The following is a 262603-nucleotide window of genomic DNA, read 5'->3' on the forward strand; positions in this document are numbered from 1 at the left end:
TTGGTGAAAAATGAGGCTCTAGGAAATGGTGGAATACCAGTTGAGATATTTCAACAAACAGGTGCAATGCTGGGAATGCTCAGTCATCTATGCCAAGAAATTTGGAAGACAGCTAACTGGCCAACTGACTGGAAGAGATCCATATTTGTGCCCATTCCAAAGAAAGGTGATCCAACAGAATGTGGAAATTATCGAACAATATCATTAATATCACATGCAAATAAAACTTTGCTGAAGATAATTCAAAAAGGGATGAAGGAGTACATCGACAAGAACTTCCAGAAATTCAAGCCAGGTTCAGAAGAGGACATGGAATGAGGGATATCATCTCTGATGTCAGATGGATCCTAGCTGAAAGTAGAGAATACCAGAAATATGTTTTCCTGTGTTTTATTGACTATGCAAAGGCATTAAACTGTGTGGATTATAGCAAATTATGGATAACGTTTCAAAGAATGGGAATCACAGAATATGAGTCGAAATTCACCTGATGGCAAAAGGATAACTTTTCTCGTGAAGAACCTATGCATAGACCAAGACACAATCGTTTGAACAGAACAAGAGGATTCTTCATGGTTTAAAATCAGGAAAGACATGTGTCAGCGGTGTGTCCTCTCACCGTACTTATTCAATCTGTATGCTGATCAGATAATCTGAGAAGCTTGACTATATGAAGAAGAATGTGGCATCAGGCCTGGAGGAAGACTCAACCTTCGATATGGAGATGACACGAACTTGCTTGCTGAAAGCAAAGAGGGCATGAAGCATGTCAAAGACTGCAGCCTTCAGTATGGATTACATCTCAACATAAAGAAAACAGAAATCCTCACAACTGGAGCAATATCGACATCATTATAAATGGAGAAAACTTTGAAGTTGTCAAGGATTTCTTTTTACTTGGATTCATGATCAACACCCATGGAAGCAGCAGTCAAGAAATCAAAGGACTTATTGCACTGGGCAAATTTGTTGCAAAAGACCTCTTTGTTAAAAAGCAAAGACGTCACTTTGAGGACTAAGATGCACCTGATCCAAGCCATGATTTTTTCAATTGCTTCATATGCATGTGAATACTGGACAATGAATAAGAAAGACTGAAGAAGAAGTGATGCCTTTGAATTATGGTGTGGGTGAAGAATATTGAATATACCATGGACTGCCAGAAGAAGGATCAAATCTGTTTTGGAAGAAATATAGCCAGAATGCTCCTTAGACGCGAAGATGGGGAGACCTTGTCTCATGTACTTTGGACACGTAATTGGGAGGGACCAGTCCCTGGAGAAGCACATCGTGCTTGGTAGAGTAGAGGGTCAGCAAAAAAGTGAAGGACTCTCAACAAGATGGATTGACACAGTGGGTGCAATAATGGGCTCAAAAATATCAATGATTGTGAGGATGGCACAGGACCAGGCAGTGTTTCATTCTGTTGAACGTGGGGTCACTATGAGTCCGAGCCCATTCGAAGGCACCTAACAACAACAACAAAGGGAGGTTAGCCACTCTAGCAAAGGTCACACAGCTGGTTGAGTTTTGGGATGAGAATCAATCTTGCACCTCTCATTGTTCTTTGTCCTTTTTTCTAATGCAAGGAAGTAAAACAAATAATGGGTAGGCTTATTGTCATGGGGCTCTGGGGGCAGAGTGTTAGCTTTGGGGAGAGTGAGTTAATTACTCAGCTTTCCAGAGTCCTGTTTCCCAGAAGCCAAACTTTGCATCTTCTTTCTCACTGATAACAACCACAGCCTCCTGGGCAGGTCCTCAGTCAGACACGTGGATACTAAGTGGTCAGGAGAAAATAAAGATCAGCTCTTCATTTCACAGAAGGGGAACTGAAACCAGAGAGTTAAGCAACCTTCTTTACCCTCCTCTTAGTGAAGGAAGGAGCCCTGGTGGAGCAGTAGTAAAAGTGCTTGGCTGCTAACCAAAAGATTGGTAGTTCGAATCTACCAGCTGCTCCATGGGAGAAAGATGTGGCAGTCTGCTTGCACAAAGATTTACACTCTTGGAAACTCGATGGGTTTCAGTGAAAGAGGCAATTATGCCTTGGGAGCCTATGTCAGACGTTAGTTCTGTCACAGCTGATTTTGAATCTCGCATTTCATCATGATCTCTGAGCTATGGGCATTATTGTCATGGGGCTCTCATTTTACTGATTGATGAAGCAGAAAACAGAGGAGTGGTGTGGTGTGATTTGGTAGTCCCATGCACTGGCAGGAAATGAGATGGTCATTACCACCCATGGCTTTCCTGTCTCTCTGCATGGCTCCTTTTGAAATCTTCTTGCATTGCCTTCCCACTTCCAGTAACTTAGCAGGACTTCATTTAAATTGTGTTCATTTGCATCAAGTCTCATAATGAGTGTATTCCTAACTGAGCTGGAACAAATCCTGTGGTTTACTTCAGTGCCTTCTATGCAGTCTCTATTCCCTGGGGGCCTGAACACATCCTCTGTCCTGAGCATCAGAGCAGGAGCAGAGGGAGGAGGCAAGTGGCAGGAGTGAGCCATGAGTTACATGAAATAACAGAGTATGTGCCTGTCACACAGTAAGTAGTCAATGCTTGTTACTCCTAGTATTGTTGCAATATTATTATGGAGAACAAACAAAACAAAACAAAAAATCTTTTGCCATGTTGTCGATTCTGACTCATGGCAACCCCATGTGTTACAGACAGGGCTTCTTCCTGGTTCAATCATGGCCGAGGAGGTAGCACTGGAACAGACCAGAATTTTAAAAATTTGGGTGAACGGGAATCATAACCATAATGGAAAAATATTATGAGTCAAAGCCCTGCTAGAAACTTAATCTCCCCCTCAGAAAACAAGGGCAATGTATGCGTTGCATAGCAACCAAATCTCTTGCCCAGTGGATATTGCAAAGAGTCAGAAATAGCAGTACTCTGCTCAAAGATGGCAGCCAAGTGTGCTGCTTTGAATGTGTGTTGCTGTCCTCAGTCCTGGCAATAATCCAGTCTCACACATCAGGCTCCTAAAAGGGCTCACTACACCTCTTTTAAGTCTTCTATTCCAGGGCTTCGCCTGTAATTTTTACCATTCTGATTATGGTTCTGAATCACCCAAATAAAAAAATTCAGGTCTGTTTTGGTTTTGCCTTGTTGACAATGACTGAACCAGTTCAAACAGGTTCAAAGCCCTGGTAACAGAGTAGAACTGAACCCCACAGGGTTTTCCTGGAAGCAGCTTTCCAACCTTTCTTCCTTGGAGCCACTGGGTGGGTTTGAACTGCAAACCTTTAGATTAGCAGACAGGTGCAAACCACTTGCGTCACCCAGGAGTCCTGTAAAGCAGAATACAGCATACTTTTTGTTTTAAAAGTATCATAAGGCCTTATAAGCTACGAACCAACCTTACAAGTTAATATTTTGGCTTGTGCTTTTGTTTGAAAATCTGGCAGGAAGTACCTGTTCAAATTGCTGTAATGAAGAGAGTTCAGGAACCTCTATTAGTGCCAGACTTAGAGGATCCCACTCTAAGCATTTGCTTTTTCTTCGTCTTCTTTTTTTTTTATGAAGCCCCTTATCCAGATATAAAAGTAGTGAGGGAGTGTTCCTCCCTACCCAAAAAACAAACTTGATCTTTTCTAAGAGAACCTATTTTCCTTGTACAATACTAACAAAACTGAATAATGTAGAAGCGCTCATAACCTCTGACCCTCCCTGTGCCCATAAGAAAAATTCTAGAAATTCTAGCATTGTTGACTTGGCACTCTCCCTTTAACCAAGCTCTCCTCCCTACCTTCCTTCTCCCACCACTATCCCCCCATAGGCATTTTTATTATTATGAGGATCTAATCTATCAGAGAACAAGAGAAATGCTCGCTAGGGAATTTATACTGAAATGAAAGAAAAATAAATAATTGTAGGAATGAGGGGGAGTGCTAGAAGAGCCTGGTAGGGAGGTTTGAGGGCGTTTTAAGTTGGGAGTTGAGCACAGGAGGAAGTTCCACTTGCCTCTACATGGGGAATATCGAGAATGGAGGGGTTGAAGAGAGACGATGTTTGACTGAATTAAGAAGGTGGTTCCTTAAGTGATGAAATAGCATTTGAATTACCTTGAATGTTTTTCACGACCAATTGATTGTCTTATCTTAGTTATCTAGTGCTATTATAACAGAATACTACAAGTGGGTGGCTTTTACAAATAGAAGTTTATTCTCTCACAGTCTAGGAGGCTAGAAGTCTGAATTCAGGGCACCAACTCCAGGGGAAGGCTTTCTTTCTCTTCTGATTTTGGGGAAGGTCCTTGTCATTAACCTTCCCTTGGTCTAGGAGCTTCTCAGCACATGGACTCCTGGTCCAAAGGATGTGCTCCACTCCTGGCGCTTCTTTCATGGTAGTATGAGGTCCATCTCCTCTTTGCTCAATTCTTTTTTTATATCTCAAAAAAGATTAACTCAAGATATAACCTAACCTGTAGTTTGAGTCCTGCCTCATTAACATAACTGTCTTTAATCCTGCCTTATTAACATCATAGAGGTTAGGATATACAACTCATAGGATAATCATATTGGATCACAAAATACTGGGAATCATGGCATAGCCAGATTGATAGACATTTGAGGGGGACACAATTCAATCCATAACAGTCTGGATGTTTTTCTTTGATTAACCACCAAAACCAAATCCATTGCTGGCAAGTCAATTCCAACTCATTGTGACCCTATAGGACAGAGTAGAACTGTTTCATAGAGTTTCCAAGGCTGTAATTTTTATGGAAGCAGACTGCCACATCTTTCTTCCATGGTGCGGCTGGTGGGTTTGAAACACCGACTCTTCAGTTAGCAACTGAGCATTTGACCACTGCACCACCAGGGCTCCATTTTCTACAATTAAAGTAAAAAAAAATAATAATTAGGGGGGCCATGGAGGGGACAATAATGTTCATGTTTCTCAAAAACGAAAATGGAGAGTGAACCTATCTTTGTACCATTATGGAAATTCTAATCTAAGAGAGAAGAAGCATTTCTTCCAAATAACAACCAGAAGTGGCCAGTGCCACTGTGTGCTAGCCTTACCTCATCACCTAAAGCCTCTCTTCTTTGGAAGCTGTGTAAATTGCCTACTTTAGTTGCTTCTCACTGCTGCACTAATACTGTTCCTGTATTGCTGCTGGCAACACTTTGGTGAGTGTGCAAAGGTGCAATCCCTTGCCAAAAACCACCCTAGTGTCTTGCTACTTTTGCCCTTTCTCATCCTCACCTGAGGGAGCTCCAAAGATGGCCGACGTTGTAGTCTTCAGTCAACCAACTGAAGTCGATTGTCTTCCAGCAGCCTTCCCAACCACTGTCAGAACTGCCTTATTCAGATGTAGAGGCAGAGAACCTGTTTTTTATGATTTTAACAATCTTCTAAGGAAAGTTGCTTCTGCAGAATGGAAGGCTCTTCATTCTGCTGATTACCTCAATGGGTTTCTGTCTGCAAGTTTCAGAGTAGGAACTATAAGAGGGAGGAGATGTAATGCATGATAGAAAGGAAAGTACTTGTAGTTCCTGGGACATGCTCAGAAAAGGGAAGGAAAGAGCAAGAATGGAGCATGTAAGATGGTGGAGGGACATGTATTGTCCAATGTAACCCTATATTTTTAGCAAATCCTACTAAACTCAAACAATGGTTGGTATGACTGGGAACCACTCAGGGTACTGACTTCTGAGTCTAAGTCGATGCATGACAGAGACGGCAGACAAGGACTCAGGAGCCATTGGCAGAGGGCACCAAGAAAATGTTAAAACCAGTAAACCAGTTGTGGTGGAGCTGATTCTGATCCATGGTGACCCCATGTGTATCAGAGTACAACTGTGCTCCATACGGTTTTCAGTGGCTGATATTTTAGAAGTAAATTGCCAGGACTTTCTTCTGAGATGTGTTTGGATGGACTCGAACCCTCAACCTTTAGGTTAGCAGCTGAGTGGGTTAACCATTTGTACCACCCAGGAACTCCAAGAGAATGTTAACTCTTGAGAATTCACAAAGATCTTGGGGAGGGCTTTGGATTTCAAGTCTGTGGAATTGGAGTTTTGAACCACGTTTTCCTGGATCTCTGGGACATCTGATATCAGATTTACATAAAAAAAAGAGATGATTCATTGACATAAATGCATACTAAATGTAAAGAATTGGCGTCAGAGATTTATTCAAAAGTACATGTGGGAAGGCAGGAGGAATCTGAAGAAGAGAGAAAGAGGGGATTTTAGTATGGGAAGGGAAATATAGAGAAGGAAGCCATACCTGCAACTGGGCTAATGAAATGTGCAACAAGTGTAGGAGGAAATAGTACACATCAAACTTTGACAGGGATTAATTTTTTCTGTATTGCTGTATAAATTGTGAACTTAATAAAAAACTTTTAAAGGTTCTCACTTTCTGTTTCTATTTCTCAGTGCCATAAAACAATATACATTCTTCTATATCTTTTTTTAATGCCTTAAAAAATAAATCAAGTGTGAGAACTAGAGATTTTGTCATCTATTACAGCATGGGAAACCCTGGTGGCGTAGTGGTTAAGTGCTACTACTGCTACAAAAAGTCGGCAGTCCGAATCCACCAGGCGCTCCTTGGAAACTCTATGTGGCAGTTCTACTCTGTCCTATGGGGTCGCTACGAGTCGGAATCGACTCCACAGCAAAGAGTTTGGTTTTGGTTTGGATTACAGCCTGCACATTCTGAAGTTATACTCATTTTTTCATTGTGTGTCATTGTTTCTTAATTTTTTTATTTTTGACATCATAAAAGTAAAAGCATGAACATATTTTTATTGAAAAAATATTTAAATTTTTCTCTTTACTTTCACTAAAATTGCCTCAAAAAATGATTTCTTGGTTAGATGATTTGATATTTTCTGTTCTTGACATTAGCAATGTCTACTCCCTAAGGTAAAACCATTTGCCCATTGAGTCAACTCCAACTTAGGGTGGCCTGCACCACTTTTCATCTTACAAGAGATGAAAGGGAAACGAGCAGAGAAGGGGGGACCACATACCACCAAGAAAGCAGTGCCGGGAGCAGAGTGCATCCCTTGGACCCAGGGTTCTTGCATGGAGAAACTCCAAGTCCAGGGGAAGATAGATGACAAGGACCCTCCTCCAGAGCCGACAGAGAGAGAAAGCCTTCCTCTGGAGCTCGTGCCCTGAATTTGGACTTCTAGCCTAGACTGTGAGAAAATAAATTTCTCTTTGTTAAAGCCATCTACTTGTGGTATTTCTATTACAGCAGCACTAGATGACTAAGACAGGGTGGCTTTAACAAACATAAATTTATTTTCTTACAGTTTAGGAGGTTAAAAGTCCAAATTCAGGATGCCAGCTGTAGGAAAAGGTTTTCTTTCTCTGTCAGCAGTGGAGGAAGTTGTCTCTTTGAGCTTCTGCTCCTGGACAATCTTCACATGGCTTGGTATCTCTCCTCCCCAGCCTCTGCTCTGCTCTCTTGTGGAATCTCTTTGATATCTGAAAAAAGATTGACTCAAAATACACCCTACAGTAATCCTCCCTCATTAATGCAACAAAGACAACCCATTTCCAAATGGAATTATAACTACAGGCATAGAGGTTAGGATTCACAACACATATTTTTTGGGGACATAATTCAATCCATAAAATTCCACCCTTTGGCCCCCCAAACTCATGTCCTTGCCACATGCAAAACACATTCACCCCTTCACATCATCCACAAAGTCTTAAATCAACTCCAAGTCCAAAATCTCATCTTCTGAACTGTCTAAATCAAATAGGTGTATTCCATCCTGGGGCAAAATTTGTCTTCATCTGTGAACCTGTGAAATCTAGAATACTTTGTTTTCAAAGTATAATGGTGGAACAGGCATAAGGCAGACATTTCCATTACAGATGGGAGAAAATGGAGGGAAAGAAAAGATAATAGGCACCAAGCAAGTCCAAAACTCAGCAGAATACAAATTACATTAGCTCTCAAGATTTGAAAATAATCCTCTCTCCTCTAAGACTATCTGGGCAACAGCTTCACCCTCCAAACTCTGGGTATTGGCCTCTGGATTCTGGGTGGAGGCCTCTTGACCCTGGGCTTCAGCTCCTCCACCCAGGCCCACTGGAATGGCAACTCTGCTCCATGGGTTTAAGGCAGCTTCATTCTTCTAGTCCACCTGAGTGGCAACCCCACAACCTCAGGCCAGGCAGTTCCCATTCTTCTGCCCCTTGGGCATGGCAGCTCCACCTTCTCTGCTTTGGGCAACAGCCCCAATTCCCTGGCACACCTTAACAGCTGCCCCATACTCTAGAAGCGAGTTGGTGAAGATCTGACTCTGAAACCGAGGAGGCTGTGTCCCCACCCTTTGAAACAAAGAAGGTCCTGCTTCCCACGCTCCTTCCAACAGTTCTGCTGATCTCTGAGCTGCTACAAGGAATAGTCCTTTTCTTTTCTTGGAGGACAACAGGTGTAGCTCTTTTGGCTTTTTTCCTACCTGTAGAATTCCAAGAGGCAGAGAGCATTCTTTCCTTTTGTTCTTTCTCTGTCCTCTTCAGTCTAAGCGATGGGTTTTCTGCTGTCGTAGTTCGTTAGATTCATCAGTTACAGGCTTAATTTCTTTAATAAAATTTTGTGTAGTCACATCCTTGGTGAACATTCTAGGACACATGTCCTTAGTTTGTACAACAGAATTTTCCAAACCTTTAAATTCTGTTTTCATCTTGCACAGTTCATTTTTAAGTCTATCTCTTTGCTCTTGGATTTTACTATAAACAGTAAGGAGAAACCACACAGCCCCTTTAAGATCTTGCTTAGAAATCTCATTAGCCAGATATCCAAGTTCGTCACTTACAAGTTCTACCTTCTAACAAACATTTGAACATTATTTAAACAAGTTCTTTGCTACTGCGTAAAAAGCATTACTTTTCCTCCATTGTCCAATCACACGTTCATCATTTTCTTTTAAAACCTTACCAGAAGCACATTTAATGTTCACATTTCTAGCAACATTCTGTGGCTGGTGCCATATATATTCTCTAAGATGATAGGGAATATATCTCACTTCCTTCTGAGTCCTTATCAGAATCGCCTTTGACATTCATAATTCCACCAATGGTGTCTTCAAGGCAGTCCAGGCTTTTATTATTAGGTGTCTTAAAACTCTCCCAGCCTCTAACCATTACTTAATTTCAAAACTGCTTCTGCATTTTAGTTATCTGTTAGACCAAATTCTGTTTTAGTTATTTAGTGCTGCTATAACCAAAATACTAAAACAGGTAACTTTAGCAAATAGAAATTAATTTTCTTAAAATTTAGGAGGCTAGAAGTTCAAATTCAGGGTGCTAGCTCTTGGGAAGGTTTTCTTTCTCTGTCAGTTCTGAAGGAAAGTCCTTGTCTCTTTGCTACTGGGTGATCTTCTTGTAGCTTGGCATCTCTCTTGCCCAGTCTCTGCTGTGCTAGCTTGTTTAATCTCTTTTATATCTCAAAAGAGATTGACTCAAGATACACCCTACACTAATCCTCCCTCATTAATGTAGCAAAGATGACCCATTCCCAAATGGAATTATAACCACAGGCATATCGTTGTTAGGTGCCATTGAGTTGGTTCTGACTCGTAGCAACCCTATGTACAACAGAACAAAACACTCCCCGGTCCTGTGCCATCCTCACAATTATTATGCTTAAGCCCATTGTTGCAGCCACCGTGTCAATCCATCTCATTGAGGATCTTCCTCTTTTTCGCTGACCCTCTACTTTACCAAGCATGATGTCTTTCTCCAGGGACTGATCCCTCTGACAATATATTCAAAGTATGTGAGACATAGTCTTGCCATCCTTGCTTCTAAGGAGCATTCTGGCTGTACTTCCTCCAAGACAGATTTGTTCGTTCTTTTGGCAGTCCATGGTATACTCAGGATTCTTCTCCAACACCACAATTCAAAGGCATCAGTTCTTCTTCGATGTTCTTTATTCACTGTTCAGGTTTCTCATGCATAGGAAGTGATCGAAAACACCATGGCTTGGGTCAGGCACACCTTAGTCTTCAAGGTGCCATCTTTGCTTTTCAACACTTCAAAGAGGTCCTTTGCAGCAGGTTTCCCCAATGCAATGTGTCTTTTGATTTCTTGACTGCTGCTTCCATGGGCGTTGATTGTGGATCCAAGTAAAATGAAATCCTTGACAACTTCAGTCTTTCCCCCGTTTGTCATAGGCATAGAGGTTAGAATTTACAACACTTATTTTTGGAGGACATAATTCAATGCATAAGAGTCATCATGCTTCTTAAAACTTCAAAAAGGTCTTTTGCAGCAGATTTGCCTAATGCAATATGTTGTTTGATTTCTTGACTGCTGCTTCCATGAGCGAAATCCTTGACAACTTCAGTTTCTTTGCCATTTATCATGACATTGTTTATTTGTCCAGTTGTAAGAATTCTTGTTGTCTTTATGTTCAGATATAGTCCACACTGAAGGCTGTATTCTTTTACTGTCATCAGTAAGTACTTCAAGTCTTCTTCACTTTCTGCAATCAAAGTTGTATCACCTGCATATCTCAGGTTGTTCATGTGTCTTCCTGCAATTCTGATGTTGCATTCTTCTTCATGTAGTCCAGATTCTCAGATTATTTGTTCATCATATAAATTCGAATAAGTAAGGTGAAAGGATACAACCCTGGCACACACCTTTTCCAGTTTTAAACCACACAGTATTACCTTGCTCTGTTTGAATGACTGTCTCTTGATTTATGTACAGGTTCAGTATGAGCACAGTTAAGTGTTCTGGAATTCCCATTCTTTGCGATGTTATCCATAATTTATTATGATCCACACGGTCTAATATTTTTGCATAGTTGCTGAACACAGGTAAGCATCTTTCTGGTATTCTCTGCTTTTGACCAAGAGCCATATGACATCAGCAATGAAAACCCTCATTCCATGTCCTCTTCTGATTATGGTTTGGACTTCTGGCAGTTCCCTGTTGATGTATGGCTGCAACCGTTTTTGAATTATCTTCAGCAAAATTTTGCTAATATTGCTAATATGTGACATTAATGATACTGTTCAATATTTTTCATATCTTGTTTGATTGCCTTTCTTTGGAATGGGCATGAATATGGATCTTTTCCAGTTGATTGGCCAGTACCCATCTTCCAAATATCTTGAAATAGACAAGTAATCACTTCCAGTGTTGCATCTGTTTGTCGAAGGATCTCAATTAATATTCCATCAATTCCTGATTCCTGAAGCCTTATTTTTAACCAAGGCCTTCAGCACGGCTTGTACTTCTTCCTTCAGTACCGTCAGCTCTCGATGGTATGCTACCTCCTGAAATTTTTGAATGTTGACCAATTCTTTTTGGTACTGTGACTCTGCATTCTTTCTAACTTCTGATATTTTCTGCATCATTGAAGTTTTTGCCCACAGAATTCTTCAATATTACAACTAGAGGCTTGAATTTTTGTTTTTTTTTTAGTTCTTTCATCTTGAGAAATGCAATTGTATTCTTCTCTTTCAGTTTGCTAACTCCAGGTCTTTGCACATTTCATTATAATACTTTACCTTGTCTTCCTGAGCAGCCCTTTGAAATCTTCTGTTCAGTTCTTTTACTTCATCATTTCTTCCTTTCACTTTAGCTCCTCTATGCTCAAGAGCAAGTTTCAGAGTCTCTTCTGACATCCATTTTGGTCATCTTTCTTTCATGACTTTTCAATGACCTTCAATTTTCTTCACATATTATGCCTTTGATGTCAACCCACAACTCTTCTGGTCTTTGGTCATTAGTGCTCAGTTCATCCAATCTATTCTTGAGATGATCTCTAAATTCAGGCAGGATATATTCAAGGCTGTACTTTGGCTATTGGCTATCTTAGGCTTTGACTTTTTTCAGCTTCAATTTGAACTTGCATATGAACAATTGATGGTCACTCAGCCCCTGATTTGTCTTGACTGATAATATTGAGCTTCTCCATCATCTCTTTCCACAGAAGTAGTCCATTTGATTCCTGTGTAAATCATCTGGCATCGTTTGTGTTGTTGAAAAAAGTTATCTCCGATGAGTAAGTCATTGGTCTTAGAGAAGTCTGTCATGCTGTCTCCAGCATTTTTCTTATCTCCACAGTTGTATTTTCCTACTATTGATCCTTCTTTTTTGTTTCCAACTTTTGCATTCCAATCACCGGTAACTATTAATGTATCTTGACTGCACATTTGATCAATTCCAGACTGCAGCAGTTCTTAAAAATCTTCAGTTTCTTCATCTTTAGCATTTGTGGTTGGAACATAAATTTGAATAATATTCATATTGACTCATCTTCATTGTAGGCATATGGATCGTAATCTATCACTAACAGTATTGTGGAAACCCTGGTGGCATAGTGGTTAAGAGTTTAGCTGCTAACCAAAAGGTCAGCAGTTCAAATCTACCAGGTGGTCCTTGGAAACCGATGGCAGTTCTACTCTGTCCTATAGGGTCGATATCTGTTGGAATCAAGTTAAGGCAATGACTGTGTGTGTGTGTGTGTGTGTTTGCGTGTGTGTTTTAACAGTATTATGCTTCTGGATAAATCTTGAGATGTTTTTTATGACGATAACTGCCGCTCAATTTCTCTTCAATTTATTGTTCCCAGCTTAGTAGACCACATGTTTATTAGATTCAAAATGATCAATACCAATCCGTTTCAGCTCCCTGATTCCTAGGATATCGATCCTCAAGTGTTCCATTTCTTTTTTGACAACTTCTAATTTTCCTTGATTCATACAACATACATTCCACATTTCAATTATTTATGGATGTTTGCAGTTGCTTCTTCCCATCTTGAGTCATGTCAAATCAGCAAATGAAGGCCCAGAAGACTTTGCTCTATCCACATCATTGATCAACTCTATTCTTTGGAGGTGCTTTTCCCCAGTCATACTCTAAGTGCCTTCCAATCTGAGGGGCTCATCTTCCAGTACTATATCAGACAATATTTTGTGGTTATCCATAAGGTTTTCGTTGGCCAATTTTTGGAAGAGCAACAGGCCTTTTTCCTAGTCTGTCTTAGTCTAGAAGCTCCGTTGAAACCTGTCCACCAGAGGTGACTCTGCTGGTATTTGAAATACTGGTGGCATAGCTTCCAGCATCATAGCAACATGCAAGCCACCACAGTACAACAAACTGACAGGTGGTGGAGGACGGGAGAAGCCAAGCATAAAGAGTTTGACCCATGAAAAACAGTGATTCGGAGGACATAATTATTATTTCAATGTGCCATTACCAAGGATGCTCACATGAAATCGAAGTTGTCAATGATTTCATTTTACCTGGATCAACAATTAATGTCCACGAAAGCAGCAGTCAAGGAATCAAATGTGCATTGCATTGGGAAAATTTGCTGCAAAGGACTTCTTTAAAGTTTTAAAAAGCAATGATGTCACTTTGATGGCTAAGGTGAGCCTGACCCAAGCCATTGTTTTTTCAACCAACCCATATGCATGTGAAAGATAGACAATGATAAAGGAAGACAGAAGGAGAATTGATGCATTTGAATTGTGGTGTTGGCAAAGAATACCGAATATACTGTGGCCTGGGAGAAGAACAAACAGATCAGTCTTAGAAGAAATACAACCAGAATGCTCCAATGATCGTGAAGAAAGAAACACTGCACAGGACCAGGCAGAATTTCGTTCTGTTATATTTAAGGTTGCCATGAGTTGGTGCCATCTTGATGGCAGCTAACATCAACAACTAAAGATGTGGAGCATCTTTTCTTGTGCTTATTGGCCATTTGTATATCTTCTTTGGAGAAATGTCTATTCAAGTCCTTTGTCCATTTTTTATTTTCTTCTTATTGAGTTTTAGGAATTCTTTATATATTAGGATATTAAACTCTTATGAGATATTTTATTTGTAAATATTTTTCTGCATTCTGTAGTTTGTCTCTTCATTTTGTTAATAAGTCCGCTGATGCACAAAAGTTTTTAATTTTGATGAAGTCCAATTTCTCTATTTTCTTCTATGCTGCTCATGCTTTTGGCATTCTATCTAAGAATTCATTGCCAAAAATAAGGCGCTGAAGCTTTATCCCTATGTTTTCTTCTAGAGTTTAAGATTTTAGTTTTTATATTTAGATCATTGGTCCATTTTGAGTTAATTTTCATGTATTGTGTGAGTTGGGTCCAACTTCATTATTTTGCATATAAAGATCCAGTTGTCCCGGCACCATTTGTTGAAAACACTTCTTTCCCCATTGAATTAACTTGGCGTCCTTGTCAGAAGTCAATTAGCCATAGATGTATGGATCAAACCTAGTTTTTAAGATTGCCTTTTAAAGAAATGTATGTAAAACTTGCCTATTTGATATCTCTGCTTGGAGGTTTCGTGAACACTTCAAGCATAACATGTCCAGAATGGAAGTTTGGGTCTCTCTCATCTCCATAAATCTGTTTCTCCTCGCAGTCTTCACCATCTAATGGCATTACTAGCCACTATTCTCAGTGCAAGAAAGAGGCTACCATCCTGCTTTCTTTCTCTTCATCACCCTCCTCTTTCAATCCTACAGCAAGGTCTATGTCTCCTATTTCCTAAATAGATTTAGAATCTGTCTGATTTAGAATCTGCACCACTGTGGTCCAAGCCACCATGATCTCTCCCTTAAGTTATTGTAGTACTCTCTTAATGGACTTTTCACATCCCTTTTTATCCTCTCCTAGTCTTTGATTTCTTCCAGATCCAGATTTGTGATCTTTTGGACATACAAATCAGGTAGTGCTACTCTCTGCTTAAACCCTGCATGGCTGTACCAAACCAAAACCAAATCCATTGCCGTCGAGTCAATTCCGACACATAGCAACCCTATAGGGCATAGTAGAACTTCCCCATAGGGTTTCCAAGGAACACCTGGTGGATTTGAACTGCTGACCTTTTGGTTAGCAGCTGAACTCTTAACCACTGTGCCATGAGGGCTCCACATGGCTATACAGTGCCCTCTAAATAAAGTTCAAACTCCCAATTATGATCTACAAAGTTCTCTATGGCTTGGCATTTACCTATCTCTCCAAACCGATCTCAATCTGCTCTTCCTTTAGCCCACTGTGTTCTAGCATCACTGACCTTTTTACCACCCCGCCCCCTTCTTGGAATATGCCAACCAGTCTTCTAGGGGCATGAGAATTCCGTCCTCTTTACCAGGAACATTTTCTTGTCCACCAAGAGATGGCCAAGAGCTTCCTTGCTAATGTCACCTTCAGAGTGGTCAGCTCCCCAGAGAAGCATTTCCTGACTATCTTAAGTAAGTCAGTTTCACTCCACCCTCATCACGACCCTCTCATATCAACCTGTTAGGCCACATCATTTATAAGCACCATAGCTGTGGAGGTGCACATTAATTTTGCCCACCATTACATATCTGGCATCTAGTATAGCTCCTTAAATCTAAACCCATTACCATTGAGTTGATTCTGACTCATATAGTGACCCTATAGGACAGAGAACTGCCCTGAATGTAATAAGTGTTAAATAAAGATCCAAGGCCTTCATGTCTGTTGTTTCGTGTTTTGAATAACTCTTCTTCAACATCTTCACATGGCTTACTCCTTCACATCTCTCCCCCAGGCTCTTTCACAAGTCACCTCCTCAGAGATCCCTTAACTGGTCACCCTATAGTCTCACTACCACACCCATCTATCACTTTCTTTTCTCTTAGTTAACCCTTCATTATATTTCTTCTTACTACCTAATGCCATGCGAATTATATCGTGTATTTACTTGTTTATTGTCAGTCTTCTGCTAAAGAATGTGAGCTTCACAAAGGTGTGACTTCCTAGAACTGAAAATAGTGCCTAGAACATAATAGGTGCCCAATGGGACTTGTTGAATAAGTGAATGAATGAATATAAATCCAGGCAAAGTCATGCTGAATTTCATAATGAAATCCTTATGAAAAGGATTAGAAAATGAGTTAGCATTAATTGCCAGTTAAACCCCAAACATTTGAGGATTTAAACTCTACCCCTTTTGCCTCCTGGCTCTATCCCTATGTGGTAAGAAGCAAAATAAATGATCTAGAGTATCAGTCCCCTTAATTCTTCCAGTTTCCAATGTATTTTCACTTCCATTTGGCAGCTTGGTGTGACCTTTTGCATTGCATCTGTTAGCTGTTGGGAACAAAATGTAAAGTGAATAGGAGAATGAAATGTAACTTTACCCATTGAACATTCAAATGAGTAAATAAGTAACATCGCCAATGGATGCTCGAAGGTGTGTATCAGCCTTCACCTTGGAGAGTCACAAATGATCTGCAAACAAATCTCTGGTTCTGGTACGTGATGAACCCATATTATATCTGTATTATTATTATTTTAAATAAGACTTGTCTCTGAAAAGCCAGAGAGCTTTGTCTATATTTATCTCCTTCTTCTGTTCATGAAAGCAAGATTATTTAAAGGTGTTGCTATTAGTATTTTTCAGGTTACTCATGAGGGATTAAATGTGAGTGCTTGTACATTGTACCACTGAGGCCTTATAGATACTTTGGGTTTATATTTGTAAAAACGAAAACATTATTTTTAATAATCAAGGAGCTTCTTATCATAAAGATGCTAATTCATTTTTCAAAACACTTCTTGACTTAATAGTTGTATGTATATGTGTAAATATATATGTATGAATATATACGTATATACCAAAAACCAAACCAAACCCACTGCCATCGAGTCGATTCCGACGCATAGCGACCCCATAGGACAGAGTAGAACTGCCCCACAGAGTTTCCAAGGAGCGCCTGGAGGATTCCAGCTGCCGACCTTTTGGTTAGCAGCGGTAGCACTTAACCACTACGCCTCCGGGGTTTCCATATACGAATATATAATAATAAATCAATTATAACCAATTATTGTAACAAATCAATATTTTTTGGAGCCGTGAAACTTAATTATTAAATACATATGAACATGCTTCATAAAGAATGAAGGGTTATGAGAAGGTATTATATTATGTATGTATAATATTTTCCTAAATAAAGCAAAATATGTAAATGTTTTGTTCTCTTGCCCGGTCTGTGCCTTGACTGACCTAGGGTTAATTGGACAAATTTTGATCTATTTTCTTTGTTAGGAAGTAACCAAGGTGACACATTTATAAGGCTTCTTGTCAAGGTCATAGAAACAGCCTAGAGCCTTGGAACCATGTTTATACTGGTAGATGGAATTTGCATGTAAATTGTGCCCTGACCAGTCTCTCAGTCACTGAGCTGACAAGCCAAGACCTCTTCTCTCCCTAGGGATAGGTGTGGTCTAAAGACCTCAGGATTTGGGGCCCAGTAAATGTGCGTGTCTTTCAGCATGATGTCCTGCCTTCCTTGCCATCATGCACAATGAACGGGAGTGAGCTGGTTGGAGATGTGACCCTTCTGTCACCGGGTGGCTGTAGAGTTGGCTGTCCGCCAGCTTCAGAGGGAATGCAGTGACTAACTAAGCCCTTAAGGAGTAGAAATGAGACACCAGAAGATAAGAAAGAGCAAGCCCTTCAGAAAGTGAGGCACACTGAATTCCTCTGAATTGCTATTATTAGTTCCTGAGAATTTTTTAGGAGGATAGGTGAAATGACAATACAGTTAGGTTTTTTTAACCTCAGGAAACAAGAATATAGGCATCATTTGCATAACCATCCATATTGGGCCAGGTGAATAAAACAACAACAAAAACCCAAACCTGTTGCCCTTGAGTCGATTCCGACTCATAGGTTAATGAGTAGTCATTCTTTATTTTACCCCTGTAGCCTGCAAAAGAGATATCCTGTAGGTTTAAATTGTAGTAACTGGAATTTGCATTAAACATTAAACAGAACTTCTAGACCTGTGGAGATCCAGCAGAATGACCTGGGATTGTTTTTCAGAACAGACATGCCTGGGCCTCACCTCAGTCTTACTTCTTTGTGGGATGGGCCAAGGAACTGCATTTTAATTTGGATATGCTGTAGCAAAAATCTCTCTTCCATTTTCATCTTTTGGAGTACTGGGTTCCTTGGGGAGCTAACATCCGCTTTCTCCAGTTGATGTGGACCTAACTTCCCCATCAGCTCATGTTTGCCCTGAAGATGGCCCTTTGTGTATATACACAACTCAGGATCTGGGGACAACTAGCTTTCTGAAAGGCCAGCAGAGGGAGCTGAGAAGCAAGAGTTTCGCTCTTAACAAACACCTCTCAGTTGCTAAGAATGTAGAAAAGCAGAGAGCTTTTCTCTACCAAGTTATAATTTCAAACAGGTTCAACCAGAGAACTTAATATCCCCATAATCTGGCAAGTGGATGTGTCTAGTATTTCAGTTCCCTGAGTTGGCATCAACTCGACAGCAAGGGGTTTGGTTTGGTTTAGTTCCTTCCCCGGCCTTTGCCCCTGAGTGCCAGGTGAACAAATGTACCATACGCTGGCCAACACGGGCTTTGGGCTGCAGTCTGATCCTCCTTGGGGTCAACACAATGAGAGCAGAATAAAATTGGACTTTGGATAACAAGATCAAATTACTAATACATTTCTCCTGAGATTTTTTTGCTAATAAGTTAAAGAAGTTTATATATGGTTTGGTTTCTTAAAATGAGCTTTTCTTAAGGTGATAGAATTATTCTTTCCAAACCAAAAGAATCTGATGACAAGCCCTTCCATGTGAATCCATAAAGGAAGCAGGCAATTACCCAGGACAGACAGAACGAGGTTGAGTTTATGCTAGGTCAGCAAATAGGTCAAATAGGTAATGTATAAATGAGAAGGAGAATTGGCCTTTCAGATGGCCAAAGGGAGGAGAAATAATAGTTCAACCTAGCCTTACAATTGTGAAGAGAAATGGAAATGCTTAAAACACACACACACACTTGAATTTTGAAAGAAATGTATTGATGAATAGAATCCATTAAGTCCCTGAGCAAATGGGATAATAACAGTAATTTTGTACTAATGGCAGAACTTCAGATTATTTCCCGGATACTAGTGGAGAGCGATGACCAGGACCAAACAGAACATGATCGTTCTCTGAGTCAGAGTCCCTATTCTTCAGATAATAGAAAAGAAATAATGATTATGGAGTGAATCAGGCTAAAAAATATCCTCAGAACTTCTATTTGTTTATATACTTATGTATTTACTTAGAGAGGCCCTATAACGGGCCAGATTTGGCTTTTCTGGCTTCTTCTGTAGATGAATGCCAGCCTGAAGGCTCTCAGAGTTGCTCCATCAGAAGGACACACTTAGCTTTTGACCTACAGTGGCGCCCAGCCTAGCTTGTTCTGGACACTGTGGAAGACATTGCTGCAGCATGCAAGTGATAGCTTCTTCTCAGGAGAGGCAGAATCCTCAGCCAGCTGGTGATTCTGAAGGGCTGGAATACTTGCTGCTTGACATGAACTCTGTGGAGCAGTTCTACTCTGTCTTATAGGGTTGCTATGAGTCGGAGTTGATTTGATGGCAGTGGGTTTCGTTTTTGGCTTTTGATGACATGAGCTCAGTGACTTTTTCTAGTTCTTATGTAACTAGGAATCATCTGGTGCTGACCTGCCCCCTGAGATGTAGGTGAAATTGCCTTCATCTCTCTAATTAATGGGACTATGGAAACCAAAAACCAAGCCTTCTGCTCAATCTCCCTAGTAGGGGTGGATCTTATGTTCTGAGAGCCTCCTCCGCCCCTTGGCTTTCCACTTCCTCCTGCATGGTCTGTGTCATCGCATGTCAAACTTGAAACTTCACCTCTTCAGTTTCCACCACAAAAAACCATGCACACCAAGCAAGTATAAGATTCTTCAGTGAAGGAGGCTCTGGGGGTAGTGGTGAGAGACATCCAAGGAAGAGGTTACAGCTCAAATCTCAGCCCCCTTCTTTCAATGGCACCCAGTTCTCTCCCCTTCTCTTCTCTGCTCTCTCCTGGATTTTCCGAGGTGGTCCAACTTCTCTCTTAATTTGCAGAGGAATTCAGCAATTTCTCTTGAGCCTTGTGCTGGCCTTCATGGAGGTCCTTGGTACTGGTTGGTGGTGGCTTGCGGGGGAGTGGAGATGAACTTTTCCCTGAGTCCTTCTCAAAATATTTTTCCAAAGAGGAAGAGTGTTCTTCCTGAGGCAAATTTTGGTGTAAGCCACAGGCTAATATTGTATCAACCTCATTATGATTATTTTAAGTCAATTATTTGTATCATTAAAATAGTCTCACCTAATTAAGCTCCTTCATTTGCTGATGTGGCATGACTCAAAATGAGAAGAAACAGCTGCAAACATCCATTAGTTATTGGAACCTGGAATGCATAAAGTATGAATCTAGGAAAATTGGAAATAGTCAAAAATGAAATGGAATGCATAAACATCGATATCCTAGGCATTAGTGAGCAGAAATGGACTGGTATTGGCCATTTTCAATTGGACAATCATACAGTGTACTATGCTGGGAATGACAACTCGAAGAGGAATGGTGTTGCATTCATCGTCAAAAAGAATGTTTCAAGATCTATCCTGAAGTACAACGCTGTCAGTGATAGGATAATATCCATAAGCCCACAAGGAAGAACAGTTAATACAACCATTATTCAAATTTATGCACCAACCACTAAGGCCAAAGATGAAGAAATAGAAGATTTTTATCAGCTGCTACAGTCTGAAATTGATCGAACATGTAATCAAGATCCATTGATAATTACTGGCGATTGGAATGCTAAAGTTGAAAACAAAGAAGATGGATTAGTAGTTGGAAAATATGGCCTTGGTGATAGAAAAAATGCCGGAGATTGAATGATAGAATTTTGCAAGACCAATGGGTTCTTCATTGCAAATACCTTCTTTCACCCACATAAACGGTGACTATACACATGGACCTCGCCAGATGGAACACACAGAAATCAAATTGACTACATCTGTGGAAAGAGAGGACGGAAAAGCTCAATATCATCAGTCAGAACAAGGCCAGGGGCTGACTGTGGAACAGACCATCAATTGCTCATATGCAAGTTCAAGCTGAAACTGAAGAAAATCAGAGCAAGTCCACGAGAGCCAAAATATGACCTTGAGTATATCCCACCTGAATTTAGAGACCATCTCAAGAATAGATTTGATGCATTGAACACTAGTGACCGAAGACCAGATGAGTTGTGGAATGACATCAAGGACATCATCCACGAAGAAAGCAAGAGGTCACTGAAAAGACAGGAAAGAAAGAAAAGACCAAGATGGATGTCAGAGGAGACTCTGAAACTTGCTCTTGAGTGTCGAGCAGCTAAAGCAAAAGGAAAAATTGATGAAGTAAAAGAACTGAACAGAAGATTTCAAAGGGCCTCTCGAGAAGACAAAGTAAAGTATTATAATGACATGTGCAAAGACCTGGAGATAGAAAACCAAAAGGGAAGAACACACTCGGTGTTTCTCAAGCTGAAAAAACTGAAGAAAAAATTCAAGCCCTGAGTTGCAATAGTGAAGGATTCCATGGGGAAAATATTAAATGACGCAGGAACCATCAAAAGAAGGTGGAAGGGATACACAGAGTCATTATACCAAAAAGAATTAGTCGATATTCAACCATTTCGAGAGGTGGCATATGATCAGGAACCGATGGTACTGAAGGAAGAAGGCCAAGCTGCTCTGAAGGCATTGGTGAAAAACAAGGCTCCAGGGATTGACGGAATATCAATTGATATGTTTCAACAAACAGATGCAATGCTGGAGATGGTCACTCGTCTATGCCAAGAAATATGGAAGACAGCTTCCTGGCCAACTGATTGGAAGAGATCCATATTTATGCCTATTCCCAAGAAAGGTGATCCAACCAAATGTGGAAATTATAGAACATGTCATTAATATCACATGCAAGCAAAATTTTGCTGAAGATCATTCAAAAATGGCTGCAGCAGTATATTAACAGGGAACTGCCAGAAATTCAGGCCAGTTTCAGAAGAGGACATGGAACCAGAATAACATTGCTGATGTCAGATGGATCCTGGCTGAAAGCAGAGAATACCAGAAGGATGTTTACCTGTGTTTTATTGACTATGCAAAGGCATTCGACTGTGTGGATCATAACAAACTATGGATAACACTGTGAATAATAGGAATTCCAGAACACTTAATTGTGCTCATGAGAAACCTTTACACAGATCAAGAGGCAGTTGTTCGGACAGAACAAGAGGATACTACTGATTGGTTTAAAGTCAGGAAAGGTGTGCGTCAGGGTTGTATTCTTTCACCATACATACTTAATCTGTATGCTGAGCAAGTAATATGAGAAGCTGGACTATATGCAGAAGAATGGGGCATCAGGATTGGAGGAAGACTCATTAACAACCTGCGTAATGCAGATGAAACGACCTTGCTTGCTGAAAGTGAAAAGGACCTGAAGCACTTACTAATGAAGATCAAAGACCACAGCCTTCAGTATGGACTGCACCGCAACATAAAGAAAGCAAAAATCCTCACAACTGGACCAATGAGCAACATCATGATAAACGGAGAAAAGATTGAAGTTGTCAAGGATTTCATTTTACTTGGATCCACAATCAACATCCATGGAAGTAGCAGTCAAGAAATCAAAAGACGCATTGCATTGGGCAAATCTGTTGCAAAGGACCTCTTCAAAGTGTTGAAGAGCAAAGATGTCACCCTGAAGACTAAGGTGCGCCTGACCCAAGCCATGGTATTTTCAATCACATCATATGCATGTGAAAGCTGGACAATGAATAAGGAAGACCAAAGAAGAGTTGATGCTTTTGAATTGTGGTGTTGGCGAAGAATATTGAATATACCCTGGACTGCCAGAACAACGAACATATCTGTCTTGGAAGAAGTGAGGCCAGAATGCTCCTTAGAGGCAAGGATGGCGAGACTGCATCTTACATACTTTGGACATGTTGTCAGGAGGGATCAGTCCCTGGAGAAGGACATCTTGCTTGGCAGAGTACAGGGTCAGTGGAAAAGAGGAAGACCCTCAACAGTGGCTGCAACAATGGCCTCAACATAACAATGATTGTAAGGATGGCGCAGGACCGGGCAGTGTTTCATTCTGTTGTGCATAGGGTCGCTATGAGTCGGAACCAACTCGATGGCACCTACCAATAACAACAACAATTAAGCTCCATTCACTTCTCTAATCCTAACACGTAGAAATGGCTGGTTAGAGAAGGAAAGAAAGTTGAGAATATTCTTTAGTAGGAAATATGCGCACTGCACATATACAAAAGCAATAATACAAATAAAAACAAAAATCCAATCAGCTCAGATGGGCATATAGCAATAATAATAATGATAATAAATGTCTCACTACTTCCCTTCCTCCCCCTCCCTCCCACCAGCCCCCAGAGGTAGCCACTTTAACCGTTTCTGCTTTTAGTTCTTCTGATGGTTACAATCATAACTTCCCTTGCTGAGACAGATGACTAAGCTCTGAGCGTGAGGGTGGAGCTTGGGCACTGGCAGGCTTAATTTAAAATGTGTGGGCAGGAAGTCAGGTTAGAACCACTCTTAAAATGCCAAAAGAGTGCGGGCCCTTTCACTGCTGGTTTCTTCTTTAAATCTACTGGTTCTTAAACCAGGAGCATTGGTATCACCGGGGAACTTGGTAGAGAGAGGAAATTCTCCAGCTTCACAGCTGAATTAATGAATCAGAACCTCTGGGTGTGGGGTCCAACAAGTGTGTTTTAACAAGTTCTCCAGGTGATTCTGATGCAGGCTTAAGTTTGAGACTACTGCTCTAACCAATCATAAACAGTCTGGTTCCTCTTGTCAGTGATTGGTTTAGGGGTAGCACGTGACCCCGTTCTGGCTAATAGATGTGATGGGAGGTTTGTATTGGGGGCTTCTGGGAAAAGGTTTCATGCTCTTAAGAAGAGATGCATGGAAAGAATGAGAGCCAGCCTCAGTCCTTCCACTAAATATTGTCTAGATGAGGTGCTTGGAACTGTTGCTGCCATCTTGTGGTCATGGGGTGAGCTGAAACATTGAGCAGAAAAGAGATGAAAGAAACTGGACCCTTGATGATATCCCTGAGCCCCAGATTAACCACCCAGGGTCCATCCTACTACACACTTTTTGTTGTATGATAATTTTATTTTATTTAAAATCTAGTTGAGTTTGTCAGAGGGGGATCAGTCCCTGGAGAAGGACATCATGCTTGGTAAAGTACAGGGTCAGTGGAAAAGAGGAAGAACCTCAAAAAGATGGAGTGACACAGTGGCTGCAACAATGGGCTTGAGCAGAACAATGATTTTAAGGATGGTGTAGGACTGGGCAGTGTTTCATTCTGTGGTACATAGGGTTGCTATGAGTCAGAACCGACTTGATGACACCTAACAACAAAACAGTTGAGTTTGGTTTTCTGTTACTACCAGTTCTGGTACTAGCAGTTAGGTTCCCTGATATAGTATATTCTGGAGCTGTAGTTCTTCCCAGATGTATGACTAAGTATCTGCAAACAACAGCTCTGGCTCTAAGCTAGGATACAGAAGTCACTATTGCATGAAAGGGTGAGGAGAATGAGCGGAAGAATGAACCAACTCCATTGTCTACTCTGTAGATACTTGTTTAGTCATTTTCATACCTATCCACTCTGAAACCATGAACCTTCCCTGCTCCCTAAACTGTTGCAGCCTTCTCTTTTGCATGTTCTAAGCCGTTGTCCTGTCTATCAATGTTTATCCATTCAGTGTAATTCCATCCATCAACTGACTCCAAGAAATTCATGAAAATTCTTGGCCTGCTGATACTCTTTTATCTCCTCCATTCCTCTGTGACCTTCTTTACTGTGATTTAGACGGAATTTGGTGAGGGCAGAAAGATAAAGGAATATGCTTAGTCAGCCAACTTGAGACGGAACTCCCAGTTTTTATTTGAAAAAAAAAAATTTTTTTTTTAATTGAGACTTGGTACCTATTATCCCTTGTGACTCATAGCAAAACAAGAAGGGAAGATAAAGTGCATAGAGAAAGAGGAGAGCTGCTCAGTGAGGTCCATTCTGGAACAGCCAGATAACCCTTATGAGACATACTCTAATATTATAGAAATTAGTCCTAGCTCTTACATGCTGTGGCTTCTCCCAAAATGTAGAACCTTCCAGATATACAGGGGTATTGCAATGACCGAGCTTGGCAGGGAAGAAGACAGCAGGGCTTCTTAGATTGCCTTAGAAACATCTTTCCCTCTCAGAAGGTAACCCAGAAGACCTGGAATATATGGGTCCCTCTCCCTTCACAATTTACGAAACTGGAGTTTCAATTGTCCAGCAAAAACAGACTGAGAATTTATATGTAATTTTCTTCAAACCTTCAACCACGTGATGTTATCTTGAGGTAGCACCTACACTGATGAGAAGCCACCATGGAGTCTCTAGGGCCATCTCAGATAGCCATCTGTATTCTACTTCTACAGAATTTTCTGACCAAAACTTCCTCCAGCCTGATGTGGATTTGTCACAGCTAATCTTTATTCCTTGACCCTAAATGAAAAACATGTGCAGATTTTCTCTCTTTGTGAATAACAATACTTCTCTAGAAGTATTGTTATTCATAAGGTGGACTTGGTGAAGAATATTGAATGTAGCATGGATTTACAGAAGGATAAACACTTAGTTTTAGAGGAAATACAACCAGAATGTTCCTTAGAAGTGAGGATGGTAAGACTTCATCTTGCTTATTTTGGACACATCATCAGGAAATACCAATTGCTAGAAAGGACATCATGTTTGGTAAAGTAGAGGGTCAGCAAAAACTATGAAAATGCTCAATGAAATGAGTTTCCAGAATAGCCACAACAATGAACTCAAACATACCAATAATCATAAAGATGGCACAGGACTGGGCAAAGTTTCATTCTATTGTACATAAGGTCACCATGAGTCAGAGCCAACTCTATGGCAATAATAAAAATAACAGAAGTGTTTGCTTTATGTATATTCCTTAATGTTTCTGTTATAGTTAATGTAGAGTAAACTATGTTGTTGTTATGTGTCATTGGGTTGGTTCCAACTCATAGCGACCCTATGTACAACAGAACGAAACGCTGCCTGGTCCTTCGCCATTCTCACAATCGTGACACTCGAGCACATTGTTGCAGCCACTGTGTCAATCCATTCATTGAGGACTTCCTCTTTCGATGACCCTTTACTTTACCAAGCCTGATGTCCTTCTCCAAGGACTGGTCCCGGGTAACAACATGTCCAAAGTATGTGAGGCGAAGCCTCATTATCCTTGCTTCTGAGGAACATCCTGGCTGTATTTCCTCCAAGACAGGTTTGTTCGTTCTTTTGGCAGTTCGTGGTATATTCAATATTCTTTGCCAACACCACAGTTCAAAGGTGTCAATTCTTCTGTCTTCCTTATTCATCGTCCAATTTTTGCATGCATGTGAGACGATTGAAAACAACATGGCTTGGGTCAGGTGCGCCTTAGTCTTCAAGGTGACATCTTCGCCTTTCAACACTTTAAAGAGGTCTTTTGCAGCAGATTTGCCCAATGCAGTACGTCTTTTGATTCCTCAACTGCTGCTTCCGTGGGCATTGCTTGTAGATCCAAGTAAAATGAAATCCTTGACAACTTCAGTCTTTTCTCTGTTTATCATGATGTTGCTTATTGGTCCAGTTGTGAGGATTTTTGTTTTCTTTATGTTGAGTATGTTATCCATACTGAAGGCTGTGGTCTTTGATCTTTATCAGTAAGTGCTTCAAGTCCTCTTCAGTTTCAGCAAGCAAGGTTATGCCATCTGTATAACACAGGTTGTTAATGCATCTTCCTCCAGACCTGAATCCCTGTTCTTCTTCACAGAGTCCAGCTTCTCGGATTAGTGGCTCAGCGTACAGACTGAACAGGTATGATGAAAGGATATAACCCTGAGGCACACCTTTCATGACTTTAAACCACACAGTATCCCCTTGTTCCATTTGAATGACTGCCTCTTGATCGTGTACAGGTTCCTCATGAGTACAATTAAGTGCTCTGGAATCTGCATTCTTTGCAAGGTTATCCATAATTTGTTATGATCCACACAGTTGAATACCTTTGCATAGTCAATATGTTAAACTTTATTTTCTATGATATATATAATCAGAGACCCATTTTTAAAGGGCAAGATACGGCAGAGGCATTGTGATCTGGCCTAGGAGCAGGGTGCTGAGGCTTCTACTGGCTCTAGAACTGAGTCAATTCACTCCTTTCTTTTTAAGCTTCAGATTCTTTCTCTGCAAAGGATGGGGGATTAATCACAGCCTCTGACAGGTCTGTGGTGCTGAGGCTTGACAGAGGTGTTGAGTAAAACCTGCAGTGGTGTATATGCAAAGTTAAATTTAAACAAGCCCACCATTACCATCTAGAGTATGAACAATCAATTTAAAGACAATACAATACCTTTTAAATTTTCGCTTCCAAAGCAGATGCATATTCCCATGGTGTGTGTGTGTGTGTGTGTGTGTGTGTGTGTGTGTAAACCTACTCATAATTCATTGGCAGGAAAGTTTTGGTTTCTTTAAAGTGGGAGAGAGACATTAAATACACCTTTAAAGCATTCTAAGTGTGGATATTTTTATGATTCCCCTGTCCCATGACTTACGCACATGTAATTTGACATATTTTATGGTGATGTATGTTTATTTAGTCTTTTCAAAGCAATTAACTTATTTTTTAAAGAAAGAGCTGTGTTTTTTTTTTTGTTGTTGTTGCACTCATATTTCATTGGTTTACATAATATACTTCATCATATAATTAGAATAATTAGTATGGTTTGAATTACTTGGGTGGGAATAGATAGAACCAAATTGATAAACATACAGTTTGCTTGGTGGGAAGAAAAGGGAATAGGCATGCTAGAGAGTGTCCTCCCAGCCGTGATATTCAGCAGACTCTGGGCATCATTCAAGGAGTTTTGCAAAGGACTGGAGAGGGTTGGGGAATTAGTGTTAATGCAAGTCCATTAAGGAAGCCTCTTCTGTGCCAGTCAAATGTGGTTCCCTTCAAAGTGGTCCTCTAGAACTTGGTCACTCAAAGTGTGGTGGGTGTTACCAGCAGCATCCACATCATCTGGGAGTGAGTGAGACCTCACTCCACATCTCAGGAATCAGAATCCACGTTTTAACAGGAACTCAGTGACTCACATGTACAGGTTAGTCTGAGAATCTCTGCTCTAGGGTTCTGCCTTCCCAGTCTAACACAATCTCTTTCACTGCGCTCACCTATTTTTGAAACTTGTTCTACATAGGTGGGTGATAAATACGTGATAATCTTATTCTGAAAACACGAGGAATCTTGTTTCTGGACAGTTTTGGAAACTGTCTCCAGAGCCAGCTTATGCGCCACCCAAGAAAATTGGTTCCATAACCATTGTATTGGTTTCCTATTGCTGGTATAACACATCACACAAATTTAGTGGCTTAAAACAACACAAGGTATGCACAGGCCCAACTGTGCCTTCTCACCAATCTGCAGTGTACAGTATCACTTGTCCCCCATCCACATCAAAGATGCGGTGAAACCCATGTGAAATTGCTTGCCACAGATAAGCAAGTAAATACAATTAAGCCATGCGTGTCTTGCTCAATGTAAGCCGGTACATACCATGTTTGCTGGTTAATCTGTCCCTGGCTGGTGACCCCTTTCTCACCCACTCCAGGCTCTTCCTTCTGCTGTACATCTCCTACTTCTCTAGTCAAGCCTCCCTCGTATAATGACCGTTGCAGTTACATTAGGCCCACCTATATAATCAAGGATGGTGTCCCCATCTGAAGATCCTCAACTTAATTACATCAGCAGAATCCCTTTTACCATGTAAGGTAACACATCCACGGGCTCCAGGGAATGAGAAGTGGACATCTTTGGGGGCCATGATTCAGCCTACCACAGCCTTATTGTCGGATATCCTTTTAAGGTAATTTAACAATCATCACTCCATACTTTGGACCTGTTATCAGGAGGGACTAGTCCCTGGAGAAGGACATCATGCTTGGTAGAGGGACAGTGAAAAAGAGGAAGACCTTCAATGAGATGGGTTGACACAGTGGCTGCAACAATGGACTCAAGCATAACAATGACAGTGAGGATGGCACAGGACTAGGCAGTGTTTCCTTCTGTTGTTCATAAGGTCACTGTAAGTCAGAGCCAACTCGACGGCACCTAAGAACAACAACAACAATCACTGCTATTCAACAAATGCCTGTTACGTGCTGGGCACTTTATACACTAGAAGCCAATCCTCACAAGAATACCCCGGGTAGATATTACCATCCTGTTCTGGGATTCTGAAATTACAGTGAGCAATGACATGGCAGGTATTAGCACCCAATCCTTCATGAGTGCAGGCTTCCTGTGCTTCTCCGGCACCCAGTTCATGCCACCAACATAATTGCCTTCTTTATTCCTCAAATAGCACATGTGACACCTGACAATCTTTCAGACTGTTGTGACAGGACAAGAGCTTTCACTGTCTAGGATATCCATAAAATTGTGCTTCAGGTTCTGAAAGCAAATGTCTCCAAAATGAAGCACACGACGGGAGTAAACGCCCTGGCTGCTGCAGGGACAAGGAGAGCATGGAAATCAGTTAAATGCATTGGTTGTTTGCTTCCATTTCATCATTTTATGATAGAGTGATATTTTTGAATAATATTTTATTTTTGGTGGTAATATACACAACTAAACATATATCCATTAACAATTTCTACACGAACAGTTCAATAACCGTGGTTATGTACTTCACATTGTGTCACCATTCTATCTCTGGCCACATTATTTCGTCATCATTAATTTTGGGTCTCTGCCCCTTAAAGTTCTTGTCTGGGCTTTAGATTAACTGTTGTCAGCTTACACTCATAGATTATTCTTTATAAGAGTGCTATACTTGAGGCAAACATTCTTCATTAATTGGGCTAACTTGTTATTTAGTTTAATGATGACTTCCTGGGATGGTTTTAGTTCAAAGTTTAAATATTATTTCCAGGCATTAAGTTCAGGAATTCCCCCAGTCTCAATGGATCCAGTAATCTGGTTTCCATATGAGTTTGAAGTTCTGTTCCACAATTTTCCTCCTTTTGATCAGGATCCATCTGGTGGGTCCTTGTACAGAGTAACATTTTTATACCTGCATTGATGGATGGAGAAGCCCTGGTGGCACAGTGGTTAAAGCATTCAGCTGCTAACTGAAAGTTCAGCAATTTGAACCTACCAGCCACTTTGCAGGAGAAAGATGTGTCAGTCTGCTTCCATCAAGATGTACAGCCTTGGAAATCTTATGGGGCAATTCCACTCTATCCTATAGGGTCACTATGAGTTGGAATGGACTTGATGGCTGTGGGTTTGGTCTTCGAGTTGATAGATGGAAAAGATACCTTGTGGACTCTCCCATTTTAATCATATTTATATTACTGTATACAGCTTTATTGCATTGTCACTGCCCAATTGGGTGAATGTCAGTGTTAAGCAAACCCAGGGAGAATCACTGAAAATCACTGTCTTCATATCAGTGATAAAAAAGTTAGTGGCAAATAGTATGAATGGACTAGTAAGAGTTCCCCATGCCGCGGCATAGACAAAAGCTCACTGGGCTCTGAGTCCAACACTGGGCTCCCGTCTCAGCTCTGATCCTTGGTGGGCCATGTTGTCCAGTTACCTATATGCCACAAATCTAAAGCCTATGCGAATTATGAAAATAAAAACCAAACCCACTGCTGTCGAGGTACAAGGCTATAAATCTTGACTGAAGCTGACTGCCACGTCTTTCTTCCACGGACGGGCTGATGAGTTCAAACTGCCAACCGTTTGTTTAGCAGCCTAGTGCTTTAACCACTGAGCCACCAGCGCTCCTTATTTCTAAAAAGGGCCTTTAAATGCTATGCAAATACCAAAGGGATGGTTTTGGTGAAAAGCCCTAGCAACTTCCTGTTCATTATCAGCTGACTGATCAGCTCCTGTTTCTAGAAATCACACACCCAGAGAGAGAAGGTCCCCACCTTTAAAATCACAGAAGTCAGAAAGAAAGCTGTCCCTTGGCACAGGGTGGCTTCAAAGATGCCACCCTGAGGAACTTCCATAGTAAATTGTAGCTTAAGCTTTTAGAAGAACAGAGGAATAGAGATCGGAGAAATGGAAACATTTTCAGAGAGTTTTTTTTCTTTTTAATAGCTCCTCTACTTGCTCTGGAAGCTTTACTCCGGGCAGAGGCCAGATGCTCCTCCGTTATATGGCCACAATCACTTTGCTGTTGGTTTTATCCAAAAGGTCAAAATTTGAGTGCGTAATGGCTGCAGTTTGCTTTCAGTCTTTTCCCATCCTTCCAGACCCAAAGTCCTTTAGCAAGTTGGGCAAAAGCTATGTGGTTTTACAACTTGTAGACTATTTCTGATGTACTTTTTTCCCCCCAGATGTTTTGGGATATTTGAAGGTAAGCCTAATAATAGCCTCTTCTGCTTGACCAAGATTACCTTTCAAAAGTGAAATAAGCTTTTCTAGAAATCCAAGCATGTTTCTGGATGTGACTGACCACAGAAACACCAAGGCTCCCCCAGACCCCAAAGCCTCATTATGAATTAGCATTCTCACTGCTTTGTTCTGCCCCAACTATGGGAACCACACATGAAGCTTCTTAGAGGAAATTTTCACTAACGCAGGCTCTACATCAACATTGCAGATAGCCATGTTCCAAGTGAAAATGTGTGCAAGTTTCAATCGCACTCTGTCTTAGTCTCCTCGTGCTGCTGTAACACAAATACCTCAAGGGGGTGGCTTTACGGAACAGACGTTTATTTTCTCACAGCTCTGGAGGCTAAAAATCCAAATCAGGGCATGGACCCAGTTGATTCCTTCCTTGTAGGTAGTGCTGGGTGCTCCTTGGTGCCTTGATTTGTAAACGATCCTCACATGGCATCAGTCTCCCCCTGCCTCCCAGGGGTGTATCTTTGTCTATCCGGCTCTTTTTATATCTCAGAAATGATTAGATTTAGAGCCCACCCTACTTGGGTATGAGCCAATTAACATAACAAAGAAGAGCTTATTTTCAAACAGGATTATATCAACAAGTATAGATATTAGGATACCAACACGTATTATGGGGGGAGAGGGTACAATTTAATCCTTAACACACCGGCTACTTAAAAAATCATTAACAAAGCTCTTTTACATAACAGATAAAGCATGGTTGCTCCTTTCAGGAAACTGGTCAAAATTCATTTCCTCTTTTTACCAGAAATTGATTTTTTTTTTGTTTTGAATTTGACATTTAATTTTTAGGATCACATTGTGTACATTCTGACCATTAAGGCTTCTAACAACTCATGGACAAAATTTAGATTTTTGACCTGACCCTGAGGTAAATTATCCCTTCATTTCATGCCTCAGTTTTCTTATCTGTAAAATGGGATGAATGCTATCTGCCCTACTTATATACAAGGTTGTGATGAAACTCATGAGGGAAAATGGATTTGAAATGGCCATGAAAGCCCAAGGGCTCTCTCCCCACTGTGTGGAATTAGTTTAAAGTGAAGCTGCCCACTGGCATTCAGCAGCATCTGTGTGTTCTCTGTGTAGTTACTCAATTTACATTGTAGGTTTCCTGACACTGGTGAAATCAACTGCCTCTGTCACTTCCTGCTCTGGCAATGCCCCACTGAGTTCCTCCGGATCTCAGAAGGGTAGAAGCTGACTGGCAGAGCAGTGCAGGCTTGGGGTAACAATACGGGTCTCTGATGGTTAGATTGGATTTCTTCTCAGCAAAATCCCAGGCAGACAAAAGATTACAAGTTTGTCTTTCTGCAACTTGGATCCCTTTCCCATGTTTGAGTGTCAGCATTATAACTTTCTCCTTTCCTACCCACTCTACCACCCCTACCCACTACACCACTTCCTCCCATCCAGTATGTCCAAGCCGATAAAGCTGGGTGTGTCATGGTTTTCACACGTGCTGGGCTGCTGGGCAACAGGGGCTCTTTAAACCACACCAGTGGTTTGTGGTCCAGAATTAGTCAACACCCCCAGTATCTCAGCACCACAGAGTTTTATGGACAGACACATCCTTCCTCATTCGTTCCCATGTCCCTCCCTTACTCCACCTGGCCCAGGTTGCCCTTGCAGCCCATGGGCCTTTTTAAACAAGGATGGGTAGGTCCTTCATGTTCCCTAAGTTGGAACAGATAACCTGTATTTTGTTAGCCAGCCTTAGCCTACTTTGTTATTAAAAAAAACCCAAAAATCAGTAGCTGCTGAGTTGATTCCAACTCATGGCAACCCCATGTGTGTCAGCGTAGAACTGTGCTCCATAGGGTTCTCAAGGGCTGAGTTTTCAGCAGTAGATTGCCAGGTCTTTCTTTCTGGGTGGACTCGAACCTCCAGCATTTTGGTTAGCAGCCTGTCTTATTAACTGTTGGCACCACCCAGGAACGTTTTATTAAGTCACAACAAATGGAGTTTTAGGAGCTTTCCAGAATACATCCTTTCACCAGTGGACATGATTATTTTCTTCTCTAACATTTATTAAGATCTTGCCCCTACCCTAAGTGTGATAGCAGGTCAAAGGAGAGTAGTAACCAGGCTGACCACAAAGCTGGGGCCGCTAAAGCCCATGAAAGGGTGGGTCACTGGCCCTAAGGTGGGTCAGTGGGTTGGTGGCCATGTTGTCTGCTGTGGGCCTAAAAAGCCCTGAGAAGGAGGGTTGCTCAGAAATCCTGGCATGGTGGATTGCCCACAAAGGGGGAAATGGAGTCCTGAGGCTACTGGCATTCAATCCTTTGACTCCTCCTTCTGAGAGTGAAGGACTAGGGGAACAATGGGCTTCCCAGGCAGCATAGCAGCTTACTGTATAGATACACTAATGGCCTTTTGGGGAAAGAGAACCGGGCTCCCTAAGACCAATGTCACAAGAATCTCTCGATGGGCTCTCTTTGCAATCTCTAGAGGGCAAACGACAGGCAGTAGAGTGTTAATGCAGGGCCCTTTATTGCAGGATAAAGGGTCTAGTCTGGCTGATCAGGAGGGGGCAGGCACATCTGATATCTAAGTGTACATATGTGTGGGGGGCATGTAACTTCCCAGAGACCCCGGATGCAAAGTTGCAGTCCACCAAGACCACAGGCACTTGGAGACAGCTGCCCTGTTAGCATGAGTTGTTAAGATCCCAGACAGGATGGGAGCAGCTCCCAGGTCTCTACCCAGGAGAGATTTAGGAGAGAAAAGCGCAGAGGCTGCCCCGAAGGGGAAGCACGGGCAGGCCAAACGCGCCATTGGCAACTGTCACCTAAAGCAATACGGCTAACGGCGGCATTGTTAGGAGAGAAGTGGAGGAGTTTCTGATTCTTAAACCCAGGGGAAAATACTGAAACCCTGCAAGGGAAAAGTGAGGCTCAGCAGAATGCTGGGAGGATCAGGGCAAATGAACGTGAATGCTGCATCTCTTGGCACTAGGCTCAGCTGTCCTGCACAGGGCAGTGACCGTGTGTTTGCTCAGGGCCAGGAAGAAAAGCCTGGGCTGAAGAAAGCTCCGATCCCATGCGTGTCGGAGTAGAACTGTGCCCCACAGGGTTGTCAATGGCTGATTTTTTTAAGAAGTAGATTGCCACACCTTTCTTCTGAGGCACCTCTGGGTAGACTTGAACCTCCAACCTTTCAGTTAGCAGTTGAGCATGTTAAACGCTTGTACCACCCAGGGACTCCACTCTCACGGTGTTGTTGTTAGGTGCTGTTGAGTCTGTTCTAACTCATAGCGACGCTCTCACTGGCCCCATAAAAAAGGAAAGCAACAGTGGAGCACAGCCCTGCGGTGCCTAATCTCCACAGAATGCTGAGAGAATGGGGGCCGCATGCACCTGCTGCTACCCTTTTGGGCTGTTACAAATGGCACTTGTTGATGTCCTTCCTGAGAAACTTTGGGTGACCAAAATATCAAGGTCAAAGAATTAAGTCTTTTTTACATTATCTACAACATCCATGAGCCCTGAACACCAGTCTCATATCCAACTGCCTTCTTGATCATCACTACTTAGATGTTTAGTGGCCATCTTTAGCTTAATATGTGTCAGTCCCCACCCCTCTCCTCAGTCAACTCCTGCCTCTCTTTCCCATTTCAGCAAATGTCAACTCCGTTGTTTCATTTTCTCAGGGTATGGGTCTGGGAACTGCCACGGCAAGCTAGATTCAGAAGAAGACATAGAAAGAGGGATATCATCGCTGATGCTGGTGGATCTTGGCTGAAAGCAGAGAATACCAGAAAGATGCTGGCATGGATTGAATTTTGTGCCCCCAAAATATGTGTCAACTTGGTTAGACTGTGATTCCCAGTATTGTGTGATTATCCACCATTTTGTCAGCTGATGTGATTTTCCTACGTGTTGCGGATCCTACTTCTATGATGTTAATGAGGCAGGATTAGAGGATTAGAGGCAGTTATATTAATGAGGCAGGACTCAATCCACAAGGGTAGGTTGTATCTTAAACCAATCTCTTTTGAGATATAAAAGAGAGAAGCAAGCAGAGAGACAGGGCAACCTCATATCACCAAGAAACAAGAGCCAGAATAGCACGTCCTTTTGGCCTGGGGCCCCTGCGCTGAGAAGCTCTTCTACCAGGGGGAGATTGATGACAAGGACCTTCACCCAGAGCTGACAGAAAAAGAAAGCCTTCCCCTGTAGCTAGCACCCTGAACTTGGACTTCTAGTCTCCTAGACAGTGTGAGAATAAATTTCTTTTTGTTAAGGCCATCCACTTGTGGTATTTCTGTTACAGCAGCACTAGATAACTAGACAGATGTTTACCTGTGTTTTATTGACTATGCGAAGGCATTTGACCATGTGGATCATAACAAATTATGGATAACATTGTGAAGACTGGGAATTCCAGAACACTTGTTCACATTAGGAATCTGTACATAGACCAAGAGGCAGTTGTGTGAACAGAACAAGGGGATACTGATTAGCTTAAAATCAGGGAAGGTGTGCATCAGGGTTATATTCTTTCACCATACCTATTCAGTCTGTATACTGAGCAAATAATCCGAAAAGCCAGACGATATGAAGAAGAACAGGGCTTCAGGATTGGAGGAAAACTCATTAACAACCTACAATAAATATGCAGATGAAACAACCTTGCTTGCTAAAAGTGAAAAGGGCTTAAGCACTTACTGATGAAGATCAAAGAACACAGCCTTCAGAATGGATAACATATTCAACATGAATAAAGCAAAAACCCTCACAAATGCACCAATAAGCAACATCATAATAAATGGAGAAAATATTGACGTTTTCAAGGATTTCATTTTACTTGGATCCACAATCAATGTCCATGTAAGCAACAGTCAAGAAGTCAAACGATGTATTGCATTGAGCAAATCTGCAGCAAAATCTGCTGAAAAGCAAAGATGTCACTTTGAGGACTATAGTGTGCCTGACCTAAGCCATGGTGTTTTCAATTACCTCATATGCACTCGAAAGCTGGACAATAAATAAGACTGAAAAAGAATTGATGCATTTGAATTATGCTGTTGGTGAAGAATATTGACTTTAAGAAGAAGGAACTAATTTGTTGTTGATTGAACTGTGTCCCCCAGAAATATATGTTGTAAATTCTAACGTCTATGCTCATTCTCATTTGGGAAATGGGTTGTCTTTGTTATGTTAATGAGACAGGATTAGTGTAGAAAACAAAAAACCCATTGCTGTTGAGTCCTTTCGATTCAGACTCATAGTGCTCATAGTGACCCTACAGGACAGGGTAGAACTGCCCCATAGGGTTTCCAAGGAGCAGGTGGTGGATTCGAACTGCTGACCTTTTGGTTAACAGCCAAATGCTTAATCAATCTCTTTTGAGATATAAAAGAAATCAAGTAAGCACGGGAAAGAAGCATAGATGGGGAAGAGAGATGCCAAGCCACAAGAAGATTGCCTAGGAGCAGAAGCTCCAAGAGACAGTGATTGTCCTCCAGAGCCAAGAGAGAGAGCAAGCCTTCCCCTAGAGCCAGCATTCTGAATTCCGACTTCTAGCCTCCTAAAGTGTAAAGAAAATAAATTTTGGTTTGTTAAAGCCACCCACTTATGGTTTTTCTGTTACAGAAGCACTAGATAATTAAGACTTCTGTCTTGGAAGAAGTACAGCCAGAATGCTCCTTAGAAGCAAGGATGGCGAGGCTTCATCTCATATACTTTAGACATGTAATCAGGAGGGACCAGTCCTTGGAGAAAGGCATCATGCTTGGTAAAGTACAGGGTAAGTGAAATAGAGGAAGACCCTCAATGATATGGCTGGACACAGTGGTTGCAACAATGCATTCAGACATAGCAACAATTGTGAGGATGGTGCAGGGCTGGGCAGTGTTTTGTTGTGTTGTACCCAGAGTTGCTATGAGTCAGAATCAACTCCACGGCACCTAACAACAACATGATTCTTGTAGTTTCCCTTGATTCCTCTCTTCGTCTTACATCTAATCTGTCAGTAGGGCTGATGGGACTTCTCCAGGATATATCTAGAATCTCACCAGTTCTCCCCACCTCCATGGCTACTACCAGAGCTTTTGCTAGTGCGTATGGCAGTGTTTTGTGAGATTTAGAAAAATAGTACCTTCATAACTTCATCAGTGGACACAGCCTTTGTGCAGAGAATGGTGCCCTACCCTCTGGATGGATGCAGCTCCACACTTAGGCACTGAGCTAGGTGCTCTGGGTAGATTTCAGCTCTAGGCTGGTGCCATGTGCAGGGCATCAACTGCACAACCGCATGCAGTGTGCTGGCTGCCACACCGTCCCGATCCACTGTCCTTTCTCACCCGGGCTGTTGAAGCCAGCCTCTGATGTCTCTCTGCTTCTGCCCTGACCTTCCCCCACCCTTCAGGCTATTCTCAACATGGCAGACATAAAAAAACATAATCAAACCTGTTGCCGTTGAGTAGATTTCGACTCACAGCAACCCTACAGAACAGAGTAGAACTGCCCCATAGGGTTTCCAAGGCTGTAAATCTTTATGGAAACAGACTGCCACATCTCTCTCCCACAAAGTGGCTGGTGGGTTCGAACCTCCAACATTTCAGTTAGCAGCTGAACACTTAACCACTGCACTACTAGGGCTCCTCTATGGCAGACATAGTGATCTTTTAAAAGTACAAATAAGATCAAGTCACTCCTCCTCACATAAAAACCAAAGTCCTTGCAGGTCCTATACCCTACGCAATCTGGTCCCTTGTTAACTCCTCTCTAATCACCTTCTCCTCCTTCCCTCCACTCCAGACAGTCTTGAACGAGCTGGACTTGCTCCTGCCTTGGGTGGAGCTCTTGCCCTACTCTTCCTTCTGTTGGGAAGTTCTTCACCAAATACCTACCTGGCCCATTCCTCACTTCAGGTCTTCGTTCCAATGTTACCTCCTCAAATAAAGCCTTCCTTGTCCAGATATTTAAAACTGCAACCCGCTCCCCATGTCCCAACCCCATCCTTCCTCTCTCCCTTCCCATAGCACTGCTTCCTTTTCATCACAGCCCTGATTGCCATGTGACATTGCATTTATTTTAGTCATTCATTTTGCTTATTGTCTTTCTCTTCTCATTAGAATAAGCTTCATCAGAGCAGGAATTTTTATCTATTTTGCTTTATGTTGTATTCTCAGCACCTAGAGCAGTGCCTGGTCCATAGTAGATGAACAATTCATTCAATATTTATTGAATGAATAACAGAAAGCCGAGTGGGCCTATTATATTGAACCACATGAAATTGTTTTTGTAGGTTGAAAGCAGTCAAAATCAGCAACTTCACATGGTTCAATCTAACGTAACGTAACCCATAGCAACAACAACAAAAAACCCACCAAAACCAAACCCATTGCCATCTAGTTGATTTCCATCCATGGTGACCCCGTGTGTTTCAGAGTAGAACTATGCTCCATAGGATTTCAATGACTGTGATCTTACAGAGGGGCTCTTGGTGGTGCGGTGGTTAAGAGCTTGGCTAACTAAAGGGTCAGCAGTTCAAATCCACCAGCAGTTCTTCGGAAACCCTATGGGGCAGTTCTACCCTGTCCTATAAGGTCACTATGAGTTGGAATCACTCGATGGCAAAGGTTTTTTTTTTTTTTTGAATCTTACGGAAGCCAATCACCAGACCTTTTTTTCTGTAACACCACTGGGTGGATTTAAACTGCCAACCTTTCGTTAGTAGCTGAGTATAAACCGTTTGCACCACCCAAGCACCTAATAATGACCAAAAGGAGGTGTTAAATGTGGACCAGTTCCCCCAGGTTTGTTCTGTGTGCTCCCATTCATAAACTTCAGGTTCTGTTTATAATCTCTTGCTAACAAATTTTCCCTTTAAATAGACATTTCTCTCCCTAAACCCAAGATCCATACAGCAGCCTTCCTTCAGGTAGAGCCTTGCAGCAACAATGCCAGTTTTGGTCTTTAGACCATCAGACATCTTTTTTTTGCTATACGATAGTTAGAAAAATTAAAGGTTAATAGACTATCAAACTGTGACCAGACATAGGAAACTTAGCTGAGGGGATCTCAGTAGTGAGGCGGAGTCCATCTAACTCACTGCTCAGGGCTAGAAGGAACAAGGCTGTCTGTGGTTTCAGCCAAGGAGCTTGGACTTGGTCCCCTGAGCTCACACAATATTCAGAGGACAGAAATCTATTCCTCTGCCAGGCTTTTTTTTTTTTCCTTCTGTTTTCCCCATTTAGCCAAGGGGAAGGGGATAAAATTTGAATCTGAAGACATGTGCCTTCTAAATCCAGTTTTTATAAACATAGAGACTACTAAAATTTGTGTGAAAAAGATCGTTACTTTTGGCGTCTTCAAGTACTACATTCCAGGACACGCATGCCAGTGAATCTGCCTGTCTTAGTTATGTAGCGCTGCTGTAACAGAAATACCACAAGTGGAAGGCTTTAACAAACAAATTTATTCTCTCACAGTTAGTAGCCTATAAGTTCAAATTCAGGGCATCAGCTCCAGGGGAAGGCACTCTCTGTTGGCTCTGGAGAAAGATTCTTATCACCAATCTTCCTCTGGACTAGGAACTTCTCCACCCAGGAACCCCGGGTCCAAAGGACACGCTGTATTCCCGGCACTGCTTTCTCTGCTTCCTTCCTTTTCTTTTATCTCTTGTAAGATAAAAGGTAGTGCAGGCCACACCCTAGGGAAAGTCCCTTTACATTGGATCAGGGATGTGACCTGAGCAAGGGTGTTACATCCCACCCTAATCTTCTTTAAGTGCAGGCAGAGATTATGATTTATAACACAAAGGAAAATCACAAAATGGAGGACAACCAAAAAAAAACCCAGCGCCATCGAGTCGAACCACACAATATTGGGAGTCATGGCCTAACCAAGTTGATGTGTATTTTGGAGGAACACAAATTCAATCCATGACACTGCCATATCTACAAAGCACAGGCATGGGTCCTGTGTACTTTAGCAAGAGCTAAAAGTGTAGCTTCTAGTTGAGTGCACCCACACATGGGAAAGAGAAACAAGCGAAGCTGACTGTTTATCCCCCGTGCTCGCTGTGGTTTACGTCCACAGGAAATGTTTATCCCATCCTTCTCAAAGTATGTGGCCTTCTCAGACCACCTTTTCCTCCTCACTTTTGAATGCAACCTGAGAAAAAGCATGACATGTTTCTTCTTAGGCTATTAGAGAGAAAGCAGCGGTGCATGTGTGACAATGAATGGCCGCTGACACTGCCTCCAGGACCTGTCTGAAGACAGTGGCCTCTACTGAGCTGCTGCTGCTGCTGGTCTCGTGGACATGCCGGTTCAGCGCGGCTGGCTACATCACTAGCTGTATAAAGAAGGTGACAAAAAGTGTGTGCACTACCCACATTGTCAGGAGAAGCTCACTAAGATGCAGTCTTTTGAGCCATTTCTTTCTGGAATGGCTTCCTGCGGGTGTTCTGAGCCAGGTTACCTGCTTCAAATACAAGGATAAGAGTGTTTTCTTATAGACCATTGTACAATAAAGAATTTGGCCTTTGCCCTCAGTTTCTGGGAGGTAACCTCTAAAGCCTTGGACTTTCCCCAGTGATTGTGTGTGTGTGTGTGTGTGTGTGTGTGTGTGTGTGTGGTGGGGGGGACAAGGGGGTAGGGGGATGTAATCAGTAAAAATGCACAACACCTGGGCAGGTTCCACAGCAAGGCAGGAATCCTCACATCAGTGGGCCCTCTGATTATAACCAGCAGGACTTGCAGGGACCTACCAAGGTGGAGGGTGGAAATGGAGTCTCTCAGCACTGACGTTGTTTAGAATTACCCTACGTGGTAATAATAATAAGAAAGCAGCTGGCTTTTAGTTTTGTTGTTTTAAAATTCTCTAAAGTCAATGTACTGTATTACTTACATGGGGCAGGGGTTCCCATTGCCCTCCCCATCCCCCACACGCAACAGTGGGAAAAAAGGACGTTAGATTTAAGGATCCATCACCATGGTCAGCACCTTAAAGTTTTATCAAGCAACTCTTCAAGGACTACAGAAGACAGATGGAATGGAGGCCAATCTTCAGCCACCTCTCATATTCTAAGATATTTTTGGTCAAGTGGTGAAATGGAGGCCCCTTTTGTTTAAACTCCAATGCCCAGATGCTCAAGATTTACTTTTGTTATCCTTCAACAAATGTACAACTGACTCTGTTACAAAATAAAGTAAAATAGTTTGGCTAGCACTAGCAACAACTCCTCTCTTTGTCACAATGAGAAACTTACTGATTAACAGGGCATTGCCCTACTGCAGAAGGGCCTGGCCTTAGAGAAACCTCTCCAGGACTTGTTTCATAACCAGAGACCTCCTGACAAAGGTACACAGTTGTCTTAGTCATCTAGTGCTGCTATAATAGAAATAACATAAATGGATGACTTTAACAAACAGAAATGTATTCTCTCACAGTTTAGGAGGCTAAAAGTTTAAATTCAGGACACTAGATCTAGGGAAAGACTTTCTCTGTCAGCACCGGGGGAAGGTCCTTGTCTTTTCAGCATCTATTCCTTGGCTTCTTGGAGATCTTCACGTGGCATGGCATCTAACTTTCCCTATCTCTACTTGCTCACTTGCATGTTTAATCTCTGTTATATCTCAAAAGAGACTGATTTAAGACACACCTCATTAACATAACAAAGAAAACCCATTAACAAATGGGATTGCAACCACTGTGAAGTCGGTTCCAACTCACAGCGTTGGTGGCACAGTGGTTAAGAGCTCGGCTGCTAACCAAAAGGTCGGCAGTTGGAATCCACCAGCCACTCCTTGGAAACCCTATGTGGGAGTTCTACTCTGTCCTATAGGGTCACCATGAGCTATGAGTAACCACAGTATAGGGGTTAAGATTTACAACACATATTTTTGGGTGACACGATTCAATCCGTAACAATGCTCACATGTGATTCACCTGGAGCCTGTTTCTTGATTTAGAGACCCAAACTGTGTAGAAACAAGACAACTGAAACAAGAAAATACTTCTTTCCTGCCATTCCTCTGATGCTTATCAGTGAGGCAGCTAGAGTACTATCCCTCTACCACCTTCCCAGTCCTCGTTATACATACCTGCAGAAAACAGCTACCACAGTAATGGTGATGGTGAAAACCACAATTTGGAGCATGCAATAGGGAAGGAGAGGGAGAGATTTGGTGACAAGTGATTCTCTCCAATAGATCTAATCACTACCAGTACAGTATGACAGCTTTTTCATGCACAGCATAATTTTGAAATACTAGAAAACCAGGCAGTAGATAAGGGGAAGATGGAACTTCAGTGGAGCAGAAGCACCTGGGGAAGAGACAGCTAGAAATTTGGAATGATATTGAGCACAGTGTATATCAGCTTCCCCTAAGAAATAATGGTCATTATTAGATGTGATGGAGTTGGTTCCAACTCATAGTGACCCTATGTACAAAAGAATGAAACACTGCCTGCTCGTTTGCCATCTTCACATTCGTTACTGTTTGACAACTCATCTTGTCCAGTGTCTTCCTCTTTTTCACTGACCCTCTACTTTACCAAACATGATGTCCTTCTCCAGGGGCTGGTCCCTCCTAGTAACATGTCCAAAATACACGAGACAAAGTCTCTCCAACCTTGCTTCTAAGCAACTTTCTGGTTGTACCTTCTCCAACACAGATGTGTTCATTCAATATTCTTCACCAACACCATAATTCAACTCATAATTCATAAATCAATTCTTCTTCAGTCTTCCTTATTCATTGTCCAGCTTTCCAATGCATATGAGACAATCGAGAATACCATGGCTTGGGTCAGGCACACGTTAGTCCTCAAAGTGACATCTTTGCTTTTTAACACTTTAAAGACATCTTTTGCAGCAGATTTGCTCAATGTAATATGTCGTTTGATTTTTCGACTGCTGCTTTCATGGGCATTGGCTGTGGATCCAAGTAAAATGAAATCCTTGATAACTTCAATCTTTTTCTTCATTTATCATGATGTTTATTGGTCCAGTTGTGAGGATTTTTGTTTTCTTTTTTTTTATGTTAAGGTGTAACCCACACTGAAGTCTGTAGTCTTTGTTCTTATTCAGTAAGTGCTTCAAGTTGTCTTCACTTTCAGCAAGCAAGGGTGTAGCATCTGCATATCGCAAGTTGTTAATGAGTCTTCCTCCAATCTTGATGCCATGTTCTTCTTTATATAGTCCAGCTTCTCAGATTATCTGCTTAGCATACAGTTTGAAAAAGCACAGTGAAAGGATACCTCACTGACGCACACTTTTCCTGACTTTAAACCACACAGTATCCCTTGTTCTGTTCAAACGACTGTCTCTTGGTCTATGTATAGGTTCCACATGAGCACAATTAAGTGTTCTGAAATTCCTATTCTTTGCAATGTTATTCATAATTTGTTATGAGCTACACAGTTGAATGCCTTTGCACAGTCAATAAAACACAGGTAAAAGGAAGGATTGCAAGGAACCAAAACGCAATAGAGTAGTCCCCCCCTTATCGGTAGGGGGTACATTCCAAGACCCCCAGTGGATGCCTGAAACCCCGAATTGTACCGAACCCTATACATAGTACGTTTTTCAGGGGATCCCTTGCTAAAGTTTTCATATAGGCTCAATGCTTTCTGGCACAACAAGTTGCCATTAATCAGAACTTGCTTTCTGTTCATGTCTTCCACCAACAAATTGAATGCCTTTTCCATCTTAACTAAGTACTTATCATGCACTGTGGCTGTAACTTTTACATTTTGATGTGTGACAGCAAAACTAGCACAGTTTTTCCTTCTTCACAATTTCATGGAGAGAAGATTCGTTCTACAGTAGCTCTTAGCAATCTCAGCATACATTTTTTTTTTTCTTTATTAAGTTGAGAACTTCCACCTTTTCATTTAAAGGAAGCACTTTATGGTTTCTCTTTGGCATGTCTGAATTGCCAGCATCACTACTCTTGTGCTTTGGGGCCATTATTAAGTAAAATAAGAGTTACTTGAACACAAGCACTGCGATACCTGGGCAGTCGATCTGATAACCAAGACAGTTAATAATGGGTGGGTATCCTACATAAGGAAACCCTGCTGGTGTATTGGTTAAGTGCTATGGCGGCTAACCAAGAGATGGACAGTTCGAATCCACTAGGCACTCCTTGGAAACTCTATCGGGCAGTTCTACTCTGTTCTATAGGGTCACTATGAGTGGGAATCGACTCGACGGCAGTGGGTTTGGTTTTTTTGTTTTATCCTATATAAAGTGGATATGCTGGACAAAGGAATGATCCACATCATGGCGCAAGATTTCATCACACTACTCAGAATAAAACACAATTTAAAACTCATGAATTGTTTATTTCTGGAATTTTCCATTTAATATTTTCAGGCTGCGATTGACTGCAGGTAACTGCAACTGCTGAAAGCGAAACCGGGGATAAGGGGGGACTACTTTTTTTTTTTACTGTAGTAGAATTTAAGTCAGAGTTGGAGGCCTGGGCTTTAGCTGACCGTGGTCCTGTGCAAATGTAGGTTCAGCTCAGCTACATCTTTGGATATTTCAAGAAGCAGAATTTATGCTGTGGAAAACCAAATCAGCTGATAAACACATGAAAAGATGCTTAACATCATTACCCGTTAAACACATTACCATCGAGTTGATTTTGACTCATAGTGACCCTATGTCGTTGTTGTTGTTGTTAGGTGCTATCAAGTTAATTTCAACTCATAGTGATCCTGTGTACAACAGAAAGAAACACTGCCCAGTCCTGCGCCATCCTCACAATTGTTATGCCTGAGCCCACTGTTGCAGTCACAGTGTCAATCCATCTCATTGAAGGTCTTCTTCTTTTTCGCTGACCCTCTACTTTACCAAGCATGATGTCCCTCTCCAGAGACTGATCCCCCCTGATAACATTTCGAAAGTATGTGAGATGTAGTCTTGCCATCCTTCCTTCTAAGGAACATTCTGGTTATACTTCTTCCAAGACAGATTTGTTCGTTCTTTTGGCAGTCCATCGCATATTCAATATTCTTCTCCAACACTACAATTCAAAGGTGTCAATTCTTCTTCAGTCTTCCTCATTCATTATCCAGCTACAGCAACCCTATAAATAATAAAATTGCCCCATAGGGCTTCTAAAGCTGTAAATCTTTATGGAAGGAGACTGCCACATCTTTAACCCAAGGAGCGACTGGTGGGTTTGAGCCACTGACATTTTGGTTAGTAGCTGAGCACTTTCAACCACTGTACCACCAGGTCGTTCTTCGTTAGCCATTAAAAATAGGGGAATGCATATCAAAACCACAATAAGATGTGCTTCACACCTATTGGGATGGTTGCAGTTAAAAAGATACATAATAACATGTGTTGGTGAAGATGTGGAGAAATTGGAAGCTACATACGCTGCTGGCGAGAATGTAAAACGGTACAGGTGATTTGGAAAGCTGTCTGGATGTTCCTCAGATGGTTAAACCTACAGTTACCATAGACCTAGCAATTCACTCCTAGGTACCTACCCAAGAGAAATGAAAACATATGTCCACACAAAAACTTGTACATGAATGCTCATAGCGGCATTATTCATAATAGCCACAAAGTGGAAGCAACCCAAATGTCCATCAAGTGATCAATGGATACACAAAATGTGGTATATTCGTACAATGAAATATTATTTGGCAATAAAAAGAAATGTACACATTACAATATGGGTTACTCTTGAAAACATTTTGCTAAGTGAAAGAACGGGTCAAAAAAGGCCATACATTGTATGACTTGGTTTATAGAAAATGTCCAGAATAAGGAAATCCACAGAGAGAGAAAGTGGTGGTTGCCAGGGGCTGGGGAGGGCTGGAGTGGGGAGTGATAGCTAATGATGATGGGTTTCTTTTGGAATAATGAAAATGTTCTAAAATTGATTGTGACAATGGTTTTACAACTCTGTCATACCAAAAACCACTGAAGCGTACACTTTAAATAGGTGAATTTTATGGAATGTGATTCATATTGCAAAAAAAAAAAAAAACAGTTGGAAAAACAAAACAGTGAGTTAGAGGGGAAACATGAAAAAGTCTCCTAATGCGGAGGACAATAACAGAGACGATAAAATGAGAGACGAGGACGAAGTGGAGAGCTCGCATGCAGGTAACTGGGGTTCTGAAGGAGATCCTACAGCCAGTGGGATGGAAGTCACAAATAAAGACATAAGAAAAAATTCCTGAGCTGATTCCTTGCAAAATCACTCAGACACGTTAACACCTAGACACACCTGGTCACTACAAATGGCCAGTAACCCATAACCTAAACCCACGGCTGCCGAGTCAATTCCGACTCATGGCTACCCCATAGGTTTTCATACGGTTTCCAAGGCTGTAAATCTCTACGGAAGCACAGAAGGCCACGTCTTTCTCCCGAGGAGCTGCTGGTTTCGAATCATCAGCCTTTCCGTTAGCAGTTGAGTGCTTTAACCACAGCGCCACCAAGGCACCTTATAAATGGAAACCAACTGTATTTCACTATTCAAGAAAGAATTGTTTGCTTTTTCAATCGGCAAAAAAATAAGCAAATAAATAAAATAAGCAGAATGCCAACTATTTGTGAGGCTACAAAAGAACTGGGACCCTCGTGTATAACTGATGAAATAGAAATTATAGAACCGTCGGGAGGAGAGTTGGATAACACAAGCCAAGTCTTTGTATTTTCTTATCTACTTTCCCAGCATTTTCACCTCTCAGAATGCATCCTGAGGGAAAGAAAAGGATAGATATACTCAGCTATTTAGCTACAAAAATATTATGAAAATCTGTAAATATCTCAAATACTCAATGATAGAAAGATTTGCAATAACTTTCGATTTGGCCATATAATTAAACATTATGAGGCATTAATAATGAGGTTTTGAAAACTCTGTGGGGCAGTTCTACTCTGACCTCTAGGGTTGTTATGAGTCGGAATTGACTCAATGGCAATGGATTTGGTTTGGCTTTTGGTACCAAGATCATGTATGACATTAAAAGTTTAAGAAGTCATCCAATGATTATTACCTCAAGGTAGAGTCCAGCCCCTCAGCAAATGTATCACGCCTTGGCCTCAGCGGCCTCTGCAACCTCTGGCCCTTCCCCAGCCCCCAGCCTCACTCTCCAGCCATACATGTGTTCTTCCCGGGGCTTCTCTAAACTAGCATTCTAACAACCATACACTGTTTCATTTGCCTGGAATGTCTCCCACCCACCCTCTCCACCTTGCTTCCTGACTGCATACCCTGTCTTGGGTCAGCTCTCCTGGGAAGCCGTCCCTGGCCACCCAGGCAGAGCTAACCATTTTCCCACCCAGGCAGAGCTAACCATTTTCCGACTCCATTGCACCCGGCATGGACTATTTGTGCACCTAGTGCAGCGCTGTTTCCATTTCTCTCTCGTGAGTCACTTGAGGATTAGGCCAGGTCATTAATCATCCTTGTTCACTCAGCATCCAGCACTGTCCCGGGTAGACGTTTGTGGAGTGAAGGAATGAAGAGATCTGTCTTCTGAGCTCTAGACTCACATGCCTGGTTGCCTGCAGGGCAACTGCGCTCAATTGTCCCGTAGGTCCCTAAAGGCAATGTGCCCCAGTCTGAGCCCACTGTGTGCTTCCCTGTGGTGCCTCGCTTCCCACTCCTCATTTTTAGCCCTCGACCTTATGGCGCACTCTCCATCTCTGTGATTGGAGCCTCCATTCCCCCTGTGACCAGAACCAGGTCCATTGAATCTCTTTCCTCCCCGGTGGCCATCACGCACATCCAATAACTCTCCAGGGCTGTCAAGTCTATCACCTAAATGATTCTTGCATTGTTTTCCCTTCTTTCCCTGCCCTCTGATGCTGGCCTCTTCTCCTCCCCTTCACCCTCCCCTGGATATCTGCCACACCCTACCCTGCTAAAAACTCCCCATGACCCTATTTCCTCCTTGGTAAACTCCTCACCAAGACTTCCCAGCCCGATATGATCCAGCCCTGACCTCTCTCTTCATCTTCATCTCCTCTCCATTCTGCCCCTTACATCCTTCTCAGCAGTGACTGGACAGGTTCTTTCCTGCCTCTGTGCCTCTTGTGTGTTCTTTGCTTTGCCTGGAACCCTTTTCCCAATGCTCTTGCCTCCTTAACCCTCAATTCTTGATTTAAAAGACACTTCCTCCAGGGAGCCTTCTCTCACTCCCCAAGTCTCAGTTAGGCCCCTGGGATATAAACTCCTATAGCTCCCTGCAACCAACCAGCAATCATCCAGTTGCCCTCGAGTCAACTCTGACTCTTGGTGACCCCATGTGTGCCAGAGTAGAAATGTGCTCCATGGGGTGTTCGGTGGCTGATTTTTTGGAAGTAGATCCCCAGGCCTTTCTTCCGAGGCCCTTCTGGGTGAACTCAAGCCTCCAACCTTTTGGTTAGCATTGAAGAGCTTTAACCGTTTGCAATAGCTCCCTGCACTTCCGGCAATAGAGCCTTTCTCACAGTGTATTTAATTGCTCACTTAATCGTTCTCCTTCAACAGACTCTAAGCTAAACAGGGGCGGGAACCAAATCTGCTTGTTCATAAACATTCCACCAACGTCCAGTGAAAATTAAGTCCTTAATAAATATTTAGTCAATAAGCAAATAGATGAATGAGTTTTTTTTTTTTTTTTTTTTGCTTTTACTATTGCTGATGCTGACTCAGACTTGGGGACTAAAGAAGACACTGAGTTCTTCATTTTCTGAAGGTCAGGGAAGTGGGGGTGGGGGGAGGGGCACTGCAACAGACAACAGCCTCCGCCCCCAGCCGGCAGCTGACGTACCCAGAGAAGTCTCTTCTGATGGTGGGCTGCTGGGCTGGGCCTTTCCAGGAGGGCTCTCCAAGTATTGCCTTTCCGAGTATTCACAGCCAACTTCCCCCACCAGTCATGAGTTTTTCCAAGACTCACAGGAACCTACCCTAAACAGCAAAGGAAGTTCTCCACATGTTTTAAATGCCACCTTCAAAATATTTCCAGAGTTCCTGAGTTGAAGGGTCCCAGGACTGGGACTTTGAATGGTGTCAATTCCCTGTGTGGGGATGCTGCTGGGCTGGGAATTAGGATGGATACTCCACAGCCAGGATAGGGAAGAGCAGTGGTATCTGGGTTGAGCAGCCAGTAGACTGAGGGTTCCAAGGTCTCCAATTGGCTGAGCCAAGTTAAGAGAAACCCAGCCCTCCTGGGGAGGCTACATTGTAGCTGGGTAAGCTGATTTGGGATGATAGAGGGGAGTATTGATTAGCAAACATTCATTCCCTTCTCTCTTCCTTCTCCTCCATGGGGCTGTGTGTATTTCCCAGCCTGTCTGACATTGGGCTTGCCCATGTGACTTGCATTAGTAAATAGACTGTAAGCAGATATAATGTGGCCGCCACCACCACCACCACCGGTTACTGTCAATCCCAACTCATGGTGGGCCCATGTGCTGCAGAGTAGAACTGTGCCCCATAAGGTTTTCATGGCTGTGGCTGTTTGGAAGCAGATTGCCAGGCCTCTCTTCTGAGGTGCCTCTGGGCGGGTTTGATCTGCCAGACGTTCAGTTAATAGCCACTTGCCCCACCCAAGGACCCACGATGTGACCGGATATTTTAGATGTGCTGTATGGGTGGGTCTTCCCTCCTATACTCCTTTTACCCACCACAAGAAGAATATGCTCCATGTCACCACTGCTCCTTTAGACTGAGTCCAGGAATGAATCACCCAGATCATACCTGAACCCCATCAGCAGCCTGCAGCCTAGAGTGTAGCCTAGCCCAGCCAATTTGAGGTTGACCCATAAATCCATGAGTAAATAAAGGCTTTTTGTTTTAAGCATCTGAGCTCCAGGGTTGTTTGTTATAAACCATTGAAGCAATGGCTAATACACTCTTAAACTGTTGTACAGTTTTTAATCCAGATGTCATTGGGAATTTTTTATCTTCAAAATTTTGAGTAAATTTGACTTAACTCTTGATTCAGAGCCTGGGGTCCCATGGAGGGTCTCCCATGAATGATGTCAGTACTCTTCTTCCTTCTGCTTCCCTCTGTTTCCACTTTTGAACCTGCACAGGCCACTTGTTCCTGTTCTAGGTTAGATCTGGATGGAATGGTGCACTGCCTGCTGCCTTCCACAGGTTATATTATCACAACTGGATCTTAAAAAGCTGGTGTGTGGCCATCTAAGATACTCCACTGTTCCCACCCCAACTTGAGCAAGGGAGAATGAAGAGAACCAAAGACACAAGGGAAACAGCCCAAAGGACTAAAGGACCACAGCTACCACAGCCTCCACCAGGCTGAGTTCAGCACATCTAGATGGTGGCCCAGGTACCACCACCAATTGCTCTGACAGGGATCACGGTAGAGGATAGAGCTGGAGAAGAATGTAGAAGAAAACTCAAACTCAGAATCCGGAGAAACTTTGACAGTACGGCCCCCAGACACCTTTTTAACTCAGTACTGAGATCATTTCTGAGGTTCTCCCTTCAGCCAAAGATTAGACAAGCCCATAAAACAAACAATACTACATATGGCTCAACCATGTATACGAAACTAAACAGGCAAGAAAAAAAAATCTGGCATTATTTTGGACTAGAGCTTTCAGTGTTTCATGTGGGGTACAAGAGAAGGACAGGTGTTAAGGATGCATTAGATGTGAGGTGTGAGAGGAGTCAAGAATATTGTCAGCTTTTGGTCTGTGTAAATGGAAGAATGGATTTTCCAGTTATTGAAAGAGCAAAGAGGACTTTTCTAAGGAGGGTGATATATGAGCTAAGTTTTGGACACAATTAGTTTGAGATGGCTATTAGAGATATAAGCAGATATGTGTATGATTCTGAGTCCAGTGGGCAGGCTGGGCTGAAAACGTACATTGGGAGTCATCAGAAGATACATGGAAAAGAAGTCCACTGATTGAGTCTTGGGTTCCTCCAATGTTTAGAGGTCAGAAAGATGAGGAAGAATTGGCAAGGAAACTGAGATGGAGTAGTCGAGAAGACAGGCAGAAGACCAGGTCAATGAGGAGTCCTTGGAGCCAAGTGCAGAGAGAACTTCTAGTTGGAGAAAGTGATCATAAGTGTCAAATGCTACTGATAAGCCAGAGAGATGAGGATGGAGGATTGACCAGTAGTTTTAATGACAAGAAAGTCATTGACATCCTCGATAAGAACATATTCTGTGGAGTCATGGAAGCAAAAACCTTAACAGAGGAGATTTAGGAAAGAATAAGATGAAATATTTTACAAGTATAGCTGATTCTCATAAATGAAGGGAAGAAATGCTGCAATTGCTAAAGGGGACATAGCATCAAGGGAGATTTTTTAAAAGATGGTGTAGTTTGAATGCTTATGTGAATGGTCCTGGAGAGAGAAGAAATTGATGGTGCCACTGAGATAGGGGAGATTCGCTGAAGAGCTAACAAAAAGGGATAATTATAACAGGGAGTAGGTCAAGTATACAGTCTTATGTGCAGGTAGGTAGGTAGATGTGGTGATGGGAGCTCTGGACACCCTCTTTCAATTAATCAATTTCTTAATGAAACAAGAAGCAAAGTCTTTGCTAGGTGTGGAACCCCTTGCAGTTAACAATTTCGCTTTTGGGCCTAGTTCCTGAAACACCTGAGGCCAATAAGTGGGGCTGACCAGACCAAACGGGACCACCTGGGGGCCAATGCTGACTAAGCCTCAGGAGACATGATATAATCTATCATGGCCACACGGTGAGGCCAATAAAAGCCTTGGAAGATGGAGGTTCAGTGGAGCTTCCTGGGTGGTGAGAGCAAACATCTGCTCTTATGAGGGTAAGTGTGTCCCGTGTGGGGCATGGAAGCTTTGTGCTAAAATCCCTCCTCCACCCCACCCTATACTTTCGTATCCTTTTTTCCGCTAGATTAAAGATTGCCCTTTCCCTGAAGTTTGTGAGTCATTCCAACAGATTACTAGACCTAAGAAACAGAGAAGGTGCCTGTACCCACTGACCTAAACCCAGGTGAATGGGGATGAGAGAGAAAGGTCTGCGCTGGCAGCTGAGGTCTGAAATGAGCAGGGAAGGGAAGCTGAAATTTCCGTAGGAAGTAGTCGGTGTGTGGAATGTGATGTATTATCCACCACACATTTGGCATCAGAGGTAGATGATCTCAGCCTCCCCGGACTGGTGTGATAAAATTGGTAGTGAGGATGGGATTTACAGTCATCAATAGAGAGTGCACACATAGGAGGCAAAGAAGAAAATATGACAGAGTCATCCAGGAGCGTGAAAGAGTGAATGGACCAGGGATGGGCAGCTTGCATGCTGGCCAACCGTGACTGTTGTGAGCACTTTGTATACATGATTTAATAAAGCTTCACAAAAGTCCTATGAAGAAGGCTCTGTTATTTGCTCCATTTTACAGATGAAGAAATTGAAGCACAGAGTAGGCAAGTAACTTGTCTAAAGTCAAACAGCATGAAAGTGGTAGAGCCAGAATTTGAACACAATCTGGTTCCACACCCCAAATACTTAGTCACTCTGTTAGGCTGACCTAGTTAGACATGAAAGCCTGTCACGGAACGGAACTAAATAGAATAAGGGTTGAATTAATGTTCGTGTGGCAACCACTACATGTCAAACTCTGCACTAGATGCCTTCACAAAAAACCGGTGAAGCCATGGTTAGCATCAACCCCATTCTACTGATGAGCACACTGAGGTCTGGAGGGATTCAGTCTCTTGCTAAAAGTTGCAGAACTAGAAAATGGAAGAACTGAACTTTGAGCTCATGTAGGTCTGATTCCAAAGCCCACACCCTGAACACAATGCCAAAGAACCTTTATAACATGCAAGTACATTTACCCAGCTAAAGTGAGCTTACTAGCTAAATACATCAAAACACTTCTCATATCAGGCTACGATCACTTGGAACCTCTATGCTGAACAGTTAGAGATCTTACTTTGTGGTCCTTATGGAAGGAAGAACTCAAAAAACTGCTTTTGAGAATGCTGGTTGTCTTACTGTTTTTGGATTCTTGATCCACAAGGTGGGAGGAGGGGAGTTGAAAGAAGTTACATGTGGGAGCCCTGGGATTTTCTTTTTAACAAAACCATACCTTATATAACAAGAGCACTCATTCTGCTTTTACAACCCTTTCCAGATAACATTTTCTCAAGAAGAAGTGCTCATACCACATCATCTGCACTGAACAGCCACCCACTTCCTCAAATGCAAGGAAGCAGACAGTTAAAAAAAAAAAAAAAAAAAAAAGGCAGAAAAGCAGCAGTTGTTTATCACGGCCTCGCCTCAGCAAGGCCTGAGATTCTTTCAAACAGGAGCTTTGCTTCCCATGACGCAGAGCGAAGTGTCAACTGGGATATTTCTGGTAAAACTGAAAGCAAGAGAAGCGGGTGTGCCCTTCAGGAGGGTCCAGCCCCGTGGGACCCTGGGTGGCAGTAGGGGAAATTTGGTGCCACCCCCAAGTGACAGATGGATGGACTTTTAGTCTGAGATAAAGAGGGGGCACATTGGCAAATCAACCTCAGACCCAGGATTGCCTTTGAAGCAATCATAAAGGGGAATAAACCACAAAAGCTAGAGAGGAAGATCGGAGAGGCGAGAAGGGCACGGATTGTGATAACTCACCGCTTCGCTGGCTACTCACTCATACTGGAACAAAATGTCCCTGAAGTTGCCAAGGAACTGGGAGTTCAACCTGAAATCCGAGGCTGGGAAAATAGGTATGGTGGCTGTCTATTCTTTGCTTCTGGGGTTCTTACACTTGAGCACCCTCCATTTGCATGTTGGTCCCCAGGAGACCTGCCAACAAAAAATGGATCCCGCAGCAAATCTGAGCTTGGGAAAAAAATTGCATTCAAATTGAGATGTTGGGTCAAAGTTCCAACAGGCTCGGAGGGGCTTTTCTTTGGTTCAGAGGTAGCGGTGGAATGGAGTTCCTTGGGATGTGGGACCTGAGCTACTTCAGATGGGTTAAGCCTGCAGATCACACAGAAAACTGTAAGTTTCTCTCCATTTATCATGGAAGGATTATTTCTTTTTCATGTTTGAAAACTCATTCATATTTTAACTGGCTTTGGAGAGGACCACAAAGACTGAAAAGTCTTTTGATGTGCTTTATCTCTGAGCCAACTCGAGGTGTCCCGTTTGCTGAGTCTATTGAGTCTCTAGGTCCTCTCTGTGGGCTCAGGGAGCCAAGGTGGGGTAACCTGGGAGCAAAAAAGAAACAGTAAGGACAAGAATAGGAACTTAGAGACATTTAAAGTTATGATAAAGATCAAAATTTCAGTTAACAGAACAGAATGTGAGGGAGTTTTTAGATCTAAGAGTTAAGAGAGGGAGATGCATTTTGAGTTAATTGTCTTACGGGATGCTGGCATGTTTTCTGCGATATTATGACCTTTAATCCCTACCCCATTCCTGTACAGATGACTTGACATATTAATTTTCATCTGTAATATAAATATTACCATGAGGTTCTTTATGTGGATTTATTTTATTAAATTGATCAAAGTAATTTTGGGTAGAGTAATGGGGCCTAAAGTCATTGCCTATGTTTAATATATATACTCACGTAGTGAGATAACTTCCTTGATAGTAGACACGGATAAGTGTTAAGGTGTTTCTAACATCTTGAAAATGTTTTGCTTGGAGCAAAGTTTAGATTTGGGCCGCCAATGGCAGTTAATGAGCTACTAAACTTAGTGGTTTGGTGAAAAGTCACAGAACAGGGAGTATGAAGGATGTAAGTCTGGGAGAGAATTGAACAAAAATAGATTGAGAGTAAGCAGAGAAGCCATTTACCTTGGTAACCCAGGAGGGTCAGTACTTCCTAGTCAGACTGGGTTATTTACTGTATGCGGAGGTAGTTTAGAGAATAGGTGGGCTTTGGTACCTCGTACAGAACACTAACTACAGTTGAAGTCAATGTACTTGGCTAGCGCTCATTCTATTACGTGTTATACAATTTCATTGCTGGAAGTAAAAATTCTCACATTCTGTTTCTTTGAAAGTATCCTACGTCTACTAACATAAGGCCATTCTGTCCTGCCAGCATCTGTGTTGGAATAAGTGATAGGGTCTTAGTCTCCTCTGTTTAAAAATGGGAAACTTGAGCCAATTAATAGTTAAATGATTTTTTCAGGGTTTTAAGAAATTACAACATTAAAGCTCAGGTCTGCTTATTTCCGGGCCTGGGATTAGGTTGAATGGGTTTCATGATTTTTATCAGTGTTTCCTAAAGCACGGTCCCATGGACAGCCTGATGAGAATTGCCTCAGATTATTCCAGGTTCCTGGGCACCATTCTGACCTAAGGAATCAGAATCTCTAGACAAGTTCCCTCTACTACTTCTTGGAGAAAAAAAACTCTTGCTGTAGTCCCTGAGTGGTGCCCATGGTTAAGTGCTCGGCTGCTCTCTGAAAGAAGGCAGTTGAAGTCCACTACGAGGTGGCTTGGAAGAAAGGCCTGGTGATATATTTCCAAAAAATCAGCCACTGAAACCCTACGAGTACAGTTCTACTCTGATACACACGGGATTGCCATGAATCAAAGTTGACTCAGTGGCAGCTGGTTGGCAGATGCCGCGTGGCCTTAGGGACTTAGCATCCATAGCACACAGCACAGTACCTGGCCTTAGTGGGCACACGACACGTATTCGTTGACTGAATAAATGACTGACTACCAGTAGATGCTCAACTACTAGTCAAAAGTTTGGCTGTTTGAACACACCCAGAGGTATCTATGATGACAGGCCTGGTGATCTGCTTCCAAAAGGTGACAGCCTTGAAAACCCTATGGAGCAGTTCTACTCATGGGGCTGCCATGAGTTGGAGCAGACTCGATGGCAACTAGCGACAACAAGATGATATTATTCAGTAGAGGACAGGGTAGAACCGCCCGGCAGAGTCTCCAAGGAGCACCTGGTGGATTAGAACTGCCAATCTTTTGGTTAGCAGTGGTAGCACTTAACCACTATACCACCACGGTTTCCTATTCGGTATTAGTTAGTGAAAATCACATTAGAGGCGAAATATAGAGGAGCCCTTGTTGTTACCCATGCTATCTACAAGTTTGTCTTCCTGAGGGATTAGACTGCAGCAGAATACATTTCATGCGTGACACGCAAGACTAGAATTCAGACCACATGCTGAGTCCTCCAAGTGAAGAGTTGCTGACTCAGCCCCAGGACCTCTGGGCCCCTCTCCAGTGACCAAGTGCCACAGGAGGAGCTGGGCTTAGCAACGTATCAAAGGGTGCTCACTTCTATTACGAAGACTTGTGGAACTAGGGGTCATGCTAAGGAGCTAGTTACCTGTGGTTTTCCAGCCTGGGCTAGTCAGGAGTAGAGTAGGGGTTTTCAGGTTGGTACTATGGATATTTTGGGCCAGATAATTCTTTGTGGTGGGGGCTTTCCTGCCTGTGCATTGTAGGATGTTTAGCAGCATCCCTGGCCTCTATACACTAGGTGCCTGTAAAATCCTCCGCTCCCTGAGTATGACAACCAAAATATGCCAAATGTCCCCTGGGGTCAACATCACTCCTAGTTGAGAACAACTTGAGTAGATCATCACCAAAAGGGTGTGATTACAAGGGCATTTAGGACTGTACCCGAAATATCACCTCCATATCAACTCCATATCAACACCTACCCTTGTGGAGTTTAAGATTCACTCTCTTGGTCAGTTTTCTGGAAACCCTGGTGGCGTAGTGGTTAAATGCCACAGCTGCTAACCAAAAGGTCAGCAGTTTAAATCCACCAGGCACTCCTTGGAAACTCTATGGGGCAGTTCTACTCTGACCTATAGGGTTGCTATGAGTTAGAATTGACTTGAAGGCAACAGGTTTGGTTTTTTTTTTTAGTGAGCTATATCGGGGCCCCAGCTTATTTTTGATGAGCTACACTTCCAGTTTTCTCTAAATCCTGCGAGTGCTGAGTCCGGGTTGAAAGTCTTAGATGGATGTTCTCATCTATACTCCATCTCAGAGAGCAGAGGAGGGCCCTGCTGCATGGCAAGGCTGACCTGGAGACCACCCTGCGGCCTGGCAGATCCTGGTGCAGTGATGGGAGGGCAGGATCCAGGGCCACCCTGACTCTGACCTATTCCAGCAGCTGGAAGGCAAAGAGGATTGCAGGGGAAACAGACCTGACTTGAGGCAGAGCCAAGAGCACACACTTCTTCCTCTGATCCTTTATCATCTTCAGTTTTAATCCAGCAATGAAAACTGCATCACCCCTTCCGTGGCTTGCAGGCACTGTTTTTCAGATTACTCACACATTTGTCTTGCTAGCTCAACTGTAAACACGGAGAACAGGTTCCAGGACTGAGCAGCACCCTTGCTTCATTTGCTTGGGGTCCTAGCCCACCCAGCACCTGGCACGTAGACACTCCACTGACAGGATGATGCCCACCGCGGGAAAGCCCCCTTCGGCCTGGGGGTTTGGGAGAATTTACCTGCTGTTGAGTTGATTCTGACTCACAGCGACCTTATAGGGCAGAGTAGAACTGCCCCATAGGGTTTCCAAGGAGCGGCTGGTGGGTTTGAACTGCTGACTTTTTGGTTAGCAGCCATAGATCTTAACCACTTCACCACCAGGGCTTCTGGGAGCATTTAGTTGGAAGAAAGCTGGGTGAACTTCACCAGCTGTATCCAGTCACAAGCACCTATAATATTTTTTCTCAGTTACCTCCAACCAAAATAAGAGAGAACAAGGCCTAGAGAGTGTCCTCTTTGAATTACATAGGTAATCTGAAAGTGACAATGGTGGGGTGGGGGGCGGTATTGAAACAACTTTTTTTCCTCTGAATTGTAATGTTGCAAGAACAATCTATTCAGAAACAAAAACTCATTATTCTACTCTCTCAAGTAGTAAAGTGAATAATGTCAGTAGTGGTTGGTTGGTTGGTTTTTCCATCTGATACTAATCTCCTCATTACGTGTCTGACACAGGGCCTAGTTTTGTCCTTTAGACAATCAGAGAATAAAGGGAATGAAAACATTTGTTGTCTAAGACCTGCACAATTAGATGCGTTTATAAGGCTTTATGCAATGTAGGTTATTATTCTTGTTAAAAGAAGTCAGATGTGAAAGTTTAGTTTTAGATAGACAGAGAGAGAGAGATTAGATAGATAGATAGACAGGTAGATAAATAGATACATACATACATGGATAGATGATAGGTAGGTAGATAGACACACAGAGATAGAGATGATGAATGGATGGATGGATGGACGGACGGACGGACGGACGGACAGACGGACGGATGGATGGACGGATGGATAGATAGGTGTGGAAAGAGAGAACTGAATATGTAAAGAAGTCCTATTTTTTAATTAAAAGGTGATTTGAAAAAACAGATAAATGGACTAAACAACAGATAAACAGCATGAGCAGAAAATTTTACAGAATAAGAAGCCTGGCCAATAAACATGAAAATATGCCTCATCTCAATAATCGAGAAAATACAGATTAAAAGCACAATGACATACTTTTTTACACCCACCAAATTAGCCAAAATAAAAGAGGCGATTGGTGGCTCAGTGGCAGAATTCTTACCTTTCATGCAGGAGACCTGGGTTCAATTCCTGGCCAATGCACTTCACTCTCAGCCACCACCCATCTGTCGGTGGAGGCTTGCGTGCTGCTATGATGCTGAGCAGGTTTCATGGGAGCTTCCAGACTAAGATAGACTAAGAAGAAAGGCCTGGCAATCTACTTCTGAAAATCAGTCAGTGTAAACCCTAGGGACCACAACGGTCTGAAAATCAGTCAATGTGAACCCTAGGGACCACAAAGGTCTGATTTTCACCCGGTCATGAAGCACAGAACGGGGCAGCGTTTTGTTTTGTTGTGCATGCGGTCGCCACGAGTCAGGAGTGGACTTGACAGCAGCTAACAACAACAGCAACAACGATACCAAATGCCGTGGAGGTTGTAGGGCAGTAGGTACCCTCATACACTAAGGATGCAGCCATTTGGGATAACAATTTGGCATTGCTTCCTGAAACTGACGGTACACAAATCCTACAAACCAGCGATTTCACTCCTGAGAATATCCCCTAGGGAACGTTTGTGCAGATGAGCCACATGGATGCGCAGAATTCTGGAGTAGTACTGTTCATAATAACAGGCATCAGGAAATCACCCATTAATAGTGGAATGGGTAAGTAAACTGCAGTCTCTTTATAAAACGAAGAGCAAAAAGGAATTACTGTTGCACATTTACAGGAGATTGACTAGAAAAAACTTCATGGTGGGCAAAAAAGAGAAGTTACAGAAGAATAAAATATGATTCATTTGTTAAGTTTAAAAAATATAGATGTACTTGGCAAACTATAAATAAAAGCAATGAATTGACTAATATAAAAATTAAGATTGTTGTTACTTCTGGGGGGCGAGGAAGAGGGACGCATTTGTAAAGCTTCAAAGGAGCCTAAGCTCAGTAGTAGACACATGAAAGTTTGGTGGTAAAGGCACTTAAAGTTTGTTTTATTATTATATATAAAATGAACAAACATATATATAAAAAAAGTTGCTGTCAAGCAAATTCCGACTCATAAAAAAAGAAAGAAACTTAAAAAAAAAGTTGTTGTCAAGCGAATTCCGACTCATAGCAACCCTATAAAAACAGGACACAGTAAACTGCCCCGTAGGGTTTCCAAGGAGCAACTGGTGGATTCGAACTGCCAACCTTTTGATTGGCAGCCATGTTCTTAACCACTGAGCCACTGGGGCTCCAACATATAAATAAGCCCTCAAAAATCTAGAAGAAAGTAGTTACCTATGGGTGAACGACTTAAGGGTGAGATACACACACATACATGTGTTATTATTTTAAGTGTATTTTCCAGAATGAACAAGTATTAATTATGTCATTTAAAATATGCAAAGCTAAAACACGTTTCCAAAGTGCATGGCCAGGCACGTCAGCTCACGTCTTCAAAGTGGCCCATGCTCTTTGGCCACCCAGCAGGCAGCACCATAACCCTCATCTGACTGCAGTGTTTGAACGAGCCAGCACCCGCACCTGGTCTTCTGTAGACTTTCTGAATCTTGAGTCCCAGGATCCAGGGCTGTCTTGGCAGAGCTACCTGGCTGCACAGGGACCAAGACAGTCTGTCTGAGCATGCTTTGTGCTTAGTCTGAAAACTGAAATGCTGAATGCCTTGGTTGGGAGCTCCAAGATCATGCAGTCCGTGGTGAGCTGGTTGATGCTTGCTGAGTGTTTAACTTTGGTTAACCCTTTTTTTTTTTTACAATTCACTGCCAAAATGACAATGTGAGAATGCAGACCAGCCAGGGCTCTGGATCTAAAAATTTGATTTGCTGTGGCTGAAGTCTGAGTAGACTCAGGTGCCTGATGGATACAGGACCCCACAAGTGCCAACAGAGCCAAGAACACAAACAAGCCTTCCTTAGGCCATGAGCACTGACACAAGGGGTGCTCTGCCCAGGGCCCATGCCTATCATTAGGTGGAGGTTGCATCAGTATTCCTTGTTCAAGTAAAAATCTCTGTCCATAAGTCGTAGTTGACTCTACCCTTAGTCATAAATTCTTCCTCCAAGGCACATGCTCCTGCTGCTGAGGCCACTTGAAGAGCTGGGGCTGATGGAATCTCCGGGTCTCTTGCAGCAGCATCTGAGTGAGGGTGAACCAAAGGGATGACAGGAAGGCACAACCTTGTTTTACACTCACTCATGCACAAAGTCCTTCCTGCAGACATTAGGCAAAGTGGGCTTAGGTCCTGTATTTTATGTTAGTTGGAGCCTAGTGTCCTTGGATCAGCAGAGGTGGTGCAGGGCCTCTCGGTGCAGGGAAAATGGGTCTAGAGAGAGATGTCCCATGGGTCTGGTGTGCTCCATTCCAGTGGTCTTAGTGCTGCCATCTCTGGACACAACTCAAAGTCTATAAAGCATCTTCACATAGCATAACCAGTGGGAAAACTCTACAGGGACTCGGTGTGTCCCCTTCACAGCTGGACTGTGGTCTTTTGAGAAAGAAATGTCCACCATGTGGGTGTTGGAAAGGTCCTAGTACCAGTTAAAAGGAAGAGTTGGTGACTATGGTCCCCCTCACACACAGGGCAGCTTGATGGAAAACAAGCATAGCTTCTCGTGAGGCAGCACTACCATTGGCTCATTGAATGAGTTGAGATACATAGATGGGAGGGTGTGTGGCCATAGCAATTGGGGACAAATCATAGCTACTCTGGGAAAGCCTGGAGTGCAGCTCGGACAAGGAGGCACAGGATCAGTTGTGGGATTTCTGTCAGAAAGGATATATGCGAATTTTGTGGAGTCCCCAGAAAGGAACTGAGATGTGGAAGTTACAGGGAGAGAAAATATGTTTCTTGTGGGGAACAGACAAGAAAAGAGTTACAGTACAGCTAGATACGTCCTGTGGTAAGGACAGCTGTGGAGCTGTAGGAGAATGCTTGTGAGTAGGAAGTAGGGTTCCCACTGTCCCTCTCCCCAGCACTGCCATCCCCTTTTTTTGAGATATGTTGTTGTTGTTGTTGGCTGCTGTCAAGTTGGCCCCCAACTCCTGGAGACCCCAGGCACAATGGAATGAAATGCTGCCCGGCCCTGCACACCATCCCCATGATTGGTTGTGAATCGGACCATTGTGATCCACAGGGTTTTCATTGACTAATTTTCAGACGTAGATCGCCAGGTCCCAGTCTGCCTTAGTCTGGAAGCTCCACTGAAACCTGTTCAGTATCATGGCAACAAGTAAACCACCAGTGACAGACGGGTGGTGGCTGTGCACATGTGTGTTCTTCAGTGAGTGCCAGACTTGCCACCATCCTCACACCAATTTCCCTGCACATAATCTCTACTTCTTTGAAAAAGAAAAAGGCTTTACAGTTTTTGGTAGCTCCTCCTTGGTGAAGGAATAAAAGCTGAAAGTCCTTAAGATCTGACTGACCCTGCTCACCTGCCCACTTGCCACCTTCCTCTGCCTCCTAACACGCGCACACACACACACACACACACACACTTCTCTCACAGCAGACTTCAGCCACATCTAGCCTTCTTCTGTGGCTCTAAACACACACGCACTCAGGTCTTTCTTCCACGTAGGACCTGGTGGGTTCAAACTGCTGATCTTTTGGTTAGCAGCCAGGCACTTCGCCATTTCACCACCAGGGCTCCTTGCTTTAATGTTACACCCTCAATTTTTGTCATTATTGCAAATAATAATTTCATGAAGTCTACTTCTGATTGTATCAAAAAATGGACAATGCCAGTGATTCCTATGCGTAACTCTCTGTGAAAAACCTGAGAATTCAGTGCTTAGAAATAGTCTTCTTTGAGAGACTGCTATGCTTCCTTCTTTTTGATCAGACAGTGGTGCAACTTACTGTTTCCTTCTTCATTTTGGATGCCAGGAATCTCAAAGCTAATTTCGAAACTCAACTCCAGTGACTTTCACCCATTTGATCGGCACACCCATATTCTCCTTTGATAAGAAAACTTATGTGTTAATTGTAAATAGTTTTTCAATATGAAAACCCTATTATCTTTTTTCTGGAAAGGGGTATAAGCATATGCAATATATCAGAACACAACTCCTCGGATAACCTGTGGGTAGATTTCATACTTTTCAATAACAGCTGAGCATTATAAGTTTTCTTAGGATGGTGTTCAAAGAACATCAGTTCTGAAGGTTGGCTCTACTGAGTTCACAAATGAAAACATGATTTTATGAAAACATATATTCTTTCCTTGGAGTGATAAAAATTATGGTATCCTCACTACATTCAGGCTGGCCAGTCATTTCACCCATTCATTCATAAAACATGTCTTTGCTCACCTCTCACCCTGGTGCCATAGTGATTGAGTGCTACAGCTGCTAACCAAAAAGGTCAGCAGTTTGAATCCACCAAGTGCTCCTTGGAAACTCTATGGGGCAGTTCTACTCTGTCCTGTAGGGTCTCTATGAGTCAGGATCAACTTGATGGCAATGGGTTTTATGTGACAGACCCCTTACAATGAGCGTTCTTTCCTTCTGCTGTGCCTCTTATGCTAACATTCTCTCAACTACACCTTCACCTTGTGTAGAAAGAGATTCTTAGCTTTGATGCTATGACATATTCACTATAAGCTACGAGGTTAGTCATTGTGGCTGACTCAGGGTACAGCTCCTGCTCTCCCTCCTCAGATCACCTGCCCACCCCAAAATGTGCACGCAGAGCTCCTAATTCCATTTGGGGAGAATGATGCTGTACCTACCACTGGCGTCCTGGCCTTTGGCTGCTGCACCATTTGTGTGCTTCCTTGGGTTTGGGAGTTTCAAAGTGAAAGAGGAAGTGCTACAGCACAGAGGTTCTGAGGCTGATGCCGACTAACTCGTATAATTTTAAAATAATTTCATAAAGTTCCCCAAAATAATTTTCAGATTAACTCTAAACCAGCTATTATATAGTGGTTAGTAAGCTGGCTTTAGAGTTAGACTTCCTAAATTTGAATCCGAGCACCACTCATTACTAGGTATGTGATCTTGGTCCTCAGTTTCTTCATCTATAAGATGAGAATAATAATAGTGCTAATCTGATGCTCCTTAGAAGCAAGGATGTCAAGACTACATCTCACACACTTTGAACATGGGATCAGGAGGGGCAGTCCCTGGAGAAGGACATCATGCTTGGTAAAGTAGAGGGTCAATGACAAAGAGGAAGACCCTCAATGAGATGGACAGACACAGTGGCTGCAACAGTGGGCTTAAGTATAACAACAATTGTGAGGATGGCACAGGACTGGGCAGTGTTTCATTCTGTTTTACATAGGGTCGCTATAAGTTGGAACCAGCTCTAGGGCACCTAACAACAACAACAATCTATATGGTTATTGTGAGGATTAAAGCAAATAATCTGTGTAAACCCTTAGCATAATAGTGGGCACAGAGTAAGTGCTTCCTAAACATTAGTCATCATGATCATCATCATTATGGGCGTTTCTAGAATGTAGGTCTGATACCAACTCCTTCCAACCAAGCCACTGGTGAAAGCCATAGACAGTAGTGCTAGGATTTTGTTTGCCTCAGGTCAGTTTAGTCCCACTTTTCTTCAAACACATGGTATCTGCTGATCCTCTTTCCTGACCAATGTGTGTCCCTGGCTCATGGCAACTAAGCTGGTCTGTGCTTGGCTGGTCCTGTCTTGTTTCTGACTCTTTACACTTCCAATCATTGAAGGTGCAGTCCTTCTTTAATGCACATGAATGGTATCAATTCTGTTCGCGTAGCTATACCTATTTTTTTCTTTTCTTTTCTTTGGTTTTTGCCAGTTCTTTCCTAAATCACTAAAATGCCTGAGTTGTGACTTTCCAGTAAGGATAGCCAATAACTTCTGGTAAGTTCCCTGCAGAATGCCTGCTGTAGAAATGCCACTCGCTGTCCCGGGGCTGTTGTAACAGGGGCAGTTCCTCAGTTCACCTTGCTTTAGGCAGGAAGAGGGTGACTCTGCTTTTGGAGCCACTTCTCTCAGAGCGCTAACTGCCTCCTACTGTCACACGTACCTGTAGACACTGAAGTGAAGTTAAAAGTTGTTCTTTTGGGCCTCAGTGGGGTTCAGTGGTTGTGATCACTTACTTGTGGGTTACAGCAGTGGTGAAGTAGTTTTCCGGTTTGCTGTAAGAATCCTGCAAGTGATCCAGTGTTCTTTTCCACATCACTATTGTTTACTTAATTGTGAGGAAACAACAGAGCCTTCAAAGGAAGGCTCCCTTCTTCCTTGCTGTCAGTTCTGCTGTACTACCCAAGGGCTCTTCCGAGTACCTTCTTTCCCTCTCACTCTGCACAGCATCCTTCTGCATCCCATCCCATGTACCTGGCATTTAGAACCCAGAATACCACTTTGGTGGTGGGTGAGGATCTCATCCTTCACACAACCCAGAGTTACAATGATAACAGATACAGAATATAGTTGTCACTTCCAGATGATCTTAGCCAAGGCCTTTTGTTCTGCCCTGAGATCGATCTGTTTTATCTTCATTTGGGCACCATCTTCTCTCTGTGAGTCATTATGAGTTCTCCTGCCCAGCCAGGGTGACCAGATGCCCTGATTTGCCTGGGACTCAGGGGGTTCCTGACAAATGGGACTCTCATTGTGAAAATCAGGAGAGCTGCCCTGCTTCCTAGCTCTCCAGGCCTGAGAAAACTAATGCAGTAATTGCGATAGGTGTTCTGTGTATTTCTTGAATTTCGTTTTTTTTTTTTTAATTGCATTTTAGGTAAAAGTTTACAGCTGAAGTTAATTTCTCATTCAAAAATTCATACACATATTGTTTTGTGACATTAACTGCAATCCCCGCAATGTGACAGCATACTCTCCCTTTCCACTCCAGATTCCCCGTGTCTGTTCAACCAGTTCCTGTTCCTTCCTGCCTTCTCATCCTGCCTCCAGACAGGAGCCGCCCTTTTGGTCTCCTGTATCTGATTGAACCAAGAGTCGCACTCCTAACATGTCTTAGTTTTTCTTTTATAGTCCTGTCTAATCTTTGTCTGAAAAATGGGCTTCGGGAATGGTTTTAGTTCTGGGTTAACAGAGTCTCCAGGGGCCATAGTTTCAGGGGTTTCTCCAGTCGCCAACAGACCATTAAGTCTGGTCCTTTTACTTGCATTTGAATTCTGCTCCATACTTTTCTTCCTCTCTATCCAGAACTCTCTGTTTTGTTCCATGTCAGGGCAGTCATTGGTGGTAGCCAGGCACCACCTAGTTCTTCTGGTCTCAGTCTGATGGAGTCTCGGTTTTATGTGGATCTTTAGTATCTTGGGCTAATATTTTCCTTGTGTCTTTGGTGTTCTTCATTCTCCTTTATACCAAGTGGGATGGGATCAATTGATATATCTTAGATGGTCGCTTGCTCACTTTTAAGACCCCAGATGCCACTCACCAAAGTGAGGTGCAGAACATTTTCTTAATAAACTTTGCTTTGCTGGTAGACCTAGATGTCCCCTCAAACCATGGTCCCCAGACCCCCGCCCCTGCTACTCTGTCCCTTGAAGTATTTGGATGTGTTCAGGAATTGAATTGAATTTCTGATGAGGCCACACAGTTTAAGGTAGAAATAAAGTTATAGGAAAATGTTTTTAAACTTTGAATTATTATTCTTTCCTTCTAGTCTCCAAGATCAGAAGTCCTTCCACAGCCTTTATTTGGCCTATTGAACCTGCCATGCTATTTTCTTCCACCTGCTTTTATGAAATCTTTTATCCTGGCTCACACTTTCTCTGGGAGGACTGGGGAGCCATGCTGCTAGTCATATTTCAGGGTACTTCTTTCCAGAGTCAGACAAAAAGACCTGCCCTTGCGAAACCTATATCTGGCCCCTTAGTTTGCCATTTGGCTTTCTGGATTTTTTTCAACTCTGTCCTTCCCTGCCCATCACCATGGCTAATGCTCATCTCCTCCTGAAACTCCCAAAACCCAAAAAACCAAACCCACTGCTGTTGAGTCGATTCTGACTCATAGTGACCCTATAGGACAGAGTAGAACTGCCCCATAGAGTTTCCAAGGAGCACCTGGTGGGTTCCAACTGCCGCCCTTTTGGTTAGCAGCCATAGCAGTTAAACGCTACGCCACCAGGGCTGAAACCCCCAAGTACGATTAATTCCTTTTCTTCTATGAACTATACTGTTTTGCTCATTTTTCTTCTATTCTAGTCAACACATGTTTACTGGTCAGTGAACATTGCTGGATAAAATCAGACCACAGAGATGTCTGGATTCACTTTGAGTTTCTGACCAATCATCTTAAGTGGGCATTCAACAGTGCCAGACAATCCTACTACGCCTACCTAGTAAATTTACTTTCCTTTTCCCCAAAATATTATGTGACAGCTTTTTTTTCTGGGCATTGTTCTAGGCTTAAGGTGAAAAAGATAGAAAAGGCTAAGATCCTGACCTCAAGTAGCTCTTAGTCTAGCTGGGGAAATATTCAAAGTGAGGGCTCACCCATGAATCAGAATCCAATGTTCGTAAGCAGTGTAACAGAGATTGTGCCATTTCCAAAGCTGACACAGGGTGTGCTCTGTAACTTGCCCAATTGAACCATCATCCAAAACCCAAACCTCTTGCTGTTGAATTGATTCTGACTCATAGAGACCCTACAGGACAGAGTAGAGTACAGCGTTTCCAAGGCGTGGCTAGTAGATTTGAACTGTAGACCTTTGGGTTAGCAGCCGAGCTCTTAGCCACTGCGCCACCAGGGCTCCAATTAAACCATTAAAGAAAAAAACCAAAACCATTGTCCTCGAGTCAATTCCAGCTCATAGCGACCCTATAGAACAGAGTAGAATTTTCCCGCAGCGCTTCCAAGGAGCTAGATTGAACTGCCAACCTTTTGGACAGCAGTTAACCACTGTGTCAAGAGGGCTCCAACTGGACAATAGTTTCCAAAATATTATAAGGGACAAGTTTTTAGTTATTAATTCAAGCCTATATACCCTCTTTCTAAAAAACACCAATCAAGTTTCTAATCCCAGATTGCTATTCTGGTAAGAGCCAGTAGAGGGCAAATTCCAGATTGCTATCCTCATTAAGGACCAGTAGAGGGCGCCCACACACAATGTAGTTGCATTCTACGGATTAACTTGGCCTATTTCCATTTTTTTTTTTTTTTTTTTATTTCCATACCTTTTCTCCTGAAAGCCCTGACTTTAACCTGTTCTCGTCAGCACAAAATTATCCCCGTGTCTGCCCACCTCATCGTTCTGTGGCCCAAAATGCCCAGCATTACAACGAAAGTGATTGAAGGTTTAGTCACTTCTGTGTCTTCACAGGTGAAAACGGAGGTTTCAGTTAAAATGTGTTTCTTTGGGTGTTAGGGACATAGGGTGGTGGTGGCAGGGGGAGACTCTAACCAAGAGGCCCCACCTGCAGGCTTTTAGTGAGGGGGTTTTTATGGGTGTGGGTGATGAAGACATATAAACCGGGGTTTAATTTCCAGTTCAGCCATTATCACTTCTTTGAATTCGGGCAAGCGTTCTTAACCTCTCTGTGCCTCCAATTCTCATCTGAAAAATGAGAACAGTAAGTTCTGCCTAATTTCTAGAGTTGTTGTTTCAGAGTCAAATAATATGTGTGAAGATCACTTAGCATAGGGCCTGGCACTAAATTGTTGTTCTTCTTATTAGTAGTATTACTTCCTTGATGTCCTCAGCTCCGATAACATTTCCTTCTCCAACCTCAGCCCCTCATGATCATACGTAAACCATGTCACCCTCTATGACTGTACCGTTGAGAAATCTCACGTTTGGTCTTCTCACTCTGTGACCACCTGATACTATGTGCCCAGCCTACTCACTCTCTGTCCTCAATGAGCCACCATTCCTTTGTTCCCACCACTTTTTCACTATCAATCACCCCAGTATGCCTTCCTTACCAAAGATTTCTAATTCCAGCATTAAATTCACTGCTGAACCAATTGTTGTTGAGTCGACCTTGAATCATGGTGACTCCATGTGTGTCAGAGTAGTAGAAATGTGCTCCGTAGGGGTTTTAATGGCTAATATTTAAGAAGCAGATCGCCAGCTTTTTCTTCCTAGGCATCTCTGAGTGGATTTGAACCTCCAACCTTTTGGTTAGCTGAGCATGTTAATCATTTGCACCACAAATGCTCTGAAATCCTCTTCCCCTCTCTCTCACCCTCATAACCATCAGGAAAACCTTAAACCCTATTTAAACCCAACGATCCACCTTCTCAGTGCTTACACCTGGGCAGCTGAACATCGCAGGAGAAAATCAGACCCCTGACCAGCTAGGATTTCCTTTAAGTTTCTGACCAATTATCTTTAGTGGGCATTCAACAGTGTCAGACAATCCTGCTACCCCTCTGTAAATAAATTTACTTTCTTTTTCCCCAAAACTAATGTCACACCTTTTCTCTCTCTCAAGGCCTTAACACCTTCTCTCTCATTACTTTCACTTTCATATTTCATACAGAAAAATATGTGCAACGAAATGAGAAGTACTTCATTTTTCTCCCACCAAATGTTTTGCTCTGTCTCTGGGCATCTTCACCTCCAGTTCTTCACCTAGACTAGGGCAAGCAGCCCCCATTGTGAGTCCCCTATTTTAAGAAGGCTGTGCTGTGGTCTTGCTCCAGCTGCATAGGGTGAGGAGTATGGCCAAGGGCCTGTGGCCACTGGGAGAGCCTGTGGCCTACCCTGCCTTCTAGACCACCTGAGATGGCATGTTTAGCTGGGACGGTGAAATTCCTGACACAAGTGGCCAGCAGTTGGTTTCTAGGGCCCACATGCGTGTTTTCCTGGCTCCTCCCAGTGGGTGCTCCAGGGCTGGTTAATTGCAGGGAGGCCCAGACAGAGCTTGTACATCTGGGCTGGCATGACCACATGCCTATGTGCGAGGCCCCTCACTGCGAGAAATGGAGCCAGAGGTGGCAATAAAATTTAAAGGGATTCTGGCTGCAGGACAGTGGCCCTCAACTGTATCCTTGTCACAGGTTTTCAGATGTCCGTGGCGGGTCCATTCAAGGCACAACAATTGATCTCTATTCACCTGGAACAACAGAGGAAGAAGGAGAGTCAGGAATAAGAGGAGGATATGGAATGTGTGGCTAATTGCCTCCTTGAACAACTGCCTCCTTTGCCATGAGACCAGAACCGAATGGCATCTAGCTACCATTACTGAACATTTTGATCTGCAAAGATTCCATAGAAAAATCCTGATCAAAAGGGGGAAAATGAAGAACACAATTTCAAATTCTCATGGACTCCAGACATCCTGGAACCATGAAGGTTAGAAGAACTCCTGAAACTATTGCCGTGAGATGCCCTCTACACCTTAAGCCAAAAATATCCCCTGAAGGCTTGTTAAAACTGAACAATTGGAAAAAAAAAATAGTTTAGCTTAACTAGTAAAAAATGTCTGCCTTAAGCATTATGCTCTTTTAAGAACTATCTACATGGGATCAAAATGACGCCAGCAACTGGAAAGAAACCTTGGGGAGAGTAAATTTATGTTAATGGGGAAGGAACAACTTAGAAAAGGAAGGTGAGAATGGTTGCACACCTCGAAGACTATAACCAATGTCACTGAATGGTACACGTAGAAACTGTTGAGTTGGTATATGTTTTGCTGTGTATATTCTCAACAACAACAACAACAAAATAAAGTTAGAAAAATGTCAGGGGTGGACCTGGCCACTTCTCCTTCTGTAGTCAACCTAGTTAAGTCCTCGGTAAGCCATTCCACCAACGTTCTAACCTATGTCACCAGTAATCTGTCCATCCTCTGTCTTCACCTTCCTCACCTAATCCGCAGCACTCTACACAGCCATTTATTCCTTGAAATAATTTCTTTTCAAGACTTCCTTGATATCACACTCCCTGGCTTTCTGTTACCTCGTTACCACTCTGTCTTAGCCTTCTTTGATGTAGTCACCTTCTCTGTTAGGCCTCTTAACATGAAGTGTTTCAGGTAGAACCGGCTACATAATTTGAAGCATCCAGTGGGAAACGAAAGTGTAGAGTCCCTTGTTGAAAAACTATTAAGAATTTCTAGATAGACAGCAGAGCATTAAACCAGGTTCAGGGCCCTCCTGAGCTTGGGGCTCTGTGTGTCTGCACAGGTCTCAGGCCTGTGAAGCTATCCCTGGTTCCAGGGCTTGACCCCCCCCGGTCCTCTTCTCTTTTCTGTATCCACACTCACTTCCTGAGTGATCCCATCCATTCCCATGGCTTTAAGTTCCATCTTCACTTTTATATAATAACTTCGACCTGTCTGCTGGACTCCAGGCTGCTTGCCCAGCATCTCCACTGGATGGATGACTAGTGGGCTTCTCCCACCTAGCATGTCTAAACTGAATTCTGAATGATCTCTTCCTACCACTCCCACTCAGTTTACCCCACTCAGTGAAAGACTCTACCATTCACCAAGTTGCTCAGGCTAAAAGCCTAGAGCCATCTTCCATTCATCTTTTTCTCTCTCATCCCACATCTAATCCATCAGAAAATCCTTTTGGATTCATCACTGAATCAGATCTCTAATCTGATCATTTCCATTAACTCTGTTACTGTGAACACCATCATCCCTTGCCTAGTCTACTGTCATAGTGTGCTAACTCATTCTCCTGCCTCCACTCCTGTCCGGTACCATATATTCTCTACACCATCGCCAGATTCAACATCTTTCAAAAGTAGAAATAAAATGATGGCATTTCTTCCTTAAAACCTTCAGTGTACTTAGGATGAAATTCAAATTCACAATCCCTGATTACAAGGTCACAACCCATTTGCTATCCTTCTCCCTGGATCACACTGTGCTCCAGCCACTTGGCCTTCCAGCTCCTGTTCCTCTGCCTGAAATGCCATTTCCCAGATCTTCTGTGGCCTCTCCTCCACTGCATTCAGCTTCAGCTCAGTTATTATCTCTTCAAGGAGATCTTTCCTGACCACAGCACCTACTATTCCAGTCTCTCTTTATTGCATTATTTCATCCATAACATTACTCATACCTGAAGTGATTTTACTCATTTGTTTATATGTAAGCTCCTTGAGGGCAGGGCTTTGTCTTTTTCATTCACTAGAAGATCAATGGTGCCAAGAACAGTGCCTGGCATACAGTAGGCAATCAAGAAGATTTTGGTAGGCTAGCTGGGGACATCAAGGGAGGGTGATGCGCTCTGCCCCACCACAGTGAAAGGACCCAAAACCAACCAAACTCACTGTTGCCAAGTTGATTACGACTCATAATGACCCTACAGGACAGGGTAGACCAGCCCATAGTGTTTCCAAGGCTGTAATATTTACAGAAGCAGACTGCCACATCTTTCACCTGCAGAACGACTGGTGTGTATGAACAGCTGACCTTTTGGTTAGCAGCCAAAAGCTTAACCACTGCACTGCCAGGGTTCCAGTGAAATGAAGTAAACTAAAATAAGACCAGTGCATGTTTTTGCTTCCTTTATTAGGGATTGGGCAAATCTGTTGCAAAAGACCTCTTTAAAGCATGTTATGAATTGAATTATTTTTCCCAAAATATGTGTTGTAAATCCTAACTTCTAGGCCTGTAGTTATAATCCCATTTGGGAATGAGTTGTCTTTGTTATGTTAATGAGGCAGTATTAGTATAGGGTGTATCTTGAGTCAATCTCTTTGGAGATATAAAAGAGATTAAACAGGCAAGCCAGTGACCAGAGATGGGGGAAGAGAAATGTCAAGCCACACAAAGATCGACCAAGAGCAGAAGCTCAAAGACACAAGGACTTTCCTCCAGAGCCAACAGAGAGAGAAAGCCTTCCCTTAGAGCCAGGGCCCTGAATTCAGACCTCTAGGCTCCTAAAATGTAAGAAAATAAATTTCTGTTCGTTAAAGTAATCCACTTGTGGTATTTCTATTATAGCAGCACTAGATAACTAAGACAGAATTTGGTGCCAGGGTGGGGTGCTGCTCATCAAATACCTAAAATGTGGAAGCAGTTTTGGAATTGGGTAATGGGTGGAGGCTAGGAGAGTTTTAAGGTGCCTAATAGTGAAAGCCTTGATTATCTTGAGAAGACTGTTGGTAGAATTATGGACATCAAAGGCAAATCTGTGGAGGGCTCAGAAGGAAGTGAGGAAAGCTATAGAAAAAGTCTCTGTCTTCTTAGAGAATACATATGGCACTAGCAACAGAATGCTGCTAGAAATGTGGACGTTAAATGTGCCTCTGGTGAGACTTTAAAAGAAAATGATGAATACGTGATTGGACAATGGAGGAAGGGTGATGCTTTTTATGTAATTGCAAAGAGCTTGTGTGAATTATGTTCAAATATTTGTTGGAAGGTAGAATTTGCAAATGATGAACTTGGATATCTGGCTGATGAGATCTCTAAGCAAGATCTTAAAGAGGCCATGTGGTTTATCCTTGCTTCTTGTAGTAAAATGTGAGAGAAAGAGATGGACTTAAAAATGAACTGTGCAAAAAGAAAATAGAACTTAAAATTTGGAGAATTCTGTTGTACAGACTAAGCAGAAGTGTCCTAGAATTTTCACCAAGGATATGGTTATGCAGTCTTTTGTTAAAAAAATTAAGCCTGTGACTCATGAATTTAACCAGCTACCACAGCAGAAAACCTATCAGCTTAGACTGCAGGGTACAGAGAAATGAAAGGAAAGAGCACTGTCTCCCTCTTGGAATTCTACAGGCAGGAAACAAGCTAAAGGAGCTACATCTGTTGTCCTCCTAGAAAAGAAAAACACCATCCCTGGAGCAGCTAGCTCAGAGTGCAGCAGAAATGTTGGAAGGAGCACAAGAAGGAGGCCCTTTTTGGTTTTGAAGGGTGGGGCCACAGCCTCCTAAATTTCAGAGTCAGATCTTCACCAAACTGGTTTTGGAGTGTGGGGACTGCTGTTAAGGTGTGCCAGAGGAATGGGGCCACTGCCAAAAGCTGAGAGGGTGGGGCTGTCATGCCCAAGGGGCAAGAGAATAGGCCTGCCAGGACTGAGGGGGTAGGGTCACACTCAGATGGGCTAAAAGAACAGAGCCAACCAAAGTGGAGGGAGCAGAGTTGCATCCCTGTGGGCCTAGAAAGCAGAGCTGAAGCCCAGGGCTGAGGGGCTTCCACCCAGAATCCAGAGGACATGGCCAATAACTGGAGCCTGGAGGGTGGTGGGTTCGCCCAGATGGTCTCAGAGAAGAGAGGTCTCAAGCCTTGAGAGCTAATGTAATGTGTTTTTCTGGGTTTCGGACTTGCTTGGTGCCTCTTATTCCTTCTTTCCCTCCAATTTCTCCCATTTGTAAGGGAAATGTCTACCTTGTGTCTGTTCCACCATTGTACTTCAGAAACACAGAGTTTGTATTCTAGATTTCATAGGTTCATCGGTGAAGGGAGGAATTTTGCTCCAGGATGGAAATATGCCTAAAATCTCACCCACATTTCATCTGGATGATTCAGAAGATGAGATTTTGGACTTGGACTTTTGAGATGATGTGATGTGCTGAATGTTTTGCTTGTGGCAAGGACATGAATTTTGGGGGGCCAAAGGGTAGAATGTTATGAATTGAATTATGTCCCCCCAAAATATGTGTTGTAAATCCTAATTTTTATGCCCGTGGTTATAATCCCATCTGAGAATGTGTTGTCTTTGTTATGTTAATGAGGCAGGATTAATGGAGGGTATGTTTTGAGTCAATCTCTTTGGAGATACAAAAGAGATTAAGCAAGCAAGCCGGTGAGCCAAGATGTGGGAAGAGAAGCGCCAAGCCACGTGAAGATCTCCCAGGAGCAGAAGCTCAAGGAGACAAGGACTTCCCTCCAGAGTTGACAAAGACAGAAAGCCTTCCCCTGGAGGCAGCACCCTGAATTCAGACTCCTAGCCAACTAAACTGTAAGAAAGTAAATTTCTGTTTGTTAAAGCCACTCATTTGTGGTATTTCTGTTATAGTAGCACTAGATAACTAAGACAAAGTGTTAAAGAGCAAAGATGTCACTTTGGGGACTAAAGTGTGCCTGAGCCAAGTCATGGTATTTTCCATTGCCCCAGATGCATGCGAAAGCTGAACAATGAATAAGAAAGACTGAAGAATAATTGATGTCTTTGAATTATGGTGTTGGTAAAGAATATTGAATATACCATGGACTGCCAGAAGAATGAACAAATCTACCATGGAAGTACAGCCAGAACGCTCCTTAGAAGAGAGGATAGTGAGGCTTTGTCTCACGTACTTTGGACATGTTGTTAGGAGGAACCAGTCCCTGGAGAAGGACATTATGCTTGGTAAAGTGAAGGGTCATTGAAAAAGAGGATGACTCTCAAGGAGATGGATTGACACGTGGCTGCAATAATGGGCTCAAACATAACAAGAATTGTGAGGGTGGCGCAGGATCAGGCAGTGTTTTGTTCTGTTGTACATGGGGTTGCTATGAGTCAGAACTGACTCAATGGCACCTAACAACATTATGATCCTGGGAGTCCCTGGGTGGCTGACTACTAACTGAAAGGCAGTTCAAATCCACTTAGAGGTGCCTTGGAAGAAAGACCTGGTGATCTACTGGAAGGTTACAGCCATTGAAAACTGTATGGAGCACAATTCTACTCTGACACGTAGAGTTGCCTTGGAATCTACTCCACGGCAACTGGTTTGGCTTTTTAAATTATAGTCCTAGTTTTAGAAGTTACATAATCTATCCAGGGTTACAGAGTTAAGAATGGAAGGAACAGGTCCCTTCCAAGTAAGACAAAGTAGGCTGAGAGTGGGATTGACGTTGTGAAGAATGTTGACTATACCAAGGACTGCCAGAAGAGTGAACAAATCTGTCTTGGAAGAAGTACAGCCAGAATGCTCCTTAGAAGTGAGGATGGCAAGACTTCATCTTATATATTTTGGACATGTTATCAGGAGGGACCAGTCCCTGAAGAAGTACATAATGCTTGGTAAAGTAGAGGATAAGCGAAGAAGAGGAGGAATCTTCAAAGAGATGGATTGGCACAGTGGCTACAACAATTGTCTCAAGCATAGCAACAATTGTGAGGATGGTGCAGGACCAAGCAATGGTTTGTTCTGTTGTCCGTAGGGTCACTGTGATTTGGAACTGACTGGACCCATCTAACAATGACATTAGCGATTGAGCAATGGCTTGGTCCAGAGAGGCAGTTCCGATTTTCTTAGGGAGAAGGAAGTAAGACTTTCAGTTTCTGAAGCTAATTTGGAACAGCATCTGGTGTCAGAGCTTTTAGCTATTCTCAAGGGAAATCAGGGCCTCAGGCATACGGCTTATACTGATGAATAGGGTCACAAGGAATACTTATGGCTTCTAAAAATCTTCTTGAACACTGAGACTAAAATGTGGGCAATGAATTTCTCTGCTTGTCACACTCACCTACGCTGCTCCTTCTCTACTTCTTTGTAATTATGGACACCAATCTTGTCCTTAACATCCATGGAGTTTCCAATTCAGCCACATTTTTTTAAGTGTTTTCATATTGACAGCTACAGGCAAAACAAGCAATTTAATTTAGTTTTCTAAAAGAAAAAAATGAGCCCAATTCACATTTACTAATGAGCCCAAGAAAGGCAGATTTACTCATGAAACACAAGTACAAATATTGTAGGTCAGTTTTGTAGGGTAGTCAGAGAGTGTAAGTGGGTAGCTGAGATAAGGAGAGAGGATGAGCAAAGGAGAGGAAGAAAGGAGAGAAGATAGAGAGGGTAATAGAGAGGTACCTGAAACGTGGAGGGAGACAAAGGAAAGGAGGAGGACCAAGGAAAGGAGGAGGAAAAAGTGAAGAGGTGAGAAGAGTCAAAGAGAAGAGATGCCATATTGTTCTGCAGTTTGGTAGGACACCATTCAAAGTTCAAAGAGTCAACTTTCAGCAGCCACAGATCAGTGGACAAACTGAGTTTATCAACCATGTGCAAAAAAAATAATAATAATTTTTTTTTTTTTACCCAGAAAATAATTGTGCTGCTGTGCACTTACAGATGACAAAATCGGCAGTGGAAGTTACTCTGGACTGCTTCACTCAAACTTCATTCTACTTTTCTTTTCTTTGGAGAGGTGGGAAAGCTGACAGTATTTCTCAGACTCCCTTGCAGCTAGAATTCTAGAACTGGATTGTTCTTTTTACCTGTGTTTTACCGACTACACAAAGGCATTTGACTGTGTGGATCATAACAAATTATGGATAATATTGCAAAGAATGGGAGTTCCAGAACACTTAATTGTGCTCATGCAGAACCTGTCACAGATCAAGACACAGCCTTCAGAACAGAACAAGGGGGCACTGTGTGGTTTAAAATTGGAAAAGGTGTGTGGTAGTGTTGTATTCTTTCACTTTTCACCTGCTATTTTTTTGGCTCTGACTCATGGCAACCTTGTGTATAAGGGAATGAAATGTTGCTCAATTCTGTTCTATCTTCATGATCGTTGGTGTGTTTTAATCCATTATTTGCTGCTATTGTGAAGTGATTTCCAACCTAGAGGACTCATCTTCCAGCACTGTACTGAACAATATTGTTTTGATCTCTAAAATGTACATTGGCTAATTTTTAGAAGTAGATCTCCAGGCCTTTCTTCCTAGTCTGTCTTAGTCTGGAGGCTCCACTGAAATCTGTCCACCATGAGTGGTATTGCTGTTGTTAGACGCCATTGAGTCGGCTCCGACTCATATCAACTTTATGCATAAAAATGTTGCCCAGTCCCGGGATATCCTCACAATAGTAGATATGTTTGAGTCCAGTGTTGCAGCCACTGTGTCAATCCATCTTATTGAGGGTCTCCCTCTTTTTCACTAACCTTCTATTTTTAGCATGATGTCTTTCTCCAGTGACTGATCTCTCCTGATGACATGTCCAAAGTAAATGAGACAAAGTCTCACTATCCTTGCATCTAAGGGCGTCTGTTTATACTTCCTCCGAGATAGATTTGTTTGTTCTCCTGGCAGTCCAAGGTATATTCAGTATTCTTTGCCCCTGGTCCTACCACATTTGAAAGTGTCAATTCTTCTGTCTTCGTTTTTCCTTGTCCAATTTTCACATGCATATGGTTGAAAATACCATGCCTTGGGTCAGGTGCACCTTAGTCATTAATGTGACATCTTTGCTTAACACTTTAAAGAGGTTGTTTGCAACAGATTTACTCCATGTAACACATTGTTTGATTTCTTGACTGCTGCTTCTATGGGCTTTGATTGTTGATCCAAGAAGAATGAAATCCTTAACAACTTCAATTTCTTCACTGTTTATAATGATGTTGTTTATTGGTCCAGTTTTAAAGATTTTTGTTTTCTTTATTTTCAAGTATAATCCATACTGAAGGCTATAGTGTTTTACCTTCATCAGTAAGTGCTTCAAGTCCTCTTCACTTTTGGCAAGCAAGGCTGTGCCATCTGCTCGTCTCAGGTTGTTCATGAATCTCTCTTGAATGCTGATTCCACATTCTTCATATAGCTCAGCTTCTCAGATTATTTGTCCAACATACAGATTGAGTAAGTAAGGTGAAAGAATACAACACTACCACACGACTTTTCCAATTTTAAACCACACAATGTCCCCTTGTTCTGTTCTAAATACTGGCTCTTTGTCCCTGTACAGGTTCTGCATGAGGACAATTAAGTGTTCTGGAACTCCCATTCTCTGCAACGTTATCCATAATTTGTTACGATCCGCACAGTCAAATGTCTTTGCATAGTCAGTAAAACACAGGTAAACATCTTTCTGGTATTCTCTGCTTTCCATGTCCGTCATTCCACATCCTTTTCTGAGTCCAGCTTTTACTCCTGGCAGTTCCCTGTTGATGTAGGGCTACAGCTATTTTTTGAATTCAGCAAAATTTTGCTAGCATGTGATATTAGTGATATTGTTCAATAATTTCTGCATATAGTTTGATAACCATTCTTTGGAATGGGCGTAAGTATGGATTTCTTCCAGTTGGTTGGCCAGGTAGCTGTCTTCCAAGTTTCTTGACATAGACAAGTAAGCACTTCCAACATTCCGTCTATTTGTTGAAGCATCTCAGTTGGTATCCCATCAATTCCTGGAACTTTGTTTTTCACCAGTGCTTTCAGTGTAGCTTGGACTTCTTCCTTCAGTACCAGCAGTTCTTGATCATGTGCTATTTCTTCTTCCTGAAATGGTTGAACATCAACCAAGTCTTTTTGGTACAATGACTTTGTGTATTCCTTTTCTCTCCTTTTGATGATTCCTGCATCATTCAAGTTTTTGCCCATAAAACCAAAGAACAAATAAACAAACTCATTGCCATCCAGTCAATTCCAAGTCATAGTTACCCTATAGGACAGAGTAGAACTGCCCCATAGAGTTTCCAAGGAGTGGCTGGTGGATTTGAACTGCTGAACTTTTTGGTTAGCAGCTGAGCTCTTAACCACTGTGCTGCCAGGGCTCCATTTTTGCCCATAGCAACTGTGATGAGGTCTTAACTTGTGGAATTTCTCCACTGGTGACCTCAGAGACAGTAACTTCCTGAGGGAGCACATCTGTATTGCCTGGGCGGCTTTCCGGGAGACATCAGCCTGTTCCTTCCGCCCCTCTAAATATTTTATAAGCACCTAATTCCCTATAAGATAGTTCCTACTTCCTGCACTGAACTTTGACTGATACACTGGCTTAGGTCACCACTGCAAAGTTTACACACAACTCTATCATCTTCTCTACCTAAAATGGTCCATATCATAGACTCCTCCAGCAACTGCTTCTCCAGAACCCCTAGTCCCATCAATACCAGAGCAGCCAGTACCTGAGCAAACTATAGGCCTCGGAGACACCCTCCTGTTGATCAAATATTCTACAGAATTTCATGACCAGTAGGAAAATCTATAATAACCTCAGACCAGAAGCTGGAGGAGCTCTTCTTTGGGTCCTTCAAAGAGACAGAGGCCATCAGTCCAGTAACCTTCCATTTGTAGTGATCTTTCTCCATTGAAACCACCGTGTTGCCCACTCCTCCTTGCTCTGTAAGTGACCAAGATTCTGTTACCTGGCTGGCTTCATGGCGAGAGACCCATGCAGTTACACAGGGCCACACACTCAGAAGAGCCCCATACGTGTGTTAATGCCATGTTGAAATTCTTAGTATTTTTTGAACAAGGGGCCACTCACTTTCATTTTGCACTGAGCCCCACAAATCATGTAGCTGACCCTGCTGTTCTTCCTCCTTGTAACCCAGTTCATCTCTGAGCCAGGCCTTGACCTCAGGCCCTCTTCTTACTCCAAAGAGTGCACCGGCAGTCCTATTAATTCTGCCTCCCAGATGTACCACATATCCACCCACTTCTCTTCATCTCCACCTTAGGCCTAGATTACACTGAAGGTCCCCAAATGTTCCTAGCCTCCAGGTTTCATGGACTTTAATTTATTCCGTGATAGCTCCCCACTATCTACATGTGTAGATAGTTTTATGGATCAGAGCAATCACCTCAGGGCTCAAGGGAACCACACGAAGGTGGCAATCAGGCTCTTGAATTGAATATTCCTTAACCAAAACCAAACCAAACCAACCAGCTGCTGTCGAGTCAGTTCTTATTCATGGTGGCCCTAAGTGTGTCAGAGTAGAGCTGTGCTCCACAGAATTTTCAGTGGCTGATTGCCAGGTTTTCCTTCTAAGCCACATCTGGGTGGATTTAACCTGCCAATCTTTTGGTTAATAGCCAAGTGCTTTACCTTTTGCGCCATCCAGGGACTCTTGAACAAGCCCTAAAAACAAAAAAAGACTAAGCCACTGCCATACAGTCATTTCTGGCTCATGGTGACCCCATGGGGTTTTCTGGGCTGTAATGCTTATGAAAACAGATTGCCAGACCTTTCTTTCACAGAGCTGCTGGGTGGGTTTGAATCACCAACTTTTAGGATAGAACTCAAATGTGAACCATCTGCACCACACGGAGTCCTGGATATTCCCTTCCCTTCCTGCGAATGCTTGCTTTCTCAACGTTGGCTGCCCGTTGGATGCCTGGGAAGGCTAAAAAACCAAAAAACTCCACTGCCCAGGTTATAGTCCCAGTGGTGCTGATTTAAGTGGCAAGGGGTGTGGGCTAGGTTTTAGGATTTTTATAAGATCCCAAGTGGTCTAATACACGGCAAAGTTTGGGGTCTGCTATTCTAAGCACAGCCATGTCGGATGGAAAGGATGGCCTGGAGCAGTGGCTCCTGAAGTATCGGGAATGTGTTGCTTTATTTTGGTTGTCTTGAGTTTTTAAACATTTTTCTTCTTTAATAATGTCTATGATGAAGGCATTATTGATATTCCAGAGTATAGCTTCGAGTAATGTGCAGCAGTCTAGGAAGTAAGTATGAGCGTGTGTTGGGGCAGGACACTAATAATAGCTGTTGATGTCTTTTGTCTACAGACCCATGGAAAAGAGGAAGTTATAGCCTTCTCCTCTGAGCCAGGCTAGCTTGCATTTATTTCACCTACTTTAAGCATGAATTGAATTGCATGTTGCTTGTGGCTCCTCTGGGGCATTCAAGGCTGACTAGCTTTGAGAATAATCTTGTGGGCTCTTTCAGTGCTTTGCACCCACACGCAGTGTCTCATTTCTTCAGAAGAGATGCTTCTCCAGAAGAGGTGCTCATCCTCACTTCGGAGCCCAGACGGGGTGAGAGTTGGCCATGCTCACTCGCTGAAACAGGGGCTGCTGTGCTAATCCTAGTCACTCTTCTAATTCCAAACTCAAACCTCATTGCTGGCCAGCCAGAGACTATGGCAGGAAACCAGAAGGCAAGGGGAAGGGTCAGGAAAAACTCAAGTATGTGACACAGCCAATCAATTTTAAGGGTAAAAGCAACTGGGTGGAGGATACACAAACAGCTGCTGTCAAGTCAACTCTAATTCGTGGCACCCCGTGTGTGTCAGAGTAGAACTACGCTCCATAGGGTTTTCAGTGGCTGATTTTTCAGAAGTAGATCACCAGGCCTTTTTCTTCTGAGGCACCTCTGGGTGGACTCAAACCTCCGACCTTTAGGTTAGCAGCCGAGAGTGTCAACCATCTGCACCACCCAAGACTCTGAGGAGACAGAGAATGAATAAATATGGCTAAAGAGTCTTGTGGACATTTGACACAATTTAGAGAGCAATAAGGAACTCTGATGATGCAGTGGTTAGGAGCTATGGCTGCTAATCAAAAGGTCAGCAGTTTGAATCCACCAGCTGCTCCTTGGAAACCCTACGGGACAGTTCTACTCTATCCTATAGGGTTGCCATGAGTCAGAATCAACTTGACGGCAACAGATTTTGTTTTGCTTTTAGAGAGCAGTAAAGGACTTATCCACCATTAGCAATAGCTTCCTCTTCCTTCTCTCATGCCTACCCCTTGCCGTTGTTCCTTTCAGTTTCAAAAGAACTTAAGATTGGTTTGCAATTACACGTATATAATACTCAACTAACATTTACATCAAGCCTATGTTCAGTGTCCTCTTGGGATCCTTATTCTGCCTTCAGTAAGCCCACAATGAAAAAGTTTATGTGTATATAAACATTCTCAAAGGGCCCATAATCTTACAAAGGTTAAAAACCACTGTTTTTTGATTCCAAGTACAGACAACCCCCTCCAAAGGAACCCTGTGATCACTGGGCCTGGATATAATGTAATGGGCAAGAGGCACCTGTTATTTGCCAGCTCCTCCTGCCCAAAGTTATTTTCTAGGGGTTTTGTGTAAAGAGATGTGGTGGAAACCATAAGACAGGTGGGGAAACACCACATGGGTCCCCTGGCCCTCAGTCTTTGCCTGGCCCAATCTTTTGGGCCTGGGACAATCAGATGGGTGACAACTAACTGGCAGCTTCCTAGAACTGCTTCTTGTTGAGTTGTAAGTCCCCAGTAGTCACAGGACCTAAATGGGCTCATTGATGTGCAGCTGAAGCTGACAATGGCCACCAGATGGCAGCAAACTCAGCCAGGGTTGGGATAGATTTGTGGGGGCAGTCAGATCTCTGGAGCTACCTGCCAGCTGGCCTTGTGCTGGTTCACTGCAGTCATTTTATTAATCTCAAAATAACGTGACCACGTGTTGTACATGTTGAAGTTTGAAAAGCGCTTAGAATCTTTAGTGGTTAAGTGCTACAGCTGCTAACCAAAAGTTTGGGAGTTCGAATCTACCAGGTGCTCCTTGGAAACTCTATGGGGCAGCTCTACTCTGTCCTATAGGGTCACTATAAGTTGGTGTCAACTCAATGGCAAAGCGGTTTTGTTTGTATGTTTATTGTGTTGGAGTCAGAGATTTACTATACTTTCAAATACTTCACTTGGTCCTTACAACAGTCATAAATGGCAGGCAGCACGAATACCCTCACACCCTGACATGTCTGAACGCCAAAAAACAAACCAGTGGCCGTCAACTCGATTCTGACTCATGGTGACCCCATGTTTCTGAGAGTGAAACTGTGTCCCATCGAGTTTTCAATGGCAGACTTTTCAGAAGCAGATCCCCAGGGCTTTCCTCCTAGGCTCTTCTGGGTAAACTCAAACTTCCAACCTTTCAGTCAGAGCCGTGTGCATTAACCTCTGGACCACCCAGGGACTCCTGATAGCTCTGAGGGGGTAGAAATTGGGATTGTCATCAATAAGTAAAAAAAGTTGTTAAAGTTCATGAAATCAGCTATGCAAATGGTGAAACCTAAGTCATGGTTCCGTTTGTTCTGTACCTGTGTAAAAAATTCAAAGTGTTCTTCAAGATGGGATAGAAAATAATAGTAATAATATTTTGAGTTCCATTACAAGGAGAGGCTGGCCCTTTGTGCTTCCAGGTCACCTGGACCCCACAGTCACTTATTTAATGGTGGGTTTCTAGGTTTCTAGAGGATAGTTGTCATTATTGTCATTTTTCAGACATGAAATAGACCTCTTTGGGCCTGCTGCCAACTCTCCCCCTCTGAATGCTTCCAGTCCTGTCTCTGGGAATGGCCACAGACTTGGACTCTGTAACCTGCCCCCTTGGACACAGCTGACTGGAGAAGGGTGAACAACTGATTGGCTTGTGTCTGTCCTATTTTCTCTCCACCTCAGGTTCACAGAAAATAGGCTTTGAGAACGGAGTCCTTCTAATGGGAGGGCACCGTAAGGAATACCCTAAACTCTGCCTGTTGAGAACTCAAAATGTGTAAAATTGGCATTGATTTCTACTCTTCTGAGCCATGATTTTTTTTTTTTTCTCAAACGTCCTTAGGTTTTGGTGAAATAATATGCTATCCTTAGAAACATATATATATATATATACACATGTACTTTTTTTTTTACACACACATTATTTACATATACATATATGTGTGTGTGTTTATATCTGAGTTTCACAACTCAACACTATTGGCATTTTAGGCTTGATAATTCTTTGTTGTTGTGGAGGCTGCCCTGTGTATTATAGGGTGTTTAGCAGTATCTCTGGCCTCTACCCTCTAGATGCCAGTAACACCGTCCCAAAATATCTCCAGACATTGTCAAACGTCCCCTGTAGGATAAAATCGCCCCCAGTTCAGGACCACTCTTATCATCTAGCTAGCTAGCTATCCTGATTTAGTGTCTGTTTCTTGTAACCCAAAAAATTCTTGACTAAGACAATGAGGAAATGAAATTACATGAACTTCCCGAACACAAGTTAGTGACAGAACCAGGACTGGATATCAGGGCTCCTAACACTGGCCCAGTGGGCTTTCTACAACATTTCACAAAAGAACTTCTTTGCAAGGTTGTTAACCACCACAACTTCTGACATTTTGCTGTCTAGTATACTTAAACCTGGTGGGGCAGTGGTTAAGAGCTATAGCTGCTAACCCAAAAGATGGCAGTTCTAATCAACCAGCCACACCTTGAAATCCTATGGGACACTTCTGCTCTGTCCTATAGGGTTACTTTGAGTTGGAATCAACTTGACGGCAACAGGCTTTTTTTTTTTTTTTTTTTTTAATACTAAAACCCAGCACAACGTGAATTAGGAGAAGGTTTGTTGAAGGAAACACCACTGGCTCCATTCCTTTTTTTGTCTGGGATACCAACATGAGTAAAGTGGGTGAAGATCAAGGTCAGACTGCCTCCACAGGAAGTGGGAGAAGTGTGTGCTTGTTGCTAGGGAAGGCATTGTGATGATAGGGGACTAGCTAAATGAAGGCGCACTACCAGCTGGCTCTGGGGCCCTGCTCCGTCATGATCTGGAGTAGATTTAGCTCGATACGTTGATCTTCTTCGTGTCCCCATGTTTTTTGAGGTCACTCACCTCACTGAAGTCATTCTAGGGTGGTAGGCATCACTTTTTCTCATTCAGAACATGTATTAGCTATAGAAACATTTGTAGGTCGCGTGAGTGAGAATATCAGACAGTTCTGTATAACACTGGTGGCGTAGTGGTTAAGTGCTACGGCTGCTAACCAAAGGGTCGGCAGTTCGAATCCGCCAGGCACTTCTTTGAAACTCTATGGGGCAGTTGTACCCTGTCCTATATGGTGGCCATGAGTTGGAATCAACTCGACGGCGAGGGTTTTGGTTTTTTTTGGTTTTCTCTGTAACAAATGTGAAACAAATGGGAGCAGATGAAAAAACTATTTCTAAATAAAAGCAAAGACGTCTCCTTGAAGACTAAGGTGAGCCTGACCCAAAAAATAAAAAATTGACCCAAGCCACAGTATTTTCAATCACATCATATGCATGTGAAAGTTGGACAATGAATAAGGAAGACCGAAGAAGAATTGACACCTTTGAATTGTGGAGTTGGCAAAGAATGTTTAATATACCCTGGACTGCCAAAAGAACAAAAAAATCTGTCTTAGGAGAAGTACAACCAGAATGCTGCTTAGAAGCAAGGATGGCGAGACTGCATCTTACATACTTTGGACTTGTTGTCAGGAAGGATCAGTCCTTGGAGAAGGACATCATGCTTGGTAAAGTAGAGGGTCAGCGAAAAAGAGGAAGACCTTCAATGAGATGGATTGACACAGTGGCTGCAACAATGTGCTCAAGCATAACAACGATTGTGAGCATGGTGCAGGACCAGCAGTATTTTGTTCTGTGGTACATAGGGTTGCTATGACTCGATGGCACCTAACAAGAACAATGAATTTACACCCAGTAAAATTCATTCATCTTGGACTGTAGTTTTTTGTGTTTTGACAAGTGCATACAGTCCCGTAACAACCAACATAATCAAGATACAGAGCACTTTTATCACCACAGACCGATTCCTCCCACTGTCTCTTTAGTCAACCCCTGCCCCCTAACCTTGGGCAACCTAATCTGTTCCCTGTCACTATAGCTTTGCCTTTTCCAAAATGTCATATAAATAGAATCCCACAGTATGTAGCCTATAGAGTCTGATTTCTTTTCCTTAGCAAATGTATTTGAGATTCACCCATGTTGTTGCTTGTATCAGTAGTTTTCTCCTTGTTACTGCTGAGTAGTATTCTACTGTATGGATGTATCAATTTGCCAGTCAAAATACATAGGGCTTGTTTTTAATTTTTGGAGATGTTGATAGAACTGCTATAAATATTTGCTTATAGGTCCTTTTTGTGCATATAATGTGTCATTACTTTTGGGTAAATATTAAGGAGTAAGATTTCTGTGTCACCTGGTAAGTATATATTTAACTTTGTAAGAAACTACTGAATTGTGTTCCAAAGTGGCTGTACCGTTTTGTGTTCCCACCAGGCTTGTATGAATGTTTTAGTTGCTTCTCCTTCTTACCAATTCTTAATGTTGTTCATTTGTTTTTTAAATTTTATTTTAGTCATTCTAATTCATTTGTAGTAATAGCTCATTGTTTAGGGAAATTTCATTTGGTGAAGTGTCAACTCAAATGTTTTGCCCATTTTCTTAAATTGGATTGTTTTTCCTTATTGTTGAGTTTTGAGCGTTCTTTGTATATTCCGGAAAAAGTTCTGTGTCAAATGCATGGTTTGCAATTATTTTCTCCCAGTCCATGACTTTCTTTTCATTCTCTTAGTGCCTTTCACAGAACAAAAGATTTTACTTTTGATGAAGTCCAATGCCGAATTTTTCTTTGATGAATTGTTGCTTAAGGTGCTGTTTTTGATAATTCCAATCCAGGAGTTCTGAGGCTATCAAATATGTTTCATAAATATTGTAGACTCTTTGAGTCTCTTGTTCCACCCCTGCCTTTAATGGTTTGCAAGTGTTTTCTTTCATTTTCCTCTCCAGCACTGCCCACAGCAACACACCTACACGCTCACGCACCACAAACAGATTTCCTGTGTTACTCGGAACTCTCAGCCCTCCTTTTCCAAGCTCCTTCCAAAGACCATAAAAGTCACATTTTCCAAAGTATCTTTTATCACTCAGAGGAAAGTGCTGGAAGATTGGAATGACTGGTGCTATTTTTATAGCAGAACACTCGAAAAGTCATTCTGGACCCTCTTTCTCCAAATTATGCAAGTTGAAACGGCATTCTGGAAATTTATCCTCCTAAATACACATCTGTCCTGGCTGTAAAAAAACTTGTGCTACACATCAATGGAATTTAATGTTCAAGTCAATTAATTAACCATGATTTCTTAGATTTCAAAACATCTTCCTAATTTTTAAAAGACACCAATGCTTCAGAGGCTTTTCTTGAGTCTGTGTATAACTTCTTCCTACTTTTCTTGGGTCAGATTTGAAGTCAGCCCATTTCAAAGTTAATACAATAAGGAAATGCTAGGATAGAGAAGGAGATAGAGGAATGGTGGAGTTGAAGGTCTGAAGGAGAAAAAAATATGATTCATTCTTGAGAAGTAAATCCTTTTCTTCCATTTTCTTTTAATTCCACATTAAAATGTTTCTTTTCTAAGTGTACCCCATGCCAGTTTATTATAAAACGTGTAGGTCCCAACCGAAACATGGCAAGATATTTTTCAACTTGAGAACTTGTCTTATACTATACGATGTGCCAGACTAGAGAGATTTGGAACTGGAAGTGACTCCCACATGTCATACGTGGTGTCAGTCAGCTGAGTCACCCATCCATGGTTCCTCTTCTTCTACTTCCTGTTTGTTCGTCAACGTTCCTGTGTCTTCAGCCTCCACATTCACGCCTGCTGTGCTTAGTTCATCCTTCAGTGACCTTCAGCTAAACGCAAAACACACACACAAAAGGAAAAACCCTGGTGTAAATGGTTAATGCACTTCGTTGCTAACCAGAAAGCTGGAGGTTCGAGTTCCCCCGGAGGCGCCTCAGAAGGAAAGCCCCGCCATCTATCCAAAAAGTCAGCCGTTAACAACCCTGTGGAGCACAGTTCTATTCTGACACACTGGGGTTGCCGTCAGAGTTGACTGAAAGGCGACTGGTCCTTCTTTTATGAATAACGAGAGACTTGGTGTAGAGATGCCACGAGAACTGTCAATGAGGAACCAGCTATGGAGTGCACCAAGGTTCAAGTCTAATTCTAGGTCAGACAGAGGCACGAAGATTGCTCACAAATGCATACAAAATAAATCGTAGCATTTCTGTGAGGAGCATGGGGAATAAAAAGGAAACCCCTGAAACATTTTTCAGATGGCTGATAAAGTCTGACAGCTTTGAAGGGGAAACAGAGCTGCAGGGTCTCAGTGGCAGAGTCTCCCTACTGCAACATCTCTTCCAAGTACCATGAAGCATAACCTGAACGTGATAGGAACTCTGGGGAATGGCATGATTTGATGAAAAAGTAAAGTCTCAATAATTTTCCACAAGTCAGCAGCTCTGTACAAGACACTGACATAGTTTTTTTTTTTTAATTTGATTTATGTTTTGTGAATTTTAGAATGAATTCTTCTGTCAAACTCTAAAACAATTTTAAAAGGATGCAAAATGTCACAGCAATGGAAATGTTCACACATTCCACAGCTCTCAATTACATGACACAGTAGACCTGTCAAAAATATTCTGTCGTGTCATTGCCTGCTTCTTTGATGCGCCTCACCCCTGTGTCATCATTTTTCCCCACACAGCTGAAACACTAACCAAAACACGCGGCCCAGTTCCTAAGAACTGAATTCTTCAGACTTGCAGCAGTTGACTTTTCTGCAACACAGTGCATTGTCTCAGTTCCCTCCTTTCGTTGGTTTGAGGTAGATATTCTTTAATGCCGAAGAAAGTATTCTTCTATTCTCAAGAATTAGTTTATTACTATAAATTGATGTTGAATATTATCAAATGCAAGTTTACTATCTTTTGAAAACCTATGACTTTTCTTTTACTTATTGCTGTGGTAAATCATTTACTCCTTTTTCTCATATTGAAATATCCTTGAGTATTCTAGACAATTGACCTGATGTGACAAATGAATGTCAAAACAGGCAAAAATCTCTACCTCTGGAGTTTATGGCCTGTTTAAATTTATATAGCGAGTTAATTATTATTCTTTATTTTTTTTAATGCAGAGACTATTTTGCTTTTCACTGCTTCTATTTTTTCAATGTTGTTGGCAACTACCAAAACCAAAAACCGAACCTGTTCTCCTTGAGTCGATTTCAACTCATAGTGACCCTATAGAACATAGTAGAACTGCCCCTTAGGGTTTCCAAGGAGCACCTGGTGGGTTCCAACTACAGGTAGTCCCAATTTACAAAGTATTTGAGTTATAAAGAAATACACTTACACCCGTCCTTTGTTTGTTTGTTAATATGTCTTATTGTTAGTAACATGTACTACATAAAATGCTTTAGCATGTATCTGTAAGTTTATATGTAATGTTTCCAACCCCCAAAGACAAATAAAGATTGGATTTATAAAAATACTGACAATAAAAGGCAGTAATAAAGAAAACTAAAAAAAAAAAATTAGGTATTTGGCTTACGTCAGAACTAATGACTGAGTTGTCAGAACAGAACCCCATTGTAAGTAGAGAACTATCTGTGTGTGTGTGTATATGTATATATATATATATATACATATATATATATTTGCTCTTTGTCATTTTTTTTTACAGCTTTATTGTTGTCGTTGTGTACCATCAAGTTGATTCAGACTCATAGTGACCCTATGCAACAGAGTAGAACTGCCACATAGGGTTTCCTTGGTTGTAATCTTTATGAAAGCAGGTCACCAGGTCTTTCATGGAGCAGCTGGGTAGATTCAAACTGCCAGCCTTCTGGTTAGCAGCTGAGTGCTTAACTATTGCACCACCAGGGCTCCCCAGCTTTATCGAAGTACAATTAATAGCCCATCAATTTTCCTCATTGTAAGTGTGCAATCCAGTGATTTTTAGTAAATTTATACACTTGTGTAGCCATCACCACAATCCAGTTTTAGGACACTTCCATTAGTCCAGAAAGTTCCCTCGTGCCCATTTGCAGTCAATCTCTGCTCTTACCCTCAGCCCCAGGTGACCGCTAATCTGCTTCCTGTCTATAAAGAGTTATCTTTCCAGATATTTCTCACATATGGCATCATATATGTTGTCTTTTGCATTTGGCTTCTTTCACTTAGCATAATAGTTTTGAGGTTCATCTCTGTTGTAGCATGTATCAGTAGCCTGTTCCTTTTCCTCGCTTAATAGTATTCCATTGTATAGATACACCATGTTGTGTTCACCCATTCAGCAGCTGATGGACTCCGAATTGTCTCCCATTTGGCCATTATGACTAATGGTGCTAGGACATTCATAGAGAAGAAATTGTGTGGACACGTGCTTTTACTTTTCCTTGGTAGATTCTTAGGAGTGGAGTTGCTGGGTGTTGTGGGAACCATATGTATAATTTTTTAAGCAGCATATACTTCAGAGAGAGGAGCAATCCCCCTGTGCGTAGAGAATTTTTTTTCTTCTTTATTTTTCTCCTTGTGATTGTCCCAGATTAGTTGGGAAAGTGCCCTCTGCTTTCAGCAGTACAGTGACTTGGTTTAGGAGCCAGCAAGACAGGGTTACCACTTATTGCCTGGCCCGGCTTTCATCAGCCAGGGTAACAGGGACATAGCACACCCCCGTCAGGCCCCTACTCTGCGTGGCCTCCCAGAGGGCTCTCAGGAGCTCTGGCTGTTCTTACCTCCAGCCCTGCTGTTCCCCTCTCAGAGCTGTCATTGCAGGTTCTCATGACCTTTCCCCACCAACCACACCGCACCCCACAGCTGTTCTTCCACATGTACTGAATTGTGGGTTGGCTATCTTGTCTCTCAGTTCAGTCTTGCCTCTCCTATATCTTACAGAGGTCCTGCTCCCCAACATGGCATGTAGCTAGCATCTTTCTTGACTTCTACTTCAATTTCTGATTTCCCCTTAATATTATTGAGCTAGTCATTGCAATGGAAATTTGGAAACAGGGGCTGTTAAGCCATGAGAACCCAGCTCTCTTGATGTCCAGTCAGATACACCTTCTATTATGCTATGCTGCTTACCTATCTACAGGGCTAGGATAGATATGGTCAAATGTTAGTGATCTACCATGCTGCAGTGGTAACTATATGGTCCATAGGCTACCACTTCCTCCCACTTTTCTCATTGCAAACACTGATAACCAATCACTACATTCTTTCTATTGCGCCTGCACGAGACCTCAGATCTACCAGGCATTATTCCCAATCAGGAGTTATCATGCAAGATGGAACCTTTTTGCCTTCCTTTCAAAGTACAGCTGCCCACTCCTCTTTTCCCTACCCTGGGGAAATTGTGTGTGTATGTGTATATACACATACACACACATATAAACACACACACACACATCATCAGCACCACTAACTGAGTAAAAGTCGACTTTACAGGAAATACTATCTACAACTGCAAGCATCAGGAGTCCCTCAGTTCTTCCCCTTCATTAACTGATAAAATGACAGTGCCGGGGAAGTGGAGGGGCAGGGTCTATCTGGGAGGGAATGTGTACGTGTGTGGTGTAGCATCTGTGTAGTATCATTTCACTGCCCTCAGACGAGTAACTACCAGGTCTGGAAATGCAGGCCTGGGAAAACCAGCAAGTTGAAGTTCAGGGCAATAGCTGGTATGTGAAAAAAAAAAAAAGAAAAGAAAAATTAAGCCTAAAAGAATCTTTGTTTTTTAAAAAGCCTAATAGAATGTTTAAAAAGATATTTTATTATACAAACAGTTCAAAACCAACATAGGGAGTCTTATACAATGCATCCTCATACCCACCCCTGAAATTGGCCAATTATCAAGATTTTGTCATATTTTCTTCATCTTTCCCTTTCTTTGCTGAGATATTTTAAAGCAAATCCCTGACAATATGTAATTTTATTCCTCATGCTTAAGTCTGTATCTTTAAAAATATGAACACTTTATTTCCTAACCACACTGTCATGATCAAACCTACCAAGAACAAATCAATATTTCCTGGGTATCATCTAATCCCCTAACCACAATCAAGTGCATCAGCTTTTACTAGTCTCTTTTTTATCAGGATGCAGAGCAAGAGAAGCACATGATGACCTGTGTTCCGGACGCATCCCGCCGCAAGCATTGTTGGCACTCTTAGTAGAGTTATGAGATTAACATCAGGCTATAGTAGGTGGCAGAGTGGTTAAGAGCTATGGCTGCTAACCAAAAGGTTGGCAGTTCGGATCCACCAGCTGCTCCTTGGAAACCCTATGGGGCAGTTCTTCTCTGTCCTGTTTGGTCTCTATGAGTCAGAATTGACTCGATGGCAACGGGTTTAGTAAGGCTAATAATATCAGGCTAATAACAATTCCAGAAGACCAGTGAAGGCCCAGGAACTGATTTGAATGACATCTGTTAGCCTGGGCAATGGCTTGTAGCCTCCTCAAAACCTAGTACTTCATCACAGGGGCCAGTTCTTGAGTGTTGGCATGACTGGATCTTTTCTGTGAAACACCAGGGTCACAGAATTTATTTAGGCTTATAAAATACAGGTCCTTCAAGCATTGTAATGTTTCAATCATCCTAGTTTCTTGATGAATGCTAGTGACTAGTGAAGGAAAACATCTTACCTACAATGAATGACTAGCTTTGACAATGGCAGGTCAATGCTTCTCCTTAATACTCTCCCTGATAGAGCATACCAAGTGTTGCACCCGGCTGAGTTCACTGTACTGATTGTGCCACAGTTGGTCTGATGTGGGTGGTTGTTCCTTAGGTTGATGTCTGGGAATGCAGTTAACTTTGCTGTATGGTTAAACAGCCACAACACCAACCCGGGGAGAACTCACCATCCAATTGCCAAATCCACATTGGGGGTGGGGGTGGGGGGGAAGAGGCAGCTCTGGGGTAGTGTTTAGTAGGAAGCCCTCACAGTTCTGCAAGCTTCTTGTTATTACACTTGGCTTCCTGTTATGCAGAAATAGGCAGCCAGGGCCGGGTGAAGTGTTGCAACTGACGGAGACACACACAGATCCACGAAAAGCAACTGCACTCTGGAGTCCTCAGAAAGACACACCAGCCTCAAACTGTGAACAACCAGAGCGGAGACCCTGAAGAGGCTCCTGAGGTTGAGGGGATTTGTCAGAACTTAGAAGACCTTGCCAGGCTTGTTGTCAGCTGGGATTTGCAGGGCTGCTGCAGAGAAAGAAGAGACAGGAAGTCAGTTCTTCTCTCTCTCATTCTTTCACCACTTTATGTCGGCACCGAGCCCTTCCTGAAGGAGATAAAACAATGAAGGCAGTTTCTACAGGCTGTAAAAAACAAACAAAAAAAATAAATAAAAATAAAAAAACAACCCATTGCTGTCGCGTTGATTCTGACTCATAGTGACCCTATAGGACAGAGTAGAACTGCCCCGTAGGGTGTCTAAGGGGCTGCTGGTGGATTCAAACTGCCGACTTTTTGGTTAGCAGCTGTAGCTCTTAATCACTGTGCCACCAGGGCTCCACAGGCTATAGAAGGTGGGAAAATTAAACCTGATCAATTCCTGGATATTGAGGCCAGCAAGAAATCAGGGACCACCCCTCAGCTGGTGCTATTAATTAGGTTATGTGAGTTTGTCTCCAGGACAAGTGGCCTGGGAAGCCCTGTGTGGTTTAATTTCAGGGAGCCCAGAGAAAGCCCCCCTTGCTCTCTTTGGTTGTATAGCTTGTTGCCTTTTGCAGGGAGCAGTCTTTCACACCAAACTGAAAACCAAAGCTTAGGACAAAAAATAAAAAAAACCTACGGGAGTAACGCCAGGATACATGTACCCTAAGCCCAAATGCTGGGTTTTAAAAGATGCTAAAATGGAGGGCAGTTTGCCTGGGAGAGGGAAAAAGAGTAAAGAAAACGAGCCTGGAGGGCCTGAAGTCAAAGTTCCTAGTTTTCTTCAGGATGGAAACTGAGTGCTATCTCCCCACAGCCTGATAACTGGACGTGTGTGAGTGAGGGTGCATGTAAGTGTGAGAGACAGTGCATGTGGGCAAAGCCTGAGAGGGCAAGGGTATGTGGGTCAGTGTTTATAATTTCCAAGGAGGCTGTGCTGATGGGATCTACTGTTTCAGATGGCTCCGTGGCAGTTCCTTTGCAGCCTGGGTGGGCCACCAGCTGTGAGCTGTGGTGGTGGCCTGAGCACTTGGCCCACACAGAATTGGCTCCGTCTTCCTTCCTCTCACGTCTCGGCCATACTTGACTTTGGTCCAAATCCTTATCAGTTGCTGTGTCAAGTCAACCTTGACCTATGGAGACCGCATGTATGTCAGAGTAGAACTGTGCACCATAGAGTTTTCAGTGGCTGATTTTTCAGGAGTAGATCACGAGGCCTTTCTTCCAAGGCACCTCTGTGTGGATTCAAACCTCGTGCCATTAAGTTAGCAGTCAAGTGCGTCAACTGTTTATACCACCCAGGGACTCTCAGAGAACTTAGGTCTCTTCAAATGGGCCTGGGCAGAGCCCTGGTGAGACCCAACGGGATTACCTAATATGTCCATTTTCCTGTTAGGTATCAGCACAGCCTCAGTGGTGGGCTTGAGGTTTCAGTACCATTTCTGTGTCATTGTTTTTCAAGACTTCCTGAGCCTTGCAGAGCACATGGTGGGTGGAAAAAGTAGCATGATGTTGTTTATGCACAACACTGAGGCAGAATGGGTGGGGGCTGAGGCAGGCACCTCACGTGACAGATTAGGAACAGTGATGCGGTTCCCTGCACAGAGGTAGGGAACTGTCTCTCCTGCCACTCGACTCTCCAACCCTGTGAATGGATTCCCAAATGTGCGCACTTTACTTTTACCGGCAGAGTAGGTACTCCTTTGTGGGCTGTGTGGCCTGGGTAGGGAAATTAGGCTTTGAAATCAGATTTCTACCTGAGTCACTGGGACAAGTCGTTTCACCTCTCTGAGCTTCAGTTCCTCATTGGTAAAGTGAAAAAAACCCAGTGCCGTGAAGTGAGGGTGACAATAATGGCAATTACCGTAGGATGGCTATGAGTTGGAATTGAGTGGACCACAATGGGCTTGGTTTTTTGGGTTTACCTTAGGATGACCCCGTGCATTAAACGAGACATGACATGTGAAGAGCTTGCACTGCAGTCAGTGAATAAGTAATTATAGTTGTTTATTATTATTAGACAAGGGATTATATATCCTGTGCCACCCTTCTTGAGTGGCACAAATGAACATATCTGGGAATCTTACACATTGACGGATTTGCCGATATTTGTTCCAAATATAAGATGCTTTGATGCTGGCTCTCATTTCTTTGGAAAATTTTTACTTTATCCACTGAACAAGTATTTATCCAGAAGCTTCAATGGGCCAGGCACTCTTCTACGAGGTGGAACATATCGGTGAAGAAAATTTACGAAACTCCCTGCCCTTGTGGAACCTACTTTCTCATGGCTGAGCGTCCATTGTACATTCTCCATAGATGGAACTCTTTGCTCGTTCTGATTTCACCAGAAAGAAAGCCTCAGTTAGGTGCTAATCTCTCATTAACACTTTGCAGTTTATGATTGATTACCGATCCCTATTTTTATATAGGAAACCCTGGTGGCGTAGTGGTTAAGTGCTACGGCTGCTAACCAAAGGGTCGGCAGTTTGAATCCACCAGGTGCTCCTTGGAAACTCTATGGGGCAGTTGTACCCTGTCCTGTATGGCCGCTATGAGTCGAAATTGACTCAACGGCACTCGGTTTGGTTTTTTTTTGGGGTTTATTTTTATATAAGGAGACTATGTTGGGGCTCTGGGCCATCAAAAACTAGACCTGGGGTCGAGGCAGCCTTTGGCAACAGAGGGTGGTGAATGTGTTTTTGTGTGCAAACCCACTGCCATTGAGTCGATTCCGACTCATAGCAACTCTACAGGACAGAGTAGAACTGCCCCATAGAGTTTCCAAGGAGCGCCTGGTGGATTTGAACTGCTGACCTTTTAGTTAGCATCCACAGCACTTAACCACTACGCCACCAGGGTTTCCAAACCTGTGCTATAGGGTCCCTATAATTTTGAGGTTTTCTCAGTTTTTCAAACCCTGTCCATTACCTAGGTCTGTGTGCTACATGTAAGAAATGCCCAATAAATTGTTCTGACTGATTCATTAAAGGGTTAAAAGAGGAAGACAAGTTTCTGGTCCAAATATACTTCCTTTATTAGAGAGAGGTGATTCTATGAGTTTTTTTTTTTTTTTTACATATACCTCATTCAACATTATTTTCTCTCCACATATAGTGCATGTGTGCATACACACACACACAACACACGTCCTTTCTCTCTTCATTCCTTCCAATTAATTTTCTGAGCCAGAAACTGTGATGGGTCCTCAGGATGCTAAGATGAGTAAGACCTGGTGCTTGCCCTCAAGAACCTCTTTAGAGTTCTAGCACCTTATAACTTGCAGCCGTGCAATCAAAGCTCAAAGATGTTTGTCTCGGAAGCTAGGGGGCCTTCAGCTCACATTTTCAGTCAAATTGACCTTTCTGATGGAGACCTCCGGGGTCAGAAACTTGAACATTTCTTTAAAAAGGACCACTTGCTTTCAAATTGTTCTTTATATGTTTAAGTGAATGTTGCAGAGCACGTGACGTGATGCACCTAGGTCTTCGGCAGAAAGGATGAGTAGGGCTGGAATCCAGCCAGTGTTCCTCTCATCCAACCATGACCCTGGTGTGTGCAGCTGCAACCACCCAGAGTCAGAGGACCTTATTTCTTCACCCCAAAGCACCATCAGCTCTACAGGACCTGCTCCTGCCCCAGGAGTGCTGGATGGGTGGGAAGTGGCCCAGGCCCTTGCTTGGCATAAGACAATAGACTCTCCTTCCACGCCCTTTCCAGGCAGCAGCCTCCTGCTCCATCCCCAACCTGTGGGTGTAAAATGGATTTTCAGCTGCTCCTCCTTCTTCAACTAGTGCAAGCTCCCTTGAAAGGCCCTAGAAAAATGGTATCCTCTTCTGTCTTGTGTCTAGACATATCCTCATAGCCTCGAGTTAAAGTTGCTTCCCTCAATGCTAGTTGTCTCTGTGCTCAGGCTTGTCTTTGTTTTCTGGACATCTGGACTATATGAAGAAGAATGCGACATCAGGATTGGTGGAAGACTCATTAACAACCAGCATTATGCAGATGACACAACCTTGCTTGCAGAAAGTGAAGAGGATTGAAGCACTTACTCGTGGAGATCAAAGACTACAGCCTTCAGTATGGATTGCACCTCAACATAAAGAAACCAAAAATCCTCACAACTGGACCAATAAACAACATCCTGATAAATGATAAATGGAGAAGATTGAAGTTGAAAAGAATTTCATTTTACTTAAATCCACAATCCATGCCCATGGCAGCAACAGTCAGGAAATCAAATGACCTGTCTGCATTGGGCAAATCTGCTGCAAAATCTGTTGAAAAGCAAAGTTGGCACTTTGAGGACCAAGGTGCACCTGACCCAAGCCATGGTCTTTTCAGTCACCTCACACACATGCAAAAGCTGGACAATAAGCAAGGAAGACTGAAGAAGAATTGATGCCTTTGAATTATGGTGTTGGCGAAGAATACTGAATATACCAAGGACTGCCAGAAGAACAAATAAATCTGTCTTGGAAGAAGTACAGCCAGAACGCTCTTTAGAAGTGAGGATGGCAAGACTTCATCTCATGTACTTTGGATATGTTATCGAGAAGGACCGGTCCCTGGAGAAGGACATCAGACTTGGTAAAGCAGAGGGTCATCAAAAAAGAGGAAGATCCTCAATGAGATGTATTGACACAGTGGCTGCAACAATGGGCTTAGCATAGCAACAATTGGGAGGATGGCACAGGACCAGGCAGTGTTTTGTTCTGTTGGACATAGGGTCGCAATGTGATGGAATCCATTCAAGGGCACCTAACAACAACAATTATGTTACTTTTCTGGTCTGAGGTTTTTGTGTCACTCAAATCTCCTGGATTTTGCTTGTACTTGTTTTTCTCCTCTAACCTCTGTCTTGATCCACAGGCCTTACTGGTGAAAACCAAAACTCTGGGGAAGCCCAGATCTCTCAGTACACCCTCCCACTCCAGTGTGTCCCAGACTGGACTCACTTGCCTGTTCAAATCACCCTTGTTCTCAGACCTCCTTTCCTGCTTCCAGGAATGGGTCTCCCAGGTCTTTGAGCTCTTTGGGGCAGAGCTGTTGTAGCTGATATTATATCCCAAGCACCCGGCACAATTCCTGGCACTTACCAAGGGCTCAGCCAATGTGTGTTGAATGGATGGATGAAGGAAGCTGCTTTCCCTGAGCCATTCAAACTGCAAACCTTACAAAAGTCTTCTCACATTCAACATAAAATAGAGCACATGCTGTAATAGCAAAGTTAATAATAACAATTAAAAAAAAAAAAAACTGCCATGGAGTGAATTCCAACTCATGGCAGCCCCATGTGTGACAGAATAGAACTATAATCCGTAGGGTTTTCAGTGGCTGATTTTTCAGATGTAAGCCACCAGGCCTTTCTTCTGAGGTGCCTATGGGTGGGATCAAACCTCTGACCTTTAGGTTAGCAGCTGCGCCTGTTAACTGTGCCACACAGGGAATAATAACAAGAGTCTCCATTTAATGCACATGTGTTGAGAAACGGGCAATATTTGGGCCTGTCCCCTTATCACTCCTAGTCTTTATAACTTAACCACCCCCCCAAGGTATGTATCATTAGCATGATTTCACACAGGAGGAGACTGACCCTCAGAGGCAGCACCTGACTCATCCAAGGCTGCATACGTAGAGGCCTTTGCACCTTCTGCTACCTTGTCCAGCCTTCTCTTCATCAGGCGCAGTGTTACATACTGAGGATACAAGATGTGTAAGGCCAAAACATAGACACAAAGTCTCCCTTGTCTTCTTAGAGCACAAGTCAAGAGGGGAGGCAGGAAGTGAGCAAATAGCCCCAAGCAGGGTGATAAGTGCTGTGATAGAGAGTGAAAAGGAAAGAGAGCCCGGGACCCACCAGATTTGGCTGGGTTGGGGAAGGCTGCTCACAGGAGGTGTGACCTCAAGTGAGTTTTAAAGGATGAACAAGAGTTTTTTAGGGGTCAGGTTGGGGTGTGGCTGGGCATGGGTGGAAAGGACACTCCAGCAGAGAGGATGATGTATTGCTGAGGGTGAGGCAGAGGATGGGTACAGAGGAAGAGCAGGAAATGCAGTTGGAAGACCACAAAGAGCTCTGAACCCCATGCTACAGGCCTTAGACTTCGTCTTTTAGGACAAAGGTGTTGGAAGGGTAGTGGAAGTTTTTAGGCAGGAGTGTAACAGGGTCAGATTTGTGTTTTGCATGGATTATGGCCGTAAATGATGTCCTCAATGGACAGGAAGTGGGACTCACAGGAGAGAGACAGGTGAGGCGACTATTGTAGAAATCTAGGTGAGATGATTGTAGGGCCCAGACCAGGTGAGGGTAAACAGGAAGAACGGATCAAAAAAAGAAAGAGAGAGAGAGAATGAATTGTGAATAAGATGGCTGGTAGGAATGGGGTAGGATTCCTGGGCCTATCCCGTGTTCTGGTTTGGAAGATGTCATTCACAGCGTATCACAGAGACCAGTAGAGGGAAAGCAGGTCTGAGTGTGTATGTTGGTACGAGGCAGGGGAATGATGGAAGGCAGAGAGGGTGAAGGTGGTAGGTCTGGTTAACGACGTAGTGAGTGTATGATTCCTACTGAGGTGCATGTAGGCAGTTGGATAGGTGGGTGTGTAGCTCGGGAGAGAGGTCTGAAGGGAAGGCATTTAAATTCCACTCCTTTTTCAAAGTCCGTTAAACATGGTTCCTAGACTACTCCACTCTCATGTGAACACATTGAGAAAATACGTTAAATAGTTCCCACCAGCTTTGAATTGACGACTCACACCTCACCTTCACTTTTAGAGTCATCTACAATAGAAGTTAAACCAAGGCAAAGTTGAGAGCTGATGTAAGAAATATCTTAAAGGTAGACCCTAGAAGATTTTGTGATCGATTATTTTAGGGGTTAGGGGTGAGAAGATGGGAAGATGAAGAAAGGAAGTGATAAAGTTTCCTCAGCTGACTTCTCTGTTGATACTTCCTTATTTAATTTTCTCTTGCTCCAACTCGAGGCAAAAAGTAACTACCTTCTACTGCAGAAAGGGCTTCCCTGTGATTGTGACATTTCTTCAATTTTTATTTTCTTTCTTGTACCCTCCTTCACCTACAGACTGAAATTCAGTGTATGCAGTCCAAATACATGACTTGTCTATATTTTATCCTGGTCCTCCCTTGCTCAGGAAGAAATGGGTCCCTATTGCCTCCCAGATCCAGGTTGAACTTCTCACACTGTAAGCAGCCACCATAAACCACTTCTTTGAAAGCTCCAGCTTGACTTCCCTACTTGATGAAATGCTGCCCCACCCTTATAGTCCATTTTGTCCCATGCTTTGTAATGCTAACATGCAGATTCTAGGAAGTCCTGATCAACAGAACCTTCTTTGATGATGGAAATGTTTTCTGTCTGTACTGTCCAATATGGTAGCCTCAAGGGCTACTGAACACTTGAAATGTGGCTGACGTAACTGAGGAATTGAATTTTAACTTAATTTATTTTAATTCATTTAAATGTACGTAGCCACGTATGGGTTGTGACTACTGTATTGGACAGCACAGTGCTAAGGACTTGCTCCTCCTGCTCGTGTTAGGGTGGGTTTCTGAGCTCATTGACCCCCCTCATTTCCCACTTACCCTGGAGCACTCTGTAAATGCTTAGCAACTGCCTTCACAGCTTGTTTTCCCAGTCTGCCTGTGGCCACCTCTCCAGCCCACAGCCAGGTTCATTCCCAAAGGGCTGGGAATGTGCACTCAGCATACAATGGCTGACTCACAGCACAGCCTACACGATTATTTTCGTTATGAGAAGCAGCTCTATTCATAGTAACCGCTTTCTTTGTTTATCCAGGAACAAGTCACACCCACAGAGAGACTGTTCAAAGGAATTAACAAAGAACGTTAGTGAAAACCAAGTCAAACTCAAGGCCCACCAGGCTTTCTTCTCCAATATTTAAATCATCTCATGCTAGGTCCCACTGGTGCGCAATGCTGAGGGGGCAGGTAAGGAGATCCGGAGCTCCCCTGCTCAGTCACTGACTCACCTGAGCCCCCAGAGGCAATCTCCCCAGTATCTGGGCAGAATTTCCAGGACTGAGGAGGTTTGCACAGAGCATTCGCACCCTCAAACTTGGAATGCAGGGCCCAGCATGCGTAGTCATATCAAATACGGTAAGGATGGTAACAGGCGCTCAGGAAACTGGTTGAACGTGAGGGTTAGTGGTATGATTTCTGAAATACAGAAGATGGGTAATCAAGCCCTTGTTCATATGTCGGCAGACACAAGGGCATCAAAGTCCCCCTTTGGCCAGGTTGGAGAACACAATACCCTTTATTAACATAATAAAATACAAGGCCAATCTGGGGAGAGGGCCCTTGTTCTTGTTTTGTTGTTTTTGCCACACAAAGCATGGAATTTTTCCCAGAACTAAGCACAAAATAATATCCTAACAACGAAGTTCTTCTTTGCGGAGCTAATTCTCTACAGGGTCTTCTTGGCTCCTGTTCCCCCACCTCACACTTCTTCACCGCTATTGGGGATCTTCAGTTTCTCATGTTCCACATAGTGGTCCCAACTATTTCTGTGGGTCTCCAGGGGTGGTATCACCCAAGAAGCCATGTGAAGGCTTCTCCTTACCTCCACTGTTAGGAGGGGCCTCCCTCCAGGGTCTGATGCTGCTTCTGGTAGATGGTCACTGAGATGGGTCACACTGGGCTGGGCTGCACTGAAGCTGCTCTGTTGAGGTGGGAGAGAAGGTACCTGCATCAGCCAGGATGACTCACTCTTCCATTTTCCCCAGAAATTTTGCATGTAAACCAACGTTTCTGTTTTTGCCCACAATCTGTCCTCTTTCTAGGTCAGATACGAACCTTTGCAAGGTACAGTCTTTGGCCTAAAGAGGTACAGAGTTATCCTTCAAATTCCTTCCTCCCCATTGCATTCCTGCCAAAAGCCCTCCTATCGTTCCTTCGGATCAAGCTTAGCTGCTAACCAAAAGGTCAGCAGTTTGAATTCACCAGCCGCTCCTTGGAAATCCTAGAGGGCAGTTTTACCCTGTCCCATAGGATTGCTATGAGTTGGAATCGACTTCACAGAAACAGTTGTTTCTTGTTGGCACGATGATTAAAGCACTTGGCTGCTAACCAAAAAGTCGGTGGTTCAAACCTACCAGTGGCTCCATGCCATAAGGACTACAGCCTAGAAAACCCTATAGTGCAGTTCTACTCTGCCCCATAGGATCACTATGAGTCAGAATCTACTTGACGGCATACACCAACAACAACAGTGGAGGGGATGGGTCCCAGAGTGGCTGTTCTTTGAGTTACAGGTGAAGAACTTTGAAGATAACAGGTACTCAGGAGCAGGATCTCAGACAAAGTTCTTAACCTGGACACAATGATGTAAAGGCAACACTTTGCAGGCATGCCAACTAATCATTACCAAAATGCAAAACTTCTCTTTGCTACAACTGAGCGTATGCACTTTTACAACAATGTCTGTCAAATGGGAGGCTGAATCAAGTATGTCTTGCAACTTAACGTTCAACATAGTGCGATTTCTACAGGTCAGTGGTGGGTGGTTAGCTGATACACAGGATGTTAGGGTATGAGGGTTAAGAGAGCCCAGTTAGGGCACACCCTTTTTGGACAGCAATATAGCGCCATTGGACCAAGTATGTAAATGGAGCAATAATTCTAGATACAATTAATGTCATTGGAAGGAAGACTGTAACGATGAACAAAGGTCTGGCGTTTGAAAGTATGCCATGAACACAAATAAAGGTTGAGGACTACAGGCAGACAAGGAAATAGGAAGGAATCAAAAGCAATGGGGAGACGTTGGCAATTAAATGCATTAAAGATAGAAACGAAGAAGAGGGCAAGCTTGATGATGGAATGGCATTTTTAAGTAAAGAAGGAAGCTAAAGAAGCTCCCAAAGACGATCTCCATCTTTGCAGTAGGAAATAGTCATCTGTTGATAAAAACATTAAGAGTAACATTTGCTTACCTTTGACCAGGCACTGTGCTACATGCTTTATATACGTTGTTATTGCTGTTGGGTGCCACTGAGTCAGTTCTGACTCATAATGACCCCACGTGACAGAGTAGAACTGCCCCATAGGCTTTTCTAGGCTGTAATTTTTATGGGAGCAGATCACCAGGTCTTTCTCCCATGGAGCTGCAGGGTGGGTTCAAGCCACTGACCTCTCAGATATCAGCCAAGCACTTAACCATCAGGGATCCTTACATGTGTTAGTTTGTTTAATCCTCACAACAATTCCGTACAACAGGGACTGTTAGGATCTTAGGAGTCCCTGGGTGGCTCAAACAGTTGAGTGATTGACTACTAGCTGAAAGGCAGTTCTAATCCACCCAGAGGTGCTTTGGAAGAAAGGCCTGGCAATCTACTTCTGAAAGATTACAGCTATTGAAAACACTACGGGGTTGCCCTGAGTCAGAATCTACTCAATGGTAGCTGGCTCAGCTTTTTTTTTTTTTTTTTTTTATAGCTATAATCCTGGTTTTACGAGCGAAGATACCAAAGTTCAGAGAAGTTGTATAATTTACCCATGGTTACAGGCTCAAGAATGGACGATCCAGGTCTCCACCAAGCAAGACAAAATGGGCTGAGAGTGGAGTTGGTGTTGTGAGTGTTCAAGGATGATAAGAGCTGGATAAAAGGATTGGAGGGTGGAGACTTCTCCAGCAACACCTAGCAGAAGGAGAGGAATGCAGACACTGGGTGTTGCCCAGGGCTAGGAATTAGCAAAATCACCCCTCTGTAGTACAAGTGGTTAAAGCACTTGGCTGCTAACTGGGAGGCTGAAGGTTCAAGTCCGCCCAGAGGCATCTCAGAAGAAAGGCCTGATGATCTACTTCTGTAAAATTGTCCGTTGAAAACCCTATGGAGCACAGTTCTACCCTGACATGCCTGGGGTTTCCCTGAGCTGGAATCAACTCAACGGCTACTGGTGGTTGGTTGAAGGAACTAACGAGTGTGGAGTAGCAGCACAGAGTCAAGGGGACATGGGGCACCAGTGTGGTCTTCAGGGCTTTGTTGAACTGTCTGGGAAAGAAGGAAGATGAGGCTCTGAAGAAAAGATTTAGCGGGGACCACAGGCAGGATAATAGCTCTGGAGGTAAAGAAAAGACAGAGTTGTCTTGATGGGAGCTACCAGGGATCAGCAACCTCATCCAATGACAGGCAGGACTCTTGTCTGAAAGCCAAAGCCAATGACACGAGGCAGTGGACCAAGGGGTCTGAATTCAAATTCTGCTTTTGTGTTTCGTTGGTTTTCCGACTCTTTTTCGTCTCAAATGCTTGTGTGTCAGCCACAGGACGTGACAACCTAACTGAAAACCCAATAGAAAGGCAGCTGTGGTGAGGTCCTGCATAAAGTGTTATCAACACTCTCAGGGGTCAGGGGACGCTTGGCAGGAGTGTTTGGGAGGCGCCAACTTCCACATACTGCCTGCATAGCCAGGGGCCAGGGCGTGGAGTGGGGTCTCCCGGGGAAGGACTGTATTTCACAGTGAGTTCAGCACAAACACAACTAGCTCCTCCTCAAATCGGCCGCTGTGGAAGAAAGCCCAGGCAGCTTCCGGCTGCCTCTGCAGCTGCGTGGGACTCACCCTTAACCCTCAGAACGAGGCATTATTTTCTCCCCTCTCTTGTCAGATACTGACTCCCACGCAGGAAAAAGGAAGCACCTTTTTGTCAGATGCTGTGGCCACTTCCTCTTTAGAAAGCTCCAGCCAATGTTTCGCTTTGCAGAATGAGGGGGCCGACATCAGCTGCTGGACTGCGTGTACGCTGGGCCGCTGGCTCTCGCCTCCTTTTCCGTCTTGGTCTAGCCCTTCTCGGGAGCAGGTCCCTGGGCTGCCTCTCTAGGTCATGGGGGATTTTCTCTGATACAGATCTGGACCCTTGAGGTGGACCTGCCTGTGGCCCCACCTAGCTCCTCAGCCCCTTTGGGGGTTTCTCTCTTGCTTCTCCTCCCACACTTCACGTACTGCTTCATGTCCCTCAGTCAGTCTGCCTGTCTGTTCCTTTCTATAGCCCGGTCCCAGAGTGTGATGACTGGCTTGCCGATGGCGGCTTTTCACGCATCGTCCACCCCCAATCCATTGGAAAGGCCCATCAAGATGGGGTGGCTGAAGAAGCAGAGGTCCATCGTGAAGAACTGGCAGCAGCGGTACTTTGTGTTGAGGGCACAGTACCTCTACTACTACAAGGATGAAGAGGACACGAAGTCACAGGTACCATCCAGCCTTTTTGTCCCCAGGACTATGGCTCTCCCTCTCCTGGCATGGAGGAGGGTACTTAGTGACATGGTGGCCACTTAGAGTGTGTGTAAACCCACGTGAGCTTTCTTACTGGGACTAGACATGTATCTGTTTGGGAGGAGATTGCTTTTTTCATCTCACCATTTTCTAGGTGCGTAAACTGGGTTGCAAAGATGACAGTGTGATCCTCCGGGAAGCTCCAGGATAAGCACTATGGCATTTCCTAGATGTAGCTCAAAATTGAGGCTTGAAATGTGGTCACGATGATGGTGATGTGGAGAACTAGGCTCCGAGTGCATGTGTTTGGTTCAGGAGGATTGATTTTGGACTTCCATTTATTTGTTTATTCATGAAATATGTCTTAAGCTTCTATTCTGTGTCAGACACTGTTCTAGGTACTTGAAAATAAACCAGTGAGTACGACAGATCAAAATCTTTGCCCTTGTGGAATTTAGACAATGGGGCAAAGATAAGAAGGTCAACATAATATATAAGGAAAGAAAATATAGGTAGAAAAAGATTAGTTCTACGAAGGAAAAATAGAATGAGTTAAGGGTGATCAAGAGTTTGGGGAAAGTGTTAGAATTTTAAATAGAATGTTCAGAGTAGACCTCAGGGAGAGGGTGGCATTCGAGCAAAGTCTAAGGAGAGGGAAATAACCATGCAGACAGTAATCTGGGGAAAAAGCATTCCAGGCAGAGGGAACAGCCAGCTCAAAGCCCCAGAAGTGGAGTGTGGCTGGAGTGTTCGAGGAAGAGCAAGGAGGTCAGTGTGGGTAAAGCAGGGCTAGTGAATGAGCGAATAAGAGAGGATGAGGTCAGAGGAGAGAGAGCAGGGACATGGGTTGGGGGAAGCAGATTGCAAACGGCATTATAGGCCATTGTAAGGACTGAGGGCAACAAGGAGCCATTATGGGGTTTTGAACAGAGAGGTGGCATTTTGGGGTTTATGCTGTAAAAGGTTGGCTCTGAATGCTGTGTTCAAAAATAGACTTTGGGCCGAGGTGGGAGAGGGGCGTGCAAGGGTGAACTAGGTAAGAGGTTATGGTATTTAGAGTCTCAGGGGTATTGTGGCTGGAGGAAAATGGTCAGACTTTGGATATACTTTGAAAGTAGAGCAAACAGAATTTCCTGATGAAGTGGCTGGGGCTATGAGAGAGAGCTTTGATCCTGAATCGTGGACCTAGGTCTCTCCTCCCCTTCCCATTGATTCTTCGTGGCCACTGTGGTATGTGAGAGTGAAAGGCGGCACCATTAACAATTACTCTGGGACCCCAGGTGTAAACTAGATACCCAGGGCAGCAAGTATAGCTGGTCACCCTACCTAGAGCTCATGTCTGTGGAGATGGAAAGGGGGGATTTCGTCAGAAGGGACTTATTGGGGAAGGCAACTCTGGTACCTTCTGGAGCCACAAAAAAGCCCCAAGAATGGTGAGAATAAAAAATGTGTGTATTGGGGAGTGGACGGGCAGGGTATGTAAAGAAATCAAATGGTCATTTTGGAAAAGTACCTCTCCCTTTAAGGGCAGGGTTGAGGGTCCGCAACCCTGTCAGCAGGCCTCTGGTTAACCAGGCCCTCAACCTGAGGGTTAGGAATGTTCTAAGTGTCTCTGTCACCGTAGAGGCCGGGGAAGGCCACACAGACGCCACTGCGAATGGGGTTCTTGCCCAATGACCTGTGTGTGGTAAACAGACTTCCTTCTCTTCATGAACAGCCCAAACCTTACCAGAGCCAATCAGTTTTAGGCTCAGACAGTGGTGATTGGTGTATAAATATCTGAAGCAGGAAGTCTTCTCGTCTTCAGACAGCAAGGGAGATGGCAATAATGCATGGGCCATCCCAATCAATGGGAAGTACAGCTTGGTGGTGTTTGCTTCCATGAGGCCTAGAGGGTGAGAGGTATGTTACATCAAAGCTTGGGTTCTTTTTCTAGCTCTGCCATTGTCTGGCCATGTCATTATATAATTTTTCTGGACCTTTCATTCTTCCTCTGTAAAATGAGACAAGAATATCTGTCCGCATTTGTCACAGGCTCAAACCATATGATGCCTGTGTAAAAAACTGCTTTGTAAAAGGATAAGCTGGTTTTGTCAAAGGAAAAAAATATTTGAAGATCCTAGCTTCTCCCCTGTAACTCCTGGAAGGAGGAAACCCAAAGTCTTCCCAGGAGTAAATTAATCTCCACTGTACCACCAGGGCTCCAATCTGGCATAATCAAGTAAATTAAAGCTTCTTCTAGGATGGCAGGGATGGTTTATTTATTTATTTATTTATTTAGAAATCTATTAATATACTAAGTACATCAGATCAACAGATTGAGATCAACAGGTCCAATGGAAAACCCACACAATCCCTCAATAGATGGCTGAAAAAGCATTTGATAAAATTCAACACTCAGACTTTTAGGAATAAAATGGTAGTTTCTTAGAGTAAGTTCGTTTGCTGATACAGTGATATTTATATTTTGATTACAAAAACTATACATGTGCCTGATAGAAAATTTGGATGATGGAGAAAAGCACAGAGTAGAAAATAAAAATGGTGCACAATCTCACAGCAAGAAATAGCCACTGAAATCATCACCTTTTCCAGTCTTTTTCCTATATAAATATACAAAATTGTTACAAAATTATGGCAAGTACAAATTTAGTATTATAATATTATTTAATTAAAAATTAATATATCATGAATATTGTTCCTTTTTATTAAATATTCTTCTACAATGTGATTCTGAATGATGGAAAAATAATCCATTTAACAAGTGTTCTGTTACTGGGATTTTAGGATGATGCTCACGTATTTTTATTACCAACAAGAATCCTTGTAGAATTTTCCCACTGCCATAATGATTTCACTGAGATAAAGGAAAAATCTATTTACAATAAAGTTTTATCATTATGCTATCACTTAACACTGTTTTGGGACTGCTAGACATTGCAAATGTCTAGAAATAAAATGAAACTTTTAATGATGATCTAAATTCCTGAAAAAAAAAACAAGGGCACATTTCCTTATCACATTTCACAGTGTTCATAATTCTGTATAAAAATTATGTAAATGTGAAAAACGAATTCATAAAAATACTAGAAGAAAATATAATTATTTGCATAATGTTTGGGAGGCAGACTTTTTTTTTTTATAATTTTTATTGTGCTTTAAATGAAAGTTTACAAATCAAGTCAGTCTCTCACACAAAAACCCATATACACCTTGCTACACACTCCCAATTACCCTCCCCGTAATGAGACAGCCTGCTCTCTCCCTCCACTCTCTCTTTTCATGTCCATTTGGTCAGCTTCTAACCCCCTCCACCCTCTCATCTCCCCTCCAGGCAGGAGATGCCAACATAGTCTCAAGTGTCCACCTGATCCAAGAAGCTCACTCCTCACCAGCATCCCTCTCCAACCCATTGTCCAGTCCAATCCATGTCTGAAGAGTTGGCTTTGGGAATGGTTCCTGCCCTGGGCCAACAGAAGGTCTGGGGGCCATGACCACCAGGGTCCTTCTAGTCTCAGCCAGACCATTAAGTCTGGTCTTATAATTTGGGGTCTGCATCCCACTGCTCTCCTGCTCCCTCAGGGGTTCTCTGTTGTGTTCCCTGTCAGGGCAGTCATTGGTTATAGCCAGGCACCATCTAGTTCTTCTGGTCTCAGGATGATGTAGTCTCTGGTTCATGTGGCCCTTTCTGTCTCTTGGGCTCGTAATCGCCTTGTGTCCTTGGTGTTCTTCATTCTCCTTTGCTCCAGGTGGGTTGAGACCAATTGATGCATCTTAGATGGCCGCTTGCTAGTGTTTAAGACCCCAGACACCACTCTTCAAAGTGGGATGCAGAATGTTTTCTTAATAGATTTTATTATGCCAATTGACTTAGATGTCCCCTGAAACCATGGTACCCAGACCCCTGGCCCTGCTACGCTGACCTTCGAAGCATTCAGTTTATTCAGGAAACTTCTTTGCTTTTTGTTTAGTCCAGTTGTGCTGACCTCCCCTGTATTGTGTGCTGTCTTTCCCTTCACCTAAAGTAGTTCTTATCTACTAATTAGTGAATGCCCCTCTCCCACTCTCCCTCCCTCTCCCTTCTCGTAACCATGAAAGAATGTTTTCTTCTCAGTTTAAACTATTTCTCAAGTTCTTATAATAGTGGCCTTATACAATATTTGTCCTTTTGCAACTGACTAATTTCACTCAGCATAATGCCTTCCAGGTTCCTCCATGTTCTGAAATATTCCACAGATTCCTCACTGTTCTTTATCAGTGCGTAGTATTCCATTGTGTGAATATAACATAATTTATTTATCCATTCATCCATTGATGGGCACCTTGGTTGCTTCCATATTTTTGCTATTGTAAACAGTGCTGCAGTAAACATGGGTGTGCGTATGTCTGTTCATGTAAAGGCTCTTATTTCTCTAGGATATATTCCAAGGAGTGGGATTGCTGGCTTGTATGGTAGTTCTATTTCTAGCTTTTTAAGGAAGCGCCAAATCGATTTCCAAAGTGGTTGTACCATTTGACATTCCCACCAGCAGTGTAGAAGTGTTCCAATCTCTCCATAGTCTCTCCAACATTTATTATCTCGTGTTTTTTGGATTAATGCCAGCCTCGTTGGAGTGAGATGAACTCTCATTGTAGTTTTGATCTGCATTTCTCTAATGGCTAATGATCGTGAACATTTCCTCATATATCTGTTAGCTACCTGAATGTCTTCTTTAGTGAAGTGTCTGTTCATATCTTTTGCCTGTTTTTTAATTGGGTTGTTCGTCTTTTTGCAGTTCAGTTTTTGCAGTATCATGTAGATTTTAGAGATCAAGCGCTGATTAGAAACGTCATAGCTAAAAACTTATTCCCAGTCTGCAGGTAGTCTTTTTACTCTTTTGGTGAAGTCTTTGGATGAGCATAGGTGTTTGATAGTTAGGCGGTCCCAGGTATCTAGTTTTTCTTCTGCATTCTTTATAATGTTTTGTATACTGTTTATGCCATGTATTAGGGCTCCTAACCTTGTCCCTATTTTTTCTTCCATGATCTTTATCGTTTTAGGTTTTATATTTAGGTCTTTGATCTATTTTGAGTTAGTTTTTGTGCATGGAGTAAGGTGTGGGTCTTGTTTCATTTTTTTGCAGATGGATATCCAGTTATTCTAGCACCATTTGTTAAAAAGACTGTCTTTTTCCCATTTAACTGTTTTGGGCCCTTTGTCAAATATCAACTGCTCATATGTGGATGGATTTATGTCTGGATTCTCAATCCTGTTCTATTGGTCCATGTATCTGTTGTACCAGTACCAGGCTGTTTTGACTACTGTGGCGGTATAATAGGTTCTAAAATCAGGTAAAGTAAGGCCTCCCACTTTGTTCTTCTTTTTCAGTAATGCCTTATTTATCCAGGACCTCTTTCCCTTCCATATGAAATTGGTGATTTGTTTCTCCATCTCATTAAAGAATGTCCTTGGGATTTGGATTGGAATTGCATTAAATGCATAGGTCGCTTTTGGTAGAATAGACATTTTTATAATATTAAGTCTTCCTATCCACGAACAAGTTATGTTCTTCCACTTATGTAGGTCTCTTTTGGTTTCTTGCAGAAGTGTACTGTAGTTTTCTTTGTATAAGTTTTTTACATCTCTGGCAAGATTTATTCCTAAGTATTTTATCTTTTTGGGGGCTACTGTAAATGGCATTGATTTGGTGATTTCCTCTTTGATGTTCTTTTTGTTGATGTAGAGGAATCCAACTGATTTTTGTATGTTTATCTTGTATCCCGATACTCTGCTGAACTCTTTTATTAGTTTCAGTAGTTTTCTGGAGGATTCCTTAGGGTTTTACGTGTATGATCACGTCATCTGCAAATAGAGGTACTTTTACTTCTCCCTTGCCAATCTGGATGCCCTCATTTCTTTATCTAGCCTAATTGCTCTGGCTAGAACTTCCAGCACAGTGTTGAATAAGAGTGGTGATAAAGGGCATCCTTGTCTGGTTCCCGATCTCAATGGGAAAGTTTTCAGGCTTTCTCCGTTTAGGATGATGTTGGCTGTTGGCTTTGTATAAATGCCCTTTATTATGCTGAGGAATTTTCCTTCTATTCCTATTTTGCTGAGAGTTTTTATCATGAATGAGTGTTGAACTTTGTCAAATGCCTTTTCTGCGTCAATTGATAAAATCATGTGATTCTTGTCTTTTGTTTTATTTATGTGGTAGATTACGTTAATTGTTTTTCTGATGTTGAACCATCCCTGCATACTGGTATGAATCCCACTTGGTCATGGTGAATTATTTTTTTGATATGTTGTTGAATTCTATTGGCTAGAATTTTGTTGAGGATTTTTGCATCTACATTCATGAGGGATATAGGTCTATAATTTTCTTTTCTTGTGGTGTCTTTACCTGGTTTTGGTATCAAGGATATGGTGGCTTCATAGAATGAGTCTGGTAGTATTCCATCCTTTTCTATGCTCTGAAATACCTTTGGTAGTAGTGGTGTTAACTCTTCTCTGAAAGTTTGGTAGAACTCTGCAGTGAAGCCATCTGGGGCACGGTTTTTTTTGTTGGAAGATTTTTGATTACCTTTTCAATGTCTTCTTCTGTTATGAGTCTATTAAGTTGTTCTACCTCTGTTTGTGTTAGTTTAGGTAGGTGGCGTGTTTCTAGGAATTCAATCATTTCTTCTAGGTTTTCAAATTTGTTTGAGTATAGTTTTTCATAGTAATCTGATATGATTCTTTTAATTTCAGTTGGGTCTGTTGTAATATCGCCCATCTCATTTCTTATTCAGGTTATTTGCTTCCTCTCCTGTTTTTCTTTTGTCAGTTTGGCCAGTGGTATATTAATTTTGTTGATCTTTTCAAAAAAACAGCTTTTGGCCTTGTTAATTTTTTGAATTGTATTTCTGTTTTCTATTTCATTTAGTTCAGCTCCAATTTTTATTATTTGTTTTCTTCTGGTGCCTGTGGGTTTCTTTTGTTGCTCTTTCTATTTGTTCAGGTTGTAGGGATAATTCTTTGATTTTGGCCCTTTTTTCTTTTTCGATTTGTGCATTTGTTAATTTAAGTTGGCCTCTGAACACTGCTTTTGCTGTGTCCCAAAGGTTCTGACAGGAAGAGTTTTCATTCTCATTGGATTCTGTGAATTTCTTTATTGCATCCTTAATGTCTTCTATAATCCAGTCTTTTCTGAGCAGGGTATTGTTCAGTTTCCAAGTGTTTGATTTCTTTTCCCTGCTTTTCCTGTTATTGATTTCCACTTTTATGGCCTTACGGTCAGAGAAGATGCTTTGTAATATTTCAATGTTTTGGATTCTGCTAAGGCTTGCTTTATGGCCTAATATGTGGTCTATTCTAGAGAATGTTCCATGTGCACTAGAAAAGAAAGTATGCTTGGATGCTGTTGGGTGGAGTGTTCTGTATATGTGTACGAGGTCAAGTTGGTTGATTGTGGCATTTAGATCTTCTGTGTCTTTATCCAGCTTCTTTCTAGATGTCCTGTCCTTCACCGAAAGTGGTGTGTTGAAGTCTCCTACTATTATTGTGGCGCTGTCTATCTCACTTTTCAATGCTGATAGAGTTTGTTTTATGTATCTTGCAGCCGTGTCAATGGGTGCATAAATATTTAATATGGTTATATCTTCTTGGTGTATTGTCCATTTAATCATTATATAGTGTCCTTCCTCATCCTTTCTGATGGATTTAACTTGAAAGTCTATTTTGTCAGAAATTAATATTGCCACTCCTGCTATTTTTTGATTGTTGTTTGCTTGATGTATATTTTTTCCATGCTTTGAGTTTTAGTTTGTTTGTGTCTCTAAGTCTAAGGTGTGTCTCTTGTAGGCAGCATATAGATGGATCTTGTTTTTTAATCCATTCTGCCACTCTCTGTCTCTTTATTGGTGCATTTATTCCATTGACATTCAGAGTAATTATGGGAAGGTATGAATTTAGTGCTATCATTTTGATGTCTTTTTTTGTGTGTTGACAGTTTCTTTTTCCCACTTGATTTTATGTGCCGAGTAGATGTTCTTTATGTATTGTCCTTTCCTCATATTTGTTGTTGTTGATTTTGTTTCTGTTGAGTCTGTATTTTTCCCTTGTATTTTATTTTGATGAGTAGGATAGTTTGTCTCCTTTGTGGTTACCTTATTATTTACCCCTATTTTTCTAAATTTAAACCTAACTTTTATTTCTTTGTATCACTGTATCTTCCTCTCCATATAGAAGGTGTATGATTACATTTCTTAGTCCCTCATTATTATTTTAATGTTGTCTTCTTTTATATAATAACATCATTGTTACCCTGTGTTGGGATTTTTTTTTAAATCTTGCTTTGTTTTTTTGGATTTCCCTGTCTGGGTTGACTTCTGGTTGCTCTGCCTAGTGTTCTAGTCTTGGGTTGATACCTGATATTATTGATTTTCTAACCAAAGAACTCCCTTTAGTATTTCTTGTAGTTTTGGTTTGGTTTTTACAAATTCCCTCAACTTGTGTTTATCTGGAAATGTCTTAATTTCACCTTCATATTTAAGAGACAGTTTTGCTGGATATATGATTCTTGGCAGGCAATTTTTTCCTTCAATTTTTTAAATATGTCATCCCATTGCCTTCTTGCCTGCATGGTTTCTGCCAAGTAGTTTGAGCTTATTCTTATTGGCTCTCCTTTGTAGGTGACTTTTTGTTTATCCCTCACTGCTCTTATAATTCTCTCTTTATCTTTGGTTTTGACAAGCTTGATTATAATATGACTTGGTGACTTTCTTTTAAGATCTACCTTATGTGGAGTTGAATGAGCATCTTGGATAGATACCTTCTCATCTTTCACAATATCAGGGAAGTTTTCTGCCAACAAATCTTCAACAATTTTCTCTGTATTTTCTGTTATGCCTCCCTGTTCTGGTACTCCAATCACTCGTAGGTTATTTCTCTTGATAGAGTCCCACATGATTCTTAAGGCTTCTTCATTTTTTAAAATTCTTTTATATGATTTTTCTTCAAATATATTAGTGCCAAGTGATTTATCTTCGAGTTCAGAAATTCTAGCTTCTACTTGCTCAATTCTGCCCCTCTGACTTTCTATTGAGTTATCTGATTCTGTAATTTTATTGTTAATCTTCTGAATTTCTGATTGCTGTCTGTCTATGGATTTTTCAAGCTTATTAAACTTTTCATTATGTTCCTGAATAATCTTTCTAAGTTCCTCAGTTGCTTTATCTGTGTGTTCCTTGGCTTGTTCTGCATATTCCCTCATTTCTTTCCTGATGTCTTGGTCTTGAAGGGTTCTGTATATTAAACTTTTGTATCCTGCATCTGGTAATTCCAGGAATGCACTTTCATCTAGAAGATCCTGGATTCTTTGTTTTGAGAGCCTGTTGAGGTGATCATGGTCTATTTCTTTATGTGACTTGATATTGACTGTTGTCTCTAAGCCATCTATAAGTTATTGCATTATTTTATGCTTGCTTACTGTGTTGTAGCTCCTTGCTTTGTTTTGTTTTGCTATACCCCTATGGGTTGCTTGAGTGAGCTAGCTGGATTATTTTCACCTTTGGAGCTCTGGTGTCCTGTCCCCAGCTGGCTAGAGCTGCTATCAGGTATATCAGTCTAGGAGTCCATTCAGTTTTCTTGTATGAATTCATCTCAGGCGTCCAGGTAGCTGATATCAAGTGTGTGGTACAGGCTGTGTCCTACAGTCTTAGAAGGGCAGGGTTGGTTGGCATATATACCGGTATCTGATTGCAGTAGGGGGTCACGCTCTGAACAAGGCAGGGGGCTAAGAACCAACCCCCAAGTGTCTCTGAGGAAAATGCGTCTCTGTTCCCTAGAGTGTGCTGGTGGGTGGGTTCTGCAGAGGGACCATGGGCGCCCAAAGTTTTTGGTTGTAAGGACTGGGAGGTACCAGTTATCTTTGGACCCCTGTCGTGGGTGGCTGGGTGACCTGAGTGGAGCTACCAGTCCTTAGGTCCCTGATGTGGGTAGGTGAGGACCTTGTTTAATAGGCAAAGCAATGTCAAACATCAAACACCCACCTCTCTACCGCACAGCTGAAATGATTGGAGTTTGCCAACAGGGCCTATTCTCCTGAAATAGGCCTACACAGGTCCATGCAGAAGGGAAAGGTGCTCAAGGTCCACGGATGGTTTATGCTGGACAGGAGCTGCTTCTGTCCTGAGCTACCCCGGTTAATGGAGCTAGCAAATTATCTTTTCCCCCCAGTTGCAAATTTTTCCTTCCCCAAGGCCGGGAGGATGGCTCTAGGTGCTCACCAGGGTCTATCTCAGGCCCAGGGATTCAGCCATTGAAGCCGGCTTAGGGTTGCGGGGGTGGGGGGTGCGGTAAAATATACGCAAGTACTTAGCTTTTGTGGAGAGCGCAGTTCTCCTCAGGTTCTGGAGGTGTGAGTGGGCTGTGTGGCTGGCTGCTTCTCCCTGAGGAAACCGCAGCTGAACGCTAGGACCAACCCGCCACCGTCGCAGCCACCGCTCCGGGAATGGTGCCTGAGGGCTCCCCATGATTCAGGTCCAGTAACTCCTCTCCACTTCTGAACAGCCTCTTCCTCTCCCTGCCCCTCAGTTCATTGTCTAAGCTTACCTTTGATGCTCAGGGCTCCCAGCTTGTCACAAATATACTCGTTTCACTTGTTTTTTTTGGGTCTTTGTTGTAAAGAGGGCTCGATGGAAGCGTCTGTCTATTCCACCATCTTGGCTCTGCCTCGCTCTGCTCGAGGCAGACTTTTTTAAGCACAACAAAGACAGCACAAGAGAAAGACTTACTTGCATAAATAAAAATGTCTGTAGCTCGAAAACCAAGTGGAACCATAAAGCAGAAAGGAAAAATTTGTATGTATATATAAGGAAATATTCTTAGTATTTAAAATATTCTTTCAAATTCATAAGAAAAGTCCAAATAACTCAATCAAAAAATGAGCAAATGGTACAAACAGAAGATTTACCAGAGGAATGTAATAGTCAATAAACATACATTAGAAAGTTCAATCTCAGTGATAATCAGGCATGCAATGTGAACTAATGAGACTCCACCACTGTGCCCTTATCAAACTTGAAAAGATTTTCTAAAAAATCTCAGTATTGGTGAGGACTGAACAGCAGGAATTCTCATGCACATCTGGAGGAAATCAAAATCAGTGTGACCTTTCTGGAGGATAACATGCCTTTTAAAAATACAAGCACTTGACCCTGCATTTCTAATTCTAGGAATTGAATGTAAATGGATGACTAAGATTTATGTAGATGATTAAATTTACCTATACAAATTTTCACCACAATGACATTTATGTTAATGATTTAAAAACAATGCCAGCTGTAGTGGCTATGTTATGTTAGAATACGTTTCTGTATCTCTACAGTGGATTACATGGAAACCCTGGTGGCATAGTGGTTAAGTGCTATAGCCACTAACCAAGAGGTCAGCAGTTCGAATCCACCAGGCACCCCTTGGAAACTCTATGGGGCAGTTCTTCTCTGTCCCATAGGGTCGCTATGAGTTGGAATTGACTCCATGGCATTGGGTTTGGTTTTTTTGGTTTTTATAGTGGAACACAGTTCACCTATTGATTACAATACTCTAAATCAATACTTTTTGAATTGGAAAGATACCCACAATATTCTTGTTTTTATTATTGTCCACATAAAAGCAAATAACAACAGATGATGCTATGCATAGTATCTCATTAAAAAAAATCATAAATAAGTATTTATGGAAAAAGTCTAGAAAGACTACATAGAGATGTTAGCTGCGGTTATCCCTGAGCACTGGGTCTACACACAATTTTTAATTTCCCTCTTTTTGTTTATTTTCTAACTTTTCTATACCAAAAACAACAGACAAAAAGCCTATTGCCACCAAGTCGATTCCGACTCACATCGACCATATAGGATGGAGTAGAACTGCCGTATAGGGTTTCCAAGGAGCTGCTGGTGGATTCGAACTGCCAACCTTTTGGTTAGCAGCTGACCTTACTTTATAAATTAAAAAGAATATATCTATAAAAACAACAGCAACATAGAAACACCCCAATAACCTTGGAACAATCGGGTGAAAGGGGCCCTCAGGTACACTGATGATGGGTTTGTAAGGTGATATGACATTTCTAGAAAGCCACTTGGCCAGATAAATCAAGAGCCAAAATAATGTCGTACCTTTAGATCCAGTGATTCTGGTTTTAAGAAGCTATCTAAAAGCAATAATAAGAAATATGCAGTGTTATTTATAGTGACAAACACTGGACCTAAAGTCCAATAAAGGAGAATGACTAAATAAATCATGGACCTCTATATGATGGGCTTTTGTGTATGTGTCTTGGGAAGCCTTGGGGATCTATAGAAATTGTCCTCGTGTCTTCTCTACAATGATGGTTTCAGACAATGCTAGCCTAGTCGGGTAGACAGCCTGTGCCGTTGTCTCACCTCCCTACTTTCCGTGAAGTTGCCACAGCTGGTCATCTGCCAGTAGTGTGCTGGTGAAAGTTTGACAACTGGGACTGTGGGCAAAGGAGGCTTGATTTGCAGCATTTGCCAATTCCTGTGGTGTAAATACTTCCCCTATGACTGATTCAGGCCACCAACATGACATCATTGAATGTAGAATTGAGAAAAGATATGCAATAGTTCAACAGTATATAGTATTTCCACCACACAGAGAGAAGAGGAGTAAAAAACAAGGGTAGAAATAATAGTACAATGTAGCGAAATAATGAGGAAGTGATATAGTTTACGTGTTATTACCTTTGTTTTTAATATAAAACATTTCACTGTAAGTTAATGTAATTTAACTTTTAATAGTGGCTGTGTTTAGCAACTGGCTCACAAAGTTCCTGAAAATGTAACCATCAGTTATTGTGAGCCAAACAGGCTGTAGCACACCACAGCCACTGCAATCTCCCCTGCTTCATGGCTGTAGGACGTGTGGCCTTCGGCATCAAACTCCTCCTACCCCTCCTTCCATTTTTACACAGTTGTTGTTATTGTCGTTAGGTGCTCTTGAGTTGGTTCTGACTCATAGAGGCCCTATGTACAACAGAACAAAACACTGCCCAGTCCTGCACCATTTTCGCAATTGTTGCTATATTTGAGCCCATTGTTGCAGCCACTGTGTTCAGACCATCTCACTGAGGGTCTTCCTCTTTTTAGCTGACCCTCTACCTTACGAAGCATGATGCCCTTCTCCAGGGACTGGTCCCTCCTGATAACATGTCCAAATTGCGTACGATGAAGTCTCACCACCCTCCCACCTAAGGAACATTCTGGCTGTACTTCTTCCAAGACAGATTTATTCGCTCTTCTGTACTCCATGGTATATTCAGTATTCTTCGCCAACACCATAATTCAAACATATCCGTTCTTCCGTGGTCTTCCTTATTCATTGTCCAGCTTTCATTATGCATGTGAGGAGACTGAAAATACCATGACTTGGGTCAGGTGCACCTTAGTTCTCAGAGCAGCATGTTTACTTTTTAACATTTTAAAGAGGTCTTTTGCAATAGATTTGCCCAGTGCGATATGTCATTTGATTTCTTCACTGCTACTTCCACAGGGGTTGATTGTGGATCCAAGTAAAATGAAATCATTGACAACTTCAGTATTTTCACTGTTTATCATGATATTGCTTGTTGGTTCACTTGTGAGAATTTTTGTTTTCTTTATGTTGAAGTGTAATCCATACAGAAGGCTGTATGTAGTATTTGATCTTCATTAGTATGTGCTTCAAGTCCTCTTCACTTTCAGCAAGTAAGGTTATATCATTCGCATATGGCCGGTTGTTAATGAGTCTTCCTCCAGGACTGGTGCCTCATTCTTCTTCATATAGTCCAGCTTTTCAGATTATTTGCTCAGCATGCAATTGAATAAGTATGGTGAAAGATACAACCCTGACACACACCTTTCCTGACTTTAAACCACACAATATTCCCTTTTCTGTTCAAAGAGCTGCCTCTTGGTCTATGTACAGGTTCCTCATGAGCACAATTAAGTGTTCTGGAATTCCTATTCTTCAAAATGTTACCTATAACTTGTTATAATCCACACAAATGCCTTTTCATAGTCAATAAAACACAGGTAAACATCTCTCTGGTATTCTCTAATTTCAACCCTGATCTATCTGACATCAGCAATGATATCCTTCATTCCACATCCTCCTGTGAATCATGCTTGAATTCCTGGTAGCTCCCTGTCGATGCACTGCTGCAACTATTTTTGAATTATCTCCAGCAAAATTTTACTTCAGTGTGATATTAATGGTACTGTTCAATAATTTCCACATTCTGTTGGATCACTTTCTTTTGGAATGGGCACAAATATGGATCACTTCCCTTCGGGTGGCTGGGTAGATGTCTTCCAAATTTCTTGGCATAGATGAGTGAGCGCTTCCAATGTTGCATTCATTTGTTGAAGCATCTCAGTTGGTATTCTGTCAACTCCCTGAGCCTTGTTTTTTGCCAGTGCCCTCAGTTTGAACTTCTTACTTCATTATCATCGATTCTTGATCATACGCTACCTCCTGAAATGGTTGAACATTGGCCAGTTCTTCTTGGTACAGTGACTCAGTGTATTTCCTACCATCTTCTTTTGATGCTTCCTGTGTTGTTCAATATTTTCCCCCATGTGATCCTTCGATACTGCAACTCGAGGGTTGAATTTTTTCTTCAATTCTTTCAGCTTGAGAAAGTTCTTCCCTTTTGGTTTTCTGACTCCAGGTCTTTGCACGTTTCTTAATAATATTTTACTTTGCCTTCTTGAGCTGCCCTTTAAGTCTTCTGTTCAGCTCTTTTACTTTATCATTTCTCCTGTTGACTTCAGCTACTCGACATTCGAGAGCAGCTTTCAAAGTCTGTTCTGACATCCAGTTTGGTCTTTTCTTTCTTTCCTGTCTTTTTAATGACCTTTTGCTTTCTTTGTGTGTGATGTCCTTGATATCATCCCACAACTTGCCTGGTCTTCGGTCCTTGGTGTACAGCATATGAAATCTATACTTGAATGGTCTCTAAATTCAGGTGGGATGTGTTCAAGGTTGTACTTTGGGACTCATGGACTTGTTTTAATTTTCTTCAGCTTCACCTTGAACTTGCATGAGTAATTGGTAGCCTGTTACACGTTTGGCCCCTATCCTTGTTCTGACTGATGATATTGAGCGTTTCCATCATCTCTTTCCACAGATGTAGTCAATTTGTTTCCTGTGTATTTCATCTGTCAAGGTTCAGATGTATAGTCACTGTTTTAGTTGTTGAAAAAAGATATTTCCGAGGAATTGGCCTTGCAAAATTCTGTAATGCAAACTTCGTGTCATTTTTATCACCAAGACCATATTTTTCAACTGCTGATCCTTCTTCTTTGTTCCCAACTTTTGCATGCCAATTACCAGTAATTATCAGTGCATCTTGACTGCATGTTTGATCAGTTTCAAACTGTAGAAGTTGGTAAAAATCTTCAATTTCTTTATCTTTGGCCTTAGTGGTTTGTCTGTAAAATTTGAGTAATGTAGTCATGTGTCATTTCATGGCCAGAATAAGTTCTGTGAAAAAGGAGATAATGCTCTCAGGGAACATTTAACTCAATTGGCATAACAGAGTTTATAAAGAAAATGTTCTATGTTCTACTTCGGTGAGTAACGTTTGGGGTCTTAAAAGCCTGTGAGCAGCCATCTAGGACACTCCACTGGTCTCACCCCTTCAGGAGCAAGTAATAATGAAGAAAACTACAGACACAAGGGAAACATTAGTCCAAAGGACTAATGGACCACATCTACCACGGCCTCCACCAGACTGAGTCCAGTACAACTAGATGGTGCCTGGTTACCACCCCTGACTGCTCTGACCGGGATCACAATAGAGGGTCCCAGACAGAACTGGAGAAAAATGTAGAACAAAATTCAAACTCAAAAACAAAGACCGGACTTTGTGGCCTAAAAGAGGTTTGAGAAACCCTGAAAGTATGGACCCTGGACACACTTTCAGCTCGGTAATGAGACCACTTCTGAGGTTCACCCTTCAGCCAAAGATTGAACAGGGCCATGGAACAAAACAAGACTAAAGGGGCACACCAGCCCTGGGGCAGGGACTGGAAAACAGGAGGGAACAGGAAAGATGGTAATAGGGAACCCAGGGTTGAGAAGGGAGAGTGTTGACATGTCGTGGGGTTGTTAACCAATCTCATACAATAATGTGTGTACTAACTGTTTGATGAGAAACTAGTTTGTTCTGTAAACCTTCATCTGAAGTCCAATTAAAAAAAAAGATAATACAATTTGGACATTGTGCAAACACCATATTATATACAGGCAGTTCCCCTACAATCCATAGTTAGGAACCATTCCCAGTAAAGCCTATTATATTAAAATCTTATGGGAGCTCCCAGGACAAAGCCCGAGATAGAGCTGTATCCACTGGATACAGGAGGCTGGCCTTGCTGGGTATGCAGAGTCGGTCCGGGCCCGTGCCTGCGGTCAGATCAGAACTTTGCGCTTGTCAGGGTACAGGGCGGGGGTGCACGGGGACGGTGGTGAGAAGAAATGGCCTTGGGGACCAGGTAGGGAGAGGGTGTGCAGGTGCAGGGAGCACAGCTGGTGGTTTTGGTCCTGGATGCTGCTGCCCTGTTGGTGCGACTGCTTCCTGATCATGTCCAGTCACCGCCTGGAGCCTGGAGCTTGTGAGCACCCGGTCTGTGGTAGAAGTGAAGGAGCCACAGCAGGTGCCACCTTGCTCTGGGAGTGTTAGGCTGCTGGGAGGGTTAATGAAGCCAGGATGAAGGTGAGGAGCTGGAGGTGCTTCTGCAATTGGAATGCTCCCTGGAGCCTCACTGCTCATTCACTCTGGGGGTTTGGGGTCTTTAAAACCATTAAGGGGAAATAATTAACAAAAAGAGAGCCACTTTGCCTTTGAAAAAAAAAAAATGGGACCATAGGCATATGCGTTCAGACTTTGCCGGAACACATGTTAACATGGTGCATGACTATAGTTGTATTAACTTTCCTTCCTTGTAGGCATATGGATATTATCCTATCACCGACCTCGTTGTACTTTGGGGTAGGTCTTGAAATGTTCTTTTTGACAATGAATGTGATGCAGTTCCTCTTCAATTCACCATTCCCAGCATAGTAGGCCTTATGGTTGTCTGATTCAAAATGGCCGTTACCAGTCCATTTCAACTCACTAACGCCTAGGACATTGATCTTCAAGTGTTCCATTTCATTTTTGATAACTTTCAATTTTCCTAGATTTACACTTTGCACATTCCACGTTCTAATTATTAATGGATGTTTGCAGCTGTTTCTTCTCATTTCGAGTCATGCCACATCACCAAATGAAGGTCCTGAAAGCTTTACTCTGGCCACATCATTAAGGACAACTCTACTTTGAGGAGGAAGTTCTTCCCCAGTCATATTTTGAATGTCTTCCAAACCGAAGGCTCATCTTCCAGCACTATATCAGACAATTCTTTACGCAGAGTCCACCCTAATCAATTTGGGAAGTGGGCGAAAGTGGCCGTGGGCAATTTAGGCCTTTCCCTTTCTGGGACAATTCTTCCTTCCCCATCAGTGTCCTCACCCACAGCAAGTGGCATCTCTCTCGCTTTTCCCCCCTTTTCTTCTCTCCCACTTTCCTCTCTCCACTTATGATGTCCCAGGACCTTGTGCTCGACATGAGGAAAGGAACTGCTATTAGTCATTTATGCCTTGGTGTCAGTGAGTTTGACTCTGATTGTTTCTTCTTCCAGCAAGTAGGACTTGTATGTAAAGCCTTATTTGTAATTCTGGAATAACACTGACCCAAGTTTGAATCATGGTTTTCCTATTAACTAGCTTAGGGATCTTGGGTCAGTAATAACCCTCTGTGAGGATCACTTCCTCATCCTGACAATGGGGAAAATAGCCCTTTCCTTATAAAGGTCATGTGAAGATTAGTTATGATAATATATTTAAGGCATTTAGTACAGAGTCAGATACCTCATAACGGCTCAATAACTTGTGTGTGTGTGTGTGTGTACAGTATTTTATTTTTTACTATTTTCTGATTAGATACTTTTGGGTATTAAATGACAGTTGAAAGAGGTACTTAGGGAAATCAGGTGCTTCTGAAATTACACTTTCCTTCCCTTCCTACCAGTGTTCCCCTTCTGTCTACAAATAAGTTGGCCTTTGCTCTGGTGGCTCAATGTTTTTTGTTTTGTTTTGCTTTAGAATTATTTAAAAAATTGGGAATGAGAAAATTTATTGGGCCAATGGTTTAAAGGCAGAGCCCTTATTACATGCTAGGCAATGCATGAAGCTCTTTGGAAGTGTTTCCTAATTTAATACAATACTTGTGTGAAGTAGGGGTTATTATTCCCTTTTTATTATTATTATTATTTGTTGTGCTTTAAGTGAAAGTTTACAAATCAAGTCAGTCTTTCATACAAAAACTTATACCCACCTTGCTATGTACTTTTAGCTGCTTTTCCCCTGAGACAGCACACTCCTTCTCTCTACCCTGTATTCCCCGTGTCCATTCAACCAGCTCCTGTCACCCTCTGCCTTCTCATCTTCCCTTCAGACAGAGCTGCCCACATAGTCTCATGTGTCTACTTGATCCAAGAAGCTCACTCCTGACAAGTATCATTTTCTGTCTTATAGTCCAGTCCAATCCCTGTCTGAAGAGTTGGCTTCAGAATGGTTCCAGTCTTGGGCTAACAGAAGGTCTGGGGACCATGACCCCCGGGATCCCTCCAGTCTCAGTCAGACCATTAAGTCTGGTATTTTTATGAGAATTTGAGGTCTGGATCCCACTGTTTCTCCTGCTCCATCAGGGATTCTCTGTTGTGTTCCCTCTCAGGGAAGTCATCAGTGGTAGCTGGGCACCATCTAGTTCTTCTGCTCTCAGGCTGATGTAGTCTCTGGTTTATCTGTCCCTTGGGCTCGTATTTACCCTGTGTCTTTGGTGTTCTTCACTCTCCCTTGCTCCAGGTGGGTTGAGGCTAGCTGATACATCTTAGATGCCTGCTTGCTTGGTGGCTTAGTGTTTAAGTGCTCAGCTGCTAACCACGAGGTCAGCTGTTCAAACCCACCAGCAGCTCTGTGGGAGAAAAGACCTGGCAATCTGCTCCCGTAAAGATTATCGTCTGGGAAACCATGAGGCAGTTCTACTATGTCCTACAGGGTTGCTATGAGTTGGAATTAACTGAAGGCACACAACAACAATAACAACTCTGGTGCCATAGCTCACCCAAAGCAGTCTCATGGTCATTTTTTCTGTAGGCTTGATATTATTTGCTAAAGATGGCGAGGAACCTTCCAGGTGAATGTTATTTTTAAATAATAAAATCAGAGGAATGTAAAAAAATTGCAGATTTCCATTCGATTGACAGATTTCTCTTTCCTTTTCTCCTCCTCTCTTCCCCTGGTTTGGCAAATGTTTCAAATGTTGCAAACCAGGTCTCCCTTCTTTCTCCTTTCTCCTTTTCCTCCTTTATCTTCCTCCTTATTTTTACTTTTTTCTCTCACTCAGTCCTAGGGATTTTTATTTGTAGACAGTCCTATTTCTTAGGGAAGAAGCATTTATTATTTCAGGCTCCTGAGTTGATCTTCTTCTGAGGTATCCTTACAACTCTTTTACCTTTATAGCTTTCTGTGTCGCTGATCCTCCTCACTCATACTTTGTTCTGGAATAAAGACACATGTGTTTACTCAGTTCAGAATCAGACACGCTGCCTTCTACGGCCAGGGAGATGTAAATTATGAGTAACTAAATTCTGTACAAATTAAGCTGTGTCACTTTGTGCAAATTGTTTAGACTCTTGGATTGTTGGTTTCCTCACCTGCAAAGTAGAAGTGACAATTCTGGCCATGCTCTTTATCTGAAGCTGTTGTATGTAATGGGGTGTAATGAGACATTGCACGTGAAAATGCGCAGTAAATGGTAAAGCACGGTGTATACACACGGTGGAAGTGACTTTTTTTTCTGGTAATACATCAGTGTACAAGAGATTGTATATCCTACATGCATCATTCACCATTCCCAGCGTAGTAGACCTTCCATGAATCCACCGTCCTCTTCCCTACTTCTCAGGGGAGATTAAGTGGATCATCCCAACTGTAATGGCAAAGAGCACAGGTTTTTGACTCACTTTTGAGGTGAATTCCCTCTCTGCCACTTGCTAGCTCAATGACTTCAGGCAAATTACAGAAACTTCCTGAACCCTAGGGTCCTCATTTGTAGTGTGTGCATAATGATACTCTACTTGGAAGATTGCTGGAAGGACTAAATGATTAATGTGTTTAAGGTGGTGAGCAAAGGCCTGGCACCTAGAAAGTGCTGTTCAGTAGCTCCTGATGCTACTAATTACCTTGAGCCCTTAAATAACTATCTATGGTTCAGCCTTAACCACCCCCTCTGTCAGGCTAGCAGGTGGTATGGTTCACCCAGACCCACCATTGCTTTTACAAAGATCAGGTGTCTGTTTTGGCCATGAAGTCAAATCTCTGAAAAGTGGCAAAAGGCAAGCATTGGTGTTGACACCCTTTCAATTCATTCTCCTGCCAGGACCCAGTTCTTTTCTCTCCAGGCACCTAGCTTTATTTAATCAGGGTCCTGACCTAGTTATATGGCACATTAGGTCCATGTGACCACCCATCTCTGGTGTCCACCTGGCCCTGACTTTCATAACTGCTTTATGGAAACTGCTTCCTGAGCCACCATCCACCACCATCTTATGTAGCTGACTACCATTAGCTCTTGGCCATCAGGCTCCTATCCATTGCCATCAAGTTGATCCTGACTTATGGTGACTATATAGGACAGAGTAGAACTGCTCTATATAGTTTCCAAGGCTGAAATATTTACAGAAGCAAACTGTCACATTTTTCTTGGATGGAGTGGCTGGTGGGTTTGAACTACTGGCCTTTCAGTTAGAAGCCCAGCACTTTTAACCACTGTGCCACCAGGGCTCCTTCCCATACTAATAAATGAAATTGATTAGATTATGTATCTTTGATCCATAAATGTTGGGTCATAATACAATACTGTGAAATTAGTGTTGAATAAAGCCTGCACAGGCTAATATAGAATCATGTCCCAAACTCCTGTGTCTAGGTGATGTCTCAGGTACAACATTGTTTCAATAAAATATATGCAGGCAGTACACAAATAGATTTTTAATCATCTGGTGCCTTTTGAAAACCTTAAGATGTCTTGGTCTCTTGATCCTTACCCATTGCTGTCGAGTCCCCACAGCTGGCGGGTCAAACTGCCGCTCTTTCAGTTAGCAGCCAAGCTCTTAAACACTGCGCCACCAGGGCTCTTTTTCTTGATATTTAATTTCCCAATATTCTGTCCATATTGCCTTCTAAGTGGGGCTCACCCACTATGGCATGCTGGGGTGAGAGCCCCATAGCATGAAGGGCAAAATTCTGCTCATGTGCAACTGTGGGACCTCTAACTCCAGGTTAAAAAAAAAAAAAAAATAGGGAGAAATGTCTTTGAAATAATTTATTCTTGATATATTTTCTTAAAGCATCAGCATAGTTACCATGAAAAAAATAAAAGCTTTGCTTTTCTGACAATTATTTTTACAACGTAGTTTACTTTTATTTTGATGTATGTTTGGTGGGGAGAGAATGCCATCAGACTATTTTCATTGCTTAAGGGCTCTTTGGATCTTAATATGGTCCTAGGGCTATGGGTCAGTCTTTCTAGTGGGCAGAGGTGGCAGTTATCCAAGTGAAGGACTTTCAGGGTCTGGGAAGGACTTCTGCCACCAAATATCTTCCTGTCTTAAATTCTTATCTCATTGACCAAAACCTTTTACTTCACAGTGGTTAAGAAGGCTTACAATGAAAACACATTTGAGTAAGAGTCAAACACATTCTCACTATGGTGTAAATGACTGACAGTCTTCTTTCTAGATTTGGATTGTTAGGGAGGCCACTTGGTGTCTGGATGATGCCATAGCAAAGAGACTAGAATTTGGAAAGTGGACACTTGAAGGACACCTCAAGAAATTTCTCCCCCACACTCAGCCAAATTAGTTTTGGGGAGGGGTGCCAAGAGATGTTTATTTCAGGATGAACGTTCCCAAGTGAATGTGGCTCTCACTGTGACTTGAGACCTTAAAATATGCATAGGAATATGAACTAGGGGTAGAAAAGAACTTGAGGTTATACAGGCCTGAGTAGCAGAAGGCCTCTGCTGTTCAAAACAAGGATGCTAGCCTCCCATGTTCCTCTTCAGTCCAACCCAATCCCATCATTATCCCATCCATTTTCCAACTTAATTTTAATTCATAGGTGATAGGGTGCCTGCTCATCTTAAAGGCATAACTTTTGATCTTTCAGGGCTTCATGTATCTACCAGGAAGTACCATCAAGGAGATTGCCACAAACCCGGAAGAAGCTGGCAAGTTTGTCTTTGAAGTCATTCCAGGTAGGTGACAAAAAGTGGGACAGGGGTGCATTACATTCCCATTTTACTTCTGGAACCTGAAAGTCAAGGCTATAGTCAGTGAGTCAACCAACTAGCCAAACAACCTATTAAGAACCTGTACTAGTTCTACCTAAATTCAATGTACCTATACTAAAAAACCTATACTAGTTCTATTTATATAGTTAATGAACCTATACTAGTTCATTAACTAGTATCAAATGCCTGAATAATGCCCAGGAACTAAGTTGGTGTGTATTGGGTTCATCTCTGCAAGCACTTAATGAGAGCATGCTGGGAGCCAGACATGCCACTAGGCACTGGGACACTGATATGAGAAGTACAACATCCCTGCTCGCTGAAAGGAGTTCAGTTTAGGAAGGAAGTTGCAGATTAAAATTAACAGTTAAAATGAAAATGGAACCACATGACATTGCCATCTTAGAAGGTCAAAAATGGTCAACTATCAGCAGGGTCATATGGTTCAATGTAACATAATAAGTAACAGCTCCAACTTAGTACTTCATGTGTGCAGATGCTGAAGAACGCTGCATATTATACACCAACTTAGTTCATGGGCACTAGGCACTACACGGAGGGTGCTTCTTCCCCATCAAGACTTACATTCCTCGAATGTACCAGGAGAAGGGGAGTTTGTCTCATGCTCCTGAATCTATCCACACCAATGCTGCTTCTCTGCTGTCTCTTGCTTTCACACTAGCCCTACCCCTTCTGGGAACCATGAGATTCCTGATCGCACTGTGGAGCTCCTTAGCAGGAGGGATACAAGTTCCTGGAGTGCTCTTTTCCTTAACTCCGTCTTTACCACTCACACTAGGCAGTTGTGTGCATAGGAAGCTTGATGGAAAAGGCAGTGTAGTACAGAGATTCGAAGAGAACATCTGAAGGAAAAGTCTTCCAGGCAGAGGGAACAGCCAAACCAAAATCCTTAAGCCTATTTCACATATCCAAGGAATAACAAGGAGACCAGTATGGCTAGAGTAGAGTGATGACAGGGGAGAAGAGAAGGAGATTAGATCAGGAGTGGGGGACAGATTCTATAGGCACTTGTAGGCAATTGTAAGACCTTTAGCTTTTATGCTAGGATGGGATGCCATGGGGAGGTTTTGAGCAGAGGAGTGGTATGAGTTGACTTATGTTTCAAAAACTTTTCTTTTGAGTTGAGAATAAAAAGTAGGAGATGGGAAGGCAGGGCAGAAGCGGGGAGACCTATGACCTTAATTTTACTAATAAGGAAACAAATGTTCAGGATAATTTAGCTACTGCTATGGTAGAAGTAGGAAACCCTGGTGGTGTAGTGATTAAGTGCTACCGCAGTTCAAATCCACCAGGTGCTCCTTAGAAACTCTGTGGGGCAGTTCTACTCTGTTCTGTCGGGTCACTATGAGTCGGAATCGACTCAGTGGCAACAGGTTTGGTTTTTGGTTTGTGATAGAGGTAAGGTCACGATGTTAAGGAATAGAGAATAGGGACTCGGCACTGAATTTGGAAGAGGAATGTTAAGAAAGGGTACCTAGAGAAGGTGACAATTGAGCTGGGTTTTAAAAGGATGGCGAGAGGTACCTTAGGCAGGGTAAGAAAAGACAAAGGAAACAGCCCAATAGGTGGCACATGTAAAACAGACCATGTTTAAGTCAAGGAAGGTGTGTGGGTGAGGGCAGAGTTTTTATTCAGGGCTTTTGTCTTAGTCATGGTTCTCTAGAGAAACAGAACCAGTGAGACGTATGCATATATATAGAAAGAGATTTCCTTCAAGGGATTGGCTCCTGTGATTGTGGAAGCTGGCAAGTCCAAAGTTCATACGTTAAGTCAGGCAGCGGGCTGGAGATATCTGCAGGCTTGTGTCCCATGATCCCCAGGTCAGAGAACAGGAACAGTGTGGAGTGAAGAGAGCAAGTGAGTTCTGCCAAAATATCTATTTATCTTCTGGAGGCAGGCCACACCCTAAGGAAACTCCCTTTTCAACTGATTGGTTGATTGATTGCATTACATTAGATTACGCTGTGGAACGGCTACTCGTCTAGTGTTTGGCCAAACCACTGAGAACCGTAGCCTAGCCAAGTTGACACATAAAGTTAACCATCACAGCTTTGTATTAGTGTCAGGCCATTTCTCTCAGAGAGTGCCCATCTCCTTTTTTCCTGTGCAGCAACAAAACAACTTTCAAATTCCCTTTCAATTTGGTTTCTTGGACCTATCTTACTGTCACCAGGACTTACCTTCTTTTATCCTTTGGGGTGATCTGGTTCTGAATCCATCCTATCACCCGGTCATCAGCTACCCTGTCCAGAAGGGTCCATCCATGACCATTCGGGACCACCCTGAAAGCTGAGTGTTTCTCGGTGGAGTCACTCATGGCAGAGCTAAAGGATTCCCCAGGATCCCCAATATTCCTAAATGTTCCTTCTTTTCCAGCCTCATGGGACCAGAGTCGCACAGGACAGGACTCCTATGTCCTCATGGCCAGCTCCCAGGCGGAGATGGAGGAGTGGGTTAAGTTCCTCAGGAGGGTTGCTGGCACACCCTCTGGAGGTAAGGAGCCCCGTAGGCTTTCCTGGCCAGGTGTCTGTGCAAAATCCTTGGGATGGGGAACAAGTAGCTCCAGACATGAGCTACTGTGTTCAGGGGAGACAACCATTGCCATTGGCAAGTCCTCTGTGGAGTTTGGAAGAAAAGAGGGTTCAGAGCCTCTAGCTTCTGTCCTGGTCATCTCAAAGAGCTTACTCTCCAGATTAGCTGGAGGGACTACAAGCCCATTGCACTGACCAGTGTGAGCGTGTCCCCGGGGGGAGGTCCTTTTTCCTCTCTGGGCTGCAGTATCCTCATCTGTGGGATGAGTGGGTTGGACCAGCTGACCCTGGCCCCTGGCAGCTCTAACATGGACTTTCTGCAGCACCACAAGTCTGCAGGTTACGGGCGTCGTGAGGTCTAAGCGTACTTGATAGCAAGAGCTATGCTGGAAACATAAGTTAGACTGATCAGCACAGGAAAATAAAACTGCTGAAGAGAAGAAGGACAGTCAGACTGGGGCAAGGCTCAGGAATTGTCTCCAGAGTCTGACAAGTACTGGATGAGTTAGTTCAGCATTAAAGACTTTTCTGGATTATGTGACAAGTATTTGAGGCCTCTGGGAATCTTGGTGCTGTTTCTGGGAATCTTGGTGCTGTTTCTCCACCAGAGGAGGGCCCTGCCTGTGAAAAACCAACACTTAAAAACATCTGAAATTACCAAACAGGTAAACTCACTATGTGTTTTCCTTTTATGCTGACCCTTTGGTTGGTAGCTGTAACACTTAACCACTACACCACCAGGGTTTCCATAAATATATATATGATATATATATATATCATATATATAAAAGGTATGGATGAGACCTCAAGTTAATTTCCTTTAGCATTTTAAGAATACACTTATTTGTGTCAACTCCAGGATAACTGTACAAATATGTAATTGCTCATCAACTGCCCTGCCTGTTATTTTGGAAATTATTTGTGGAAGCTTTCATCGTTCAAATAGTAAATATTTATTTGATTGATCAACAGCTTCTTTCAAAATTTTAAGAGCACCATAGTAATTTTACAAAAAGTTGAACAAATATGTAGGAGAATACCTAGTTGCCATTGAGACCATTCCAACTCATAGTGACACCATGTGTATCAGATTAAAACCATGCTTCACAGAGTTTTCAATGGCTCCATAGATTTTTCAGAAGTAGATCGCCAGGCCTGTCTTTCAAGGAGCCCCCAGGTGGACTAGAACCTCTAACCTTTTGCTTATCAGCTAGGAATTTAACTGTTTTTACCACCAGAGACTCCACCACTCCTAAAACCACCAGGAGTATTTTTATGTTTTCCTTCCTGCCGTTGTTCATATGTCCATATCTTGTTTTCCAGAAGGATGAACATAGGGCATATGTGATTTAATACTTTTTATTTTACAGTTTAAGTGTTTTCTCATGTTACATAATCTCAATTAATACATTTTGGGGATTATTTATTAACAACCAATAGAAGTCTCACCCAATTATGTTGAACAATCAAGACGCATTTACTGCATAGACACGACAGTTTCTCACAGAATCCAAGGGTGGGGATGTTAAGAGGCCTGTTATGAGCCTGGGACCAAGAAACGGAGCGTCAGCATGGAGCCTATCCTGTCTGTTTCTCTGCGGCCCACAGTCTCTCATTCTTCTTTTCTCTGGTTGCCATGTTTGTCTAGTCAGCAGCCCCCTACTCATGCCTGTCCTGAATACAGCTGCGCAAGCCCCCGTTTTCATGTGTTCCTCATTTGAGTCCCAGGGGAGGCTGAGCTCAGCCTCTGCAGCCCCATTCCAAACTCCTGAGACCCACCTGGCTCAGCTTGGCTCAGGAGCCCACCTGTGGACCCAGGGCCTGGGGCAGGGAAGCAGCCATGTGGCCTGTGACCTGCCCAGCGGGGGCTGTGGAAGAAGTAGCCTGGATAGGACATTTGCCAAAATTGCAGCCTATGACAGAAAGAGTAGCATGGTTTCATTAACCGTTACCCAACGCCTAAACACGAGTTTTTACTGGCCGATCGTGCTTAGATGAGGCTTTTATTTATCAAACCTTGAAGACATGCTAGTCAGCCTGGATAATCTTAGCCGTGACATTCCTTAATGCCCTTGATCATGAGATGTGAGCCACACAGCAATTCTCTACTTTCCCTGTTGTTGTTAGATGCCATCAGGTCGGCCTCTGACTCATGGTGACCCTACCCACAATGGAACGAAACCCTGCCTGATCCCGCACCACAATTGGTTGCAGATTGGGTCATTGTGATGCATAGTGTTTTCATTGGTCAATTTTTGGAAGTAGATCTCCAGGCCTTCCTTCCTCGTCTTCAGTTTGGAAGCTCTGCTGAAAGCTGTTCAGCATCACAGCAGCATGTAAGCCTTCAGAGACTGATGAACGGCCCAGTGAATCAGGCTGCTAGGTTGACAGGGTCAGTAGGAGCTGTCTGCTTATGCATATGCTCTGAGTCAAAACTCTGTTTGCACTTTGCTCTGGACGTGGGCCCTTGGAAATGCCTGACCGAGCCCTTGCTGCTCTCTGCCATCATACACTTGGGCATTTCTCCCTCACCCCACCTCAAGGGGACCTCCCCACGAAGCAAGTCAAGCATAAGTCCTGTTGGTGGCGGAAAGTTTGGGGGAGGGGAGCCAGAGTGCAGCACTGTTCATTCACTCAGAGAACAGGGTTTAGCTCTGCTGTGGCACTTCAGATGTCTCTAAAGCCTCTCGCTGAACCAGAATTGCACATCCCAGGACGAGAAGACACTGCAAGACAGCAGGGTCCAGTCCAAGGCCCTTGGGCAAGTCAGATATTGTACCTGACTATTTGTAAGTCATGACTTAGGTCCTGGGGGGAGGAAATGACTTGTGCAAGGGGACTATCTGGTGAGAGGCAGGGCGGCTGTCTTTTTCCACAGCATGATACCCTTGGTAAAGGACCTCTAATACCAGCCTGCTGGACCGGCAGCGCACACACCCCCAAACGTTGTGAAATCACTGAGCTATGTCGCAGCTGCCTCCTCCCAGCCCCATAGAAAGCTCTCTATGGTTTTTCCACCCAGAATCTGTCCAATTCTCACCAACTTTGTGGCTACCACCTGGCCTGGGTGCCATCCTTTCTTATTCAGATTACAGCGATAGCCTCGAAATTAACTTGCAGGTTTTCACCCTGTCTTCTGAGGGTCTGTTTCCAACAGAGCAACCAGAGTGAGCCTGCTGAACCTAAATGGTATCAAAGCCTTTGTCTGCTCAGCACAGTCCAATAACTTCCCTTCTCATTCACAGTAAAAGTACAATATCCACCCCACCCCATTACCTCGCTGATCTTGTTTTCTAGAACTTTCTCTTATGCTTATTTCATTCCAGCTTTATTGGCCTCCTTGCTCTTCCTCAAACACACTAGGCATGTTCCTGTCTCAGGGCCCTTGCACTTGCTGTTTCCTCTACCCAGAGTCCTCTTCCCCCAGATAGCTGCATGGCTTGATCTCTTGTTTTCTTCAGGTCTTTGCTCAACCGTCTCCTTAGTGAGGCTTCTCCTGACCATTCTGTTTACCACTGAACCCCTTCCCTACCCTGACCCCAGCACTCCTATCCCTCTTTCCTACTTCATTTTTCTCCTTAGCACTTACCCCTTTCTAGCATGCTAAATAATTTTTTTTGTCCACATAGCATCTATCTTTCTCCCATTTGTGCTGGCTTGCTTCTGTGCCGAATCTGCTCTTTTTATATCTAAAAGTGACTGGTTTACCCTGCACTGATATGGTCTTATTAACATAACAAAGAAAATCCTACTCCCAAATGGGATTACATGTATTTACATATATAATTCAATCCATAACGAAGGCAATAATAACAGCTACCATTTAATGAGTGCTTATTTTTAAAAAAATTTTTTTTTTATTATGTATTAGGTACTTAAGTGTAGTACCTTATTTGCCCTCTCTAATTGAATCCTAACAGTCAGCCCCTGTTAAACCCAAAAAAACAAACCCACTGCCATCGAGTCAATTCCGACTCATAATGACCCTATAGGACAGAGTAGAACTGCCCCTTAGAGTTTCCAAGGAGCGTCCAGTGGATTTGAACTACCGATCCTTTGTATAGCAGCCGTGGCACTTAACCACACTACACCACCAGGATTTCCCAGCCTTTTTTTCTTAGGTGGATTTTGTTATCCAAATGTAATAGGTTAGGGAATCTAGACTTAGGGAGGTTGCATAAAGTCACATATCTAGTAAGGGCCACACATGGGATTTAAATTCAGGTTCAAAAAAAAAAAAGGATGCACTCCTAACCCCTTTGCTGGAAGGAATTCATTCATAACTTTTTTTTAAATTGTGCTTTAGGTGAAAGTTTATAGCTCAAGTTAATTTCCCATACAAAAATATATGCACGTATTGTTTTGTGATATTAGTTGCAATCCCCACAGTTAGCACACTCTCCCTTTCCATCCAGGGTTCCCTGTGTCCATTCAGCCAGTTCCTGTCCCAGTTCCTGCCTCCGAACAGGAGCCACCCGTTTAGTCTCATGTATGTGACTGAACTGAGAAGCACACTCCTCACGTGTGTTATTTTTTGTTTTATAGTCCTGTCCAATCTTTGTGCCAAGAGTGGGCTTTGGGAATGGTTTCAGTTCTGGGTTGACAGAGCATCAGTTTGTTTGTTTTTTAAATACTTAAAATTTATTAAGTTTAGAGAAATACAGCTAAACATGTAAATTACTCCTGAGTAAACTGTAACTTTAAGCAAACAGAAAATTACTATGATGTACACTGCTAAAAACTGAATTGAAACTGCATATTTTTTATCCTTATTGTGATTTAGAAAGGTTCTTATTTTCATCTCTATAATTTATTTTAAATTTATTAGTATTAGCAAAATGCAGCATGAGGACACTTAAAAATAATATGGTATTAAGTCTACCAATGTCTGCACATAATTTATGCAAAAATTCTAGTAAATTTTTTCTCAGGGTTACCCAATAAAGATAAAAGTTACCCAATAAAAGTTGCTCCTCTAGGCATTTTTAAATAATTTTTATAATTCATACAATACCAATTAATTTTATAAGGCTGAAGAAAATAAGTGAGATTTGGCCAAAAACAATCACCATGCCCTTATAGAATCATTCATATAATATTTGCTGTTCAGAGTCAACTAATATTTATTGAGCACCTCCTATTTCCAAGGCTCAAAAACATGTTCCCTTATAGAAGTCTCAAAGCCGTCATACGAGACAAGAAATAGTATCTTTTGCTTTACAGACGGGACTGATAGGAGCTTGTCCATCACCATAATCTGTCTTTAGTAGTATATTTAAGTATATTGACTGACAATTTTAAGGGAACACAGAGCTATTTTTTCACATTCGTGTCATTACCACTAAGTCTTTGCTTTTATATTCATTTTTCTTAAATTCTTGTGGATTTAAACAGTATTTTTATTTACATCATCATCATGTCTCTAAGGTCATCATCACAGATCTATAACTTCTTATGCATTTCAGTAAAATATACATAAGCAATAATGTACAGTTATAAGCATCACTCCGTATTTCTGGAATTTAAAAATGACACAGGCACATACTTTAAAATCTACACCTATTTAGAAGAGAGAGTATGATTTCTAAAATATACTTAATTTCATTTTCATCTTTTTGATTTGTAAGTATAACTTTATGAATACAGGATGTTAAAAAGCCCAAACGATTATGTATTAAGATGGTTAATCATACGTAAGGTACTGAAATACATATTCTTTAAAGCTTAAACAGCCATTAATAATCGGAACCTGGAATGTATGAAGTATGAATCTAGGAAAATTGGAAATCACCAAAAATGAAATGGAACGCATAAACATCGACATACATACTTTGAACATGCTGTCAGGAGGGATCAGTCCCTGGAGAAGGACATCGTGCTTGGCAGAGTATAGGGTCAGTGGAAAGGAGGAAGACCCTCAATGAGGTGGATTGACACAGTGGCTGCAACAATGAGCTCAAGCATAACAACGATTGTAAGGATGGCGCAGGACCGGGCAGTATTTCGTTCTGTTGTGCATAGGGTCGCTATGAGTCAGAACTGACTCGACAGCACCTAACAACAAAGACAACAACAAAGCTTAAAGTACTTCTAAGAACTGGGTGGAAACCCTGGTAGAGTAGTGGTTAAGTGCTACAGCTGCTAACCAAGGGGTCAGCACTTGGAATCTGCCAGGCGCTCCTTGGAAACTCTATGGGGCAGTTAGTTCTACTCTGTCCTATAGGGTTGCTATGAGTCAGAATCGACTTGACAGCACTGGGTTTTTTGAAGAACTCGGCTAATGGGTGGCCTCTTATTTTAGTTCAACTGGAACACATTTACAAAAGGAGTATTATCTTTTATATTACAGGTGCAAAACTGTAGCCAAAGGTTAAACAACACAGAATCCAATAAATATTGAGGATGTTCTAACAGTTAACAGTATCAGGTTCTAGCCAACTTCTAGTATTATGAAGCATGGACTATAATATAGAAAACCTGTTCTGTTAAAAGCGTTCTTATAGAAAGGGAAGGATCTGTAAAGAAACATACTACATCAGAGATCTAGGGGATGGTTTCAGTGCTGGGTTATCAGAATGTGCAGGGGCCATAGTTTCAGGGGTTCCTCCAGTCTCCGTCAGACCATTGAGTCTGGTCTTTTTACGTGAGTTTGAGTTTGGCTCCACACTTTTCTCCTGGTCCGTCCAGGACTCTCTGTTGTGTTCCTTGTCAGGGCAGTCGGTGGTGGTAGCTGGGCACCATCTAGGTCTTCTGGTCTCAGGCTGGTGGAGTCTCCGGTTTATGTGGTCCTTTAGTCTCTTGGGCTAATATTTTCCTTGTGTCTTTGGTTTTCTTCATTTTCCTTTGCTCCAAGTGGGATGGAACCACCTGATGCATCTTAGATGGCCGCTTGCAAGCTTTTAAGGCTCCAGATGGCACTCATCAAAGTGGGATGCAGGACATTTTATTGATAAACTTTGTTATGCCGGTTGACCTAGAAGTCCCCTGAAATGTTAAATAATTTACTCATTTGTTTTTATTGTTGGTCTGTTTTTACTAGAAGGAAAGCTTCATTCTACTTGCCAGGAATTTTTTTCTCTATTTTGTTCAGTGCTATATCCCCAGAGTTTAAACAGTGCCTGGCACATAGTCAGTACTCAATAAATATTTATCGACGGAATAGCCTCCTATGTTCTATTTTCCTAGACCCTTCTCTCTGATAAAAGACCATCAGCTAATCTGAGAAATTATTCAGCAAATGGATTGGTCTCTCTAGAATTTTCTTCCTCCAAGCCTGTTAATGGTAAGCTTTGGTGTAGAAAGAGGTCCTGAAACTCTTTATGGCTCATAAGCCCTTTAGAGAATCTGATCAGAGCTATGGAAATGCCCCCCACCCCTCAAAAAATGTATAGATGCAAATAATTTTGTGTGCAGCTGCTGAAGATTTTCAGGCCTCTGTCGCCCACGTGTGGGTCTGAGGTTTTGAATTCCAGCCTTTAAAAGCCCTTCTGGTGACAGTTCTTCAGAGTTGAGGTCTGCTCCCAACTCCCTTTTTGCCTTTTTGTCCCTCTCAGCTGGAGAGATGGCCCACACTATCTCCACAGTGCTCCCAAATTTTCCCCCTTGGGCGCTCCTGCCTCTGACCCTGGTAGCATCACTTCAGTGTTCCAGCCTTTTCCTTCCCAGCTGGCTAACTTATATATTTGTCACAACCCTCTCCTAAGGGCCTGGCTGGAAAGGTTAGGCCAACTCTTCCTCAGACATTCAGTGTGAAATTCCAGGTTTTCTCATTAAATAAGAGAAAAGGAAGAGAAGCAGTCACACCTAAGCTTCCAGCAACTTGTTTTCAGGTTAATACCTGGCCATTCTTTCCCACCCACCCCTCCATTTAGTAAGAGGCCTTACTTTCTCTGCCCCAGGGAGCAGGTAGTCCAAATTGCAAATTGTTGCTTAGTCAGGGCTTAAGCTTGACTTCTTCCTCCAGAGGCTGGTCATCTAATGTTTTCCTCAGGCCATTGCTCCCGTTGAACCTGTTGCTGTAGAGTTGAATTCTAACTGACAGGGACCCTGTAGGACAGAGCAAAAGCCCCCATAGTGTTTCCAAGGAGCAGATGGAGGATTCGAGCTGCCAACCTTTTTTTAGCAGCCTGAGCTCTTAACCACTGTGCCACTAGGGCTTAAGGCCATTGCTGGGCACATAAAAACTACCTTAAACTGTACAGAGTTCCACTCTGCTCAATCCCATCGCAGGGCCCTAGAGCAGGTTCTGTCGGTTTAAGCATCTTCATGTGTTTGCCAATGCTGGGCATTTGGTAGGCAAGTATTGAGTTGTCATGTACTCTGGGTTCCTTTTCTTCCTCACATCCATTTAAGTCCTCTGTATCCTTCAGGGCATGTTTCACAATCCACAGCACTGCTCACCCAGTTGGCATGTGCTGTCTCAATGATTCATTGTTATGCCTAATGTTTCCAGTTCTTTCTCTCTAGCTAAGCTGGGCATTAATTAAGAGGATTCTTTTTGTTGTTGTTGTTAGTTTACTCACCATCCCATCCCCCTCCAGCTCCTAACACCAGACAGATAATTATCCATTCATTCACTCAACAAAGATTTCTTGAGCATGTACTATGTGCCAGGCATTGTGCTGGCCCTGAGATACAACAGTAAGAGAGAGAGAGAGGAAAGGGGAAAAAGGCAAAGTCCTGTATCCTAAGGAGTCCACAGTCTAGTAGAAAACAAACAAACAAAAAACCCAGTGCCATCGAGTTGATTCCAACTCATAGTGACCCTATAGGACAGTCTAGTAGAAGAGACAGAAATTAAATAAATAAAAATAAAACAAGGGAAATTACAACTGTGCAATGTGCTGTGAAGGAAAAGCACATGATTCTATGTGGAAAAAAAAAAAAATCTCTTTGTCAAGAAGGTCAGGGAAGGCTGCCCTGAGATAATGAGGATTAAGCTTAAATCTGGAGGACCCGTTGAGGCTAACTAGGCAGAGAAGGGAAAAAGAGGAACAGTGTCTCATTCAGAGGGAACAGCATGTGCAAAGGTCCTGGGGACAGAGAGGAGAACAGACTCAAGTGAGGGGAAGGTGGCAATAGTGAAGACAGGCTTTGTTTGTCTTTATCCTAAAACCGATAGTTAGCCACTGGGGGTTTCAAACAAGACAGTGACGAGGTCAGATAAGATTTAAGAGATCATTCTAGCTGCTATATGGAGAATGGATTGAGCTGGGGGTGGCAGATCAGATTGAAGGCAGGAGGCCAGACTTGAAGCTCATGTAGTTGTCTAGGCAAAAGAAGACAGAGAGTGGCTTAGGCGAGGCTAGAGGTGGTGGAGGTGGAGCGAAGCAAACATTTCAGAGGTAACATTGCCAAGACGTGGGAGTGAATCTGATATGGCAGGAAAATATGGTGTCAGGGATGAGTCCTAGATCCCTGGCTAGCGTGGGCCTGCCCCAGGGCCCTTCCCGGCAGCCCCGCTCCTGCCTGTGCCCCATGGTGCTAAAGCCCACTTCATGTCTCCTGGGCGTGTCTGCTGAGGCTGCTGCACAATTTGCTAAACCTTCTCCACGGGTAGGGAAATCATCTCCCTCTTCCCAACAGCCCGCCTCCAAGATCATTATCTCTGATGGCCCAACTGAGCCCTGTGCAGCTCTGAAAGTGCTTGCAGAGAAGGACAGGCTGGTTTCATAAACGCTAAGTGAAATCCTGTGTTCTTGCCAGACACATTGATATATGGAGCAATCAATGCCGGTAAAGCCTTGTGTTGGGGATACATATATATATATATGTTTGGAACCCACCTCCAGGGTAGCCCCTGAATGGCAGTTGACAATTAGCTGCTAAGTAAAAGGAGGCATTTATTTTTATTATGGGCCCTGACAGCTTTATGTTCACTCTTTAAAAGCCAAGAGTCATGTGTGTAAAGGTGGGTGGGGAGGGGCAGTGCTGTGAGAAGGAGAAGGCAGGGCCCAGGCAGGTGCCGACAGATCCCGTGGTTTCCGTATCAGAGTCGGACCGAGGAGTATTTACAAGCGTGTTCTGATCTGGAGGCAGAGAGGGCAGCTCTTCCAGTGTGGGGCAGAGGGAAGACCTGAGGCTGGCCAGGCAGAGGCTGTGAGCCCTCGGCCCCCGCCATGCCTCGCATCCCCTGGATGCCACACTGGGAACTGGGTTGTGGCTTTCCTTCCCTGGCGCTACTCTTTTGCTGGGATTTCAGGAGGAAAAACCCCAAGCACCAAAAGAAAGGTATTTCTTCCTCCTTTTGTGATTCATGTCTTCCACTTAGAAGACACTTTTCTCAGCTCTTTTCCCTTGGCTCTCTGGAATGGGGGGTGTTGTTGGAACCAAGCCCCTGTGGAGCAGGTACCAGTCAAGGGGGAGGGGTGGGTGGCTGGCTTTCCTAGTGACCTGGGCTGGGGAGGAGGTGGGGTGGGGAGGGGCTCTCGGCCTGAACACAGGAGTGTTTGAGGAAGGAGGTACAAGATGACAGTTCTCCCCTCCATTTTCACTTCCTCAAACAAGCCCAGGGGCTTGGGGCTGTCTAGCAACTCTGGGAAGGGGGCATGAGAGGTGAAGAATGGTGAATGGCCTGTGAGCAGAGCCGGGGCACTGCCAGTGTCTGTGGTAACCGGGTGTCAGCTTTCTGTGGCTGCTTGGCATTGGGCTTCCTCTTCACGTCTCCTGGGCATGTCTGCTGAGGTTGCTGCACTATAAACAAAGTGGAGGTGAGGTGACACAGACTGGCATTAGAGGACTCTGTGTAAGAAACTCCAAGAATCTCCACCCTTTAGTTCTCCGCTTGAGACCTAACTCTTGAAATTTCACTGGGACAATTTTATTCCATCAACTTTCAACAAAAGGTATTAAATCACTGAATTTAGACTCACGGGGCAAACAAATATAACCTTGGGCAAATTGCATAGCCTAAATCTCAGTTTCCTCCTCTGTAAAATGGGAAAAATACCATCTAACTCGTAGGGTTCTTACAAGAGCTAGATAAGATAGCACATATGAAAGTTTCTAAGGCTGTTTCTGGTGTGTAATAAACTTAATTGATTAAATTCAAATAATTAGGTGGGGTCATAATTATATTTTTATATATAATGATTGAAATAAATTAATTAAAATTTGTACCTGTTAAGATGGAAATGCCTCTGCTAATGGTGACTGGCCCAAAGTGACTATCAGCTCCAAATGAATGAATGAGTTGATTAGATCCTCTCCTGCTGGCAGAGGGTAGAAAGATCAGAGGGGCACTAACTCCCTGAAGGATTGAGCCCCACCTAGAAGGACAGAGCACAGGAGGAGCCTGGGTTGCCCTTTGCTGTCCTTGGGTGGCGCATGACCTTTGAGTACCTCCTGTCCCACTGTGTGCGGCCTTGGCCTTTAGTGACCCCCTTCCCTAGATTCCTTGGGATTTCTCTGCTCTTTTGTTTCGCATATCTAGCCTTTTTCAGGATTAAAGGGTGGTGATCAGGATCTGGAGCCCTGGCGGTGCAGTGGTTAGGAGCTCAGCTGCTAACCATAAGGTCGGCAGTTCAGATCCACCAGTCGCCCCTTGGAAACTCTATGGGGCAGTTCTTTGCTGTCCTATAGGGTCACTTTGGGTCTGAATAGACTCAACAGCAATGGATCTTAGTTTTGGATCAGGATCTGGAGGTCAGAGGTGGGCAGAACTCACAACTGGATCTTGGCAGTTCCAGTGATATTTTAAATGCTGAACTCCTCCTTTGTGACCTGAGATGAAGAGGGACAGCCTGGTATAGATCAACTAAGAGAGCAAGGTTCTTTTCCTAATGTTGGTCCTAATGTCTCTAGAGCACACAGTAGTTATTTCTTGTTAAAGGGAATGCTCCAACTGACTTCTAGGCTGGAGAGGTAAAGCACAGAGTCTTGGTCATAGGTGATATTTAGAGCCATGAGATCAGAAGAAAGCATGTACGGATGGGGAAGTGAAACCCTGGGACACTCCAGCATTTGGAAGACAGGGAGAAGACTCAGCAGAAGCTGATAAGGAGCAGCCAGTGAGCTGAATGGAACACCAAGAGAGAGTGGTGTACAAAAAGCCGTGGGAAAAATTGTCTCAAGAAGGAGGGGGTGACTTGCTGTGTCATATACTGCCTATAGAGAAGTTAAGATGAAGACTGAGAATTTGGCCACTGGTTCAGTAGTAGAATTCTTGCCTTCCATGTGGAGACCTGGATTCGATTCTGGCCAACATACCTCATGCACAGCCACTGCCCATCTGTCAGTGGAAGTTTGCAAGTTCTATGATGCTGAACAGAAACCCTAGTGGCATAGTGGTTAAGAGCACAGCTTCTAACCAAAAGGTCTGCAGTTCAAAACCACCAGGCACTCCTTGGAAACTCTGTGGGGCAGTTCGACTCTGTCCTATAGGGTCGCTATGAGTTGGAAGCTACTCAATGGCAATGGTTTTTTTTTTTTTCAATGATGCTAAACAGGCTTCAGGGGAGCTTCTGGAGTAAGACAGCCTAGGAAGAAAGGCTTGGTGATCTACTTCAGAAAGTCAGCCGGTGAAAACCCTATGGATCATAACAGTCCAATCCACAACCAATCATGGGGATGGTGAAGGACCGGGCAGCATTTTTTCTGTTGTGCACATGAACTCCATGAGTCAGGAACCAACTCCATGGCAGCTAACAACAACAACAAATATAAAAATGTAAAAGTCATTGATTTCCTTGACAAAGAGCAGATTTGGAGGAGTATTGGGAATGAAAGCTGATCACAGTGCTTGCAGAGAGATTGGGCAGAAAGTAGGAACTATCGGAGACAGCAGGTAGTGACAGCCCTTCTGGGGACCAGTCCATCATATGCCAGGCACTGTGCCAGCAGATAAAAATAGATGTTGAGCCAGACGGGCTGTCTGCTTTTGAGGCGCCCACATGGAAGAGAGGTGTTTCAATAAATCGTCATAAAATCTCATGAGAAGTGATAAAATAGAGGCGTATACAGGAAGCTCCATGGCTCCACGAGCACAAAGCAGGGAGGCCCAACTCTATCTGAGGAGTCCAAAGTCCTCACCTGAGGACAGGACATCTGAACTCAGGCTCGAAAGAAAATCAGCTTTCCCAGGTAATGAGTAGGAGGGAAGGCATTAGTTTGTGAGTTTTCAGAAGCAAAGACCATGTTCCATTCTCTGTCATGGTCTCTAGCTACCAAAGAACCTAGCCCATGGCAGATACTCAGTCTCTATTTTGTGAATGATTTTGTGAACTGCAGAGGAAGGAATTTGCAAGAAACAGTGTTCGTGAAAGAAACCACGACAGTAATTTAGATAATAGCAGAGAAAATAAGAAGTGAACTGATTTAAAGGGTATTTAGAATGTACTGTTGTATTTGGAAGAAAGTAGGGGGTGTTGTGGATAATTCTCAGGCTCACGATTTTGCTAGTTGGGCTAGGTGAATGCGGATATCTTGTTAACAGCTTTGTGTTCTTAGTGCCTAGCAGAGTGCCTGGTACTTGACTGATGGACTGGCTGAATGCTATTGCTGACAAGTAAAGCGACAGGAGAAGCAGTGATTTGGTGGAGAGATGAGAGTGAGATTGAAGAAGACCCTGAGAGAAGCCCAAATGGACCTTATACCACCGCCTGTTTGTCAGTGGAGGCTTGCATGTTATTGGACTTAAGGGAATACATATATCCCTTTAAGGATATATATCTATATTTCTCTCTATATACACACATATGTATATTGTATACATAAAGTACATATATACATACACATACCTATGCACACACGTATTTTTACACAAATAACACGTACCTTCTACATTTGTTTACCAACCACACCCACCCCCCACGAAGTATTTTACATGTGGCTATAATTTTTATAAAAAAAAAAAATAACACCCTTATAAAAATATTTCATCGGGGGAGGGTTTTGTTTGCCAACCAAACCCTTCCCTGGTGAAATATTTTCATAAGGGTGCTATGCTTTTTTTTTTTTATAGCAACATGTAAAATACCTTGTGTGGAGTGGGTATGTTTGGCAAGCAAATGTAAAAGGTAAGCTTTATTTGTATAAAACGCTGTGTAAAAAAATATATGTGTAAAAAATATATACACACACACACACAGATCTGGACTAGATATGCAGATTTGTAAGTTATCAGTTTGTAGGCGATACCTAAATCCATGGAATTGTATAAACTCTCTCAAGGAGAACGTCTAGAGTGAGAAGAAAAGAAGCCTGGAACCTCAGGGAATGACACATAAAGAAACAGGTGGAGAGAAGGGGACGTTAAAGGAGACAGCAAAGAAGTCTTGGGGAGATGAGGATAGAATAAGAACGGATGGTTTTGTAGCCACATAAGGAGAGAGTCTGAGGAGGAAGGAGACTCTTCAGAGAAGATCAGCAGGGTGTGGAATGAACACAGGGCAAGATTTGGCCATTAAGAGGGGGGAGACTAGAGATCATACTGAGCAGATTCAATGGAAAGATGCAGGCAGATAAAGCCAGACTGTAATGGGCTGAGAAGAAGTGGAGGCAGCGTGTGCGAATGACTCTTTCTAGAAGTAGACGAATTTCTCTATGAGTGTGTTGGCAAACAAAAGAAAGGCAAGTATTATTGTTTGCTTCAGAGCTGGAGTATATTTTCTTTAATAAATTGCCAGAGACTTAGACCCACGTGGGCTCTTTCAATTGAAAGAGAAAAAATCTTAAAAGAGAAAGTGCAAAGTCCTAGAAGGATGGAAAGAGGTGGAATCCACAGCTCAAGAATCTTAGAGAAAAGCATGGGTTCCTCTCATCCTTCAAGAGAAGACAGGTACAAAGACAGAGGCGTAAGGAAAAGAGGAAGGGCCTGGAGTTGTCCTCTACTGTGGGAGGTAAATGAAAGAGAAGGCTAGGAGGGGAGGAAATAGGTGATGGGCCTGAGGGGAGTGGTGAAGATTAGGAACCAAGGGCTGCAGAGACAGGAAGTGTAAATTTTCCAGGAACTGGTTGTTTTCTAGCCTCAGTGGCCTGAGGGAGGGAGTGGAAAGGTAGTGGGAACTGGCAGGGTAGAGGTGTGGGAAGGGAAAAGAGTCTCTGGTGAGAGTGACATCAAAATGACTGACTGTGGGGCCTGGGAGGAAGAGCGAATGAACACAAGACAAGGCTGCTGGCTCAGATGAGGAGAAAAGTTAGAGCCTGCTACACAGAAGGGTGTGAGAAGTAGCTTGGTTCCAAGTCATGTGCAAGACAGAGAGTCTAGCATTGGCACCTCAGAAACAGAGCTTACACTTGAAAGCCCTGACTTCTTTTGTGTATATCATTACCAGGTGTCTGAGATCTCTTCCCTATTAGGGTCCAGCAGGCCCTTGAAGCCAAGTTTTAGCTGCTCTGAAAGACATTTGTCTCTCCCTTTGAGGTGCCCCCTCCCTGGACTCCGTGTTTAGTGCTGGTACCACAGAAATACCACAAGTGGGTGTCTTTAACAAACAGAAATTTATTTTCTCACAGTGTAGGAGGCTAGAAGTCTGAAATCAGGGTGCTGGCTGTAGGGGAAGTCTTTCTATCTCTGCGGGCTCCAGAGGAAAGTCCTTGTCTCTTTGAGCTTCTGCTCCTGGACGATCTTCATGTGCCTTGGCATCTCACTTCTCCCATCTCAGCTCGCTTGTTGTATTTCTTATACATCGCAAAAGAGATGGACTGGAGAACACCCTGTACTTACCCTATCTCCTTAACGTAACAAAGAAAACCATTCCCAAATGGGATTATAACCTCAGGAATAGAGGTTAGGATTTACAACACATACTTTGGGGGACATAAACCAATCTGTAACACCCCTCAAATGGGACTTAACAAATGGTATGGGGTCTATGGTTTATGTTAGATCACTTCAATCATATCCTATCAATTTGGTGAAAATATCTATCCGGCTCCTTTCAGAGACAAATAGAAACCTAATTCTATATGGTCGTTGATATTCTCTGTTTTTCATTTCTGATTGAAATTTCATTTCTAACTGATTTGCATTTTCATTTCAAAACAATTCTAATTGTTTTGTGTTAGGTACTTTCATTTTTCTACCTCAGTGGTAAGCTATTGAAGCTGGAACCAGATCGTACCCTTCCTTTGTATAGCCCATTCCCCATGGCCTGCTGCTGGCCCATGGTAGGACGCTCAATAAATGTTAGCTTAAAGCTGAATCCATTTACTGAGGAGATTCCTGTTGTCGTTGTTTTTAGTTGCCATCCAGTTGGCCCCTGACCCATGGTGTCCCCGTGCACGATGGAATGAAACTGTGCCCAGTCCTGTGCCATCCCCATGATTGGTTGCCGATCAGAACGTTGTGATACGTAGGTTGTTTATTGGCTGATTTTTCAAGAGCAGATCGCCAGGACTTTCTTCCTAGTCTGTCTTCATCTGGAAGCTCTGTTGAAACTTAGTCAGCATCATAGCAACACACAAGCTACAGTGGTGGCTGCGCTTGAGGTGCATTGGCCAGGAATCAAACCCAGGTGTCCTGCACGGAAGGTGGAAGTTCTATCACTGAACTACTACCCCCTTTCAAGGAGATTCCTACCAGTGTTTAAACTAAAAAAACATAAAAATTATCATTAATCATGGAAAATGTTTTCTTAAAGACAAATTAAGTTATTAATTCAGCAAAATTTCTTAACTGACTACCTTGTGCCAGACGCTCTGCTAAACACTGGGGATGAAACGAGAGAGATTCTACTTCTATTCCAACATCAAGAAGCTAACAGTCACACAGAGGACACAGTGGATTCAAGAGCCCATTACAGCTCTTCACGGATAGAACCCACATTAATTAGGGGTCCAGAGAGGGATAGAAACCAAAACTAAGTCAGTTGCCTTTGAGTGGATTCCAACTCATGGAATTCCAGCCCTTGTGTGCAGAGCAGAACTGTGCTCCATAGGGTTTTCAAGGCTGTGAACTTTGGGAAGCAGATTGTCAAAGCCTTTCTTCTGAGGCACCTCTGTGTGGGTGGGTTCAAACAGCCAACCTTTTGGTTAGAAGTCGAGCACTTAACCATTTCCACCACAGAGAATCATAGGGAAACCCAAAGGGCTTTGAGAGCTGGTGTCCTAGGGACCGAAGTGCTCTGTGCAGCCCAACCCTGCTTGTGATAAGGGAAAGTCCAGGCAGATAAGTGCCGAAGCTATAGCTTGTCTTCTGAACCTGCAGGCCAGGAGAAGCCTGTGGGGCTGGTGGAAGAATGGTTAGCCAACTATTGTCCTCTGATTTCTAAAACTAACCTTGTTGCACCACTGGGGCAGAGAAATTACAGAGCCAAGTGCTAGCAGGAGCATTGGTTAAGAGCTCAGCTGCTAATCGAAAGGTTGACAGTTCGAATCCACCAGCCACTCCCTGGAAACCCGTGGGGCAGTTCTACCCTGTCCTGTAGGGTCTCTGTGAGTCAGAATTGACTCAACGGCAATAAGTTTATTTTAATAGCTAGTGGGAGCCCTGCTGGCACAGTGTTTAAGAGCTCAAAAGGTAGGCAGTTTGAATCTACCAGCTGCTCCTTGGAAACCCTTTGGGGCAGCTCTAAATAGGGTTGCTATAAATTGGGATCAACTGGACAGCCACGGGTTTGTTATGTGTATTTTTTTTTTTTTTGGAAGTGCTAGCTAACAGGGCTGGGGAGGAGTTGCTTTGCTGGAGGCTGTGCAATTTGTAAAAACACTTTTGGAAAGCAGTTTACATACCATCAAGTCATAAAAGTGTTCAAGGCACTTGACCCAGTCATTCTACCTGTGGGAATTTGCCCTAAGGAAGTAGTTTGAAAGAGTGAAAAACCTGTGTGCCTCCATCAACATGTTAATTAATCAATTAAGCAATTAATTAGAAATTATGCATTGTACCATGCACATTCCAGGAACTCTGCTAGGCAAATGAACACATTCACTGCGGCCGTGTTTATGACAGTAAAACATAATAAACAACTTAAATTATTAAAGATGCTGCAATGGTTTTAATGCAGCATGAGACATCCAGGTGATAGACTATTGTGCTTTAATACAAAGCCAGCGGAATTCATAACAGCCCGTTAGCTGCTGTGGTTAAGCACACGATCTCTTGAGTTTACTGCCTGGGCTTGAATTCTGTGTCATGTACTAGTTGCCTGACCTTGTCAAGTTCATTGCTGCCTGTAAGAGCTTAACATAGAGCATAACTAAGGGCATAACATTCACCTCACTGTGTTGTCAACAAAAATGAGAATAAGCATGCAAAGCGCTTAGCACAATTCCTAGCAACTGACAAGTACTTTGAGACTCTGAGTGGTGCAACCACTTAACTTCCTCAGCTACTAACCAAAAGGTCGGTGGTTTGAGTCCAACCAGAGACACCTTGAAAGAAAGGGCTAGTGTGATCAACTTCTGAAAAATCAATCACTGAAAAGCCTGTGGAGCATAGTTCTACTCCGACACACATGGGGCCACCATGAGTTGGAGCTGAACCTACAGCAACTGGGTTTTTTTTTTTTTTTTTGACAAGTACTCAGCTAATAAGAGCTGTTACTTCTAAATATGTAAAAATGTAGCCAGTAGACAACGTCTGACAGAGACTGCTCCAAATTTACAACCCCAGGTGATATTATGGGTGATTTGTCTTCCATATCTTATTTACTGGCTTTGTATTAAAATCTTCAAGATTATAGGTGACACAGAAAGTCAAACACAGGCAAAGCACTTTGACTTATCAATGGTCAGAATGTCAGGGGGGTTTGTGCTTTCTCTTTCCAGCGGTGTTTGGCCAGCGCTTGGATGAGACTATTGCCTATGAACAGAAATTCGGCCCCCACCTTGTGCCTATCCTGGTGGAGAAGTGTGCGGAGTTCATCCGGGAACATGGCCTGAATGAGGAGGGTATCTTCCGCCTGCCTGGGCAGGACAACCTGGTGAAGCAGCTGAGAGATGCTTTTGATGCGGGAGAGCGGCCCTCCTTTGACAGGTACACAGTCCTCCCCTGCAATGTTCCCTCTCTCCCCTCACCTGCTGTGCTTGGCTGAGAGAACTTCTCTTCCCAGTTGAGCTATAGGGTTTGCACAGACACTTCCAAGAGCCCTGCCTCACACCAGAGGTTTTGGTTTGGCTTGTGATTCAGGATTTAGGAGCCTGGGGCTATTAGGAGACTATGTTGACAATTTACTTGAGAGATGGTGTGGACCAGAATTAGAGCCTTACTGGGCAGGTTCAAGAGAGTTTAGGATATAGGGGAAGGGAAGAAAAATGGGGCCTAGCCTAACGCCCATCCATCCGGGCAGATGAGGAACACGAGAGAGCTGAGCTAGCTGAACAGACTCAGCTGTGCTGGAGAACACCCCATAACTGTACCCGAGGACTCCACTGGTCTTACTCAGGTTTCCAGAAGTGACCAGAACCAGGATTCCTCATTAGTTTGGGAGACCACAAACCAAAAAAACAGTTGCCATCAAGTCGATTCCAACTCATGCTGACCACATGTGTGCCAGACTAGGGCTGTACTCTGTAAGGTTTTCAATTGCTGTGATCTTTGGAGGCAGAGTGCCAGGCTTCCTCTGGGTGGATGCAAACCACCAACCTTTTGGTTAGTAGTTGAGTGCTTAACCATTTGCGCCACACAGGAACTCCGATACAGCACAGTTCTGAACTTGGCTCTGAGCTCTTTTTTGAGAAGAGCAGATACTGACATCTTAGCACCCTGGGGTTCTCTCAAGTCTCCTCTGAGGGGATGGTCCGGTCCTGTTGGGAGCACAGCAGGCGCAGTGATGCTTTTATTTCTTCCACCATACTTCTCCTGCTCCGCCTCCTCCAGCCACCCAGCAGAACCTTCTTCTCTGCCATGCTCAGCTGGCAGCCCCCCACCCCAGCATTGTACATCCTCTGTCTATTGCACAATACCCACCCCTGCTTGCCTACATGTGCTTGTCTGGTTGGCCCAAGAATGATTGTTCTTTCCAAATTAGCAGTCCATAAACCTGAATTCTCTCCAGGTTCCAAAGGTTGGAATTCTCCAAGAGCTTATTTAGAACTGAGGAGTTGGGCTGATTCTGGAAAAATCGTAAAGACCTAAGTGCCATGCTTGTGTGCCGTCTCATGGCTCCCTCTCCTTCCCTCCCACTCCAAGCACTAATGCAGTTCATTCTTCCTCCCAGTTATCTCTGACATCCATCTGCTTCTCTCCATTCTCACAGTCACCGTCTTATTTTGGGTGACCATGTATCTTTTCTGGAGCCCTGGTGGCACAGTGGTTAAGAGCTTGGCTGCAAAACCAAAAGGTTGACAGTTCCAATCCACCACCTGCTCTTTGGAAGCCCTATGGGACAATTCTACTCTGTCCTGTAGGGTCGCTATGAGTCGGAATCAGCTCAGAATCAACAGATTTTATATCTTTCCTACCCTGGCATGTAATAGGCTAATTTACAAAGAGTGTTATATTTTAACAGAAGAGAAGCAATAGGTGGAGTTGTTCCTGGAACTGTAGCAGGTTATGGGCCTTAAATTTACGGCCCCTTCAGCAGCACCATAAATCACATTTTACTATCAGAAACCTATTCATTTATGAACAAACAAAACCAAACCTACTGCCATTAAGTTGATTCCAATTCACAATGACCCTATAGGACGGAGTAAAACTGTTCTATAGGGTTTCCAAGGCTGTGATCTTTACCGAAGCAGACTGCCACATCTTTCTCCTGCCAAGCAGCTGGTGGGTTCGAACCACAGACCTTCGGTTAGCAGCTGAGCCCTTTAATGACTGCACCACCAGGGTGCCTTCATTTATGCTCTTGAGATTTATATTCCATTTCTTATGTTTTCCATTAGTTTTCTTAAAATTCTGCTTTAGATAAAGGTTTGCAGGGCAAATTAGTTTCTCATTAAACAATTAATACACATATTGTTTTTTGACATTGGTTGCCAACTCCACAACATGTCAATACTCCCCCCTTCTTGACCTTGGGCTCTGCATTTCCATTCGTCCAGCTTTCCTGTCCCCTCCTGTCTTCTCGTCCTTGCCTCTGGGCTGGTGTGCCCATTTAATCTCATATACATAATTGAGCTATGTGTATTATTGTTTGTTTTATGGGCTGTCTAGTCTTTCGCTGAAGGGTGAACTTCAGGATATGGACTTCAGCACTGATTTAAAAGGGTAAGAGGGTATCCGAGGACCATACTCTCAGGGTTTCTCCAGTCTCTGTCAGACCAGTAAGTCTGTTTTTCGGTTTTTTTGTGTGTGTGAATTTGAGTTTTGTTCTACATTTTTCTCCAGCTCTGTCGGGGACCCTCTGTTGTGATCCCTGTCAGAGCAGTCAGTGGTGGTAGCCAGGCACCATCTAGTTGTGCTGGACTCAGTCTGGTGGAGCCTGTGATAGTTGTGGTCCTTTAGTCCTTTGGACTAATCTTTCCCTTGTGTCTTGGTTTTCTTCATCCTTCCTTGCTCAAGATGGGATGAGACCAGTGGAGTATCTTAGATGGCCACCCACAAGCTTTTAAGACCCCAGACACTTCTCACCGAAGTAGGATGTAGAACATTTCCGTCGTGAACTGTATTATGCCAGTTGAGCTAGATATCCCCCAGACCATGGTCCCTAGCCCTCAGCCCAGTAATTTGGTCCCTCAGGGAGTTTGGATGTGTCTCTGAAGCTTCTATATGACTTTGCCTTGGTCAAGTTGTGCTGACTTTCCCAGTATTGTGTACTGTCTTACCCTTCACCCAAGTTACCACTTATCTACTGTCTAGTGTTTTTTCCTCCCCACCACTCTCCTCCCTCGTAGCCATGAAAGATTGTTTCTTTCTATGTGGAAACAATTGCATGTGTTTTTATAATAGTGGTCTCATATAGTATTTGTTCTTTTTCGATTGACTAATTTCACTCAGTATAATGCCCTCCAGATTCATCCATGTTGTGAGATGTTTCACAGATTCATCATTGTTTTTGAACTTTGCATAATATTCCATCGTGTGTATGTACTATAGTTTGTTCACCCATTCATCTCTTTATGGGCATTTAAGTTGTTCCCATCTTTTTGCTATTGTGAATATTGCCGCAGGGAACATTGGTGTGCATGTTTATTCACGTGACGGCTCTTATTTCTCTGGGATATATTCCTATAAGTGGGATTGCTGGATCATATGGTATTTCTATGTCTAGCTTTTTAAGGAAGCACCGTATCATTTTCTAAAATGGTTGTACCATTTTGCATTCCAACCAGCAGTGCATAAAAGTTCCAGTCTCCCTACAGCCTCTCCAACATTTGTTATTTTGTTTGTTTTTTGATTTGTGCTAGTAATGTTGGGTGAGGTGGTATCTCATTGTAGTTTTGATTTGCGTTTCTCTAATAGCTAGTGATCACGACCATTTCCTCACCTGTCTATTAGCAGCCTGAATGTCTTCTTTGGTGAAGTGTCCATTCATAGCCTTTGCCCATTTTTAATTGGATTATTTGTCTTTTTCTTGTAGAGGTGTTGGATTTTCCTATAGATTTTAGAGATTAGACCTTTGTCAAATATGTCATAGCCGACAATTTTTTTCCCAGTCTGTAGGTTCTCTTTTTACTCTTTTGGTGAAGTCTTTTGATGAGCATAAGTATTTAATTTTTAGGAAATCCCAGTTATCTAGCTTATCTTCTGGTATTTGTGTATTGTTAGTTATGGTTTGTAACCTATTTATGCCATGTATTAGGGCCTGTAGATTTGACCCTATTTTTCCTTCTATGATCTCTATGACTACATGATTGTCCAATTCAAAATGGTCAATACCAGTCCATTTCAGCTCACTAATGCCTAGGATATCGATGTTTATGTGTTCCATTTCATTTTTGACAATTTCCAGCTTTCCTAGATTCATACTTCATACGTTCCAGGTTCCGATTATTAATGGATGTTTGCAGCTGTTTCTTCTCATTTTAAGTCATGCCACATCAGCAAACGAAGGTCCCGAAAGCTTTACTCCATCCACGTCATTACGGTCGACTCTACTTTGAGGAGGCAGCTCTTCCCAGTCATCTTTTGAGTGTCTCCCAACCTGGGGGCTCATCTTCCAGCACTATATCAGACAATGTTCTGCTGCTATTCATAAGGTTTTCACTGGCTAATGGACCACACAGAAATCAAATTGACTACATCTGTGGAAAGAGACAATGGAAAAGCTCAATATCATCCGTCAGACCAAGGCCAGGGGCCGACTGTGAACAGACCATCAATTGCTCATATGCAAGTTCAAGCTGAAACTGAAGAAAATCAGAGCAAGTCTACGAGAGCCAAAATATGACCTTAGTACAACCCACCTGAATTTAGAGACCATCTCAAGAATAGATTTGACGCATTGAACACTAGTGACTGAAGACCAGACGAGTTGTGGAATGACATCAAGGACATCATCCATGAAGAAAGCAAGAGGTCACTGAAAAGACAGGAAAGAAAGAAAAGACCAAGAAGGATGTCAGAGGAGACTCTGAAACTTGCTGTGAGCATTTAGCAGCTAAAGCGAAAGGAAGAATTGATGAAGTAAAAGAACTGAACAGAAGAATTCAAAAGGCCTCTCGAAAAGGCAAAGTATTATAATGACATGTGCAAAGACCTGGAGATGGAAAACCAAAAGGGAAGAACACGCTAGGTGTTTCTCAAGCTGAAAAAAACTGAAGAAAAAATTCAAGCCCTGAGTTGCAATACTGAAGGATTCCATGGGGAAAATATTAAATGATGCAGGACGCAGGAACCATCAAAAGAAGATGGAAGGGATACACAGAGTCATTATACCAAAAAGAATTAGTCGATATTCAACCATTTCAAGAGGTGGCATATGATCAGGAACCGATGGTACTGAAGGAAGAATTCCAAGCTACTCTGAAAAATTAAGCTACTCTGAAGGCATTGGCAAAAAACAAGGCTCCAGGAATTGACGGAATATCAATTGAGATGTTTCAACAAACCGATACAGCACTGGTTGTGCTCACTCATCTATGCCAAGAAATATGGAAGACAGCTTCCTGTTCAACTGATTGGAAGAGATCCATATTTATGCCTATTCCCAAGAAAGGTGATCCAACCGAATGTGGAAATTATAGAACAATATCATTAATATCACACGCAAGCAAAATTTTGCTGAAGATCATTCAAAAGCAGCTGCAGTAGTATATTGACAGGGAACTGCCAGAAATTCAGGCTGGTTTCAGAAGAGGACGTGGAACCAGGGATATCATTGCTGATGTCAGATGGATCCTGGCTGAAAGCAGAGAATACCAGAAGGATGTTTACCTGTCTTTTATTGACTATTCAAAGGCATTCAACTGTGTGGATCATAACAAACTATGGATAACACTGTGACGAATGGGAATTCCAGAACACTTAATTGTGCTCATGAGGAACCTTTACATAGATCAAGAGGCAGTTGTTCGGACAGAACAAGGGGATACTGATTGGTTTAAAGTCAGGAAAGGTGTGCGTCAGGGTTGTATTCTTTCACCATACCTATTTAATCTGTATGCTGAACAGATAATCCGAGAAGCTAGACTAGATGAAGAAGAACGGGGCATCAGGATTGGAGGAAGACTCATCAACAACCTGCGTTATGCAGATGACACAACCTTGCTTGCTGAAAGTGAAGAGGACTTGAAGCACTTACTAGTGAAGATCAAAGACCACAGCCTTCAGTATGGATTACACCTCAACATAAAGAAAACAAAAATCCTCACAACTGGACCAATGAGCAACGTCATTATAAACGGAGAAAAGATTGAAGTTGTCAAGGATTTCATTTTACTTGGATCCACAATCAACAGCTATGGAAGCAGCAGTCAAGAAGTCAAAAGGTGCGTTGCATTCCGCAAATCTTCTGCAAAGGACCTCTTCAAAGTGTTGAAGAGCAAAGATGTCACCCTGAAGACTAAGGTGCGCCTGACCCAAGCCACGGTATTTTCAATCACATCATATGCATGTGAAAGCCGGACAACGAATAAGGAAGACCGAAGAAGAGTTGACACCTTTGAATTGTGGTGTTGGCGAAGAATATTGAATATACCATGGACTGCCAAAAGAACGAACAAATCTGTCTTGGAAGAAGTGAGGCCAGAATGCTCCTTAGAGGCAAGGATGACAAGGCTGTGTCTTACATACTTTGGACATGTTGTCAGGAGGGATCAGTCCCTGGAGAAGGACATCACGCTTGGCAGAGTACAGGGTCAGCGGAAAAGAGGAAAACCCCCGACGAGGTGGACTGACACAGTGGCTGCAACAATGAGCTCAAGCATAACAATGGTTGTAAGGATGGCGCAGGACCAGGCAGTGTTTCTTTCTGCTGTGCATAGGGTTCCTATGAGTTGGAACCGACTCGACGGCACCTGACAACAACAACAAATGATCTTTATAGTTTTTTGTTTTATATTTAGGTCTTTGATCCATTTTGAATTAGATTTTGTTTATGGTGTGAATTATGGGTCCTGTTTCATTTTTTTTGCAGATGGACATCCAGTTTTGCCAGCACCATTAGTTAAAAAGACCGTTTTTTCCCCATTTAGTGGACTTTGGGTCTTTGTCGAAGATCCATAGGTGGATGGATTTACATCTGGGTTCTTGACACTGTTCCATTGGTCAATATGTCAGTTGTTGTGCCGGTACCAGGCTGTTTGGACCACCGTAGCCGTGTAGTAGGTTCTGAGGTCAGGTAGTGCGTATCCTCTTACTTTATTGTTTTCTTCAATAGCACTTTACTCACCCAAGGCCTATTATCTTTCCATATAAAGTTAACGATTAGTTTTTCCATCTCGTTAAAGAATGCTTTTGGAATCTGGATTGGTATTGCAATTTCTTTTTAGATTGCTTTGGATAGAATTGACATTTTCACAATGTTGAGCCTACCTATCAATGAGATGATATGTTTTTCCATTTATGTAGGTCTCTTTCGGTTTCTTACATTAATGTCTTGTGGTTTTCTTTGTATAGGTCTTTTATGTCCCTGGTTAGATTTATTCCTAAGTATTTTATCTTTTTAGGTGCTATTATAAATGGCATGGAGTCCTGGTGGCATAGTGGTTAAGAGCTTGGTTGCTAACCAAAATGTTAGCAGTTTGAATCCAGCAGCTGCTTCTTGGAAATCCTATGGGGCAGTTCTACTCTGTTCTATAGGGTTGCTATGAGTCGGAATTGACTCGATGGCAACTGGTTTGGGTTTTTTGGTTTGTTATAAATGGCACTGCTTTCCTGATTTCATTTTTGTAGTTCTCTTTATTGGTGTGTAGGAATCCAACTGATTTTTTTATGTTTATTTGTATCATACTACTCTGCTAAATCTTTCTATTAGTTCCATTAGTTTTCTTGTGGAGTCTTTTTGGTTCTGTCTATATAGTATCATATCATCCGCAAATAGGTATAGTTTTACTCCTTCCTTACCAATATGGATACCCTTTATTTCTTTGTCTTGCCTTATTGTGCTAGCTAGGACATACAGCACAAAGTTATATAGGAGTGGTGATAAGGGGCGTCCTTGCCTTGTTCTTATTCTTGGGGGGGAATGTTTTCAGACTCCCTCCATTGAGACAGATGTTAGCTGTTGGTTTTGTATAGATGTCCTTTATTATGTTGAGGAATTTCCCTTCTATTCCTTTTATATTGAGAGTTTTTACCGGGAATCGGTGTTGGGCTTCATCGAATGCCTTTTCTGTGTCGAATGAGATGATCATGTGATTCTTTTGTTTTATTTATGTGGTGGAGTACATTGATTGATTTTCTAATGTTGAACCGTCCTTGCATGCCTGGGATGAATCCCACTTGGTTGGGGTGTCTTATTTTTTTGATATAATACTGAATTCTATTGGCTAGAATTTTGTTGAGAATTTTTAGCATCTATATATTTTTTTTTATATTCACGAGAGATACTGGTCTGTAATTTTCTTTTTTGCCTAGTTTTGGTATCAGGGTTATGCTGGCTTCATAGAATGAGTTTGGAAGTATGCCTTCCTTTTCTATGTTCTGAAATAGTTTGAGTAATAATGTGTGAGCTCTTCTCTGAATGTTTGGTAGAATTCTCCAGTGAAGCCATTTGGGCCAGGACTTTTTTTGTTGGGAGTTTTTTTTTTTTTTTTTTTTAATTACCTTTTTAGTCTTTTCTGTTGTTATGGGTCTGTTCAGATTTTCTACCTCAGTTTCTGTTAGTTTAGGTGTGTAGTATGTCTCTAGAAATTTGTTCATTTCCTCTAGGTTTTCACATTTGTTGGCATATAATTTTTCATAGTACTCTGTTATGGTCCTTTTTATTTGGGTTGGGTCTTTTGTAATGTCCCCCATTTCGTTTCTTATTTGGGTTATTTGCTTCCTCTCCTGTTTCTCTTTTGTCAGTTTGGCCAATGGTTTGTCAATTTTGTTGATCCTTTCAAAGAAACAACTTTTGGTTTTGTTGATTTTTCTTTCTTTCTTTTTTTTTTTTTTCTTCCTGTTTTCTGTTTCATTTATTTCTGCTCTGAACTTTATTGTTTCTTCTGGTGGCTGTGGGCCTCTTTTGCTGTTCTCTTTCTATTTGTTTGAGTCGTATACCTAATGTTTTGACTTTGTCCTTTTCTTCTTTTTTTTATGTGTGCATCTATTGTTATAAATTGACCTTTGACCACTGTCTTTTCTGTATCCCAAAGGTTTTGGTATGATGTGTTTTCATTCTCATTTGATTCCAGGAATTTTTTTATTTGATTTTTTTTTCTTGCTCTTCCTGTTTTTAATTTCTATCTTTATGTTGTTGTGATCAGAGAAGATGCTTTGTATTATCTCAGTATTTTGGATTTCATTGAGGATTGCTCTGTGGCCTGAGATGTGGTCTATTCTGAAGAATGTTCCATGTGCATTGGAGAAGAATGTATACTTTGCTGTTCTTAGGTGGAGTGTTGCACTGTCCATTTCTGAAATCTTGTTTATTTTTGGATTTCTAATTGTTGTCTTTGTATGATTTCTAGTTGTTTGTTTATTTTTGACATTTTGTTCCTGTATTATTTTCCTGAATTCTTCCATTGCTCTGTTTGTCTTTTCCATGATTCTGTCTATTTTTTCTTTATTTTTGTCTGTGTTTTCCTTCATCTCTTCCTAATCTCTTAGAGAGGCCTCAATGTTAGGCTTTTGAATTCCCTATCAGGTAGTTCCAGTGCCTTGTCTTCTGCTGGAAGAGCATCTGGTGTTTTATTTTGGTTGCCTACTGGAGCCATCCTTTCCTGTGTTTTTATATGCTTTGATATTGTCTGCTGTCTTCAGGACATTCAGCAATTATTTTCTTCATTTATTGATATTAGATTAGTTTGTTTCATCCTGCTTTTTTGTTTTATTTGGCTATGCCTGGGCAGGTGGGCTGGAGGTGTTTTGTTGCTTGCTTGCCTGTGGGCACAATACTTCTTGCCACCTTTTCCAGGTGAGCAGGGCCAGTCGCTCAGCTATGGTGCAGCAGGCAAGTCCAGTGGTCATTTGCAACATGAACTGGGATCAGTGGGTCAGGGCTGGCAGGTAGTGCAGGGTGGAGTCTGGGAGTCCATGCCTTTGGTGCTTGGAGGCAAAGCACATGGCACACAGTGCAGACAGGCAGAAGGGAATGGAGAGGATGAGTTTTGTGAAGCTAAGTGGATGAGAGAAAGAAAAGGGAGAAACAGAGGCAAAAAAAAAGAAAAAAGAAGAAGGGAAAAATAAAGTAAATAAAATGGTGGCAAGGTGGGAAGTGGCACATGGGGGTGGGACAGACGCAGGGAGGCCATGTGCCGGTGGCTGTCTAGTTGAGTGTTGAAGCTTGGCCTATCAAGACAGTGCATGGGAGGCACAAGGGGCTAGGCAGGTGGGAGAAAGGAAAGGAAAGAAGGGAAAGAGAGAGAAGAAACCAAAAACAAAACAGCAACAACAACAAAAATAAACTTGGTGATGAGGGAGCTGGCTGTTGGGGGATGGGGTGGAATTGGGGTGACAGCAAGCTGGTGTCTCTTTCATTGGGCAATGCAGCATGGCCCCTCAGGGAGGGGCAGAAGCAGCATAGGGCCTAAGTACAAGGGAGAAGGAAAAGGTGAAGGGGAAAGATAAAGAAAAAAAAAATGTGGCACTAAGGGAGCTAGCTTGTGGTGGTGGCACAGACCCAGGGAGGCTGTGTGCCAGTGGCCCTCTAGCTGAGGAGTGAAGCATGGTCCATCGAGAAGGGGGGACAGGGTACAGGGCTAGGTGGGTGGGAGAAAGGAAAGGAAGGAAGGGAGAGAGAGAAGAACCAGGAAAAAAAAGTAAAAAAATATGGCACCAAGGGAGCTGGGTGGTGGGGGCAGCACAGACTTAAGAAGTGTGAGGGGATGGCACTTGGGGCTAGCTAGGCAGGAGGAAGGAAAGGAAGGAAGGGAGAGAGAGAGAGAGAAGAGAAAAAAATAACTACAACAACAACAACATATATAGATAGATAGCACTGGGGGAACCCGCCATTGGGGGCAGGGCAGACCTGGGCGGCAGTGAGCTGGCGTCCCTCTGGCCATGTGATCATGTCCTGTTGGAAAGTGGTGAAGGCTGTGTAGAGGGAAGATGGGTGTTGGGGGGGAAGCATGAATCCCTGGTTATCGGATGCTCTGTCTCCTGTTGGCAGCTCCATGTATTTGCCTTCCTGTACTCCCTATCCGAGGTCCTTGGTGGCTGTAGTCTAACATGGTGAATCTGTGCCACGTTAGCTGGTTAGGGGACCTCCAATCCATATCTCTCCTCATCCTCTGTCCCTCTCAGTTTCTTATTCCATTTGGTGCTTTATCACATTCTTTATCCCTTCGTTTGACATTTAGGGTTCCAGGATTGAGATTTGTATTTGTTTTATTTTAGTTTTTCTGGTCTTTGCTGCAGAGGGTTGGCTTGGTTCTTCTGTCTATAGTGCCCATGTTGGCTCCACCTCTGTTTTTAATTAGTTTTGAGTTGATCAAAAGATACAGGAAGGTTGTTGCTAAAGCAATGCAAATAGTAAGCCAAAAGGAATAAAGCTGATTACTCTGGTTTGCCAGATAAATGCCCTAGGCTTTAGTTTATGCACCTGAAAGTCATCCTGGGCAGCACAGTCAGAGTTGTTGATTCCCATGAAATACTTTGGGCTGGAAGGAGAAAAGTTTCCACACGTTATTGAGACATTTCCACCCCTAGAACTGAAAGGTAGAATTTACACATGCGTAAATAAGAATCCACCAGGTGTTCCTTGGAAACTCTACGGGGCAGTTCTACTCTGTCCTATAGTTTTTTATAAATAAGAAGAGTCCCAGGGCTTCTTCAGGGTCCTCCCAGGGCTGACTCTTGGGTCTACATGACTCTTGAGAGGACAGGTTTGATTTAAGGAGGTATAACTGGTCCTTGTTTGATTCTTGTTACTTAGCTACATTTGGACATACTAGGAACAGAGGCCTCCTCTAAGAGCATGTCTCAGATTAAGGGAAACATCTTTTTCACCCAGATTACCAGGGCAAGGCCTCACACACTTTTGCCCTTGGCCTGGTTTTGGAGTCTGCTGATTTCATCTTTGCTGCCTGACTTTCTATTTCTGTGCCTTTTGCAATGTGATTCTAATGCCTAATATTCCACAGGAGTAGAGAGTTTTAAAATTACTTTCATACACTTTTTCTGATTTGATCCTCAAAACAAAGCTGGAGAACAAACAGGGTTATTGCCCTTCTCCAGTGATGAAGCAGCCTTAGATAGAGTCAGCACCTTGCCCAGGGTCTTAGGTTAACCTGAACACAAACAGGGGGAAGGGAGAGGCCTGGGGGTCATAAGGGGCCCAGGAGTCAGAAGACCTCTACTCAAGTTTGGTCTCTTCTCCTTCTGTCTCCATGCCAGACTCACTCTCAGGAAGTGATATAATAGTGACTACTTTCACTTCAGAGTTAATTTGCCAGCTTTGTCCACCTCTCCTAGGTTGTTGGCTTTGTAAACCTTTACTATGGCTGAAGGTTTTTGCCCTGTAAAATGAATTTTTGGAATCAGTGAGTGAAAGAGCAAAGAGTTGAGAGATCAGAAGCTCATCCCTGTTGACCGCGACATTATGCCTTGTGGATAATCATCTAGTTTCCCTATATTGGTCATATGCTCACTTCTACCCCAAAAGCCCCAAATTAAATGAAGAACAAAGGAGCAATTATTTGCTATATTCTAGTGCCTATTCTCATCAAACAGTATAAATATGAATACAGAATCCTTTTGTCAAGCTCCTACTGGGCTGGATTCTGCCTGGCCACAAAACTAATACTTCTGATACTATATTTCTGTGAAAAATAGACATACAGACATGCCACAATATAAGCATCAATTTAGAAGGGAAGGGCCAGCAGAATGTATGTGAATCCCTTGTGGATCAGGTGTTGACCTCAGAAGCCACCTGGCTCCTAACTTGCTCTTAGGTCTTGAGTTTGTTGAGTTGTTTTTTTAGTTCTTGAGATTTTTTTAAATTCATTTATTTAAAGATACTTCTCTGGGTTGGAGGAATAGCACAGTCAAAAAAAATCCTGCTGGCAACTTAGACCCTAGGAATGCTGTCTGAATCAGCACTATTACGATGGGGCACAGACATTAAACTAAAAATTCACAGAAGTAATGTACAATTTCCACATGTTAAAAGCTAAAAATGAAAAATAGAAGATACAAAGAGAACTTGCAACAGAGGATCTTTGACATGGTCTAGTGGGGTTAGGAAGTTCCCCCTAGAAAATGACATATAAGCTGAGACCCAACAAGCAAACAGGAAAAAAAGAGACTGGCTAAGCAGTGGGTGCTATCTGGGCTTTGTGACAAGAATCAGGAAGATTTTTGTAGGTTTCAGTGTTTCAAGATGATTTGTATAACTGTGTTCTTTTATTATTACTTTAAAGTATCAATATTATACTTGTGGCAATAATCCCTTTCTCTTTGCTAACTTTGATATTTTTGCTGTCTTGGTATCCCCTGATTAAACTACCTAGTAGTTTGTCTTTTCTCTTGTTTTTGTTTTTCTTCAAAAGGTCCAGATTTTTTGTTTGTTTTGGATATTTTTTTTGTTGTGGTGAAATATATAAAACAAAACATTTGCCATTTCAACCATTTTTACGTGTACAATTCAGTGACATTATTTACGTTCACCGTATTGTACAATCATCACCACTACCTATTTCCAATTTTTTTCATCGCCCTTTACAGAAACTTAGTGCCCTTTAAACAAAGAACTCCTCACATTTCCCTCTCATGTACCCGTGGTAACCACTAATAACTTTTGTCTCCATGCATTTGCCTATTCTAGCAAAAGAGAGAGGTTTTTGATTTATTACTTACACTGTTCTTCTCATTTAGAATTCTTTATTTCTTCATTCATTCCCTGAGTGAGTTTTGAGTATTGGGGCTGGTCCAGGCAGTACACGGTGGGCTGGTGCATGAACACTGGAGGCAGGGAGACCAGATAGGAGGCTGGGGCAGTAATCCTGGCAAAAGATGATAGCGTTCTGAAACAGATGGTGAAAGTGGGGAAAGATTTAGAGGGATTCACATGGCATATGGATAGTAGAATTGACGGAATTTGGGAGAATAATTGAATGGGGCAGGGGTGGAGGGAAAGACCCAAATCAAACCGGAACCTTGGGTTTAGATTAAGAGAATTGGGCGGACCACAAAGCAGTGTTCCTAAGTGATACCACTTGGGCAAATTATCAGCTGGTTATCTTTTTGCACTTCCTTGGGAATTTTTCCATGTATATTCACAGAGGTACTTTTCCCAGCCTGTCTTCTTCCAGGGGTATTTTTAGGCAGTGACTCAGCAGAATCCCCACATTAAGCGAATGGTTACCACCCCATATTTCCTGGGGCAGTGGCAGGTGGAGCATAGACAGGGCTCTGTGCCAGCCCCTGTCCCCCTTTTGAGGTAGAGAGTTTACAGGCTACAAAGGGGAGCCTTTTCAGAAGACACTTCCAACAACTGGCTGTCCAAAACACAAACAAAATAATTTATTTGAAATGCAAAGACAAAGCTTTACAGCCAAGCCCTAGTGTTTATGTCTCCGCTACCTCTAGTGGCTCCCTTCTCCTCCTATCCAATCCATCCCTCTCTTCTCTCATCCAGGAGGCATTTCTACCCACCCTATTTTATGTTTGGACTCTTTGGGTAGAGTAAATGGTTAAGTGCTCAACTTCTAACTAAAATGTTGGAGGTTCGAATCCACCCAGAGGCACCTTGAAAGACAAGACTGATGATCTATTTCCAAAAAATCAGCCATTGAAAACCCTCTGCAGCACAGTTCTACTCTGACACACATGGGGTCACCATTAGTTGGAGTCGACCTGATGGCAACTGGTACTGGTATTTTATATTCCTCATCACCGAAACCAAGGAGACACCCATTGTCTAGACTTCTTACCACATTGAAATACTACCAGTGTTGCCTCCTAAGAATGCCAGTTTGTCTTGATATAAATAGAATGAGCATTTTTTTTTTACTAATGATCTTCAAGTATATGGTAGATTCAGACTTATTTTCTCTTGTAGCACTGTGGAGTAAATGCAATAACCTTGTAAGCCAAAGGTCAGCAAACTTTTACTTAAAGGGCCATATGTTAAACATTTAAGGCTTTGTGGGCCAAACGGTCTCTGTTGCAACTTCTGAGCTCTGTGGTTGTAGTGTGAAGGCAGCCACAGACCATAGATAAATGAATGAGCGTGGCAGTGTTTCTATAAAAGTTTTTATGGACCCTGAAATATGGATTCCATATGATTTTCACATCATGAGATATTCTTTTTTTTTCCTAACTGTTTAAAAATGTAAGAACCAGTCTTAGCTTGCAGGCCATACAAGTACAGGCAGTGGGCCTGATTTGGCTGGTGGGCCATGGTTTGCTGACCACTGCTGCAAACCCGAGAAGCTAAACTGAAGAGCCTGTGGCTCTTTCAGTCACTCAGGCAATCACATGGATGTTGTCTCCATTCCTGCACCAGGGCCTCCTCTTTCCACCCTCTAAGCTAATACACATGCTGTCTGCTCGTGCTGTACCTCTCTTCTTGGGTAACTCTCCGTCATTCTTCAAGTCTCACCTAAGGATCTGCTATAGTTCCCCAAATCTGGGCTGGGTGCCCCTTTTCCATACTTCCATGCAGTCCTGGGTCCTGTGCTTCCCTTATCATGGAACTGATCACACTCTATTTTCAGGACCTGGTAGTATTTGTCTCCCACACTGCCCTGTGGCTCAATGAGGCCAGGGGTTCTGTGCTCCCCTTAGGTTCATTACTGAAATCCCAGTGCCTGGCATGGCATCTTGAACCTGGCAGGCACTCCATGCTTACTGATCGAATGAATGATTGAGTAAATGAAGGAATGAATCCCAGAATGATTTAGAGCATTCTGGGGGATTGACGATATCAACAAACCATGGATATGGAGACATTAATACATGAAAAGTTAGAGATTAATTAGATAATGCTAAATTTTGAAGTACCAAGTAGCTTGGAGAAAGACTGTAATAGTTAAAAAAAAAAAGTTTAATGAAAAAGTAGACCTTGAACTTACCTTTGAGGCATCTGGGGGAAGAGATGGAGGAAAAAAGTGTTGGGGGTTGTTATTACAGGAGGGAGCATTGGCAAAAATGTTTTGGCTTGGTACATCTTTGTTGTTGTTATTGCTAGTTGCCATCCAGTCATCTCTGATTCATGGTGACCCCTTGTACAACAGAACAAAACGTTGCCCGGTCCTGCACCTTCTTCATGATCATTGGCAAGCTTGAGTCTATTGTTGCAGCCATTGTGTTGTGCATTCCAACCTAGGGGGCTCATCTTCCAGCACTATATTGGACAATATTCAGTTTTGATCCATAGAGTTTTCCACCGACTAGCTTTCAGAAGTAGATAATTAGTCCTTTCTTCCTAGTCTCTTTAGTCTGGAAGCTCTGCTGAAACCTGTCCACCATGGGGGACCCTGCTGGTACCTGAAATACTTGTGGCATATCTTCCATCATCATAGCAATGCACAAGCCACCACAGTAGGGCAAACTGACAGGCAGGTCATGAGATATATCCTTACTACTCTACTCCTCTGAAAAGCTTCCCTTTGGAACCCAGGATTCTATTCAGTGGAGAGCCAGGGTGGCGGTGAGGACAGTTCTGGAGATCCTATTCAAAGAGCATTGCTTTTTGTCTTCCAGAGACACAGATGTACACACAGTGGCCTCCCTGTTAAAACTCTACCTCCGAGACCTCCCAGAGCCGGTGGTTCCCTGGAGCCAGTATGAGGGGTTTCTGCTCTGCGGGCAGCTCATGAATGCGGATGAGGCAAAGGTTTGTAGCTCATTAGAGTTAGTTCTCTTGCTTTGGAAGAAAGTAAAACTGGTTTCCTGAACTCTACTCTGGTAGGCAACAGTAGATAAGGGGGTCCCATACCTTTCTGACAATGACTCCTGCTTTAGACATGCTTCTACCAACTTCTCTCAATCTTGACACATTTGAAAACTTCTTCATCAATGGCAACACACATCTGACAGGGCAGAGGGACCAAGGCCTTTCTTCCTGGTGAAAAGGTGGTGGGGGTGGTGAGAGGGGCAAGTCTATAGCAACCTGTGCCAAGAATTCTCTTGAATAAACTGAGGAGAAGAAAATCTCAGTGTTGGGAATAAGGCAGGCAACTGTGGATGCCCTTGCTAAGTGAATTTGAATACAGAGGGTCTGTACCATGGGATTGCCTAGAGGAAGACAAAGCCGTGGGCACATTTCCTTGAGTTCTGTAAGGAGGAGCTGCTCAGACTTGAGGAGAGCTCCCAGCCCCATGTGAACGTGTGTACTCTCACGAGCCTGCAGTGTCACAGTGATTACAGACTCTACAAGCAGCTGTGGCTGAAAAGAACAAAACCTCCATGTTCTTCCTCTCCCCGGCACATGCATTCCTTATCTCATCATCCCTGATGCTCAAGGTCAGCACAGAGTTGAACAGTCCGACCTTGCACCCACCCATCGGCTTGATCAGACTATCCTAGAGTCCAAGCAGGTCTCAGCAAAGCCATTTTACTGAAAACCCTTCTCAGAACTATCCTCCTCCTCTCACCACTTTTAAAGTGATTTTGAGACATTTGATTATGGTTCAATTTTTAGTGGAGTGTTAAACACCTCAAGCATTCATTCAACAAATTATTGTGTGCAAGAGATGACACGTCATTCTTGCCTTGGAGTAGCTCCCAGCTTCCAGGGGACATAATTACAGACAAAAATAAAAACAAAAATCTTTGAGCCTCTTTATATTATTTTTGCAACTTCCTGTGAATCTGTAATTGTTTCAAACTGAAAATGAAAAAAAAAAAAAAGCTATCGGAGCAGGAGTGACTGCCAAAATGTGGCTTCTGGGCAGATCTACTTATGTTCCACAGTTTCTGCCAGCAAATGGGCAGGCTCCTTTACTGGTGTTAAAAATCTCTTCCCAGGCTCAGCAGGAAATGATGAAGCAACTCTCCATCCTCCCCCGAGAGAACTACAACCTCCTGAGCTACATCTGCAGGTGAGAGTCCCCTGCTATTCATTCCAAGGTGATGAGCCACAGTTTCAGCCATGTCAGAAAGAAGCCCTCTTTGGAGGAGGAAGGAGTTTCTCTGTGAAGTTGGAGATTACTGTACAGACTTTTGGAAGGTCAAGTCTGTTCATAGCACTGAGGTAGCTTCCTATTGCCACAAGATAAGATGAAGGATCACCTGGGAATTCAGATGGCACGAAATGGATGTGCTTCCTCCTTCAGGCCTGCCCCAGTGCGGCCCAGAGTCCTGGGACATCCAAGAGAAACCAGAACCTTTCAGTGTTTCTAGAATTCTCTGCCATCTTCCTAACTCTGAGACAGAATTTAGCACCCCCAAAACATTCATTCCAGGCCACCCTTTTTATTTTCCTCAAACCCTTTCTGGGACGGCCGTGTATCATCTCCATGGAAACATCTAGCAGGTGAATTGATCAGACAGAGAGATTGGGAGCCTGGACTTTCATTCCAGATGGAACTGAAATTTGTCTTTATTTTGAACAAGGAATTAGTTGTGGTTTTCAAATTACAAATGTATCACATGTGTGATTTGGACACTAGGGAATTACACCAATTTTAAAATAAGAAAATGAAAATTACCCACAATCCTCACATCCAGAAAGAATCACTATTAACACTTGGATGTGTTTCTTTCTGTATGTTTTCTGTCTGTGATAGATCATTTCATACATCAGTAGAACTACATGGGAACAATTTTTAAATACAAATTGAAATTACACTCTAACTATCTACACATACATAAACATGTATGTGTGTAGATAGATATGTGTGTGTGTGTATATGTATTTGTGTATATAAACACATATATATGTGTATGTGTGTCTACATATATATACACACATGGGGCCCAGATGGTGCAGTCGTTAAGAGGTCAGACTGCTAACTAAAAAAGGTCGGGAGTTCAAACCCACTAGCTTCTTCTTAGAAACCCTATGGGGGCAGTTTTACTCTGTCCTATGGGGTCAATTTGATAGCAACGGGTTTTATAGTATAAAAATACACGTACATATATTTATACTACTTTTTTTTTTTTTTTTTGCTTAATGTTATGTCATGAGAATTTTTCCGTGTCATAAAACATGATTGTAAAAGACTCCAAAATATTTCATAATATCTCATCATTTGGGCAGACCACTATTACTTTAATAATTTCTCTGTCTCTGTTTGGAATTTCATGTTGTTTTAGTTTACCCATTTTTAAATAGTTTCTAGAGAGAGAGACTATTTAGAAATCCCTTTTCTGATCTGTTCAGGTTTTTTGCAGTGTATCTGAGAGCTTCATGGGTGAACTTTGTGGAAAATTCATTATTGTAAACAGATCTTGTAGTAAAATTTTCTTGTTGGTTATTGAGCACCTACTGAGAGTTAGCAATGCTTGGCACTTTAATTGGAGGGGGAGAGCAAGACGGTGGTTTGGTTCCTCATCTTGGAGACTTTTTCACAACAAAGTTCTCCTCTCAGGAGATTTGGGTGGGACGAGTATTGGGAGCCTAAGGGAGGAGCCTATAAATGCAGGACAAGGGGCAAATACTTGCTTCTGGTCCTTCTAATCTCCTTTTAGCTCCCTGAACTGGATCCTGCCTCCTGCCATGGTTCCTTATCCACCCTCCCAACCCCAACCCACCCTGCCAGCCTCAACCCACCACCAACAGCCCCTCCTGGTCTCTCTTCCTTTGTTGGTCTTGGATCTTTCAGGATCGAGCTAAACTTTTGTGGGCAAAGATAGGCCGATCCCATTCCAAGACCAGGAAGAAATAGGTGGGACCCATCCCTGAGATTTCCTTCGTACCTGGAAGAGCTGCCTCTGGCAACTTCCTGTTTTCCACTGTGAGATTTCTTGGCTGCCCACAGGTTTCTCCATGAAATCCAGCTGAACTGCGCAGTTAACAAGATGAGCGTGGACAACCTGGCCACTGTGATTGGTGTGAATCTCATCAGGTCGAAGGTGGAAGACCCTGCTGTTATCATGAGAGGTATGGCTGGTCCCGTGGTGAAGGCACAGGGGACATATTAACAATTCCCACAACATCACCCATGTGTGTGCACTGCTCTGCAGGTTACCTAGCATTTTCATCTGATTACGTTGTCCAAAACATACCATAGACCTTGAGGTAAGCAGGGCAAGGATTATGTCACTTTCCAGAAAACAGCAGAACAGGGAGTTTAAGAGATTTGCCCAATGCTCATGCAGCGCAAGAATCTGGCACTAAAACTGTTATCTAGTGCTTCTCTTATTACTTTTTAAATACCCCTAGCCAGAGAGGGCAGACAGGTTTTATTTTATAAGCTAACTCACACAAAGCCTGCTTGTAAAGCTGTGTTGAGAAGACTTCCGAGGCTGTGTGTTGCTCAGTGAGCGAAAGTCGTGGCATAAAGTACTGATGTCTGCTCCTGTTGTGGAGAGGCAGTGTGCCAGGCACGTATATGCTCTCTATGAAGCCAATAAGAAAATCGACTGTCATATTGAGGACCACATCAGGAGAGAAAGAGGTTTTCATTTCTCTCCTGTTATCTTACTGATTTTTCCCATCAAAAACTGTTTCAGCAGACTGGAGGCTGAAAATAGCCTTAACAGCTTCTCCTTTCACCCCACTCCGATAACCTTTTTCTATCCCATCCCTTTCACAGCACATCTCCCCACCTCCACAATTAGAAGGATTCCTGTGAGGAGCAAAGTGGCTTCTCATCATCTACGTATGGGGTTCCTGCAGTACCTGTGGGTTTAGAACCATATGGGTGGGAACCCTTGTGAGCGTTCTGTCTCCTGCTGGAGGTCCAGTGCTACAGATACCTTTCTTCTTGCCTCCAGGGACTCCTCAGATCCAAAGGGTAATGACTATGATGATTAGAGACCATGAAGTCCTCTTCCCCAAGTCCAAGGATGAACCCCTGTCACCTCCTGCCCAGAAAAATGACCCTAAGAAGCCTCCAGTGGCCCGAAGCTCTGTGGGCTGGGATGCCACTGAGGATACCCCAATTTCTCGGACAGACAGCTTCAGTAACACGGTAAGATGCCAAGAGCCTTCCTTCTCTCATCTGTCTCTTCCTTTAGTCCAGGTTATTCCATCTAGGAGCTGGTCTAAAGTGGCAACTTGAGGTATTTTGGATAATGCTGTGGCAATGGACCCAGCTGGTGAAAACCCTCTGGAACACATCTTGAAAGCCTGTCCTCTTTTGTGTAGTCTCAGTTGGTGCCCAGTGGCATCCCAGAGGTATGGTTAGTGGTATGTGTGCCAGCCACCCAATGGCTGAACCATGGGGGTTGTCACTGAAGCTCACTCTGAAAGAGAAACCCTTTCAAACATAGTCCAGGAAAGTGCAGTGGGGAAAAAAAAAAAAATTATATATACCATATTGTAAATGTTTTGGTGAGAGTTGTTGAAAAAATTAGCTGAAAGTCCAGAAAGAACCGGTTTCCTGCTAACCCATGAAACGTGATTTCTTTCTGAGAGTATGTGACGAATTCATGTAATATTTCTCATTCTCTGATAACACTTCTCGGCAATGTCAGCCCTTCGTTTGTAATGAAGTGTTGGGGCTCACGTTCCCAGTGTCCAAAAATTCTGCAGACTCTGAAATTTAGATTATTTGAGGGCAATGGTTTACAAAGGTCAAATATTTTTATATATTTATAGGGACACATATTTATAAAAAGGACATGTGAACTTTTTATAGCAGCTGGATTAATGAATTCAAGATGTCTCGCTGCCCAGGTGAATTAAGTTACCTGTGGTACTGTGAATTCTGAGAATCATTAAGTGTTGACGAAAAGGGAGGCAGTGGTAGTGGGGAAGCTTTTTCTTAGGTGACATCCGTCTGCGCACACACATTAACACCCTATGTTTCCAAAATTATTAAAATTTTGAAAATGCTCCTACTCCATCTAGTGAATATCAGCCCAGGAGTCCTTAAGAGTAGCCATTGTTATGGTCATTTGACACGTAGCCACTGCTTAGTGTCTGCTATGGGCAGACACTGTGCTGGGCAATTTAAGTAGATCACCTCAGGACTCCTCACTCCAACTCTGTAGGGCAAAATTTATCATCTATGCTATTTTTCTTTCTTTTTTTTTTTTTAGTTTTATTGTGCTTTAGGTTAGGGTTTATAGCATAAATTAGTTTCTCATTCAAAAATTTATACACGAGCTGTTTTGTGCAATCCACACATTGTATCAGTACTCTCTGCCTTTCCCTTTCCACCTTGGGATCCCTCTATCCATTCCAGATTTTTTTTCAGGGGTGGAGACATAGTTCAATGCATAACAGGTTGCTCTCAGCCCTTTGCACTGAACGAGACTGCAATGAGTAACCTTGACTGGGTCTCATTCTTCGTTCCCGCCGATATATTTCTGGGATAAATTCTCAGAAGTGGGATGGCGAGGCCCAAGAGTAAATGAGTTGGTAATGTCTAATTTTGATAAAAATTGTTAAATAGATATTGTGCCATGTTGTACTCCTACTAGCAGTACATGAAAAAACCTATTTCCCAATGGTTTCACCAACAGAGTTTCTCGTCAAATTTCAAGAGTTTGCCTATGTGATAGATGAGAACTGGTGTTTTAGTCATTTTAATTTTAACTTGGGTTTTCTCCTCTTAGGAGAGAGGTTGTATGTCTCTTTTTATGTCTAAGGGCCAGCTGCGTTTTTTTTTCTCTATGAACTGTCGCATTTTGTTCTTTTTCCGTATTTATATTGGTTGTTGGTCTTTCTCAATTTTTATAAGTTTTATATTTTAGGGAGAGTATCCCATTGTCTGTGATAGCATTGCAAATATTTTTGCCAGTTTGTTATCTCTTTTTTGATTTATCATGTGGTGATTTTTTATTTTCATTCTTTTTGTTTTGTGTATGTATATATATATATATAGAATCCGCCAGGTGCTCCTTGGAAACTCTATGGGGCAGTTCTACTCTGTCCTATAGGGTCGATATGAGTCGGAATCGACTCAACGGCAGTGGGTTTGGTTGTGGTATATATATATATATATATATACATACGCGTATGCATATATAGATACACCTTAGTTTTACACAAATAATGTGCACCTTCTGTATTTGTTTACCAACCACTCACTCTCCTTGTGAGGTGTGTTCAGAAGTGCTGCTATGCCAAATTATTTTACATGTTGTGTAAAAAAAATTAGCATGGCGTACTTAAGAAAATATCTAATGGGGGAAGGAAGTGGCTGACAAACGAACCTAGAAGGTGCACGTTATTTGCGTAAAAATATGAGGGGTGTGTGTGTATAGTTTTCTTCTTCTTTTTTTTTTTTTTGATCGTGCGGATCCCTGAAGGTCAAATTTATCAATCTTTCCATCTTTTCTTTTATGGCTTCTGAATTTTGAGTCATAGCTAAAAAGGCCCGGCCATTCTATGGTTACAAAGAGATCCTAGTTTAGGACTCTTTTTACCACAAATACACAGTTGCTTTTAGTCAGCACTTCACCTCCAGAGCATCATTTCTTGAGAAAATGCCAAGGAGATAATCAACTAATGTGATGAGTTATGAGGTGGTCTTGTAAGTAGGATTCTCATAGCTGTGTATCCAGGAAACATTTTCTTTCAAGTCTTTAATCCTTATCCTGTGAGTATGACACCTGAGTGGGGAAAATGCATACAACATCCATGGCTGCTTTTTCTAGACAGTTGACTAGAAAATCCGTATAACACCCATGGCCATTTTTTCTGGACAAATGTCTAGAAAATCCATATAACATTCATAGCCATTTTTTTCTGGGCAAGCAACTAGAAAATCCATATAATATCTCGTGGCCATTTTTTCTAGACAAGCGACTCGGACACAACCAGCCCCACTGGACTTCAGCCGAGTGATGGGTATCTGGATGACAGCAGCAAACTCTCCAAGGAAAAGCCAGGAGATTGGAAGCTGCAATCTCGAAAAAGGACTCAGACACTCCCTAACCGGAAAAGTTTCTTTACTTCATCTTTGCGTGGCTCCAACAGCAGCAAAGTGGAGGTCTCTAAAAATAAGCTCTGCTCACCTTCAGAAACCAAGGCAGGGGAAGGGCATCAAAGAACAATGTCTCAAGATTTGCCCCACCTTTCAGACTCCCAGCGGACTTCCACTTACGATAATGTCCCTGCCCTCCCAGCGTCCCCTGGGAATGAAGCCAGTTCACCCTCTTCCCAGGCCTGTGACTCCAAGAGAGACTCTCCCGCCAGTCCCAACTCTGAAGCTGGGTCTGGAACAAAGGACTCTGGAGAAGAGGAACTTGAATCTCCCCAGAGAATGGTACAGGAACTACGAAAGGAAATAGAAACACAGAAGCAAGCATATGAGGAACAAATTAAAAAGTAAGTCACATACAAATGGGTACTGAGCAGCCACTGGCTTCTATCTTTAGAAGCAATAGGAACTGTGCTCATTTGCCAAAGAGGTGACATTATAAATCTTTCATTCAGAGAATACAGTGGGAAGTAGCAGTTGAGCTTGAAAGGGTAAAGGATGTGATGCAGTGACTAACTTAGTGAAAACTCTAAATTTTGGGTTATATTTATAAAAATTTATGTCTGGCTTAAGTAGCTTAATAAACTAGTTCCAAATAGTGGCTCTTTAAGAATCAATATATTTTAATGAGTTGAGGAATTTCTGGATTTTTTGTATTAGTCTTATTCATCGATCCACAAATATTTATTGAGCACCTACTATGTACCAGTGGAGCCATGGTGGCCCAGTAGTTAAGAGCTCAGCTGCTAACCAAAAGGTCTGCAGTATGAATCCACCAGCAACTCCTTGGAAACCCTATGGGGCAGTTCTACTCTGTCCTATAGGGTCACCGTGAGTTGGAAACGACTCAAGGGCCATGGGTTTTACTACGTACCAGACACCACTCTAGGTACGGGGGAATAGCACCGAACAAAATAGACAAAAGTTCCTGCCCTTATGGAATTTTCATTCTAGTGGGGACAGACAGACAATAAAAACAAGTAGTTAAAATATATGCTATGTCAGATGATGAAAAATGCTACAGAGGAAAAAAAAAGTGAAGCAGGGAAGTTAGAGCACCCAAGAAGAGGGATCAAATGTTAAAGAGGGTGGTCAGGAAGGCCTCCCTGAGCAGGTGGCATTTCAGGAAAGGCCTGGAGGAGATGAAGGAACAAGTCAGGTCCACGTGTGAGGCAGAGCACTCCAGCCAGAGGGAGCCACAGTGTGGAGGCCATGCAAGAGTGGTGTTGGGGCTGAAGCCAGGGAGAGCGACTGGTAGAAGATGGGGTCGGGGGTACAGGAGGCCAGAGCACAACATGTGGGGCTTTGACAACAACCGTAAAGCCAGAGTGAGATGGAAGTCATTGGAGGCTTTGACCGGACTTATGCTTCAGAGCGTCACTGGCTTTTGACTGAGCACAGGCTGCAGAGCAGCAAACGGAAGTGGGAGACCAGTTAGACAGTTAGTGCCATAATCTCGTGCAAATTCCTAAAATGCTTGGGCATGATTTGTTCTTTTTGGTGGGTAAAGTATTTCCTTGAAATCTTTTTCATGCTACTGATTGACTAGCAAACTTTCATGAGAGAAAACCCATATTAGCACAAAGCATAAAGTAGTGAAATGTGAATTAGTGGGGTTTTCATATTAAGGATGGAGTCCCGGAGTGGTACAAATGGTAAATGTGCTCAACTGCTAACTGAAAAGCTGGAGGTTCAAGGCCACCCTGAGGTGCCTCAGAAGAAAGACCTGGAAATCTACTTCAAAAAAACCGGTGATTGAAAACCCTGGGGAACACAGTTCTACCCTCATGTACCTGGGGTTGCCGTGAGTGGGAGCCGACTTGATGTCAACCTGATTTTTTTTTTCCATATTAAGGACACTTTTCAGTTTTTTCAGACTCAGGTAAGTGAAATGAAGACTTTTGGGAGCCTCTACCCCTTTTTCCCCGGCAGAGGGCTGCCCCTCTAGAGGTAAAATGTAGCTCCTGTGTCTAAGAACCTGAAATCAACAATTTGTGGAATGACAAGACTTCTGTGATGTGTTGGCAGTGAGCCCAGCAGCCCAGAGAAGGCACACACTGCATTCTGTGCCCGAGTGTCATTGATAGTAGGAAAGAGCTGGCTGCCACCACAAGAGCCGCTCATCCTGAATCTAACAAAATCCTCCAGGTTTACCTGTCAGGGGAGCCTCTCATCCACAGCAGATAGAGTTGAATTAACAGTCCAACAGCACCTACTGAAAGCTTCAGGCTTCACATACACCTTCTCATCTAATCTTCACAGCAATCCCATGAAGTAGGAAATATTCCCATGGTACAGAAGGAACTGAGGCTTGAGAATTATCAACAGATTCCTGAAAGTCATACAACTAATCATTACTGTATGAAGGACTGGGATTTGAACCTAGGTCCTCCAGGCCAAGCCCACTCAGTCCTGCCTTTCCCCTGGAATCAGTTGGTCCAGATCTAGCACAGTGTCTCATTGGGATTCTCCCCAGAGTAAGAGGGATGTGGAGAACTTGGAGAGGAAAACTAGATTTGTAATTGGAGGGCTGAAAGGAATGAGATTAATTTAGCTTTAAGAAGAGATAGGCAGGAGTAGACAAGGGTCTGAACCGGGGCCATTACATACAAGGTGGGTCAAGGCCTTTGAATATAGAACCTGAGGCATGAGCTGAAATGGAAACTGAAGTGTCCCTAGGAAATGGGCAGTCATTTGGGGAACATGGGGACAGCACCCCACAGAATGAAATTCTAGAGAAATCTCTAATCATACAGTCTCCCCACAGGCCTGAAGTTCCTTCCTTTAGCTTAAAAATGGAATATGTATGCTCCTTCCCTAAGGGTTAATTTAACATAGCCTGGTGGGGCGGGGGAGGGAGGGCACGTGGGACTACATTAGGATTTTGGTCAGTTAACAATAAAAATCCCAGGAATCGAGGATTCCTGCACACCTGGAGCAGGGAATCAGAAGTGAATGTGGGATTGCTGAGACCACTGCTCCCCAAAGGACAGATCCCCTTGTTCTCCAAGTCTTGATTCTAAGGAGGCCCTTCATAAAAGAAACTCTGGTCTGTGCTCTCAATGGAAGGAGGAAGGGGAGGCACTCATGTGTACAAAGGTGTTGGGAATCCCAAATATGGATAGGGCTTCAGCCAATTGACAGTTTCTATTGAGCAGGACTGATGCAAGCTGCTGAAGGGGTGAAAAATAAATGTTTTAGGGGTGGCTCCTTCTTTCAAAGACTTATTATCAGATGGAAGGCACAAAACATAAAACTGCATGAAAAACAATAATACAAGTGATCTCACAATATGGGGTTAAATGACAAAAGAGAAGCTGAGACATAATCTGGGGGTTCAGGTATCCCGGGAAGTCTATTTTTCCTTCTAAATAAGAAGGACAGGTTGGATATGAGTAGCTGGAGAGTAGGAAAGCCTTCTAATTTAGAAAGTGTGGACAAAAGAAGTTGTGAGGAAGGGTGAAAGAAGAGTCTCGAGTTGATGCCCTGTTTTGTCATTCTTTTCTTTTTTTCCACTAGCCTTGAGAAGGAAAACTATGACGTCTGGGCTAAGGTGGTAAAGCTCAATGAAGAGTTGGAAAAAGAGAAGAAGAAGTTTGCAGCCTTGGAAATCAGCCTCCGCAATGTGGAGCGCTCCCGGGAGGATGTTGAGAGGAGAAACAAGGCCTTGGAAGAAGAAGTCAAGGAGTTTGTCAGATTGTTGAAGGAGCCCAAGACTGATGCATGAGGGTCCTGAGAGTGCCACAGAGACAGCCCAGGAGAAGCCAACCCTGCTGCCTTTCTCAGCGCTCCCTGAGGACTTGGGAGAAAAATTATTTCCTACGAGGGAAAAGACATTTTGGGGAAAACACAAATTCCAGTAAATAACCCACTGGAATTTTCAGGAAGATGAGGGTGAGCAGGCACATATGTGGACATCTATGGCCATTCTTGCTGTATTCAAAGGTTGCATACTGAAATGGAACCTTCCACCACTGGGCGACTATGTCCATTGGAGACATTTGAGGCAGGCCATGTCTCAGGACCCAGGCAACAGATTGGCCCCAACCCAAGGCTGGGCTGCGACAACCCCTCAGTTCTTTGTTTTCTGTGTGAACAACTCACCTAGCCGGATGGCCTCAGGCCACCTCTGAGACACAGGGACAGAACATGATATTCAGCTTTGAGTGTTCACTCATAATGTGTTCTGTTAGGGTGGGGGCTGCACCTGCTAAAGCCAGAACTTCATTCTATCACCCCACCATGAACACATGCTCCAGAGGCTGGAAACTCAAAGCTGTTACTAGACTAAGAAAGAATAAGCAACCAAATTGTATTTATGAAGGCAAATATCAATGGGAAAATTGTATTCAAATAAAGGAAAAAAAAAAAAAAAACTATTGCTAATCCATGTAACAGCTTTGTGATAATTTTAAAGGCACTCTCCCCTTGGGCAGATGTACCCTTTGCCAGGACACGGGCTGGATTTTAGCACCATCCCCCCACCCCCACCCCACCACCTTTCAGTGGCAGGATCTGCACAAGTATATATGGAGGGCCTGGGAGCAAAGGCCCCCACTGTGATGTGCCCTCCTTGGAGACCAGCTGGGGACTTAGATAGTAACAACTAGGAAAATAATATGTATTTTTTCTGTTTCACCAAAATGCAGTCCATTTCACCCTTTAAAGGGAAGTCAGGCACTGGAGAAGAGCTAGGAGAGGGGCTTTCCCAGCAGACAGCAGGCTAGTCTCCTACATTGAGCCAGCTTGGCAGAGGCCCTGGGTGAGAAGTCCAAGAGTCCAGGTGTAGGCCTTGCCATGTAGTTTGATTGAATCTTTTATGGTTTTTGTCATTGTTCTACATAGGTGGTCTCCAAGATCTTTTGATTTTGTACCCCATCCATGGAAAATGTTTGAGCATACACTCCCCCAATTTAAAAAAAAAAAAAAATCTGTTGCTATCGAGTTGATTCTGACTCATAGCAACCCTGTAGGACGGAGTAGAACTGCTCCATAGGGTTTCTAAGGAGTGCCTGGTCGATTCGAACTGCTGACCTTTTGGTTAGCAGCTGTAGCACTTAAACAGTACACCACCAGGGTTTCCCCCCAATATAAGTACATTTATTTATTTATAAGTTATATACATGTACTATGGTATTGATACATCATGTATGTTATAAAACATACACAGCACAGATATTGGATAATGATGACAGAAAAACAAATATAAATAGATGTTCTAAAACTTCCTCTCGGCTCTGGAGACCACTGGTCTGGTTTCCCTGTGCCAGTTGTACATATTTCATCCCATTGCTCTGGGAAAAGTTCTTGAACTCTTGAAACTGTGTAGCTTACTTAGTGGTTTGAAATCTAGGCTTGCCACGGTGAGAACTTTGCCTTCCCCAGCCTGTGTGCCTTTGCCATTATTTCTTTTCTTCTTTCTTTGTTTTGTTTCTCACTTTTTCTTCTCCTGTCTGTGTTTCTGGAGTCTTATTCCTCCCCTGCCTGTGGCCATGACTCATTACCTACTAAGAGTGAGAGAGGTGCAGACAGAAGTGTCTGTGTCTCTTAGTCCTGCTATGCAGGCCCTGCTTCACCAACCCCCGGCCCTCCGGGGGCCAGACTGATGAAGCATGAGGATGATATCTAGACGATCCTTTTGTAGGCTTGCTTGCAGGAGACTGGTGAAACTGATTTAAGACATTACTAAGTAAAGCAATAAAATGCTTCATTTCTTGGAGCTTGCTCCCTTTTTAATTTATTGAACATCTAATACACATTAATGGGTGCCTGCAGATCTGCCAGGGATATGTCCCCATGTTCTCCCAATTATCCCTCATGCTGACTCTTTGGGTGCTAAAAGAGTTGAGTATGGAAGTGTTGGCTTCACAATTCCAAATGGAACATGTATTTTAAGGTACAGAGGGAGGCCCTGAAGTCTGAGGTTTTGAGGTTCATGTTATAAGATCTCTCAGGATCTGGGAGCGGGAGCCCAGGCTGTATGGAAGTGGCACGTTTGAGTCCCAACCCTCTCCTGGTCTGGGAGTGCCTCTTGTTCCTAGGTCCTCACGAGCCCAAAGGAAAGCCAGGGAAGAGAGCTGGGATCTGGTGCCACTGTCCTCAGTGCCTCATAAGATGCATGACAAGGTAGCTCTTGGAAATGGAAGGCAGTACCTGAAGACTGACCTATGTCATTTGTGTTCTGTTAGACATTGGAGCTCCCGTCTCTACTCCCAAAGCCTTTCCTTTGTCAGGACTCTAGTATATTTGCGTTTTTCCAGCCACACATCCCACTTTCGCCTTACCCCCTCTTCTCTCCTCTCAGATGCTGAGAGCCTAATGCATTAAAGAGGTCTGCAATATACACTTAAAAATATCTTGGCTTTCTTCCTACCAAAGTTCTTCTTCCTCACAGCCTCAAGCATGGCACATATTAGAATAATTTTCTCTTAGCTTTGAGGGAGATTTGATGGTTTTCCAGTAAGTTTGCCCCAATAGGAATTGGCTGGGAAGAATTGGCCAGGACAGAGTCTGAGACCTGAAGATCAAGTGTGTGACATTCCTAGTGCAGAGCCTGCTACACAGGATATAAGCAATAAATAATTCTTAAAAATTGTTTTTGTTGTTTTTACAAACATCTTTAAGCTCTGCCCCCTCAGGCTGCAGAGAGGAGGCTGATGAGGAGCACGGTAACACACCAACCTCTAGCCAGACTCCTCAGGCCTGGGAAAGGAAGATGGGCGTGCACTGACGTCATGTAAACTTCCACATTCCACCACTTCCTGTGCAGATACCAGCAGTGGTTGGGCCACATGTTTGCTGGGGAGCAGAGAGAACACTTAGAAGCTGTGCCTGCAGCTAAACTAGGCTGTGTTTACAAGAACCATGCTGTAATGGTTCATCCTGCCGGGGAAGGCTGGGTGGAAGGAGGCCCCAAGGATGGAGACCCAGCTCCACCAGAGTAGGCTAGAGCCCAGACTGGCACTTGCCTGGAAGCCAAGAGAGCTTAGAGGCTTCCCAGGGTACCTCCAGACAAAGAGTGAGCAGAGAATCAGTGTAACTGTAACACTTGTTTGAAACGGCTCTTAACCCCTTTGCCTTGGAGTCAATTCTGACTCATAGCGACCCTCTAGGACAGAGTAAAACTGCCCCACAGGGTTTCAAGGCTGTAATCTTTATGGAAGCAGACTGCCACATCTTTTTCTAGTGGAGCAATTGGTGGGTTCGAACTGCTGACCTTTCAGTTAGCAGCTGAATTCTTAACCACTGTGCCACCAGGGTTCCTTTGAAAACAATCTTAGGACTAAAGAATCACAGAACTGGAAGGAACTTTTCTTCGAGCTTGTCTAATCCAACCTGCTCCTTTAATGGATAGAAAATTGAAGCCCAGAATCATAGGCTGAATAGCCAGTTCTCACACCATTATGAAGGAAGAGGGCTAATGCAGGTGAGTTTTGAGCACTCCTTTTAACCCATGCTTCAGTAATTCTTGTGATTCTTGGATTCTCTCCAAAGGATCTTTCCCCCAGACCACAGCCATGATGTGAAACCCACCGAGCAATAGTTGCTGATGGCTTCCAGAACATAGAGCTGGACTCAGCTCTTAGTCACAACTAAGACCTACGAAATATGATGTTATTTTCACCTTCCTTGTATTACTGAGACTGTCCGAAGACAGTGGTCCTCAGTCTTGGTTGCACATAGAATCACCTTCTGAACTTCTAAAATATCCTTATGCTTAGATCCCACCCCATACCAATTGAATCAGAGTCTTTGGGAGCAAGGCCTAAGAATTTACATTTTTTAAAATACATCCAAATTGATCCTAGTATGAAGCCAGGATTGTTAAACATGGTTCTAAAACTTCTAAGTTTGAATCAAGTCATACTTAATGATAATATTAGACCTACCTGCTCCATTTCCTATCTATAGTCAACACATCTGCACTCTCTGGTCCTTTCTTACATGCTGTTTTATCATGTGCTCATTCACTTAGGATAAGAAATGCATAGGAGATGGAAAATGGATTTATGCCATCTCTTTCATGAGTAATGGGACATACATTTGCCCACCTACATTTCCCACCTTTCAGGTTTCCTCAGAAGTTGCTTTCCCACTTTTAGTGCATGCTACCACCAGGTGGGGACCTATATAACTGTTTGAAACTGAAGAAACAGGCAAGCGATGCAAATTATTGTGTTTACAGGGTATTGCATTCGGTGGAACATCTGGAGGTGTGATTGTACAAAACTTTTGTCTCTTTTGGCTTTTTTACAGTGAGATAAGCCTCAGTGTTATTTGGAAGATGTGTTTCTCAACCCACTATCCTACTCCCAGAGTCCAGTGGGACATATGTGTCCCACATAATCTTGCCCCGATAGTGCAGAGGGATATGTGTGTTCTTCTTACATAATATTATTCAAAATCCATTTTTACCTACCAAAAATTCAGACACATTCAATGATTCAGGCAGCATTCAATTAACAAAAAAACAAAAATCAAAAAAATTACAAGCAGAAAATAATTCAGACGTGAAAGGGTTATATACACACATTTTGCAAATGCGGAAAGCTAAGCTGAAAGATATTACCAAAAAAATTCTCAAACAAATGGTAGTTTAATCATGAACAAATCCAAGGATTTTTAGCCTTTCTTCTAATAAGGGATCTTTTAGGTTGAGTTCTCCAGAGAAGCAAAACCAATGAAGTGTGTTTAGAGAGAGAGAGAGACAGAGGGAGAGAGAGAGATTTATGTCAAGGAAATGACTCACGCAGTTGTAGAGTCTACCAAGTGCCAAGTCTGTGGGTCAGGCGACAGGCTGGAGGCTTCTCCTGACTCACATAGCTGCAGGGGCTGACAAACAGAAGATCAACAGGTTAGGCGGCAGGCTGCTGGCTCATAGGCTTTGAAGGCCATGAATCTGAAGATTGGCAGGCAATATGGCTCAAGTCCCAGGAACAAGAAGTCAGATGATGATGAGCCATATGAAGGATCCAGAGTGAATAAAAGCCAGCAAGCTTTGCCAGAACATGTATACATATTGAATTCAGGTCACGCCCCCAAGGAAACTCCCCTTACAACTGATTGGCTGATCACATCAGGTGACATCATGAAGTTGATAACATTACATCACAAAATGGAGGGTAACTACATCATTACATAGTTGCCAAACTACATCATTACATAACTGCCAAACCATTGAGAATCATGGCTCAGCCAAGTTGACACACGACTTAATCATCACAAGGAGCTAGTCAACTTACTTTAAAGGTTGACCCTATACGTAAGCAAAGAAGGTAAGTACTTGAGGACTTGATTTAAAGAGTCCTGGGAACGGCTCTGATTAGAACCATCTCCTGGTCAGACCCATATTAGAGAAATCCCTACCAGTGGTCTTTGGGTTATTAACCACTAATGTGATATCATTGGATACAGCCACAAAGCCTCCATTGACCAATCATTAAAACCATCTTTATATTAGTTATCTGATTCCCAAGGGAGAGTTGTGTAAAGAAGGAATAGGAGCCTGACCAGGTAAGTTGTGTTGTGGTTGAAGGATAGATCAAGGGTATGAGAGGTCACCAAGGAATGTTCTCTGAGACCGAGGAGTGAGGTTGGAAGGCAGAGAAGGAACTGGGGGGAGACAGGGCCTTAAAATGGAGAAAGAAGGATTCAGACAGCAGGATGGAGGAGCTGGTTTGTCCACAGGCAAACCTGATAACTGATCAAAGTTGGCACTTTGACTTCCTTTTCTACCCTTTATTCTCCCCTTTACTGATGCCATCCCAGCCCTGTGAGGCCCACTATGCTCAAGCATCATCCTGGATTGGTATCATTGTCAACACCGTAGCAATAACTGCTACTAATAAGCAATAAATACCATTTATTCTCTGCCAGGTGCTGTGCCAAATATTTTGTATGTATTTCTCCCTTAAATCTTAAATCAACTCTTTGAATCAAGTGCTACTCTACCTATTTTATGGATGAGGAAATTAAGGTTTCAATGCAGCAGAGCCAGGAACTGAATCAAGTCTGTTCACTTCTCTTCAATGCTATATTGGCCTTGACCTTGCGTGGAGTGGGAATGCAATTTTGAAAACTGTCTCCAAGTAGTGATAGACTATAGTAAAATCCAAAGACATTTTCTTTTAAGAGGAGCCCGGTGGAGGTCCAGAAAAGAACCATTAAATGTGCCATTTCTTATTCAGCACCAAGGTGGAGAAATACCTTCAGACAGAAGCCTTCTATGGCCCTCAGTCACATCTTTCCTGCATGCCCTAAGGATGCTCAAGAGGTCACACATCACCAGGTCTTTGCCTGGAGTCGATTCAGAGTCTGATGTCATCATGCCTATACTCAAAAGCTGTCTTGGGAATAGCTGTGGGATTGGTGTCTCCTAGGGGTCTCTGGAGCCCTCGTGGTGAAGCAGTTAAGAGTTCAGTCTGCTAACCATAAGGTCAGCAGTTCAAATCCACCAGCCCCTCCTTGGAAACTTTATGGAGCAGTTCTACTATGTCCTATAGGGTCTATATCAGTCAGAATCCATTTGACAGCACACAACAACAGGGGTCTCTGGTTCCGTGTTGCTGTCAAGGACTTTCTCTCCTATTCTCAACTCTTCTTCCTGTTTAGAGAGATCTTTTCTCTTCCCAAGAGCCTTACAGGCTCTCAGGTGGGGCATATTGAGTGAGTTTGAAGGATGTCCTTCCAGTGAGACTATTAGGAGAGAGAAACATCTCTTTGGTTCTGTAAGCACTCTGTAAATGGGGTGGTGTCAGTGGAAGGAAATAAGGTCACACATTCCTCATCCTTTCTCCTCTTAAAATGCATCTTAAGTTAAAAATAGGCTCTGCCCTGTGAAAGTTTACAGCCTGAACAGACCGTCTTGACCGGGGACATGTAGCTTCTGCATCTAGGACACTGGAATGTCTTCATCGTGTTTCACACAGTCTGACTGTTTCCAAAACAATCCTGGGTGAATACGCGAGCTGAGGAAGCCTGCGTTCACATGTCTGCTTTGAAACCAAGGCCCCGTCTAATGATGCATTGACATGGACTTGCCCTCTACATCTTGAGTTTTATCATTACTGCATTTTTGGCTAGGATACAAAGCCCTTCTTTGCCTTAGAAGTCGCTCTTTTCCCTATCTGCGAAAGAGGGTGGTGGTTTGCCTGTTGGGAAAGAGCTGGGTGAGCACGTGGCACTGATCAGCTGGCCCAGGAAGGACACCAGACACATTCTGTGGGAACTTGATCTTGATCATCAGGAAGCAGGTGGTCTGGATTAGGCCTTGAGTCTATTTCAGGGCTGGACCTTGCCTTCAATGAAAAACCAACTCCATTCAGAAAAACCCAACAACACACTCTGCAATGCTGAGTTTACTCACCTCCTAAAATTCTGGCCATTAAGCAGAACTAATACCTTCAGAATTCCAGCAATCACCTTCAAGTTTCTCATGAAGGATTTCAGAGTATTGGACCTAATTATGTGCATAACAATTGTTTGGCTTGCTTTTCATGCTACTTATTTAGTCATTGACTATCGCTCTTGTATGTCTCTCTTGCTCTTCTAAAGTATTAGAATCTATCTCGCAAAGAATTTGAGAGCTGTTGTAAAAATAAAATGCATGAAATTATACTGCATCTAGCAGTTGTCATGCCATTCTTGAGATGGTTAGTCTCTATACAAAGATAATCTGAATAGTCATGTTGCCAATGATATCTTTACTTAGTACAAGTAAATATACCCAAGGTATAGCAAGCTGTTACAACATTGATTCTTCCCCTGCAGGAAATAAGTGTTTTAGAAGAGCAACATTTGGCTTCTTGTTATTGTTAGCTGCCATCGAGTCAGCCCCACAGCTCATGGTAATCCCATGCATAATGAAATGATAATCAACCCCCACCAACCAACTCCATGATTGATTACATATCAGAATATGGTGATCCATATGGTTTTCACTGGCTAATTTTTGGGAGCAGATCACCAGGCCTTTCTTCCCAGTCCATTTTAGTTTGGAACAAGCTATGATGCTGTACTTGGCTGTACTTGGGATGCATTGCCTGGATATCCAACCCAGGTCTCCTGCACGGAAAGCAATGCCTCACATTTAGCTAACTCAAAAAACCAAACCCATTGCAATCAAATCAGTTCTGACTCATAGCGACCCTATAGGACAGAGTAAAGCCATTTAAAAAGATAATGCATTTATTGAGCGTTTTCCATTCCTTAATCGAGGTGCACTCTGCTTTACATGTAATATCTGAGTTCCTTCTTCCAGCAAATTATGAGGTAGTTGCTTTTATCATCCCCATTTTACAGATGAGGAAACTGAGCCTTAGAGAGGCTAAATAATTTGCTGAGACTCACGGTTAGTACTCTATTTCTAAAGGACATTTTTTTTTTTCATTTCAACACTTCTGAAATTAGTATGCATCTTATAGTTGATTGGTACATTTAAAGGGTAGAGTTTCTAATTAAACTAAAGAAGCACCTTACAAATTGTTGGTTACTTCTTGTTGTTATTGTTGAGTGCAGTTGAGTAGGTTCTGACTCATAGTGACACTTTGTACAATAGAACAAAACACTGCCGTGCCTTGCATCATCCTCACAATCATTGTTATGCTTGAGCCCATTGTTGCAGCCACTGTCTCAATCCTTCTTGTTGAGGGTCTTCCTCTTTTTCACTGGCCCTCCACCTTACCAAGCAGGATGTCTTTCTCCAGTGACTGGTCCCTCCTGAAAATATGTCCAAAGTATGTGAGACAAAGTCTCGCCATCCTTGTTTCTAATGAGCATTCTGACTATACTTCTTCGAAGAAAGATTTGTTCATTGTTCTTCTGGCAGTTCTTGGTGTATTCAATATTCTTTGCCAAAACCATAATTTCAAGACATCAATTCTTCTTTGGTCTTCCTTATTCATCATCTAGCTTTCACATGCATATGAGGCGATTGAAAACACCAGCTTGGGTCAGGTGTGTGCTTTAGTCCTTAAAGTGACATCTTTGCTTTTTAACATTTTAAAGAGGTCTTTTGCAGCACCTTTGCCCAGTGCAATACATCGTTTGATTTCTTGACTGCTGCTTCCATGGGCTTTGTGGATCCAAGTAAAATGAAATCCTTGACAACCTCAATCTTTTCTCCATTTATCATGATGTTGTTTATTGGTGCAGTTGTGGGGGCTTTTGTTTTCTTTTTGTTGAGATGTAATCCATACTGAAGGCTGTAGTCTTTGATCTTCATCAGTAAGTGCTTCAAAGCCTCTTCACTTTCAGCAAGAAAGTTGTCCTCTGCCTAATACAGGTTTTTATTGAGTCTCCTTGAATCCTGATGCCATGTTCATTCTTCTTTATATAGTTCAGCTTCTCAGATTATTTGTTCTAAATACAGACTGAATAAGTATAGTGAAAGGATACAACAATGATGCATACTTTTCCTGACTTTAAACCACGTAATATCTCCTTGTTCTGTTTGAACAACTGCTTCTTGGTCTATGTACAGGTTCCTCAGAGCACAAAGTGTTCTGGAATTCCCATTCTTCACAATGTTACCCATAATTTGTTATGATCCACACAGTCAAATGCCTTTTCATAGTCAATAAAACACAAGTAAACATCTTTCTGGTATTCTCTGCTTTCAGCCAGAATCCATCTGATGTCAGCAAAGATATCCCTTGTTCCACATCCTCTTCTGAATCTGGCTTGAATTTCTGGCAAGTCTCTGTCGACGTACTGCTGCAACTTCTTTTGAATGATCTTCAGGAAAATTTTACATGTGTGCAATATTAATGATATTGTTTGATAATTTCTGCATTGTGTTGGATCACCTTTCTTTGGAGTGGGTACAAATATGGATCTCTTCCAGTCAGTTGGCCAGGTAGTTGTCTTCCAAATTTCTTGGTATAGACAAGTGAGCACCTCCAGGGCTGCACCCATTCCTTAAAACATCTCAACTGGTGTTCCATCAATTCCTGTAGCCTTATTTTTTTTTTTTTTTATTTTTCACCAATGCCTTCAGTGCAGCTTGGACCCCTCCCTTCAATACCACTGGCTCTTGATCATATGCTACCTCCTGAAATGGTTGAACATTGACCAATTTGGGGGGGTACAGTGACTCTATTTATTACTCCCATCTTCTTTTGATGTTTCCTGGGTCATTTAATATTTTCCCCGTAGAATCCTTCAATATTGCAACTCAAGGCTTGAATTTTTTCTTCAGTTCTTTCAGCCTGAGAAATTCCAAGTGTGTTCTTCCCTTTTGGTTTTCTATCTCCATGTCTTTGCACATTTCATTATAATATTTTACTTTGTCTCTCAAGCTGCCCTTTGAAATCTTCTGTTCAGCTTTTTTACTTCAACATTTCTTTCTCTACTCAACATTCAGGAGCAAGTTTCAGAGTGTCTTCTTACATCCATTTTGGTCTTTTCTTTCTTTCTTGTCTTTTTAATGACCTCTTGCTTTCTTCATGTATGATGTCCTTGATGTCATTCCACAACTTGTCTGGTCTTTGGTCATTAGTATTTGTCATGGATTGAGTTGTGTCCCCCCAAAAGAAGTGTCAACTTGGTTAGGCCATGATTCCCAGTGTTGTGTGGTTGTCCTCCATTTTGTGATTTTCTTATGTGCTTAAAATCATAATCTCTGCCTGTGGTTAAAGAGGATCAGGGTGGGACACCCTCACTCAGGTCACATCCCTGATCCAATGTAAAGGGAGTTTCCCTGTGGTGTGGCCTGCACCACCTTTTATCTTACAGGAGATAAAAGGAAAGGGAAGCAAGCAGAATGGGGAACCTCATACCACCAAGAAACAGTACCAGAAGCAGAGCACGTCCTTTGGACCTGAGGTTCCTGCTCTGAGATTTGGACTTTTAGCTTACTGGACTATGAGAGAATAAACTTCTCTTTCTTAAAACCAGCCACTTGTGGTATTTCTATTATACCACCGCTAGATGACTAAGACAGTATTCAATGTGTCAAATCTATTTTTGAGATGGTCTCTAAATTCAGGTGGAATATACTGAAAGTCGTACTTTGGCTCTTGTGAACTTGTTCTAATTTTCTTCAACTTCAATTTGAATTTGCGTAAGAGCAATTGATGGTTTGTTCCACAGTCAGCCCTTGGCCTTGTTCTGACTGATGATGCTGAGCTTTTCCATTGTCTCTTTCCACAGATGTCGTCAATTAGATTACTGCGTATTTCACCTGGCAAGGTTCATGTGTATAGTCACTGTTTATGTTGTTGAAAAAAGATGTTTGCAATGAATAAGTTGTTGGTCTCGCAAAATTCTACCATGCCATCTCCGGTGTCATTTCTATCACCAAGGCCATATTTTTCAACTACTAACCCTTCTTCTTTGTTTCTGACTTTCACGTTCCAATCTCCAGTAATTATCAATGCATCTTTATTGTATGTTTGATCAATTTCGGACTGCAGAAGTTTGTAAAAATCTTCAATTTCTTCATCTTTGGCCTTAATGGTTGATGCATGAATTTGAATAATAGTCGTACTAACAGGTCTTCCTTGTAGGCGTATGGCTATTATCCTATCATTGACAGCATTATACATCAGGATAGATCTCGAATGTTCTTTTTGATGATGAATGTGATGCTATTCCTCTTCAAGTTGTTATTCCTGGCATTGTCTGATTCAAAACGGCCAATACTAGTCCATTTCAGCTCACTAATGCCTAGGATACTGCTGTTTAAGAATTCCATTTCATTTTTTGATGACTTCCAATTTTCCCGGATTCGTACTTCATACATTCCACATTCCAATTATTAATGGATGTTTGTAGCTGTTTCTTTTCAATTGGAGTTGTGCCACATCAGCAAATGAAAGTCTGGAAGTCTCGACTCCATGCCCATCAAGGTTGACTCTACTTTGAGGAGGCAGCTCTTCCCCTGTCATCTTTTGAATACCTTCCAACCTGAGGGACTATCTTCCAGCACTATATCAGACAATTTTCTGCTGCTGCTTACAAGGTTTTCACTAGTTAATTTTTTTCAGAAGCCGATTGCTGGGTCCTTCTTCCTAGTCTGTCTTAGTCTGGAAGCTCTACTGAAACCTGTCCCCCAAAGGTGACCCTGCTGGTATTTGATATACCAAGGACAAATCTTCAAGTATCACAGTAACAAGCAAGCCACCACAGTACGACAAACTGACAGACATAAGTGGGCTGGCTTCTTAGAATTGAGAAAATATAATAAGTGACAGAATCGGGCATTGAACCCAAGTCCACTAGAATCTAGTATTGGGTCACCCAGCCACAGTGGCTCAAGTGCCAAAGGAAACGCTTAGCCTATGTCTAAGTAATAACCATAAAAATTACAACCAACCACATTTGAATAGCAGAGTACAGTCTCCACATATTTGATACTATTTATTTTATTAGAACAACTGACTGGTTTGGTCGTTCAATTAGATTGATCAGTTTATTATTTGCAGAGAGTCATCAGTTAAACCTTGCATCATTTAGAAAGCTTTAGGCTTCCCATTTCTCTGTTTTTTTTTTTTTTTTTGAACCATATTTAAATAGTCATAGCTAGACACATAAATAATTTATTATGACTCCCATTTTGTCATCGGTTCCATTTTACTGATACAATAGCTAAGTCTCAGACACATTAACTGACTTGTACACACAATTTTAGAAGCAGATACTGAACTCAGTACTTTGACTATGAGTTAGTGCTTCTTTCTTTACAAGTTTCTCTAACACCTTCAGAACCCGTGGGATATACAACTGCCTATTCACTTTTTCCGGTTCTCAGATTTTTTTGAAATCTGCTTTCTTAATGATAGTGCCTGTTGCTGCAAGGCAGGTCTCTTTAAGCCAAAAACATGGATGTGTGCCATAAATTACTGTTTCATCATGGTATTGTACGAGGTAGGAAAAATAGAAAATTTTTTTAGGTGAGAACACATATGTCCCAGTGGACTCTGGTGGAACTCTGACTTTTGAGATTTGAATTAGTAGGATAATGTATTGTCCCACTGGACTCTGAGGGTAGGCTTGTGGGAAAAAAAAAATCCACACTGCCTACCAAAAATTCAGATGCACTCAATGATTTAACATGCCTCCATTAATGAAAACCCATGGTATCAAAAAAAAAAATCAAAGCAGAAAATTATAGGGTCTTGAAAAGGCTAAGGACAGTCCATGGACCTCCTCCAACAGTGGCACTTAGGATATTTGCTAAAATGCCGTTCCTGGGCCCTACTCCATTTATTCTGGAATGGAGATGTCTAGAGGTGAGACCAGGCTTTAGTATATTGGTATACTGGAGGGTCTGCAGCTCCCTGAGGTTTGAGAACCAGTGAAAATACCACAGCTCCCATCATCCTTCCAAGGATAGAGAGGTCATGAAAGTTGACTTTGGCTCTTGTCTGAATAAGGAGAGGCCCTCCATTCATTTTTGGTAATGACAGCACGTCTCAAGTTCTAGATTAAGCTTATGTACACTGAAGATCTCCCAGTAATTAATTCCCTACAGAGTGTTTCCCAAAAATTCTCTTGACAGGATTTTTTTTCTAACATGAACTACTGTTTGAACACTAGATTTCACGCTCAAATGAGTTTGAGAAATATTGGACCCTGTAGTCCCTCTTGAAGGAGCCCTGGTGGTGCAGTGGCTATGGCATTCTGTTTCTGTAAAGATTTACAGCCATGGAAATCCCTTGAGGCAATTCTACTCTGTCCTACAGGGTCACTATGAGTATAACTTTTAAGATGAAAATCAGTGAGAGGTGGGGCCAAGATGGTAGAGTAGCCAGAAACTTTTGGTGATTCCTCTTACAACAAAGACCCCAAAAAACAAGTGAAACGATTATATATGACAAGCTAGGAGCCCTGAACATCAAAGGCAAAGTTAGAAAACAGACTGAATGGCAGAGGGAGGGGAAGACAATTCAGAAATGGTGAGGCGTTGCTGGACCTGACTCGGCAGGAACCCTTAGGCATGATCCTTGGAGTGACCGCGGTGGGGCTGGCAGTAGCGTTTGGGACATGGTTTCCTCAGGGAGAGACAGCAAGCCGCACAACCTACTCACACCTCTGGAACCAGAGAAGAATGGCGTTCTCAACAAAAGCTAAGTACTTGCATTTATTTTACCAGGCCACCAGCCCTCAAGCCAGCTTCAGTGGCTGTTGATTTCCCTGGGCCTGAGATAGGTCCTGCTGTGCACGCTGAGCTATTCTCCCAGCCTCGAAGAAGGAAAAATTAACAATTGGGGCAAAAGATAACCTGCCAGCTCCACTAACCTCAGGACAGAAGCAGCTCCTGTCCAGGCACAGCCCATGGACTTTGAATACCTCTCACCTCTGCATGGACCTGTGTGGGCCCATTTCAGGAGAATAGGCCCATGTTGGCAGACTGCAACTGTTTCAGCTGTGTGGTGGAGAGGTGGGTTTTTGATGTTTGACACTGCTTTGCCTATTAAACAGTTTCCTCACTTACCCACATCAGGGGCTGAAGGACTGGTGGCTTCACCCATATCACCTAGCCATCCACAACAGACGTCCAAGGATAAATGGTACAACAAAGTCCTTACAACCAAAAGCAGTGCATGTCTGTGGTTGGGTTGCAGAACCCACCTACCTATGTGCTCTAGGGAAAAGGGACATGCCTTCCTCACAGACACTTGGGGAATGGTTGTCAGCCCCCTGCCTTGTTCAGAGTGTGACCTCCTGCTACAACCACATACCTGTACCTACACCAATCACTCCTGCCCCCCTAAGACTGTAGGACAGAGCCTGTACCACACACTTGAGACCAACTACCTGGACACCTGAGCTGAATCCATACAAGAAAAGTGAATGGAATCCTAGGCTCTAGCCATCTGGTGACAAGAGGTTAGAGCTTCAAAGGTGAAAATAATCAAGCTAGCTTACTCCAGCAGCCTACTTGGGCATATCAAAACAAAATAAAGCAAGAAGGTAAGATGCAGTAAACAAACATAAAATAAATTAATACAATAACTTATAGATGGCTTGGAGACAACAGTCAATATCAAATCACATAAAGAAACAGACATGATCACTTCAAAAAGCTCTCAAAACAAAGAATCAAGGAACCTTCTGGATGAAGGTGTCTTCCTGGAATTACCAGGTATAGAATACAAAAGATTAATATACAGAACACTTCAAGACATCAGGAATCAGATCAGGCAAACTACAGAACAAGCCAAGAAACACACTGATAAAGCAGTTGAAGAAATTAAAAAGGTTGTTCAAGAACATAATGAAAAATTCAATAGGCTGCAAGAATCTATAGAGAGACAGCAATCAGAAATTCAGAAAATTAACAATAAAATTACAGAATTAGACAACTCAATAGAAAGAGGAGCAGAATTGAGGAAATAGAAGGAAGAATTAGTGAGATTGAAAATAAAACACTTGGCACCAATATATTCAAAGAAAAATCAGACAAAAGATTTTTAAAAAGGTGAAGAAACTCTGAGAATCATGTGGGACTCTATTAAGAGAAATAACCTTCAAGTGATTGGAGTACCAGAACAGGGAGGGATAACAGAAAACACAGAGAATTGCTGAAGATTTGTGGGCAGAAAACTTCACTGATATCATGAAAGATGAGAAGATATCTATCCAAGATGCTCATCGAACTTCACATAGGTAGATCTCAAAAGAAAGTCACCAAAACATATTGTAATTAAACTTGCCAAAACCAAACATAAACAGAGAATTTTAAGAGCAGCTAGGGATAAATGACTTGAGGGCACTGGGTGGGAGGGATAAACGAAAAGTTACCTACAAAGGAAAGTCAATAAGAATAAGCTCTGATTACTCGGCAGAAACCATGCAGGCAAGAAGGCAATGGGATGACTTATATAAAGCACTGAAGGAAAAAAATTGCCAGCCAAGAATCACATATCCAGCAAAACTGTCTGTCAAATATGAAGGCCAAATTAGAACACTTCCAGACAAACAAGAGTTCAGAAATTTGTAAAAACAAAACCAAAACTACAAGAAATACTAAAGGGAGTTCTCTAGTTAGAAAATCAATAATATCAGATATCAACCCAAGACTAGGACACAGGACAGAGCAACCAGATGTCAACTCAGATAGGGAAATCACAAAAATAAATCAAGATGAAAAAAAGAGCTCAAAACAGGGAAACAGCCATGTCATTGTGTAAAAGATGACAACATTAAAATAACAGGGACTTAAAAAATGTAGTCATAGATCTTTCATATGAAGAGGAAGTCAAGGTGATATAAAGAAATAAAATTTAGGTTTAAACTTAGAAAAATAGAGTTACTTATTAAGGTAACCAAAGGAGACTAACAATCCTACTCACCAAAATAAAATACAGAAAAGAACAAAGACTCAGCAAAAATAAAATCAACAACAATGAATAAGCGGAAAAGACAATATATAAAGACAAACTACTCAGCACAAAAAATTTAGTGGGAAAAAGAAACTGTCAACAACACACACAAAAAAGACATCAAAATGACAGCACTAAACTCATAAAAAAAAAACTCATACCTACCCATAATTACACTGAATGTAAATGGACAAAATGCACCAATGAAGAGACAGAGAGTGACAGAATGGATTAAAAAAAACCACGATCTATCCATATGCTGCCTACAAAAGACACACCTTAGACTTAAAGACACAAACTAAAACTCAAATGATGGAAAAAAATATATCAAGTAAACATCAATCAAAAAAGAGTGGGAGTGACAATATTGATTTCTGACAAAGCAGACTTTAAAGTTAAATCCACCACAAGGGATAAGGAAGGACAACTATATAATGGTTAAAGGGGCAATATACCAGGGGGATTTAACCATATATTTATGCACCCAATGACAGGGCTGCAAGATACATAAAACAAATTCTAACTGCATTGAAAAGTGAGATAGATAGTTCCACAATAATAGTAGGAGGCTTCAACACACCACTTTCAGTAAAGGACAGAATACCCAGAAAGAAGCTCACTAAAGACATGGAAGATCTAAATGCCACAATCAACCAACTTAACCTCATAGACATATACGGAACACTCCACCCAACAGCATCCAAGTATACTTTCTTTTCCAGCGCACATGGAACATTCTCTAGAATAGACCACATATTAGGTCATAAAGCAAGCCGTAGCAGAATCCAAAACACTGAAATATTACAAAGCATCTTCTCTGACCATAAGGCCATAAAAGTAGAACTCAATAACAGAAAAGCTGGGAAAAGAAATCAAACACTTGGAAAATGAACAATACCCTACTCAAAAACAACTGGGCTATAGAAGAAATTAAGTATGGAATAAAGAAATTCAGAGACTCCAATGAGAATGAAAATGCTTCCTATCAGAACCTTTGGGACGCAGCGAAAGCAGTGCTCAGAGGTCAATTTATATCAATAAATGTACACATACAAAAAGAAGAAAGAGCCAAAATCAAAGAATTATCCCTACAACTTGAACAAATAGAAAGAGAGCAACAAAAGGAATGCTCAGGCACAAGAAGAAAGAAAATAATAAAAATTAGAGCAGAATTAAATGAAATAGAGAACAGAAAAACAATTGAAAGAGTTAACAAGATCGAAAGCCGATTCTTTGAAAAAACTAACAAAACTGATAAACCATTGGCCAAACTGACAAAAGAAAAACAGGAGAGGAAGCAAATAACCCAAATAAGAAACGAGATGGACGATATCACAACAGACCCAACTGAAATTAAAAGAATCATATCAGATTACTATGAAAAATTGTACTCAAACGAATTTGAAAACCTAGAAGAAATGGATGAATTCCTAGAAACACAATACCTACCTACACTAACACAAACAGAGGTAGAACTACTAAATAAACCCAAAACAAGAGATCAAAAAGGTAATTAAAAAACTCCCAACAAAAAAAAGCCCTGGCCTGGGCAGCTTCACCACAGAATTCTACCAAACTTTCAGAGAAGTGTTAACACCACTACTACTAAAGGTATTTCAGAGCATAGAAAAGGATGGAATACTCCCAAACTCATTCTACGAAGCCAGCATATCCCTGATACCAAAACCAGGTTAGAACACCACAAAAATAGAAAATTACAGACCTGTATCCCTCATGAACTTAGATGCAAAAATCCTCAACAAAATTCTAGCCAATAGAATTCAACAACATATCAACAAAATAATTCACTGTGACCAAGTGGGATTCATATCAGATACTCAGGGATGGTTCAACATTAGGAAAACAATTAATGTAATCCATCATATAAATAAAACAAAAAACAAGAACCACATGATCTTATCAATTGATGCAGAAAAGGCATTTGACAAAGTCAAATACCCATTTATGATTAAAATTCTCAGCAAAATAGGAATAAAAGGAAAATTCCTCAACATAATAAAGGGCTTTTATACAAAGCCAACATCATCCTAAATGGAGTCTGAAATCATTCCCCTTGAGAACAGGAACCAGACAAGGATGCCCTTTATCATCGCTCCTACTCAACATTGTGCTGGAGGTCTTAGAGCAATTAGGCTAGATAAAGAAAAGGGCATCCTAATTAGTAAGGAAGAAGTAAAAGTATTGCTATTTGCAGATGACATGATCTTATACACAGAAAACCCTAAGGAATCCTCAAAAAAACTACTGAAACTAATAGAAGAGTTTAGCGGAGTATCAGCATACAAGATAAACATACAAAAACCTGTTGGATTCCTCTACACCAACAAAGAGAACACTGAAAAGGGTATCACCAAATCGATACCAATTACAGTAGCCCCCAAGAAGATAAAATACTTGGGAATAAATCTAACCAGAGACATAAAAGACTTATAGAAAGAAAACTACAAGACACTACTGCAAGAAACTAAAAGAGACCTACAAAAATGGAAAAACATACCTTGCTCATGGATAGAAAGACTCAACATTGTAAAAATGTCTATTCCACCAAAAACAATCTATAGATACAATGCAAATACGATCCAAATTCCAATGATGTTTTTTAATGAGATGGAGAAACAAATCACCAACTTCATATGGAAGGGAAAGAGGCCCCGGATAAGTAAAGCATTACTGAAAATGAAGAACAAAGTGGGAGGCCTCATACTACCTGATTTTAGAACATATTATACCACCATAGTAGTTACAACAGCCTGGTGCTGGTACGACAACAGATATATAGACCAATGGAACAGAACTGAGAATCCAGACATAAATCCATTCACATATGAGCAGCTGATATATAAGAAAGGTCCAAAATCAGTTAAATGGGGGAAAAGACAGTTTCTTTAACATATGGTGCTGGCATAACTGGATATCCATCTGCAAAAAAAAATGAAACAAGACCCATACCTCACACCATGCACAAAAACTAACTCAGAATGGATCAAAGACCTAAATATAAAATCTAAAATGATAAAGATCATGGAAGAAAAAATAGGGACAATGCTAGGAGCCCTAATACATGGCATAAACAGTATACAAAACAATACTAACAATGCAGAAGAAAAACTAGATAGCTGGGAGCTCCTAAAAATCAAACACGTATGCTCATCCAAAGACTTCACCAAAAGAGTAAAAAGATTACCTACAGACTGGGAAAATTTTTTAGCTATGACATTTCTGATCAGCACCTGATTTCTAAAATTTACATGATACTGCAAAAACTCAACAACAAAAAGACAAATAACCCAATTAAAAAATGGGCAAAGGATATGAACAGGCATTTCACTGAAGAAGACATTCAGGTAGACAATATATACATGAGGAAATGCTCGCGATCATTAACCATTAGAGAAATGCAAATCAAAACTACAGTTAGATTCCATCTCATTCTAACAAGGATGGCATTAATCCAAAAACCACAAAATAATAAATGTTGGAGAGGTTGTGGAGAGACTGGAACACTATAGACTACCAGTGGGAATGTAAAATGGTACAACCACTTTGGAAATCGATTTTTTCAGTTCCTTTAAAGGGTTTTTTTTTTTTTAAAGGGTAGAAATAGAACTGCCATACTATCCAGCAATCCCACTCCTTGGAATATATCCTAGAGAAATAAAAGCCTTTACATGAACAGATATATGCCCACCCATGTTCATTACAGCAGTTTACAATAGTAAAAAGATGGAAGCAACCAAGTTGCCTTCAATGGATGAATGGATAAATAAATTATGGTATATTTACACAATGGAATACAGTGCATTGATAAAGAGCAATGATGAATCCGTGAAACATTTCATAACATGGAGGAATCTGGAAGGAATTATGCTGAGTGAAGTTAGTCAACTGCAAAAGGACAAATATTATATGAGACCACTATTATAAGAACTCAAGAAATGGATTAAACAGAGAAGAAAATATTCTTTGATGGTTATGTGAGTGGGGAGGGAGGGAGGGAGAGGGGTATTCACTAGTTAGATAGAGACAAGAACTATTTTAGGTGAAGGGAAAGACAACACACAATACAGGAGAGGTCAGCACAACTGGACTAAACCAAAAGCAAAGAAGTTTCCTGAATAAACCAAATGTTTCAAAGGCATTCGGGGCAGGGGTTCAGGGACCATGATTTCAGGGTATGTCTAGGTCAATTGGCATAATAAAATCTATCAAGAAAACATCCTGTATCCCACTTTGGTGAGTGGCATCTGCAGTCTTAAACGCTAGCAAGCGGCCACCTAAGATACATCAATTGGTCTCAACCCACCTGGAACAAAGGAGAATGAAGAACACCAAAGACACAAAGTAATTATGACCCCAAGAGACAGAAAGGGCCACAAAAACCAGAGACTACATCAGCCTGAGACCAGAAGAACTAGGTGGTGCCTGGCTACAACTGAGACAGCCCTAACAGGGAACATAACAGAGAATCTCTGATGGAGCAGGAGAGCAGCGGGATGCAGACCTCAAATTCTCGTAAAAAGACCAGACTTACTGGTCTGACTGAGAGTGGAAGAACCCCAGGGGTCATGTTCCCCAGACCTTCTCTTAGCCCAAGACTGGAACCATTCCCAAAGCCAACTCTTCAGGATTGGACTGGACTATAAGACAGAAAATGATCCTAGCGAGGAGTAAGCTTCTTGGCTCAAGTAGACACATGAGACTAGGTGGGCAGCTCCTGTCTGGAGGGGAGATGAGAAGGCAGAGGGTGATAGAAGCTTTCTGAATGGACACAGGAATACAGAGTGGAGAGAAGGAGTATGTTGTCTCATGAGGGGGAGAGCAACTGGGAGTATATAGCAAGGTGTGTATAAGTTTTTGTATGAGAGACTGACTTAATTTGTAAACTTTCACTTAAGGCACAATAAAAAAAAAAAAATAGAAAATCACCTGCATGTTACCCTTGAAAATCCATTAGCAGGTCCATGATTTATAGCTTTATGTGTATGTACACCCTGGTCACTAAGGTATAAGTATCATTATAATGTAGGGCGAATGATGACACAAAGCATAGAAACCAAAAAAACCAAACCCATTGCTGTCAAGCCAATTCTGACTCATTTAGCGACCCTATAGGACAGAGTAGAACTGCCCCATAGGATTTCCAAGGAAATATGGTGGATTCGAACTGCTGACCTTTTGGTTAGCAGCCTGAGCTCTTAACCACTGTACCACCGGGGATCCTCCCTCGTGATTGCTATTGTCTTTTCCAGGCATCCCCATTTACAGTGTTATTTTTCTTTTTTCATGTAGTATGTAGTTTAATTTGTAAAACTGAAATGCATGTGTGAAAATAAAAATAAAGATTATTACCACAGTAATAACCTCTAACATTTGTTGGGTGTTGACTACTGCTTGCCAGACATGATTTTAAGCGCCTCGTTTGTATTAATTAAGTTAACCCTAAGAAAACCTCCTGAGCTAGCTATCAGCTTTCCCTAGTTTTACAGAGAAGTAACTGGCTTCTGTTTTTCTACTGCCTTGGGCAATACTCTGGCACTGCAGACTGTCCTGCCCACAGAGGAAAACAGTTTTGCTGACAGCTTCTGAGGTTGAGGGTGGGACTGGGACATGTATAGGGCAAAACTAAGACTTTCAAACATGTCTGGTAGTTTGGTGAATTGCTCATGTGCCAAATTGGCTTCTGACAAGTTTATCTGCTTTCATATTTTCATAGCCAAGCTCGGCCAAGTTGAAACACAGAGATTTGGGGGAAGCCATGGTGCACTGGGGAAATTCCCATCTGACAGGAGAAGAGGGGCGACAGAAACCACAAGATAAGGCAGAGGTCCACTGAAGGGGCCCCCAAACAGGAGAACACAGAGGCGGGGGTGAGTGAGGCAGGAGGAGCAAAAGGGACCCTGAAAGCAAAGGGCCCACTGGTCGTTTGGAACTTGGGGAGGTGACTGCCTTTGGCCTGTGATGTACAGCTGTCAGCTGAGGGGCTAGGGCGGCTCCATTACACCTGCCATCTGCTCATCAAACCTGGCACCCTGATTATGCTCACCTGGGGGCACACTCAAAGTCACAGCCACCACACTAAGCCCAGCGCCTAGAGGACGGCAACAGCCTCAAGCAGGCACATTTTTACGTTACACAGAGGAGCCATAAACGTTGATCTGGGTGTTTCTCTTACAGATGGTCTCAGTGGAGTAGAAATGGCCGTGGAGCACGTTGAGAATGAGAAAGTTTCAGACACGCCATGGTTGTTAATAGTAACTAGGTAAAACAAGCTGCTTCCACAAAGGTTGCAGCCAAGGAAACCCTATGGGGCAGTTCTACCCTGTCGTGTGGGGTAGCTATGAGGCAGAATCAACTGGGCAGCACCCAACAACAACAACAAAAACGAAAAGACAGAGGGGACTAGTGGATTCTTAGATCTCAAAAAATTTTCCAAGAAGTCCTTAAGATAGACCTTTATTAGCAAATTAAGCTATTATTATTTATTAGCTATTATTACTATCACTAATTAGCAGATGAGAAGATATTTTTGGAGATAAAGAAAGCAATATCAAAAAAGATTTAGGAGTGGAGAGGACCAGTAGGCAGTGAATTTAGAAGCACAGACTTCCAAATCGAAAATTACCTTCTTTCTCCAGTCTAAGTGGTGGGTGGTATGGTGAGGTTTAAACTGGGGGCGTTACCCCGGAAGAGTTGTTCCAAGTTTTTAATGATTTACTTTACAAAGGCACAGTGGTTAAGCGTTCGGCTGCTAACTGAAAGATCCACGGTTCCAACCCACCAGCCGCTCAGTGGGAGAAAGATGTGGCAACCTGCTCCCATAAAGATTTCAGCCTTGGAAACCCTATGGGGCAGTTCTACCATGTTCTATAGGGTTGCTATAAGTCGAAATCGAACTCAATGGTAGTGGGTTTGGTCTGGGGTTTTATACCCCTGATAACACTATCACACCGCTCTCTGCTTCATAAACCTTCACCTGCCAACCATACAAGCTCAAATTCCTTCATTTGGTGTAGTGGACACCTAGAGAATGGTCAATTCAGTGCCACTTGTGAGGGACCTGTGCCCCTGGCACAAAGCACATGCAAATACACTCTTTATCCCAGCTTTGCTGTCTTCCTTTGGGGCCTGTGATGGATAATTTTATGTGTCAGCTTGCCTTGGCTATGACGCCAGTTGTCTGGTAAAACACTCATGTTGTTGTGAAGGTATTTTATAGAAGTAACATTTACAATCGATAATCTTTAAGTGGAAACCCTGGTGGAGTAGTGGTTAAGTACTATAGCTGCTAACCAAGAAGTCGGCAGTTTGAATCCACCAGATACTCCTTGGAGACTCTATGGGGCAGTTCTACTCTGACCTATAGGGTCGCTATGAGTTGGAATCGACTCGACAGCAGTGGGTTTTTTTTTTTTTCCTGTCTTTAAAGCGGATTACCCTCCCTCACGCGGGTGGGTCTCAATCATCAAAGGACTGAAGAGAGAAAAAAAAAACCAAGGTTGTCCAAAGAAGGAAGGAATTCTGCTTCAAGGTGGCCAGATATAAACCCAGCCTGCTGGCCTGCTATAGAGATTTCTGACTCAAAACTGCGACATCAACTCTTCCCTGAATTTTCAGCCTGCCAGCCTGACCTATGAATTTCAAACTTGCCAGTCACCACAATCACACGAGCCAGCTCCTTAAAAGAAATATTTCTGTCTCTCTGGGTACACATTCTCTCAGTTCTGTTTTGCTGGAGAGCCCAGGACAACTATGAAGACAATGCTGCTGCAGGAACCAGGAGTGGCAGTGTGGGTGTCACTCAGGGTCAGCCTGTGAGACATCACTTTCCTCACCTGTTGTTGTTCTTGTGTGCCATGCAGTCAATTCTGACTCACAGTGACCTCATGTGACAGAGTAGAACTGCCCCATCGGGTCTTCAAGGTTGTAATCTTTACGGGAAAGCGCATCACCAGGCCTTTTCTCTCACAAGGCCACTGGTGGGTTCAAACCACCAACCTTTTGGTTAGTGGCCAAGCACTTAATCATTGTGCCACCAGGGCCCCTTTTCCTCAGCTGTAGTACTGGGGTAATGGTGAGACGGGTCCTGCCACTACACAAGATGGCCCTTAGGGCCAAATAGCACGATGCTTGTGAAAGGCATCTTAACACAAGGATTATGATTATATTGCACTTCAAACCACCCCTGCCAGCCCCTTCCCCACCCCACCCCCCCAAGTTGGAATTCACCTCAGAGCAGGCTTTATGCTCACTTTTCCTTTTCGCATAATTGAGTCTCACAGTGAAACCTACCTTATCCAGTCGTCTCCCAGAAGGGCAGAAACTCCTCCCAGCTTCTCTGAGCACGTGGGGCTCGAGGCTGAGGGTCCATGTCCACAGCAAGAGCTCTGGTCCTCCCAGAGCGGCCTGAGAAAATGGCTGCCACCACACACAGAGCCACCATGGACTGTTGCGGGCCTTGACCCAGTGTGTCCACGAGGAGCGTCTGGTGCAGGAACTGCTTACACAAGGTGTGGTTCCTCCACTTTGCCTTCCAGGACCCATGTTCACACCAGAGCTCTTGCTTTGGAGGAAACAGCCTGAGGAGGTGCAGAAGGCAGGCCTGTGCAGTTCAGTGGGAAGCCCAGTGGGCAGGGACAGAGAGTGAGGTGACCCTGACTCATATAGAAACTTCCTACTCTCCATGCCTCTTAGAAAACAGACTTCACTAAAAATCTGTTTTCCTCAAAAAATGTTCTTTAACATCCTTATAAAAGCCATTGCCTGAAAACAGCCCAGGGCAGTTAACAATAAGATTTTCACTTACATAAAGACGCTGGAGTGAGAATTACCTGAGCCTCCGAAAGGAGAATCGTCTGCCTTTGAATCCCAGCTCTGCCGTATTCAATGGTTGTTGTTGTTCAGTGCCGTCGAGTCGATTCCGACTCATAGCGACCCTATAGGACAGAGTAACTGCCCCATAGAGTTTCCAAGGGGTGGCTTGTGGTTCAAACTGCTGACCTTTTGGTTAGCAGCCTGAGCTCTTAACCGCTGTGCCACCAGGGCTCCTCTATTCGGTGGTATTGTTTCGAATTCTGCATCACTGTTAAAATTGGCAGAAAAACTCCCAACTTGGTAACGTTTTTACTATTGTCACTGAGATCTCCAATGATGAGGTGGTTCCCCATCTTCTAGAGGATCTTCTGCGAATCAGTAAAAGTCTTGACTTCTTCATTGCCAGAAATCATAGGTTATGGTTTTGTTTAAAATTTTCTCTCACAGGGGATGAATAAGATCAGAGCTCTGAAGCCTTGCTGAGCCTGCTGAGCCATGGATTCAGGGAGAAGGACCTTGGATGGGGGATGGGAAACCTGTCTGTTAATTGTGATATATAGCATTTTAAAATTTTTTACTAGATTATTATCAGTAGTAATATTAATAATTTATTGCTGATGAGGCAATATTTAACTTGTCCCAGCAACTCTGAATGCCCGAACCCACAGTCACCCAGCTATTACTGTGGTTGGTTTGTGGGACTATGCCAAACAACGGCATGTTCTTTATCCCTAGAAAGATGTTGCCCCAAACTACAGTTTTATCTTCTAGGGAGCTGGGCTAGACTCCATCACAGCACAAGGGCCTTTTTCACCTGGGCAAGGGGCAGATGGGCAGTCTACACTCCAAGAAGCCCGGGTGGCCTCCTAGCCCCCACCGTGCCACACTCCCCAATCTTACCATTCTGACACTGAAGAAAGGCAGACCTTAGGAAAAGTATCATCAAGGAAAGGTGGGGGAGGAGAGCATTTTTCTTAATCTCTTGTGGATAGCTGCCCTAAGCCACGCACGCCAGATCTCCCCAGCAGCCCCAACTGTCTCCCAGCTGGAGGGAGGCAGGGATTACACCATCCAGTGTGTGTGCATGTGTGTGTATGCACGTGTGTGTGTGTGTGAGTGTGTGTGAGAGAGAGAGAGAGAGAGAGAACCTACCATTTATACTCAGATTTAACATGCCCTCAACACACAGAAGGAGCCCTGGTAGCATATCGGTTAAGAGCTCAGCTGCTAACCAAAGGGTTGGCAGTTTGAATCCACCAGCCGCTGCTTGGAAACCCTATGGGGCAGTTCTACTTTGTCTTATAGTGTTGCTATGAGTTGGAATCGACTCGACGGCATCACACAGAAAACTCTTATAACATTATAAGCCCAGAAAAATGTACAACTCTTGCTTCTGACCAGTCCTTAGAAAAGGAAGGTAATGGGAGCAGTGGGGAGGGTGGTGGGCAGAATGAGGTAACTTTAAGCTTTATTCCTAGCACTGAGGCTATTAGCCTGGAGGCACCCATTTTTTCCTAAAGGTTTATAGAAAACTGCCAATGTTTGCCAATATTTGAAGAAATGTCCCCATCGATGTCCCTTGTGCTGCCTTGTGATGACAACATATTTGGATGCTCCTGGTAGAGCACCTGACTGTTAAATCCAACGTAAGGGAAGAAACAAATGAAAAGCTAAGAAATACGTGTGGGCCACTCTTGCCACTAGTGGGCGGTGTAGCTTTATGCCTCTCCAACAACCCAAGGGTTAAAATTGAGGGTGAAAATATTTAGGGGTGAGGTGATGCGGAGCCTGGGACTAGGCAATGTGAGTCAAAACTCTCCCCTACAACGTTCTTTTTCAGGGGTCCTATTACTCCACGTAGCTACTTTGGCAAGAGAGGCCTGGGGCCTTCCCCCACGTATTCAGCTCCTAAACTTTGTTGATCCGACAGACATTGCTCAGCTGCTAACTGGAAGATTGGACATTTGAATCTACCAGCCACTCCACCAGACAAAGATGTGGCAGTCGGCTTCCATAAAGATCTACAACCTTGGAAACCCAATGGGACAGTTCTGCTCTGTCCTGTAGGGTCGCTATGAGTCAGAATCGACTTGATGGCTGTGATTTGGTTTGGTTTGGATAGAGAGTTGAGATTGAGGGCCAAGGGCACAGAAGCCCAGGACACGAGACAGCCTTTCTCCAGGTCATAAGCTTCAGCCTGCCTAGAACCTGGACAGAAGGCATCCTAAAAGCCCCAGAGGCCCACCAGGAAGTTGCCCCTAGGATTTGTAGTAAAGCATTATTGAAATAAAGTGGGAGGCCCTCTGAATATCTTTCCTGAGAAGCTAGGTTGACGAGACGATGTTTAGGTAGCATATGGGCATCCTTGACCATAGCCAGATGCATCTCATTAAGACTAACATTGCTATTTTTAATTTCACAATCCTGGACATAACTGTTTTCTTCTCCATCCAAATCATTGTTTTAGGATGGATGGTGCTGAATACAATCATAGGATTTTTTCTGCCAAAGCAAGAACTTACCAAGAACCAAATGCTGGTAGATTCTTCCCCCAGGCCTGAGAACAAGGCTCAGCTGGCAACACCCTGGCTTCACCTCCCTGCACTCATCATGGTTTCTAATAAGTCATTGGTAGGATTGTTGGATAGCTATCATCTCCTCCACTAACCCATAAGACTCATTCTTCTGCTCCCGTCTGGTTCACTGCATTAGACCCCATGCTAAGCAGAGTTCCCAGCACACAGTAATTGCTTAGTCTGGGGGTGTGTTGAGGCACCCCAGGAAGCTGTGTTGTGGCAAACAGTGTTGAGGCACCCCAGGAAGCTGCAGCAAACTCACAAAGTTACTGCAATATTTTTAATTTTCAAGGGAACACAGCAATCACAGCAATTTTCAGCTTCAGCAGGACCTGGAGCAGACTATGGCTTGAGGTGGTTCCCAGCTGCAACAGTAAATCTCTGGCATTTCTTTCAATGACATCAGATCTGTGTGAAGCTGGGCTTTTGGTGGTTGTGTTGATAAAATGCAAGTGAAAAACCAAAAACCAAACCTGTTGCCATTGAATCGATTCCTATTCATAGCAACCATATAAGACAGAGAAGAGCTGCCCCATAGGGTTTCCAAGGAACAGCTGGTGGATTCAAGCTGCCAGTCTTTTAGTTAGCAGCCCAGCTCTTAACCACTGTGTGACCAGGGCTCCAAAATGCAAGTACCGAACAAAAATCAACATGGAACAGGAAACCAGGGTAGCAGTGTTCAATCCGATTCCAAGGTTTGAGAAATTGTACGGTACCCAACAGACACATATCCCATTAGCAAGTAATTGTAAGGAAATGATTTTAAAACTAAGTAAAAATATTATTGTTTTTCTTTCGATTCATGCATATTTTTTCAAACAGCTACTAAGTTATGAAGACATAAAAAAAAAAAATTAAATTGTTTGGACTTTACTACTTAATAAAGGGAGCCACTAGGTATTTCTGTTGGTCCAGTGACACTGTGAAAAACTTACTGAGAGACAAAGGACACCATGGACTGAGAAGGTTTGGAATCCTCTGGCTTAATCACTGTTTGTTGATTGACTGACAGATGCAGAATCATCTGTCTTCAATCATGTGCCTGTTCACTTTACCCACAAGGTGATTCAAAATGAACAGAAAAGTGCCCTTAGAGAAGTGCTCCAGTGCTTTCTCACACAGGCCAAGAAAGCACACTATGATTTTTATTGAGCACTTAATTTTTTTTTTTTTCTTTTACATTATCTCACTTACTTCTCAAAGCAACCTTTCTGGGAGGTTATTACCTACATTTATGCTTGAGGAGAACAGTTTAGAGAAGATAAATGGTCTTTACGAGGTTCAAAAGCAGGCTTGCTTTATACCAACACCCATTCTTTTAATCAGCATCCTAGTGCCAGAAGAATGAACAAATCTGTCTTGGAAGAGGTACAGCCAGAATGCTCCTTAGAAGCTAGGATGGCAAGACTTAGTCTCACATACTTTGGACATGTTATCAGAAGGGATCAGTCCCTGGAGAAGGACATCATTCTTGGTAAAGTAGAGGGTCAGCAAAAGAGAGAAAGACTCTCAGTGAGATGGATTGGCACAGTGGCTGCAACGATGGGCTCAAGCATAACAAGGATCATGAGGATGGAGCAGGACCAGGTCGCTAACAGTTGGCACCTAACAACAACAGCCTCCATAACTGTGAGGTAATAAATTTCTGTTCTTTGAAGAAACCCACTCTGTGGACTCTGAAGGTGAAAAAGTACCAAAAAAACCCAAACCAAACCCAGTGCCATCGAGTCAATTCTGACTCATAGCGACCCTATAGGACAGAGTAGAACTGCCCCATAGAGTTTCCTAGGAGCGCCTGGCAGATTCGAACTGCTGACCCTTAGGGTAGCAGCCATAGCACTTAACCACTACACCACCAGTGTTTCCAGTGAAAAAGTAATTTCTGGTGTGTTTGTGTGTTTTGTGTAGGCCTGAGTGAGTTCGAAGCTTCAAGAATAGGAAAGCAAAGGAAGCAAAACTTCTCTCCCTAAGAGTAAGCAGCTCTTTTTAGAGTCGTGCAGCCATCGAGGAGAAAGTGGACCTCTCAGAGCTGGGATGCTTATTTCAGGTAGACATGAAACTGCATTGGAGAGTGATTTGTGTTGACGTGACAGGCAAGAGCAGTGGACCTGCCTCCTTGTAGATGCTTCCCTCATCCCGGAGTCTCTCCAACAGTCTCCTGGACAGTCAGCCTAAAGCCAGCAGTGCCAAGAAACACAGTACCAAGAAAAAGAAAAGACCGTGGCTTCTCTATTCCACAGTAATAAATATTTCTCTTTGCTAGAGGAATTATTCAGGAAACAATATTTTCTGACTTCATTACCCCAGGCAGAGAAGACAGCACATGCAAAGTTGAGAGGCACATTCAGGAACCAGCAAAGATGTGGTGAAACCCATGTGAAACTGTGCACTAAAAAAAAAAAAAAAAAGTGCACTACAGATTAGTAAATAAACACGATTAAGCCCATGCCTGCATTGCTTACTGTAAGCCTCTTCTTACCTTGCTTACTGGTTAATCCGACCCTGGCCCCGGGCCATGTGGCTCTCCCTGTATGACATCTCTAGTCCCTGTAGAGCATAGAAGAAGGTGCACGGAGCATGCAACTTTTTTTTTTCCTAAGGAGGGGAATTTCAATATTTTGCTTCTATCTTTTGAAAGACGCTCAGTGGTGCTTTACTCATTTCCAATTCTTTTACACCCCACACTTACCAGAGTTTCAAGCTCAAGATCACTTTCTCCACCCTCAGCCTGGGTTTTCTGTTATTTGTGTGTTTAATATCAGCTTCCCTCCTGCTTTCCCATCTCTTTAATCAGTATATCAATCTCGTGTCTCTCACTTGTCATCTTCTCACAACTCCCCTTTATCTGGTTCCCTCTTTCTTTGCTTCTTATCCACCTCTGAGTCACAAAAGCCCCTTAACCTGGCAAAGACAGAGCCCAGGGAGCAAGCCTTGGAATCCAACTGTGTCAGTTCAAAGCCTGGCTCCCTCCCACCTACCAGCCTTGGGAAAATCACTTACCTCTTCCGAGTCTCAGTTTCTTCCTCGAAAAGGGGCTAATAGTGGTAGTTACCAGATTCGTTTAAAAACTATTGGGCAGCAAATAATAGAATACTCAACTAAGAGTGACCCAGGCAATGAAGACATGTAATTTGCTCTCCCAGGGAGAGATCCGGAAGTCTGCAGTGCAGGTATGGGAGGGCAGCTCCACAGAGTCTCAGGGGCCCAGGCTGTTTCAGTGCTTCCCTCCTTTCAGCTTGTCTCACGTTGGTCATCTCACGTTTTCAAGACAGTCATCTCAGCTGCAAGCTTCTTGACCACAATTAAGGAGCACAGGACAAGCACCTTTCTCCTGTCCTTTCATCTGGAAAAAGAATCTTCCCCAAAAGACTTCTTCTGACTTCCCCTTGCTTGGAATGGAGTCGTGCGGTCACCGCAAGATGGCAAGAAAGTGTGTATCTTGCAAAGTGGAACAGGACACGGATTTGTTCAGATAATCATAAGCCATACTCTAAGAAATGAAGCTTAAGTAAAAACAAGAGATTTGTTCTTACCCACTTCCTCATGATACCGCCGTCAGGGTTAAATAAAATGATGCTCTTGGAACAGTGCTTGGCACTTAGGAAGAACTTGGTAAATGCTATTGTTGTTAGTTGTCACGGAATCAATTCTGACTCATGGCAACCCCATGTGTGCAGAGTAAAACTGCTATATAAGGGTTCCAAGGCTATAACCTTTCAGGAGCAGATTGCCAGGCCTGTCTCCCAAGGCACCTCTTAGGGGGTTCAAGCTGTCAACCCTTCAGCAAGTAGTCAAGTACTTAACAGTTCTCACCACCCAGGAACTGCTTAGCAATTATTTTTATTTTGGCATTTAATCATTTGTAATTGTGTCACATCATTCCTGGCTGTCACAGACTGGGGTCTTATGTGTAGCCATTTCATGCTGTCTTGCCTGTGCACACTTGTGCTCTGTGCACCACAGACAAAGGGACCTGCTTTTTATGGGTGAAGCTGCTGTGGTAGATGGATGCACAGGAAGGACCAGGGACCCAGAGCATGAAAAGAGATAGAACAGCTTGGAATACCCTTTTTATCAGTCAGAGTTTTCCAGAGATACAGAACCAAAAGGATGAATGGATAGATAAATGATAGATAGACAGACAGACAGATAGATTTAATTGACTGATTTTAAGGAATTGGCTCACACGATTGTGGAGCCTGGCAAGTCTAAAATCCACAGGGCAGGCCTGCAGACTGGAAACCCAGGCAAGAGTTGATGTTGTAGCCTTGAGTCTGAAAACCATAGGACGGGCCAGCAGGCTGGAAACATGGGCAGAATTTCTATGTTACAATCTTGAGGCAAATTCCTTCTTTTCTGGAAAACCTCAGTTTTTGCTCTTAAGACCTTCAGCTAATTGAATAAAGCCTACCCATATTACTTAAAGTCAACTGATTATAAATGTTAGTCACATCTACAAAACAGCCTCACAGCAACATCTAACATAGTGTTTGACCAAACAACCTAGGCTTCTGCTTGGAAGGTAAGAATTCAGCCACTGAACCACCCACTGCCTTCAATCTAACATTAGACACAGTTTAATCTTTCACTGTGTCTCCCATTGAGGCTGCCACAGCCACTGCCTGACTTTTGTCTTGCTGTCCAAAGACCAAAGGAATAGCAGCCCCATATTGAGTGAGAGGGTGGCCCCAGTGGGGCTCTTTACCCTGGGATCTTGGATAGGGAGAGGATAGTTGACACTGAACTGTGGTGATTTGCAGATCAAGGCCCATTTCTAGTTTCCAAGTGTGGGTCTCCTGTCTCCACATTCACATTTCTAACTGCTGGATACATCCAGGTGCAGGGCAAGGGTGGAGGAGGAGACATCTCACACTCAATATTTTCAAACTGCAACTCATGGTTTCTCCTTCAGACATCCTTCTTTCCTTGAACCCTGTTCTTAGTTAGTAGAGTCACCATTCAGCCAGTCACCCAAACTAGAAAATAATGAATCCTCTTGGATTCACCATGTCCTGCTCTCTGTTCCTATCACATCCATTCCCTCACCAAGCCCAGGCAATTCTATTTCTGAAAATATCTCCTGGATCCACCCTCACCCCTCTTCAAGCATATGTACTGCCTCAGACCAAATCTTTCATCAATTTCCTTGCTGGACTCTCTACCTCCAATAGCTCTCGACTAGGAATGAGGTAACCCTGGTCACTGGTGGAAAAGACTGGACAAATAGCCTGACTGCAGAGAGGGGCCACATGCTCTGAGGATCTAGTGCCCCACAGCTGTTTCAGCTCCTTGAACTAGGGCAGCAAGAGACACTGTCTGGGATCTGGGACCTGCTGGGCACCGCTGTATCTGGGGTGGGGCAGGGTTAGTCAGGCATCTGCAATCACTTCTATGAGTAGCTCATGTAATTCAATTCAGTTTCAATTGAACACTATTTATTGAGTTCCTCCCTTATTTCAGGCCCTGGTCATGGCACTAGGCATAGTAGGCAATGACTGGGACCTATATGGGCCATGTCTCATGAAGGAAGTTTATCATCTATTGGGGAAGACATTAACCACGTGTGGTGAGCATCACAAAGGAGAAGGGAAGGGTCCTGTGGAGCATATGCTTGAAGAATTCTCTAAAGAAGAAATAAGAAAGGATAAGCCAGGAGGATTATACAGATAGAGAGAGGGACAAAGAAGACAATTTTCTTATTAATACAATTTTAAAATGCATTGGACTTTGGTAATGCATGCAAAGATTTTCAAGTGAGGGACATGACCACACTATAGCTGCTTCTTTGAGATACCTGGTTTTAGCATCAGCATAATTTGGTCAAATACACCCACAAATATATTTCTAATATCAGAAGAGTCCATTGCAAGCTAGAATTATTGATGAAATATATTTTCTCTTTAACACTTATTTGTTCATTTATTCAACAAATATTTATTGATTGCCTACTATATTAGGCACTGTTCTGGGAATGGTATGTTTAATATAAAAATTGTTTTAAGTATTGGGCTTAGAGTAGAACTGAAGATCTAGGAAAATGACCCAAGTTTGATTCTATTACTTTTGTGTATCTTGTGCACACAGCCACATCTCCAAGGGAGCACATGGACCCCGATTTGAAGAACTCTGGAGTAAGTAGTAGAAAGGGTTATGGTTTCAGAGTTCTCAATCCAGCGCTGCTATAAAAGTCCTTTCTGACCTGGGAAGTTGATTTAGCCTCTCTAGTTTCAGCCTCTACCTAGAAGATACGGGGGTTCAACTAAATGAAATATATATATATATATTTCATTTAGTTGGAAGAGATTCCAAAATCATCTCTCCAATTCTCTATCAAATACTTATATCAGTGATTAGTAGAATCTTGAGGAAAGACTGGCTAAGTGTTGGGCCACTTAAGCACAGAAATGAGAAGCACAGACCAAGAATCCCCACCATAGAATGTATATTTAGAGACACATAAACATACAGAAGCTTTGCCATGAGGTTACCTTTCCCTTATCACGGTAATGCTGATGGAATATACACATCCAACGAAATTCTTTCTCTCAGGCCTCGGTGAGTCAGCCGGAAGGACAGTCACAAATGGGCCCACAATTAACCAAGAGGTAGATGCCTTTGCAGTCTTATCTTCCCCCAACCCCATTTCTCTGATGACATGAAAGTGAAAATTCTCTGGAGCCCAGGAGGAGGTTCTGCAAGGAACAAAATGCACAGATGTAAATCAATCTGTTTCTTTCTGAAGGATAACAAGGAAGAAGATCCAACCCTCGTGTGAGCTAACAAGTTTAGAAAGGGCAGCACTCCTCCAGGATTTGCCTCCAAACCTTTTCACATGCTTCTTGTGGGAAAGTCTTGCCAAAGATGGCCTCTTTTTCTTATCTGGAATTTTCTTCCCAATAGTAATTGCAAAGCTAAAAAATGTGGACATTCCATTATGGCCTGTCTCTGTGGGACTTCCATTGCCAAAGAAGACAGGTTCAGAGCAATTCTGTTTAATCTGCCAGTGGGACTTCCGATTAGTCTAATTTGCCTGGGGCACGAGGGATAGAGGCAAAACAGTTCAATCTTCCTATTATCATTTAAAGTTTTTGTGCTAGCAATAGCTCTAAAAGGCTTGAGCTGGCTATAGGTGAGTAATTAACTGCACCTTATTGGTGAATATCAGGAGTGTAGAGTAGCCAGCATTTTCCATTCAATGTCTTTTTGTCATCACTTCTACGACAGGAAAGAGCAGTTATATTTACAGTTTCCAGTCCAAAGAGCTTGGAAGTCATCACTCCCTTCCTTAAAAAAAACCTTCCTTACAACAGGAAAAAAAGTGGAAAGACTGAAAATCAATAGCTGTTCTTAAAGCCATCAGGGAATTGAGGTCATAGGGCAAACCACAGCCCTGAGAACTGGAGGTATAGACAGGCAGATACAGAAAGTCGCAGTTTACCTTCATGGACCCAGCATCAGGTAAGAATAGTAAAGATTAATGGACTAATTGTTGGAGACTTCGTGGGAACTAGCTTGAGAGATAAAAACTCCTGAAGGCACAGCTTTAGGGAAGCTACCTCACTTTCATGAGTTATACCTCCAGAAGCTCCACCAGGTTCTCACTTTGAAGCTTAGAGAAAAATCCCCTCATGCTTCTGGCAGGGGGAACGAAAGGGTAGCCATTTTGAAATAATCCCAGAGCATTTTCTTCTCCTTAACAACAGCCTGCCCTCAAAGGTAACTGTTTTACCAGAGCCTAACCAACAAGGGGAAACCCTGGTGGCATAGTGGTTAAGTGCTACAGCTGTTAACCAAGAGGTTGGCAGTTCAAATCCACCAGTTGCTCCTTGGAAACTCTATAGAGGCAGTTCTATTCTGTCTTATAGGGTCGCTATGAGTCAGAATCGACTCAATGGCAGTGGGTTTTTGGTAACCAACATGGGGGACAGGAAATAGTCAACCCCAGCCACTTCTAGTCTTCATTGTGAGAGAAAGGAAATACCCAATTCCAGACTACTGTAGACTTCCTGTCTCATCTAAAGGATGAAAAAAAAAGCTGAGAATCACTTGTGAAGGCCCCAATCCAGGGACACAGGCTCACTGAAAGACTGAGATCTAGTTATAGGATCATAGAACTTTTTACCTACACCCACTTCTTACCATTACAGTAATAGGGCTCCTGTACAACAGAAGGGGATTATAGCAGAAGAGAACTACAAGGCTCAGATCATATTTGAGTCTTTAGGGAAACTGAAAGACAACAGGAGGGCGAAAACAAGAATAGCAGAGGAAACTTTTGCTTCTGACACCTGCAGCTACAGTAAACACAGCCTAACTCCTAGCCAGATAAACACAAAAAGTCACATCAAAAGCTTTTACTTGATACATCATATCCTACTTTAAAAAAAAAAATGATAGGAAAAAGGCAAAAAAAAAAACCCAAAACAAAAAACTCAGTCTGACGAGATAGGCAAGCATCAGAAAAAGCATCAGAAACAGACTTAGATATGGCAAAGATTTTAGAATTATCAGACTGGAAATTCAAAATAAGTATGATTAATATTCAGGAAAAAGATGTGGCAATCTGCTTCTGTAAAGATTACAGCCTCGGAAACCCTATGGGGCAGTTCTACTCTACCCTACAGGGTTGCTATGAGTTGGAATGGACTCAACGACACACAGCAATAACAACAACATGATTAATATGCTGAGGGCTCTAATGAAAAAAGTGGGCAACAAGAAGGAACAGATAGGTAACATAAGCAGAAAGATGAAAACTCTAAGAAAGAGTCAGAAGAAAATGCTAGAAATCAAATAAGCTATAACAGAAATGAGGTATGCCTTTGATGGATCATATTATACAAGGCCAAGGAAAGAATCAGTGAGCTTAAAGATATGTCAACAGAAACTTCCCAAACGGAGCAAAAAGAGCAAAAAAGAATGAAAGGAAGAACAGAATATCCAATAACTGTGGGACAATTACAAAAGGTATAACATACATGTAATGGGAATACCAGAAGGAGGAAACAGAGAAAAAGGAACAGAAAAAGTATTTGAAGTGATGACTGAGAATTTTCCATATGTTTTACAGACATTAAACTACAGACTCAGGAAGCTCAGATAATACAAAGCAGAATAAAGATCAAAATATCTACACATAGGCATATCATATTCAAACTTTGGAATATCAAAAGCAAAAAAAAAAAAAAATGTCTTAAAAGAAGCCAGAAAGGGGGCAGGGGGAGTGAAACACCTTTGCTAACAGAAGAACAGGATAAGAATTACATCAGGTTTCCCTTCAGAAGCCGTGCAAGCAAGAAGAAAGTGGAATGAAATATTTAAATCTTAACAGAAAAAAAAAAAAAACAACCTAGACTTCTGTATTCAATGATTTTATCCTTTAAAAGTGAAAGAGATCCTAAAAAAGGCTAGACTTACTGAACCAATAGAGACTAGAGGAATCCCCAAGACTATTGCCCTAAAATGCCTTTTGAACTTGGAACTGAAGCCACTCCCAGTGGTCATCTTTCACCCAAACAATAATAATAATAAAAAAAAAAGATTGGCTTATAAAATAAACAATATCACCCATGCATACTTTGCTCCCTTAATGAACTACATGAGACCAAATGGTCAACATTTACTTTAAAACAAAGATGGGAAGCTAAGGAAGGTCAGGGAAGCTAGCTTAATGGAAACAGAACAAAAAGAATAGAAATTATGAGAATGTTGACACACTGTGAAAAACTTAACCAATGTCATGGAACAAGTTGTATAAAAATTGTAAAATGGAAACTTAATTTGCTGTGTAGACTTTCACTGAAAACACAATGAAATATTGTTTTAAAAAAAGTGAAGGAGGAATAAAGACTTTTTCAGACAAACAAAAAGTGAGAGAATTTGTTGTCACTAGTCCTTCTTTGCAGGAAATGCTAAAAGAAATTCTTCTGAAAGAAGAAAAATGATATACCAGGTCAGAAACTCATATCTACATAAAGAAAGGAAGAGTGGTTGAAAAGAAGTAAACAAAGGTAAAATAAAATCTCTTCTTTTCCTTACTCTTAACTGATTTAAGAGATAATGGTCTGTTCAAAATGGCAATAGAAACAATGTATTGTATACGGTTTATGGATGAGTAAAATGTGTAACAGCAACTACATAAGGGATAAAATAATGAATGAGGAGTCATAAGGGATGGGAGGTAGAAATTGGCACCACTCTGTTATAAGGCACCAGCACTACACGTGAAGTGGTATATTGATATATACCACTTTTTTAAAGATGTATAATTGATATACTAAGAGGATAAAATGCAATCATATAAAAGCCTCTATTAAAACCAGAGAAGACAAAAAAAAAAAAAAAAAGTGAAGACAGAAATAGAAGCTAAAAACAAGGGCAATAAATAGAAAGCAGTTATAATATGATAGCTATTAATTCAACTATAAGAAGCACTGGGGACGCAATGGTTAAGTGCTCACCTGCCAACCAGAAGGTCTGTGATTTGAACCCAACAGCCATTCTGCAGGAGAAAAGATCCAAAAGATCCAGCAATCTGCTCCTGTAAAGATTACACCCTAGGAAACTCTACGGGACAGTTCCACTCTGTCCCATAGGGTCACTATGAGTCAGAATTGACACAGCAGCACACAACAACAACGATCCAGCAATATCAATGATAACTTTAAATGTGAATGATCTAAGTATAACAATTCAAATGCATGTGTAGTGTCCCCCCAAAATGTGTGTCAACTTGGCTAGGCTGTGATTCCCAGTATTGTGTGGTTGTCATCCATTTTGTGATCTGATTATCCTATGTGTTGTAAACCTTAACCTCTATGATATTAATGAGGCAGCATTAGAGGCAGTATTGTTAATGAGGCAGAACACAATCTATAAGATCATGTTGTATCTTGAGTCAATCTCTTTCGAGATATAAAAGACAGAAGTAAGCAGAGAGGCAGAGGGACCCCCTACCACCAAGAAAGAAGAGCAGGGAGCAGAGTGTGTCCTTTGGACCTGGGATTCCTATGCTGAGAAACTCCTAGGCTCAGGGGAAGACTGATGACCAGAACCTTCCACCAAAACTGACAAAGAGAAAGCCTTCCCCTGGAGCTGGAGCCCTAAATTTGGGCTTCTGGCCTCCTAAATTGTGAGAGAATAAATTTCTGTTCTTTAAAGCCATCCACCTGTGATATTTCTGTCATAGCAGCACTAGATAACTAAGACAGAATTTGATACCAGTAGTGGGATGCTACTCTAACAGATACCTACGATGTGGAAGCAGTTTTGAAATTGAGAATGGGTAGAGGTTGGAAGAGTTTTCAAGCGCCTAATAGTAAAAGCCTAGATTGCCTTGAAGAGCCTGTTGGTGGAATTATGGATGTCAAAGGCAATTCTGGTGAGTCTCAGAAGGAAGTAAGAAGAGCTGTAACACTGAAGATGGCACGCATGGCCAGAAGCATTGCAGAGAAATGGTGGCAGCAGAACCAGTAAACAGAAACAAGATGGCATGGGAGCTAACCCACGGAGAGAGAGAGGTGAGTGCTTTTGGGCAGGAGGCTTGTTGGTGCAGTGGGGTGCCTCCAGGCACTTATCAACAGAGCTAGGCTTGCCAACTCACAGAGCAAGAGAGTTGAGCACCTTCAGGCTGAGAAGCCTGAAGCAGAAGGTGAAGAGACAAGGAGCATGGGAAGCAGAGTTGCTTCAGTCTCAAATGGTGGGGCCCTGACCTCTGGGGTCTCAAAGGGTAGGGCCATGGCCTCTGGTGTTTCAAAGAGTGGGGCCATAGCCTCCTCGGTTTCAAAGAGTCTGAACTTCACCAACTCAGTTCCAGAGTGTAGGGCTGCCTTTCATGAAATGCCAGGAGGATGGGGCCAGATCCACTGGCCAAAGCTGAGATGGCAGTTTGCCATGCCCACAGGGCAGGAGAACCAGGCCTGCAGGGCCCAAGGAAGTGGGGTCGCCACTCAGATGGACTAGGAGGATGGGGCCCTCCAAATCTAAAGGAGCAGAGTTGCTGTCCCAGTGAGCCTGGAAGGCAGAGGTAAGGTTCAGGGCCGAGTGGCCTACACCCAGAATCCGGAGAGTGTAGCCAATACCCAGAGTCTGGAGGGCAGGACCATTGTCTGAATGGTGTCAGAGAACAGAGAATTATTTTCAAGTGTTGAGAGCTAATGTAATGTGTTCTGCTGGGTTTTGGACTGACTTGGTGCCTGTTTACTTCTTTTCCTCCAATTTCTCTCATTTATAACGGAAATGTCCACCTTGTGCCTATCCACCAATGTACTTTGGAAACAGATAACTTGTATTCTAGATTTCACAGATGAAGAGGAACTTTGCACGAGACGAGATTTTGGACTTAGAGTTGGTTTGAGACTTTTAGGATGACGTGATGAGGTAAATATGTCTTACATGTGGCAATGGCATGAATTCTTGGGGGCCAATGAGTGGAATGTTATGGATTGAATCGTGTCCCCCCAAATGAAAAGCTGGGAGCAGAGTGCATCCTTTGGACCAGGGGTCCCTGAGTTAAGAAACTACTAGACCAGGAGAAGATTAATGACAAGCACCTTCCCCCACAGCCAACAGAAAGAGAAAGCCCTCCACTGGAGCTGAAGCCCTGAATTCAAACTTCCAGCTTCCTAAACTATGAGCAAATAAATTTCTGTTTGTTAAAGCCATCCTCTTGTGGAATTTCTGTTATAGCAGCATTAGATAACTTACACAATATGGATTTAGAAAAACTGTATGGTGTCTACAAAAAATGTATTTTAAGTATAAAAACACAAATAGATTAAAAATAAAGTGATGGAGAAAGACATACCATGCTAACACTAATTAAAGAAAGCTGAAGTAGCTGAATTAATTTCACACAAAAGCAGATTCCAGAGCAAGGAAAATTATCAGAGATAAAAAAAGCACATTACATAATGATAAAGGGGTCAATTATCCAATAGAACACAACAATCCTGAATGTGTATACACCTAAAAACAGAAACCAATAACATTTAAAATAGGAAATTAATAGAGAAAATCCACAAACCCAAAAGCTGGTTCTTTAAAAAGATCAATAAAATTGATAAACCTCTAATCAGGCTAACCAAGAAAAAAAAAAAAAGCGAGACAGAGACAGAGAAGACCCAAATTACTAACATCAGAAATAAAAATGGGACTATTAAAACTGATCCCATGGACATTAAAAGGGTACTAAAGGAATATTATGAACAACTCTATATCCACAAATTTGATAACTTTGATGAAATTTACCAACGTCTTAAAAGACAGAATGTAGAAAACTCACATAAAAAGAAATAGATAATTTGAATAGGCCTATATCTATTAAAGAAGTTGAAGCAACAGCAAATAACCTTCCAAAACAGAAAACACGAGGTCTAGATGGTTTCACTGGAGAAGTCTACCAAATGTTTAAAGAAGAAATGATACCAATTCTCTACAAGTTATTTCAAAAGCTAGAAGCAGATGGGATACTTGCTAACTCATTCTGAGGCCAGAGTTACTCTAATGCTAAAACCAGACAAAGACATTACTAGGAAGGAAAATTACATACCAATATCTCTCATAAACATAGATGCAAAAATCCTCAACAAAACATTAGCAAAATGAATTCAACAATTTGTAAAAAGAATTATATACCATAAATAGTGTGATTCACTCCAGGTATCTCAGGCTAGTTCAACATTTAAACATCAATTAACGTAACTCTTCACATCAACGAGCTAAAAATGAAAAATTGTATGATCATATTGATAAATGCAGAAAAATATTTTACAAAATCCAAAACTCATTCAGGATAAAAATTCTCAGCAAACTAGGAAGAGACAGGAACTTCCTCAACTTGAAAAAGAACATCTCCAAAAAATCTACAGCTAACATTTACACATAATGGTGAGAAACTAAGCCCCTTCTCCTAAGACTGGGATAAAGACCAGGATGTCCCCTTTCGTCATTTCTATTCAATATCCTACTGGAAGTCAAGATAATAAAGTAAAAGTTATACAGATTGGGAGGGAAGAAATAAAACTATCATTGTTTGCAGATGACATGATTGCTTTATAGAAAATCCCAAAGAATTGACAAGTAAGAAAAAAAAGACTCCTGGAACTAATTAGCAAGGCATTACAAGACACAAGTTAGTACACAAAAGTCAATCACTTTCCTTTCCCAAATAGTAGTAATGAACAATTGGAACTTGAATATAAAAGCACAACCTCATTTACATTAGCACCAAATAAATAAATATGTAGGTATAAGTCTAACAAAATATGTACAAAACCTACATACCCGTAGATTCAATGCAATTCCTATCAAAATCCCAATAAGTAATTTTGCAGATATTGACAAACTAAAATTTATATGGAAATGCCAAAGACCCAGAATAGCCAACACAGTACTGAAGAAGAACAAAGTTGGAGGACCAGACACTAAGATTTACTCAAAAACCACTGTGATCAAGACAGTGAGGTATTGGTGAAAGAAGAGACAAATGGATCAGTGGAACAGAATGGAAAACCCAGAAAAAGACCCACTCAAATATAGTCAACTGATCTTTGACAAGGGAGCAAAGGCAAGTCAATGGAGAAAGAACAAAAGGTGCTGGAACAACAGGACAACGACTTGCAAAAATAAAAGAATCTAGATACAGACCTCACACCTTTCACAGAAATTAACTCAAAATGGGTCATAAACCTAAATGTAAAATGCAAAACTATAAAACTTCTAGAAGATATCACAGGAGGAAATCTAGGTGACCTTGGGTTTGGCAATGGTTTTTAATACAAAACCAAAAGCACTATTCATGACAGAAAAAATTGATAAGTTGGACTTCATTTAAACTAAAACTTCTGCTTGCGAAAGACACTGCTGAGAAAATGAAGGGACAAGCCACAGACTGGGAGAAAAGATTTGAAAAAACACGTAGCTATTTTTTTTTTTTTTTAATGAAGGGCTTGTGTGGAAAATGTACAAAGAATTCTAAAAGTCAACAATAAGAAAACAATCCACCCAATTACAAAAGGGCAAAAAATCTAAATAGACACCTCACCAAAGAAGATATACAGATGGCAAATAAGCATATGAAAAGATTCTCAATATCATGTTATTAGGGATATTGTTTTAATTTGAAAATTAAATAGAAACAATAATAGGTAAAACATACATATTATTATTGTTATTATCTGCCATCAAGTCGGCGCCCAACTCATGGGAACCCCATGCACAACAGGATCAGACCATTGTGAGACATAGAGTTTTCTTGACTATACTGAAAACATCAAATACTGACAAGGATATGGAGCAACAGGAACTCTCGTTTATTGCTGGTGGGAATGCAAAATGGTAGAACCACTTTGGAAGATAGTCTGGTAGTTTCTTACAAAGCTAAATATAGGTACCACATGATTCAGCATTCATATGCCTAGGTATTTACGCAAATGAACTGGAAACTTCCATCCACAGATAAACCTGCACACGAGTGTTTACACAGCTCTATTCATAATTGCCAAAAATTAGAAGAAATCGAAATGTCCTTCAATAGATGAATGGATAAACAAACTGTCATACTTCCATAAATTGGAGTATTATTGTTGTTGTTAGATGCCATTGAGTCACTTCTTACTCAAAGAGACCCTACATAAGACAGAATGAAACACTGCCTGTGCGCCATCCTCACAATCATTGTTATGCTTGACTCCATTGCTGCAGCCACTGTGTCAATTCGTCTAGTTGAGAGTCTTTCTTACTTTTGCTGACCTACTTTACCAAGCAAGATGTCCTTCTCCAGGGGACTAATCCCTCCTGACAGCATGTCCAAAAATATGTGATACGTACTACCTCCTGAAATGGTTGAATGTCAACCAATTCTTTTTGGTATAGTGACTCCGTGTATTCCTCTGTCTTCTTTAGTTACTTCCTGCAGCATTTAATATTTTCCCCGTAGAATCCTTCAATATTGCAACTTGAGCCTTCTAAGGAGCATTCTGGCTGTACTTCTTCCAAGGCAGATTTGTTCACTCTTTTGGCAGTCCATGGTATACTCAATATTCTTCCCCAAAACCACAATTCAAAGGTGTCGATTCTTCTTTGGTCTTCTTAATTCATCATCTAGCTTTCGCATGCATATGAAGCAATTGAAAACACCATGGCTTGGGTCAGGCACACCTTAGTCTTCAAGGTAACATCCTTACTTTTCAACATTTAAAGAGGTCTTTGGTAGCAGATTTGCCCAATGCAATGCATCTTTTGATTTCTTGGCTACTGCTTCCATGGGTGTTGATTGTGGATCCAAATAAAATGAAATCCTTGACATCAATCTTTTTCCCATTTATCTTGATGTTGCTTTATTGGTCCAGTTGTGAAGATTTTTTTTTTCTTTATGTTGCAGTGTAACCCATATTGAAGGCCATCATCTTTGATCTTCATCAGTAAGTGCTTCAGGTCTTCTTCACTTTCAGCAAGCAAAGTTGTGTCATCTGCATAATGCAGGTTGGTAATGAGTCTTCCTACAAACCTGATGCACCATTCTTCTTCATATAGTTCAGCTTCTTGGATTATCTGCTGAGCATACAGCTTGAATAAGTATGGTGAAAGGATATACCTCGATACACATCTTTTCCTGCCATTAAACCATGCAGTATTCCCTTGCTCTGTTTGAACGACTACCTCTTGATCTGTGTACAAGTTCCTTGTGAGCACAATGAAGTGTTCTGGAATTCCCATTCTTTGCATTGTTATCCATAATTTGTTATGATCCACACAGAAAAATGTCTTTGCATAGTCAATAAAACACAGGTAAACGTCTTTCTGGTATTGTCTTCTCTCAGCTAGGATCCATCTGACATCAGCAATGATATCCCTGGTTCCATGTCCTTTTCTGAATCCAGCTTGAATTTCTGGCAGTTCCCTGTCAATGTGCTGCTACAGCTGCTTTTGAATGGACTTCATGCAAAATTTCACTTGTGTGTGATGTTAATGATATTGTTTGATAATTTCCACATTCGGTTGGATCACCTTTCTTGGGAATAGGCATAAATATGGATCCCTTCCAATGGATTGGCCAGGTAGCTGTATTCCAAATTTCTTGGCAGAGACGGGTGAGCACTTCCAGTGCTGCATCCATTAGTTGGAACGTCTTGATTGGTATTCCATCAATTCCTGGAGCCTTGTTTTTCGCCAGTGCCTTCAGAGCAGCTTACACTTCTTCCTTCAGTACCATCAGTATACCAATCATATCCTACCTCCTGAAATGATTGAATATCAACCAGGTCTTTTTGGTATAGTGACTCCGTGTATTCCTTCCATCTTCTTTTGGTGCTTCCTGCGTCATTTAATATTTTCCTTGTAGAATCCTTCAATATTGCAAGTTGAGGCTTTAATTTTTTCTTCAGTTCTTACAGCTTGAAAAATGCCAAGCATATTCTTCCCTTTTGGATTTCTGTCTCCAGATCTTCGCACATGTCCTTATAATGCTTTACTTTGTCTTTTCAAGTTGCCCTTAGAAATGTTCTGTTCAGCTCTTTTACTTCATCATTTCTTCCATTCATTTTAGCTACTCTATGTTCAAGAGCACGTCTCAGAGTCTCTTCTTTCCCACTTTTTAATGGCCTCTTGCTTTCTTCGTGTGATATCCTTGATGTCATTCCACAACTTGTCTGCTCTTCAGCCATTAGTGTTCAATGAGTCAAATCTATTCTTGAGGTGGTCTTTAAATTCAGGTGGGATATGCTCAAGGTCGTACTTTGGCTCTCATAGATTTGTTCTAATTTTCCTCAGTTTCCACTTGAACTTACATATGAGCAATTGATGGACAGTTCCACAGTCAGCTCCTGGCCTTGTTCTGACTGATGATATTAAGCTTTTCCATCATCTCTTTCTACAGATGTAGTCAGTTTGATTCCTGTGTATTCCATACCTTTTATGTTGGTGAAAAAAGGTATTTGCAATGAAGAAGTCATTGGTCTTGTAAAATTCTATCATGCCATCCCTGGCATCATTTCTATCACCAAGGCCATATTTTCTAACTACTGATCCTTCTTCTTTGTTTCCAACTTTCTCATTTCAATCACCAGAAATTATCAATGTACTCTGATTGTATGTTTGATCCATTTCGGACTGCAGAAGTTGGTAAAAATCTTCAATTTCTCCATCTTTGGCCTTAATGGTTGGTGTGTAAATATGAATAATAGTCATATTAACTGGTCTTCCTTGTGGCTAGTGCCATTCTTCCTTGTAGGTGTGTGGATATTATCCTGTCACTGACAGCATTGCACTTCAGGATAGATTTTGAAATGTTCTTTTTGGTGATGAATGCAACATCATTCCTCCACATTGTCATTCCTGGCATAATAGACCATATGATTGTCCAGCTCAAAATGGCCAATACCAGTTCATCTCACCTCACTAATATCTATCTCAATGTTTACACATTCCATTTCATTTTGACAATTTCCAATTTTCCTAGATGTGTACTTCGTACATTCCAGGTTCTGATTAGTAATGGATACCTGCAGCAGTTTCTCCTCATTTTGAGTCATGTCACACCAGCAAATCAAGGTCCCGAAAGCTTGACTCCATCCAAGTCATTAAGGTCAACTCTACTTTGAGTAGGCAGTTCTTCCCCAGTCGTCTTTTGAGTGCCTTCCAACCCAAGGGGCTCATCTTCCAGCACTATATTAGAAAATGTTCTGCTACTATTCATAAGGTTTTCACTGGCTAATTCTTTTCAGAAGTAGACTGCTGGGTCCTTCTTCCTAGTCTCTCTTAGTCTGTAAGCTCAGCTGAAACCTGTCAGCTGTGGGTGACTCTGCTGGTATTTGAATACCAATGGCATAGCTTCCAGCATCACAGCAACACTCAAGCCCCCATAGTATGACAAACTGACAGAGTATTATTATTCAGTAATAAAAATAAATGACCTATCAAACTATGAAAAGACATGGAGGAACCTTAAACACACATTGCTAAGTGAAAGAAGCCAATCTGAAAAAACTACATACTATATGATTCCAACTATATGACATTTTAGAAGTGGGAAAACTATAACCCATTGCTGTCTAGTTGATTGCAACTCATAGCAACCCTATAGGACACAGTAGAACTGTCCCATAGGGTTTCTAAGGAAGTAATCTTTGCAGAAGCAGACTGTCACATCTTTCTTCCAAGGTGCAGCTAGTGGGTTTGAACCACCAAACTTTCAGTTAGCAGCTGAGCACTTAAACATTGCACTACTAGGGTTCCTTTGAAAAACTGTAGAGACAGTAAAAAAGGCCAGTTGTTGCCAGGGGCTGAGGGTAAGGGGTTGACAAGTAGGCAAAGCACAGGACAGTTTAAGGGAGTGAAATCACTCTCCATGTAATGATGGGCATATAACCCACTGCTGTTGAGTAGATTCTGACTCACATTGACTCCATAGAGTTTCCAAGCCTTGCAGTTAGCAGTCAGTTGCTTTAACCACTGTTCCACCAGGGTGCATTTACCCAAACTATAGAACTGTACAACACAGAAAGTGACCCCTAACGTAAACTATGAACTTCAGTTAATAGTAATTTATCAACGCTGGTTCCTAAGTATAACAAAGATGTTATTAATGTTAATAATAGGAGAGACTGTGTGCAAGGGGGGAGAGAGAGTATATGGAAATTCTGTACTTCCTGCAAAATTTGTTAACTTGAAACTGCTAAAAAGAAAATAAAGAGTTAAAAAAACAACAACAAAAAAAAGCAGTTATACGTTATAAACCCCACAATTTCCTCTATATGGAAATCTCCTGCCCTGTTGCTGAATTATCATGTTTGGTCTTCCTTTGTCAAGCCAGTTAAGAAAAGTTACTTTCTCAACTGTCAGCTGTGGCTCCAAAAACATCTACCAAAGATAAAGCAGTTGTCATGGTGAAAAACAACATAAACCTAAAGGTGATGGATCATGGGACTTGGTTACTGTCCTTGCCATGTGAATCCACACTGCCTTTAGCCTTTACTTAACTCTACATGGAGCTTTTCAACACCATGCCCTGGGCTGTCTCAGAGGCACTTTGCTTCTCACTTTGCAACTCCTCAAACAAATGTCATTCAGTCACAGTATGTGGACCCCTACTTAGGAAACAACATTGCTTGGCAGTATGTATTTGTTAAAATCTAGCTATTTTTTCAAATGCATTTAGGAAAGTTTGGGAAATGCAGACTCCAGTCTGGTAGGATCCATAAGTTTTTCTTTTTTGTTTGTTTATTTTCTGCCTTATTGAAGCAAAAAAAAAAAAAAAAAGTATGTATATATGTGTGTTATGTGTGTATGTAGAGAGAGAGAGAGATTCTAGCACAAAACTTCACTAAAACATCTTGGCCACATGAAGTTGAATCCCAATACAAGAAGTTGAGATATTCTAGGTCTTGTGACTAATTCTTTCATTGACTGATTAGGTGACATTAGTTAAGTTACTAATTTTTTTATGATTCCTTTCTCCAAAGAGCAAGAATTCCAAATATAGCTTTAAAAGCTGCTAATGAACTGAAAGAAATCTCCAGCTCTAGCTTAAACATGTTGTTTAACTATCCTGGGCCACCAAGTTTTAAAAAGCTATCATGATTTGACTTCATTTACAAATAACTATTTTTGAGGTGGGGTCAAGATGACTGAACAGTCAGAAGTTTCCTGCAGTCCCTCTTACAACAAAGACCTGAAAAAACAAGTGAATTGATTATATATGACAATCTGGGAGCCCTGAACATCAAAGGCAAAGTTGAGGAATCAGACTGAGGGGCGGGAGGAGGGAGAGACAGTTCAGAAGCAGCAAGGAGTTGGCAAACCTGACCCAGTGGGAACCAGCACCCTGCAGGCTGGATCTGCTGGCATGCGTGGTGAGGAAAACAGTGGCACTTGGGACCTGTTTTCCACATCAAGAGAGACCAAGTGGCAGAGAGTCTACTCAAGCCTCCAGAGCCAGCGAGAAGCAGCACTCAGTTGGCAAAAGATTAGTATATGCGTCTAACCTACTGTGTGGATCAAAAAACACCCCCTTTGGGAAGAACCTCTCTTCCATTTACCTGTCCCCTTCCTATTCTACACTAGGCTCCAGTCTGGCTTCAACAACTGCCACGTCCTCTGGGCTGGAAGTAGGGCCGTCATGTGCCCTGGAGGGAACAAGTTAACAAATCAACACACAGGAAAAAATAATCGGCCAGCTCCCCTAAGCTGCAAACTCAGGGCAGGCACAGCCCCTTTGCCTAGGCACAGGCATAAGAGGTCCACGGACTTTGAATACATTTCACCCCTGCATAGACCTATGTCCACCCATTTCAACACTGTAGGCCCTCATTAGCACAGTACGGCAGAGTATATACCTGAAGCCTATTATTTCAACTGTATCAGCTATAAGGTAGAGTGGCAGATTCATGACATTTCACACCATTCTGCCCATTAGCAGGGTCCTCACCTACCTACATCAGGGGGCTGAGGGCTGGTGACCCCACCCATGCCACCTAGTCACCCAAGACAGGGATCCAAGAATAAGTGGTGCCTCCCAGTCCTTATAGCCAACAGCATTGGGTGCCCATAGTTCAGCTGCACAACCCACCCACCTACACACTGTAGGGAACAGAGACACGCTTTCCTCCCAGACACTCAGGCAGCCATCAGCCTCCTGCCTTACTCAGTTGCATGACCCCCTACTACAGCCAGATACGTGTGCCTACTCCACTCACCCCTGTCCATCTAGGACTGTGAGAGCCTGAACCACACACTTGGTGACCAAGCCCCTGGACACCAGAGCTGAATCCATACAAGAAAAGTAAATGGACTCCTGGGCTTACATACCTAGTAACAGCCCTAACCACCTGGTGACAGGATCTGAGAGCTTTAAAGGCACCAATAATCAAACTAGCTTACTTGACCAGCCTATCTGGGCATATCAAAACAAAACAAGAAGATAGGACGCAGTAAACAAACATAAAATAAATATAATAACTTACTGATGGCTCAGAGACAACAGTAAATATCAAATCATATAAAGAGGCAGACCATGATGGCTTCAGCAAGTGCCCAAAACAAAGAACTGGAGGAAGAGAGCTTCTTGGAGTTACTGGAGGTATAATTCAAAAGGTTAATATACAGAGCTCTTCAAGAGATCAGGAAGGAGATCAGGCAAAGTGAAGGCCAAGCCAAGGAACACACAGACAAAGCAACAGAGGAACTTAAGAAGGTTATACAAGAGCATAATGACAAATTTAACAGGCTGCAGGAATCTATAGAGAGACAGCAAACAGAAACCCAGAAGATTAACAATAAATTTCAGAATTAGAGAACTCAATAGAAAGTAATGGGAGCAGAATTGAGGCAATGGAATTCAGAATTAGTGAGATTAAAGATAAAGCACTTGACATGAATTTATTTGAGGAAAAATCAGATAAAAGAATTAAAAAAAATAAAGAAACCCTAGGAATTATGTGGGACTCTACACCAAGAGAAAAAACCTATGAGTGATTCAATTACCAGAATGGGGGAGGAGGGGAATAACAGAAAATACAGAGAGAATTGTTGAAGATTTGTTGGCAGAAAGCCTCCCTGATATTGTGAAAGATGAGAAGATATCTATCTATCCAGAAGCTCATCGAACCCCACACAAGGTAGACCCCAAAGGAAAGTCACTAAGACATGGTATAATCAAACTTGCCAAAACCAAATACAGAGAATTTTAAAAGCAGCTAGGGATAAACAAAAAGTCACCTACAAAGGACAGTCAGTAAGAATAAACTTGGACTACTCAGCAGAAACAATGCAGGCAAGAAGGCAATGGGATGACATATATAAACCCTTGAAGGAAAAAAATTGCCAGCCAAGAATTATATATCCAGCAAAACTGTCTCTCAAATATGATGGCAAAATTAGGGCATTTCTAGATAAACAGAAGTTTAAAGAATTTGTAAAAACCAAACCAAAATTACAAAAAACACTAAAAGAACTCCTCCATTTAGAATATCAATAACATAAGGTAACAAACCAAGACTAGAACACAGGACAGAACAAATAACTTTTCCTCTTAAGGAAACATTTGATACGTCTGTAAATATCCTTTAAAAGTTGATTTGGTCACTATTAATTCATTTAAAAAAAATTTTTTTAGTGTATCTTAATTTACTCAGTCAAGTTCTTACTATTGGAATTAGAAGGAAGAAGAGGAGTGTCTGCCCTTCACTTCAATTATAGTGGGAGTTACTTCAAATGGCACCCTGCAGAGCACTGGATAAGTGTTTCCTACCTTTTTTAGGGGCAGGGCGTAAAGGACTCATGTCTGACCCCCCAATCTGAGGTCAAGAGACAGGCTGGTGACCTGCTTTGTTGGAGAAGTGAACAGAAGTTATTGTTGAATAGGGATAGGCTTCTGCTCAGGGACAGGAGTGCTTGCCACAGACCCAGTATGGGTGATACACAGAAGAGGGAGAATCTGCTTAAAGGTTTCTTAGAAACTCTCTGTGATAGTTTTAAAAGATGTCTGAAAATTCATCAACACTTCCCATCAGAAACAAACAAACAAACCAGTTGCCATCCAGTCAATTCCAACTCATTGTGACCTCATACATTACTGCTCCATAGGGTTTTCTTGGCTGTAATCTTTATGGAAGCAATAGCTAGGCCTTTCTTTCTTGGCACCACTGGGTGGGTTCAAACAGCCACCCTTTAGGTTAGTAGTCAAGCACAAACTACTTGGACAACCCCGGGACCTGCCAACAGGATGTGGAGTCTATGATTATAATCGGGCCTTCATGACTCACTTCTAACAAATAGAATGTAGTGGAAGTGACGCTGCATGATTTTTGAGGCTAAATAATAAAAATCAACACAGCTCTTTGGGACACTTGCTCTGGGAGCCTCCTGCCAGCATATAAGAAGTTCAGTTACCCTGTGAGATAGCCATGTGGAGAGACTATCTGGAGACAACACAGCGAGACAGCTGTCCAAGGATTCCCAGTGGTTAGAACCTTCCAAGCCTAAGGCCAGACATGCGCCTGAGGAAGCCTTCGAGATGGCCAAGCCCCAACCACCCTGTGACTGAAAATGTGTGAGAAACCCCAAGAGAGAATCTTCTCCATGAGCCCAGTCATCCCCTAGATTCACAAGCAAAATAAATGATTGTTGTCATTCAAGGCCACTGTTTGGGATGGTCTGTTACTCAGGGATGGATATCTGAAACACAATCCAATAAGGCTGCCTAAAGGTATAATGGAGCCCTGGTGGCACAGAGGTTAAGAGTTTGGCTGCTAACCAAAAGGTCGGCAGTTTGAAGCTACCTGTGGCTCCCTGGAAACCCTGTGGGGAAGTTCTATCCTGTCCTGTAGGGTCACTATGGGTCGCAGTCAGCTCATTGGCAATGGGTTTAGTTTTGTTTTTTTAAAGCTATAATGGGACCTTGGCACAAAAACCTGGGCAGACTCCTGATTCCCTAGGTGCTGTGGGAGCTGCAGAGGTCACAGGAGCTGCAGAGTGAGAGGCAAATGCAAAAGTGGAGTTTTTCAGCGAACTCACAAGAGAGTGAAGTTGCAAACGTCTTCCATGCAGATAGGATGAAACTGGCTTATGATAGTACCAGTTGGGGAAAAAAGCTTCGCAATTTCTTCTGCTTCTCATTCCTCCCTTGACTTCATATGCTTGAAGAGTTAGAAATAGGGGTAAAATAAGCCAAGACAGGAGAAGATAATGCCACCAGGAGGAGACACCTGCCTGAAATGTGCAGCTTGACTGAGGCCCCAGCCGAGGGAGGGAAGAAATTTAAACTTTAAGTGAAGTTTTCATTATTACTTGGGAATGGGCACTTTTAATCATTGACCTGAGCTTCTGTTTATAACCATTTTTCAGTGACTCTAGAACTTTTTATGCCCTAAGAGTGACCAGGGAAGTTATAGCACCTACTATATGAGTAGGAATCAACTCAATGACAATGGGTTTATGTGTTTATAAGTACGGAAAGGACTACTCTTCCCCTGCTAAATTTAAAGTGGGAGAACAATCAAGTTTGCTTTTATGATGAGTCTTGCTTCTTTAAAATACCATGTAGAATTTGAAATTTGAGGCCAGCTGGAGAATGAGGTACATTAAATTGGTGACATTTAGGCTGAAAGGTAAGTTGTTGTTGTTAGTTGTTGTCCAGTGGACTCCAACTCATATTATATATAACACTGATGTGGCTATTGTGTCAATCCATCTCACTGAGGGTTTCCCTTCTTTTCACTGACCCTCCTCTTTACCAAAGAAGATTTCCTTTTCTGGTGATTGGTCTTTCCTGACGACATGTCCAAAGAAAGTGAGACAAAGTCTTGCTCTCTGTCATGGATTGACTTGTGTCCCCCCAAAATATGTGTCAGCTTGGTGAGGCCGTGATTCCCAGTATTGTGTGGTTGTCCTCCATTTTGTGACTGTAATTTTCCTATGTGTTGTAAATCCTCATCTCTGCCTGTGGTATATAAGGCAAGATTAGATTATGTTCAAGAGGATTGGAGGGGGTTGTAACACCCTTACTAAGATCACATCCCTGATCCAATGTAAAGGGAGTTTCCTTGGGGTGTGGCCTGCACCACCTTTTATCTCACAAGAGAGAAAAGGAAAGGGAAGCGAGCAGAGAGTCAGGGACCTCATACCACCAAGAAAGCAGTACCGGGAGCAGCAGCATCCAGGGTTCCCGTGAGGAGAAGCTCCTAGCCCAGGGGAAGATTGATGAGAAAGACCTTCCTCCAGAGTCGACAGAAAGAGAAAGTCTTCCCCTGGAACTGACATCCTGAATTTGGACTTCTAGCCTCCTGGACTGTGAGAAAATAAATTTCTCTTTGTTAAAGTCACCCACTTGTGTTATTTCTGTTATAGCAGCACCAGCGAACTAAGACACTATCCTTGCTTCTAAAGAGCATTCTGGTTGTATTTCTTCTAAGACTGATTTGTTTGTTCTCTTGGCAGTCCATGTTATATCCAGTAGTCTTTGCCAACACCACAATTTGAATGCATCAATTCTCCTTAGATCCTTCTTTTTCTTTGTCCATCTTTTGTATGCATATGAGGCAATTGAATATGAAACAATTAAAAAGACCATGGCTCGGGGCAGGAACACCTTAATCATCAAAGTGACATCTTTGTCTTTTAAAGCTTTAGAGATATTTTGCAGCAGATTTGTCCAGTGCAACTTGCCGCTTGATTTTTTAAAAATTGTACTTTAGATGAAGGTTAACAGAGCAAATTGGTTTCTCATTAAACAATTAATACACAGTGCTTTGCGACATTAGTTACCAACCCCACAACATGTCAACACTCTCCCCTTCTCAACCTTAGGTTCCCCGTTACAGCTTTCCTGTCCCCCTGCCTTCTCGTTCTTGCCCCTGGGCTGGTGTGCCCGTTTAGTCTCATTTTGTTTTACGGGCCTGTCTAATCTTTAGCTGAAGGGTGAACCTTAGCAGTGACTTTAGTACTGAGCTAAAAGGTTGTCCAGGGGCCATATGTCATTTGATTTCCTGACTGTTTCTTCCAGGGGTGTTGATTGTGGATCCAAGTAGAAGGAAATCTTTGACAACGTCAGTTTCCTCCCTGAGCTGTGGGCTGAGCATCTTGTCCTGTACCTAACACCTTCTAGTCTCCCAACATTAAGAGAAACTTCTGAGAAATGTGGTGATGAGCCAGCAGTACTCAGAGAAAAACAAACGTCCCACCTGTGTATGTGTCCCACATCTGCGCTTTTCGTCACTCCATGTCTGTCTCTATGCAGAATCCTCAGTGTACTCTTAACCTAAAGGACCTGTATGTTAATAAGGGACAGGCGGAGGGAGGCTGGCCCTATCCTGCTGCATCCCTTTCCCTACTCCATTCTCCAGGATGGACTAGGGAATGGAAGCTCAAAAGATGACAGAAGAGTAGGCGAGTGGAGCCCTGTGGGAGGAATGGAAGAAAGACCATGTTGGGTCTTACCTGGAACTGTGAAGTGGCTTGGGACCTGAGGCAGGGGGCCTACTTGGTGTCTCTTCCCTATGGCTTGGAAGATTCCACTTTGGGGGCAGATCAATTTGATAAGAAAACAGGTATGAAAATTCAGTACTTCGTAGTTTTGAGTAGAAGGGAGAATGACATTGCAGTTAGGTGCTTAATGGCTGAAATTGAGCTGCCTGGCTTCAAACCCGGCTCCACTTTTGACAGGCGGTATGACTTTTGATGTGTGACTACTTCCTCTGTAATTCATTTTCCTCACTTGGACAATGAAGTGTTAGGTATTTGTCCTGTTTTTAGTACTAATAGTAGGTATTATGGTCAAGTGGATCTCAACTTTAAGTCTCAAAGAAGCTGTCCTTCAACAACGAACTCTGCCAGCAGGCTTGGTTTGTGATCCTCTGACTATCCCTTTTAGGAATGGAAGGGAGATCGCCTTTATTTTCATCCAGCTCTTTCTTCTCAATTAAGTTTTCTGAGCAATACCTGACTAGGAGTGCCAGATTTAGCAAATAAAAACCAAGATGCCCAGTTGAATTTAAAGTTGAGATAAACAATGATTTTTTTTTTTTTGAGTGTACGTATGATCTATGCAATATTTGGGACATAACCAAAAAACCAAAAACCAAACCCAGTGCCTTCAAGTCGATTTCAACTCATAGCGACCCTATAGGACAGAGTAGAACTGCCCCGTAGAGTTTCCAAGGAGCGGCTGGCAGATTTGAACTGCCAACCCTTGAGTTAGCAGCTGTAGCACTTAACCACTACGCCACCAGGTTTTCCCCATTTGGGACATACTTACACCAAAAAAAAGAATTCACTGTTTATCTGAAATAAAATTTAACTGGGTGTTCTGTATTTTATCTGACATTCTGATGTCTGATCCCAAATTGCACAAAACAGGTGGACCTGGTCCTTGAGAATTAAAATGCTGTAATGCGATTCCACTGTTTACACCTCACTCAAGGATATTACGCAATTTTGCTTTTGCAGGAACTAAAAAAAAAAAAAGTGGAGAACAAAACATGTGACAGCTGCCGCAAAAGATGTAAGAGGAGCTGGTCTCATATAAATATTATGTTAATTAACATGGATTGGTCTGCAGTATAAACAAAATAACTGCAGGGGCTGGTGTTTGTTCTGGCTAGGTTTCTTAATATAGTAACTCCGTTCCCATCCTGTTAGCACTTTTTTCTTATCAAATATTGAACTGGGGTATAAGGAAGTTTAAATTACCAGTGTTTGGAGATCTGTTTTCTAAACACTTGGAACAGATGGTTTATTGACCAAAAAGAGTGCTTCTTTCTGGGGAATCTAGTGCTGAGCTGTTTCAGCTCATTTATCGACACCAGGTTTGTCACACTGGTGAGCAGTTTCCTCTCAGCTCTGATTGTTCCATTGAGTTTGCCTACTGGGCAAAGGTCTCATTTGTATTGCTGCTTGCTTGGTTCTTAGACACTGCATTGGGCAAAAAGCCTAGCTACTCCTCCTGCATAATGTCTCACAGATTCAGGAAAATGGCCATAGCCCTGCCGAAGATTTTTTAAAATGAATGTTACTTGAGAGTGTACGATTGATAAGGCTGGGCACTCTGCCACCTAAGAAGCAGTGGGCTTCAACACCACCACCAGCTGCCATCAAGTTGATTTCAACTCATGGTGATCCCATGTGTGTCAGAGAAGAACTGTGCTCCATTGGGTTTTCACTGTCTGATTTTTTGGAAACTGATTGTGTTATTTATCTAATGCTGCTATAATAGAAATACTACAAGTGGATGACTTTGACAAACAGAAATTTATTCTCTCACAGTCTAGGAGGCTAGAAGCCCGAATTCAGGGCAACAGCTCCAGGGGAAGGCTTTTTCTCTCTGTTGGTTCTAGGGAAAGGTCCTTGTCATCAATCTTCCCCTGGTCTAGGAGCTACTTAGGACAGGGACCCCGGGTCCAAAGGACACACTCCTTTCCTGGTGCATCTTTCTCGGTGGCATGAGATTCCCTTCTTCTCTGCTTGATTCTCTCTTTTATATCTGAAAAGAGATTGACTCGAGATACGGCCTTATCCTGTAGATCGAATCCTGCCTCATTAGCATAACTGCCTCTAATCCTGCCTCATTAACTATAGAGGTAGAATTTATAACACGTAGGAAAATCACATCAGACAACAAAATGGTGGACGACCACATAATACTGGGAATCATGGCCTACCCAAGTTGATGCACATTTTGGGGGGACACAATGCAATCCATAACATTGATTGCCAGGCCTTTCTTCCTAGGTACTGCTGGGTGGACTCAAAGTGCCAGCCTTTGGATTAGCAGCCAGCACACTAACCATTTGCATCACCCAGCTTAACAATGAACATAATGTCCTTCTCACCATTTTGGGGAGCTGAGGGTCAGGTATAAGATCAAATCCACAAGTTGCATTTAGTTGTCTGTCATGTCTTTTTAGCCTCTTTTAATCTATAGCAGTGCCTCAGTCTTTCTATGCCTTCTGTTGATGTTTTTAATGAATATAATACAGTCACTTTGTAGAATGTTCTTCAAATGGATTCATCTGATGTTTCCTTATAATTAGGTAAGGAGGCCTGGTGGTATAGTAGTTAAGCATTCAGCTGCTAACCAAAAGATCAGTGGGGTTCGAACCCACCAGCCACTATCAGGCAGAAAAATGTGGCAATCTCCTTCAGTAAAGATTAAAGCCTAGGAAAACCTATGGGGCAGTTCTACCCTGTCCTATGGGGTTGCTATGAGTTGAAATTGACTTACCAGCACTCAACAACAATAACCTGGTTTGAGAATGGTGCTTCATGCCTCCCACCAAAGAATCTTTATTTGAATTGAGTAGCCTAAATTCTTTGTAAGATTCTCAGCATCACATTTAAGAGTAAAAATGGATCGGGGTGCCCATGTGTTTCTGGGTTTTCTTCTTGGAAGGAGATGAGCCGTTTGGGTATGTGTGAATGGTCTGAGAAAGGTTAAGAGAGGGCAGGAACTGTTTCTTGTAAACTGACAGTTCCAGAGAGTGAGTCGGAGATAATCGCATAATCCATTTATAACCATTCAAGTTAACAAGATCTCACCTTCTCCAAATAGGCCCCTTATTTACAAATAGTCACTTCCCCTCAAAAGTGTGCTGTCGCCCTTGTGACTTGTGTCAAATGCACTGAGTCTCATGACATGATATTCCTACAATACCACAAAGATCAATTTCCATTGGGAAAATTATTAGAGCTCGTAATGTATTTTTTAAATGTATAATCTGAGCTTTAAAAATAATTTTTTCTCTTACTTTGTAGACAGTCTTCTCCCCAAAATAACTAGCAGGTTGTGTCTGCCCAACTTGATCCCAGGCTGCATCAGCAGACTCGGAACCCCTCAGAGCAAGGGCGGCAGGGGTCCTGTGTCAGTGTGGTAACATACATGGTCAAAATAACCTGCACATATCACCTGGTCAAATCGTATGTAAAGAGTGTTAAGAACCATTCGTAAATGGAATAATTTACAGGAAAGAATGGCTAAGTTGCTGAACAGTTCAAAATCAAGTCATGAAATTGACTTTTTGGACCTCTTTAGTTTTTTTTTTTTTCAGTTTAGCTTTGTCCTAAGCCCCATCTTGGGTTTTCTGCTCCCTTTCCTCTATGACTAGAACTCTTGTCTCTCCCTTATCAATTCTTATTCCATGACAAGGGCTGCGCTCCCCCACTGACACACTTGCAAATGTAGCCTAGAGCCAGGATATTGGAAGATTCATTCCAAAGGAGGTGCAAGTTGGCTGTCTGCTGGAAGGAGATTTAGTCCACTTGGGGCTCTGTCTATGCTCTTCAAATCCTACATTCAGCCATGAGAATGAGCTTCCTTTCGGAAGAGGAAGTGGGGTCTGCCTGTCTACCAGGCCTGCTACCCCTGAGGTGGCAGGTCTAGCCCAGGTACAGGTCTTCCGTTTCCATCTGGCTGAGGAAGGAGCGCAGCGTGCTTGGCCATATCCTCAGACACACTCCGTTGTGGCAACAGAGATGTTGAGAGGAGAAGAGAGCTGCTTGCATACAGGAAGGGCATCCAGGAAGGTGGGGGATTAGACATGTGTGTACAACCCCAAGAGTTATGAGCTGGAAGTCAGGAGGGACTCCATGAGTGATTGTCAAGTTGATTCTGACTCATAGCAACCCGATAGGACAGAGTAGAACTGCCCTATAGGGTTTTCAAGGAGCAGCTGGTAGATTTGAACTGCCAACCTTTTACTTAGCAGCCAAAAGCCATCTAAAAATGTGATAAGTGCCCTTAAGGAGGTAACATGCTATCTTCTCACTACTAATATTTGCAGAAAAGCTGAAAGTGCTTTGGTGGGCTGCTGAAGGAATTGGAGCACACAAGATAATTTTTGAAGATCCTTTCTAAGCTTGAGATTCTATGAGGTTCAATAATCAAATGCCAGTGAAATTTTGCCTGAGTGTTTTTCCTAAAGTAATTGCTCTCTAATCTGTCTCATTCAGAATCCAAAGAAGTGTTTCTCAGTGGTTGACAAAGAAGAGCCAGTTAGAGCCAATTTTGTTTTCTATGTATATCCCCAGAGTTCATGGGATTTACACAAAGTCATGTAAAATGGTAGAGCCTTACATGTTTCTTGACGTTGTTACATCAACAAAATCCCTTGCTCTAGGGCTACTTGGTGAGACCACTTAGAAGCTAAAAACACTGATCATTTCTTCAGGTCATGCTCTACTAATGCAGCAAAACAAAAATTGGGGCGTTTTATTCCATCTGGATAAACTCTGAAGGGAAAATGTAAAACAATCAAACAAAGAGCAAAACTCAGATTTCAACTCAAGGAAAAATTAACCTGCAAATATTACCAAAATAATTTTTTCCATTTATTTAACAAGATGACTCTTTCTGAATGTACATATTTGCTTTATGAACACGGAGTAAAATATTTCCATCTTCATTTTCATCTAGTAACCACTACATAAATTAAGACATAGATAATGAACATGTTTCACACGAGAACATACATGTGTTTTGGTTGAACCAGTGTGTTCGTGGTATTAGCTGATTCCGGGCTTTGTGGAAGTTCGTAAGGTAGACATTAGCACATCTGCCCCCCAGGCCATGGGCTCATAAAAACAAGTGCTCATGAGTGGTAAAAAGTGCTGAACACAGCGAACAGTTATTCTTGATGGGGTTATCTTATGGAAAACATTCCACACCTAGAAACACTCTTCCTCTACTGTTATTGTACAATGTTGTCTACTTCCCTTGTGTCCAATGTGTGAAATTAAATGTCTTTGTTTTGGGGGAATAATATACGTGACATTTCCTTTTTCATGTGAGCTTGCGCAACTGCAAAAGGCTAAGTACAATCAACGGTGACTCTATGAAAAGATCCACAGTCTTTAAAAAGGACAAGGTCCCTTCTATGTTGTAGATAAATAGAAAAAAAACTTTTTTTTTCTCCCCAAAAGTGTTGTTTGGCTTTAGGGTCTATTGATGAATCCAATAAGAAGTAATATGTAAAATCCCTTTATATGAAAATATCCTCTTGAAGAATACAGATTCAAAAGAAGACCAAAATATTTATTAACAGTTGTAGGAAAAGTTTTTTTTTTTCCCATTAATTTTCCATGCCAAAAAATTATACAAAGGAAAAGAATTGGCTGCTTTGAGACTCACTCTCTTGGAAATCACTATATTAAAATTTTGGCCATTTGTAAAGTTATTGGTAAATTTAAGTGGATTTGCCCAATTAAGCCTCTGAATTGGTGGGTCACTGAAGGCAAGGGATAGAGCCAGAGGAGGAAGCACTCACTTTGGAGGACAAAAAGACCCTGTTAAATACGACCCAGTTCCCTGAACAGCAATTGTATTCCTAAAACGTCTTACAGTATTTAGTTCTCATGGATATGCCCTGTCTGAATGTCCAGGGCCTACAATAAAAGGACAACATCAGCTTATGCAAGAACATGATCATTTATTGGTTAAATATTTTCCAGAATGCTTACATTTCAATTAACACTGTACAAACCAGTAAACATCCTAAGGGGCTCACAGCATGCCTACAAGACACAAATATACAAAGTTATGGCAAGCTTATGGCAAGGCTCCTTAAAATACAAGAAATGCTCAGGCAAAAGAGAGATGAAAATATAGGCCATCTATAGTCAATAAGCTATATTTTGAGGAAGGATACTATCGGAAAAGCACAGAAAAATATTTTACCCAAGAGGGAATTACAAACATAAAAATAAAATATTTGGTATTCTACACTATATTACAAAAATAAATACAGCAATCAATAAATAGGAGGAAGCCCAGAAACTTCTACATGAATATTTGAGTTGTTGGCTGCCAAAGTCTGTTCCGACCCCCTTCAAGGGTTGTTTAGCTTGATGGGTTCCAGTGATGATAACTCTGCCATAAAAGGCTGCCATGAGTCCTAGCAAAGAGTCTATGACCAGAGAAGACCTTAGTAAGTTCTACTTTCTAAGACTTTGACAATTTTATAGTTTACTATTAATGCAGGGGTATAGAGGGCTCGCAGATGTACTGTGAGGGATCTAAAAAGAGATGGGTTGGAGGGGACCAGAGAAAATTCTCTTTATGGCTTATGCATTTCTGGTTTTCGATGAGGAGAAAGCAAAAAAAAAAAAAGAAGTGTATGCAAGTAGTAGCATTTGAATAACCAATATGTGGCTCTATATATTCGCTTTCCATACGGAGGAGAAAAATCATAGAAATACAGGTTTACATCTGGACTTTGGTAAAAGGAGAAACATCTGGAGTATGGAGTCTAATTGCTGATAGCTTAGATTTTCACATCTCTTAAACAGTATAGTGATAATAAGTGCTCACAGCAAGGGTTGACCAGGTGTCCCGGTGAGATGGGGGAAGCAAAGGCTAGCGTGGCATTTGTGTTCTAATATCACCGTGTTCGTGTTACTGGTGTGCTGGCTCTTGTGGGCTTTCAAGAGCCCATGATTAAATTTTCAGGAATTTTGCAAGCCAGTCAACATCTCATTGGTACTTGAGATAAGCCATGAATTTTGATGTCAAGTGGGAATATTCACACCATTGAAACTCACATATCAAATCAAGACGCCCCTAACCCCCCACCCCGAACACTATGGGCAACATATACCAGCACACTCATGTCTTATATTTTCCATATAAAGAAAATATTGCTTGATTTTTATCTAACCAGAGCTATCCCATTCAGCCAGTTTTACTGTATATCTATTACAGTACCATTTGAAAAGATAAGAAGTACCGTAGAGTATACATTGTGTACCATGAATTATAAAAGATGCACTACATTCCTTTGAGGGCACTAAGTTTGGCTATCTAAAGCCAGTTGCACACAGACAAACACACACACACACACGTCATTTTATGTGAAGGCTATTCCATAAACGAACAATTCCGAGTTCCTTGGACATCTCAAATTGTCAATTTCTGTATACACACTTATGGTTGAAATTCCACTCTTCTAGGGACAATGAATTACCCCAGGACACCCCTTCCGGACACCATTGGGCAACGGAAGTACGGAGCTAAGGTCAAAATTGGGCAAAATGTCCTTCCAAATAATTTCCCTCACTTCCATTTTCTAGTTCAAAGTAAATTTGTAACTCTAAGGGGTTGTGAAAGGGAGACTGCTAGTTTCCCAGGTTAAAGAAAAATAAAAGTGCGAGACTTTTTGAGGAAACATTCATTGGGATGAGTGGGGGACAATGTACTAGAATCCACATTTCCGATTCTATCTTGAACCATCCTTGTCACCTGCCTGGAGGTGTGTGAAGGTTTGAGAACAGCTCTGCTCAGGTTCCTTCTGCACAAAGCCCCTGACCCTGCCACAGGGCGACTAGTACTGGAGCCAGGGTCTCAGTGTCCTCACAGCCCCCACTGTCAGACCACTCCTGTCAGGAACACTTATACTTCCCAGACCTCAGCTGGGACAAGTTCAGGAAGGCTGCAGAGTAAATACCATGGAGCAAACCAGAATTCAGGCTTCACTGTGGAGTCATTTGCTTGTGAGTCTATTTATTTATTTTTGTTTGTTTAAATGCTTTATTTTGAGATTTAGTTGTCTTTTACTTGTATTTGTTCATGGACAAAGCATTTCATAGAGAATAATATTAAAATCAAACCAAATTAAATATCAATGCGGAATCTCGAGATTAGAACACTAACCCATTTTATCCCGACAGCAGCTTCTTTTGTGTCTGCTTCTAGCCCACAGCAAGGGTAGTGGAGGTCAATAAAGACAGGGCATGAGAGTGGGAAGAGGAGGGAAGGTATTTGGGCAAAGAAGAAAGAAGGGAGGGAAATGAGGAAACAGAGCAAGAGCAGAGGGGTAGAAACAAGAGGGAAATATTAAGAAGTGAAGAAAAACGTTAAGAAGTGCATAGTCTAACATAGAGGTCCCTTCTGAATTTCCTCCCCCAGTCTTAAATAACTTTATTTTGCCCAAAAGATTGAATTCCCCAATCAGAACTGGTTATAATTTTGCAAATACATCTGAAGATGGCATCTATATCCCTTGCCTCTTCTTCCCTCCAAGCCCCCTCTAACCTCCTCTCCCCCCTGCAGCAATAAAAGCCAGCACTGTGGCCTTGCTTTCCAGGAATAGATTTCACCCTGTAGTCCCCTGTTTTCCTTTCTTGGCCAGGCATTGCCCTCTAGAGCACCCTAGTCCCTTGTGGGTTCATTTGTTGCTCTTGTATTCCTAAGGCCATGTTGCCTCTCAAAGAGGTTTGGTTTCTACATCAAAAAGCACCTCCCCTCAAACATGCGGCATCCTTCACCAGGCCCTGCTGCTCTGAACAATGGCAGAAACTCAACTGGCAAAAGCTACACTTACATTTCCAACAGTATTTAGGATATGTAAAACTCCACAAAAAAAACTGGAAGCCATTGGGTCGATTCCAACTCATGATGACCCCATGTGTGTCAGAGCAGACTGCGCACCATACGGTTTTCAATGGCTAATTTTTTGGAAGCAGATTGCCAGAGCCTTCTTCTGAGGTACCTCTTGGTGGACTCAAACTGACAACCTTTCAGTTCACAGCCAAACACTAACCATTTGTACCACCTGGGGACTCTGTATAGGATGGTTAAATTGTTGTTGTTGTGTGTTGTCAAGTCAATTCCAACTCATAGCAACTCTATAAGATAGAGTAGAACTGCCCCATAGGGTTTCCAGGGCTGTAATCTTTACGAAAGCAGACTGCCACATCTTTCTCCCACAGAACAGCTGATGGGTTTGAACCACTGACCTTTCGCTTAGCAGCCTAGCACTTAACCTTTGTGCCACCAGGGCTCCTTGGATGGTTAAATACCTGGTACAAATAGTCTTGACATAAATCCTACTCAGAGAAGGGGTTGAGATCAGTGATTGAGATCATACCACTGGCTTTTAATATATACACGTTTGAGTGAGTCATATATATTTATGAGCTTAATCGGGCCTCTATAGAACCAAAAGATATTTATAAATTCATGTATGTACACATATACATATACAAATATGTATCTTTTGATACTATATTTCTGTTTAGGGGGTGTTGTTTCCAGATTTACATAGAGGACAAGTAGTGTGGGCTTGCCATCTGCTGTGAGAGATGGCACTGCCAAACAAAGGCAAGTCGAAAGAGCCAAAAGAAAAACAGATTGAAAGGAACTAGAGTGTAGAGCGAAATATGCATTTCCTACAGCAAACTGACCTGTCCATTCCCCTAAGGCAGTAAGCCTATATATCTGTACACCTTCATTAAATAATCGCATTAAATAGGAACACAATATACACATTTACAATTGTTAAATAAGCCACGGGACTCCTATCTACAGCCACATTCAGAGACGGCCATGCCTTCATATTTAAACTTGTAGGTGACAACACCCTTGTCTAAATAGAGGATGGAAATGGGCTCTAGCTTCGTGGGCACGCAGCAGGCTTTGGAAGCCTTCTGGGAATTCTTGAGGTGGACCAAAGCCTGGATAATTGCATGCTTTGTGGGTGTGAGATGCTCTGCCAGGGGGTAGTTACAAACACCGCGGCATTCGTAGGCTTCATATCCAGGCGGAGCAATGATCCAGGAGTCCCACCCAATCTCCTTGAAGTCGATGTAGAGAGGGGTCCTTTTGCAGTAGTTTCCCTTGGCGTTCCTTCTGATTCGGGCAGTGGAGTCATAGATGATGTTTGACCTCATCTGCAGCAAAGCTTCTTCCCCAGGGCCACTGGAAAAACCGTCCAGGCCCAAGCTGTCCAGCTCCAGAAGTTGCTCATGAGCGATCATTTCATCCAGTTCCTCCTTCCGCTCCTTTTCACTGCTTTGGTCATCAGAAAACACGACAAGCAAAGGCACATGCTTATTCTGGGCACTGGTGTCTATTTCTAGTTGTCCCCTGCCTGGGTCCTCAGCTTCTTCATGTCTGCTCTCAATATGGACTTCCAGTTGGTGGGTGGATGAGCCTGACTTTTGCCAACGTCTGATAGCATCTGTGACATCAAATGTCTCCCACTCACTGTTGGTTCCATAGATCTCTCCGGACACCAAAATCAGCATGTTTCTTTCACCTCCTCTGTCCTCTTTGTTTTCTAGTACTTCAAAAATGGTAATTTTTCGGTCCACTCCTTCATATATCATGCGGTCTCTTTGCACCAGGGTATACAACCTGAGTTCAGCCATGATGATCTCTTCATGGTGAGGGACGGACATGTTGAAGAGGAGAGGGTATTTCCGGAGCCCGTCAAAACTGGTTGGTTGGGTAAAAAGCTCTGTCCAAAAAAAAAAAAAAAAAGACAAAAATTAGAATTTCAATATGTTTCAGAGAAAAACAGCTGCTTACTTATGTGATGAGAGGGTCTATCCACGTAGGAAGCGTCATAAAGAAGGAGGGGAGAAGGTCAGTGAAAACAAACACAATGGTAGCATTCTGTGATACATAAAATTATGAAAGTTCAATGGTAGAATGCTAAACTGACTTAGGCTGCCAAGACTGAAATGAAAAGTATTGACCTAATGGGTAGGAGGAAACTCATCCAGACTTGCTTGAGCAGCTTATTAGTCATAGAATTGCAGAACTGAGAGGGACCTTGAGACTGTGAAGGCAAGCCCCCTGTTTTCTAACCAGTGAGTAATCATAAAATGGGAAATGTGGTGGCTGTTCTTTTCTTGAAGATTTTCAGTGATGAAGACTTCTCAGCTTTTCATACTTGTATTTGTAAGGGGTGGAGATCCCCACATAAGTGACTGAGCACTGATCTCAGCTGCTCCCTGAAAGATTGGCAGTTTGAACCCATCCAGGGGCTCCATGGGAGAAAGACCTGGCAATCTCCTTCTGTAAAGATTATAGCCTAGGAAACACCATGGGGCAGTTCTATTCTGTCACATGGGGTTGCTATGAGTTGAAATTGAGTCAGTGGCACCTAAGAACATCAACAGACAAGGAGTTGGCAAACTATGGCCCATGGGCCACATCTTGCCCACAACCTGATTTTGGAAATAAAATTTTATTGAACACATCCCAGCCCATTTGTTTCTGCATGATCTATTGCTGTTTTTGTGTTACAGGGGCGTAGTTAAATAATTGCAATAGATAACAGGTGGCCCACAAAGCCTAAAATATTTACTATTTGCCCCTTAATAGAAACAGTTTACCGACCCCTCCTCTTGAAAACAAAGCCTGACAAGGTCATCAAGACAGCCATAAACCAGCCAGGTCACAGCATTTGATATTTGGGTATGTGGTCCTCTTTAAGGTGGAATGGGAGAAAATAAACTTTGGAGATGGATTAGTTGTCTTAGTGTTATACCCTTAGCACCCAACATGGAATTTGGCACAAGAATATTTATTAAATAACTTCTTAAAGGCTCTTTAACCTTATAAGCACAACTTCAAATACTACCATGTTGAATTTCTATCTGATAATTTTTCTGTAAGTCCAAGGCCCCTGTGCATTTGCTTTAGATAATAGCTGTCTACAAGCACTCCTTGAAGGCATTTGTCATCAGATTATCAAACGGATCCATGACACCAATGATGTTAAGGACTACCAACTGAGGTATTCTCTATCATCTTTGGTAGTGTTTCGACAACTATACAACCAATTCATGACTTTTATTGGGTCCCTTCGGCAATGGGTACTGATAACAGCAGCACAAATATTACATGGAAACCCTGGTAGCATAGTGGTTAAATGCTACAGCTGCTAACCGAAAGGTCAGCAGTTCAAATCCAACAGACATTTCTTGGAAACTCTATGGGGCAGTTTTACTCTGTCCTATAGGGTTGCTGTGAGTCGGAATCAACTTGACAGCAGCCGGTATGTATTGGGTCCCTGTTCCAGATTATACTCTTTAATATTTTTCTTTAACTTGATCTGATTATTTTTACATTTGCTGCTTCTTTTACACTTACCGTAAGCAACAGAATTCGTAAAATGAGGGGTTTGATGTGATTGTGATAGTTTTTTTTTTTTTTTTCCTAATCCACATTAATAAAAATATATACTGTTTTAAATAAGACAGCTTCCTCTGGTTACCACCCAAGATCACCTTTCCACTGCTGCAAGGAAATACTGGCTAATGGAATGAACTTAAACTTACTAGCTTGGCTCTCAATAGTGACCTATGGAGAGAATTCAAACTCATTAACTTGTCCCATATGATAGCTAGTCACTAGATGGAAAACTGAGGGCTTGCCCACACAATCTCTAAGGCCCCTCCCAGTTCCATAATTTGTGACTGATAAGTCTTAACTTCTTGATCGGCCATCCAACTCATAGCAACCCTAAAGGACAAAGTAGAACAGCCCCATAGGGTTTCCAAGGAGTGTCTGGTGGATTCAAACTGCTGACCTTTTGGTTAGCAGCTGTAGTTCTTAACCACTACTCCACCAGGCTTTCCAAGTCTTAACTTCTTGATCGGCCATAGATCCTCATCCTCTATAGTGCATGAGACTCTGCAATTGGCTATTAATATTTGTTGAATGATTGAATGAATTTGTAAACCCTCCTGTTTCAAGAGACTGAGCTCCTTACCACCTGCCAAAACACTCCTTTGCTGTACTGTAGTTCACATCTTTGGATCTGTTCTGACCCTTTGGAGAGTGCTCTTGCCTCATCTCCATTTATCCAGTGTATGGCAAGACCCAGCTCTGATCCTTCCCTGTTCCACGATCCCTCCCTCACTTCCTTATCTGGAAGTTCACTCCTCTCTGAGTGACTTGCGCACTTCCTCTCTGTAGCTCCCCTTTGACCTTTTAAATTTACATCCTTATATTTCAGTTGTATTTTTATGAATGGATCTTCCCAACTAAACTGCCATCATGCATCAGGTACCACTGCTTAATCTTCCTTCTATTCCTCCAACCTATAACAATACCTGTAACAGAGGCAGTGCTTTAAAAATATTGATAAATTGATGATCTTGGACACAAGACCAAATCGATTAATGGGCATGACATATGTCCTTAACATATCATCAAGCTCTTGGGTGAGAAGCAGAAGTGGTTTGGGAGCTTTCTGCCCACTATAAGAATGGAACCAACTGACCCTCCTTGAGCAGAGAACATAAGAAGGCCCAAGATGGAGGAGACTAGTTGTTCCATGGATAAGAAAAGTGCCAAATAAAAGTTCACCATGGTGGGAGGAAGGGATTACAAAGGAGACCAAGGAAACTGTTGGCAATGATAGAAATGTTCACTATCTTGATTGTGGCTGTGGTATCAACAGGTGTTCACATATATCAAAACCTACCAAATTACTTTAAATATGTGCAGTTTATTGTATGTCAATTATACTGCAATAAAACTGTTTAAAAAAATAAGTTCACTGTGAAGTTCTGTGCATATGCAAATGGAGTAAGCACTAGATAAACCTAAAAACCAAACTTGTTGCAGTCCAGTCGATTCCAACTCATAGTAACTCTACAGGACAGAGTAGAACTGCCCCACAAGGTTTCCAGGCAGTGGCTGGTGGATTCAAAATGTCGGCCTTTTGGTTAGCAGCCACGTTCTTAACCTCTGCACCACTGGAGGAGTTGAATTTCAGGGCAAGGAAACTAATGTTTGTTGAGTTAATTTAATATGCCAGGTGCTTTGCAAACATCATCTTATTTAGTTGTTACAATGACCCCTAAAGGGCAGGTATTGCAGCTCTGCTCATTTTACATTGGAAAACATTGAGCCTCAGTGCAAAGATCATTGATCACAAAGATGTAGCAGTGCTAGGAATTGAAAGCACGCTTTTGCCACCTTAGAGGTAGAAACTGATTACTTAGGTTTGACGTTTTTTGTTTTTGTCTTCTAAGGGAGATGCATTAAGCAGACCCAAAGCATCAGAAGAGTAATAACAAGTTCTGCAAACTCCACATCCTGACCTAGATCAGCCAAATCCTCCTCTGAACGAGTGAGAACTGAAAATAATCTTACTTTCCCAAGGCATGCAAACACCATTTTCCCACTCACATCCCCTGCCAGGCACTTAGAAAGGGTTCCCACAGAAGGAGGTGGTTCATTTTCAATTCAAACTCATCTCCAAAAGGAACCTGTAAATCAGTTGGCCATTTCCATTAAAATATGTTGCTATTAGAAATTTTGGAGGTTGACTAAAACTTATAGGCAAATGGTATTGCAGGGAATACTTACTCAAAATTCACTCCAATGGCTAGAATATTAACTAATTCATTAATAATAACTATGGATTGCACCTCAACATAAAACAAAAATCCTCACAACTGGACCAATAAGCAACATCTCGATAAATGGAGAAAATATTGAAGTAGGCAAGGATTACATCTTACATGGACCCACAATCAACGACCATGGAAGCAGCAGTCAGGAAACCAAAAGACATATTGCATTGGGCTGCAAAAGAACTGTCTAAAGTGTTTAAAAGCAAAGATGTCACTTTGAGACTAAGGTGAGCCTGACCCAATCCATGGTATTTTCAGTCGCTTCATATGCATGTGAAAACTGGACAATAAAGAAGGAAGACCAAAGAAAAAGTGATGCGTTTGAATTATGGTGTTGGCAAAGAATCTTGAATATACCATTGACTACCAGGAGAACAAACAAATCCGTCTTAGAAGAAGTACAGCCAGAACGCTCCTTAAAAGCTCCTTAAAAACATGTACTTTGGGCATGTTATCAGGAGGGACCAGTCCCTGAAGAAGGACATTATGCCTGGTAAAGTAGAGGGTCAGAGAAAAAGAGGAAGACCCTCAATGAGGTGGATTGACACAGTGGCTGCAACAATGAGCTCAAGCATAGCAACGACTGTGAGGGTGGCACAGAATCGGGCATTGTTTTGTTCTATTGTACGTAGGGTTGCTATGAATCAGAACTGATTGGACACCACCTAATAACAACAACAACAAAGTTCATTCAGCACTTCATAGCAAGTGGAATACTTTCTTACCTATAATCTCTTTTGAGTCACTCAGTTGTGTGGCATAGGTATTATTATCCCCAATTTACAAATGAGGAAATGGAGGTTCAGAGAAATTAAGCTAATTCTTCCCAGCTACTAAGTCAACCAGCTCTCAAAATTCCAATGCCTGAACTATCTCTTTGCCACTGCCTTTCCTGCTTTCAAGAACATCTGGCCAATGTCAGTCTAAACCCTCTTTTATATGTGCTTAATGACTATAAAAGCATAATTGGAAAATATTAAAGAGTCAGCTTCTCTAGTCTCACAGCTTCTACCTAGATATTAGAAGGAGAAATTGGCCAATTAGCGCTGTGTCAAACAAGAGATTAATTTGCTATCCCATTAGATTTAGTTACTGAATTCAAAGATCTTGGCGGATGAAACACTTTTCTCACCAATATTTTAAAGCCTCATGCATTGTCCTTCAAAAAGACACAGAAAAGATAAGCTGGATCGTTAATTGGGCCCCGTACACTTCCCAGAAACTATAAACAGTGGTGGAGGATGTGCATGACCCATCAAACACAACAAAACTTTAGGAAGAATCTCCAAATGTAAGTTTTCACCCAGTTTTGAATATTCCTTAAATAAAATCACAAAATTGTTCAAAATTCGAGTGAAACACAAATCACAACTTTTTAGGTTTTGTCTGTGTTTTCATAATTTCACTCTAAGTAGAAGTTGACAAATTTTTGAGTCAATTAAAAGCCAAAGATGGAAATTGAGGCCTATGTGGCAAATGGCAAACAAATGTATAGTAGTAAAATCCAAAATCAAATCCATTGCAGTCAAGTCAATTTTGACTCATAGCGGCCCTACAGGACAGGGTAGAACTACCCCACAGGGTTTCCAAGGAGCACCTGGTGGATTTGAACTGCCAACCTTTTGGTTAGCAGCTGTAGCACTTAACCACTACGCCACCAGGGTTTCCATGGGCCAACATTAATTTGCTCTGTTACTTGGTGGCCAAATTAAAATTTTAAAAAGACCCAATTATGATGTCAAAGTTGTCATAGTGGTAGACTTTCTACTGCTTTGGATTAAAAGATTTTCTTTAATGTCTTTTTGGGCTCGGAAATGACCATATAAGGGTATTGTAGACTCAGTCACCCTTGTCTATATCATTCCCACGCATTACAAAATTACTTACCACTTCTTTAAAAAACCCAAGCCAATTTTCACGGGCGAAAATGTAAACTTACCTTCGTTTTTGAAACTCCTAATGATGTTGGCAGATGGCATGGAGGTCCGATCTGTTGCAAATTTATTGTAGAGTTCCAACATGTACTCTGGTGGGTCAACCTTGACTGAATCCTGCATAGGGATGTCAGACAGGTTCAACGTCTTGAGAAACTCGTTCTTCATGCTCTGCAGCAGTGTGTTAAAGTCGACACCATCTTGCTCTGAGAAGACATCGTCGAAGAGAGGCATGTCTTCTTCCAGAGGTGACTGCTCAAGACTCATGATGGGGCTGCCAGAAGCCAAGTGAGCCGCCAGGCAGAAGAGAGCGCACAGCCGCAGGGCCGGAGAACCCATGACTCCGCTCCAGCCCCCAGCCCAACCAGGAAGGTTTAGCTCTCCTGGGCTCTAAGTGGCAGTTTTATCTTGCGGAGCGTAAATGTCTCATGTCATCAGAGTTGACAAGTTTGGAAACTCTTTCGCTCTCTCCCCCTCCCCCTACCACTCTTCCTCTCCCCCCAAAAGTCAGGTTGCAGTAATTGGATAACAAAATCCCTTCTACGGGCCTAACCTTTCTTATCTCTCTAGTGTAAACTTGTGCACCAGATTTTGTTTCTATCTGGAAATCCCTTTTTCTTTTAATGAGCATTTTGTAAACATTTCCACATTCTGACACTGACTGAGAGATAGGACAAATTTCTCCTCCCAAACGCTCAGCTTCTCTTCCTTTCAGCTCACTTCCTTTGGCCGGAATGCCTAAGTTCTGCTTTTATTCATTTCAGTCTCACACGTGCATATATAATAGGCATGAAGAAATGACAGGATCCACATCAGTGCTGATACATATTATTTGAGGGGTGTTACTTACAACCACGCAAAACATTTTTGAAGCAACACCAGATACCCAACATCTCCAAGTTAATAGCTATGAATATACTCGCACACATTTTTAAGGAATGGAATTGTAGAAATAAGAAAGGGTAAACTTCATGCTCAATAGCCTTTTCACGCAGACTTGATCTGGTTAAAATGGCTTTTGAGAAATCATTAGTGGTTAACTATAATAGCAACTAAAATTTATTAAGTGCTTCCTTACAAACAGGCATTGTGCTAAGTACTTTAAACAAATCATGTAATTTGCTCCTAATAGTAACTCTATTGTTATTCTCACTTCAAATATGGGTCATCAAGTTTAAATAACTTGCTAGAGGTCATAACGCTACAAAGCGATAGAGCCAGGGTTTGAACCCAGACAGTCTGATTCTTATGCACACACGCACACACACACAAAAAAGCCATACTTCTCTACCACTATTCCACTAGACTACAGCGTGGGCAATGGTGCCGGGAGGCTAGCGAATCACCAGGCCATGTGTGAGCCAGGCAGGCCACAGGGTCAGGAGGGAGGTAGCAATTTGTAGTCCATGCAATGAATTGTTATTGTGACCAAAATCTCTGCCAGGTCCGTTCTGGCTAAATCAAATTGATCATGAAATGGCTCCAGCAAAAGCTTGGCAAACAACATTATAAGGCTGGTGAAAATGCCTGGGACTGAAAAAAAAGGGTAGCCTTTGTTATGTCTAGTTTAGGAAAGACAAATCAGTTTCATCTCATTTTCTAACCACAGTTAGCGGTGGTGACATCCTTGATGTGGTCAGGCAGCTCTGAGGACACCTCCAGAGGGTGCTTTTCACATTGAGGCAGTGGGACTGGTTCTCCCTGGCTTGCTCAGTCTGCTGCTGGTACAATGACTCAGGCGCCCTGGCACCGTGTTCAGAAGGGCATGCCTAGACAGCTGGTATACCGGAACACGCATTTCGTTTCTGAGTTAAATTTCCCTAAATTAACCTCAATAGGTTGGTGACAACATCTCCACTTGGTTTTTCTTCCTCAGGTTCCCTAAGGTTTGTTGTCACGTTCTGGTTCGTTCCCCTCCGAAACTGCAAAATTTTACAGCAATGTATTGAATTACCATAGAAGGAATTCTATTTTGAGGAGAAACCCTTCCTCGAAACTATCCATTCTTTCAGTGGTTGTAGATTTGTATGCAATGCTTCTCTTTACTTAAGGTTTCTGCTCCTATTTTAAAAAGACTATTGTGGACTGAAAATAGATTATACCCTGAACAGGCCCACAAGTGAGCCCGAGGGCCGGCACCCACTCTGAGGGTGATGTCTTTGAGCATGAACTTCCTGAAGCATACCTCCAAGGCCATACCTATCACGCCCTGCATCCAAACCTGCACCCGCTCATCTTCACACGCACAGAGATACCATCGCACACTCCAAAACTCTGAATGGCAGGCATGTGTGTGTCTCTGCCACCAGACAGCAGAGACAGTGCTGGTGCTTGTAACCAGGACACTGGCTTTTCGAAGTTCAGGAGCAGAGATGGGTACCCCACATTGCACAGTTCTCATTCTTTACATTCTCGGGGGTTAAAACAGGTGACTGAGACTTCAATGGCCTCCCTACATCTCGTGTTAGAGGAATTATGGGGTTTCTCCAGCAAAATGGTTATACCTTGGGTCAATTAAAAGAGCAAATAGGAATAACTACATCTCAATGCTTATAGTTTTTTGAAACGCATGCTTAGTAAACGTCCTTAAGCCCCACACCTGGGTTTCAAGCATGGAGGAAGGGGACAAAAGCTTCCCCTCTTCTAGGTCTGGGACACTTGACGTCTATATCCTCAAGATTTTCTCAAGAACCTTTTCTTGGCAAATTTCATCTGACTCTAAAGGGTTCAAATACCTCTACATTCCTTCCTCTCTCTTGACTTTTTTGGACACAATTGATCTTATCACTCATTGTTTTGGGAACATGAGTAATTGCCTAATTCGGCAGTAGCAGTTAAGAAATCAAAAGACTTATTGCATTGGGCTAATCTGCTGTAAAAGAACTCTTTAAAACCCTAAAAAGCAAAGATGTCACTTTCAGGACTAAGGTACGCCTGGCCCAAGCCATGATATTTTCAATCACCTCATACGCATGTGAAAGCTGGACAGTGAATAAAAACAGAAGAAGAACTGACACCTTCGAATTATACTGTTGGCAAAAAGTACTGAATATACCATAGTCTGCCAGAAGAAAGAACAAATCTGTCTTGGAAGAAGTTCAGCCAGAATGCTCCTTAAAATTGAGGTTGATGAGACTTGTCTCCCATACTTTGAACTTGTTATCAGGAGGGATCAGTCCCTGGAGAAGGACGTTATGCTTGGTAAAGCAAAGAGTCGGCGAAAAAAAGGAAGACCCTCAATGAGATGGACTGATACAGTGGCTGTAGCAATGGGCTCAAACATACAATGATTCTGAGGATGGCACAGGGCCAGCCAGCATTTCATTCTATTGTACATGGGGTTGCTATGAGTTGGAACTGACTCGACACCACCTAACAACAGCCACAACATTATTTTGGATCCCACTCATTTGGGATGTCCGACAATTCAGTCAAAGTAGACTGAAGATCATTACTTTGCTGAGCCAAGGGTATAAAAGTCATGTTTAGACGTTTTAAAAGAGACTGCCTGTGTGGAAGAGGAAATACCAATCACACATCATGCTTTTCAGTTCTACTACGAAATGCACAGGAGCCTCTACTTTGCAGTGTACTGAGCCAACTTTTAAGCCTAGTTCCTATAACTGTACAAACTTGAAGGATCTGACAGTGAATTCCCTCTGATTATCAAAGAGATCTGAGACAGCTCCAGACAAGGTTAAGGTCCCCTACACAACAGTCCTAGGAGTTCTACTGTGCCCTATGAGTAGTGGGGAGACACTGAATAAATACAGCTGAATAAATACAACTGTGCCCTATGAGTAGTGGGGAGACACTGAATAAATACAATTTTTGGCTGACAAGAGGCCAATGATGTCTGGACATCTTTGAACATGATTCTAGGCTCTTGGAATCTCTTCCACCTTGGACCCTAACACTGAATCACCTCTTTCTACCGACTCACAATTTTTCAGGACTTTGGGGCATACTTCCTCAAACAAGGGATGATAATAAAAATATTTGTCAAGCTACATGACAGAGTTCCAGTCCATCAGAACGGACACCAGCTGTAGTGCTGAAGCAGAGTTCTGGAGGCCCCAAGGTTTACCTGTAAGCTACACACCATTATCTATTGCCATTGAGTTGATTCTGGCTAGTAGTGACCCTACAGGACAGAGTGGAACTGCCCCATAGGGTTTCTAAGGAGCAGATGGTGGCTCTAACTGCCAACCTTTTGGTTAGCAGCCAAGCTCTTAACCGCTTCCCCACCAGGGCTCCACATACTGTTAGATCTAGCAAATTCAACTAGTTACTCCCTTGTCTGCTTCTAGCATCTTCTCTCTGGTTGCCCTGTTGTTCTCCAGTCCAGATCTTGCCGACTGTACCCAGACCTAGGAAGTCATTTGGGGGCATCCTTGTCCCAAGGATGAGTCAGAGAGCCCCTGCTTGTCCCCTTTGCTATCATTTCCCCAGTACCTCCCTCTGGGTTGGAAAGCCATATTGACAATGGCATTTATATTCAACTTCAGAGCCCACATTTTCAGTAGAGAAGTGCCCCCCTTGCCTCTACCGACCCCTCAGCATTTAGGTCCCTGCTCACCTGCAGCTTATCAGTCTGTCAAGTAGTTCTTGTGCATGAACCCATGGAGCTTCTCTCCTCACCCCAGCTTCTTGGATGTATGTGGCTTTAATAGTTTCTTAGCTCTTTCCCTCAATAACCTTCCACGTGACTCTTTCACTCTACAATAAGGTCTATAATGTGAATTATCACCAATAATTAAAATAGCAATAAGAAATACTCAAGCTTTTATAATAGTCTTTCATTCAACAAGGATTTATTGTGTGTAAAGATGGCGCAGGACTGGGCAGTGTTTCATGCTGGTGTACAAAGGGTCTGTAAGAGCAGGAACTGATTCAACAACAACTACAGCTTACTATGTCTCAGGCACCATTCAGAAACAAAACCTAAAGAAAACTGACCAAAGGCCTGAAATTGTAGAGTTTACATTCCAACTGAGGGGAGAAAAAGAAAAAACAATATATACAAATAAAATGAAGGGTATATTGGGTGGCAATGTGTGCAGTGAAAAGAGCAAGTCAAAGCAAGGGGTTAGGAAGTGCTAAGGGAAGGTTTCTTTTAACCGTCAAGGCCAGAGAAGGCCTCCCTGGCAGTGGTGAGGGAGTCAGCCATGTAGGCCCAAGGAGGATCAGCGTTGCAGGAAGAGGGAAGAGACAGTGCAAAGACTCTGAGGCAGCAACATGCTTGGGAGGCTTAAGCATCAACAAGAGGGTCAGGGTGGCTGGAGGAAACTGTACAGTGAGGAGAGTTACAGGAGATTAGTTCCAAGAGGAAGCAGGGGCTGGACCAGCTGTGAGGTCATGAATTTTTTTTTAATACTCATATTCAACAAATGCACAATTTTACATTGCGCTTTTTTCCACTGAACATTCCATCCTAAGGATTTTTCATGTTGCCAAATAGTCTTCATAATAATTAATTATAGTAATTGCCTAATTCCATTCAGTAGATGTTTTATAACCGTGTAAGAGAATTTTTAAAGTAGTGTAGAAAAAAAATAAAATTTTTATTTTAAGAGAATTTTTAAAGTAGTGTAGAAAAAACTTAAAATTCTATTGAAGTGTAAAAACATTGAATATTTAGATTTCAAATACAACTGCCAACATATTCTAACATTGACAGCACTTGTCTTAGTTTTCTGGGGCTGCCATAACAGAGTGCCACAAACTGGATGCCTTTGAAGAGCAGAAATTTTTTACCTCACAGTTATGGAGACTGTTGTTCTTGTTAGATGCCATCAAGTTGGTTCCCACTCAGAGTGACACTACGTACACTAGAACGAACCATTGCCTGGTGCTGTGCCATCCTCAAAATCGTTGTTATGCTTGAGCCCCATGTTGCAGTCACTGTGTTAATCCATCTCTTTGCAGGTCTTCCACTTCTTCGGTGACCCTCTACTTTACCAAGCATGATGTCTTTCTCCAGGGATTGGCCGTTTCTGATAATATGTCCAAAGCACATGAGACGAAGTCTTGCCATCCTCTCTTCCAAGGAGCATTCTGGCTGTACTTCTTCTAAGACAGATTTGTTTGTTCTCCTGGCAGCCCGTGGTATATTCAATATTCTTTGCCAGCATCGTGATTCAGAGGTGTCAATTCTTCTTCGGTCTTCTTTATTCATTGTCCAGCTTTTGCATACATGTGAAGCTATTGAAAACACCATGGCTTGGATAAAGTGCACCATAGTCCTTAAAGTGACATCTTTAACACCGTGGCTTGGATAAGGTGCACCATAGTCAAAGTGACAGCTTTGCTTTTTGACACTTTAAAGAGGTCTTTTGTAGCAGAGGCTAGAAGCCCAAATTCAGGGCATCAGCAGGCCAGGCTGTCTCTGTCCATTCTAGAAGAAGATCCTGTCTTGTCTCTTCCAATTTCTGGTATCCCTGGGCGTTTCTTGGCATTGCTTGACTTTCAGGTGCATCTTCACATAGTGTCTCCTCCTGTATGACCCTATCTCTGTGTCTATTCTCCCTTTTTATAAGATACCACTCAGAATGAATTGGTAACCACTCTACTCTGGTATGAACTTGTTAAATTAACTGACAACATCTTCAGAGAAAGACCTTATATTCAAACAAGATCACTTTCATCCGAACAGGCGTTAGGACTTCAACATATCTTTTTAAGAGGACACAATTTAATCCATAACAATGTATTTTTTTACTTGAAATATGGTAAGAGAAAGAAAAAATGCAGAGTAGTCAAATAAGAGTCTCCATAGAATACTGTCAGTCTCAGAAAGCCAGGGAGAACTACTGGTCTGAGCCACATCACTCCTTGCATGGATTGTGGGAACAGGCTACTAATTGGGCTTCTGCCCCTGCCCTCACCTCCTATCGGTCCATTTTCAACATGGAACCCAGATTGTGGCTCCTCTACTCGCTGAAAGGAAAAGAACAAGTCTGACAACAGCCCTGACAAGACTGTGGTGGTGTTGTAGGAAGAGATCAATGGAACAGAATAGAGAACCTGAAAAAAGAATTACACAAACATGAAATATTGATACTTATCTGCTGGCATCACAGATTAGTAGGGAAAGGGTGAATTGTTTAATAAGTTCTGGGGATATTTATTACAAATACTGATTGTCTATGTGAAAGATCAATTTTGAACCTTTGTCTTGGTGATATGGAGGCCTTTGGGAGAAGTCCTAGGTGGGGGGAATTCTTTCAACCTAAGAACAAATACCTGATATGCTATCTCCAATCCTAGAGGATGATAGGGAAATACTGATCACACTATCCCCCTTTTCTCAAAAAATGAGAAAAAGTTAGCCCACATTTAGAAGAATTATATCAATTGATATTGTCTATAAAACTCCAAACTAGTAAAACAGTATTATTATCATTATTATTATTATTAGCTTTAGAAAAAAACTTCTTCAAGGATTGTTTGAAATAGTGAGCTCCCCATATATATTTTTTAAATAAATTTTATTTATTTTTTATATGAAAACATGCACAGCAAGGATACACCATTTCAACAAATTCTACATGTACGATTCAGTGACACTGTTTACATTCTTCAAGTTGTGTAACCTTTCTGGCGATCCTTTCTGAAATCATTGTACCACCAGTAACGTAAAGTCATTGCTCTCTAAGCTTTTCATCTAACTTTTCGAGATGCGTTTCTTACACATACTGCCCTTTCAAAAACACATTTATAGCATAGAGTGAGGCAATCGTTGTGTGGTACATAAGATTATATTATCTGTATTTTAAATAATATTTTCATAGTTCTTTAAAGCTAACTAACCTTTTTTTGTGTGTGTGCCTTAGGTGAAGGTTTACAGAGCAAATCAATTTCTCATTAAACAATTAACACACATATTGTTTTGTGACATTGGTCACCAGCCCCACGTTGTGTCAACACTCTCCCCTTCTCGATCTTGGGTTCCCAGTTACCAGCTTTCCTGTCCCCTCCTGCCTTCTCATCCCTGTCCCTGGACCGATGTGCTCATTTAGTATCATCTTGTTTTATGGGACTTTCTAATTTGGGGCTGAAGGGTGTACCTCAGGAGTGACTTCAGTACTGAGTTAAAGGGGTGTCCGGGGGACCATACTCTTGGGGTTTCTCCAGTCTCTGTCAGACCAGTAAGTCTGGTCTTTTTTTCTGAGTTAGAATTTTGTTCTACTTTTTTCTCTAGCTCTGGCTGGGAACTTCTATTGTGATCCCTGTCAGAGTAACCAACTATTTTTGCATATGCTACTTAAGAAGTAATGCTAAAAACAAAAAAGCCCACTGACCTAGGATATCCTAGGAGTGGAAAAGGCTGTCCATCAGCGTACTCTCAGAATCACTAGAGGTGTTTGACAGCTGCACTAAGCAACAACACCGAGTCCAAAGACAAAGAAGTAAACCCAGCCAGGGCGTTCAGCCACAGCACTGAGATAAGTCAAGCCCTTTAACACCAGAGGCTGCTAAGGGTTTATTCCACACTCTCAGCGAGATAAGCTGCCATTCACGCCTCACAAGACACTCAGATCTGGAAAGCAGCTGAGAGGAAAAACTAAGAGAAGTGAATAAGCGCTATCATTTCAGCAAAGAAAATGAGCAGATTTCAAGTAGTTTTGACTCCAGTTTCCAGGAGGAACCATTAAGAGCAAGGTTCTCACGGTGCTAGGTTTTCCAAACATGTAATGTGGATCAGAGAACAGACTCGGGCCCTACATGGAATCCCACTGTGTGTCAACTTTTTGCCCTCACTGTCTGAGCCCTGGTGGTATAGTGGTTAAGAACTGGGCTGCTAACCAAAAGATTGGCAGTTCGAATCCACAAGCCACTCCTTGGAAACCCTATGGGGAAGTTTTACTCTGTCCTATAGGCTATGATTCGAAATCAACAGCAAAGTGTTTGGGTTTTTGGTTTGGATCTAAGCCTTGGAGTCCCTGGGTGGGGGACACAGTTAAAGCACTCGACTGCTAATCGAAAGGTTGGAGGTTCAAGCTCATTCAGGGGCATCTCAGAACAAAGGCCTGGTGATCTACTTTCGAAAAAGCAGTTGCTGAAAATTCTATGGGACACATTTATACTCCGGCGTGCATGGGGTCCTCATGGGTCAAGGTTGCAGCCACAGCAGCTTTTTAAATCCGATCCTCACTCTGCATTAGTTTTCCCATTTTACAGGTGAAACTGAGGGCCAGAGGGTTACTTGAATTGCCCCCAAGGTCACGCGGCTCTTAAAACTTGGATCCAAACACACTCTCTTGCCACTGCTCCTTCCTAATTCTCTAAACAGCCATTTTAAGCTTATAGTCCATATAGTTGGACTCTGAGAAGGTGGATAGGGCATAATGTAAAACCCTGCATATGTGATTATAAACGAGGCATAGAGTGAAAGACTTCTCTGTGTTAGCTGTTAATGGTGGTTTCCCTGAAGTTTGAATGAATCCTCTAATGCTTACAGTTTTCCTAAGGTGGTTCCAAATTCAAATATTCTGTCTGGTTTCCCCAGAAGGATAGGCAAAGGATGGCTTTCCTGTCTTTCTTTTGTTAAGAAAAGAGGGTCACAATATCTGTAGAATTCACATTCATTCCCTCTTTTGAGTCATTACCACCAGGACCTTCAGAGAGCCTCAAGGTCAAGGCAAATAACACTTAAGGTAGTGAACTTGGAAAGTGACTTAGAAGATGATAGACATCTGGTAGAAAAAGGAATGTTATTTTATGAAAATATTCGTCTCCGCTCAAATTGATTCATGAATCTCAGTGTCCATAGTCTGAAATTGTATGATGATATACCATACCCATTGCCACTGAGTCCATTCCAACTCATAGCAACCCTATAGGAGAGAGTAGAACTGGCCCCACAGGGTTTCAAAGGCTATAATCTTTATGGACAGCCCTGATGATGCAGTGGCTAAGAGCTTGGCTGCTAACCAAAAGGTCGGCAGTTTGAATCCACCAGACCCTCCTTGGAAACCCGGTGGGGTAGTTCTACTCTGTCCTATAGGGTCCCTATAAGTCAGAATTGACTCAGTGGTAACAGGTTTGGTTTTTTGGTTTGAAATCTTTATGGAAGCAGATGGCCACATCTTTCTCCCATGAAACAGCTTGTAGTTTTGAACTACCAATCTTTCGATTAGCAGCTGAGCACTTAACCACTGTACCACCAGGATTTCTTTGTATAATGATATAAAAGTAGCCTCTTTACTCCCCAATTCCATGAGCCACTGAATGATAAGGCTAGTTCTATGTTTTAGAATCACTGGCTCTCAAAGTTGGAAGGGACACCAGAGGTCAGCCCACTGGCCTGTGACACTCTGAAGGAGGAGAGGGGGAAGGAGGGAAAAATAACTGGGGCCTGCCTTATCAGTGGGCAGCCACTTTTCTGACTACTTTCACTTGACAAGTTCAGCAGGTTGCATGCCAGAAGGGCTTCTTGGAGAAGGCCTTCCGTATCAGAGTGACAGCCTAAGTGCTGCTTCGCATCATACATGTCTTTGTGAAATCAGAGTCTACATGTGACCTATCTTTACTAAATGCCATGCAGAGCACAGAGAAAAAAGAAACTAAAAACCATGGAAAATCTGCGGTTTTAGGTAAAGTTGAGATGGCAAATCTATTTACAGGATCATCCTCCTGGCTCCTAAACAGAAAAAGATAGTCATTTCTGCCTTAAAAGTCTTAGTTACCCCCCAGGAAAATCTCTTTCTTCCCTTCAATGGTAAAAGGTCAGGATACAAGAGTCCAGTTCCAATCTAATCACATGATGTCAGAGAACAGCAATTCTGCCTAAGCAATCCTTACAAAGTAATGTGAATATATGACTGGGACATGACACAGTGAATTTTAGATAAATGCCTTCAATTAAGCTTGCTCTGATGCAATTTACTCCGTGTGGAAGTTCAGGAGACCTGAGCCATTTATACGATCCTTCACATGCCCTCCAAAATTAATGAATTATCCACTGGGCTTGTGTATTTAGGACTCATTTGGTTAATTATCCCTGGGGATTTTGTGGAGTTGGGATTGATAACAGCACCTAAAAAGAATTCTAGTGGAGGGTAACAACAGAATTCTTAAAATAGCCAACCATGCAGCTAAGAGGAGCCTGGATAGCTGAATTGTAGAAAAATGTCCACCTTTTTTTAGGAGATTTTTGTAGTCACCCTGATTCTGCCACTCTCACCACACAGGAATCACTGGCTTAGCTAAGATGAAACATCCAAATGAATTCTGTAATAAGGCCAAATGACCAAATTTGTAATAAAAAAAAAAAAAGAATCCCAAATCTGCATCACCAAGCTGTTCTTCCAGGCACAAGAACGACCATTCTCTGTTGCGTGGTTGACATACTTGTGAGTTGTATCAGCTCCCCTGAGATAAGGCTAGAATGTCTGCTTTCTCAAATACTATGAACTTCTTGAGGGCCGGGATTGTATTCCACTCATTTATCCTCCGGAGAAGCCCTGGTGGGGAAGTGGTTAAGAGCTATAATTGCTAACCAAAAGGCTGGTGGTTCGAATCCACCAGTCACTCCTTGGAAAACCTATGGGACAGTTCTATCTACTCTGTCCAGTAGGGTCACTATGAGTCAGAGTCAGCTCAACAACAGCGGGTTTGGTTTCTTTGGTATTTATCCGTGGAAGCTAGTATGAAGCTTGGCACATGGTGCATGCTCAATGAATTGATAAATAAAGAAGTGCATTTGTGATATGTTCCCATTACATACGTATCTGCTTCAAATTTTCTACAGCCTTGCACAGATAATTAAGCTTAAAGATATTCATGGGAGTCTACATTTAAATTAAGGACATTCACCTTCCAAAATGTCACAATCTTCCTCAAAACTGCTGGTGCCTTCTAACCCCTAAAGGAATCATGTCTCTTGCCTCTTGCCACCACACCTGTCTGCCGGCCCTGACTGCCCTACTCTACTTCTTTGGGATCTCCTTTGAAAATATTGCATTTCTCTCTCTGGCTATTTCTTTTTGGATTAAGCTTTTCGGGAATACTGGTCAGCGGCATGAATCCTGCCAATCCTGGTCCTCCAAGTGGCTGATGAGACAAGAGGAATCTGGGCTTATTCCAATTAGGAGGGCATACTGTCCCCAACCCACTGCTCCCTTCCCTAGGCTAATGGGAGAAAGTTCTTTGAACTCCTTCTTTGCCTGGCTGTCTTTTCTTTAGGGTAGCCTTTCTTCTCAAATGGCCCGAAGACAAGGACACTTGGGCCTTGGAACTCTTGGGTTCTAAACCTGGAAACTTCTAGTCCAGCCCAGCTCGCTAGAAGACTACATTAGGTTTGGAGCAAATTCCTCATAGCAATGAAAGCTTTTGACTGAAGCATCCCGCTTCTACATAACTGCTACTCTCTGGAACTTGTGATGGTGAGGTCATGCAGCTCTTCGAGGAGTCAGGAATCTTGAGCCCCAGCCAGATGCAACTTATCATGGCTAATACTTCATCATTCACCACCACCACTAGAACAAATGTTTATTAAGCACCTACAATATGTAATTCACAGTGGCAGTAGGCTGGCAAGGAAAGGCACTGCAGAGGCAATACTAAAAGACACAATGATGACAGTTAAAAGCTGCCATTTATTCAGGTTCTAATCTGTGCCAGGAATGGAGCCATGTACTTTATGGCCATCGTCTCTTCTAACACTCCCCCAAAATCCTGGGGTACATGTGCTATTACCATCTCCATTTTACAGATGAGGAAGAGGAAGAGCTTAGACTGACTCCAAGTCTCTTCAGTTCCAAAACCTAGCCACTCACAAATTTCTCTACATCCTCAAGAACGGCCTATTTGATGGAGTGAAGGCATGGCTGAGAGCCCATGTTGGGGAGAGGGGGATAAGACATACTCGTTGTTGTCTAGTCTGTTCTGACTAATGGTGGCTCCAGTGTGTCAGAGTAGAACTGTGCTCCCTAGGGTTTTCAAAGGCTGGTTTTTTGGAAGCAAAGCATCAGGCCTTTCCTCTGAGGTGCCTCTGGGTAGGCGTGAAAGACCAACCTTTCGGTAAGCGGTTGAACATTTTTATCATTTGCACTGCTCAGGGACTCCTAAGTCATGGGAGAGGAGTGGGAGAGGAAGAAAAGAATGAGTGGAGATACAGCCGCATTTGAGATGATAAGAGGAGCTGAGGAACTTTATACTTCATAGCCTCAATTTCTTCTGTGAAGTAAGAGGCTAAGTCATCTGATGAGTTGAATGAGTGTATGCACTGGGTAGAAGTAATAATAATAATAATGATAACAGCAAACATTTATTGAGTTTACTATGTATCTGACAGTGTACTAATATGACTAGATCAATGATTACCTTTAAGATTCACAATTACACGAGATAGGTACTATTTTGCACTCAAGGAAACTGAGTCCCAAAGAAGTGCAGTAATGTGCCCAGGGGTAGAACACGTGCTAAGTAGTAGAACTGGAACTTTAACTCAGGTGATTTGACCAATCTGATGTCAGATAACAAGCTGTAGAGCGAAAGCAAGAAACTGACCAGGAATGTGGAAAAATATGACTCAATTTATTTTTCATTTAAAGGATAAAATTGGTGGTCTGAGAGGTGGTTTATAGGAGAAATTTTTAGCTTAGCTTGCTTCAGCTGAAAACGGGACAGCAAGGCAAACATGTTGAGGAGGTGGTTTGATATACAGAAATGGAAACTGGTGAAATTAGGTGTAGAATTTTAATAGTAATGAAATATCATATGCCTATGATACATTATAGATTTGAAATTTTCTGCTTATTAGTGAGTGATACAATTTAAGACACACTTAAATCCTGATACCTATGAATATATTAAAGCATATAATTTCTCCTATAAAATATAACACAAATTTTAAGCAATTGCCTTTAGAATTCTAGTCTATCCAAATAAGACTAAAGCAGTTATTGAAGTCAACTCTACTTTGAATTTCAGCAATATTGAAAGAATATTGTAAAGTTCTGAAGTAAAGTGAACTGGATCTACAGAACCAAAGGGCAGATAGTATGGGTGACTGTGGGGCATAAATTGACTGTACAGGGAAGAAACCAAATACGGTGAAACCTAGGAGAGCCAGAACTCAATAGGACTGCCTTGTTTTTCTGGGTTCAGCCTTGCAATTTTTCTATAGCTCTCTATTAGTGGAAAATATTTGAGTTTCCTTCTCTGACAGGTTTCTGGCTCATACAGGTTCCGGGTTTTACAGGTTGTATTGTAAATAGACTGATGAGGCAGAGGCAGTGGGACCCGGTGTCACTGGCAATAGCCAGTGAGTTAGGAGAAAATGAGCAGAATGATTGTGAAAGTTACCAAGAGCCAGAGTGAGGAACTTGGGAGAATTAAGGGGCATTTTTAGGAGAATGTAAAGATTGGCTCCTGCTTTATTTTCTTTGATGCTCGCTACTGTTTTTTTTTTTTTCTTTTAGTACAAAGCCAATGAGAGATGAATTTCTCCATCAAAAGAAGTTCCTCTTTTCCTTGCTGAATTGCTGCTGTTGAAGATGTCAGGCATCAATGTCATCCACTCAAGTGTTATAGTAAATTAATAAATA

The 262603-nt window shown here is 42.3% G+C and overlaps 2 protein-coding genes across 7 annotated transcripts; one reads left to right on the forward strand and one right to left on the reverse strand.

The window, feature by feature from the left end:
- The first annotated feature begins 53576 nt into the window (after window positions 1–53576).
- On the forward strand, window positions 53577–177129 carry ARHGAP25 (Rho GTPase activating protein 25). 6 transcript variants are annotated; one of them, XM_003413657.4, is made up of 11 exons: window positions 53578–54010; window positions 105144–105343; window positions 127668–127755; window positions 130189–130305; window positions 149052–149259; window positions 165406–165538; window positions 166672–166745; window positions 168627–168748; window positions 169585–169781; window positions 172560–173089; window positions 176262–177129. In XM_003413657.4, the coding sequence occupies exons 1-11, from the start codon at window positions 53950–53952 to the stop codon at window positions 176467–176469; spliced, it is 1938 nt and encodes a 645-aa protein (XP_003413705.2). In that variant the 5' UTR covers window positions 53578–53949; the 3' UTR covers window positions 176470–177129. The 6 variants fall into 6 exon arrangements, with proteins under 6 accessions (XP_023408484.1, XP_003413705.2, XP_064124744.1 ...); XM_023552714.2 differs by lacking the exon at window positions 53578–54010 and adding an exon at window positions 54023–54287; XM_023552717.2 differs by lacking the exon at window positions 53578–54010 and adding an exon at window positions 104612–104892.
- Window positions 177130–241254: 64125 nt separating this feature from the next.
- Window positions 241255–249366, reverse strand: BMP10 (bone morphogenetic protein 10). Its single transcript, XM_003413658.4, has 2 exons — window positions 248054–249366; window positions 241255–242195 (listed from the first exon to the last, which is right to left on the reverse strand). Exons 1-2 carry the CDS (start codon window positions 248385–248387, stop codon window positions 241255–241257), a joined length of 1275 nt encoding a protein of 424 aa, XP_003413706.1. The 5' UTR covers window positions 248388–249366.
- Between the last annotated feature and the right edge of the window lie 13237 nt (window positions 249367–262603).

This window comes from Loxodonta africana, chromosome 15 (assembly GCF_030014295.1).
Source record: "Loxodonta africana isolate mLoxAfr1 chromosome 15, mLoxAfr1.hap2, whole genome shotgun sequence".
NCBI lineage: Eukaryota > Metazoa > Chordata > Mammalia > Proboscidea > Elephantidae > Loxodonta > Loxodonta africana.

Coding starts and splice junctions, on each gene's coding strand:
- ARHGAP25 (XM_023552714.2), top strand. CDS start 54,155: ATGTTGGGTCAAAGTTCCAACAGGCTCGGAGGGGCTTTTCTTTGGTTC. Junction 130,306..149,051: donor TGCTGGCACACCCTCTGGAG/GTAAGGAGCCCC, acceptor TTCTCTTTCCAG/CGGTGTTTGGCCAGCGCTTG. Junction 173,090..176,261: donor TATGAGGAACAAATTAAAAA/GTAAGTCACATA, acceptor TTTTTCCACTAG/CCTTGAGAAGGAAAACTATG.
- BMP10 (XM_003413658.4), bottom strand. CDS start 248,387: ATGGGTTCTCCGGCCCTGCGGCTGTGCGCTCTCTTCTGCCTGGCGGCT. Junction 242,196..248,053: donor TAGGAGTTTCAAAAACGAAG/GTAAGTTTACAT, acceptor TTTTTTGGACAG/AGCTTTTTACCCAACCAACC.